This window comes from Vulpes vulpes, chromosome 13, assembly GCF_048418805.1.
Source record: "Vulpes vulpes isolate BD-2025 chromosome 13, VulVul3, whole genome shotgun sequence".
NCBI classification, from domain to species: domain Eukaryota; kingdom Metazoa; phylum Chordata; class Mammalia; order Carnivora; family Canidae; genus Vulpes; species Vulpes vulpes.
Window position 1 is genome coordinate 78854722 of NC_132792.1, and position 242456 is coordinate 79097177.

The following is a 242456-nucleotide window of genomic DNA, read 5'->3' on the forward strand; positions in this document are numbered from 1 at the left end:
CTCGATCCCAGGACTCTGGGATCACGCCCGGAGCTGAAGGCAGATGCTCAACCGCCAAGCTACCCAGGCGTCCCAATTTCCTTTATCAATTTAAAAAACTCTACAGAAATGTATAATCCACTCTGAAACTTTAGGACATCTTGATTTCTAGCTACCTAGTACCTAGTGTGGCAGCAATGTAGTGTTTTTAATTAGTTTATATTTGTACAAGGGAGTCCTTTTTTTGTGACCTTATTTAGTATGTGATTTAGGGGAAAAGTCAAGAAAGATCATCCTCAGTGGCCATAGGATGGCTCCCAATAACATCAGGTAACTTTGTCTCACAAAACCCTACACGTGTAATTTTCAGAATGATAATGTATTCTATCTATAACTTGTCGGTGGAAAGCTTAAACACAGCCTAAGAACCAGTTATCTCTGAGTAACTCAAGATTAACTTATTTCTAGTCTGAATAACAATGTGGTCACAAAAACACAGTTCAACGAACCAAACTTCTCTCCTCAGTAGAACATTTAGGAAGAATGTACCACGGAACAGGCACCAAAGAAACTTCTCTGCATGGTTTTGGAAGTGGAAGCAATGTGTCCAAAAGCAATGTCTAAAAACCTGAGTTCTAGTCAGAGCATGGCATAGTTACATAAAGTTAATTTCTAAAGTCAGAAGATTCAACTTTTAATTCCAGCTTCATCTCTTGCTTTGGGCCTTCAGGCAAGAGATGAAGACTTCTTGCTTTCTTCATCTATAAAAAGGAAAGAATGAACTTAAGAGAGTGGCTGATGATTGCATATAAAAGGGTGTCCTGGGATCCCTGGGTGGCGCAGCGGTTTGGCGCCTGCCTTTGGCCCAGGGCGCGATCCTGGAGACCCAGGATCTAGTCCCACATCGGGCTCCTGGTGCATGGAGCCTGCTTCTCCCTCTGCCTGTGTCTCTGCCTCTCTCTCTCTCTCAACTATCATAAATAAATAAATTAAAAAAAAAAAAAAAAAGGGTGTCCTACACAGTGAACTCACTGAAAAACCTTCACTAGTAAAGTCACCTGGTTGGGCAGTTGGCTTGGATCATTTGGTGAAGCTCTCTCCCTAACCACTGCCTCCTTCAAAATACAAGGTATTTTGCAAATCTGCTAAGAACAGCACAAATAAGAATGAGGACTCACAAAAAGAGAGAGTTTGATGAATATTTGCCTCTAAGGATGCCTGGGTGGCTTCAGTTGGTTAAACACCCACCCGACTCTTAGTTTTAGCTCAGGTCATGATTTTGGGGCCATGGGATCAAGCCTCACGTCAGGCTCTGCACTTAGCACGGAGTCTGCTTGAGATTCTCTGCCTCTCCCTCCACCCCTCCTCTCACTTGCTTACACTCTAAAAATAAATGAATAAACAAAATCTTAAAATTTCAGCATATGGTGGTTTTATAAGAATGCCTGCTAGGATTGAAGTATATTTGAAATAAAATGGAACTTATTATAGGGAATTTCCTTTGTGAGTTCTAAAATACTTATTACCATTATGAATTTCCATGAATATGGTATTTATTAAAGCTTTTTTCTTAAGGAAAAATAATACCAGATAGCCAAGTATTACTTATTTAATCATTTATTTAGGAAAAAGTTTACAAATTAGGATAAAGTAGAAGTTAACCTAATCAATTCCAATTGCCCATTTTTAAAAATCTTATGGGAGCCATGAGAATAAGCCTCTGGTGGTCCTTCATTACTTCACACTGAATAATAGGCTCTGGCTAAGTTTAACCTCATATTACAAAAACTGCAAGCATATGGATGATCGCCTTTACAAAGTCCAGCACAAAAACCATGACCCAGACTGCCATCTCCAAAAGAGACTTAATATCTTGCTATATATATATGTATGTGTGTGAATACACACACACACACACACACACACACACACACACGGAAATACAGATTAAAAGCATTAAAACAATGGCATTTAAAAAATGTTAAGTGAAAACACAATTCACTAGGAAAACTGAAACTAGGTTAGAAAATTTTTATGGAACCAAATAACGACTTTAAGAATCTATTTCCACTGACAGCAACTGTGGCAGCTGATTGGCCCCTATGTTGCACACATATGCATCGAAGTGCAATGCCCAAGAGCAGATAAGCAACACACAACACTGCTCACAAGAGCTTCAGAGCAAGCGGACAGTTTTGCCAGTTACTGTTAAGAAGTCATCATCGGCCAAGGCACGCAGGGCTTCTTCAAACATATCTTTGGTAATTGCCTTTGGGGAAGAGATGGAAGTAATTATTTTACACGTCAAGTACTCCCTTATCTGTTAGATACACGATGATTTCAATGTCAAGAACCACCAGTCTGTTTCTTAGGTTCTAATTCAGAAGGGGCAACCATTCCCTGTAGAGGGCCTGATGGTGAATACACAGGCTTGACATCGATCCATACCGTGTGCAGAAATATTTGACTCTGTCCCTGCCGTGCTAATGCAGCCACAGAAAATATGCAAGTGAAGGAGTGTTATGAAAGCAGGCAAATGGCTGCACTGGGACCCTGGAGCTCTTTTCACTGAGCACCCAACTGTATTTACAAAAGGGAACCTGATAATTTCATCATTACGTTTTGATGCATGGCTGTTAACACCATTTATAATAGCAAAAAACTGCAAACATCCTAAATGTCCAACAATTGGTTAAGTAAATGATAGAACAGGCATGCAGAGGATTTTACCCAATCATTATAGTAATGTTATTGTGCCTGTTTACCATCACAGATGATGTAAAAAGCGTATTTTTAGTTAAAAGCCAAAGAAAAAGCAAGTTATAAAATAGTGTGACTCTGACTATGTTCATTTTTCAAAGAAAAGACCACATGTGTACACATACACATATAAAAACCATTAAAGGAATACAACAAAATGTCATTATTTCTTGATGATGGGATCATGGGTAACTTTACTTTTTAAAAATCCATATCTTCATTTAATACTTAAAGAAAAAGATTAAATAAAAAAAAAAAAAAACCTTAAAAGAAATATTAAGGTAAAAAAGAAAAACTATTAAGCAAAAAATACTTAAAACACTTACTATGTCAGATTGTCCCCGGATATCCTCAAAGAGTTGCTGATATTTTAGAGCTGGTGTTTTGCCCTTAGATAAAATAAGTTTTTTCAATGCTTCAGCTAACTCTTCTTTCCGTTTACGAGACGTAGCACTCATTCCTGATTTAAAAGAAATGAGAAAAAAAAAGGGTTAATGAAAATATTTCTGCTGAAGGAAGTGAAATATTGCAAATTTAATAGTGTCACAAAAAGGTTAGGGGACAGTGGCTGCGTGCCAAAATATATTCAAAATTTGAGTTCTGAATTCTCTGCTGTTTCCAATTTTCTATAAGCCAGTAACTGCTCGTTTCCACTGAAACACAGTTCACATAATCTGTATAGCAGGCAGTCAGCTCATTGAGAAATGAATTACTTTTTATTTATTTATTTAAATAATTTTTAAAAGATTTATTTATTTATTTATGTCATTGAGAAATGAATTACTTTTATTTACTTATTTAAAAAAATTTTTTTAAAGATTTATTTATTTATGATAGACAGAGAGAGAGAGAGAGAGAGAGAGAGAGAGAGGCAGAGACACAAGAGGAGGGAGAAGCAGGCTCCATGCCGGGAGACCGACGTGGGACTCGATCCCGGGACTCCAGGATCGCGCCCTGGGCCAAAGGCAGGCGCTAAACTGCTGAGCCACCCAGGGATCCCCTACTTCTTTTTTTAATTTTTTGAATTTTACTTATTTATTCATGAGAGACACAGAGAGAGGCAGAGACACACATAGAGGGAGAAGCAGGCTCCTCGCAGGGAGCCCAACACAGGACTCGATCCCAGGACCCCGGGATCACAACCTGACCCAAAGGTAGATGCTCAACTGCTAAGACCCCCAGGTGCCCCAAGAAATGAATTTCTTCTTTAAAGTGGACTAACACAGGTGCCTGAACAGCAGAAGAGGAGAAAGTCCTTGTGAAATCAGATACAACGTGGCTTGTGCCCATGCAAGTGTACTAGTGCATATTTTTCTCAACTTTTAACAGATTCTGAAAGAGGTCCTGATCTCAAAAAGGTGAAGTACCTCTGCCACTTCAAATAATTATTAGCTTAAATGTGAAATATAAATTACTTATATATTTCGTGTGTCTATATATGTGTGTATATTAATACATATATTTATATGTATATACATATTAAAAAATTCTCATGTGCTCTTATCAATGCAAACAGACCTGTAGTCAGAATAGATATGTCCACAATGCCAGTCCGAGGGTCAGTGGCAGACTGCTTCAGAGCTTCCCGATGGAGGCGTTTTGCTTCTTCAACATCAACTGCTTCAACTTTGCTTGAGAATCGTACTTTAGCATGGGCTTCTGCTAATCGAATTAATGATTCCAGCTGTCGAGGGTATGCAGAAACCATTCCTCGGCTGCTACCTATCTTCCTCATGTCTACATAAGCCTAGTGTAAAAAGGAAAAAAAAACCCAAAACTTGTAACGATACCTTAGTTTTGTGATTGAACTTTGAATAGTTAAGATTCTGTTAAATAAACAACCAGCTGCCAGGTGCAGCACTGAGGGGAATTAAGAGTCAGATTTAGACTTGGGCCTTAAAATTCATCAAGATGGTTGAATCTGATGTGGCTATGAAGAATGAAGAATGGGAGTAGATAATGAGGTGTGTGAGGCCTGGCACTCAGGAGACGCAGTTTGTTGGGGTAAAGGGCAGGCCACAATCATAGCAGAGGACTAATTAGGATGTCTGAAAAAGGTGCTCAGGCACCAAATCTGATTTACGCCCCTGCTGAGGGTCCATTTAATGAGTGAGGCATGCAAAGATTACTGGAATAGTGTTACAGACCTGAGTTGTATCAAACTTCCATATATGCGACATAATTTTTTTTTTTTTTGAGCCACTCTCAAGTGTATGATACAAATGGACAATTACACATCACATACAACTTTCTACTGAGTATTTTCAGGGGCTTAGTTAGGAAGTAAAACCCATCAAAGCACCAGAAACCTTAATGTAATGTTTGAATAACTGAATGTCATCATGCACTGCTGTCCATGTGGAAGGATACTGAAAAATGATTATAAAGTACTCACAATTCAATTTACTTTTTAGAAACAAGCAAATGAAATTAAGATTACTTCTCCAGATTTACAAAGTTAGTAAGTAGCATACTTACATTTCAACTCGGGTATTCCCATTTTAAATTCACTGTGCTTATAAATATTTAATTATAAAAAGTTTGTACAGGGATCCCTGGGTGGCTCAGTGGTTTAGTGCCTGCCTTTGGCCCAGGGCGTGATCCTGGAGACCCGGGACTGAGTCCTCCATCAGGCTCTCTCCCTCTGCCTGTGTGTGTGCCTCTCTCTCTCTCTCTCTCTCTCTCTCTCTTTCTCTCTGTCTCTCATGAATAAATAAATAAAATCTTAAAAAAAAAAAAAAAGTTTGTATGACATATATAAAAAGAAACCTTTCCCCCTTTTACCTTTGGAAAAATCATTTGCAGTACAGGAAGAAAAAGCAGTTATAGGAAATAGTATGTTATTAACAAAATTACCCTTTTAAGGGAGATGGTCAGCTAGTTACATTAATGCTATCTGCTATAGGCTCAATAAAGACATTTTTCAGGGTTTAAACGTGGATATGTGTTACCTCAATGAGAGCCTGGCTGGCTTCCTGGCTCAGCCGAGGCATGACCATGCTGTGGGCATAAGCAATGTAGTCCTTTAGCACTGCCATGTCCATGAACTCTTCCTCCATTTGTTCTTCGCTCCGGTAGTACAAAGCGACAAGGTGGTGGGCCAGACGCCTATCATAGGCTTCATCCTGAGGGTCCAGCATGAGGAATATCAAATCAAACCTGAGAAAATATTGTAAAAACATGGTTTTCTTACTCGGGACACCAACATACTCACATATGTGACTTAAAAATTTCTCCTGGGGTGCCTGGGTGGCTCAGTTGGTTAAGCTTCCAACTCTTGGTTTTGGCTCAAGTCATGATCTCACAGGTCACAAAGCTGAGCCCTGCATCAGGCTCTGGGCTCAGTGGGGAGTTAGCTGGAGATTTTCTCTCTCCCTCTCTCTCCTCTCTGCTGCCCTTCTCCCATTCCCTCTCTCAAATAAATAAATGTATCTTAAAAAAAAAGTTCCTCCTAAGCCACCCAGGCATGTACAGTGAATGTGTGTGTAGTCAGGGCAGCCGAGGAAGAATTAAATGTCTGCTGTCCAGTTGTCTGGTGAGTCTTCAGATCAGTCTCTTTCTCCCTCTTCTGGCCCTTAGGTCTGCCTAGGAAATAGTTGGTCACAAAATAGGTGAGTCAAAGAAGTAAGATTCCTCCAAGGGAAATGTTACTGTAATTTTGAGGATTGGAAGATTTTGGAAAAAAACAAACACAACTTTGGAAAAAAGCTGAATAATTAAAATCTAAAATTCATTTATGAATTAGGGGTAGTAGTGGGGTTGAAAAAAACCTGGAATACACAAATGCACTTTAACAAATTTAATTTTTCAGAACCTTATCTGTCACGTAAAGCTGTTCTCTGTACTTTAATGATATTCTATTCTATAGTGATTTTAAGACTGAGAAGAGCAGTGAGTGATGGCCTTCTGAAAAGAATGTCAAGGTGAAATGTCCAAAGCTTCAAAGAATGAATAAATGTTAAAATGGTGCCCACAGCTGAAACACAGTCCTTGCCATGAAAACCTGACCATATTAGAAGAATTTGCATTATAGTGAATAGTGAAGAGTGAAGAGCTTACGATGCTAGCAATTGTTGAATTTTATTATTTTTTCTCTCACCCTGAAAATTCCTCAAATGAGCGAAGTTTTATGTTCTCATACCTTGATAATAACGTGTGAGGCAGCTGGATATTTTCAATGGTGGTTTTTTTAGGATTCCATTGAGACTCAACAGGATTTGCTGCTGCCAGAATAGAAGTGCGAGCATTGAGCTGGCAAATAATCCCGGCCTATCAGAGAAATAGTGCAGTTAGAAGCTTCATCCTGATGCTAGCAGGAACAGTGTGAGCAATCTTCGCCCGGCATGCCCTCTGCTATATATCCCCTCTACCAAGAGGCACACACATCACCTGGTAAAGGTAATTAATATCAAGAGATTTATCTGGGACAATGCCATCCTCAGATTCATGCCAAAAACTGAGTTTTAGACAAATGTATGCTGTAACACATTTTTCTCAGAAACTAAACACTCTATGTAGACAATTAGGACAAACTCAAGTTCTGTGAATATCATATGATAATGGGTTAGTACAGCAAAAAAGATGAAAGAGTATCCTGCAGGAAATACTCAAAGACACTTAGCTGAAACCTAGTAGGAAAAGTATTCATGAGTTTCCCAAAGTTAGAACCAAGGTGAATACAGATGCTAAATTTCTTAAGTATGCCCATGTTTACAGATGAAGAATGGGCCTCACCTTTGCAATGGAAAGAGTCTGCTGTTCCATGACTTCATGTAGTACCGATCTTGTACTTTCATTCATCTTGTCGAACTCATCAATACAGCAGATACCATTGTCACTCAGGACAAGGGCACCAGTCTGCAAGACAAGCTGCCTCGTCTCAGGGTCTTTCATCACATACGCAGTGAGGCCGACTGCACTGGAGCCTTTCCCGGATGTGTACTGGCCCCTGGGGACCAGATTGTACACATACTGCAGCAGCTGAGACTTGCTGGTCCCAGGGTCACCGCACAACAGGATATTGATCTCGGCACGAAATTTACCTCTTCCTGTGTGACTGAAATCCTTTCTTGTTCCACCAAAGAGCTGAAGCAAGATTCCCTAAACAAACATGTTTTAAACATTCACTTACTACAGAGTAACTGAGATCTAGTTTAAATGTTAGAGGTATTTTCTTATCCCGTGAACAAAAAATTATAATTAAGGGAAGGTATAAAGAACACGACAGTGCTTTAAGTTATCGCTAACCAACTTACATAGAAGCACACACCACTGTGCCTGAATGGTGGCCATGTAAATCCCTATTCTGACCCCATCTGGCTTTTGTTATGTTTAGAAATATGTAAGTTCAATGTAGATATGAAGAAATGGACAATGACCAATAACCAATAACCAAGTGAGATGGTGAGCATTTTGCTCTGTGGAATACGCAACAGTTCTTATTCTTTGGCAGCAGGGAGAGGGGGCAGTAGGGGAGGATGTTTATACCTTTTGATTTCAAAAAACTATAAATCCTGATCAAAGTTTAAAGTCACTGTTACCTTCTTTATATCTTCGTGTTCATAAATACTTGGAGCCAAGGCTGAAGCAAGTCTCTCATAAATGTCTGGCTTTCTGGAAAGTTCCTTAAGCAATTCCACACGCTTCTCTGAAAAAAGTTTCTGCTCTGCTTCTTCATCGAGGCCATGCAGACGTTTTGCATCAGTTTTCCGATAGTGAATGACATCAATGTGAGTTTTGTAGACAGACTTCACGTTACTCACTCTTGAGCTAACTCGAATAGGAACAGCTCGATAGATGCCTGAGGGCACAACCAAGAGACATGCTTTTTACCTTCCGCTAAATGGCGCATAAACGAGCAGACAGCAAACAGCACTTAAGAAACCAGAGGTCTGGCAGTGGAGGTGGGCTTTGGCAACACTGCCTTCGTGGCCCTCCTTGGACTCAGGCTTTTACTGCAAAGCTCCCTGCTGAAGTGGGGCAAGGCAAGTTGGGAAGAACACAGGTTTTTGAAAAAAGACCTAAAAATGTGTCTGTATGTGACCATCCGTTAGCTCTGTGTGTGACCCTGGGCACCGATCTGAGTATAACCATATGGCATACAATCATTCTGAGACTTAAATGACATTACTTTACTTTTAGCACAATACTGGCTTATGCTGTGTTCAATACTATTTTGAAATGGTATTTTCATTTCTCTTAAGCTGAATGTAAAGAATCTGCTTAGTAATTATTCGACTAGAACAAAGTACTAAAATCCTGTACCAAAAATTTGGAAATCGTTTTTTAAAAAAATATTTTATTTATTTATTTATGATAGACAGAGAGACAGAGAGAGGCAGAGACATAGGCAGAGGGAGAAGAAGGCTCCATGCAGGGAGCCTGATGCAGGACTCAATCCCAGGACTCCAGGATCACACCCTGGGACAAAGGCAGGAGCTAAACTGCTGAGCCACCCAGGGATCCCTGAAATCCTAAAATTTTTTAAAAAATTACTCAAATAAATGAATAAAATCTTTAAAAAAATTACTCAAAAATTATTTCACAGACAAGACAGCCCACTGAGTCAAAGGTAAAGATATGTCAAGGAAAAACTACCACATGTTAATAATATTGTTTCTAGGTGAATGGCTATGCCCCAGCAGGCTTCCCAAAGAATATAATTTAAGAACATTAGAAGAAATAAATGAACAATCAACCCTTCAACCATACTAACTCATTCTCTATAGTAAGTAAATGTTAACCCTTGGGTATCCATTGGGAAATAACTAGCAAATTATTTAAAATTCCAGAACTGGTGAGTGCTGCTTTCTGGAGCTGCTGGTATAGCTCCAATCTTACCGATACAGATAGCAAAGAGCAAGCAGCTGCAAGAACAACACATTGAAAGGTTCCATTTGCTGGGTAAAAAAGTGATTAAAGCATTATAGGCAGGAACCTCAGGCCAATGAATTTAAGACCAAGCCGAAGAGTTGATAAAAAAAAAAAAGGCGAGACAGACTTATCCTATCAATACAATCTACATTCTTTTTTTTTTTTTTCTCTAGGATCCCACCCTGGGCCAAAGGCAGGCGCCAAACCGCTGCGCCACCCAGGGATCCCACAATCTACATTCTTACCTGTAATGTTCACTCTGTCTCCAGGCTGAACCTTGTCAACAAGATCATTGTGAGCAAAAAGGATGACAGTGTGAGGTGTCTGCCCTGCAGGCATATCTTCGGGAGACTCTTGAAGTTTGATCTGAAAGAGCAGAGGAAAGAGAAAACTCAGGAAATGACAAGCATAATTTAGACAAAACTGCTAGCTTTGTACCACTTAGAACTATTTTTGATGTTTACCACATTTATTTTTATTTTTTTAAAAAAGATTTCAGCTATTTATTTTAGAGAGAGAAAGCACATGTGCGTTTATGTGTGCACCTGGGTGGGGTAGGGACAGAGGGCAAGGGAGAGAAGCTGACTCCCAGTTGAATGGGGAGCCAGCTGCAGGGTCCCATCATATGAGCTCGAGATCACAACCTGAGCCAAAATCAAGAGTCCCACACTCAACCAAACTGGGCCACTCAGCTGCCCTACCACATTTATTTTTGAAACCTCATTCTTGGGTGGCTCAGTCAGTTAAGTGCCTGCCTTTGGCTCAGGTCATGATCCTGGGGTCCTAGGACGGAGCCCCAGGTTGGGCTCCCTGCTCAGTGGGGAGTCTGCTTCTCCCTCTTCTTGCGCTCATCCTCTCTCTCTTAAATAAAATCTTAAAACAACACTACCATTCCCTGTTTTAATCTCCCCAGTTGCTAAAAAACCTTTACTGTGACATGAACAGACTTTGTAAGAATATCCTTTATTTACAAATTCTCCTAGCTGGGGGGAGCAGTCAGTGATTTATGTGACTGGTTTTCACCACTTTAAGGTTGTAGTGGATATTTCTTTGTATAAATGTTTGTCTGAATTTCTAATTATGTTTTTAGCAATTACTTCTAGTAGATTTCCTAGGTGAAGTACACACTTTTCAGGTGTGTACACTGCACAGTTAAGCACTTTTGTGCATCTCTTCTATTCACTGTGTGCACCCCATAAACACTTGGCCTGTTATCTTATCTAACAGACATTGCACCTGGCATGTGTTGCATCTACATGTTGGGGACCCACAGTGAGTGAAGTCACCCTCAGAGTGAAGACAGACAACGCACAAACACACAAGTGAGCATATAACATTTTACAGTGACAAATATAAGGGATAGAAAAAAAAACAGTAAGGAGCACAGGCAGTGAAGGTGGAGCAGAGGCTTTTCATAAAGCAAGGTTAGGGAATGCCTTTCTCAGATCAAGCAACCTCTAGGCAGAGGTCTAACGATGTTAGGGAGGAGCCATGTGCTCTGAATGGTGAGAACAGCAAGTACAAACGTCTTGAGGCAAACTTGTGCTTGGCTGTGGAGGCCTGTGTAGGGAAAATGGTTGAGACACTGTCAGTGAGGTCTATGGGTACAATAGTGTGCTGTGGTGATGTTGGGCCATGTAGTTTATATAGACTACTCTAAAATACTAAGTTTTATATCTGGTCAATCTGGCAGCCTTCGAAGCATTCGTTTTTTTTTTTTTTTTTTTTTTTAATTTTTAAGATTTTATTTATTTATTCATGAGAGACACAGAGAGAGAGAGAGAGAGACAGAGGGAGAGACACAGGCAGAGGGAGAAGCAGGGTCCATGCAGGGAGCCCGATGTGAGACTCCATCCCCGGTCTCCAGGATCATGCCCCAGGCCAAAGGTGGCGCTAAACCACTGAGCCACCCGGGCTGCCCTCTTCGAAGCATTCTAAGAAAGAATATTACACTATAAGCTCCTTGGGAACAGTGTTCCTCCATATTTCTATCTCCAGCTCTCAGCACTATGCTGGCATGAGTTGTGGTAGATTTGATCCAATAATTGGTACTAATATTGGATGGAAACTTATATCTATATTTAATTTTCAACTCTTTGGTTAGAAAAAAGGTTGAACCCTTTTACACATTTGCTTGTATTTTTCTTATTAACGCCCCATATGGGAGATTAACTTTTAGTATTTTGAACGTATTCTCTCTACCTAAATTATAAAAAGTTTAAACACTGTAACAATAAAAAAAAAAACCTTAAACCTAGTTTGTCCCTGTGCCTACATTTACACCATTATAATCACATTAAATAAACTATTTTGTCTTTCCCACTTATTTCTACGTTGTTTTAATGACTTTATCTTAACATTTTCATTTTTAAAAGGGCACCTGGGTGGCTCAATTGGTTAAGCATCTGACTCTTGGTTTTGGTTTAGGTCATGATCTTGCAGTTCTGAGACTGAGCCCCATGTAGGGCTCTGAACTCAGTGTGGAGTCTGCTTCATTTTCTCTTCCTCTCCCTCCCGTTCTGCCCCTTCCCATGTGCATGCTTGCTCACTCTAAAATAAACACTAAAAAAATTTCATCATTAAAGAGGGAGAAAAGCCAAACTTCCTTCACAATAAAATGTGTGAGAAAAACTTCAGAAAAATTGTCAACTCATTCTGTACCAGCTGCAAAATGACAAAATTTAACCAAGTAATTTTTACCAATCTTTTTATTTATTTTATCTTTTTAAAGATTTTATTTATCCATGAGAAACACACACAGAAAGAGAGAGAGAGAGAGAGAGAGAGAGAGAGAGAGAGAGAGAGAGAAAGAGACAGGCAGAGGGAGAAGCAGGCTCCATGCAGGGAGCCTGACATGGGACTCAATCCCGGGTCTCCAGGATCACACCCTGGGCCGAAGGCGGCGCTAAACCACTGAGCCACCTGGGCTGCCCTACCAATCTTTTTAAAAAAAAATATTTTAAAGTAACCTCTATACCCACTGTGGGGCTCAAACTTAAAACTCTGAGATCAAGAGTTGCATGCTCTAACAACTCAGCCAGCCAGGTGCCCCAATTTTTACCAACTTATGTATGTATTTCTGTCTGACATATTACATATTTTTACAATCTTAAGTATTTCCTATGTAAATATCTCACACTAAATTTCTTAAAAAAAAAAATTCTTTTTAAAGATTTTTTTTGGGGGGGGAGGCGGTGTGGGGAAAGTGGTAGAGGGAGAAAAAGTCTTAAGCAAACCTCACACTGAGTGAGGATGCGAGGCTTGATCTTGGGACCTAAGATTGCAACCTGAGCTGAAACCAAGAGTCAGACGTTTAGCAAACTGCCAGACCCAGATATCCTTCACATTAAATTTTAGTAAGTCAATAAATGGAGCATAATAGTAAAAGAATGTAGTTTTCTTATTACAAAATATGTCAGGCCATGAGAACGTACTGTTTATTATAATAATGACCTGGTGCTCACTGGCAATAAAAAAGGAACACTCCCATCCCGAAACTGAAGACTTAAACTCCAAGTGTCCAGCCTACAACCCTCTAACAAAACCGACAGTGTCAAAGGAATGATGTAGCTGAATGGCATTCAGGAAGCCAAGTTTTAGGACCTTACTAATGGACACATTAAATTTGGCTTTTTGAGGATCCAGAGAGAGGCAGAAACATACCAACACGCCAAAGGGGAGGTCTCCCAGGGCACCCATGAAGGCACATACCATCTGCTTGTCAGAGAACACAGAGCGGTTGTGGATCAGTGCCATGCTGTGGGTGGTGTGGCAGTGCTCACAAACAGAAGGCTCAGCAATGCGACCACGGTCAATCTCCACCCGGGCTGTGTGGGCACACACTTGGCACTGGAAGAAGGCCTCTTGCATCTCTGGAATCAGCTGGGATGTCCTGATTACCATGCCACTGATGGCAATGAGCTGGTCAATGTCTGCAAGAGGTTGAGGAGACAGGTCAGCTTATCCATCAGCCACTGGCCACAGTACAGCCAGAGGTGGTCTCTTTCCTGAGCTACATTCCTGCCAGGGCAGGTCTGGGTCTGCCAACGAGCCCAAGAGAATCTTACCGGGAAACAGAGGTACCTGAGATGGCTGGAGTACACGTAGGTGCTGTGGCCAGGGCATGAATGTTTCATTGGGTAAACTCAGGTCTGCCCTGGGATGCCCTTCCTGTGTCGTCTTCCTTCTTCTCAACTCTGATGCACCTCTGGCCTTTTGCCGCAGGGTCCTCTGTCCAACAGAGGACCTACCAAGGAAGTGGCATCCAGCACTTCTCTGCTCATCTACTTCCTTTTCAAGTTTCTCTTTCACCATGAACTCCTCCCACCTGGGTCTAGCACTCACCTTCCCTCCCTGGGCTGAGAAAACTTCTGCACTGCTCTCTTGTTCTAGGTTTTCTTTTATTTACTTTCCAAACCATATTTATTATTACTATTTCCAGAAACTTAATCTTTTGAGAGAGGAAAAGGAAGAGAATCGTCAAGCAGTCTTCCTGCCAAGTGTGGACCTGAGCTGCCATCAAGAGTCAGATGCCCAACCCACTGAGCCACCCCGGTCCCCAAACTAGATTTCTTTCTTAAGCTCCAAAACAGGGATATTTTGTATTTGTTTTCTACAGTGATTTTGAAAACGTGCCTTAGTAACTATAAAATTATCATATTTGGGCAAGTCCACCTTAAGATAGAGAACTGTCAACAGTTATGACATCTTTTATGTAGTTTCAGTTCAGTTGAAAAGATACAGTGGGTACAAAGGCATATTGGGTAAATGAATCTGCCGTATATTTAGTCAATTTATAATTCATTACCACCACTCTCACACCAATTCTTTTAAAATTCCTTGATGAAATAAGATTTTGGATATTTTTTTTTTTTTTTTTTTTTTTTTTTTTTTTTTTTTTATTTATGATAGGAACACAGTGAGAGAGAGAGAGGCAGAGACACAGGCAGAGGGAGAAGCAGGCTCCATGCACCGGGAGCCTGATGTGGGATTCGATCCCGGATCTCCAGGATCGCGCCCTGGGCCAAAGGCAGGCGCCAAACCGCTGCGCCACCCAGGGATCCCAGATTTTGGATATTTTTATGTATTTTCCTGATATTAAAAAGCATTACCGTCTGGATTCAGGTTTCTCATATTCTTCGTCTTTAAAGCATTGAAGGGTCTTACTTGAATCTGATGTTCTAAGATTGAGTCAGGGTAACGGTCAAAGAAGATCTCATTGACAGCCATGTCAAAGGTTGGGATAACTTCCTATAAAAATGAATGTAAAGAAGTCAAGCTGTGTTTATATTCCCATCTTAAAATTAAAAACAAGAAATAAAGACATTTCACATTAGCAAAATATAAAAACACATGTGGCATCTAAAGTATTACCTCTATATAATCACAAACATACTGTTTATTTTTATTTACTTTTTCTTTTTTCTTTTTTTTTTATTTACTTTTCCTTAAAAGATTTTATTTATTTATTCATGAGAGACACAGAGAGGCAGAGACAGAGGCAGAGGGAGAAGCAGGCTCCACGCAGTGAGTCCGACAGGGGACTTGATCCAGGGTCTCCAGGATCACGCCCTGGGCCGAAGGCGGCGCTAATCCGCTGAGCCACCCGGGCTGCCCAAACATACTGTTTAAAAACTTTGGGTACACTGAGAATGTGCTAATCTCTCCTCTGCATACTCTCATTTGATTTAAGTGTGATCATGTGTAAGAAACCTTCACGGGGATCCCTGGGTGGCTCAGCGGTTCAGCACCTGCCTTCGGCCCAGGGAGTGATCCTAGAGTTCTGGGATCGAGTCCCACCCACGTCGGGCTCCCTGCGTGGAGCCTGTTTCTCCCTCTGCTTGTGTCTCTGCCTCTCTCTCTCTCTCTCTCTCTGATGAATGAATAAATAAAATCTTAAAAAAAAAAAAAAAAAAAGAAACCTTCACAATGTACTATCATTTCTTAGGCTTTTAATTAGTAACAAAAAGATTTTTTTTTTTTTAAATTGGAGTTATTCTATTTTTTATTTATTTATTTATTTATTTATGATCGTCACAGAGAGAGAGAGAGGCAGAGACACAGGCAGAGGGAGAAGCAGGCTCCATGCACTGGGAGCCTGACGTGGGATTCGATCCCGGGTCTCCAGGATCGCGCCCTGGGCCAAAGGCAGGCGCCAAACCGCTGCGCCACCCAGGGATCCCAACAAAAAGATTTTGAATTCACACTTTAATGCTATGAAACTTGAACAAGGTCACACAGCTATTACACAGCAAGATCAAGAAATAAAAACAAGTCTGCTTGCCTCCAAAAGCAACAGAATAAACATAGTTGATATGTCAATAACAAAGATTATGAGGTGCCTGGGTGGCTCAGTTGGTTAGGCACCCGACTCTTGATTTTTGAGGCATAATCTCAGGGTTGTGATATTGAGCCCCGTGTCAGGCTCTGCACTGGGCCTGGAGTCTGCTTAAGATTCTCTTTCTCCCTCTGCCCCTCTCACCTCAAATTAAGACTATCTTTCCTTCTCCCTCTGCAAACCCTCCCCCTACCTCTTACATGTGTGTGTGCTCTCTCTCTAAATGAATCTTAAAACAAGTTTTCTTTCATGTAAGATAGTTTACTTCAACCCAAGCAGCTACCAATTTTAAGATTCACAAACTGCCAATTAAACTATGACCTGTCACTGATAATAACACACATCTCAATTTTGGATATGTGAAAGTGTGAGAAAGTATTCATCTTAAAGGAAAATAAATATGATTTTCTTAAGGTTTTGTGCTCTGGAGGAACATCCTCTCGGGTACTCAGGAAATTCTGCTATTCAGAAACTCTCTAGGTGTTCTGAATGTTTACTATAATTCATCAAGGTCAAAACAAAAATCTTACCTGTGGGTAGCAGATGAGCTGTCTGTAGAGATTTTTGTCAAATGATTGTATATGTTCACAGTTTACATTTAAAAATGGTTCCCCAATTACATTAATCTAAAAGAGAACACAAGTAAGTTATACTCTGCTAAATGTCTTAAGATGCATTAATTTGATTTTATAAGACTATCTGATTACCTCTCCAAGTCGTTGCATGTACAGAGGCTCAGTAATATCTATGCCAATAGTTTCTTCTTCTTTGGCCAGAGGGTCAATAAAATGCTGAAGGAATCTCTTGATGTGGTAAGAAAAAGAGTAAGTTTGATGCATTTAGGAATAAGCAACTATTTAAAATTATGAGTATGTCACTTTTTGGAGACAGACATAAATAGTATTTTTTCTTTTTAAAAACTAGAAAAACAAACAAAAAACCACACACACACAAATAAACAAAACAAAAAAACTAGAAAGACCTCAACAATTTGGAGCCACTTAAAAATGTACCTGAGTATTACAGCAACTTAGATATTGTTTATAGGCCCTTCCTCCCAGCGTTTTGAGACCCTAAAGTATTAAGGGACAGCTCACCTGAAAATTTTCTTTGCAAGTTGCCACATTTACATCTGTTCCCCAAATCACAAGTTTTTGGCCTAGAGACTGCTCACTTGCCACTATATCTTCTGTTGCTGGCTATACAGAAAAATACAATAAAACCAGTTAATGGGAGTCACCCCTTTATTGTTCTCCAAATGCCACTGTCAGGAGACTGTCTTGTGTACTCACTACTTCGGTCTGCAAATCCACCTGCAGGCCTTTCCGAGCAGAGCCCAGGTCAGGCCTCTGCCTCACAGGTGTGCCTCTGACACCACTCCTCGGGGTTCCGTCCACCCGAGAGCTGGGAGTGCCATACGTCAGTGGTGAACTAACGTCAAAATCAAGGGGAATTGCTATAAAGACAGAATTTGAAAAGACAAACTACTGTTATGTGTTGACTTACGTCTTCTCAGCACAACGGCAAACAATGCCCCTTGTAACCTGTGGTCGTTAAGATTCTGAGAACTAGTAAAGTTTCTAGTGAAAAAGCTCCAGGGCTCCTTTTCCTATTCAGAAAGCCCCGACGTGCACCCATCTCTGTACTCGGTGACCTACGTCAACGACGGGTCAACAAGGCCCTGGAGCATCATTCCCATAGTAACCGCAGGAGAACCTAGAACCTAGATCGCCAAACAACACACTCGAGGGCTGCGTCTGGGCGGGGCTGGAGAACACGGCATCGTGCGCGGCCGGGCTGTGCAGGTCGGCTCCGGGCGAGGCCGGCAGAGGCTGTAGCTCTCCCGTGGAGGTCGAGTCGTCGCCCCTCCGTCTGCGATGTGGGGATGACCGGGCCTCGTCACTTCGAGCTTGAGACATGCAAGACAGAACACACGGTCAGCCGCGGGCTGGGTCTCCCGCGCCGCCGGGTCCCTCGGGCACACGCAGCAGCACGGAGACCGCCGGCACCGACGTGCACAGACCCTAGAAACCACCTGGAAGGGGCAACGCGGGCGCAGGCTGCAGTCGCAGCGTTGGCGGAGCCCACGCACCGCGGACCCGGCCTGAGAGCGGGCGCACGCGTTACCGTCCCCCGATGGCGGGAAAAGGCCGAGGGGGCGGCGGCCATGGCGGGCCCCGCTTCCGCGGAGGGACTTACGCGTCTGCGCAGGGGTGGTCCGCCCGCGCCGGCTGCCGCGGCGGCTCGGGGTGGACGCCGGGGACGACATGGCGCTCGGGTACCTGCGAGAACAGGGCGGGTTCCGGCCGCGGCTCTCGGCTCCCGCTTCACCGCACTGAGGGCCGCGGCGCTCCCGGAACGCACCCGCAGGCAGAGAAAGTTTCGCGCCAGCGGCACCGCCGTCCCCGCCCCCGGCGGGCGTCCACCAATCACAGCGGCGCTCTCCGCGGCCCCGCCCCCGGAGGTACCACTGCGCACCGACGAGGGGGGAGACCGCAGGCCGCCCTCAGCGTCCCGCGGACGACGGACGCAATCCGCGCCCGCTGCCTCCCCTCCGCCCAGGTGGTCTGGCCCCTGCCGGACCCGGTTTTCGCGGGAAACCTGGGGAGTCCGGCCAGACCGTGCCCGGAAGGTTATCCCTTAAGCACCTGCATTTCTAAAGACACTACACGTGGGTTTTTCACTTCCTATCGAGGGGCAACTCTGGAGATCTTGACTCAAGCCCGTGGCTTGTCTATTCACGCGCCGTCCTCCCCGGCTCCCTCCGGAGGTCACGCAGCTGGATTCCCGTTTCTAGGCCCCGCGCGTACGCCCAGCGCGTTATATGCGACACGCTCAGCGACCTGCCGACCCCTGCACTCAGGCCTGCGTAAGGCTCTTCCCACAAACAAGACCCTCCCTGCAGGGTTCCCGGAAACTGCGCGCCCCCGGGGCCCCGCCCCCGCTCCGGGCATCCCGCCGCCGCGAGCCCCGCCCCCTCGCGTCCCACCCTCGAGCCCGCGCACGCCGGGACCCGCGCTTAGTGTGCGCACGCGCAGGGCCGAGTCCGGGCGCCATGGCCGACGGCGGGTCCGGCGTGCGGGGCTCCCTGCTGCAGCTGCGGGAGTCCTTGTCTGCTGGGGACCGCTGCAGCGCGGCGACGGCCAGCTACCAGCTGATCCGAGGCCTGGGGCAGGACTGCGTGCTGAGCTCCGACCCCGCGGCGCTGGGTGCGTACGGACCGGGCCGCGCCGAGGACAGTGCCCAGCGCGCGTGCGCGTGCGCGGGGGGGGGTCTCGGGTCTCGGGAGTCGCCGGTCGTGCAGGAGCCTCAGAGCCTGTTCTCTGCCGAGTCCGCTCGCGGAGCTTTGGGAAGTTGTCGCTGATTCTGGGCTGCTGGGACGTCTGAGCGTGCGCGAGAAGTGGGTTGCCGTGCTGCGTTTTTCCTAGCAGAGTAAAGAGGCTTTAAAGTGCACTTGGTGAAAATGCCCTAAATTTGGCAATTATTGCTCTGCTGCCAAAAAAGCAGAGAGAACCAAGGGAAGGTATTTTCTTTTACCTTAAAAGCGCCTAAACCCACTCGTGCGTTTTTCCGACTCTTAAGTTTGTTGTTCCTACTTCTGAGCAGGTTTGCAGAAATGTAACTGAATAGTCCTGCAGTTCTTTTAACATTTTAGCAGGCTCTAGATGAGAACCTTCTGCTCCTTTGTAGTAAAATGCCTCTTTTCGGCACTTCTAAAATACATCATTGCAGGAAAACTTCTTTTTTTTTTTCTTTTTTTTTTTTTTTTGCATGAAAACTTCTGATGCTATTTGGTACCTATATATTGACAAGTATATGTTATTAATGGGGAAATAAAATTAAAAAACATGTAAGTTCTTTCTAGTCTCAAAGTGGTTTTTTTTTTTTTTTTTTTTTTTTTTTGGAGAGAAGGAGGGGAAGGAGCTGAGTTAGAGAAAGACTGTCTCCAGTAGTCTCCCCTCTCAGTGTGGAACCCCATGCCAGGCTGTCTCAAGACCCTGAGATCATGACTTGAGGTGAAATGGAGTTTCCCTTGGGGCCCCTAGTCTCAGAGTTTCTAAGTTACAATTCCCCTTTTCTGTTCCTCTAGTAAACTTGTTTATAAAGAAGTTGCAAGTTTGCTCTCAATAGTTTCATGTTTTTCCAGGTGAAGGGTTATAGAGGAGGGTATTAGTTTTCTGTTGCTGCAGTAACAAATACCACAAGCTTAGTGCTTTAAGAAAACGTACATTTAACCTTACAGTTCTGTAGTTAAAACCCCAGCAGGGGTCTCACCTAACTAAAACCAAGGCATCAGGCAGGGTCACTTTACTTTCTAAAGGATCTCGTGTAGAATCCGTTTCCTTTTTCATTCAGGTTGGCAGAATTCTGTTCTTTGAGATTTCAGGACCAAAGCCCGGTTTTCCTTTCTGGTGTTCCCTGCTTGTAGAAGCCACCTACATTTCTCAAATCGTGGCCTTCATCTTCAAAGCCAGCAACCATGGCTCTAGTAACCCCTGTGCTTGGAATTTTTTCTCTCCTCTCTTTCCATGTTTCTTCTTCTCTCCTCCGCTGGTAAGGGCCCATGTGAATATATTGGACCCATGGATAATCCAGGATAATTTCCTTTTTTTTTTTTTTTAAATTTTACTTATTTAATCATGACAGACAGAGAGGCAGAGGGAGAAGTAGGCTCCATGCAGGGAGCCTGATGTGGGACTCAACCCTAGGTCTCCAGGATCACGCCCTGGGCTGAAGGCGGCGCTAAACCGCTGACTCCCTGGGGCTGCTGCCCTAATTTCCCTTTTTTTTAAGGTCAGGTGACTAGCAACCTTAATTCCATTTGCAGCCTTAATTTTCTTTTTCTGTGTAAAGTTAGTGTATTCACACATGTTATATCATGATTAGAGCTCAGGTGTCTTTGGGGCCATTATTCTGCTTGTGTCATCCCAGTGGAATATCATCTACAATTTCCTGTTTTCCTTGTTTAAATACAGCAGCCTTAAGTTAGTTTTTAATTTTTTAAATTGTTTATAAGGCTTATGTTATGTAATTATAATTTAATTGCTTATAAGGCTGAATTGAGAAACATGCAGCTCATTTAGGGTGGGTTTATGGGATGCTTCTTGGCGCTCTCTTACCTTATTTATTTTTGTTCAGCATTACAGACTTCCTTAGTTTTTTCCAAAGATTTCGGTTTGCTTGTATTTGTTCGGAAGTCACTTAGCATTGATGAAGTAAGTTGAAGATTTCATTTTCCTTTTCTTATATATTCCTGTATGCGGAAATAACTCTTCTGCTTACCCATATGTAATGTTTATTTCTTTCATTATAGTTTCGTGATTGTAGAGAAGAAGTCTTAAAATTTTTATATATTTTCTTAGAAAAAATTGGCGAGAAGATCACACCTTATTCTCTTGATATTAAGGTAAGGAGAAAAAAAAACGTATCTCATTATATACCAACATCGATTTTAACTTTTGCTGTAAGTTAAACTTGGATTTATATTTTATTCTTGCCTGTCTCATCGAGGATCTTATTTGTGCTTGATTATGGGCTAGAAATGAAGTGGTCTATTCTTTTTAGGTTTACTAAGGTAAGGCCCTTGTCAAGAACTACTTTGATAACTGTTAACTTTTTACATGTAGGAAAATACAATTTTCTTTTTTTTAAGATTTTTTATTTATTCATTCATGAGAGACACACAGAGACACAGGCAGAGGGACAAGCAGGTTCCATGTGGGGGAGCCTGACGTGGGACTCGATCCCCGGTCTCCAGGATCACGCCCTGGGCTGAAGGTGGCGCTAAACCACTGAGCCACCTGGGGTGCCTGGATAATGCTTTTATAAAAAGTCATAGTAAATTAAATTGTGGAGAGATTTCAAAACACTTTAAAAACAGTTTTAAAGAATTCTCCTGCTGGGTACAATTTACATTTCATGCCCTTCATATGTGCTCTTTGGCAGCAGTTTGGAAAGTTTGCCTTTCCTGTGCTTCCCGTTCTCTTCCCACCTGCCTTTCCCAGGTGTTGTCATAATTTACTGTGGAACTGGTAATCATAAATTCAGTTGTTCTTTCTCAGACTTGTTTATACTTTGAGCAGGTGCCACAAAGTAAGTTGTTTTTATTGGTTGTAAATTGCTTCTCATTCTTGGATGCTAAGATTTGATAAAGTATGTATTCAATCTGGGGTAATAGGCATAAATAGTTAATTAGCACATATTTTATATATGTGTTATATATATATTGTATTTTTATAGTTGAGTAAGCTAGAGAAAAAAGTGGTATTCAGAAAATTGTGGGAGAAAATATATTTACAGTACTGTATTGAAAAAAATCTAAGTGGACCTGCGCAGTTCAAGCCTGTGCTCGAGTCAACTGTATCTTAAAAAATTGCTTCAACACTGGGAATAACTAACATTTGTAGAGTGCTTTAGAGTCTGCAAAGTTCTTTCATGTACAGTTTGTCTTACTTAATTTTACTGAAAGTCTGTGAAGTAGGTATCTTTAATCTTTTTAGCTTACAAATGAGACTAAAAAGTAAAGAAACTTCACCCAAAACTTGGAACCAGGTGGCCTCTCTCCGGAGTTCCTCATTGTTTTGTTAGTATGAGCTGTTTTACTGTGGAGTGCCAACCATTTCTCTTGGAATTGCTTTAGTTACCTTGTTAAGTTTTTCATGCTTAGTTTCTTGATATATGGCAACAGGTGCTATGGGAGGTATGCAAGGAAGCATAACTTTTTTTTTTAATCCTGCTTAGGTGTCCATTTACTTTGTGTTTTTGTGATTATTGTTGATATCATTACCATAGCATACTATATACATGCCTTCAGTAATTTTTTGTCTGTATATTTATATACTCTAATATACTCTTTTTTTTTTTTAAAGATTTTATTTATCGGGCAACCCTGGTGGCTCAGCGGTTTAGCGCCGCCTTCAGTCCAGGGCGTAATCCTGGAGACCTGGGATCGAGTCTCGTGTCGGGCTCCCTGCATGCAGCCTACTTCTCCCTCTGCCTGTATCTGTCTGTCTCTCTCTCTCTCTCTCTCTGTGTCTCTCATGAATAAATAAATTTTTTAATTTATTTACTCATGAGAGAGAGAGAGGGGCAGAGACACAGGCAGAGGGAGAAGCAGGCTCCATGCAGGGAGTCTGATGTGGGACTCGATCCCGGGACTACAGGATTATGCGCTGGGCCAAAGGCAGGCGCCAAACTGCTGAGCCACTCAGGCATCCCTCTGATATTATATTTTTAACAGCTGAATACTAAATTGCAGTACATCATAGATTGGTGTTGCTCCTTTCAGAGATGTACTTTTAGCTGTTGTGAAGTTTCAGTTTGAAGAACTAAGATCTTATTGATGATTTCGGTATGTCTCCTTTTAAAACCTAGACTACTTGTACCAGTGTTTACACAAAGGATAAAGCTGCTAAATGTAAAATCCCAGCCCTAGATCTTCTTATTAAGGTAATTTTGTTGTTTCTAAGTACATGTGTTTCATATTAAACCTGTAACTTAAAAAGCAGAAAAATAGAGTTTTAAGTTAGGTTTTGAGGGTGAGATGTTAGAGGCTAGGCTTTGGTCACATAGATGTATGGACAAAATTTTCCAGTCATCACTTCCTAATACTGGGGCCTTTTGCTCTTACTGCCTTCTGGGTAGTAGAGGAAGGATTTGGGGTTGTAAGGGGAATTAAGAGGAAAAATAAGGAATTTACTGCCCCTCTGTTATTCTCTCACCATAACTCTTGAAAACCTAAGGCTGCTAAGAGTTGCCAGAATTCACATCATTGTAGGTCAGAGTTCTTTCTTAAACCTTAGCATGAAAATGGGTCTGTAAATTGTACTTAAGTGCTTCTTGGGCGACTCACTCTCCCGTTTCTCAGATGTATGTCTTTTATTGTATCTCCATTTTAGAGGGTCTTACTTAGGGTCTTAGGGTCTTGTTAGTCCTTGTCTTAAGTGCCTCCAAGAGAATGGTTCTTGTCATGTTGTTGGTTTCTTGGGAAGGTAAACTTAAGTGTACAGCCTCTTCCCCTTTGTAACGTGTTCTACCACCCACCTCAACCTCTGGCTTCTAAATAATCAGGCTAGATAGGAGTGCTGAGAAGCCAAAGACATTCCCTAGAGACATGTGGTTCTGGAGCTTTGTTGTGTAGAAACTACAAAAAGTGCAAAAAAAAAAAAAGCCTTGTTGTTATTCTCCTGTTTAGACAATGCTAGTTTTTATTATTTTAGTTACTTCGGACTTTAAGAAGTTCTAGACTCATGGATGAATTTAGTATTGGAGAATTATTTAATAAATTCTATGGAGAACTTGCATTGAAAACAAAAATACAGGATACAGGTGAGATGTTTCAAACGTTAATTTTAAATATTTTAATAAATTGATGTTAAAAATTTAGTGTAAAACTTACGTTTTCTCTACCAAAGCATTTATATGTTCTACAGAGGAATTCTTTTTGCTGAGAAAAAAAAAAATCCAAATAAAAACGTGTAAAATTCTGCTTATAAAAGTTTAGTCTTTATGAAATGATTTCTTTGAGTAGGGTCCACACTCACTGTGAACTCATGACCCTGAGAGTAAGAGGCGCATGCTCTATGGATTGAGCCAGGCAAACACTCCATGAAATGATTTCTTTAAATAGAAAACACAGAAAAGAAGAAAACTCACAACATATGTCAAATGTAACTTAGTTTACAACAGTAGATTGGCATAAAATTTATCAGGAAAGAAAGATTCTGGTCCTTAAAACTAATATTTTCTGTATCTTCGAAATTAAACATTCTTTGACTTTGTTATACACTTTTATTTATTTAAATATAATTTTTGACTTCTTTAAAATTTATTTTTCAGTATTAGAAAAAATATATGAGCTTCTAGGAGTATTAGCTGAAGTTCATCCTAGTGAGATGATAAATAATTCAGAAAAACTGTTCCGGGCTTTTCTGGGTGAACTTAAGATCCAGGTATGGCAAACTTTATGCTATTCTGCTTCCAAAGATTTCACTGTGTTTTTCTCTTTTAATGGTATCTTCTTTAAAACATTTTTTAGATGACATCAGCAATAAGAGAACCCAAACTGCCTGTTCTGGCAGGGTGTCTGAAGGGATTGTCTTCACTCATGTGTAACTTTACCAAATCCATGGAAGAAGGTATTGTTTGACTTTACTTGATTTTCTTCTTATTTCGAAAGCTATAATTCTAAAATGAATTGCTAGTTTATTTCTTTGAACTTTCAAACCAATTGTGGATTCACCATAGTTGTGAAAATTAATATAGAGAGGTTCCATTTGTCCTTAACCCACTTCCTACTAGTGATGACCTTTTCTATAACTAGTCCGGTAGCACAACCAGGATATTGACATCGATAAATCTACCAACCTTATCCACATTTTACACATTTTACACAGTTTTATGTGCATACGTTTGTGTATGTGTATTTCATTCTCTGCAGTCTTTGATGTACAATTTGTGTATGTACCAGTGCAGTCAAGATACTAAACAGTCTGCCACCATAAGGAGCCTTCCTGCTATTCTTTCATAGCCAGTCACACTTAAGTGAATGACCCAGGTGCCCCTGAAATCATTTAAGTGCTATGCTTTTCCACACATATTCTAGAATAACTTTGTGCCTACAAAACACCTTACTTGGATTTTGATAGTCATTGCACCAAACTTGCATATTTATCTGGAGAGAACTGATATCTTTGCTATGCTGAATTTTCCAATCCATAACACAATTTCTCCATTTATTTAGGTCTTTGATTTCTTCATTATTAGGATACAGATTCTTGCCTATGAATTTTTTTATTTTTTAAATATTCATTCATCCATTCATTCTTTCATTCATTAATGAGAGACAGAGAGAGAGAGAGAGAGAGAGAGAGAGAGGCAGAGACACAGGCAGAGGGAGAAGCAGGCTCCATGCAGGGAGCCTGAAGTGGGACTTGATCCCTGGTCTCTAGGATCAGGCCCTGGTCTGAAGGTGGCACTAAACCGCTGAGCCACCCGGGCTGCCTCTTGCCTATGAATTTTAAAGTTTGTTTAGTATGCTTTTCTTTATTGTTATCAATAATGTTTCCTTGTAATATCTCAGTTTTAGAGTATAAACTAAGTTAGTGTTATGTGCATTATGAAATTCATTTCTTTTTAAAAGGCAGTGTAAATTTTTAACCCTACGAGATTCTTTAGGCAATAAAAAATTCCCTATCTTACGATTTCTGTTCAAGTAATTGCCAAATTTTTCTACCTCCTGTGTATTTGCTTTTATTAGATTGAAACTTAGGAAATTCCAGTGTCCAATATTTTTATATTCCAGTATCCAATGATTTTTGACCTACAAAAACAGTGATTTGATGTTTCAACCTAATATTTTTACTCATCCTTTTATTGCTTACCAAAGATGTAGTTGCTCTATATTATTTCTCTTTATTTTCTTTCTCATCTGTCCCATATTGTATTGCCAGCTTCCCATTTCATCAGGTTGCTCACAGATCACCTATTTGAAACCTTTATGGTTCCCCTGAGATGAGTCACTTCCTCTGGCTTTTGTATTCTTCTGTTACAGTACTTCCTATGATGTGTTTTTAATTTATTGGGTCATAACCAGTAAACCAGTGTTTATTTCTGTCACTTGAGCCTGCTGGCAGGTAATGTTGCTGATTTGTCTTTGTATTTGCTTGGCATATTAATTGATATTTAGTGAACATCTACAGTTTACAAAAAATAACAGCACTTATTTTATTGTTCATTTACCATGTGCTAAATACTATTCTAGAATAGTGCAAGGAAAATGCCAGTAATAATTCTCTACGACAGGTAATATCTCTATTTTCTAGATCAGGACACTAGAACTAAGACAAGTTACTTGCCCAAAGTCACACAACTGACATGGTAGCAGAGTAATGGCTCTCAGTGATGTCCTCATTCTAATCCATTGAAGCCTCTAGAAAGGAACACAGCCATGCTGACACCCTGATTTTACCTCCGTGAGACCCATTTCAGATTTCTCATCTGCAGAACTGTATAGTAACAAATTTGTGTTTTTTTAAGCCACTCACTTTGTGATGGTTTGTTATAGCAGCAATAGAAAATTATGTAACCAATAAGTGGCAAGACTAGGATTTAAGCATTGGTCTGAGGCAGTAAATTTTTTTTTTTCATCTTAAAGGTTATTTATTACTTATTTAAGGGAAAAAAGGAAGTACTCATGCCCATACACGTGAGCGGGGGAGAGAAGAAGCAGGCTCCTCGTTGAGCAGGAAGCCCCTGTGGGGTTCGATCCTAGGACCCTGGGATCATGACCTGAGCTGAAGGCAGACGCTTAATAGACTTGGCTACCCAGGCACCTCCTCTGAGGCTCTAATTTATAGTTTTCCTGTCATGCCATGATAATGTGACATCAAGCACTAAATACTAATACTGATATTTTCATTCATACAGTATGTGTTTCTTGGGTGTCTTCTATGTAAAAAGTTATGAATTAGGTGTTAGACTCAGTAGTTAGAATCACCAGGTTTCTACCATCGTGAACTCAGTCTAGTAGAGGAAACAGACAATAGATGAACAAGCTATTGTAGATTTTAGGGTTTAGTTATGCAAACAGGTTGGGTACAGTGAATAGGAATATCAGAGTATGAAGAAGGTAGAGGATGTATATAGCCCGCTGGTTCTTTGCGCAGTATGTGGGGTCAGTGTGTGAGGGGCTTCTGAGCTTGCATTTCATTCCCAATGGCAGAAGAAACCATGTTTTTTTCTCCAGTGAATAGATATGGGCTAGTTGATGTTTTACAAGGGTCTACTTGACTGCTATTGGGTATGAGATTTGTTTTAGTGTAGGATTGAGAGACTTGGCTCTTAAGTGTGGCTGCAAGCAACTGAAGTTGGTGCAGTGGTGTTTAAACTGGGTTGGACAGGTTTTAGGTAATAATGTGGCTTTCTGTTTTGGACATGTTGAACCATAGATGCCATGGGATGTCTCAGCTTAGATGTTAAGGGTACAGTTGTATACTTAAGACAGGATCTTGCAGGAGGAATTAGACTTTAAGATATAAATTTGGCAGTTTTCAGCATAGAGGTATTATGTTAGGCTGTGAATGTGAGCAAGATTAGCTGGGGAGTGGGTACAGAGAAACTGGGGCAAGGATGTAAAGGTGCTTTGCTCTGTGTGGAGTCTGAATACAAAGCCACCAGAGCTGCAGAGTGGGTCCACCTCAACAAGGGTAAAGTTCAGTTGAGTGTCAGAGGACAAGCTAGGCAGAGCAGGTTAAGGAGTAGTAAGGTGAAGACAAGGTGGAATGGAAGGGAGGAAGTGGAGGCTATCAGCAGAAAACCTTTTAGAGGAATCTTAATGGAGGAGACCAAAGAAACATGGGATAACTGATGGGAGCTATAGGAGAAAGGGTTTTTAGAAGTAGGTACCAGAATTTGTATACTCAGGTTCCTAGCCGCACTATCCATAATAGCTAAAAGGGAGAAACAACCCAAGTGTCCATCAACAGATGAATGGATAAACAAATGTAGTATATACACAGAATATTATTCAGTCTCAGAGAAGGAAGGAAATACACTCCTCTGCTATAACACGTGGGCTTGAGGACATTCTGCTAAGTGAGGTAAGTCAGTCACAAAGGTATAAATACTGTATGAGGTAGCAGGAACAGGGAAATTTATTGGTTCAGAAAGTAGAATCGGGTTACCAGGGGGTGGGGGTAGGGGAGTTAGTGTTTAATGTGTACAGCCTTGGGGATCCCTGGGTGGCGCAGCAGTTTGGCGCCTGCCTTTGGCCCAGGGCGCGATCCTGGAGACCCGGGATCGAGTCCCACGTCGGGCTCCCGGTGCATGGAGCCTGCTTCTCCCTCTGCCTGTGTCTCTGCCTCTCTCTCTCTCTCTCTCTGTGACTATCATAAATAAATAAAAAAATTAAAAAAATATGTGTACAGCCTTTCTGTAGGGGATGATGAAATTTTTTTGGGTATAGGTAATGGTGGCGAGTACACAATAATGTGAATATTTAACACCACTGAATTGTATGTATACTTACACGTGGTTAACATGGTAAATGCTTCATTATGTATATTTACCACAACAACAAAATAAATACAAGAGCATGTTTGTCGAGGGAGTGGTCCACTAGAAGGCAGAGGTGGAAAAAAAAAAAAGGCAGAGGTGGACACAGGAGAGTGGACAGTGGGAGGCGGAGTCTAAGGAAGGTCATAGAGGTGATGTCCATTCCCACAACTGGGAGCTCAAGCCCTGGCGTTCCTGCACCTCCCTGTGTTCACCTGAGTCCACACATTCTAGACCAGCTATGCACTGATGAGTACCTCGTGCCTTTGAGTCTGTTCACCTGTGTTTACATGGTCACTTTCTTTTTTTCTTTTTTTTTTTTTTTACATGGTCACTTTCTATTAGTATCAGAATGACCTTTTTATGAATTAGTTCCTATTCTTTTAGGTCTAGCTCAACTGTTGTCTGTAAATCTTGTCTTGAATACTCAGAGCTGGAAGAAATCTCTCCTTATATTTAAAATCCCAAAGGAGCTTTTAAAATATCTCTTTTATGGAATGATCCTACAGATGTGCTGATGTGTCAGTCCTCTGAAGCCCTCTCTGACCCCTTCTCTTTCTGTCTTCTGTCACAGTTGGGCTCTGTTTTTAAATGTATCAGTCCTTTCAATCAAAGTAAACTATCTTTGAGCTTTTGCTGTTTGCAAGTCTCTGTTCCAAGGTTAGATAACTTAGCGATAAGTAAAGCTTGATTTCTGGACAGCTGTAGTGAATACTGGTGGGAGACAGTTAAATAGTAGCGATGTCTGTCAGGTCAGCATAAGAGCCTTGGGTTATACTTGTGTAGCTGCTTTCTCTTTAGGTAAGTTTATTAAGGTCAAAGATCACATTTTATTCATATTTGTAAATACCATAGTAATTTGGCATGTGTCGTATGCTAAATACAAGCCTGGCAGTACAGGGATGATGATCATGTGCTTGACCTTTTTTTTTTTAATTTATTTTTTATTTTTTATTTTTATTTTTTTGACCTTTTTTTTTTTTAAAAAAAAGATTTTATTTGACAAAGAGAGAAACAGAGAGAGAGAAAAGCAGGGGGGAAGGGTAGAGGGAGAAGCAGACTCCCTGGTGAGCAAGGGGCCTGATGCGGGGCTTAATCCCAGAACTCTGGGATCATGACCTGAGCCAAAGGCTGATGCTTAACCATCTGAGCCACCCAGGCACCCCATGTGCTTGACCTTATATAATCTTCCATACGACTATCAAAGAAGCTATACAATGTTCCTTTTTATAGATAAGAAAACTGAAGCTCTGAGAGATTACCTAACAGAGCTTGTAAGTGATGAGGTGGATTTGAAACCCATGTCCTTGTAACTCAACATTTTCTTCTTTCTTTAATGTAATAATAATGTCAGCAGTCATAGCTTGCAGCTCTCCAGCTGAAGTGAATGATAGAAGACATGCTTCCTGTATTCAAGGAAATAAAACTGTTGGTTGTAAAGCATTTGTGAGGTTTGTCAGATGGTACTGTTGGGATTTTTAATGGAGACTTCTTTTTGTTTTTTCCCCAGATCCCCAGACTTCGAGGGAAATTTTTGATTTTGCATTAAAGGCAATTCGTCCTCAGGTAGGATTAATATTACTCTTAATTCTTTCATAGCTGAGACTTGAAAGTTTCAAACCTTGATGGTAATTTTTGAAATTTCTTTAATAGATTGACCTGAAGAGATATGCTGTACCCTTAGGTAAGATTGTATATATAACAAGGTGGAATATTTCAGATTTTTAAATTAATGTCATGATTAAACTTTTGCTTAAACTGTAAGTGAAGTATGTCTTGGGTGTTTCACATACAGTTACTTACGGAGAGGCTTTTGGAGGCTTTGTTTTTGGCACACAACTCCGGTTAGGTGGTCACTTAAATGACATGGCTAAAACAGGGCTACTTTAGAGCATCTTTAGGGGATCCTGATTGTTTGATACTGACTTTATCTAAATAAATCCTGATCCTACTTCTGAACTTAGTTTTGGAGATCACTGGCCTATTGATTCAAGCGTAGGTTCGCAGTGTTAGAACTCTGATCAGGATCCCTAAAGTTATAATGATAGTGGATCTTCATGAACAGTTTTAGTTTTGACATGTACTTGAAGCTTTCTTAGTTTTTGATTCTGCTTTTTGTTATTCTATTTTAACTGATGGTTTTTGCAATTGCAGCTGGCTTGTGCTTATTTACCCTGCATGCATCTCAGTTTAGCACCTGCCTTCTGGACAACTATGTTTCTTTATTTGAAGTGCTGTCAAAATGGTGTAGCCATACAAATGTAGAAATGAAAAAAGCTGCACATTCAGCTCTGGAATCTTTTCTGAAACAGGTATTCAACTTTTATTTAAAAATACTTTTTCCATACAAAAAATTAAATTCAGTTTTGTGCATGCATGTTTGAAAGATGAATACAGGTTGATCTATTAGCTTTTATAGTATTGAAATAGAAAAGCTTGGTTATTAATCGGCTCTGTTTTGTGTTGCCCTAATGAGTCACTGAGTCTGTTACTCCTGAACTCGCTGGCCACTGGGCCTGCATAACTCTGTAGTGTGCTGAGTTATAGACGAGTTCTAACTATGCTTTCATCTTCATCAAGGAGCCTAAATTCAAATCTGGTTTTTGTTCACGTCTTTTTGCATTGGCCTGGTCTCTTTCAGTGCTTTCCTCTAGGAAAAATGCATCACATGTAATAAAGTGTCTTTTCTGAACTTGATGCAGACTAAATGAATTGAAGTGGTAGCTGTTTATCAATAAAAGATATTGTGTAGAATTATAACAATATATTGAAAATATTTAATTAAACAATTCTAGCCTTTTTACACTTTAATAGATTCCTTTGTTTTGCTATTAAATATTTCTAAAATGTAAATATTATGCAATTGCAGATTTCTTTTATGTTGGCAAAAGATGCAGAAATGCATAAGAGTAAGCTACAGTACTTCATGGAGCAATTCTATGGAATCATCAGGAACATGGATTCAAACAGCAAGGATTTATCCATTGCAATTCGAGGATATGGACTTTTTGCAGGAGTATGTCTCATTAATTTATTCTTTTTAGAATAAACACTCATTGTGAGTGTTTAAAAGAATATAATTATTGCATTTTTGAATAGCATCTCATGCTTGTGACAATACTTTGTTACTTGCTTTGTTGTTTCAGTGCCAACTATGTACTAGGATTCTGTAGACATATTCTCTCAAATTTTCATTATAGATTTTTAGGAGTACTATTTCACTTTTAACAAATGAGGAAACTGAGACTTAGAGAAATTAGGTAACTTGTAAAAGAACACACAGTAATTTACAGAGCCAAGATGTAAATTCAAGTCTAAAGACTGGAAAACAGTACGCTTTTTCCACTAAACTGTGCTGCCCACTATTTATGAAGTAAAATTATAATTTATGTCACTTGGTGTTTTAGAAAGAGAGGTTCTTATGACAGAAGTATATAGTTAAGAATATTGTTGGAGTGCTTGGGTGGCTCAGTTGGTTGAGCGTCCAACTCTTGATTTCCGCTTGGGTTATGATCTCAGGGTTGTGAGATGGAGCTCCACATTAGACTCTGTGCTTGGGCATGGAACCTACTCAAGAGTCTCTGTCTCTGGGGTGCCTGGGTGGCTCAGTGTTGAGTGTCTGCCTTTGGCTTAGGTCCTGATCCCAGAGTCCTGGGATTGAGTCCCACATCAGGTTCCCCACAGGGAGCCTGCTTCTCCCTCTGCCTGTGTCTCTGCCTTTCTCTCTAGGTCTCTCATGAACAAAAAAAAAAAAAAAAAAAAAATTCTCTCCCCCCCGCCTTCTTTGTCTCTCTCTTTAAAAAAAAAAAAGTATTAAAAAAAGATTGATAATAACTATAGTTATTTCCTTCTTGGTGGATCTCTATGACTTCTACTTTACAGAGAAAAATGACTTCCTATCTCTCTATGGATTTACCCATTGGTGTCTACTTCCTTTTTCAGGGAAGGAGAGACCCTCTTCCCAGCTTTCTGCTCTCATAACTCATTCCATTTCTGATCATTTCCTCGTTTGCTTCCAGATGATTCTCCCTCCTCTTGCTTTATTTAATCTTCATTTGTCTCTGTTGGCTCCTTTGAATATACGTAGGGCAGAAGAACCAGTATGTGAGAAAGCTCAGAGGTAAATAAGAGCTTGGAATTTTCAACTTTATGCACTATGGTGTAACCAACTTCAATTTGTTCACTATAGAATATGTTTACAGTGTGGCTGGAGCATGATATATCAAGAAAAAGGGAAAGGACGCTAAAAAGATTAACTAGTCAGATTCTCAGGGAAGCTAGTTTAGATCTGAGGTCCAAAGAAGCCTTTGAAAAATCTGAAGCTGGATGGTAGCATTATCAGATTTGTGAGTTACAAAGATGGCTCTGGGTATAGTGTGCAGAGTGGTGTAGTAGTGTATTCCAGCTTTAAGTTTACTTCCTGGTTTCCCTTGTCTAGGTGACTAGCCTCTCGGGGTACAGTCTACATCTTATTTGTCTTTGATGGCTACCAGTGTCTAGAATAGTTGGCTATCAATAGATTCCTTGTATATAAATACATATTTACAATATATTTACAGATTATTTTTAAAAGCATTTTATGAGATTTAAAAGCATATATTGTATTTTATAACTTTGATCTCCATTGAAAAGCTTAATATTCAGCTTATAATCACATGGCTTAATGTGACACCTTAAATATCATTGTTTTGATATTGATAAGATTGATAAAGACTTTTGTTTACCTTTCTGAAAGCCTTGCAAGGTTATAAATGCAAAAGATGTTGACTTCATGTACATAGAGCTCATTCAGCGCTGCAAGCAGCTGTTCCTCACCCAGATAGACACTGTTGATGACCACGTTTACCACATGCCAAGTTTCCTCCAGTCTATTGCAAGTGTCTTGCTTTACCTTGATAGAGTAAGTGAAATAGTTAATTAAACAAAGACAATTTTAACTATTTAATTTCAGATAACTATTTAACTATTTAATTCTTCAGATAACTTGACGGAGTCATATGAATTGTATGCATTTAGTACAGGCACCATTGTGATCAAGGTGACATTTTTAAGTACTTTGTGTTAATAGACTTATTGTCATGAAACTTTTTGTTATCCAAAACAGGAGAAATTTATTACTTATTTTATCTTTCTAAAAGATTAAGATTGCTGCTTTGGATAGAATTGCACCTAAGTATCATTCAGACAGTTTTAAGTTTTACTCTGATTTTTTAGGCCGTCACAATAAATGTTAAGTTTACTAGTGGATTAGATATAAGCCAGGTCTTTCATTTAGCTAATATATATCCACTTGGATTGTAATTACTTTGGATATTTGTATTATTCCTATATTTATCTTTTCCCTCCTCTAACTTTTAGTTTGCTCTCCATTTTTGGTAGGTTCCTGAGGTGTATACACCGGTTCTGGAACATCTCATGGTGGCACAGATAGACAGTTTCCCACAGTATAGTCCAAAAATGCAGTCAGTGTGTTGTAAAGCCCTAGTAAAAGTTTTCCTAGCCCTAGGTGGAAAAGGACCAGTTCTCTGGAATTGCATCAGTACTGTGGGTAAGTGTGGAACTCACCCTTGTTTTTATGATGATGCATGATCATGTTGTTAACATGTTGTTTGATAGAGATATCTTTCATGTCTTTTGATGCCTCTTGGAGAACTAATGTTTTGGTGGATCAAAACCATGTTTTTGCATCCTTTTTTTGAATTTTTTTTTTTTCATCCTTTTGCTTCTGAATCTTAGTAGTCCAAAATTTTAAAGTAAAGATATTAACTAACTTAAAGGAAAAAATTTAGAGGTACAGTTACATTCAGTGAAATAATGGTTTACTTATTTTTGTTTTCATTTTCTTTTCTCAGTGCATCAGGGTTTAATCAGAATATGTTCTAAGCCAGTGATCCTTCAAAAGGTAAATTCTGAATCTAATGTTTTAATATTTAGTCTTTTGTCACTGAAAGTTAGCAGTGATACTGGGGTTTGTGGTCTGTAAATATACAAAAATGGCCTTTTTAGTTATTAGCCATGCCTTACATTCTGAAAAGTCTGGGATATAGTGCCTCTCTATTTTTTCAGGTGAATAAACTTCTCTTGAGTTATGGAACACCCTTAAATGTAACTTTACTATTATTTACATATTTTTGTATGAACGGAATATTTTCTTTCTTGAAACTCTGAGACAAAATGCTTAGTTGTATCATGGGAGGCATATCTTCGTTACTTGAAGTAACAGGAAATAGGGTGAAGTAGGAGATGGACCTGAGTAGGAAAGTGAGATCAATGACTCACAACACATTCCTCATTTTAAATATTTGTTCTTGCACCTCTCTTAGTCCCAGTTAGAAAAATCATGGTTTCTTTTTAAGCTTGCTTTCTTATCCTTTCATGCTATACTGTCTTAAATTACAGTCTCCTAATGATGTTTTAGCTTAGAAAACTCTGAAAGTTAGAATGTTCTAGCAGCCATGCTTATTTTGTGAATCCAGCAGTGTATATTGGTATGTTGTCTTCCTGTCCAGGGTGTTGAGTCTGAACCTGAAGAGTATCGTGCATCAGGGGAAGTTAGAACTGGCAAATGGAAAGTGCCCACGTATAAAGACTATTTGGATCTTTTTAGAAGTCTCCTGAGTTGTGACCAGATGATGGTAAAAATGACTTATTTTAAAGCTATGAAAGTACCCTCGTTCCTCTAATTAGTCTCTATAATTTTACTCTTAGGACTTTGTTTCAGAACTACGTTTTATTAACTTTTTTTTTAAAGTACTTTGAGTAATAAAAAATTAAAATGATATAAGTTAGGAATAAAGTCATAGAAGTCACATAAACGTAATAATTGCTGTAGCTGAGTCCTCGTTTTATCTGTGAGTAGTATGTTTCATGCTAATTTATTCTTCCTAACAGATCCAGCCTCTAGGTAACAGAAGTATAACAATATTGTCACTATGGGAGAACTATTCTTTTATTTGTTAAAGATGAAGATTAAAAAACATAGATCAATCTTACTGATTCAATAGGTGTGAAGAAGATTGGTGCATGGTTATTTACATTATTTATGATTAGAATAATGCCTCCTGTTTGATATTTCTGGTAGATGTTCATTAATGTCTGTTTTATACTTGCTTCTGGCCACCATTTTGTCATAGACCTTGACAAAGCATTATAGCCTAGGAAAGTCTTTGTCTATAGATGATTTCTATCCTGTGAAAAATCTTAGGAGTTTTTAGTTGTTTTCATATTGAGGCAAAATAGTATAGCACTTTTAGTAATTTTACCTATAATATTTCTTTCTTATGTGTGGCGTTAATTATTCCTATGTTTTGAGGTTAAGTTAACATAGAATATTTGACTGAGTAAAGGCAGAGTAATTGGCCTATATTTTTGGAATAGTGGAATAGTTTCACTTAAAAAGAAGTGATAAATTATACTTTTAAATTCATTCTGAGTGTAGGTATACATTTATTCACATGTATGTATGCTTACGTGTGTGTATATGTATATGCATGCATATTTATGTTTGTATATATAAAGGTACATGCATTTGTATTTCCACAAATATAAGTACATAATGTATACGTGTGTATAGTATACATATGTGTTTTTCTGCACACACATTAAGTGAGATAAATGCTTTGACAAGAATTGGCTTAAATCTTCGCATTTGCTACTGTGTTCTTAGTATGTGTTACATACCCGGGTAGGTCATATCTGTCTGAAATGATATTGTCCTGATAATTTAGGAAAGTGTCTACATTTTGCAGCTTCAAAACTTTTAGGTTAATCTGTTATAGTTTACACAGAAGTTTCTGTAATACCTAAATATGTATATGCATAGTTATACTGATACTTTTTTGCATAAATTTTGAAGTTCATTACTTTTCTTTATTTAAAGGATTCTCTTTTAGCAGATGAAGCATTTCTCTTTGTGAATTCCTCACTTCAAAATTTGAATCGTTTGCTATATGATGAATTTGTCAAATCAGTTTTGAAGATTATTGAGAAATTGGATCTTACGCTAGAGAAACGGAATGTTGGGGAACATGAGGTTAGAAGTTTTTGTCAGTAATAATTTTGTATCATTTTTTATGCCAGCTCTCTTTGTATGTAAGCATCCCAGGGGAAAATAGCACATTTGTAGAGATTGCAGGAAATTGATTTCTATGGCATCCGTGTGTGTCATGGATACTTTGCTGTTTGACTAGCCCAGTGTGTTGAAAATGTTATATGTAGATTTGCTCAAAAAGTAATTTATATGTTTAATGTCTTAAAATCACTTATTTTAAAAAAATTGTTTACTGGGCTTGTTACTTATTTTTTAGCAATTGTAAAGTGTCATCTTAATTTGTGTAGAGGGGACTTCTTGCAATAGGGTAGGGAAAGCTGGGATTCCTCTTGTTCGTAGCTAAGGAAACTCCAAAGTCTGGGTGCAAAGTGCTAAATGTACTCTCAAACTAGTAGAATATAGGCAATAGGCAGAAAAGAAAGAACATCTTCACTTGTTTCTGTACCCAACTTCCTGGCCTGGATGGAATGTAAGTCGTGGTTTAAGGCTGCCAGATAGAAACTGCTTTGCTCTTATCTGAGGATAAGTTTTAGTAAAACACTGTGGTAATGACACTAGTGTTGAAGGGCTTGAGTTCCAGTGGAAAAATGTAATTTGCTTTTCAGCCCAGTGATTTCTTTTCCCTTAGGTTAGATTATGTCTGTTAGTACATATGTACTTCCACTGCAGTATCATGAAGTTAGACGAGACATTCGGGTGGGTATGCAGAAGATAAATAAAGGACATAATAGAAGGCTGTCGCATTGACTGTGTTGCATTTGTTTTGTTCTATTTTTTTATGCTGGCTTGATGGGAACACCAGTGTATTTTATTGCTTTTTATGTTTTGTGTATGTATAAAATAATCTTTTGGATTATTTTCAACTTGCTGAAAGGGGCTTCCTGGAACTGTGTTAGTCAACAAACCTGCTTCTTAGGACACTTGTCTTTGTCACTTTGTCTTCAGTGACTTCCTTTGCACTTTCTTTCTCCTCTTATTTTCTGCTTTCTCCTGTTTCCTAACCTTTTTTACTTCACCTCCAGCAGGTCAGTTGTCACCTCAATGAGCATTTCCCAAGTAAGCCTACCCTTACCCTCCTTTACAGCTTCCAGTCTGTTTGTTTGTTTCTTTTTTTGAGATTTACTTATTTGAGAGAGAAAGCACGAGTGCACACGCGAGTTGGGGGAGGGGCAGAGGGAAAGAATCTCTAAGCAGACATCCCCCCAGTGAAAGCAGAGCTCAACACAGGGCTTGGTCTCAGGACCCTGAAATTATGACCTGAGCTGAAATCAAGAGTCAGCTGCTTAGCTGACTGAGCCACACCCAGGTGCTCCCCAGTCTGTATTTCTAACTGCTGTTTAACATTTGCACCTGAGTTTGATAACACAAGCACAGTACATTCATAGTAAGTTACTGTTACTTAACACTGTTGATTACTCTTCTGTTCCTCAGCTTGAAACCTCTAGGTTATGACTGACACTTCTGTGTTCTGAAATTCTACCTCTGTCAAGGTGTCATTGCTGGTTCCTTCAAGGAGTCACAGCCCCCGTTCGTATTTTTGTATTTGTACCATTCTTTTCTCATTTCACTTTGTCATTTTCTTTAATGTTTCCTGCAAGCTCTATCAGCTTTATTAAATTATATTAGTTGTAATTATAATTAAGGATTCATCTGTACTTTTCTTACTTTGATGCAATGTTCATTTGAGTACATCTGCTTTTAAGGATGAAAATGAAGCTACTGGTGTTTGGGTGATCCCAACCTCAGATCCAGCTGCTAACTTACATCCTGCTAAACCCAAAGATTTTTCAGCTTTCATTAACCTGGTGGAATTTTGCAGGTATTTTTAAAAGTTCTAATTATTTAAGGGTGGAAATCACCAGTTATTGGCTATAGTATAGGAAAACCACCTATATAGATTTATGAAATGAAATAATAAAGGGCTTAAACTCTAAAATTACTTATATGAACTGTTAAGCTATATCTAAATGTACCAGCTTAGAATTACCATTGTTTTTCTATTTAAAAGATGTGCAGGGGGATCCCTGGGTGGCGCAGCGGTTTGGCGCCTGCCTTTGGCCCAGGGCGCGATCCTGGAGACCCGGGATCGAATCCCATATCAGGCTCCCGGTGCATGGAGCCTGCTTCTCCCTCCGCCTGTGTCTCTGCCTCTCTCTCTCTCTGTGACTATCATAAATAAATAAAAATTAAAAAAAAAAAAAAAAAAGATGTGCAGGGAGGGGAAAAAAGGAAAATGAAAATGTTTATGTAATGGAATCATATATCTTTTTGTTATGTCACTTATAACTTTGAAGCTAAATAAAAATATATGATAAAAAATTCTACATTAAGCTTTTAATTTGTTTTTACAGAGACATTCTTCCTGAGAAACATATAGAATTTTTTGAGCCATGGGTATATTCATTTGCATATGAATTAATTTTGCAGTCTACACGGCTCCCTCTCATTAGTGGTTTCTACAAATTGCTTTCTGTTGCTGTGAGAAATGCCAAGAAAATAAAATATTTTGAGGTAAGTGTTTTTTTGTGGGAACATTGAATATTTTTGTGTTTTTTTAAGTTGCATGAGTGTGTAAGGGCATTGTAAAATATTATAATATATTGCAGTTTTAAAATCTCATTTTACTTTCAATACTTATTAAAACTGATAGTGTCAGTGGCAATTGAGTAACACTGTTAAAAAAGTTAATAGCATTTTCTATTCTGATTTATAAGCACCTGGCTAATAAGGCTAGATTAACAGAGGTTCTTAAAGTGTGGTTCTAGGATCAGCAGCATCAGCATTCCTTTGGAAATCTATGCCTTTTCCAGATTTATCTAATCAGAAACTCTGGGGGCAAGGCCAGCAGTCTGTGCTAACAGACCACCCAGGTGATCTGGTGGCTAGCAACATTTGAGAATAACTGAGTTAGTGTACCTAACACTGTAGTCAGTTATGAGTGGTCCAACTGGTTGGTTACAAGGAGAGCAGTTCTCTTGGTTCATAGGTTAGAAGTCAGGGAAGGAGAGTGGATTTAGCTAGGCCTCTGGCTTTTGACCAGCCATTCACTTTCCACCTTATGCTTTGTTTCTCACTGGCCTCAGCCTGAAGTGTTATCAGAGCTAATTTTTTTTTCCTCTCTGTACAAGACCTTGGCAAAGTGAAAAATGGATTCACCCCTTAGAAAGAAGACTGGGAACTGCTAGATTAGGACACAGAAATACATGATAATCGTTTACTTTATTAATTTACTGCTTTTTTCAACAGGGAGTTGGTGTGGAGAGTCAGACGCAGGCTCCCAAGGACCCAGAAAAGTATTCTTGCTTTGCTTTGTTTGCAAAATTTGGTAAAGAGGTAACTTTTTAAAGTGATTTATACAGTGTTATCATGGGCTATTTAAAAAGTAAAGTTTGTTGTAAAAAAATCTATGTAATCATAAGTTATGTAATTACTTAAAAATTTGTTCGCTTAATGCAGATTGGGATTAAGGGATTAGGAAGTACTAAAAGGAATCATTGTGTTTCAAAAGTCCCTTGAGTTTTCATGGTAAGTTTGAATGATGTCCACTCAAAACTAATAGATTCTTTAGCTCTCCATGTAAAGAGAATTAAGTACTTCAACAAATGAACTTTTCCTAGAGATCAGTGCTTAATTTGTAAATTAAACCATATCATATAAAAGCCACATGATTACTTTTTATATTTGAGAATAGGGTAAATATTTTTTGTTGAATTTCAAAGTATAGGCTCTATTCAGGTGCACAGCACTGTGTTTCTCTTCTTATTAAGGTATCAGTTAAAATGAAGCAATATAAAGATGAACTTCTGGCCTCCTGTTTGACCTTTATTCTGTCCCTGCCACATGACATCATTGAACTTGATATTAGAGCCTACATTCCTGCATTGCAGGTAGATGCATTGTCTTAAATCCATTTTCTTCATGTAATGTTATGTTTTCTAGAAAACATGGAAATATCAGGGTCTTGCCACTGCAGTCACAGCTGGTGCTTACCCATCAGACACTCCCGGTTCAGGTCCTTCTGCCACATAGTACCTTTGGGACTTAGGATACTTGGTTTGGCCTCTCAGAGCTTCCCTTACAGGTGGATGTGAGGATTGAACCTGTGTATGAAAGTCTGCAGTATAACACCAACTATATAGATTGGTGGTGCTTGTTTTCCCACTAATGACATGGGATGCACCTGCTTACCTCCATCACTGTCTATCAGTAGAAGGCTTTATTCATTAGAAACCAAAACTAATTGGTGTTTTTTTCTTTAAATGTTAAGTTCTCTGCATTTCAGCTTACCTTGTTTGTATTAATATATAGATGGCTTTTAAACTGGGCTTGAGCTATACCCCATTGGCAGAAGTAGGCCTGAATGCCTTAGAAGAATGGTCAGTTTGCATCTGCAAACATATAATTCAGCCCCATTATAAAGATATTTTACCCAGCCTTGACGGATATCTGAAAACTTCAGCCTTATCAGGTAAGGTTTAGAAGATTTGTGATGTGTATCTTAAATAAAATGGCAGTGTAATAACTTTAATAGGACTATTTGTATTTTTGTAACTTCTAAAATTTGAACCCAACATATTCAAAATATGTTTGATTGAGGTTTTTGTTATTTCTCCAACTTAGTGTAATTGGGATATGAGAAATAAAATTGGGACATATAATTGAGGTATTAAACCTGTTATCATTTTACTCACTTACATCCTGCCAAGATTTATAAAATCTTCAAGGGTAAGAGCTCTGTCTTTAATGTCTTGAACTGCTTATAAATCCTAATACAGTGCTTTGCGATAAATACATTGTTAAATGGGAATTAAAACTATAAAAATTCAATAGTAATTTTATAGTTTGTTTTTATTGGTGTTCCAAATATAATTGATGAAGCACTACTGTTAGCCAGTTAAGAATAATTATCATAGTAGAAATAGATTTGAGAAAAGATTCAAAGGAAAAAAAAATCACTGGGCCAGGCAAAAGTATGACCAGTCGAGAAAAGTAGTAATTAGTGTTGAGGAGGCAGATTACTTGAACCAGAATGAACATGGACATTGTTATCAGATGGAGCAAAAAGAAGGATTCAGATTGGAGAAAGACACTGAAATATTGCTAAGAATTGAAACTTCAGTTACTATCATGAAAAATTTAGTAAATTAAGTGGAAAATTAAGTGTTAATTAAACTTTATCTGTGTAAATCATCTTATTCAACTTAAGTTTTGTTTGGAAACATTAAGTGGAAGTTGTGTGACACATTTTATTCCCTGAGTCTGGTTGGTAAGACACCCTTGATGCATATACAGAGTTCAAGAAGAGTTACAGTTTTGAGAGATTTTTCTGTAATTGCTAGCAGTAACAAGCATTATTTAGAGACCAAAAAAAAATTATTTTATATATATAATATATATATATTATATATATATATGCTAGTTAATGTTTATAGCTTACTTAGGCTTTTAAAATTCACTTTATATATTGGGATCCCTGGGTGGCGCAGCGGTTTAGCGCCTGCCTTTGGCCCAGGGCACAATCCTGGAGACCCGGGATCGAATCCCACGTCGGGCTCCCAGTGCAAGGAGCCTGCTTCTCCCTCTGCCTACGTCTCTGCCTCTCTCTCTCTCTCACTGTGTGCCTATCATAAATAAATAAAATAAAATAAAAATTTAAAAAAAATTAAAATTCACTTTATATAAAGATTGCTGCTTTTTGAATAAATCACTAAAAATACATGGACTTAGTTTAAAAGAATGAATATATCTAGTAGCAAATGGTATACTTTTTGTTTTCTGGAATTTAGTTCTATTAGCTCACTGAAAAGATTTATGTTTCTTTTGGGGTACCTGGATGGCTTGGTTGGTGAAGTGTCTGACTTCTGCTTAGGTCATGATCCCAGGATTCTGAGATCTAGTCCTGCATCAGGTTCCCTGCTCAGCGGAGAGTCTACTTCTCTCCCTCTGCCACTCCCCCTGCTTGTGCTCTCTCTGTCTCTCTCTCTCAAATAAATAAAAATCTTTTTTTTTTTTAATAAAAATCTTTTTAAAAAGGAAGGAAAAGATTTTTTCATCTAAATTTTAATAAGGGAAGATACTTTGATTCTTTTAAGCAAAGGATTTATCTATTCATAAATACATGTACTCTAGATAATTAGAAAATAGGAAAAAACAGTAGGTAAAATTAAATAACAAAAGAAAATCCATAATCTTAAAGACAACGACTATTTTTTAGTAACATTTTATTTAAAATGTTATCAAACTTTGAGGACAGTTGCATGAGGAGTGACAGACACTCCTATATACTCTTTACCCAGATTCCACAAGTAAGGCTTTGTCCCCTTTGCTTTATTGTTATATGTGCTCTTCTTGTATTGTGAGATAATGTGTGTGTGTGTATGTGTGTGTTTATATATAACATTTTTTTCTGAACCCTTTGTGAGTAAGCTGCAGGCACTATGGACAACCTAAATGTTGCAATGTGTATTTTTCTTTCTTTCTTTCTTTTTTTTAATATATTTTTTTATTTAAAAGAGAGTGAGTGAGCATGAGTGTGGAGCCTGACATGGGGCTTGACCCCACGACTCTTGAGATCATGACCTGAGCCAAAACCAAGAGTTGGATGCTTAACCAACTGAGCCACCAAGGTGCCCTTCAGTATGTTTCTTAAGAGTGAGAATATTATTTTACACAATCATGGTATCATTATCAAAATAAGAAAAAATAACAAAGATACATTCTTTTCTAATCTGTAATTCATATATAGATTTCTCAGTTGTCCCATTAATTTCTTTTATACTTTTATTTTTCCTGGTCCAGAATTCAGTCTAGAACCATGTGTTGCACTTAATAGTTAAAATGCCTTAGCATTCTTGAATGTGAGTAGCTCTTTAGCCTTGCTTAGTTTTCATGATGTTGACATTTTTGAAGATTATAGGACAGTTGTTTTCAATGTGAGTCTGTCTGATGTTTTCTCATAATGGGATTCAGTTGTGCTGTTTGGGGAGAAACACCCATAACTGATGTGTGGGTGGCCTCCTCACAACATCATGATGGTATTTGGTGCCATTACCAATCATGTTCATTTTGACTATTTGGTTAGTGAATTTCTGCTCCTTCTTTTTCTAAAGTGACTATTTTCCCTTTGTGAGAATCAGTCATTTGAAATCCTCTTCCTCTCCTCTTCCTAAAATATTCAGTCCTAAGATCTTTAGGTTGTACAGAGGAAGTTAGGTGTTAAGGTAGCAGTGGTGTTCCCTAGTAACATGAGGAGGACAGCCCTGAGGGGAGCCTGGCATGGGTGTCAGACCTGAAGCAGGGTTGGGAGGGCCCCCACATGTTGGGCAGCCTTATAGGGCATGAGGGTGCGGAAGGTGATATACGGGGGATTGATCAAATAAATAAAGGTTAATGGAAGCTAGGTTTCTTTTTGTTAGATAAGGCAATTACAAATACAGGAAGAGAAAACTGATTTAGTGACTGATTTTAGTGTGCTGGAGGGGCAGGGCTATGTAGGGACTTTCTCTGGGAATGGAAGTGTTGATGGATGCTAGGTCTGACACTCTATCTTCCTGGCACCAGCCCTGTGCAATCTGCCCACCTTGGCAGGCATCCTTCCAAAATGGTACCCACTCCACTGTACTAGCAAGTGACCTTGGCTGGGGCTAGTGCTCCCCACCCCCAGGTGGCTGCAACCCTGCCACTCCCCTGTGGGCAGCCTCAGCCAGGATTGCCTATCCACCATAAGCTCCTGCCTGTGGGGGCAGCCTGACCACCAGTACATCCAGAATAGTCATAACCGGGCTTCACAGTCAGCAGATAAGATGATCCAGAGGAATGGATCAGTGATCTAAAAGACAGGATTGTGGAAATGACTCAAATGAAATAGGAAAATGACAGGAGAAGAAAAATGAATTTTTATTCTTTTTTTTTAAGATTTTATTTATTTGAGACACAGAGGTAGTCACAGAGATAGAGAGCACGAGCAGGGAGGAGAGGGGGAACCAGGTTCCACATCAGAGAGCCTGATGCGGGGCTCAGTCCTAGGACCCTGGGATTATGACGTGAGCTGAAGGCAGACTCTTAAACAACTCAGCCACCTAGGCACCCCAAAAAATGAAGTTTTAAAAATAACGATAGTTTAAGGGCTCTTTGGGACAACATCAAGCATACTAACATAGGCACTATGGGAGTCCAGAAGAAGTAGACAAAGGGGCAGAAATTTTACTTGAATAAATAATGGTTGAAAACTTCCCTAACCTGGGGAAGGAAACAGATCCAGGTTCAGGAAGCACAAAGAATTCTAAACAAGATGAACTCAGAGAGGTCCATAGCAAGCCATATAATTAAACTGGCAAAAAATAAAGATCAAATCTTAAAAGCTGCAAGAGAAAAGCAAATAATTATATAGAAGGAAAACTTCATAAGTCTATGAGCTGATTTTTCAGCAGGAACTTTGGAGGCCAGGAGAGAGTGGCATGATATATTTAAAGTGATGAATGATAAACAAACCCTGCAATCAAGAATACTCTTCCCAGTGAAGTTATCATTCAGAATTAAAGGAAAGTTTCCCAGACAAACAAAAACTAAAGGAGTTTATTACCATTAAACATGCCTTTCCAGAAATGTTAAAGGGACTTCTTTAAATTGAAGAGCAAAGGCATTAATTAGTAACAATTTGTAAAAATACAAATCTCACTAGTAAAGGTAAATACCTTTTGAAGGTAGGGATTAATCACTTTTTAAGCTAATATGAAGGTTAGAAAACAAAAATAGTAAATCAGTGATATTTACAATAATTAAAGGATATGCAAAATAAAGAGATGGAAAATATTAAATTAAAAAACATGGGTGGGTGGGCCAGCCCTGGTGGCTCAGTGGTTTAGCGCCGCCTTCAGCCCAGGATGTGATCCTGGAGATCTGGGATTGAGTCCCGCGTTGGGCTGCCTGCATGGAGCCACCTTCTCCTTCTGCCTGTGTCAATGCCTCTATCTCTCTCTCTGTCTTTTGTGAATGGATGGGTAAAATCGTTAAAAAAAAAAACAAAAAACAAAAACGGGGGAGTAATTTTAGATACTTTTAGAGTATGTTCAATCTTAAGTGTGACTCAATTTTTTTTTTAAAGATTTTGTTTATTTGAGAGAGAGCATGAGCCAGGGGGAGGATGCAGAGGGAGAGGGAGAAGCAGACTCCCTGTTGATGTGGGAGCCCAACATGGGACTCAATCCTAGGACCCTGAGATCATGACCTGAGCCCAAGGCAAGATGCTTGACTGACTGAGCCACCCAGGTACCCCTAGTGACCATCAATTTAAAATAAATGGCTATATGTATATAGGGTGTTCTATATGAACCTCATGTCAACCACAATTCAAAAACCTATAATACACAAAAAATAAAGAAAAAAGAGCCCAAATATAACACTGAAAAGTCATCAGTTCACAAGGGAAGAGAACTATAATGCAACCAGAGAATAATGAACGAAATACCTATCAGTAATTACTTTGCATGTAAATGGACTAATGCTCCAGTCAGAAGATAGAGGGTGAATAGATGTAAAAAACTAAACAAGACCCATCAGTATGCTGCCTATAATGACTCACTTTATTTTTTATTTTTTTAAAGATTTTATTTATTTATTCATAGGAGAGACACAGAGAGAGAGAGGCAGAGATACAGGCAGAGGGAGAAGCAGGCTCCATGCAGGGAGCCGGATGTGGGACTTTATCCTTGGGACTCCAGGATCACACTCTGGGCTGAAGGCAGGCGCTGAACTGCTGAGCCACCCAGGGATCCCTAATGACTCACTTTAAAGATTTTTTTTTTAAATTTATTCATAGAGACAGAGGCAGAGGGAGAAGCAGGCACCATGCAGAGAGCCTGATGTGAGACTCTGTCAGGGTCTCCAGGATCATGCCCTAGGCTGCAGGCGGCGCTAAACCGCTGCGCCAACCGGGGCTGCCCACCTAATAACTCACTTTAGACCAAAAGACAAAAAGACACATACAGACTGAAAGTGAAAAGATGGAAAGATACTTCATGCAACTGGAAATGAAGAAAAAAGAAAAGCCAGGGTAGCAGTACTTATATTGGACAAAATAGACCATTTTTTCATTTGAAATTTTATTTTTTTTAAAAAATTTTATTTATTATTTTGTGTTGACTTTTTTTTTTTCTAAAATGTGAGACAAAATAGCCTTAAAACAAAGACTGTAACAAGAGACAGGCTCATTACATAACCTTAAAGGAACCAATCTAACAAGGGCCGTTAACAATTGAAAATAACTGTGCACCCAACATAGGAACACCTAAAAATGTGTAAAGCAAAGATTTACAGATAAAGGGAGAAATTGGCAGTAAAACAGTAATAGTAGTGGACCCTACTTACCCTAATGGATAAATCATTCAGACAAAAAAACAAATAAGGAAACTGGCCTTAAATGACACATTGGATCAGATGGACTTAGTAGATATATACGGAACATTCTATCCCAAACCAACAGAATATGTATTCTTTTCAATTGCTTGTGGAACATTCTCTAGGACATTCTGTAGGACAAATCATGTGTTAGGCCAAAAACAAGTCTCAGTAAATATAAGAAGACTGGAGTTATATCAGCCCTCTTTTCTGACCATAGTAGTATGAAACTAGAAATCAACCAGGAGGGAAAAGAACTGGAACAAACAAACAAGTGGATGCTGAACAACATGCTGATTAAACAACTAATGAGTCAAGGTAGAAAGCAAAGAGAAAATTAAAAAAATACTTTGAGTCAAATGAAAATGGAAGCATAACATTCCAAAGTCTCTGGGACACAGTAAAAGCAATTTTAAGACAAAGATAGCAGTATAGGGCATCCTCAGGAAATAAAAATCTCAATCTAACCTTACACCTAAAGGAACTAGAAAATGACAAAACACAAAGTTAGTAGAAGGAAGGAAATAAAGATCAGAACAGAAATAGAGACAAAAAAACAATAGAAAAGATCAATGAAGCTAAGAGCTGGTTCTTTGGACTCATTAAAAGGAATGGATAAACCTTTAGCTAGACTCACCAAGAGAAAGGAGAGAGACCAAATAAAATCAGAAATGAAAGAGAAGCCCCAACTGATACCATGCAAATACAAGGGGTTATTGAGACTGCTACAAATAATTACATGCTAATAATTGGATAACCTAGTAGAAATAGATACTTTTTAGTAACATGCAGTCATCCAAGACTGAATTAGGAAGAACTGGAAAACCAGAACAGACCTATTACTGGTAATGACATTGAATCAGTAATCAAAAAACCCTTAACAAACAAAAGTCCAGGACCAGATGGCTTCATAGGTGAATTCTTCCACACATTTAAAGAAAAGTTAATATCTATCCTCAAACTATTTAAAAAAGTAAAGAAATGCTTTCAGATTAATTCTCCAAGGCCAGCATTTCTTTAATACCACAATCAGACACTACAAAAGAAGAAAATTACAGGTCAACATCCCTAATGAGCATAGATGCAAAAATTTTCATTAAAATATTAGCAAACTAAATTCAACAATACACTAAAAGATTCATATACAGTGATCAAGTAGGATTTATTCCAGGGATGCAAGGATAATTCAACGTTTACAAATCAGTGTGATATACCACATTGATAAAATGAAGGATAAAAATATGTTCCTCTTAATAGATGCAGAAGAAGCATCTGACATAATTCAGCATCCATTTATGACAAAAAAAATCTCAATAAAGTGGGTATAGAGGGAACAAACATACATGATAAATCTATGTATGACAGGCTCATAGCTAACATATTCTGGGAGAAAGCTGAAAGCTTTTCCTCTAAGAGCAACAAGACAGAGATGTCAGCTCTCACCACTTTTATTCAGCATGGTACTGAAGTCTTAGACATAGTAATCAGATAAAAAAATAAAAGGTATCTAGACTGGTAAGGAAGAAATAAAACATGTATAATTGTAACTATTTGCAGATAATAGAAAACCCTAAAGATGCCACTAAAAAAAAAAAAAAAACATCCATAAATTCAGTAAAGTTACAGGATACGAAATTAATATGCAGAAATCTGTTGCATTTCTGTACACCAATAAAGAATGTAAGGAATTAAGAAAATTCCATTTACAATTGCATCAAAAAGAATAAAATATCTGAATAAATTTAACCAAAGAGGTAAAAAACCTGTATTCTGAAAACTAAGATGTTGAAAGAAATTGAAGATGGCAAATGGAAAGATATACCCTGCTCATGTATTGGAAGAATTAATATTGTTAAAATGGCTATACTATTTAAGTCTGTACAAATTCAATGCAGTCTCTATCAAAATACGAATAGCATTTTTCACAGAATAGAATCCCAAAATTTGTTTGAACCACAAAAGACCCCAAATAGCCAAAGCCATCTTGGGCAAGAGAGACAAAGCTGGAGATATCACACTCCCAGATTTCAAATTGTACTACAAAGCGTTGGTAATCGAACAGTATTATATGGCACAAACACACACACATAGATCAGTGAAATAGAATGGAGAGCCCAGAAATAAACCCACAAATATGTGGTCATTTAACCTACACTAAGGTAAGAATACACAATGGAGAAAGGATGGTCTCTTAAATGGTATTGGGAAAACCAGAGAGCTATATGTAAGAGAATGAAACTGGACCATATACAAAAATAATCTCAAAATGAATTAGAGACCTAAGTGTAAGATCTGAATTCATGAAATGCCTAAAAGTAAACGTAAGCAGTAAATTCTTGGACATTAAGCAATATTTTCTTCTGTCACCTCAGGCAAGGACAAAAAAGCAAACATAAGCACAACCTTAAATTGTTTTGCCTGAAGGACTTCATGAAATCAAGACTTTTTCAAAGTAATACTAAGTAATACATCTTAGATGTTATGCATGTTAGCATGATCTTCAAGTCAGTAGGTCTTAAATAGTTTTCACTTTTAATATGGTAATTATTGCTGGTTCTAATCCACATAAGCAAAGATCTGTGCAGGTTCTACTAAGTCCCAACTGTAAAAAGCTGTCCACACTGAGAAGCCTGAGTTTATGAGAAAACTACTTTTCTTCCTTGAAAAGCAAGAGCACACCCAGAATTGAATTTCTGCAGTATTGCTGCTATGGTAGCTTCAACAGCTCATTGCATACAACTCATTACAAACATTTTTTTTTACTAAGAAAACTTGGATGGATAATTGAGAATTGTCTTCCACACTCACAAACTTTCTCAGACTCACAGAGCTTGTGAGCATATGTCACCATTGTCTGCAGCCGCATGTATCCTTATCCAACACATTCGTTAGTTAGCATGATCCCAAGGTTGTGCCTTGTTACATTCTATAAAAACAAAAAGCAGATGAACTTAAAAATTATGCTTAACGATCTGTTTCAGATTTTATTTTACTGAGAAATTATCTGGGTGTGCAATGATTTTCTATTAATTTGCTCAATCCAAGGTTTCAGGTTACCTATAGAGCTTAGAAATTAACAGGTTTTGTGCTACAAAGTATGATACTGGAGAAATAAAAAGTTTGTCCAAATCATGATTTAGTTTATTTTAAAGATTTTATTTATTTATGCATGAGAGACAGAGAGGCAGAGACACAGGCAGAGGGAGAAGCAGGCTCCATGCAGGGAGCCTGAAGCGAGACTCAATCCTGGGTCTCCAGGATCACACCCTGGGCTGAAGGCAGTGCTAAACTGCTGAGCCACCGGGGTTGCCCAATGATTTAGTTTAGTTGAATGCAAATTTATGACATTTTTCATAAAGTAAAAGGTAGGACTGTTTGTGATGATGAAAAAGTTCTGGAGGTGGGTGGTGGTGATGGTTAGGCAACATTGTGGCTGTTATTAATACCACTTAATTGGTTAAAAGAATACATTTTATGTTATGTATCTTATACTGCAATAAAAAGTATTTGAGTAATATGTTAGCATACTGACTTGGTAAGCCTGGATAAGGATATCCAAGTAGAATAATATGTATACTTGTATTATACTTAACACCGATAGAAAAAAATTTTAAGTTTAAACCAAAATTATTAAACTTGTCTCATTTACCAAAAATGTGCCTTATTATGTAATATGGATTCCTCAGATGTTTTAGTTTTTCTAAGATTTCTTTTTAAAGTATGGAACATTTAAAGCATTATGGTTAATGCTGAAAGCATTTTCACAGAAGTAGCAGAACATTCATTTTACCTGTATAAAACAACAGAGCTCTTTGAAGAGCTAGTCTAATCTATAATCTATTAATCTAATCTATTAATACCCTCCAAATGTAGGAGAACATTATACGCAGATGGAGGAGTAAAGGTCTTTGTCAGTTCAGGTACATAGATACAGTAACTGGTAAAGAGCATATTGCTTCAGTTCTGCGATCTGAGTCATAGCTCAAGAGATACAAAAGCAAGACAAAACACTAACCAATCCAGATATTGGAAAAGAGAGCTGTTTTTTCCAGTATCTGAAATTCTGAACTAATTTGAGTTCAAAGAAAAACCCCCCAAAAAACAAAACAAAAACAAGCAAAGAAAACCCCGATCCTCTTTTCATCTCTGGCCCATCAGAGAGTAGGTCTCTAACATCTGTACATAAGAGGTCACCAGATGACAAGCATATTCTTAGTTATTCCTCCCACCCATGGAGACTAGTTTATTGGGCAAACCAAAAGAACAAAATTGTAGGGAGGAGAACTAGGCAAATGGCAGAGGTAAAGTTTTGTTTGGGATTCATTCCTGGAGCCAAGAAAAGATGTGCTGGGATTAAACCATCCATGAGGTATCTTCCAGCAAAGCAGCTGACCTAGCTCTGTCAGCCCACTGGGCATCTCCAGAGCTAGTGAAAAATAACTTTATAGCTTCGAAATTGTGACTCCAGACTCGTATAAAGTGTACATGTGTCAAAGATTTTATTTAACCAATAGTAATAAAAGAACTAGTAAAATGTTACAGTTGGCTTCTATAACCTGAATCTAATCATGAGAAAACATTAGACAAATCCAAATAGAGGGACAGTATACAAAATTCCTGGCATATAAGTTTTTAAGTGTTCCAATTATGAAATTCAAGGGAAGACGAGAGAACTGTTTCAGTTTAAAGGATACTAAAAAAAAAACAGGACAACTAAATAGGACATGTGCTTCTGAACTAAAGACATTAGGATGATTGCTGGAATCTGAATGGGGCTGAGATTAATTGTGGGCCATGTGTCAAGATGAGTGTCTGGATTTGGATAGTTGGTGTGGCTGTCACATAGGACAATGTCCTTGCAGGAAACACACTAAAGTATTCAGGGGTAGTGGGGCATCATGTTGGTAACTTACTCTTAAGTGGTTCAGGAAAGAAAAGTTTTGTACCATATTTTAAAGTTTTCTCTGAGTTTATGATCATTTAAAAAAATTATAAGGAGATACTTTACAGCTGTAAGTATTCTTGCTCTTCATTGAGTTTTCACCATAATAGTTTTAGTGTCCTTTGATTATTCTTCCTGAATCGATTAATGCTATGATGGTTGCAAAATAGTGATTCTCCAACTCCATCATTCCTTTATACTACTTGGCATTCTACTGTTAAGAAGTAACTTTTTTTTCAGATTTATTTTTGTTAGTAGGGACTTATGGATTCTAACTTTTCCAATGGCTCTAATCTTTTATTATTATTAATTTTGAAGCTCAGATTGTTCCAGATTTAGCTTTCATGTAAAGAACGGGGGCTGGCTGCTTTTCTTCAAGCAGCTCCTTACTTCTGGAACTACATGGTGATTCAGGCTCCTCTTAGAAATACAGGTCTGCCCAATCTCTGAAGTTAGTCACTTCTCCAAGGAACCATGTTTCTTTTAGTAGACAATGATATTTAAAACCAGGGCAACCACTATAACTTCTTTTTTTGTAGAAACTTAATATTCTAACCATAATTAAAATTAGGATTTTAGGGATCCCTGGGTGGCGCAGCGGTTTGGCGCCTGCCTTTGGCCCAGGGCGCGATCCTGGAGACCCGGGATCGAATCCCACGTCGGGCTCCCAGTGCATGGAGCCTGCTTCTCCCTCTGCCTGTGTCTCTGCCTCTCTCTCTCTCACTGTGTGCCTATCATAAATAAATTAAAAAAAAAAATTAGGATTTTAATGCCTCTTTTTAGCAATATTGTGTGTTCTTCCAAGTATGTATCAAAAATATGAGTGAATGCTATTTAAAATTGATTTTTGTTTACTGTTGATAGATGAGACCAAGAATAATTGGGAAGTGTCAGCACTTTCTCAGGCTGCCCAGAAAGGATTTAACCAAGTTGTGTTAAAGCATCTGAAAAAGACAAAGAACATTTCATCAGTAAGAAAACCCTTGTATTTTCTTTACCTTAAACAATGCAGAGATAAGATTCTAATGCTTATGAAAAGTAGGTATCTTAGTTTAAAATGTTATTCTTATATGTTATAACACAGAAATAATTTCAATATATTTTTTGCTATAAAAATGTAAGAAATATTAACTATTTGGTCTATTGTCTTGATCTTATTTTCTTGTTTGCTTCTCAGATGTATTTAGTGGATAGTAAAAAGTATGTTTCATATTTAAGCAATCAGAATTTTGATACGGATATGTAAGATTGATTCTTTTACATATTAAATTTAAAATAAATCATTTTGTCAAGTTTCATTCATGCCAGTTTTTGTGTTTTTTTGGTGACGATTTCTTGAGGTTTTTGAGATGTGGCATATTATTGGAAAAAATAAAGAGAAAACAGTATAGAGAAAATAGGTATTTTTCAGGTATTAAGTAAAAACTAAAATTTGAAAACCTTTTAATTTCTAGAACTGATAATGCAAGTTTAGGGTAAATTCTTTCCACCTCATTATCTTTGACAGCTTTTGATTGAAAGACTGCATAGAACTGGAAATGGCTCTCAAATATATTTAAATTATGTTATTACATATAAATAAAGCAAGATAAAATTACTTGAGTATATCTCGAGTTTTGCAAATAAAATTTCTTTACAGATACACAATCCCTTATTCTCTAAAAGGGTGGTTCTTGAAGTAAAGAACCCTGTGGATTCCAGAGTATGAGGCCAAAACTATTTTTAATTTTTACTCATTCACATTTGCACTATGGTGTAATGATCAGTACCACTGTTGGTTCCTTAGCACTTCATTAAATCTTGATCCTTGAACTTGTCTTTTTAATGTTCTGTGTGATGAAACAGGAAGTATATATAAAGCAGTCTGCTGCATAGTGCAGTGTGACAGTTGTCTTCAGGAAAAACACTTTTGTGATGCTTTGAGCTGTGAACTCATGTAGCCACTCTTTTCATGAATACTATTTTTACTTTAAAGAACAACTGACAAGACAAACTGTGGCTATTTAGGATTAGGCAGAGATTTTATCTAAAATAGAGTGAGCCTGTCACTTCAAAGAAAACATTTGAGAGTATTTGTTGCCAATGGCAAAATTCAAGTTTTATAAACACAAATTAAATTTTAGAAAACTTGAAACCATCATCATGAGCTTGACAGCTTCTTAATACTTAAAAATTTTTCTGAAGAGATTGGTGATATTAATGAATATGATTTTTTTGCATATATAATGAAATGTGGGAACATTTGGAAGATCTGCATAACCCAGTAAACCAATATTTTCAGATGACCAGTACATTATGTTACCAAATCATGTATGGATAGAAAAATCCACTCAAAGTGCAAGATAGGCCAGTGATTTTAATATAGCAGATTATGTAAAATTCATTGGTAAGGTTTCAGATTCCACATTGTGACTAATATATAAGAAATTAGTATTTGTTCAGTTTTAGAGTAGTATCAAAGAATAACCATGGTTATCTAAAGACTATTAAAATGCTGCTCTCTCTTCCAAGTATGGCCCAAACAGCGTATCAGCCTAGTTGTTTTTTAATGATCCAGACAGTAAAGAGATTTATACAAATGTGAAAGTGTCAGTTTCCTGAGGTTTTTAATTCTTTTTGGAAAACATACTTTTCCTTAAACTATGTTATTTGTTAACATGTAATGGGTTTTGTATTTTAAAATACAATAATACCCAATCATGCCAAGGTTTTAACCTCTAGTAAGATAAATATTAATAAACATGGCCCACTTTAAACAAAAGTTCTTTGGGGAACCTCAGTATTCTTTAAGGGTGAAGGGTCCTGCCAATACTTTGGAACTTGGATATCTGATTACAAAATTATAGGAGATGTGACTTTTTTTCATGAATTTGCAATAATATTAACAGCAGTATTGTGTAGGATATAATGAACTATTGAGAGACATTAATAACGGAGAGGGTTATAAAACAGTTTATTTTTTCCTCTCATAATTCTCTTAATTTTTAACTCTTTTATCATCACATATATATCATTGTTCAAATTTCCAGAATGAAGCACTGTCTTTAGAAGAAATAAGGATTAGAGTAGTACAAATGCTTGGCTTTCTAGGAGGACAAATAAACAAAAATCTCCTAACAGGTAAAGATTCCTTTAAAATAAATTTACCTCTGTAGATGTATTTGTACTTTAATTTGAGTGTATAAAGATCGTAATATATTCTGGTATTTGCTCTTGTATGTGATTTATATATTTTCAAGTAAGATTACTAAGAATAGTATTTTGCCTAATGAAATGCTTTGACTATACCCATGCAATCTGGATAATTTACTACTAGTTGGGAAAATGTTCTAGCCTGATTTGTTAAGCACATTTTCCGTTGGTTTTTTTTTTTTTGAATAATAAATTTATTTTTTATTGGTGTTCAATTTGCCAACATACAGAATAACACCCAGTGCTCATTCCGTCAAGTGCCCACCTCAGTGCCCGCCACCCAGTCACCCCCACCCCCCGCCCACCTCCCCTTCCACCACCCCCCGCCAACCTCCTCTTCCACCACCCCTAGTTCGTTTCCCTGAGTTAGGAGTCTTCCATGTTCTGTCTCCCTTTCTGATATTTCCCACTTATTTTTCCTCCTTTCCCCATTATTCCCTTTCACTATTATTTATATTCCCCAAATGAATGAGACCATATAATGTTTGTCCTTCTCCGATTGACTTATTTCACTCAGCATAATACCCTCCAGTTCCTTCCATGTCGAAGCAAATGGTGGGTATTTGTCATTTCTAATGGCTGAGGGATATTCCATTGTATACATAGACCACATCTTCTTTATCCATCATCCTTCGATGGACACCGAGGCTCCTTCCACAGTTTGGCTATTGTGGACATTGTTGCTAGAAACATCAGGGTGCAGGTGTACATTTTCTGTTTTGGAACAGAATCTAACTTGACACTTTTAAAAAAAATATTAAACATTGTGTCAGGAATTCAAAGTTAATCTTTTTGAAAATCTGATACTCTTAATATTTAGATATTTTTCAAGTGTTTGTGATCAGAATCAACATTTTAAATGAGTAGAAATTCATCTGTATTTTTAGTTTTGAAATTTCATATTAAGTACACTAGTGACTTTTGGTAATTTAGGAAGTTAGAAACTATATTAGGAAAATAAGTGTTAAAAAAAAAGGAAAATAAGTGTTGCAAAGGGGAGATTTTTAATAAAATACTGTTCATTTATCATTTTCCCACATAACACCTAAAATAATTCTTACTGAAAATAGAAATTAAATATTCTAGACTGTTTAAATTGTTTAAAAATAATTTCACTTTGAGTTGAAGTTGGAAATAGTTTGTCAGTGATTTGTAATGTTGTAATTATATGTCTAAAGTAAAACAAAACAGAAAAGGAAAGATGAATAACATGCTTAATTTAAAACTATAAAAAGCATTCTGCTTTCATAAATGAATCATAGAGCAATTGGTATTAGAAAGATTTTGAATGAAAACATGCTCTTCTTGATTTATTTCAACAGCCACATCCTCAGATGAAATGATGAAGAAATGTGTGGCATGGGACAGAGAAAAAAGACTCAGTTTTGCTGTACCATTTATAGAAATGAAGCCTGTCATTTATCTGGATGTGTTCTTGCCTCGGGTCACAGAATTAGCTCTTTCAGCTAGTGACAGACAAACTAAAGTACTATTATTTTTCATTACATGTCACTTAGAATCTATGCCTTTTTTTAAAAATATTTTATTTATTTATTCATGATAGAGAGAGAGAGAGGCAGAGACACAGGCAGAGGGAGAAGCAGGCTCCATTCAGGGAGCCCGACATGGGACTCGATCCCGGGACACCAGGATCACGCCCTGGGCCGAAGGCAGATGCTTAAACCGCTGAGCCACCTGGGCTGCCCCGAATCTATGCTTTTTAAAACCTGAGTTTGGTGGGAAATAGAAAGCATATTTCAGCCATTCCAATATCATTAATTTTGTACTTTCCATAATATGATAGTTAGATAATGATTCAGTTATTAGAAGTAGTTGTCACTGATAAAAAGTAGATAAGTTATCTTAATAGATAATAACTTGGTAAAACATTAATATACCAAAAAACTGTTCATAATAGAAAATACAGTAGAAAGGACATTTAAAAGTGATTTCCAGCCTGTGCACCATTATCTCTTTAACCTGGGAGATCAGAAACAGGTAATCTCAGGTTTTTATGAAACTGATTTGGAAATTTCCAAAGTGCTGTAAAAATACATATACTAAAAGTGAAGGTTGAAGATGTGTTAACAAATGAAGCAAAGGTCTGTCATAATGGCATCAATGAAATATCTAGTACCACTTTGTTTAAATCTTTTAAGATTCAGTTCTTACCTCTTGGATACAGATCAAAGTACACAGAGGGTTAATTTTACACAAGTACTACCTCCAGTTACTTTATATTTGGGGTGCTGGTTATCTGCTGCAAAAATTTTTCTTTTTAAAGGGCTAAATTGAGGAAAATTTCAAAATATTCTTCCCTTGTAAACCTGGAAGCTTAAACTGTGTTGAACTCCTGGTTTAATTTAGGTTGCAGCTTGTGAACTTTTACACAGTGTGGTTATGTTTATGTTGGGAAAAGCCACTCAGATGCCTGAATGTGGTCAGGGATTCCCACCCATGTACCAGCTCTACAAGCGAACTTTTCCTGTGCTACTTCGACTTGCATGTGATGTAGATCAAGTAAGTGAATAATTTTGAATCTGACACAGTTGTAAAACTTAAAAAAAAATTGGGCCTAGGTCAGTGATCATCAAAGTTTGCTGCAGTTTGGAATACTCTGAGGATCTTAAAATAAATACTGCTGTTGGCTCCTGCACATTCTGACTGATTTAATTTCTCAGGGGTTTGATCTGAGGATTGGGACCTTTATTTTATTTTTATTTTTTAAAGGTTTTATTTATTTATTCATGACAGACACAGAGAAAGAGAGAGAGAGAGGCAGAGGGAGAAGCAGGCCCCATGCAGGGAGCCTGACATGGGACTCGATCCCAGGTCTCCAGGATCACATCCAGGGCCGAAGGCGGCGCTAAACCGCTGAGCCATCGGGGCTGCCCTGATTGGGACTTTTAAATGCTCTCCTGACAGTTTTTAATGTGCCACAATTTGGGAATGAATCACTGATCTAGTTAAGTTACTGATAGTATAGGTATCTAAAACTCAATTGGCAGTCTCCCCTCATGTAGGGACTTAGAGTCTCAAGGAGTGAAGAAGAGATAAGTAACCATGTACAAGATTGGAAATTGTTGATAAATGACCTCTTCCTGATGAATTTGTGGCAAATTCTCCATTGCTGCAATGAAGCAGAAAATAAGTAGAATTCTCGGTTCATTTGATGAAGCTAGTATATCTCTGACACTAGGGTGCACACATAAGAAAGGAAACTAAAAGAAAAAGTCATTTGTAAATATAGATGGAAAATTCTTCACTACGTATAAAGGAGTATAATCCAGCAATGTATTAAGATGTGCTGTGATTCAGTAGGATCTTTGTTTAAAACTGGAAATTTACCATGGAATCAGATTTCAGAAACAGTGATTGTCTCCATAGAAGCCTAAATGGTATTTTTCCTGCTAAACTAGGAATAGTTTGATCTTATCTTTAATACAATCAATAATGTCTTCTTGAATGCTAGAGCCAAATCATCCCCAGGCATGAAACACTAATGCTGCCTTCCTGTGCTTGGGCCAGGACAGAAGCCCAAAGTTGGAAGTGAGTTGGCCTGTTAAGGGGCACCTCCAGCACCTACCAGAGCAGTGCCTGCAGTGTGGGTGGTTGCTCAGTATTACTTCATGTGCATTTACTTAGTTACGTGCAGTGGTTAGTATTTGGGCCTCTCACCAGACTGTGAATTCCCTGAGGACATGTCAGACAGTAGAAAGGAAGAATTTTTATTTTGAATATAATTTTTTTTATTAAACCTGGAAAGCCCAAGAATATCAGCTGATAAACTTGAAGAATTAAAGGAGGAAGCTGATGGATTACAAAACAAAACACACACACACACACACACATATATATATATATCAGTATTCTCATATATGTATATGTATATATACAACCCTGAGATCATGACCTGAGCCTAAATCAAGAGCCAGATGCTCCACTAACTGAGCCGGTCAGGCACCCCAGTATTCTCCTATGTCTTAAATATTAGTACTGGCGACTTGGAAGATATGTCTACAGCATGTCACTCATAGCAGTATGAAATATATATACAAAATGTCTATAAATAAATTTCAATACACCAGGCAGATGTATATTTTATGAATACAAAATGAGTGTGCTCTGTACTTGAGATAGAAGAGTCATTATTGAAAAAAATGCCAGTTCTTCCTAAATCAGTCCATAAGTTTGGTATCATTACAACAGAAAGCCCAGAGTTAATTTCATTTTAACCCAAAACGTAATCTGAAAGAATAATTGCTTGAATCTAACAGAGAAAAAAATTTTTTTTTAATTTTTAAATTTTATTTATTTATTTACGAGAGACACAGAGAGATTGAGGCAGAGACACAGGCAGAGGGAGAAACAGGCTCCATACAGGGAGCCCAATGTGGGACTCGATCCTGGGTCTCCAGGATCACACCCTGGGCTGAAGGCAGCACCAAACCGCTGAGCCATCTGGGCTGCCCAAGAAAAAATTTGAAGGTATAGAACACTAACCTTTGCCTTAGCAAAAGGTTGCCTTTTGCCTTAGCAAATGTTAAAATGTAAATTATAGTAGGATTGAACTTGGCATGGATAGATCAGTGGGAGGAGAATCTCTTAGCTGCCAAGTGGACCTATGTGCATACGTAAAGATTGTATATATGGTAGAAGAGGCTTTTTAAGTTAGAAATGGATCCTTTAGGGGATCCCTGGGTGGCTCAGTGGTTTAGCACCTACCTTTGGCCCCAGGGCGTGATCCTGGAGTCCCAGGATCGAGTCCCACATCGGGCTCCCTGTATGGAGCCTGTTTCTCCCTCTGCCTGTGTCTCTGCCTCTCTCTCTCTGTATCTCATGAATGAATAAATAAAATCTTAAAAAAAAAAAGAAATGGATCATTTAATAAATCATATTAGGCCAGTTGACTAACATGAAAAATTAATTTCCAATTAAGAGAAGGAAAAACAAATTATAAATATATTACAGAAAAATGTAATGTTATATAGCATGTCTGTGTATCTTTGGATTGGGATGGTCTTTTTCATTGGTAAAATATGTTATTTTATGTAGAAATACATGAAGCTAAAAGTGAATCTCCATCTCATCACCCCTTCCCCATTCTTATTCCTCTGAAAAAGCCGCTTTCTCCTCTGCTGAAATTTTGGTGCATATATGCCCAGATCTTTGTAAAAACGTGTTTTTACAAACATGTGTATACATTTAATTTATAAAAAGGATTATTGCATAAAAAACTCTTTTATGTACAAAATGTAATTTCTGCTACTTGGATGAATTTTGTTATCATTACGTTATAAGCATCCTTCCATGTCTTTCCCTAAAGTTTGTATAGAAAGGGAGATTTTCCTACAAAATATGGAATATAGGTATATAGAAGAAAAATGTTAATGTCCTGATAGTTTTGACTCTATAAATGTTTAAAAATGCTGAATGGCACAAAACCCACAATTTTTATATATATATATAATGTAGGGAAATTTTTTTACAAATTCTTCTGAAGATAAAAGAGTTTTAAATGGGCAAATAGATAAAGAACAAAAATAGGCAGCTTATAAATGAAGAGATACATATGGCCACTGAAAGATATTTTAAAATATTTCATCTTTTTAGTAAACAAGGAAATTCAAATTTACATCTGTTGTCAAATATTTTAAAAATTGCAAGTGCTTAATGTCGAACATGTGGGTAAAGGTCTTTGGGAGATGTGGCTTTTGGGAATGTGGGTGGGCACAGGCTCTTTGTGGGCAGGGCAAAAGGCTGGGTGACCTGCAGCCCTAGTTCAGCACTTTCTTACTAGAGTTGTGCTCAGAACAGTGCATGTAACTTTTCAGTGATTTCTTCCTAACAGAAATACCTGCATTTCTAACAATAGGATTTGGGCAACTGGATCACGGTATCTATATATGAGATACCAGGCAGCAAGTAAAATATTGATATAGATTATGTATTTATGTGAAATATTCCAAATTGGAAGGAAAATTGGTTGCAAAAGTGTATATTTTTACACATGCCTATATGGATTTTAAATAAAATATTTTGAAAGTTACAATGAGTTCCAATGGTCACTGGGGTTACCTTTGTAATATAGGATTATAGATGGATAGTTTTCTACATTCTCTAAAATTTCTATAAGGTGTGTATATATATATATATATTTATGTGTGTATGCATGTATATTATATGCATATAATTTACATACTATGGGTTAGAGAGTATAATTCTTTAGAAAAATGATGCTTTAAGACAGGTTAAACTTCCACACTGAAAGGTAAGAAATTTTACTTTGATCAATCCCAAGGTTACAAAGGTATTCTTTTGTGGTGAATTATCCAAGTGCAAGAGGACTGTGTCTTTTAGTCGAAGTCCTCAGACATTTTACATGTTTTTTGATACGGTATACATACCAGAATGCTTCATTCTTGAACTCACGGTCAGTGGGGAGATAAAATACCCCTGGATTTCTTTGTATTGCCATTGGAGCCTTAGCATTGTGAGACACAGAAATGTTTAAGATACAAAGATAGGGAATGTTTGCCTTCACTTCTGCTACATACGTTTTGGTTTTAATATATAAGGAGGATTAGATCTGTAACCGTATGTCTAGGTAATTGCTGTTATCCAAAAGGATAAAAAGATTTATTTTAATCTCCCCCAAATTGTCACACCAGACTAGCCCACTAGGTTAAGCTCCCAAGATTCCAGGAAGAGGAGTACTGTATCCTGGGTATGTCCTTTCAGAGAAGAGTCCAGGCCTGGCAGACACCTGGGATTGTAAAAGCCAGAGACCCACAGGGCTCTGCTCCTAGAGAAATTTTATTTACATTCTAGAGAGTTGGAATGAGAACCCAGGATCTTTTCCATTCCATCTCCAAATAGTAAAGATATCCCTCCTTCTTTTTGGCAGGATGAGAGAGGTGATTCTTTGTCCTGTATCTCTTCTGTGATTGGGCTTTTAAAGTTTATATGTGTAGGGTGTTGATCTGGTTTTTATTTGGTCACACCACAGGGTGCAAATCAGGGTGTAGGGAACCACGTGGTCATTATTTGCCGTTTTTTTTTTTTTTTTTTTTTTTGATAGAGAAGGAGAGACAGAACGGGGTTGGAAGGGGAAGAGGGAGGGAGAGAATCTTAAGGAGGTTCCATGCCCAGCATGGAGCTTGACTTGGGGACACTGAGATCTCATGACACTGAGATCATGACCTGAGGTGAAATCAGGAGTCGGATAGATACTTAACTGACTGAGCCACCCAGGCACCCTGGTCACTATTTGCTTTTTAGTTGAATAATGATAATGTCTCTGATCCAGAATACTTTGTATGCATGTATTTAGGATCAAATTAATGAAAATAATTTTTTTTTAAAAGCCAACATTATCTGCCTTCATATTGGAAGAACAATAAGTTTTAGAATGCATATTTTTCTCTGCTGGATTCTTAGGAAAAAGAGAAGAGCTAGGAAGAACATGTTTATCATTCAATTTTAACTAAAGAAGGAAACTAATAAAACCATTGTGGTATTATCACTTAACTTTTCCTGTCATTTAAACAGCACTCTTTCCAATATAAAATTACTTTAATGCTAAGAAAAGAATTGTAATTGTATTGTTCTTCAGGTGACAAGGCAACTATATGAGCCCCTAGTAATGCAGCTGATTCACTGGTTCACTAACAATAAGAAATTTGAAAGTCATGATACTGTCGCCTTACTGGAAACGATACTGGTGAGTAATGGTTGATTCTTTTCTTGTAATTTACATCAACTAGTTATATTTGATCTATGTTTAGAACGTTAAGAAAAATTACCTATCAAGCTATCAAAATGTAGCATCTACCTGGATACTATTGTTGTTGTTTTTTTTCCTTTTGTTTTAGAGAATTGGTGAAATGGCATTTTTTTTTTTTTAAGATTTTATTTATTTATTCATGAGAGACCGAGAGAGAGAGAGGCAGAGACACAGGCAGAGGGAGAAGCAGGCTCCATGCAGGGAACCCGACATGGGACTTGATCCCGGGTCTCCAGGATCAGGCCCTGGGCTGAAGGTGGCGGTAAACCGCTGAGCCACCCAGGCTGCCCGAAATGGCATTTTAATAGATAGGATGCCATTGTCATTTCCTGAAGTGTTACTTTTAAATATCTGCAGACAGTGTGCACATTCTTTTAAAATTTTATTTATTTGAGAGAGAGAAAGAAAACATGGGTGTGGGGAGGGGCAAAAGGAGAGAATCCTCAAACAGACTCCCTGCTGAGTGCAAAGCCCACTCTGGGGCTTGAATCCTAAGACCCATGAGATCATGACCTTTGCTGAAACCAAGAGTGGGATGCTTAACCGACTGAGCCAAGGTGCCCTTGCACATTTTGTTGTTGTTTTGTCCTCTTTTTTTGGGAGAATGGTTATAAATTAAATATATATTTAATTTATATATAAATTAGACTTCATATACATGAAGGCTATGTGTGTGTAGAGTAGAAGGAATGAATAATAGTGTGCTTATTTTTTAATCAGAGTTGCAATACACTTTAAAAAAAATCCATAGACTAAATCTTAAGACTAAAAGGGATTCTTTGAGCTTATCCAGTTTTTTCCTGTATTCAGATTCAGTAATTAAAGAGCCCTACCTAGAAAGGGGCACCTGGGTGGCTCAGTGGTTGAATGTCTGCCTTCGACTCAGGTCATGATTCTGGGATTCTAGAATTGAGTCCAGCATTGGGCTCCCTAGGGGGGAGCCTTCTTTTCCATCTGCCTGGTCTCTGCCTGTCTCTCTCTGTCTTTCATTAATAAATAAATAAAATCTTAAAAAAACAAAAAACAAACCCTAGTAGCTATTTCTGTAGAACTGTCCTGAGGCCATAGAGTAGATTCATTAAGATTTGATCACTGGTTCATTGAGGGCAGAAGCAGGGAGGTTAGATTTTATTATAATTGTGTGAGTTTTTGCAAATGAGTTTATATTTGGTTCCTTTAAATGTCATCTTACTCGATTTTACCTATTATTTCATCCTATAATTTGGTTTTGTCATATATTGACTTTTAGAATCAGAAGCCCCAGTTAAATGCATAGCAAGTTTGTCCAAACAGACGTCTTTTAAGTCCATATTCTTGCAAACTGATTCCAATTTGAATGTGTGTGTCACTTTCTGTTAAATTTGAGAGGAGCTAGAGAAATAGAGAATTTGACACTGGGCATCTGGACAGAGGAAATAAAGGGCAGTAGGTGGTTGGTGTGTTTGTGGGGATTGCAGTTTGTTTGTGGGGATTGCGGTGTGTTGTGTTTCATTTGCATGGGAGCATATTGCAAGGTGGGCTGGGAAGACACGCAGAGCATCAGAACATTGCATCTAGGGCAACCACATGCTCCAGTTTGCTCCAGATGGCCTTGATTACACTGGTTGTGTGTGTAATTGTAATAGTGTTCTTTTCACTCTCAGAGTTACCCTAATTGGATGCCTTGTTGTGGGCATGGGAGTCACTGAACATTTCAAATTAGGGTGGTGACAGAGATATTTGTGGTTTAATTCCCTGCAGTGTCTACCAGTGAGTCCTGCCTATAATAAATATGTTTAATTAAATTTGACTTGTGGCTTATTTGCATTCAGATGGATTTATTCTAATGTTCCTATTCTGAAGTTTCTGTCTTAGCTGTTTCTCTTCTAGTCTTGATTGTTGAAGGGGGCTTAGTAAGGATTTCAGAAAGAAATCAGTTAAGATCATGACAATGTAAAGTGAGATAGTTGAGGAAAGGAAAGGTAAAGGAGGAAATGGGAAGTTGGTACAGTGCTTGGGTGAAAGCATGTCTACAGGTTTCCCAGTAAGAATTGTTAATTCCCTAATGTTAGCACATGCATTATTTTCCCACTCCTCTGAGAAACAATAAATATCACCTCTTCACATTTCCGCAGTTAATTGCTTCTTGAATTATAATTAGCACTGTAATCAAAGATTTTGCATATAGCAAATAACTGGGGACGTTAGGTAGAAGAACTTGCTTATTTCAGTGTTCAGTATAGTTTTCTTTTTTTTTTTTTAATTTTTTTTTTTTAATTTTTTATTTATTTATGATAGTCACAGAGAGAGAGAGAGGCAGAGACACAGGCGGAGGGAGAAGCAGGCTCCATGCACCGGGAGCCTGATGTGGGATTCGATCCCGGGTCTCCAGGATCGCGCCCTGGGCCAAAGGCAGGCGCCAAACCGCTGCGCCACCCAGGGATCCCTAGTTTTCTTTTTTTAAGATTTTATTTATTTATTCATGAGAGACACAGAGAGAGAGGCAGAGACATAGGCAGAGGGAGAAGTAGGCTCCCTAAGGGACGTGGGACTCTATCCCTAAACTCCAGGATCACAACCGCTGAGCCATCCAGGCGTCCCCAGTATAGTTTTTCAAGCTAAACCTTTCCTATACAGATATAAGAGGGGATTATGTCTAGAGGGAGACAAAAACATTCAAACTTCCTTGTTTGTGTGCTTTTTAAAGATATTTAAAGACTGTGCCTTATATGGAGGTTGTTCTTTCTTTTTTTTTTTTATGGAGGTTGTTCTTATGGAAAGTTACATTTTTAGAACCACATCTCTATATTATTTTTTTTTTTTTTTTTTTAAATTTTTTTTTTTAATTTTTTTTATTATTATTTATTTATGATAGTCATACAGAGAGAGAGAGAGAGAGAGAGGCAGAGACACAGGCAGAGGGAGAAGCAGGCTCCATACACCGGGAGCCCGACGTGGGATTCGATCCCGGGTCTCCAGGATCGCGCCCTGGGCCAAAGGCAGGCGCCAAACCGCTGCGCCACCCAGGGATCCCTCTATATTATTTTTATTTATGTAGCATTACAGTTCTCTTGGAACCTAGAAGGATCTTATTTCCTTTAACCTCAGTAAAGCATCTCAGATATTGTTATGAGGTAAAATCAACAACAAAAACTTTAAGGATGTAGCCATTGGGTTTCTTTAGGAAAAGGAGAGACCATTTTGTTGCTGCATAATTAAAATATTCTTTTTTTATTCTTTTTTTAATGGATTTTCCAGTTTCTTAGTTTGTTTAAAAGAAAATGTCAAAAGGCCATTATTAGCGTAGATTCTGATTAATCAGATTGGTTTTACTAGTCTTTTTTTCTTGAATAGTGTTCTAAATTAATTTTCACAACATGCTATAGTTATACTCAGAGCAGACCAGGGTATTCAGTTGTCATCTTATGTTTGGTTTTAGGATGGAATTGTAGATCCTGTTGACAGTACTTTAAGAGATTTTTGTGGTCGGTGTATTCGCGAATTCCTCAAATGGTCCATTAAGCAGACAACACCGCAGCAGCAAGAAAAAAGTCCAGTGAACACTAAATCACTTTTCAAGCGACTGTACAGCTTTGCACTTCATCCCAATGCTTTCAAGAGGCTAGGTGCATCACTTGCCTTTAATAATATCTACAGAGAATTCAGGTAAGTAAGCCATCTGACAGGGAAGAGTATAAAGAAGTTCTTTAAATTTTTAGTAGTGATTTTGAAAAGTAACTGCTATTTATGTATCCATGTATTCATATAGCTGGCATTTAGTAGATTATTATATGTCAGATGCTGTGTTCTTTTCTGGGGATTAAAAAATGAATTAAAATGCAGTTGGCATTCAGGAAGCTCAGAAATTACTGAGAAATGCATAGAAACATAATACCACAGCAGTCTTGTAAATGCAGTGGAAGACCTAATTCAGGATTTTTTGGAGCATAGAAGAGGAGAATCTAACCTTGCTTGAGTAAGTTAAAGAAGTCTTCCTGTAGCATTTTTTTAGAGAAAACTTAAAGGATAAATAAATCAGCCACAGTATTTCAGATCAAAGGGATGCAGTAGAGATAAAAAATAGAGTGTTATACAAGGAGATAAAGACATTTTATTTTCCTTGACTATGGAGTTGGAAGTTTAGAAGGGAGCATAGTGAGCCTGCGTAGGTGCCTGTGTCTGTAGAGTTAAGAAACAGGTTACTTCTAGTGACAACAAGCCCTTGGAGTATTAGGAGAAGGAGCTGCATGTTTAAATTTCCTCCTGAAATCCACCTGCCTATAGCTATATGGAGAGTAGATCTGAGTGAGATAAGAACAAGGCTAGGACACCAGTGAAGGGGCTATTTCACAAGTCTAAAGAAAATCATCAGTCCCTGACCTAAGTTTGTAGTCATGTTTGTCCATTCATTTTTTGTTACCTATTAAGAATATTATGTGCCAGACACTGTGCCAGATGCTGGTGATGTAAAGATATAGCCATTCATGAGGATTGCCTCTATAAAACGAGATAAAAATCACATAGATAATTGTAAAACTTGTTGCTGAAATCAGTTCTTTTAAGTAGTGGTAGATGATTACCAAGTAATCAGATAATGAGGAACCTGACTTTGATTGGTCCGAATAGTTTCTCTCAGGAAATGGGAGTTATGATAGAAGTGAGGGGAGCAATTGTAAAAATAAGATAAATGACTGAGAGACAGACAGACAGACAGAGATGGATAGATGGAGGGATAGGAAATAGTATATGTGCAGATGCACATTTATATGAAAATTGACTAGAGTTTGAAGCCACTGTGTAATTTTTTTTAGCTTTTTAAACTGTGAAACATATGTACAAAAGAGTGTTTAAAACATGTGTATGAATCTGTCACTATTTTTAGATGACATATTATTATATATAGAAAACCCTGAAGACTTCACCAAAAAACTATTAGAACTAATAAATTCAGTTTCAGGACACAAAAACAATATACACGAATCTATTGCATTTCTGTACTTTAATAACCACTTATCAGGACATGAAATTAAGAAAACATTTCTATTTATAATTACATCAAAAAGAATAAAATAGGAATAAATTTAACCAAGAAGGTGAAAGACCTATACAATGAAAACCATAAGACATTGGTAAAAACAACTGAAGAAGCCACAGATCAGTTAGAAAGATATACCATGCTCATGGATTGGAAGTATTTATATTGTTAAAATGGCAATATTCTCCCCAATATTCAACATATTCGGTGGAATCCTTATAAAATTCTAATATGACATTTTTCACAGAAACCAAACAATCCTACAGTTTGTGTGGAACTACAAAATACATTGAGGAGCCAAAGTAATCTTGAGAATGAAGAGCAAGTTGGAGGCATCATGCTCCCCAATTTCGAACTATACTACAAAAGCTATAATAATTAAAATAGTATGATATTGGCATAAAACAGGTCAATGGAACTGAATAGAGAGCTTAGAAATAAACCCACACAAACATGGTCGATTAATTTTTGACCGAAGAGCCAATGGGAAAAGGACAGTCTCTTTAGTAGATTGATGTGGGGAAAACTGGACAGCCACATACAAAAGAATGAAACGAGACATATCTTACACCATACACAAAAATTAACTCAAATTGGATTAAGGACTTGAATGTAAGACCTGAAACCATAAAATTCCTGGAAGAATAGGTGGTAACCTGTTGGACATCAGTTTTGGCAATGATGTTTTGGTTCTGATTCCAAAAGCCAAGAAAAAACGTGAAAGTAGACATGTGGGACTATATCAACAAAAAGTTCCTGCACGGCACAGGAATCCAATAAAATGAAAAGGTGACAAAAGGTGATCAGTATCACAAGTCATCAGGGAAATGCAAATCAAACCACAATGAGATACCACCTCATGCCTGTTAGAATGGCTAATATGAAAAAGGCAAGAAATAACAAATTTTGGCAAGGATGTAGAAAAAGGGAACCCTTGTGCACTGCTGGTAGGAATGTAAATTGGCATAGCCACTATGGAAAACAATATGGAGATTCCTTAATAAAAAAATAGAAGTACCATATGATCCAACAATTCCAAATTTTGGATATTGTCCAAAGGAAATGAAACACTAATTCAAAAAGATATATGAACCCTGATGATTATTGCAGCATTATTTAAAATAGCTAAGATAAGGCAGCCCGGGTGGCTCAGCGGTTTGGCATCACCTTCAGCCCAGGCCCTGATACTGGAGACCCAGGATCGAGTCCCACGTTGGGCTCCCTGCCTGGAGCCTGCTTCTCCCTCTGCCTGTGTCTCTGCCTCTCTCTCTCTCTCTCTCTCTCTCTTTCTCTTTCTTTCTCTCTGTGTGTCTCATGAGTGAATGAATGAATAAATAAATACATACATAAATAAATAAATCCTTAAAAAAATAAAATAGCCAAGATATGGAAAATGTCCATTAGTGGATGAATGAAGAAATATGGTATATATATATATACAACAGAGTGATTCAGCCATAAAAAAGAATGAAATCTTGCCATCTGAAAACATGGATGGATTTGAAGTCATTATGTTAAGTGAAATAAGTTAGAAAGACAAATACCTTATGGTTCTATTTATTTGTGAAATCTTTTTTTTTTTTTTTTAATTTATGATAGTCACAGAGAGAGAGAGAGAGGCAGAGACACAGGCAGAGGGAGAAGCAGGCTCCATGCACCGGGAGCCCGATGTGGGATTCGATCCCGGGTCTCCAGGATCGCGCCCTGGGCCAAAGGCAGGCACCAAACCGCTGCGCCACCCAGGGATCCCCTTATTTGTGAAATCTTAAAAAAAAAAAAAAGAATAAAGAAAGCTCATAGATACAGAGAATAGATTGGTGGTTGTCACAGGCTGGGAAGAAGGGTAGGCAAAATAAGTGACAGAGGTCAAAGGTACAAACTTCCAGTTTTAAAATAAGTAAGTCATAGAGATAGACAGACATACCTCATTTTGTTACTCTTCACAGATACCGCATTTTATACAAACTGACTTTGAGTAGGTCTATTAGCACTACTTTTCCAACACTTACTTTGTATCTCTAAGTCATGTGTTGGTAATTCTTTTTTTTTTTTTTTTTTTTTTTTAATGTGTTGGTAATTCTTAAATTATTTCAAACTTTCTAATTATTCCTGTATTTGGCACGGTGGTCTTTGATGTAACTATTGTAATTGTTTTGGGGTGCCATGAACTGCTCCCATATAAGACAGTGAACATAATTGATAAATGGCGTGTGTGTTCTGACTGCGCAACCAACTGGCTGTTCCCCCTTCTCTCCCTCTCCTTGGGGTCCCCTATTCCCTGAGACACAGCAACGTTGAAATTAGGTCAGTTAATAATCCGACAATAGTCTTTAATAAAGTGAAAAGAAGATTGCATGTCTCTCAGTTTACATCAAAAGCTAGAAATAATTAAGCTTGGTGCAAGAAGGCCTATGAAAAGCCAAGACGGGCCAAAAACTAGGCCTCTTACACAGACAAATACTGAATGCCAAGGAGAAGTTCTTGAAGGAAATTAAAGTGGACCCTCCAGCAAACATATGGATGAAAAGGAAGTGAAACAGACTTACTGCTGATATGAAGAAAGTTGTAGTGGTCTGGATAGAAGATCAAACTAGCCATAATACTTCCTTAAGCCAATGCCTAATCCAGAGCAAGGCCCTAACTCTCTTCAGTTCCATGAAGTGAGAGAGGAAAGGAAGCTGCAGAAGAAAAAATCTGAAGCTTTCAGAAGATCTGTGAAGTTTAAGGAAAGAAGCTGTCTTCATAACATTAAAGTACAAGATGAAGCAGTGCTGATGCAGAGGTTGCAAGTTATCTGGAAGATCTAGCTAGGATAGTTTATGAAGGTGCCTGCACTAAACAGATTTTCAGTGTGAATTAAACAGCCTTCTGCTGGAAGAAGATGCCATCTAGAGCATCACAAATAGAGCGGAGAAGTCAGGGCCTGCTTCAGAGCTTCAAAGGACAGGCTGGTTCTCCTGTTAGGGGCCAATGTAGCTGGTGATTAAGTTAGAGCCAGTGCTGATTTACCATTCTGAAAATCCTAGGGCCCTTCAGAATTATGGTAAATTTCCTCTGCCTGTACTCTCCAAATGGAACAACAAAGCCTGGATGATAGCATATTTGTTTACAGCGTGGTTTACTGAAGATTTTAATCCCCCTATTAAGAACTATTGCTCAGAAACAAAGAGTCCTTTCAAAATAGTACTGCTCAGTGACAGTGCACCTGGTCATCCAAGAGCTCTGATGGACAGGTACCGTGAGTTTATTTGTTTTTATGCCTGCTAACACAATTATCCATTCTGCAGTAAATGAATCAAAGAGTAATTTTGACTTTCAAGTCTTATTGTTTAAGAGATTTCATAATGCTATAAATTGAAAACCTGGTAAGGATTCACCATTCTAGATGCCATTAAGAACATTCATGATTCATGGGAAGAAATCAAAATATCAACATTCACAGGAGTTTGGGAGAAGTTGATTCCAACCTTAAGGATGACTTTGAGGGACTTAAGACTTCAGTGAGGGAGTAACTGCAGATGTGGTGGAAAGAGCAAGAGAACTAGAAGTGAAGCTTTCAAGTGTGACCAAATTGCTGTCGTTTCATGACAAAACTTTAATGGATAAGGAGTTGTTTCTTATGGATGAAGGTGGTTTCTTGAGATGGAATCTTACTCCTGGGGAAGATGCTGTGAAGATTGTTGAAGTTTTAGAATACTGTATAAACTTTTTTTTTTTTTTTTTTTTTTTTTTTTAATTTATGACAGTCACACACAGACAGAGAGAGAGAGAGAGAGAGAGGCAGAGACACAGGCAGAGGGAGAAGCAGGCTCCATGCACCGGGAGCCCGATGTGGGATTCGATTCCGGGTCTCCAGGATCGCGCCCTGGGCCAAAGGCAGGCGCCAAACCGCTGCGCCACCCAGGGATCCCTGAATACTGTATAAACTTAGTTGATAAAATAGTGGCAGAGTTTGACAAGATTGATTTCAGTTTTGAAAGAGGTTCTGCTGTGAGTGAAATGCTACCAAATAGCATCACCTGCTACAGAGAAATTAGATCTGAAAGGAAGAGTTGATCTATGTGGCAAACTTCTCTGTTATCTTATTTGAAGAAATTGTCACAGCCACCCAACCTTGAGCAGCCAACGACCCTAATCAGTCAACACCAGCCATCAACATTGAGGCAAGACCCTCTACCAGCAAAATGATTATAACTCGCTGAAAGCTCAGAAGATGGTTAGCATTTCTTAGCAATATAAAGTATTTTTAATTACGGTATGTTTTCAGACATAATACTGGTGTGCTTTTAATATACAGTACAATGTAAATATAACTATTATATGCCCTGGGAACCAAAAAATTCACTTCACTCCCTTTGTTGAGATAATTGCTTTATTTTGGTTACCTGGAGCCAAACTTGTAATATTTCTCAAGGGTGCCTATAATGTAGAATATGGTGACCATAGTTAATACTGTATTACATATTTAAAGGTTGCTAGGAGAGTAGATGTTAAATCTTCACATCATGAGGAAAAGAATTTTTTAAATATATGGGGATAGATGTTAATTAGACTTATTGGTGATCATATTGTAATGTATACAAATACAGAGTCATTTTGTTGTACTCCTGGAATTAACACAACGTTATATGTCAGCTATACCTCAGTTAAAAAAAAGAACTCTGTATGTTGAATAATAATAAGTTTTTGCATACTCCCCACCTAGGTTAAGAAATAGAGTATTTTCAGTATTTCAGACCTTCCTCTTTGAGCTAATCATTCATTCTTCCTTTATATTATTTATTCCCTTGTTTGTCTTTTTTGTTTCTTTTTTTGTTTGTTTCATTTTGTATGTATGTACCCCAAATGATACATTTTGCAATTTGGAAGATCAGTGTTTTCACTGTTAGGTGAAGTGTCCTGGGATATTCTGTTCAGTGGAGACTGGCTCCAGCTTCCATGAGAGATTACAGGAGCCCTTTCCAAGGAATTAGAATGACAAGGTTCACGTTAGTTTTATAGCAGAGCTCTCCAGAATGGTGTGAAGTAGATCACAAGTGATATCTGGGAGAAATATCATCTGAGCGTGTGGACTGCCCTTTAATTTCTGCTTCTCAGCTCCATGTGGCTCACCATGTGTCAGGAACATGTCAAGGCAATACTCTCTCCTGGGATAAATGAGCACTTTCAGCTGATCCAAGTTGAACATGGACAGGAAAAGAACTTTTAAGTACCTGATCATGGTCACCCAGGTTAAGAAAGGAATTTGGGCCATCTTCTGTACAGGTTGAAAAATCCATATTGTGGTGTTTTGGTGGAGACAGCTGTTACCAAGTCTCTTTCTTGGGTCCCTGCTCACCTGTTGTATTGGATCTCCTTGCCTCTCCTCTTGGATTGTCCCCTGCACTTCTTCCCTGTTTGATTTTTTTGTTTCCTTTTCCTCTCTTGCCTTCCTTTTTGGATACTCTTGATTTGTTGGATCACATTCAAAATAGCTTTTTGAGAAAAGGTGCACAATAGAGAAATTCTTTGAAATCTTACATGTTGAATAATATAAATACAAGTCCTATTGTTTCCTTTCTGCATGCTGATGAGCTGTTTGCACACCTTTCTTGGGAAACACATTTGTAGGGCATCATTTTGTCATGTCATTTCTTTACTTAGCTGCTTTAGCTGGTGTTGATACCTAAGCTAAAAACTGTTATACTCAACCTGGCCTTTCAAGATCCCCCAGCTTTTGGAGTCTCATCACAAACTCTTCCAGGCACTTGAGTGGCTCAGTTGGTTAAGCGTTCTGCCTTCAGCTCAGGTCATGATCTCAGGACCCCTGCTTGTGCTTGCTTACTCACTTGCTCTCTCCCTGTGTCAGATAAATAAATAAAATCTTTAAACAGAACAAACACACACACAAACTGCTGTTCCAAATGAATCTTTTCTTTTAGCCTTGCCAGTTTGCTTGCTGTCTCCTGTTTTTCATCTTGCCTCCATGTCTGTGCCCATACCACACATTTATCAGTTAATGTCCTTTATTTTCAGTGTCAGATCTGGGTGTGTGCCACCAGGGGAGATGGGGAGCTTGTGATTCTGACAGGCCCTGCCCCTCCTAGGATTCAAACTTAAAAAAAAAAAAAAAAAAAAAAACTAGGACTATATTCCTGCCAAACCAAACACCAGTTTGTGATTTTTGTTCTAAGTACTCTGGTCCTGCAGCACCTTGCTCTAGTTCTGTTTGTTCCAGGAACACTCCCTCAGTGGGTGGTGCAGTGACCCAGCACTTCATCAGATGAGTAGAACTTCCAACTTGTATTCTTCTCTGAACTCCTCTGAGACTCAGTTCCTAGCCCTGTCATCTTATATTTCATCATTTACTGTCCTGTGTTATTAAGGAGCAAATTTTCCAGGGAGAGATCTGCCCTCTGCCCTTCACCCACCCATGAGTTTATATAAGAATTGGTCCACAGACATTGTTGGTCAAATTATTTACATGTGCCTGATGTGCTTGTAAAAGCTTAGCATTTACTACTGGTATTGACTTGTTTTTGGATAGGGTAAGAGATTTTGAAATTCTTTTATTTTGAAAGAATGTGGATTTGGTATGAAACTTTCTCTTCTATTTTAATGAGGTGTGTGGAAGTGTGGTCAAAACAATGGTTCTGAAGTTATTTGCTGTGAGCAGTTCTATAGACTGAAGGGTACTTGTTTGCAGAGAAAAAGCGAATATTGCCTCTTTTGGTTTATATAGTTTTTGCTCTGCTCTTGAGGAAGTTTTCTTCTTTGAGAATTATTTTAGGTTGCTTTATGTTTCAAAACATTTGAGCCATTTTTTAAAAAACACTTAATTCATGTATGTACTCTTTAATTCAGTAATGTACTCTTTGATAACGTTACTCTTTTCCCTTGTCACTTCTGCTTTTTTGTTTTCCTAGGTGAAGTTCAATATTCTTTGTTTTACAGGGAAGAAGAGTCTCTGGTAGAGCAGTTTGTGTTTGAAGCATTGGTTACGTACCTGGAAAGTCTGGCCTTAGCACACACAGATGAGAAACCCTTAGGTAGGTCTTATCTGAGTGTTTTGTTTGCACACCAGTTCTGTTTGCCTGACAAATCTTCAAGAGCTTTACCACTCAGGGGTTAAGCCTCAGGTAATTCTCTCATAAGGTGATATTTTCTTTTCTCCTGTCTCCCATTTAGGGTGATAAGTATGAAAGGGAGATATGCCCCTCTGATGCCTCCAAAACAGTTAAGAATCTTCAATGCCCACCTTCTGTAAGGCCCACCACATCTCCCTGGTGGCCAGTGAGCTTGACCCCTAGATGGCCAGAGATTTGCCCAGGGCAGGCGGGACAATTTTATTGTGCAGCTCCAATGAAGCCAGCCAGTACTGTGATGACATGAAATGTGAGAATGTTTGATTGCACCACGTAAAAAAAGCTGGGTGTAATAATCACTGAGATGTGGCCAGTGTCTCACTGATGACAGTTTGAAATGTGGAAGATAGATCTCATTACAAGATTGTGATAAAGCTGTTTCAACTATAATTAAGAAATAATAAAATGATAAGTCAGAAATAGACTTAAAGTAGTTAAGACAGTAATAAATGGTAGACTTTACAATTAAATTCTGTATTATATAAAATTCTCTATTCTGTAAACTTATTTTACAAATAAATTCTGTGTTATGAACATCACAGAATTTCTGGGCTGGAAGTCTTAGATATCTTACCCAGAGAACTTAAGTGACTGAGCTAGGTCACATAGATGTGTATAGCAGAACTTTTTTTCACTTACCTAGATTTTATTTTGTTTGTTTTTTTAAAAAGGTTGTGTTCTACTATCCTTCATGGTGATAGCCCACTGTGGGTAAAAATTCTTAAAATTTAGCTCTTGCCATCAAAGAGCTTAAAATTGCTTAGTTTATCTTGACATAAAGGTGAATTTTCTCAATAAGTGAAATTTAACACTTAAAAATCACTGCCATATTTTCAAAGCATAGAAAGAAAATGTTTTCTTGGTTATAGAACTCAAATTAAATTGTGTAAGGCTCCTTTCCTAAATAACCTGAGGCATCTGTGGATGGCTTAACTAATTTACTTTGATTCAGAACCTACAGTGGCTTATTATTAATCTATCATATGTTTGAACCTACATAAGAAGAAGGGGAGGTCAAGGAATTTATACTCCTTAAATAATAACCTTAAATGGAGGTAAATAGGATCTGGCCTGGTAGGTGAATTTTGTAATACCTTCCATCTCAAATCCAGTATGTGAGGCTGTGCTTTGGCTGACTGGGGGCTGGTGAGGCAGTTTCTCATTAGGTGCAGTATTGCTATGAGTGTGTGCATGTGCACTATACTATTCTGAGATTTTAAATGTGGGTTTTGTTTTTGTTTTGGGACAGTGTAAATCATTTATTTAAATTATGTATTCTGAAGGATGAAACGATGTTGACTCTGTTGTAAAATTATCTTTTTAGTTAAAACCTGTAATAAACCTATAATACTAATTTATTCACAATAATCAGCTATATATCTCCTTTGGAAATACATTTTTGTGCTTGAGAACAGGTACAATTCGACAATGTTGTGATGCCATTGATCACCTAAGCCGTATCATTGAAAAGAAGCATGTATCTTTAAACAAAGTAAAAAAACGACGTAGGCCACGGTAGGTGATACTGCTTCTTTTTTCATTTTTCCAACATAAAACTAATTCCTTAAGTAAAAGAGAATTTGGAAGGAATGTGTGGAAATGTAAAGAATTTTCTAAACAAGAAATGTGTGGAAATAGATAATTTCTAGGACACTTAAAAGCTTTGTGTTTGAAAGTGCTTGGTTTACTGTATTAATTTGTAACAGACATTTATTTTACCTGCAGTAATTTTGAATGCAAATTTGATGTGGAATTTTTTGACTAGAAAATGCACGAACTCTTGTGGAGTAAATTTAAAATATAAAAACTGAAATATTGAAATAGCATTTTGACAGTCATAGAATTATAGAATGAAGCCAAGGCTGGCTTTTTAACCAGTGGTATCCAGCCTTCGCTCTTAATCCCATTCTAGCAAGGTCTCATTCTCCAAAAGGATGGTATGTGCCACGCATCAGCCCCTCCAGATCTGTGCAGGGCGTCTGGGGAGTCTGCTGGCTGCTGCCACTCTGTAGAAACATTGGCACATGTAAATTGGATATTAATATTTTTTCTGTTGTTATAAAATTGATACTTTCAGATCCTATTCTTAACTTTTGACCTCTAGATCACTGGTTCTCAAATTAAAGCATGCATCAGAATTACCTGGAGGTCTTGTTGTAACATAGGTTGGAACACAGCTGAGTCCTATCCCCAGAATCTTTAAGGAGGTCTAGAGTGGGGCTAAGGATTTGCATTTTCTGCCAAGTTTTTAGATAATATTGTTGCAGCTGGATCAGCGACCATAATTTGAGAAGCACTCCTTTAGATTTCAGATCTCCCTTTGTTTTAAGGTACATTGAAAAGGAAACCTGAAAATATTGGTGCTGTTGTTTTAAGAAATGCATTTTAATTTTCCCTCAATTAGAAAAAAATGAAGATAAGCAACATTTAGGACCTATTTAACCTGTGACATTTTAATGGTATACTAATGATAATACATTAAAAATAAATTGAAGTTTCTACATGTATTATTGTGGCAAAATTGAGCTTATGGTTTCTAGACTCTTGGGTCAGCCAAATGTAAATGTTGGGATGTGTATTAAATATAGTGTATTATCTCCATTTAGAGGATTTCCACCTTCGGCATCATTGTGTTTACTGGATATGGTCCAGTGGCTGTTAGCCCACTGTGGGAGGCCCCAAACAGAATGTCGACACAAATCCATAGAACTCTTTTATAAATTTGTTCCTTTATTGCCAGGTATTGTGATCTTTATGTCCTGTACATTATGAGTTTTGCTTCTATCAGTAGTAAAATAAATGTGTACTTATTTAAAATGTAACCTTTCCATTATTTAGATGAATGTTACAAATAATATGTTCCTCATAAAAAGATATGTTCTATATTCATTACAGATCATTTGTTTGACAAAGGGTGAAAGATGGGCTATGCATTTCTCAAAGATTTTGAGAAGCAAGGAAAGGAAAAAAAGTGCTCTTTTGATGTCCAGTGATATAGAGGAAGTAAATTTAGAGTTCCCCAGTATCTTTTATTCCACTCTATTTTTACTTTTTTATCTCATTTAAAGGAAATAAAAAGGGTTGGATAACCAATGTGGTTGTTAACATGATATTCAGTTAATAGTTGGTGAAATAAGAAATTGCTAGACTGCTAAATCCGAATGATCCGGGCAGCCCGGGTGGCTCAGTGGTTTAGCGCCACCTTTAGCCCAGGGCCTGATCCTAGAGACGCGGGATCAAGTCCCATGTCAGGCTCCCTCCGTTGAGGCCTGCTTCTCCCTCTGTCCATGTCTCTGCCTCTCTCTCTGTGGATCTTTCATGAATAAATAAATGCAATCTTCAAAAAAAAATCTGAATGATCCCAGATTATTATGATATTAAAGGGAAGCAGTGAGCCTATGCTTTTTGATAATGAGTGCACTAAGCCATTGAACTATACTTAGAGACTCAAAATAATTACTAAGTTTCTTAATAGAGGAATAAATGTGCCTCAGGACAGACCCAGGCCCTGGCTTCCCTCTGTGGAGTGTACTGTGCAAGAACCCTGCTGTGCTGTGGTGTCTGGATAAGAAAGGTCATGGTACACTACAGATCATTTGGGGCTTTTTCCTCATTGAAGTAGAGGTGCAATTACTTGGTATAATTCTAAAACTTAGAAGATCCTCTATTTGTTATACTGTGGAATGTATTGTGATATGCTATAGATTTAATATAGCATATATTGCAGTTGTATTAGTACTACATATACTATTTGGTATATAAATATATGGTACATATTTGCCTACTATAATTTTAGGTATAAAATGGTAATGTGTATTGGGATTTTTAATGTAGAGAATTGTTTAAAAAAATCACTAGTATTTTAAATTTGTTTATTGCTTTTAGTTAACAAAGTTAGTTTTGTATGTTGTCATTCTCACAGAACTCCTATAAAGTCCATGAAGATTGGATGGGGTGGGGATCCCTGGGTGGCTCAACGGTTTAGCACCTGCCTTCGGCCCAGGGCGTGATCCTAGAGTCCCGGGATCAAGTTCCACATCAGGCTCTCTGCATGGAGCCTGCTTCTCCCTCTGCCTGTGTCTCTGCCTCTCTCTCTCTCTCTCTGTCTTTCATGAATGAATAAATAAAATCTTAAAGAAAAAAGATTGGATAGGTGGAAAGATGGGGCATGTTTTCCTTATTTTTAAAGGGAACTTGGCCCAGATATTACGTGGGTGGAACTATTAGTTGGCAGACCTTACCTCCCTTCCAATTGGATCTCTGATTCTCCTGCAGCCCACACAATTCCTAGTGATGTCAGCTTGACTGATCCCAGACATTTCTATTGTTTTTCTCAGTTGCTTACAATAGGGACCTCACATATTTTCAATGAAATAAGTAGAGTTCTGCTCAGAATTGTTTCTGTTACACAAAGGATGCTAAATAGGTGAACCTTGTCCTGCTGCCAACATATACTTTGTATGAAAGGAATGAACATTCCATCACTTATGTTCCTCTGTGCCCTCCAATGTTGCATCCACCTTTCTCTCTGCTATGTTTTTCCCCAGTGTTTTTTTTTTAATTTTAATTCCAGTTAACATATAGTGTCATAGTAGTTTCAGATATACAATATAGTAATTCATCAACTCCATTATGATCTGGTGCTGATCATATCAAGTGCATACCTAATCCCCACCACCAACTTAACTGATCCTCCCAACCCCATTCCTGTCTGGTAACTGTCAGTTTGTTCTCTATAGTTGAGTCTTTTTCTTGGTTTGTGTGTTTTCCACCCTGTGTTCATTTGTTTAGTTTCTTAAATTCCACCTATGAATGAAATCATAGGGTATTTGTCTTTTTCTTGCTTAGCGTAATGCTCCCTATGTCCATCCATGTCATTACAAATGGCAAGATTTCCATTTTTTTATGGCTGAATAATATTTATACCACATCATTAGTCGATGGACACTTGGGCTGCTTCTGTATCTTGATTTGTAAACAGTGCTGCCCCCAGGGTTTTTTTGTTTGTTTGTTTGTTTGTTTGTTTTTTTAAGAGGGGGTGGGAAGGGAGCAAGAGAATTTCAAGCAGGCTCTACAGCCAGCCCAGAGCCTGATGTGGGGCTCAATTGACCCCACAACCTTGAGATCATGTCCTGTGCCAAAATGAAGTCGGACACTTAAACAACTAAGCCACCCAAGCCCCCCACCACCAAGTGGTTTTTTAAAAAATTTTTTTAAAAATATTTTATTATTTATTTATTCATGAGAGACACACAGATAGAGAGATAGGGAGAGAGAGAGAGGAGCAGAGACACAGGCAGAGGGAGAAGCAGGCTGCATGCAGGGAGCCTGATGTGGGACTCAATCCCAGGTCTCCAGGATCACATCCTGGGCTGAAGGTGGCGCTGAACCACTGAGCCACCCGGGCTGCCCCCTCAAGTGGTTTTAAAGGGACAATGTTAAGTGTCTCTTTAGATCAGAAGTCCTATGTCTTGAAAGAGTATACTGTCATCTGGGCAACTCCCAGATCAGTGGAATGTAATGACAAGTGAAGGCATGTCCCTATGACATGTATCTGGGGCTTTGACTGTTGAGACTCATGTTGAACAGAAAGCCAGGGTGACAGCAGCCATAGTTTGGAGGAGAGTGAGAAGGAGGCAGGGATCTGGGAAGGTTCTCAGCAATACAGATGTGCTTTCCAAGGCTTAGCTCTTCATCCATATGTTCCCTTATCCTCTTTATCTACACCTGTCTTTCTCTGTCCTTCTATGACCCATAGCTAGCATTTGATACAGAACTTAAATACTGTTTTTACTCATTTTCTTTGTCAGTATTTAAAATAATGGAATGTTTAATAATTCTCGCTAAAACAAATCTGAAGGGGCACCTGGGTGGCTCAGTTGGTGAAGCATCTGCTTTTGGCTGAGGTCAGGATCTCAGGGTCCTGGGATTGAGCCCTGAGTCAGGCTTCCTGCTCAGCCGGGAGTCTGCTTCTCTCTGTCTCTGCCCCTCCACCTTCTTGTGCTTGCTTTTTCTCTCTGTCAGATAAATAAAATCTTTAAAAAAAATAAACCTGAAAACATGATATGGAATCTTTTACATACATAGCTCTGATAGGTATTTTTTAACACAATAAAGAAACAGTTTCTTCTTACTACATCAGAAATACATTATTGTTTTGCATTCTTTTCTAAGTTCATTAGAATCAGGATGATTTGACCTTTTGAGAGTCATTGATTTCAGAGCCTACAAAATACAATTAAATGTTTTTTTCTTTAGTTTTGAAAACGGTTAATAACTAAAGGAAAAAATATCTTTCAAAAAGATAATTCAAGGCTTTTATTTAATAAAAACTGCACTATGTGATAGATAATATTCTAAGCACTTTTTCAAATACTAACTACTTCAATTCATTTAATCTTTGTAGGAACCTTATAGGTGGATACTGTTAGGATTCTCATTTACAGATGAGGAAACTGGGACACAAGAGAGGCCAGGTCTGCACAGCCAGGAAGTAGGATAGGAACTTGAGAATCACAGTGCTTTTCTTTGTGTTTATTCTTTAAATTACTCCTGGGACAAAAAGGGTAATAATTTTCAAGAGAAGAGGCAAGGGAAAGGATATGATGCTTATAGCTGCTTAAATAGTATCCAACCATTTTTATAATGTTTAAAGTAACTGAAGAGAATAGCTTTGGTGAAAATACCTTCTTGGCAGTAATTACAGTGAAACAAATTATGATTGCTATAGTTAAAAAAAAAATTATCCCTTATCATAGGTTGTACTACTCTGGTAGGTACTTTATATGGGACTTTTATATGGAAACTGTATTTGAAATATTGTGGTATTGCCAGTCTTGTTCGAGTCTAATTATGTTCGTTAACATATCAGAGTTTAATTCTTGTTTTTTATTATTGGGGGATGCTATTTTTAGGCACCATGATTAGATTAATTTTAGTTATGTGAAATTATGTGTTTTCATCTTGTTTCTTTTTTAAGGCAACAAATCTCCTTCTTTATGGCTGAAAGATTTTCTTAAGAACAAAGATACTTCCTTTCTCATAAACACATTTGAGGGGGGCGGAGGAGGTTGTGATCGGCCGTCAGGCATCCTTGCTCAGCCCACCCTCTTCCATCTGCAAGGGCCGTTCAGCTTGAGAGCTGCCCTGCAATGGATGGACATGCTTTTGGCGGCTCTGGAGTGCTACAACACATTCATTGAAGAGAAAACCCTCAAGGCACCTGACGTCCTGGGTAGGTAATATCTGTGCCCCAAGTTACTGTGGTCCAGTTCTACCTGAAGTTATTCAGGGAAAAACAGCAGTAGGGTCTTTGACTAGACAGGCAACACTGTCTAGAATCACAGAAACATTGGCAACAGTGGGGAGCATTAATTTAGTCCTTGCATTCTTCTTGAAGCTCACAGTGAGGGTGGGGGTCTGGTGTACATGACAGCACGGAGGCTACAGAAACCTGCCCAGAGTCTGTACTTTTGTGCCTTGTTCACAGGTTCTTAATGATCTTTTTATCAAATAACCTTTTGAGGTTTTCATTTGCATGTAGCACCTTAAAGAGTTTTTCATGGGTGCCTGGCTGGCTCAGTTGACAGAGCATGCAACTCTCATTTCTTTTAAGAGAAAGAGCATGGGAGTGGGATAGAGAGGGACAGAGTGAGAAGGGAGAGAAAGAATTAGGCACTATGTTCAGCATGGAGCCAGCTGTGGGGCTCAATTTTATGACCCTGAGATCATGACCTAAGCTGAAATCAGGAGTCAGAAGCTTGACCGACTGAGTCACCCAGGCACCCGGAGCATGCAACTCTTGGTCTCAGGCTTGTAAGTTTGAGCCTCACATTGGGCAGAGAGATTACTTAAAAAATAAAATCATTAAAAAAATGTTTTTGAGGGCAGGTGGGTGACAAAATCAGTGAAGCTGCTGACTCCTGGTTTTGGCTCAGGTCTGACCTCAGGGTCATGAAATCAAGACCCACATCAGGCTCTGTGCTCAGCAGTGAGTCTGCTTCACATTCTCTGCCTGTCCTGCTCATGTTCTCTCTCTCTCTCTCTCTCTCTTTCTCTCCCCTTTTCCTCTCAAATAAATAAATAAATCCTTTAAAAAGTATTTATAAAATAAAAGTTCTTCCTTTCATGAGGCTCTTTGATCTTATTGCATGTTTCTGAGTAGCATGTCTTTATTTTTCTTACGTTGTCCTGTTCCTTAGTATTTTTATTGTAGTATAATGATCATAGTTTTTTTTTTTTTTTTTTTTTTTTTCTTTTACAGAGGGTAGAATGTAGAATGGAGTGTTTTGTGTGCTCCTTAGCCTGTGCTGGGAAGAAGGAGATGCAGATTCCATCCTTCTAGTGACCTAAATGGGAGATGGGTCCTGGGAGGTGTGTGTCTCTGAGAATATAGTATCTGCAGAGGACCACAGCTGAGAGCTACATTGCTCTGAGCTTTGAGGTTCGCTGAGCAGGCTCTTTTGGTCTTTGGGGGTTTCCCCTAAATCCTCTCTTACGGGCTGAACATCCAACTTACCACTTAAAACACATTCTGTTATTTACCTGATTCTCACTTTAGACACAGCATCCATTCTGGTGGTGGCTGACTAAAGGAACTACCAGTCTCTAATTCTGTCAGAGGTGAAATCTGTATTTCGGGAACTGGGGAGAGAGAACCAGGCTATCTTGTCTTCCTTCTAGTTTAAAGAAGTTGGAGGCAGACATAGTGGGGAGTATGTAATGTGTGCAGTGCACATGCACACACTGGGGTTCGGGAAAACAGATTTTTTTTTTGTATATATTTTTTATTGGAGTTCAATTTGCCAACATCTAGTATAACACCCAGTGCTCTTCCCGTCAAGTGCCCCCCTCAGTGCCCGTAACCCAGTCACCCCACCCCCACCACCCTTCTCCCCTTCCACTACCCCTTGTTTGTTTCCCAGAGTTAGGAGTCTCTCATGTTCTGTCACCCTCTCTGATATTTCCACTCATTTTCTCTCCTTTCCCCTTTAAGGGAAAATAGATTTTATACTATTTTGAGATCTGACTCTCTAGCATGGGATGCATCATGATTATAGTATGGGATTCTCAGAAGGATAGGTCACGTAAGTTCTGATATTTTAAAAACAATAGTAGCTGTTTACTAGCAAATAGTTCCTTAAATTCATTGTTTTAAAAGATCTCATGTCATTTTGAAAATTTCAACAAGAAAAAAGGCATAGGAAATAGGTAAAACCTTCTCCCCTACTTGCATTAGCTAGTGACAGATACAAAAACAGTGTAGTGTTCACTTTTCTAAACTTTTTCTATGCATATAATATGTATTTTAATTTTAATTTTTTAACAATGGGATTATTGCATGCTTTACTGTAATTTTCTTTTTAAAAAGAAACTCTTAAAAAGAAACTTAACATATTGGATGTCTTTTTATGTCAGTTTATATACCTTGAGCTAATTTAAATGAGCATATATTACTAAATTATCCAAATGTGTCACAGTTAAGCAGTCTTTGAAATGTTGATTTACCTTGTGAACAGTGGGGGACTTTAAAAACCATATGCCTTCTTTCAAACTTGACAAAGAATTCCTCGTTGCTTTCAGTGATTGAGCAAGTTGTAATTTCTGATGTGTGGACATTTGAACGTGAAATTGTTAGCATTACTTAAAAAAATATATTCATTGGAGCCTAAATACTGTAGAGGTTTTTTGTTCAACATTATCAGGCTTAAAATGATTTCTTTACTTGGAAGTTTTGCAAAGTTCCTGAATTATTACCATTCCATACCCTTTTTTTATCCCAAGTATTCTCCGTTTTTATGCTTGTGTTTTTACTCATAATTCTACATTTTTGCATCAAAATGGTCTGAATGTTATAGGTTTCTTCTGTGTTGCACTATCATTGCATTTATGTTTAGGGCATTTAAAGCTTATTACTATTAAAGCAATAAAAATATAATAAGCATTTTGATAAATAATTATTATATATAACAAGTAAAATTATATGATTAGCATTCTATTGTTTTGTATAGATTTTAATAAAAAACTTGTTCACATAAACAAGTGCCATATTTGAATAATGCTAAAATGTTCATTTTTTTTCCTTCATTTAACATATCTATAATTGGAATGATTCATGCAACCTGTGGTCTGTTGGATTTCGAGGATATTTGGTGTTTGAAAATGAAATTCTTAATATATTTTCTCTAATTTCTTTGAATACATGGTGACCTGTCATCAAAATTATTTTTAATGATCTGTCAAGTTGGCAATTTGATGAACTCAAATTTTATGAAAACAAAGAATAGGAAAACCCTCAGACTTATAAAAGCATTTCTTAGTTATTAGCTTTACTCTTTCTGTACACCACTTTTTAAAATTGTCCCTTTGTTTAGGAAGTCTTTACACCCTGGTATAAAACTACAGTTAAGACGGAGGAGAGGAGAAAGTTTGGGTTAATCATGAGAGGAGTAGAGATGGGACAGGAGGACCAGCTCCTTCGTATTTATAGACAGACATGTGATCACGTTTTATGAAAAAATCCATTTAGGAGTTGATGCGATTGTTTCCATGAAAGGACTACTCCCAGAATTTCTCTGTTGCCCCCTTTGAAGGACATTTCAGTTGTTTTTGTTTCTTCATCATTAAAAATTACTAAAAATGAACATCTATAAAGCACATCTTTAGAATTCTGCCATTGTTTCATTATTATAAAATTTCAGTGCTAGATCGAAGCATATGAGCATTTTTAACATTTGATAGAAATTGACATGCATATTTTTTAAAGCTTTTTCAGTTTGAATTTTGACTAAAAGTATATCATGCCTGTACTTAAAGAAGGAATTTTGCATTAATCATAGTGGAGTTAGAAGGAAGTTAGAATGTTAATAATTGAGTATCATTTTTTTAGGTACTGAAACACAGTCTTCACTTTGGAAAGCGGTGGCTTTCTTTTTAGAAAACATTGCTATGCATGATATCACAGCAGCAGAAAAGTGCTTTGGCACTGGGGCAGCAGGTCACAGACCCAGCCCACAAGAGGGAGAAAGATATAATTACAGCAAATGCACAATTGTGGTCCGGATTATGGAGTTTACCACAACGCTGCTCAACACCTCCCCAGAAGGCTGGAAGGTAAGTCACTCCTACTGCTCTGTTAGTTTGAGAACAGTACTTGGCAGTGGAAAAATATTTTCCAGTACCTATTAAAAGTGGTTTTGGCTTTCTTAGAACTTTCCATCGCTGTAGGAGTTATGTGTTCTTGAAAGTATACTTCAGATTCTTATTGTGTGAATAAAATACAAAATAATTTTTCTAAATGTCTTATTGAACATTGCATTTTATGGTATGATTGATGAAACATTTGCCTTAGGAAACATGCATTAACATATTTGTAAATGTATCTGTGAGGTTTATTATATAAACAAAGTCCAGTCCATCTATCCATTTAATACATATTAAGTGTCTACTATATGTCTGACTCTATCTCCAGATACAGTATGTCCCTAAACGAGGGGTGTAAGGCTCTGATCCACAGGCCACATCCCACTTGCCTGCTTTTGTAAAGAATGTTTCACTGGAACTCACCCAAGCCCATTTGTCCATGTATTGTCCATGGCTGCTTTCACATTGTGATGGCAGTTATTTCAGTAGTTGCAGCACAGACTATGGGACCCACACGCCCTAAGGTATTTGTTACCTGACCCTTTACAGAGAAAGTTGCCAACCCTTGCCCTAGCCAGGCAAAAATCTCCAGCTTCATGGACCTTACACTAGTGAAATCTAAGTGTGGACTAATGGATATGTTTTTATTGAAATCATCTTTTACAGCTCCTTGAGGAGGATTTATGTAATAACGAAAACTTTATGACACTCTTGGTGAAAACCCTATGTCAGCCCTCGAGCATAGGCTTCAACATTGGTGATGTCCTAGTTATGAATCATCTTCCTGATGTTTGTGTAAACCTGATGAAAGCTCTAAGGAAGTCCCCATACAAAGACGCCCTGGAGATGTGCCTCAAGGAAAAAATAACAGTACAGAGGTGGGCATTCTGATCATGCTCGGGATCAGTGTTGTGTTGGAATTGAAGGTTGCATCATACTCTGGCAGCTATGTGTGTGGATGCTATAGCCCCATTTCCTGAAGTAGGGGATCTCATCAGTGGGGTGTTTGATGCAGAAGATCTCATTAGTTTGAAAATCATCTATTTAACACATGCCTTCCCTGCACCTACAGTACGCAAGCCTCTGCAGTGACTTAGCCTCGTGTTGATTTCCACGGCTGGATCCACGGGCCCTATGGTCAGAGTTAACCCATGTTTCCTTTCTCCTGGATCACGGAATGGATGTGAATGTCAAGGAGTCAGGAAACACATTTATAACAGAACCCACAGTTTTTCAGTGTATCCTGCTCATTTGATGAGATGAGCACTCATCTCGTTTCTTTTTGTTTTTCTTCCCTGGCAGCGTTGAGGAGCTCTGTGCCGTTGACCTGTATGGTCCTGATGCTTATGTGGATAGGGCCACACTGGCTTCTGTTGTGTCAGCTTGTAAACAGCTTCACAGAGCTGGTGTTTTGCATGTTGTATTACCGTCTCAGGTAACCAGCCAGTCTGTTTTTACATTTCTCTTGGCTTTATTAAGCTAATTAGTCTATTATTTATATATATATATATAGGTTTTAAATATCCTATATGTATAGAATGTGCTGAAATGGGAATTCGAGAATTACTTGCACCAGACATGTGTTAACTTAGAATATGAATATAAAAAAAAATAAAGGACATTTATATTTCCAGCAGCCTTCTGAAGAACTTTAGGGATGAGCTAACCGGCTATATAAATGAAAAAATATAGCATAGAAAGCGAAGTTGAGTGAAGATTTTCCTGACAATTAGGTAGTCAGTGTTAATGAACATGGATTTGTTTTTTATTCATGAAAGGTGTGAAATTGTGTGTTTTTATAAAATATCTTATTGCTGAATGTTTCAGCATTGACTTTATTTTAGTCTGCAGATCAGCGTCATTCTGTTGGCATAAAACTTCTTTTCCTGGTTTATAAAAGCATTGCACCCGGAGATGAACGAGAGTACTTTCCTTCGCTAGACCCCAGTTGTAAGCGATTAGCCAATGGACTTCTGGAGTTGGCCTTTGCATTTGGAGGACTGGTAGGAACAGCAGCTATATGCTATGCTATCCTAATGATATAAATATATAGCTCATTTGCAGTGTGTTTCTAAAAGCAAGAATTTAGCTGGAATTTAGTAAGTTCTTAGCAAGTACTTTAATAGATTTACATGATCTAACTTCCTTTCTAAAAGAATTTTTTTTAATAAAAGATATATAGGACAATATTCTTCTTTTTTTTTTTTTTGTAAGATTTTTATTTATTTATTCACAAGAGACACACAGAGAGAGGCAGAGACACAGGCAGAGGGAAAAGCAGGCTCCTCACAGGGAGCCCGATGTGGGACTCGATCTTGGGACTCCAGGATCACTCCCTGAGCTGAAGGCAGGCATCCAACCCCTGAGCCACCCAGGCATCCCAACAGTATTCTTCTTAAATTGTGGTTTTGTCTATCCCATTTTGTTTCTTAAAAGACTTTATAAGGCAGAGAACATTTTGTGAATATAAAGCTGATACAGTGGCTTTCTCTTCCCCTGTCCTTGGTGACCTTCAGATGGCTGATATGGGAGGACCCTTGAAGGATAATTCCACAGGCTCCCCAGAAAGATGTCTTCATCGATTTTTGAACCATGCAGGGGTGGCCTCAAACAGTCTCTGTAGTAGCTGAGATCTGCTAGCCAGTCTTTTGTGTTCATTGCTTTCACCCATCTTCCCTTTTCCTGTAGCAGAAAGCAGAATCTTCTTTGCCCCTTTATTCACTTAATGTAAACAAATCACATATTTAAATTAATAAAAAATACCCTTACTCGCCTCTCCCTTCAAAGCAACAAGAAGATTTTCTGGATATTTGGGAGAGTCAGGGAAGATTTCTTTCATGAAATGAAACCTAGAAAATGCATGCTTATTGAAATGTATACAATTCAAACTTGAACCCAGGCTTTCAAATACCAGTTCTCTTTAGAGTTCTCTTTAGTTCTCTACTGTGTGATTTTCTAATTCCAAAGTTAGCAGCTTCCCAGGAGTCCTTCTCTAACAGGTAAAATTGTACCTTTCCTTGCTTCTTCACAGTGTGAGCACCTTGTGGATCTTCTCCTGGACACAGCAGTGTTGTCTATGCCAGCCTCAGGAGAGTCCCAGAGAAACATGGTCAGCTTCTCTCATGGAGAGTATTTTTATAGCTTGTTTTCGGAGATAATCAACACTGAATTGTTGAGAAATCTAGATATGACTGTATTGAAGCTCATGAAATCATCTGTGGATAATCCCAAAATGGTAATGAAATTTTTATTTTTATTTATTTTACTTGAAGCAAGAATTACTATCAGAGTCCACTCATTGGGCTAGAGACGCTGCTTTTGTTAGTGAAAAACTTGCCCCTCATGTAGTACATTACCTACACTGTGAGTTCATTGTGAAATATTTACTTAAATGAAGTGTATTTTCTTATATAATGCATATAGAAAGATTGCCATATTCTTGAAAAATATCTAAACAAAATAAGATCTCTTCTTGGAAGGTTTAAAGCTCTTGCCAATGTTTGAAGACAAAATCAAAGGAAGTAAAACCCATCTTTAATGAACATTTAGTAATGTTAAGTGGACATTGAAACATTGATTATTTTTTCTAATCTCTCACTCCCCCAGAATCTCTAGGCGTAATATTACAAGGCATGGCTATGCAGGATATACTGACTTTTGTGAAGAAGTGGTGCTGGAGCTTAAAAGCCCATCATGAGACCCGAGCCCCCTTTCTTTTTGCACCAGCCATCAGCTAGTCTTACACACTCGGTGTGCTTTCTGTAGTCATGGTCCTTTCACAGATTGGTATAGAGTCGTTATTTCCTGCATGCTCCTGCTGTAGCCCACTTTGCCCCCTCACATTGAACCTTGGAGCTCAGTATTTAATAGATAGTTGACTTGGGTTTGCTACACTTGTAAAAGTTTGAAATTTAACCCAGTCCATAGACAGGAACTGGAACTATTAGGAATGACCATTTAAGGGAGAATGCATAATTTCCTACTGACTTAAGCTTTTACTCCAAAAAGTGCTTGTTGTCTTGTGGGGGGGAGTATTTTGTAGCAGGTTGTACTAGATATTTGGATTTAAAGTTAGAAATGAACTTTTAGTAGACCCGTGACACCCAGGAAATAGAACATTTTGATCTCTGAAGCTATTTAAACTTCTGGTGAAGGTAATGAAGAAAAGCCATACATATTTACCTCTACTTAATCCTCAGTTCCCTGTAAAATGACAGAAATGGGGCTTTTTTGTTTCATTTTGTTTTTTAGAGCACAATGCTAAAAGGACACGTTAAAAGATGAGAGACGAGTGACATTTTGGAAGCTAGAAAGCAAAAGGAGAAGTTGTAACAGACTTTAGAGTCCAAGAAAACTGCAGTGTACCATAGTGGTGGGGAGATGGGCAGTTGCTTCATGCTGCAGAACCCAGACCTTCTGGTGTCTGCTGATGGAGTACTGGGAGCAGAATGCAAAGGAGAGGCTGAAAAGAGGGGGACTGTTTAAATGTTAGCTGTCCCCTGCCTGGTCACCTGGCCTTACCTTGTCCTCAAGGGACTGATCTTTTTGCGCTTGAGGATACTGGGGGCAGCCAGATCTCTGCAAGGGATAAGTATCTCTGTACCGGGGCACTCTAGGCAGACTTGAGGGAGTCTAGGCAGACTTTTTTGGTATTTTCTTTTTCTTTCCCCCTCCCCTCCCCTCTCCTCCCCTCTCCCTTCTCTCTCTTTCTTTCTTTCTCAGATCTTTAGTCAAGATTAGAGGCATGTTCTGTATTTAACACCAGTATTAAGTAAAGTTTGAAATACTTTATACCATGCAAAACCATTTTATTATTCCACAAGTGAGAACTCTGTTTTGTACTTTACTCTTTCAAATTTAATGTCAGTTCTTGCGCTCTGCTGACTTTAGTCTCCCACTAGTATTTTTGAACAACCAAAATGTTTCTGGTGTGTTGCTGTATTTTTGTATTTTGCCCATTATTCTATTGGGATAGAACTTCTTAATAATTTTTAACAGATTTTTGTATATTAGGAATAGTAGACATCTGTCATGTATGCAAAAAGTACTTTTTCCTACTGGCCATTTGTCTTTCAGTCTCACTTGGAGTGTTTATTTTATACAGAAGCATTTATTAAATTTATTAATTTTCTTTTCTGTCTTTCCCGTCTTTCATGTCATATTTAGAAAGGCCTTCTCCAACCCAATTATTATCTTTAAAATCTTCCCATCTTTTTTCTGTTACTTCTATAGGTTTTCTTTCTTTCTCTCTCTCTCTCTCTCTCTGTTTCTTTTTTTCTCCTTTCCTTTCCTTTCTTTTCTTTTTTCTTTTCTTTTTTTTCTTTTCTTTTCTTTTCTTTTCTTTTCTTTTCTTTTCTTTTCTCTCTTTTCCCCTCCCCTCCCCTCCCCTCCCCTCCTCTCTTCTCTTCTCTTCTCTTCTCTTCTCTTCTCTTCTCTTCTCTTCTCCCCTCTCTTCTCCCCTCTCTTCTTCTTCTTCTTCTTCTTCTTCTTCTTCTTCTTCTTCTTCTTCTTTCTCTACTTCTTTCTCTTCTTCTTCTCTTCTTCTTCTCTTTTTTCTTTCGAGACACAGAGAGAGGCAGAGACACAGCCAGAGGGAGAAGCAGGCTCCATGCAGGGAGCCCTGATGCGGGACTCGATCCACTGGACCACACCCTGAGCTGAAGGCAGATGCTCAACCTCTGAGCCACCCAGGTGTCCCCCATAGGTTCTTTTTTTTTTTTTTTTTTTTTTAACAAATATAAATAATGCAAAGAGCACTGGAGAAATGGCATTTTTTTTCCCCAAATGGTTACTTACTGGACGTTTATTCACTAATACATATTCTCCTCACTGATTCAAGATTCTCACTTTCTTTTATACTAAATCCCTGTACATATTTGGATCTGAAGTTGGACATTTTAATTTCTTAACCATCTGTTTCTCAGCCAGTAGCATGATGTTTTAATTCCAGCAGTTTTAACGTACAACTAATCATCTGGTAAGGCAATATTCCTTCTTAGTATTTTTGTTTTTCAGACTTTTCCAGTGATACTTGGATATTCTTGAAAGTGAAATTTAGAATTGTTTTGTCAGGTTCCTCATTACCCTTCCCACAAAATGTAGGGATTTTGAATGATAATACACTTTGTAGAGTAAATTTAACCAAATTAACCTCTTTTTAAAAAATAAGCCTGTTTTTCTAAGGTTCGTCTCTCCATTATTTCAAACCTTTATTCATATTCTCAAATTTCTTTGTCATACTATTATGTAGAATGTTATCATTTTATTCATCTAGTTACTACATGTTTCTTAACATTTCTAGATACTGGATACTATTTAGTTTTAAATGTAAATGGAATATTTTCCCTTTATATTTTTTTTCCCCAAAGATTTTTAAATTTATTTGAGAGAGAGAGAGAGAGAGAAAATGAGTAGGAGAGAGGTAAGGGGAGATAGAGAGAGGTAACTCTCCGCTGAGCACAGTACCTGACATGGGTCTCAATATCATGACCCTGAGATTATGATCTGAGCTGAAATCGAGTCAGATGCTTAACTGACTGAGCCAACCAGGTGCTCCCCCACTTTATATTTTCTTTATAAGGATGTGGTATATGAGAAAACTATTGATTTTGTTTATTTTATAATCATTCACATGAATGAATATCCTTTTTCTTTTTTCTAAATTTATGAAGATGTAATTGGCATATAGCATTTTATAAGTTTTAGGTGTACAACATGCTGATTTGATTTAATCAAAGTTGATAATCCTGCAGAATGATTACTGGGATGTTTAGTTAATGCTCATCATCTTAAATAGATAAAATATTTTCCTTGCAATGAGAAATTTTACATACTTCACTTTTTTTTTAAAAAAAAGGATTTTATTTATTCATGAGAGACACACACAGAGAGAGAGAGAGAGAGAGAGGCAGAGACACAGGCAGAGAGAAAAGTAGGCTCCATGCAGGGAGCCCGATGTGGTACTCTAGGATCTCACCCTCAGCCTAAGGCAGACACTCAACCACTGAGCCACCCAGGCGTCCCAGCACTTTTCAGATATATGAAACAGATTTTAAATTTAGTCACCATATTGTACATTACATGTCCAGAATTATTTTATAATTGGAAGTTGTACCTTTGACTACTTTGATTCATTTTGTCGAACTCCCTATGGCTGGCCTTTAGCAAGCACCAGTCTGCTCTCTGTATCTGTGAATTTGGCTTTAGATGCCACATATAAGTGTTTTCATACAGTTTATCTTTCTCTGTAGGACCTATTTCACTTAGCATAATGTTGTCAGAGTCCAATCTATGTTGTGACAATTGGCAAAATTTTCTTCTGAATAATATTTCATTGTATATGTATATACCATATCTTCTTTATTCATTCATCTGTTGATGGACACAAATTGTTTCCATGTCTTTCTATTGCATATAATGTTGCAATGAACATAGGGGTGCAGATACATTTTTTAGATAATTATTTCCTTTTCTTCAGATATATACCAGAAGTAGAATTGCTGGACCATGTGGTACTTCTGTTTTTAATTTTTGGAGAACTGCCACACTTATTCCACAGGGCTGTACCAATTTGCACTCACACCAACAATGCACAAGAGTTCCCTTTTCTCCACATCCTCACCAACACTACTACTACTTCTTCTTTTTCTTTTTTAAAGATTTTATTTATTTATTCATGAGAGACAGAGAGAGAGAGAGGCAGAGACACAGGCAGAGGGAGAAGCAGGCTCCATGCAGGGAGCCCGATGCAGGACTCGATCCTGGGACTCCAGGATCATGCCCTATGCCGAAGGCAAGTGCTAAACCACTGAGCCACCCAGGGATCCCCCAACACTTGTTTTTGATGCTAGTTTCTTACAGGTATGAGATGGTATCTCATTGTGGTTTTGATTTGCATTTTCCTGATGATTTCACTAATTGAGCACCTTTTCACATACCTTTTGACTGTCTGAAAAATGTCTTACTCAGTTCCTCTGCCCCTTTTTAAATTAGATTGTTTGATTTTTTGCTGTTGAGTCTTTCATATATTTTGGATATTAACCCCTTATCAGACACATGGTTTATAGTTTCTACCATTTTGTAGGTTGCCTTTTCATTTTGTTGATGATTTCTTTTGATGTGCAGAAGATTTTTAATTTGATGTAGTTCTATTTGTTTATTTTTGCTGTTATTTCCTGTGCTTTTGGTGTCAGATCCAAAAAAATAATTGTTAAGACCAATGTTAAGGAGCCTATTCCTTAATGAATTTTATGGCTTCATGTCTTAAGTTCAAGTCTTTAACACATTTTGAGTTGTTTTTTGTGTATGGCATAAAATAGGTGTCAAGTTTCATTCTTTTACAGGTAGTTATCCCATTTTCCCATTACCATTTATTGAAGAGACTATCCTTTCTCCATTGTATATTTTTGGCTCATTTGTCCTTCATCATTGTATATTCTTGGCTCCTTGCATGTGTTTTTTTTTTTTAATATTTTATTTATTTATTCATGAGAGAGAGAGAAGCAGAGACACAGGAAGAGGGAGAAGCAGGCTCCATGCAGGGAGCCTGATGTGGGACTCGATCCTGGGTCTACAGGATCACGCCCTAGGCTGAAGGTGGCGCTAAACCGCTGAGCCACCAGGCTGCCCTCCTTGCTTGTGTTTATTCCTGGGCTTTCTATCCATTGATCTATTTGTTTTTATGTGAATATTATACTATTTTGATTAGTTTGACATGATATAATATGAAATCAGGAAGCATAATGTTTCCAATGTTGTTCTTTCTAAAGATTGCTTTGGTTATTCAGGGTCTTTTGTGATTCCATACAAATTTTAGGATTGTTTTTTCTATTTCTGTGAAAAATGCCATTGGAATTTTGGTAGGGATTGTACTGAATCTGTAGATTACTTTGGATAATACCAACATTTTACCAATATTAATTATTCTATTCCATGAGCATGGAATATCCTTTCATTTATTTGCATCTTCAATTTTTTCCATCAGAGTCTTTCAGTTTTCATCATACCTCCTTTCATTTTAACCTCCTTGGACAAATTTATTCCTAGGTGTTTTATTCTTTTTGATATAATTTTGGTACAATTTGATTATTTTCTTAATTTTGCTTTCTGATAGTTGGTTATTAGTATATAGAAACACACCTAGTTTTACATCTTGATTTCGTATCCTGCAACTTTACTGAATTTGTTGATTAGTTTTCAATTTTTTTTTTTGGTGGAGTCTTTAGGGTTTCCTGTATATAAAATCATACCATCTGCAAACAGTGTTACTTCTTCCTTTCTGTTTTTGTTGCCTTGTATTTTTCTTGTCTGATTGCTATGGCTAGGACTTTTAATACCATGGTGAATAAAAGTACTAAGAGTAGACATCCTTGTTTCTGATTGTAGGGAACACAGCTTTCAGTTTTTCACTATCAAGAATGATGTCAGCTGTGCATTTATCATATATGGCTTTAATTATGTTGAAGTATGTTCCCTCTGTACCTGAATTGTTGAGTTTTTATCATGAATCATTGTTGAATTTTAACAATTGTTTTTTCTGCATCTATTAAGATGATCATATGATTTTTATCCATTATTTTGTTAATGTGGTGTGTCACAATAATTGACGTGCAGATGTTGAACCCTCCTGGCATCCCTGAAATAAAACTCACTTGATCATGGTATGTGATCCTTTTAATGTATTGTTGAATTTGATTTGCTGATATTTTGTTGAGTTTTGCATCTGTGTTCATCAGGGATAGTTTACTGTAATTTTCTTTTCCTGTAGTTTCCTTGTTGGGTTTTGGTATCATGGTAATTGTTGGCTTCATAGAATGAGTATGGAAGTATTTACTTGTCTTTTAGGTGTTTAGCATAATTTGAGGATTGGTCTTAGTTCTTCCTTACATGTTTGGTAGAATACACCAGTGAAGCCGTCTGGTCGTGGACTTTAGTTTTTTGAGAGGTTTTTGAGTACTGATTCAGCCTCCTTACTATTAACTGGTCTGTTCAGATTATCTCCTCAAGATTCAATCCTGGTAAGTTGTTTATCTTTAGGTATTTATCCATTTCTTCTAGGTTATCTAATTTGTTGGTGAATAATTGTTCATAATGGTCTTTTATGATTCTTTGTATATTTTTGGTGTAGGATTACCTTCTTGAAATAAGGAAGTTAGGGCAGCCCCAGTGGCCCAGCAGTTTAGAGCTGCCTTCGGCCCGGGTTGTGATCCTGGAGACCTGGGATTGAGTCCTTTGTTGGGCTCCCTGCATGGAGCCTGCTTTTCCCTCTGCCCCTCTCTCTCTCTCTCATAAATAAATAAGTAAAATCTTAAAAAAAAAAAGAAAGGAAGTTAAATGAAAGCCTCTCTGAATTCTGAAACTTTGAGGCTTTTAGTTCTCTTCCCTCAGTGTGGCTCCCAGAATATGGTCAATTAGATATATACCCTCAGGCAGGATATCAGAATATTTTGACAAGTCTAAGGGAAAATAATGATTAAGTGTTATCACTACCCAACCAACCTACACTGATCCTCATTACCAGTGAGCCTTGCCTGTTGCACAGCCCTTTTAGTCAGTTCCTCAATGTGTGCCAACAGCCAGGGAGCACCAGGCATTGAGGAAATGGATTCTAAAAGAGAGAGGCAGATTAAAAAACCATTTGACACAGTGACTATTCAGTGAGATGGAAATATAAAGAGAAAAGAACCACAGAGAGATGAGAGATGTCAGTGTATTGACGAAATGAAAATTGCTACTGAAAAGAATACTGTTAGAAAGTTGAGTTTTGGGTTTTTGGGAAAGTTTGAGTTTTTGGGAATTAAGCATGGGCATAAGAAATTAAAATGAAATGAGTTTGAAAGATAAACTTAGGAATTCTCACAGAAAATAAAGTAAAACAAACAGAAACTAGTAGAGAAAAACATGAGGAGACGTGGGATCCACTGATAAGATTCAGCACCAGGACCTCTGCTCCAGAGAGAAGACAGGCTCTCAAGAGAATGTCCCAGTAACAAAGGCCTCAAGCTTATGGATGGGAAAGAGTCATTGAAAATCCAGCACAGTGTATGAAAGCAGCTCTACATGGAGCAAATTTCTTGAAAATTCAGAGCCCCAGGGGCTTCACCATGAGAAAAGATTCTTTTTTTTTTTTTTTTTTTAAAGATTTTATTTATCCATTCATAGAGACAGAGAGAGAGGCAGAGGGAGAAGCAGGCTCCATGCAGGGAGCCTGATGTGGGACTCGATCCCAGGTCTCCAGGATCACACCCCAGGCTGCAGGTGGCACCAAACCGCTGCACCACTGGGGCTGCCCTGAGAAAAGATTCTAAAGTTTCTGCAAGAGACAAGTGGATTCCATTTAAAAGGATCAAGAAATCAGATGCTGTTTGTCTTTGCAACTGCACAGTGGACTCTGGAAGATTGTAGGACAAATTTCTTTCACAACTTAGCAAAGAAGATTCCAACCTGGAGTTCTGAATCTGGCCAGACTATCAGTCATGTGTGAGAGTGGAATGCAGATGTTTCAGATATGCCAGATCTCAAAGGAATCTTACTCCTCTGCACTCAAATCATTTAGCCAAGAAAGAGGAAGATGTTGGATCTGGGAAGTTGGCTCAAACACAGAGAAGGGGACCAGTCTCCTGGAAGTGACACCCAGAGGGCAGTGATCACAGACATTCCAGAGTAGGAGCTATGTTGCCACTGACATGGAGCTGATAGACTTCCTGATATGTGTAGATGTCTTGAGGAGATTTCATTGATTCAGGAGAGTTTGATGATGAATAATGATAGGCACATTGAAAGCAGTAAAGAAAGTAAGCAAGTTAATACTTAAGAGAGATCAAAATGTTGTGTAAAAATGATTGTGTCATTATGATTAGAATATTGAATGTTAATCTAACCAAAGTTAGGATGTCAACTATTGGAAAAGTGGCAGGACAGGAAATAGGTGTGTGCAAGCATATGTATATGCTTCTGTGTATGTGCATGTGTAACAGAGGAGTGTTAATTCTTCCTCTTACTGAGAATGCCCCCAACTAAGGAAACAAGAAATAGGATAAATACGATTTCATAAAAGAGACCACTTTATGCTTTTGTGGGCAAATTTAGATGTTAAGTTGCTCTTCTTAAATTTGAGGAGTTGTGAGGGACACCTGAGTAGCTCATTTGGTTAAGCATCTGCCTTGGATTCAGGTCATGATCCTGAGGTACTAGGATTGAGCTCGGCATTGGGCTCCTTGCTCAGCTGGGAGTCTACTTGTTCCTGTCCCTTTGCACTCCCCACCCCCGCTTGTGTGCATGTGCGTGTGTGCTCTCTCTCTCTCTCTCTCTCACATGCACTCTTCCTGTGTCAAATAAAATCTTTAAAAATATTTGTGGAGTTGTGAAGTAGCTATTACAGAAATAGCATTTTTATTTTCCAAGAATAGCTTTAAACTGAAAGTAGATTTTGTCATATATCTGTCAGTCTTGATACTGAGGATTTTTCAAGTACCATACACTTGTTTCAGGTGAGTGCCATTTTGAATGGAATGTTAGATCAGAGCTTCAGGGATCGAGCCAGCCAGAAACAGCAAGGACTGAAACTTGCAAGTACAATTCTGCACAACTGGAAGAAGTGGGACTCATGGTGGGCCAAGGATTCTACTCCTGAAAGTAAAACGGCGGTGCTGACCTTATTGGCAAAAATTTTGCAGGTATCTTGAGAACCTTAAAAATGAAGTTGTTTTGGACTCTGTAAGTTTTATCTTTAAAAATATAATGGAGATTTCTTAAGAACTCATTGGTTTGATCAGTAAAAAATATTTTTACTAAGTTGCTGATTACCTTACATTTTATACTTTTTCCATTATTATCACTTACACTCATTATCCTTTCCTATACTTTACTTTTTTAGTGTTTTTAAGTCCTACCAGATCAATTTAAAATATTTCAGAACAAGAATTGTTAAAATATTGTTGAAGCCCGAACAAATTTGTAGATTATTTCTGGAATTACAATCTTGGAAAATGTGTTAAAGGACATTAGAAGCATAATATAGAGATGTATCATGTTTTTACTTCTCCTCCTTTAGATCGATTCATCTGTATCTTTTAATACAAATCATAGTGCATTCCCTGAAGTCTTTACAACATATACTAGTCTACTTGCTGATTCAAACTTGGGTTTACATTTAATGGTAAGTGGTGAAAAATATTTTTTTTCAGATTACGTTCTCAATTATTTTACCACTTTATATTTTTACATACTTACGATGCTTTCTCTTTTTTATTATGGAAAATTTCAAACATATTCAAAAGCAGAGAATAACCCCTATGTGCCTGTCACTCAGCTTCAATAGCCACCTGTCTATGGGTGTGTCTGTTTCAACTATGCAGCCATTCCCACTCTTGAAGGAGACGTTTGGCATCGTGTTATCTAATCTGCTCATACTTTTCTGTGTCTCTCTAAAAGATAAATATAATCACAATGAATTTCCCATACTTAGAAGAATTAGTATTTCTCTTTGCATATGTGTAGTTCAAATTGGCATTTTTGAGAATTGCTATATTCGTGAATGACAGAATTTAAAGTATTAATCATTTTTCTATTAATAAATATATCTGGGTAATTTTTAGGTCAAGAACTTAATACTATAATTTTAAAATCTTACAATAATTAGATTTTATGCTATAATAAAACGTAGCCTTAATGAAAGACATCTTTTTAGTAGATCATAAGAATATTTCTTTGAAAATTTCTGTTCTGTGGTTAATCAAGTTTCTCATTCCTCAGTATGAGGGAGCTTGGGAACTTTCTTGCCACACAAGGGAGATAGGAAATATCACCTAGTTTCTTTTACACTTGTTATAAAGTTCTGTATTAATTCTGCAAGGAATATTTATAAATTATCCCATAGGTTGTTCAGTATGCTCTTCCACACCTAACTTATCCAGTGTATCTCTACTAGAGTCTGTATTTGTAGAAGGAAAAATCACACAGCATCATCATACAGTGTCCTATTTAATTACACATTAATAGCCCTGAGTTGGCCCACTGGCCTCTACAGTAGAAGCCGAGATACAGCATTGTGTTTGGGTTGGCTTTCAGTGTAATCTGGAAAGTCTTCTGAAGTCATTCATTCAATCTACACAGTGCATTATTTGCAAAGCCTTTAGAAAACTGTATTTTATTTTTCCTGTGGGACTTATAAGCCCCAACTGGTGCAGTTTCATATGTCTGCATTGCTCCCACAGGGTCAGGCTGTAATTCTTCTTCCATTCTTCACCAATCTTACTGGAGACAGTCTTGAGGACCTTGAGCATGTTCTTGAAAAGCTTATTGTTTCTAATTTCCCCATGAAGTCTGAAGAATTTCCCCTGGGAACTCTGCGGTACAGTAATTATGTAGACTGCATGAAAAAGGTTAGTTTTTAGTAATACCAAGTGAAATTAAAACATTGTTTTTCTGTTACATTTCTTCATGAAAAGAAGTGAAATATTCAGAGTCAGAGAATTTTTGCAACTTTTAAGAATTCAGTTCAATTCATTTTGAAAGCTGGGTAGCTGTGGAGGCATGCATATCTAAATCCTTTGGAATTTATTCCTATTTTAAATTGAAATCTTTTATTCAGAAAAATACTGGGAAATATTCTATGCATAATGTATACATTTTGAAAATTAATGCCAAAAAGAGTTAAGAAATAGAATATTACCAATATGGTTCAGTTTCTAAAATTTAAATAGTGGTTATTTGAGAAACATGTAGTGATTATCACCAATGTTATTTAATATACAAAGGTCTCTAAACTATCAGTGGCTTACACCAGGTGGTAGACGGTTTCTCCTGTATAATATTAGATTGTTGTTATTTTCAGCAACATATACAGGTTTCCCCTGCTATCCAAAAGTAGAACTTTTTGTAAATAGGCTTTTTGTAAGCCAAAATGGCATAAAGCAAAGAAGCAGTTACCATTAATTTGTATGGAAATTTTTTCAGCATTCCCAGACCCAAAAGCACCTTTCTTAGGCACTTTTGATACCAAGGGACACATCTTGCTAACAGGTACACAGAATAAATTGAGATAAAGCACAGATGTTTACAGACACAAAGCTATGGTAGCTTGATGCTGAGATGCTGAGTGTAGATCCTGGGGAAAGAGCTTGGTGGTACCACTCTCAGTGGTCAGGATACATGCTGCTTTTAACTTGCCAGTCTCCTGTCTTGAATGGTAGGTTTCTGCAATCAGCAGGTCGTTGATGGGGTGACACCATCATATAGGTACCTTCTGAGTATCCTGTTCCCAAGCAGTCTGTTACCTAACTGGTTATAGCATCCACAAAGATTGTACATAGATCTTTGGTACTTTCTCTTAATGTAAATGTGCTAATGTAAATATAAGTATAGTCACTGAACATTTGAAGAAAGCTTCCAACCTAAGAAGATGTAAACTAACAGGAAGAAGGAAATCAGGGAACTGAATCAACGAAGGGAGATGGGAGATGAGAACATCAAAGAAACTGTAAGAGTAACTTCAGAGATGAGAGAAGGTATGATATCCATGAATAGAACAAATAAATGCTCTTGGAAATTAAATATGTAAAAGCAAAAATTTCAAAAACTTCACAAAACAGACAATAAAATTGAGGATATTTCCTAGAAAGTAGAACAAAACATAGAGAGGGAAAATGGGAGAGTAGAGAACGTTAGATGTTTTAATTTTGTTTTGTTAGTACTAGTAAGAGCAAAGCAAAAATAAAAACTCAGGAAAATTATTATTTTTTTCTCCAGTTTCTAGATGCTTTGGAATTATCTCAAAGTCCTGTATTGTTGCAGTTGATGACAGAAATTCTCTGTCGAGAACAGCAGCATGTTATGGAAGAATTATTTCAATCTACTTTCAAAAAGATTGCCAGAAAGTAAGTCATTCTGTTCTAGTCGGGGACACCGGGAACCATACATATTTTATTTCTGTAGGAAATTATCCTCTCTGTTCCAAAAAAAGTTGAGTGGCAGTTGCAGTCCACTGTTACAACTGAATTTTATTTTTTTTTTCTTGGTGGAGAAAAAAAGACTTACTGTGAAAGTTTCAAACATGCTCAGATCTACAGAATAAGACTAACTGAGCATCTAGATCAGAATAAACTAAGAAAAATCCAAATGCATGATGCAACTAAAGTAGTACTTTGAGAGGAATTTGTATCTTTTGATACCTATATTAGAAAATAAGAAATCTCCTGAATCGATATTATAAACCTCCACCTTAAAATCAAGAAAAATAAAACTGAACTGAAAACAAACAGAAGGAAGGAAATAATAAAGATTAGATTGAAAAGTAATGAAATTGAAATTAGAAAAATGGTGGGAAAAAGTCAGTGAAACCAAAATTGGTTCTTTGAAAAGGTAGATGAAATTGACACTGTTAACTTGAAAAACTAGGAATAAAAGAGAAATTACAGTTCATGAAAATTAGGAATTAAGGAGGAAACATTACCACTGACCTCTCAGAAGTTAAAAAGATTATGGGAAAATATTATGAATGATATCATGCCAACAAATTCAGCAACTTAAAGGGGACAAATTCCTAAAAAGTCACAAATTACCAAACTGACTCAAGATGAAATAGAAAATCTGAGTATATTTAATAAATTTATATTATGTATATTTAATATGTATATTTAATATATAATTATATATAATATATAATAAAATATATTTAATTTCATAACCTCTTCAGAAAATAGAGGAGAAAAAGAGTACTTCCAAATTCATCCTGTGAGGCTATTATCACACTGTTAACAAAGTCAGACAGAAACATTGCAAGAAACATATAAACCAATATCCTTCATAAATACAGACACAAAAGTATTCAAAAACATATTTAAAAACTCTGGGGGTTATACAATATGTTGGCAAATCGAACTTCAATAAAAACAAATGAAAAAATCCAGCAATATGATATATGTATAATAGATAAATATTATAAACTATAATATAAATATTACCTTTTATAAATATAATAAATATGTACAATATAGATATATAATATATATAACTTATATAATATATATTTTATATATACATATATATATAAACACAACCAATTGGGATTTGCCCTAGGAATGCCCTAGGAATTAAAACTAGTTTAATATCTAAGAATCAATAGTAAATACTATATTAAAAGAATAAAGGACAAAACCACATTATCATTTCAGGAGATATAGATAAATTTTTGACAACATCCATTCATGATAAAAAGGACAAAAGGTCACATATGAAAAACCAATAGCCAACAAAATATTTAATAGTAAAAGACTGAATGTCAGGGCAGCCCAGGTGGCTCAGGGGTTTAGCGCCGCCTTCATCCCAGGGCCTGATCCTGGAGACCCAGGATTGAGTCCCGCATCGGGCTCCCTGCATGAAGCCTGCTTCTTCCTCTGCCTGTGGCTCTGCCTCTCTCTGTGTCTTTCATGAATAAATAAATAAAATCTTAAAAAAAAAAAAAAAAAGACAATGTTTTTCTCCTAAGTTTGGGAACAAGGCAAGGGCGTACGCCCTTTTCATTCAACAAGATACTGAGGTTCTAGCCAGTGCAGTCAGGTAAGAGAAAGAAATAAAAGGTAACTAAATTGGAAAAAGGAGTAAAACTCTTTTTAGAGAGAGAGAGAGAGAGAGAACACATGCACTCATAGGGGATGAGGTAGAGGGAGAGGAAGAAAAGCCCAAGTAGACTGTGAGCTGAGTACAGCGCTCGACTGTCTGCTCAATCCCATGACCCTGAGACCATCACCTACTGAAATCAAGAGTTGGAAGCTCAGCTGACTGAGCCATCCAGGTGCCTTAAAGCTGTCTTTTTTTTATATATATATATATTATTTATTTATGAGAGACACAGAAACACATGCAAAGGGAGAAGCAGGCTCCCCACGGGGAGCCCGATGGGGGACTCGATCCCAGGACCCCAGGATCATGCCGAAGGCAGGCGCTAAACCGCTGAGCCACCTAGGAGCCCCATAAAGCTGTCTTTATTCATGAATAGCACGAGGTAGAAAATCCTAAAGATCTACAAAAAAGTTATTAGAACTAATAAACAATTATAAAAAATTTTAGGATATAGGATCAATGTTAAATCCATTGCTTTCTGTAAATGAGCAGAAAACATTCAAAACTATAATTAGGAATATAATTGCATTCATAATAGCATCAGAAAGGAAAAAAACAGGAATAAATTTAACAAAAGAAGTATAAGACTTGTACAATAAAAATTACAGCTCATTGCTGAAGAAAATTAAAAACTTAAGTATTTACACATTAAACGTTAATTTAAAAATTAAAGATTTAAATAAGTGGAGAAACATTCCATGTTCATGAATTTGAAGATTGGGTATTGTTGACATGCCAGGTAAAGTTGATATGTAAATTTAATGCAGTCTGTCAGAATGCAAGCAAGACTTTGTGTTTGTGCATTTTAAAATTTTCATTTTAATTAAACCTTACTGAAAATATACTCTCTAAGGATACAAAAAGTTTGTATACTAAAATCACCTGGTATTTTTCAGTATATGGTTATTATGCCAATTAGGTATGCTTATTTCAGTTAATTATGAAATTTTAAAAATTGTTTATATTTTATCTTTCGATGTAATTTTCTTTTGAAAATGTAAAATATTTATATAATTTGAAAGTCATAACTGTAAGTTCACTCGGGTGGCCCAGTTGGTTGTGTGTCTGCCTTCGCTTCAGGTCATGATACCAGGGTCCTGGGATCGAGCCCCACGTTGGGCTCCCTGCTCATGGGGAGTCTGCATCTCCCTCTCCCTCTGCTGCTCCTCCCCCTGCTTGTATGTTCACATGCACATGCGCGCTCTCTCTCCCTCTTGCTCTTTCTCTGTCAAATAAATAAAATCTTTAAAAAAAAAAAAAGTCATAACTGAGGTTTATTTAAGAGTCTTTCTTCTGTCTGTGTCCCCTCTCTTATTCCTTTTCACCTGCGTTTTTTTCTACCTCCTATCTATTACAGATCACTCCATGTCCGTACAAAAATCTTCCTCAATCCTTTTGAATTTGAATAACTATATAATATAAATAACTTACTGATTGTGAAGAAGTAGCATAGTATTTTGAAGCAGCCCTATTGATAGACTTTTGGGCTCAATTTTTTACTACAAAAAAATAACAGTGAATAGTTGTGTGTATATGTCATTTTGTATTTTGCCAATATATCTTTAGAGTGGATTCCGAAACATAATTCAAAGGTAAATGCATTTGTAATTTGTGTGTGTGTGTGTGTATGTTGAATTTTATTTATATGTATATGTTTTTATTGGAGTTTGATTTGCCAACTATAGCATAACACCCAGTGCTCATCCAATCAAGTGCCCTCTGCAGTGCCCATCACCTAGTCACCCCATCCCTCCGCCCACCTCCCCTTCCACCACCCCTTGTTAGTTTCCCAGATTTAGAAGTCTCTCATGTTTTGTCACCCTGATTTTTCCCACTCATTTCCTCTCCTTTCCCTTATAATCCCTTTCACTATTTTTTATATTCCCCAAATGAATGAGACCATATAATGTTTGTCCTTCTCCAATTGACTTACTTCCTTCAGTATAATACCTTCGAGTTCCATCCACATCGAAGCAAATGGTGGGTATTTGTCGTTTCTAATGGCTGAGGAATATTCCATCGTATACATAGACCACATCTTTATCCAGCATCGTTTGATGGACACCGTGGCTCCTTCCACAGTTTGGCTATTGTGGACATTGCTGCTGTGAACATTGGGGTGCACTTCTCTCAGCTTTTCACTGCCTCTGTATCTTTGGGGTAAATCTGCAGCAGTGCAATTGCTGGATCGTAGGGCAGGTCTATTTTTAACTCTTTGAGAAACCTCCACACAGTTTTCCAGAGTAGCTGCACCGATTCACATTCCCACCAACCATGTAAGAGGGCTACCCTTTCTCCGCATCCTCTCCAACATTTGTGGTTTCCTGCCTTGTTAATTTTCCCCATTCTCACTGGTGTGAGGTGGGATCTCATTGTGTTTTGATTTGTATTTCCCTGATGGCAAGTGATGCGGAGCATTTTCTCATGTGCGTGTTGGCCATGTCCATGTCTTCCTCTGTGAGATTTCTGTTCATGTCTTTTGCCCATTTCAGGATTGGATTGTTTGTTTCTTTGCTGTTGAGTTTAGTTCTTTATAGATCTTGGAAACTAGCCCTTTATCTGATACGTCATTTGCAAATATCTTCTCCCATTCTGTAGGTTGTCTTTTAGTTTTGTTCACTGTTTCTTTGCTGTGCTGAATCTTTTTATCTTAAGTCCTAATAGTTCATTTTTGCTTTTGTTTCCTTGCCTTCATAGATGTATTTTGCAAGAAGTTACTGTGGCCGAGTTCAAAAAGGGTGTTGCCTGTGTTCTCCTCTAGGATTTTGATGGAATCTTGTCTCACATTTAGATCTTTCATCCATTTTGAGTTTGTGTTGTGGTATAAGAGATGTTCTAATTTCATTTTTTTGTATGTATGTCCAGTTTTCCCAACACCATTTATTGAAGAGACTGTCCTTTTTCCAGTGGATAATCTTTCCTGCTTTGTCGAATATTAGTTGACCATAGAGTTGAGGGCCGATTTCTCGGATCTCTATTCTGTTCTATTGATCTATGTGTCTGTTTTTGTGCCACTACCACACTGTCTTGATGACCACAGCTTTGTAGTACAACCTGAAATCTGGCATTGTGATGCCCCCAGCTCTGGTTTTCTTTTTCAATATTCCCCTGGCTATTCGGGGGTCTTTTCTGATTTCACACAAATCTTGATATTATTTTTTCCAACTCTTTGAGGAAAGTCCATGGTATTTTGATAGGGCTTGCACTGAATGTGTAGATTGCCCTGGGTAGCACAGACATTTTCACAATATTCTTCCGATACATGAGCATGGAATATTTTTCTATTCCTTTGTGTTTTCCTCAATTTCTTTCAGAAGTGTTCTGTTGTTTTTAGGGTATAGATCCTTTACCTCTTTGGTTAGGTTTATTCCTAGCTATCTTAGCTTTTGAGTACAATTGTAAACGGGAATGATTCCTTAATTTCTCTTTTTTCACTCTCGTTAGAGAAATGTCACTGATTTCTGGGCATTGACTTTGTGTCCTGCCACACTGCTGAATTGCTGTATGAGTTCTAGCAATCTTGGGGTGGAGTCTTTTGGGTTTTCTATGTACAGTATCATGTCATCTGCAAAGAGTTTGACTTCTTCTTGCCAATTTGAATGCCTTTGATATCTTTTTGTTGCCTGATTGCTGAGACTAGGACTTCTAATACTATGTCGAATAGCAGTGGTGAGAATGGACATCCCTGTCATATTCCTGATCTTAGGGGAAAGGCTCCCACTGTTTCCCCATTGAGAATGATAGTTACTGTGGGCTTTTCGTAGATGGCTTTTAAGATGTCGAGGAATGTTCCCTCTATCCCTACACTCTGAAGAGTTTTGATCAGGAATGGATGCTGCATTTTGTCAAATACTTTCTCTGCATCTATTGAGAGGATCATATGGTTCTTGTTTTTTCTCTTGTTGATGTGATCTATCACACTGATTCTTTTATGAATGTTGAACCAACTTTACATTCCAGGGATAAATCCCACCTGGTCATGGTGAATAATCTTCTTAATGTACTTTTGGATCCTATTGGCTAGTATCTTGGTGAGAAATTTTGCATCTGTGTTCTTTGGGGATATTGGTCTGTAATTCTCCTTTTTGGTGGGGTCTTTGTCTGGTTTTGGAATTAGGTGATGCTGGCCTCATAAAACGAGTTTGGAAGTACTCCATCCCTTTTTCTCCTTCGGAACAGCATTAGTAGAATAGGTATTGTTTCTTCTTTAAATGTTTGATAGAATTCCCCTGGGAAGCCATCTGGCCCTGGAGTTTTGTGTCTTGGGATGTTTTTGATGACTGCTTCAATTTCCTCCCTGGTTATTGGCCTGTTCAGGTTTTCTATTTCTTCCTGTACCAGTTTTGGTAGTTTGTGGTTTTCTATAAATGCATCCATTTCTTTTAGATAGCCTAATTTATTGGCATATAGCTGCTCATACGTTTTCTTTCTTTCTTCCTTTCTTTCTTTCTTTAGTTTTTTTTTTTTTTTTTTCATAATACGTTCTCAAAATCCTTTGTATTTCCTTGGTATTGGGTGTGATCTCTTCTCTTTCCTTCATGATTTTGTTAATTTGAGTCTTTTATTTTTAATAAGGCTAGCTAATGGTTAATCTATCTTATTAATTCTTTCAAAGAACCATCTCCTTCTTTTGTTTATCTGTTCTACAATTCTTCTGGTCTCTATTTCATTGAGTTCTGCTCGAATCTTTATTAACTCTCTTCTTCTGCTTTGTGTAGGTTTTATTTGTTGTTCTTTCTCCAGTTCCTTTAGGTGGAAGGTTAGCTTGTGCATTTGAGTTTTTTCCAATCATTTGAGGGATGCTTGTATTGCGATGTATTTCCCTCTCAGGACTGCTTTTGCTGTATCCCAAAGATTTTGAACGGTTGTATCTTCATTCTCATTACTTTCCATGAATCTTTTTAATTCTTCTCTAATTTCCTGGTTGACCCTTTTATCTTTCAGCAGGATGCTCTTTAACCTCCACGTGTTTGAATTTCTTCCAAATTTCTTCTTGTGATTGAGTTCTAGTTTCAAAGCATTATGGTCTGAAAATATGCAGGGGACAATCCTAATCTTTGGTTCGGTTGAGACTGATTTGTGACCTAGTATGTGGTCTGTTCTAGAGAAAGTTCCATGTGCACCTGAGAAGAATGTGTATTCAGTTGAGTTTGTATGGAAAAGTTTTGTATATATTTGTGAAATCCAGTTGTCCAGTGTATCATTTAAAGCTCTTGTTTCTTTGTTGAGGTTGTGCTTAGAATATCTGTCATTTGCAGAAAGCACCTTGTTGAAGTCGCCTACTATTAGTGTATTAATTATCTATGTCTTTACCTTGGTTACTAATTAATTGATATACTTGGCAGCTCCCACATTAGGGAGATAAATATTCATGATTGTTAGGTCTTCTTGTTGGATAGATCCTTTAAGTATGATATAGTGTCCCTCTTCATCTCCTAATACAGTCTTTGGGATAAACTTTAATTTATCCAATATGAAGATTGCTACCCAGCTTTCTTTTGAGGACCATTTGAATGGTAAATGGTTCTCCACCTTTCATTTCCAGACCGGAGGTGTCTTTAGGTCTAAAATGAGTCTCTTGTAGACAGCAAATAGATGGGTCTTGCTTTTTAATCCAGTTTGAAATCCTACGTCTTTGATGGGATCATTTAACCCATTCATGTTCAGAGTAACTATTGGAAAATAGGCATTTAGTGTCATCATAATACCTATTCACTCCCTGTTATTTTTATATATATATATATATATATATTATTTATTTATTTATTTATTCATGAGACACACACACACAAACACACACAGAGGCAGAGACACACGCAGAGGGAGAAGTAGGCTCCATGCAGGCAACCTGATGTGGGACTCGATCCTGGGACTCCAGAATCACACCCTGGGCCAGAGGCAGGTGCTAAACCGCTGAGCCACCCAGGGATCCCTAGTCCCTGTTTTTGTGGCTTATTTCTTTGGCTTCCTCTTTCTTTTACAGCGTCCCCCTTAATATTTGTGTAGATCTGGTTTGGTGGTCACATGTTCTTCCTGTTTCTGCCTATATGGAAGCTCTTTATCTCTCCTTCCATTCTAAATGTGAGACTTGCTGGATAAAGTATTCTTGGCTGTATGTTCTTCTCATTTGGGACCCTGAATATATTTGCCAGCCCTTTCTGCCCTGGCAGGTCTCTGTGGAGAGGTCAGCTGTTAATCTCACATTTCTCTGTACAAGTTAGGAATCTCTTGTTTCTTGTTGCCCTAAGTTTTTTCTCTTTATCTTTGGAAGTTGCAAGTTTCACTGTTAAACATCAAGGTGTTTAATGGTTTTTTATTGATTTTGGGGGGGAACCTCTATCTCCTGGATCTGAATGCCTGTTTCCCTCCCCAAATTAGGGAAGTTCTCAGCTATGTTTTGTTCAAATACATTTTCTGGCCCTCTGCCCCGTTCACACTTTCTGGAACCCCAATTATACATAGATTTTTTTTTTCCTTCTGAGACTGTCATTTATTTCCCTTAATGTTTCCTCATGGTCTTTTAGTTGTTTTTCTTTTTTCCTCACCTTCCTTCGTTGCCATCAACTTGTCTTCTATGTCACTCACTCTTTCTTCCATCTCATTAACGCTCATCGTTAGGACCTCCAGTTTGGATTTCATCTCATTTAATTGATTTTTAATTTTGGCCAGATTAGATCTAAATTCTGCAGTTGAAGTCCCTTGAATCCTTTATGCTTTTTTCCAGAGCCACCAGTAGCTTTATAATTGTGCTTCTGAATTGGCTTTCTGACATTGTTTTTTTTTCTCTCTCTCTCTTTTTTTTTAGTAATAAATTTATTTTTTATTGGTGCTCAATTTGCCAGCATACAGAATAACAGCCAGTGCTCATCCCGTCAAATGCCCACCTCAGTGCCGCCACCAAGTCACCCCAACCCCCGCCCACCTCCCCTTCCACCACCCCTAGTTCGTTTCCCAGAGTTAGGAGTCTTCCATGTTCTGTCTCCCTTTCTGATATTTCCCACTTATTTTTCCTCCTTTCCCCATTATTCCCTTTCACTATTATTTATATTCCCCAAATGAATGAGACCATATAATGTTTGTCCTTCTCCGATTGACTTATTTCACTCAGCATAATACCCTCCAGTTCCATCCAGGTCGAAGCAAATGGTGGGTATTTGTCATTTCTAATGGCTGAAGAATATTCCATCGTATATATAAACCATATCTTCTTTATCCATTCATCTTTCGATGGACACCGAGGCTCCTTCCACAGTTTGGCTATTGTGGACATTGCTGCTATAAACATCGGGGTGCAGGTGTCCCGGCATTTCACTGCATCTGAATCTTTGGGGTAAATCCCCAACAGTGCAATTGCTGGGTCATAGGGCAAGTCTATTTTTAACTCTTTGAGGAACCTCCACACAGTTTTCCAGAGTGGCTGCACCAGTTCACATTCCCACCAACAGTGTAAGAGGGTTCCCTTTTCTCCGCATCCTCTCCAACATTTGTTGTTTCCTGCCTTGTTAATTTTCCCCATATTCACTGGTGTGAGGTGGGATCTCATTGTGGTTTTGATTTGTATTTCCCTGATGGAAAGTGATGCGGAGCATTTTCTCATGTGCTTGTTGGCCATGTCTATGTCTTCCTCTGTGAGATTTCTCTTCATGTCTTTTGCCCATTTCATGATTAGATTGTTTGTTTCTTTGGTGTTGAGTTTAATAAGTTCTTTATAGATCTTGGAAACTAGCCCTTTATCTGATATGTCATTTGCAAATATCTTCTCCCATTCTGTAGGTTGTTTTTAGTTTTGTTGACTGTATCCTTTGCTGTGCAAAAGCTTCTTATCTTAATGAAGTCCCAGTAGTTCATTTTTGCTTTTGTTTCTTTTGCCTTTGTGGATGTATCTTGCAAGAAGTTACTGTGTCCAAGTTCAAAAAGGGTGTTGCCTGTGTTCCCCTCTAGTATTTTGATGGAATCTTGTCTCACATTTAGATCTTTCATCCATTTTGAGTTTATCTTTGTGTATGGTGAAAGAGAGTGGTCCAGTTTCATTCTTCTGCATGTGGATGTCCAATTTTCCCAGCACCATTTATTGAAGAGACTGTCTTTCTTCCAATGGATAGTCTTTCCTCCTTTATCGAATATTAGTTGACCATAAAGTTGAGGGTCCACTTCTGGATTCTCTATTCTGTTCCATTGATCTATGTGTCTGTTTTTGTGCCAGTACCACACTGTCTTGACCACAGCTTTGTAGTACAACCTGAAATCTGGCATTGTGATGCCCCCAGCTATGGTTTCCTTTTTTAAAATTCCCCTGGGTATTCGGGTCTTTTCTGATTCCACACGAATCTTAATTTATTCTAACTCTTTGAAGAAAGTCCATGGTATTTCGATAGGGATTGCATTAAACGTGTAAATTGCCCTGGGTAGCATTGACATTTTCACAATATTAATTCTTCCAATCCATGAGCATGGAATATTTTTCTATTCCTTTGTGTTTTCCTCAATTTCTTTCAGAAGTGTTCTGTAGTTTTTAGGGTATAGATCCTTTACCTCTTTGGTTACGTTTATTCCTAGGTATCTTATGCTTTGGAGTGCTATTGTAAATGGGATTGACCCCTTAATTTCTCTTTCTGCAGTCTCATTGTTAGTGTATAGAAATGCCACTGACTTCTGGACATTGATTTTGTATCCTGCCACAGTGCCAATTGCTGTATGAGTTCTTGGGGTGGAGGCTTTTGGGTTTTCTATGTAGAGAATCATGTGATCCGCGAAGAGGGAGAGTTTGACTTCTTCTTTGCTAATTTGAATGCCTTTTATGTCTTTTTGTTGCCTGATTGCTGAGGCTAGGACTTCTCGTACTGTGTTGAATAGCAGTGGCGAGAGTGGACATCCCTGTCTTCTGACATTGAATTGTAATCCAAATTCTAACTCTGGTAGATAGTGCTGTTTCTGATTCTTTTTCGGTGAATTCTTCCTTCTTGTCATTTTGCTCAGTGCAGAGTGGCTGTGAGTGGCCTTGGTCATGAATATCAGCCACGACCTAAGTAAATTTCACCTAGAGGATTCTTGTTAGAAGGAGAAACCTTTCTCTCTGTAGCGTTCTGGCTCTTCTGTATTTAAATCCCAGGTTCAATTTGTAGGTGTTCAGTATGTTTTGAAAGTTATCCAGGTAAGTTGGTGCGACCAGGTGAGTTGAGGATCCCTACTTTTCCACCATCTTGCTCTCCCCCTTGCGTTTGTAATTTTGCAAGCTTTCATTACATTCCTTTTGGGGGGGTTGATATTATTTGATCCCTCGGCAGTAAATGAGTGTCTATCTTGTCACAGTTTTACCAGTAGAGTATGGTGTCAAACACTTGGATTTTTTCCCATTTTTTATAGTGGGAAAGAATTTTGAAGTGTTGTTTTAATTTGTATTTCTTTTATTATAAGTGAAGTAGAACATATAGTTAAAGCTCATTTAAATTATTTTCAGTAAACTACTGTCTCATTTTTTATAATTAGATTTTGTTCTTTTTCTTTTCTTCTCCTCCTTAGTTTTTTCTGTAAGTGTTTTAGGGCTGTGTTTCTACTGTGCTGTCAGAGAGCTCCTCAAAATAATTTAAAACAAAGGCGGTGCCCAAGTAAATATTACAGAAGCCCATATACCATCTAGTAATGTCCTGAGTCTTAAAATTTTCTGACTGAATTATCTTCTAAATTGAACATTTTGGCCCTGGTTCATCCTTCTAAGAATCAGAATTTTAGATCTGGAAAAGGATTTTAATGATCATTTAGTCCTAAGCTCGTATTTTTGTAGGTGAAGAAACAAACTCTGTATTCTTGGTTTATAGACTTACAGAGAAAATCTTACAGATGATCATACAATATCTTATATTCCAGATGAGAATATAAAGGGCCAGGTGAATATATCTCTGTAGGAAATAGGAATGGCTGTTTGTTTTTAGGAAGAGACTAGATTTTTTATAACTCATGAGTTTCAAATTCTGAATCTGTGATCATCTTTAGGCCCGAGACTCTCCCAAAGCCTGCCAGCTGTTTTCTAAAAATGGTCAGATTTAAAAGTAATGAAAACAATTCTCCTTAATGCCTAAATTGCACATGAAGATTTCTGGGGATGAGTACAATAATATGGTTCACGTACAAATGCTACTTGTATTTCATGGTTTTTATATGATCTTTAATGTTACTTTTAAAATTTGTAGTCATTGGTGTATATTTTGCTTGTTATGTGGGTAGGCACTCATAAAATATTTGTTCAAAGCAGGCATGTTCATATAATTCTCTTTTTTTTTTCCTTAGGAGTTCTTGTGTCACACAATTAGCCCTTTTGGAAAGGGTATACAGAATGTTCAAGAGGGATGACCTACTTTCAAATGTCACTCGCCAAGCATTTGTAGATCGCTCTCTTCTCACTCTGTTGTGGCATTGTGGCCTGAATGCTTTGAGAGAATTCTTTGGCAAAATTGTGGTGGAAACCATTGATGTGTTGAAGTCTAGATTTACAAAGGTATTTGTACATCTGTTATTAAATTTAATGGTAATGAGAATTGACCAATCTCCTTGATCAGTGTCCTTAAAAACTTCAATGTGTGGTTGGAACTAGAGGGTATTATGCGAAGTGAAATAAGTTGATCAGAGAAAGACAATTATATGATCTTACTCATATGTGGAATTTAAGAAACAAAACAGAGGATCATAGGGCAAGAGAGGAAAAAATAAAACAAGATGAAATCAGAGAGACAAACCATAAAAGACTCTGAATTATAGGAAGCAACTGAGGGTCGCTGGAGGGGAGGAAGTGGGGTGATGGGGTAACTGGGTGATGTAATGAGCACTGGATATTACATAAGACTGATGAATCACTTTCCTCTACCTCTGAAACCAAGAATACATTATATGTTAATTAATTGAATTTAAAATTAAAAAAAAACTACAATGGATCATTGTTGCTCAAGGAGTATTACCTCAACAGTTTGATAACAATCTGTAGTTACATGGAGTCTCCATTAGTTTCCTGAAGGTGTTTTAACAAATTACCACCAACGTGGCTTAGAACATCAGAGATTTATTCTCTCTTCGTTCTGTAAGCCAGAAATCAGCAATCAGTTTCCTTGGACTTTTGTCAAGGTGTTGCAAGGCTATAGAGGCCCCAGGTTAGGTAAAGCCTTTCTTTGCCTCTTCCAGCTTTTGTGGCAGCCTGTATTCCTTGGCTTGTGGCTAAATCACTCCTCTCTTTGCTTCTGTGGTCACATTGCCTCCTCTTCTTTTGTCTAATCCCTCTTTGCCTCTCTCTTATAAATATATGATTGCATTAGGACCCACTTTGATCATCTGCTAACTCCAGATCCTTTACTTGATTTTATAATCCTTTTTTATCATCTAAGGTAACGTTCGGGATTCTAGTGATTGGACCGTGGGTATTTGTAAGGGGATGTTATTCAGCTGAATATAGTCTCCCTGCATCAAATGTTCTCACTCGCAAAATACATTTTTCACATCCTAACATCTCCCAGAGTCTAAACACATCACCTCATCAACCTTTAAGTCAAAATTCAATCTGAGTATCATCATCTCAGAGTCCTAGCTTTCATCATTCAAACTGTAATGAATCACGTATGGGTAAGATTCTGGGTATGATCCATCTTTGGGCAAATTTCTTTCCATTTGTAGACCTGTGAAACTAGAAAACAAATAATTTGTTTCCAAAAGACAGTGGTTCAACAGGCATAGGATGACAATTATAGTCATTCCTATTTTAAAAAAGAGAAAATGAGGTAAGGAAGAAATCAGTGTTTCATAGGTCCAGGCAGGCAAATTCTCCCTGGATAATATAATGCTTTGTGGCTTGGTGTTCTGCCCTCTAGACCAAGACTCCATTCTTAGAGTCATTCTTTTTTCTTGAAGGATGGCATATATTTGCAGCTGAGTAGTTTTTATCAATCTGTTTCTTGCCTGTGGAATTCAGGGAGTACAGCAGCTTTGTCTGTCCCCCCCACCCCCCCCATTTAATTTTGTCTCTATCTGCTTCAGTCTAAGCTGGTGGTGTTTGCTCGGGTATGACATTCTCAACAACTCCATAGCTCTCCTGTGTGTGTCTTTGGGGTTTACTCCATTAGATGAGAGTCCTTCACAGGTCTTTGATGGATAATTACATCTCTGTTCTTGGTTCTGTTGAAACGGATGAGGGCATCCAGGAGTCCCATGCTAATTTCTTCAGTACTGGCTCAAGAATGTCCAGCCACACCCTTGTTCTTCTCTCCAGAGCCACTTTTCTAACAGTGAATTTCCTAATGTTAGCATCTTTGACAATCTGGGTAAGCTGAGAATTTCTCAAATCAAGTTTTTGGTTCTTATTGCTTAGTATTTTTTTTTTTAAGATTTTATTTATTTATTATTATTTTTTTAAATTTATTTATTCTTTTTATTTATTTATGATAGTCACACACAGAGAGAGAGAGAGAGGCAGAGACACAGGCAGAGGGAGAAGCAGGCTCCATGCACCGGGAGCCCAACGTGGGACTCGATCCTGGGTCTCCAGGATCGCGCCCTGGGCCAAAGGCAGGCGCCAAACTGCTGCGCCACCCAGGGATCCCCTTATTTATTTATTTTTGAGAAACAGAGACACAGACAGAGGGAGAAGCAGGCTCCACACAAGGAGCCTGACGTGGGACTCCATCCCAGGTCTCCAGGATCAGGCCCTGTGCTGAAGGTGGCGCTAAACCGCTGAGCCACCTGGGCTGCCTCCCTGCTTAGTAGTTTTTAATTCAATTTGTCTCTTGCACCTCACATGTATTATAAGCAGCAAAGAAGAAAGCAGCCAGCACCTTCAACAAATTTGGTTGGAAATTTTTTCAGCTAAATATTCAAGTGCATGGCTTACAAGTTCTGCTGTGTATATAACTGTAGAACACTTTCTCAGCCAAGTTTTCTTGCCACTGTATAACAAGGATCCTCTTTCCTCCAGTTTCCAAAAGTATGTTCCTTATTTCCTTTTGAGACCTCACTAGCAACTACTTTAATGTCCATATTTCTACCACAAGTGTGTTTATGATGATTGAGAAGTTCTGTAAGACAATTTTAGCTTTTTCTGTCAAGCTTTTTACTTCCTTCTGAGCTCTCACCAGCGATGCCTTCAGTGTTGATATTTCTGCCAGCAGTCTCTATAGGCACTTGGCTTTTTCTGTCATGCATGGCAAATTTCTCTCAGCCTTTACCCATCATCCATTTGTTAGAGCAGGTCCAACTCTTGATACCAAAATATGTATTAGTTTTCCAAATTTTCAGTAACAAATTACCATCAGCTTGGTGGCTCAAAACAACAGAATTTTATTCTCTCCCATTTTTGGAGGCCAGAAGTCTAATTAGTTTCACTGAGCTGAATTTGTGATGTTGTCATGGCCACAGTTGCCCCAGCATCCCTGAGTATCCGCTCCTTGCCTCTTCCAGCTTCTGGTAGCTGCTGGCATTCCTCAATATGTGGCTGCATCATTCTGGCCCCTAATTCCGTCATCACATTGCCTTTTCCTGTATGTCTCATTTCTCTCTCTTTCCTCTTGTAAGGTCACATATGGTTTCATCTATGGCTGAATGAAAACCCAGAATTGTCTCCCTATCTTAAGATCCTTAACTTAATCACATTCACAGAGTCCTTTTTTGCCTTATGAGAGTGTATTCACAGGTTCCAGGGATTAGGATGTGGATATCTTTAGAAAATTCTGTAAGTACTTGAAAATTTTGTTTTTTATTACTTTGAAGTTTCACCTGCTATTGGTCATGTCTTTGATAAGATTTTGTGCAAAAGCCCTATATTCACATTCTAAGGTCACTATTTGGACGTTGTGTATTACTTCCTGCTACACTCAGTATAACACATCAGTGTTTAGATCTATGTTTCTGACCTTGGGTGGTCTCCTATTGAAGTGATTCAACAGCTATGTTAAAATTATTTTATATGTAAAAAGCATTAATATTAAATATATGTATTTGAGTATTTGATATATTCAATAAATAATTGTTCATGTTTGATTAGACCAAAGATAATCATTTGTTACCTTTCCTTAGCTAAATGAATCTACCTTTGATACTCAAATCACCAAGAAGATGGGGTTTTATAAGATGCTAGATGTGATGTATTCTCGTCTTTCAAAAGATGATGTTCACTCAAAGGAATCTAAAATTAATCAAGTTTTCCACGGCTCATGTGTTACAGAAGGAAATGAACTTACAAAGACACTTATTAAGTAAGGTTTTAGTCAACTTCTGGTTTGTTTGATTGGTTAATATTTTTGATGCATGTATCATTATGCTTGTATATAATGTGAATAAATGTTTAAATATGAGTTTTTATAATTTTCTTGTTTTTTTCTTATGTACAAACTACTTAGACTTCAATTTAGCAGGTTATTGGGTAGCATGTTTTATCCTACACTCATCTTTTATAAGGAATAAAACTTTGTTTTTTTTCTTACCATTCCCCCACTCCTTAATAGCTTGATATATTTTTAGTGGTGTGATTTACAATATAAAGGGATTTATATATTTTCCTGACCGCCATTTGAAATTAAAGGAATAGGTTGTGTGCTGATAAAACTGTTTTCAACAGTAGTTGGTCACCTGGGCAGTTTGGAGACCCCATCCTGCAGAATGAAGTCCGAGCTCCTTAGCATGGCAGGCGAGCTCTTTTAAGAATGCACCCCCTCTATACCATTTGCTCACTGCCAGCCACTGCTGCTTCCCACCACATCTTCTGAACACATCCTGTGGCTTATCCCTCACTATAAGTAACACTCTTCTCTCTTGTTCATAATCCTTACATACATTTCCCCTTTGACTTAGAATTCAAAATACGGTTCAGATTTTTTCTTTAAACCGTTGCTGGCTCCTGTGCCTGGCTTACTGTTGATCCTCCTTGCTTCCATCTCTTAATTTACTGGGCTGGTTGCTGTTGCTGTGTGTACCACAGTGTGATGAAATCCCTGGACCCCACCTCTACCTTGAGATGTGCGTGGGTTCCGTGACTTAAGTTGTCTTTTTTTTTTTTTTTTAAGTTGCCTTTTATTTCCAGTACCTAGTATTATGCCAGACACAAACGTGACACTCAGAGAAGGCTAAACTGAATTCAGATTCTGTTGTCTGGCATTGTTGGGCTTATGCTTCAATTTCCCTGTTATATGAATTAATTTTTAACCTGCATCTATTCTACAGATTGTGCTATGATGCATTTACAGAGAACATGGCGGGTGAGAATCAGTTGCTGGAGAGGAGAAGACTTTACCATTGTGCTGCATACAACTGTGCCATTTCTGTTATCTGCTGTGTCTTCACTGAATTAAAATTTTACCAAGGTTTTCTGTTTAGTGAAAAACCTGAAAAGGTAGACTTTTCATAAAACTTCCAGTTGCCATCAGTGCAGGATTTCAATTTAATTATCTAAATTAAAATTATATCATAATTTGCACATCCTCAGAATATTGAGGATGTAGTTCTTGTAGTTCTGCATATATAAAGCTAAAGTGCTTCACCATGAGTTATTAAGTATAGTAGCATCAGCAATAAGGATCTCCACTATTCAGATATTTTTTCTATGACTCTTTGGATTTACAGAACTTGCTTATTTTGGAAAATCTGATTGACCTGAAACGCTGCTATACTTTTCCTATAGAAGTTGAGGTGAGTGAAATTTTTTATTGGTGTTCCTGAGTTTGAAAAATTTATCAGATGCTTATAGAAAAAACATGTTATGTTAAACATGTAAAATTCCCAGTATTCAATTTGAACTATAATATCTGGTACAATTGCAGGCAACTATAGAAAAATGATCATAACTTGATTTTTCCCTGTCTTAACTAGTGAAAGATAGAAAATGACCATAAAAGATGCTATTAGACATATCCCAGAAGTTGTTTGCTGAGTAAATTCCTCTGGTCAGTGAAATAAAGATCTGTCCAGATATAGCATTATAATGCTGTGGCCCTGCTTGGGTAATTTGGCAGGATAATGGGAGTTCTCTGAGCAGAAGTCATGGTAATAGTTGGGAAACTTGCTGTGGCAAATGTGACAAGCTTAATTTTAGCCAAGCTAAGTTTGACATGCCAGCCTCAGCAATTGGTGGGAGGTTGTAGGTGCAGTCTTTCACAGCCCACTGGAGATGGGAATTGGGTAGAGTGCCAGGGCTTGTACACCATGGTATAGGTCAGGAGCTGTCACTCATATTAGCATGCGTGGCTGCTGACCTTATCAGGTCTCAGGGGTTCATGAGTTCACGTAAGTGGTTGCTACCTGCCTTGTTCCCTTTTGGGACAAGACTAGGAACTTTTTTCAAGGTGTATGTTCAAAGAACTAAAAATAAAAAAAATATAATATCATTCAGACAGTTGCTGTATGTTACTTCTAAACTTTACAATAGCATTGTAAGGTGCTGTGTTATACCATAACTATATAGTTCAGGAAACTGAGGCTTATAGGTCAGGTAAGGACTATTGATAATCTGGGCATGTGGCTGCCAGAGCTTTACCCACATTAGGTGCCAGAGCCCAGAGGGGAAACATGTGCCTCAGTGGTTCTGTGGGAAAAGCATTTCTTAAGGGCACTCACCTGTCTTTGTGGATATATTTAGTGATTTTATATTTGATAAAAGTCTTGTTCAAAATTTAGTTTTTTTGGTCGAATTGCTATTAAAATAGAAAATGTGTGATCATGATTCTAGAAAGTTTTAAATTGTATATTTGTTTTGCTTAATAGGTTCCTATGGAAAGAAAGAAAAAGTACATTGAAATTAGGAAAGAAGCCAGGGAAGCAGCAAATGGGGATTCAGGTGGGATATTTTCAAAATGATAAGATTCTAATTTGTTATGTAACCAATGGTATTTGTTATGTGAATAAAAAAATTTTTAAATATCCAAAAAACATTGAAATGGAGTTCGAAAAGCTTTAAGTGGCAAATAGAATTCTATTTTGAAAGAAATGCAGTTAGGTAAACTTTAGCTTCGTAGAAGGACCTCAGAATGGGCAAAGAGGGCTAAGAAGATATGGTATGCTTTTTCTAAAAGTGCAAGATTGGTTGATAGCTATTTTTTGCTTATGGATTATGTCGTTTGCTTAAATGCATTCAGAAATCAGTGTTGAAATAAAAGACCCATGCTGCCACTCATCCATTTCAGACCTCCCATCAATTCCCACCTCCCTGAGAACAGAGCTGCCTAAGGCCCCTTGCCCTGCCTTGCTCCTCCCTGCAACTCTGCCCCAATGGCACTGTCCCCTGGCTGTGCTTGTAGGCACAGGGCTCATTTGGCTCCTGGGCATTTTTACGTGATGTCTCCTCCGCCTAGAATAATCTTGGTCCCAGATGTCAACTTTTGTTTAATGCCAGCCTTTGAAGGAAGTTCTCCCTGGCTTCCCTATTCAAAATTAACCCTCTCTTGCTCCCCATGCTCCTTGTTTTAGTTTTTTGGTTAATTTTTCTTCATAGCTTTTTGGTTTTTTTTGAGGATAAAATTGGGACCAGTCTCATGTGTAGATTACTTGTTTTTCAGTAGTATCTTTCCCCATGTTTCTGTTAGACTTTTTTATTTTTTATTTATCGTAAGGTTTTTATTTATTTATTTGACGCAACAAGAGAACATAAGCAGGGGGAGCAGCAGAGGAGAGGGAGAAGCAAGCAGACTCCCCACTGAGCAGGGAGCCCAGTGCAGAGTTCCATCCCAGGACTGTGGGATCATGACCTGAGCCGAAGGGAGACGCTGAACTGACTGAGCCACCCAGGTGCCCCTAGACTTTATATGCAAAATATACCCCATCAAAAATTTAATGCAAGAAAATTTTGTTAATATATCCAAAAATAATATATAGTTTACCTTAATGTCTCTATCCATGACAGTAGAAAATAACTGCTCAATAATGACAAAAACAAAAGGAGATCTTTCCCCATTTCTTTTGCTTTGTTAATCTAGATAGTCTGTTGAGAATCACAGGATTGATGAAAACCTTAGTTAACTTTTAATTTTATTAAAAAACTTTTAATTTTAATATCATTTGAGCTTAGAGAAATACATTTTTTCACCAATTTGAATAAATGTATTTTCTTTATATTTCAGATGGCCCTCATTATCTGTCTTCCTTGTCACACTTGGCAGACAGCAGCTTGAGTGAGGAAATGAGTCAATTTGATTTCTCAACTGGCGTTCAGAGCTATTCATACGGTTCCCAAGACCCTAAATCTACCCATGGTCATTTTCGGAGACGGGTGATCGCATTTCATATATTAAAAAATATTATTGGCATTTGTAAAGGAAGAGAGGTGCTTCATTGTTAGGGGAAGCCAGTTCTCTGTGGGTAGTCCTCAGAGGATAGTGTGTGGAGAATTTTCTAGGATCTCTTAGCCTTCCTTTGTATAGGCTCGGCAATTGGAGTTCACCAGTATAGGAAAGAAGGCTCTCTTCAAGGGCTGATTCACATTAGTCAGTCTCCATGAAATTAGTGTTTGAAATCAGAACTGCATATAAAGGTTTCCAGTGAGAGAGAGAACAACCATAGAGACTCAGATGCCATGCTGATATGACTATTGCATTATCCTCTGCAGAAGATGAAGAAGTTGTTCAAATATTAGATGTTATCAAACTGAGATGACTGAATGCATCTGGTTCACAAATGATAGCTTAACCTCATGAACAGAGATAGGAAACTGTAGACACATACCTATGCACTTACATAGGGACACAGATGTGTACACATATGGAAAACCATGAGCTCCATGGAACATCTGATTCCCATCTAGGGTTCATTCAAGTTTTTCCCTTTGGTTTCTTTGAAATGCACTGACTCACTTCTTCTTTCCCTTAACCCCTCTGAAGCTCTCCTGGTGTAGGTCCTGAAGAATAGGTGGGCACCCCACTCTCTCTGTCTCTACTTCTGGGTACTGTTAGGCAGTCCTTGCCCCACTTTGGCCTGCCCAGTGGCTTTTTGCCTGAGAAGGGCTTGAGCAGTGCAGTGTTTTTGAAGTTGAGTTGGACTGTAAAAGTACAACATAAAGATGTTGCCCGTAGGATTGGCTTCTTCCTTTGTATTGAATACTTCAAGAGGAGCCCGTTCATTAATTCTTTCATCCAGATTATGTCATACACCTGTACTGGGCAATAAAAAAGTACAGTTTCGTTCTGTTATGGCTACATTGTCTAGTGAGACTCCTCCTTTGTGAATAGGCCATTTCCATTGAGGCATCTTGGGTTCAGTCCTAATGCCTTCAATTTGATTGCGTGACTTGACTCTCTGGTTTCAGATCTCTCCAGTCTTTGTGAGCAGTATCTTGACATGCAGTAATTTTGACTGAAAAACATATTGAGTAGAACTGAATGCAGTCAGATACTGTAATTAATTCCTTTGACACCTTATCAGGTATCTGGAAAATGGGACATCACCATTACTCTGATTTTTTTTTTATGGCTCATTGTTTTTTTTCTTATTTCTTGTAACCCTGATTGTGTATGATATAACCCTGATTGTGTATGAAATTTACTGTTTCAGTGCTCATTTAGCACTGCTCTTAATACAACATAACACCACTTTCTATCATTTCTAAACCTCCAATTTATGGAAATTTCCATTATCTTTGGGAAGAAAGAGACCATGGGCACAGGTTACAAGAGGAGTACTTTTACAAATACTGTGCAGCCTGGGAAGTGATGTTCTGAGATAGCTCCTGCTGCCAGAGAAGAATGAATTACTGAACTATCTAGGGCCATTTATTTTTTTTAATAATAAATTTATTTTTTATTGGTGTTCAATTTGCCAACATACAGAATAACACCCAGTGCTCATCCCGTCAAGTGTCTAGGGCCATTTTTATTCCTCTTTCTATTCAGTCTCTGCAAGCACTGAATTTCCCCATGCTTAATTTTAATTTTAACTGTACAAAAACTTCTTAGCATCTCTCAAATCTTTCTTTCCTGGAAGTGATCTGTGCTTGGAAATATCCAGATAAATGGTTTCACTTTTTGTGTGTGTGTAAAATTTACTGTACATGTATGTAAAACCTCAATTTAGCATTACACTTATAAAATGATTACCTCTGCTGTGATTTCTAAGAATTTTAGGGCCAACAGTGGTTTAAAAGTTTTGTTCTTTTATTGATTAAAATTTCAAGACAAGGACTTTACAGAACTTTTTCAGAGAAAAACTCTTTTTCAGTTTACTGAGAAAAAAAAATAGGTAAAAATTTATCTTAGAGTTTAACTTCAGTAGCTCCACTTTCTCCATAATGTGGCCAATAAGAATTATGGAGACTATTGTTCTTAAGGAGTTGAGAGTTCTGGGGCCTCCCAAGACAAACATTTGTAAAGATCTTGCTGTCTGTACAAAGCAGCATGTGTGGCATTGATGCTGTGATCTGAATGTGACGCTGAAGGGAGTCACCATGCGTATAAGAGATCAGAGAGGAAATCTGTATCTAGAATGTAAGGAAGACATGAAGTCTGGGTTATTTTTAGTTGTTTAATAAGAAAACCTAACAAGTGTATTCAATATTATTACTAATATATCATTGTTAACTAAGTATGTCTTTTATGATACTGTCTCAAAAGTCAGAATATCAGATACACTGAAATTTTAGCAGAAAATTTCATCATCAGATTCTTCCCTTTTCCTAGGAGCATAAAGACCCCATGGTCCAAGATGCTGTCCTAGAGTTAGAGATGGATGAGCTCAATCAACACGAATGTATGGCAACCATGACAGCCCTGATTAAGCACATGCAGAGAAATCAGATACTATCTAAAGATGAGGTTTGTATCTGCTAATCTTGTCTCATTTAGTTCTGTTTATTAGTATCATAGTAAGAATAAACACTTAATATCAAATACCAAATTCTGTATCTAATAAACATGATTTTTTTGTTGTTCATGTCTTACTTTGTCATCTCATAATATCAAAATGTGAAGTTATTTCATTCCACTTTTTAATGTAATCTTGAATGTATCATTTCAGGGTTCAGTACCAAGAAATCTTCCTCCTTGGATGAAATTTCTTCATGACAAACTAGGAAATCCATCGGTATCATTAAATATCCGTCTCTTCTTAGCTAAGCTTGTTATTAATACAGAAGAAGTAAGTAATTTGTTTCCTTAAAAATTCTTTGCAGTTGGTAAGATGGCAGAGAAATAGGGGGACCCTAAGTTTGTCTTATCCCTCTGATGCAACTAGATAGTTAGCAAATCATTCTGAAGTCAGTGAGAGGTCTGAGAAAACAAATGCCACAAATTTACCAGAAGAAGAGCGACCACTGACCACCGTTTGGAAGGTAGGAGGTGCAGAGACTTGAATCCATTTGTGGCATAGCAGAGGATACAGCTGGGGGAGGGAGCCTGCTTAAGGAGGCTACTGCAGAATATAATTAGTGGAGTGCAAAATCAGGACTTTTAGAAGTCTGCTAAGTGGGGGATGTTCATAACTTAAAGTAGCTTGGGTGCTGAAGCAGGGCAGAATCGCAGGTGTGACAGCATAATCTTAGGATCCCTGGGGTCGCAAGAAGAACATCTGGTGCCTGAGTGTGGTGGAGCTCCCAAGCATAGGAGCAGAGAAGCCGGCTGAGAACACTGAGTCTAGGTTCTAGCTTTGTGCTCTGTGTTGCCGTAAACTGCGCAGTGATCGTGCTACCACTTTCCTGGGAGGGGTCTAGCAAAAGGTAGAAATGGGCTGACACCCTTACACTCCCGTAGGAAGAATAGCATGGGTCCACCCCACAGGAGTCCCTAAAATTTGGTTTGAAACTCAGTCGTATTCCTGAGATGAAAGGGCATAGTCACCGGCTAAGTGAACACAGTTCTCATGGAAACTGGGGAGACAAGAGTGATGGCTCTTCTGTGAGGGCTCCCTGAAGAGTGGGGAGCACCACCATGTTCATTCTGCCCATCAGAGCTGAAAGCCTTCAGGGAGCAAAACAGCGCCACTTAGTGGAGTCCGGAGCTGCTAACACCAAGCTCTGCCTTTGCTCACTGGAGATGCATTTCCATGAGAGCAGGTGCGCCTGAGAATCAGTGCAACCGGCCCCTCACCAGAAGGCTTGCAAATAACTCACTCTCACCAAGTTTGCTGATGATAGAGGGCTACAAGACTTCAGCTCTAGGGGAAAACACTATATACCATTCTATTTTTATTCCTTTTAGTATTTCTTTTATTTCTTTTAGTATTTTTTTTGTTATTTTTATTTTTTCATTTAATTTCTTATTCCTATAAATTTTTTTTTTTTTTTTATGATAGTCACAGAGAGACAGAGAGAGAGGCAGAGACATAGGCAGAGGGAGAAACAGGCTCCATGCACCGGGAGCCTGACGTGGGATTCGATCCCGGGTCTCCAGGATCGCGCCCTGGGCCAAAGGCAAGCGCCAAACCACTGCGCCACCCAGGGATCCCTCCTATAAAATTTTTATCTACATATATACTTTACATGTATATCTTATTTTTCATTTCCTTTCACTGTATTTTATTTTATAAATGCATATATATATTTTTTTCTTTCTTATTTTGGGATCTAATTTCTTTTAACAAGAAGATCAAAACACAATCAGGATCTAGTTTTGTTTTGTTTTTTTCTGTTGTCATTGTTACTGGTTTTTTTTTTCTTTCTTTATTCTTTTCTTTCTGAACAAAATAACAAGATGAATAAATTTACCCAAAAAGAAAGAAGATAATATTTACTGCCATGGATTTCATCAATATGGATATAACTAAGATGTATGAACTAGAATTTAAAACAACGAATAAAAAAATAATATTAAAAAAATAAAACAACGAATATAAAGATACTAAGTGGGCCTGAAAAAACATTAGAAAACCCTAGAGAGAGAAAAAAAGAAAAAAACCTAGAGAATCTCTTACTGTAGAGATAAAAGAACTAAAGTTTAGTCAGGCCAAAATTTTAAAAAGCTATAACCAAGATGCAGTCCAAAATGGAGTCTAAAAAATGAGGATGAATGAAGCCAAAGAGTGAACCAGTGAGTGATACAGAAGATAAAATGATGGAAAATAAGAAAGCTGAAAAGAAGAGGGAAAGAAACCTACCAGATCAAGAAGGTAACTGAGGGAATTCAGTGATTCCATAAAGCAAAGTAATATCCATATTATAGGAGTCCCAGAAGATGAGAAGAAAGGGGGGGAAAGTTTGGAGAAGGTTTATTTGAAGGAAGTATAGCTAAGAACTTCCCTAATCTGGGGAAGGAAACAGGCATTCAAGTCCACAAAGCACAGAGAACCCCCCTCAAAATCAACAAAAACAGATCAACACCTCAACATATTATGGTGACCCTTGCAAATTAGAAAGATAAAAAGAAAATCAAGGTGCCTGGGTGGCTCAGTTGGTTAAGCATCTGCCTTTGGCTCAGGCCCATGATCCCAGGGTCCTGGGATTGAGCCCTACATCAGGCTCCCTGCTCAGTCAGCAGTCTGCTTCTCCCTTTCTCTCTGCCTTGGCTGGTGCTCTTGCTCACTCGCTCTCCTCTCAAATAAAATCTAAAAAAAAAAAAAAAGAAAAAATCTTGAAAGTAACGTGGGATAAAAAGTCCTTAACATACAAGGGTAGACACATAAGGCTGGGAGCAGACCTGTCCACAGATCAGGGAAGCCAAAAAGAACTGGCATGGTATATTCAACACGCTAAGTGGGAAAAAATATGCAGAAAAGAAATCCAGCAAGGCTGTCATTCAGAATAGGAGAGGTAAACGGTTTCCAGGACAAACAAGAACTAAAGGAATTTGTGAACACTAAACGAGCTGTGAAAGAAATATTAACGGGGATCCTTTGAGGGAAGAGAGAACCCAAAAGTAACAAAGACCAGAAAGGTCTTTGGAACAGTGACCTACAGGTAACACAATGGCACTAGATTCATATCTTTCCAGAATTACTCTGAATGTAAATGGACTAAATGTTACAATCAAAATGCATAGGGTATCAGAATGGATTAAAAAAAAAAGACCCATCAATATACTGTCCACCACAGACTCATTTTAGACCCAAAGACACCTCTAGATTGAAAGTGAGGGGGTAGGGAACCATTTACCTTTCCAGGGGACATCAGAAGAAAGCTAGAATAGCCATTCTTATATCTGACATGTAGTTTTAGAACAAAGACTACTAAGAGATGAAGGACACTGTCTCATAATTAAAAGGTCTGTATAGCAAGAAGATCTGACAATTATAAATATTTATGTTCCTAACTTGGGAGCAGCCAAATAAATAAACCAATTAATAACAAAATTATAGAAACTCATTGATAATACTACAATAATAGTAGGGGAATTTAATACCCCACTCACAGCAATGGACAGATAGTCTAAGCAGCTAATCAACAAGGAAACAAAGGCTTTGAATGACAGACACACTGGACCAGATGGAGTTTACAGATACATTCAGGTCATTTCATCCTAAAGCAGCAGAATATACATTTTTCTCCAGTGCACGTGGAACATTCTCCAGAATAGATCGCAAACTGGGTCACAAATCAGGTCTCAACCACTACAAAAAAATTGAGATAATACCATGCATATTTTCAGACCAGAGTACTATAAAACTTGAAGTCAACCACAAGAAAAATGTTGGAAGGACCACAAAAACATGCAGATTAAAGAGCATTCTACCTTTTTAAACAATAGTTAATTAATTAATTAATATATTTATTTATTCATGAGAAACATAGAGAGGCAGAGACACAGGCAGAGGGAGCCTGATGTGGGACTCAATCCCAGGATCCAGGATCATGTCCTGAGCTAAAGGTAGATGCTTAACCACTGAGCCACCCAGTCATCCCAAGAGCATCTTACTAAAGAATGAATGGGTCAACCAGGAAATAAAAAAGAATTTAAAAAAATTCATGGAAACAAATGAAAATAAAATCATGACAGTTTAGAATTTTTGAGATACAGCAAACATGATCCTAAGATAGAAGTATGTAGCAATAGAGGCCTTCCTCAAGAAACAAGTCTCAAAAGCACAACCTAACCTTATACTTAAAAGAGCTGGAAGAAGAACAGCAAATAAAGCCTAAATCTAACAGGAAAAGAGAAATAATAAAAATTAGAGCAGAAATCAAAACAAATGAAAAGCAATCAGAACAGATCAGTGAACTGAGGAGCTGGTTCCTTGATATAATTAATAATTTTGATAAACTCCTAACCAGACTTATCAAAAAAAAAAAAAGGAAGAAAAAGATCCAGATCAATAAAATCATGAACAAAAGAGGAGAGATCACAACCAACACTGAAGAAATGCAAACAATTAGAGAATATTATGAATAATTATATGCCAGCAAGGCAATCTGGAAGAAATAGAATCATTCCTAGAAACATAAAACTGTGCCAACTGAAACAAGAAGGAATAGAAAACCTGAACAGACCCATAATCAGCAAAGAAATTGAATTAGTAATCCGGAATCTCCCAACAGCAGGAGTCTAGGGACAGATGGTCTCCCAGTGAAATTCTACCAAATATCTGAAACTGTTCCCATAAACGGAAATGGAAGGAAAACTTCCATACTCATTCTATGAGGCCGGCATCAAACAAGGCAAAAACCCCCACTGAAAAGGAGAATTACAGACCAGTATCTCTGCTGAATGTTGATGCCAAAATTCTCACCAAGATACTAATAAGATCCTAAGGTACATCAACAGGATATTCACCATGACCAAGTAGTCTTTATTCCTGGGCTGCAGGGGTAGTTGACATTCCTCAGTTCAATGAAGGTGATACACCACATTAATAAAAGAAAGGACAAGAACCATATGTCCTCTTGATAGATGTAGAAAAACCATTTGACAAAATACAGCATCCATTTTCTGCATCCTCACCAGCATTCGTTGTTTCCCATCTTGTTAATTTTAGCCATTCTGACAGGTGTGAAGTGGTATGTCATTGTGGTTATGATTTTGTATCCCTGATGATGAGTGATGTCGAGCTTCTTTTCATGTGTCTGTTACCCATCTGGATGTCTCTCTTTGGAAAACTGTATATTCATGTTTTCTGCACATTTTTTAACTGGACTATTTATTGGTTATGAGTTTTGTAAGTTCTTTATATATTTTGGATACTAGCCCTTTATTAGATAAACCATTTGCAAATATCTTTTCCCATTCTGTAGGTTGCCTTTTAGTTGATTGTTTATTTTGCTGTGCAAAAGCTTCTTATATTGACAAATTCCTAATAGTTCATTTTCTTTTATTTCCCTGCTTCAGGAGACATATCTACTGAGAAGTTGATATGTCATAGATGTTACTGCCTGTGCACTTCTGTAGGATTTTGATGGCTTTCTGTCTCACATTTAGGTCTTGCATTGATTTCAAATTTATTTTTGTGTATGGTGTTTTGTGTATGGTGAATTGGTCTAGTTTCATTCTTCTGCATGTTACTGTCTAGTTTTCCCCACACCACTTGTTGAACATTCTCTTTCCCACTGAATATTCTTTCCTGCTTTGTCAAAGATTAGTTGGCTATAGGATTGAGGGTCCATTTCTGGTTTCTCTGTTCTGTTTCATTGATCTATGTGTCTGTTTTTATGCCAGTACCATGCTGTTTTGATGGTCACAGCTTTACAATATAGATTGTTAAAGTCAGGAATTATGATGCCTCTAGCTTTGGTTTTCTTTTTTCAGCATGCTTTTGGTTATTCAGTGTCTTTTGTGATTCCATATAAATTTTAGAATTGTTTGTTGTAGTTCTGTGAAAAATGCTTGTGGTATTTTGAAAGAGATTGCATTGAATGTGTAGATTGCTTTGGGTAGTAAAGACATTTTAATAATATTTGTTCTTCTAATCTGTGATAATGGAGTGTCTTTCCATTTCTCTGTGTTCTTTTCAATTTCTGTCATAAGTGTTCTGTAGTTCTCAGAGTACGGATCTTTTACCTCTTTGGTTAGATTTATTCCTAGATATCTTATGGTTTTTGGTGTAATTGTAAATGGATTAATTTCTTGATTTCTCTTTCTGCTGCTTCATTATCGGTGTAGAGAAATGCAGATTTCTGTATGTTGATTTTGTATTCTGTGAATTTGCTGAATTTGTGTATTAGTTCTGGCAGTGTTTTGGTGGACTTTTTCAGGTTTTCTACATAGAGTATGACATCATCTGCAATAGTGAAAGTTTGACTTCTTCCTTGCCAATTTGGATGCCTTTTATTTCTTTTTGTTGTCCGATTGCTGTGGCTAGGACTTCCAGGATGGTGTTAAGTGACAGTGGTGGAAGTGGACATCTCCGTCGTGTTCCTGATCATAGATGAAAAGCTCTCATTTTTTCCCCATTGATGATAATATTAGCTGTGGGTTTTTTGTAAATGTCCTTTATGATATTGATACATGTTTTCTCTAGTCCTACTTTGTTGAGGGTTTTTATCATTAATGGATGTTGTGTTTTTCAAATGCTTTTTCTGCATTTGTTGAAAGGCTCATATGATTGTATTCTTTCTTTTATTATTATCATATCACGTTGATTGACTTGCTCATATTGAAACACCTTGCAGCCCAGAAGCAAATCCCACATGATCGTGGTGAATTATTTTTTTTTTTAACCTACTGTTCAATTTGGTAGTATCTTTTTGAGAACTTTTATACCCATGTTCATCAGGGATATTGGCCGTTAGTGTTCTTTATTAATGGAGTCTTGGGTTTTGGTTAAAATTTCAACTCTTAAATTTATTGATTTTGCAGATCTTCCTTGACTTATGATGAGGTTACATCCCAATAAACCATCCCAATAAACCAATCATAAGTTGAAAATACATAGGGGATCCCTGGGTGGCTCAGGTTTAGTGCCTGCCTTTGGCCCAGGGCGCGGTCCTAGAGTCCCAGGATGGAGTCCCACATTGGGCTCCCGACATGGAGCCTGCTTCTTCCCCTGCCTGTGTCTCTTCCCCTCTCTCTCTCTATGTCTATCATGAATGAATGAATGAATAAATAAATAAATAAAAATACATGTAGTACACTTAGTTTGCCAAACATCATAGCTTAACCTCACCTACCTTAAACATGCTCAGAGCACATATGTCAGCCCATAGTTGGGCAAAATCTAACAGAAAGCCTATTTTATAATAAGGTGCTGAATATTCCATGTAATTGATTGAATGCTGTACTGAAAGTGAAAACCAGAATAGATGTACAGGTGCAGAATGGTTTTAAGTATATCATTTGTTTACCCTTGTGATAGCATAGTTACTGGGGAGCTGTGAGTGCTGCTTGCCTCTGTGCAGCATCCCAGGAGTATCATCCTACACATCGTTTGCAAGCTCAGGAAAAGATACAAATCCAAAGTACAATTTCTACTGAAAGCAATTGCTTTTCTTAGCATCATGAAGTCCAAAAATCTTAAGATTTAACTTAGTCCTGGTAAGTCAGGGACTGTCTATAATTTAATAATCAAGAAGTTTATATTTGTTATTTATAAATCAACAGACATACATGGAGAGTGCAGACTTTTTTTTTACTTATGGTGTGCATAAACAAGGAGATTTGAGAGCATATGGATTTAAGTTGTGAGAGAAACTCTGAGGAAGCATATTTAATGAAAATGAAGTGGCAGGGATCCCTGGGTGGCGCAGCGGTTTGGCACCTGCCTTTGGCTCAGGGCGCGATCCTGGAGACCCGGGATCGAATCCCATGTCGGGCTCCCGGTGCATGGAGCCTGCTTCTCCCTCTGCCTGTGTCTCTGCCTCTCTCTCTCTCTGTGCGACTATCATAAATAAATAAAAATTAAAAAAAAAATTAAAAAAAAAATGAAGTGGCAAAGGTTAAGAAGTTAGGTAGCTTGAATTTTACTTTAGTTCTTTTGAATCAAAATGGCATTCTCTTGACATTTTTAAAATAAACTAAGTGGACCTTAGCATATGGATACATTTTATTTAGATTTTATAGATCTTGGGCAGATGAAATCTATAACACTGATTTCTGTAATATAAGAAAAATGAGAAAAAATTAGCCACATGCACCTACCTAATTTTTATGTTCTTATTTGTCATATACACTATGCATTTGCTATAATAACAGAATTCTCTAGAGCTGCATATTATTCAGATGGGACAAGATTGATATAGAGAATATTTCCTTTTGATTGCTAAGATCATAGTTATTTTCAATGAAGAAAAGATCAATAATCCATTTCCCTCAAATTGTGGTTTTAGGAACCCATGAGGCTAGAGTTCAACAGAGAATCTGATTAAGCAGAGTAATTGCTGGAATTTACATCTGCTTTAGATTTAGGTCAAATGCTAATATTAAATTTTAGCTGATGCAGGATATGTTCTTGAATTAACATTTTGGTGATTTGAAACAATTTTTTTGATATTTGACTTTTAAATTTTCTTGTAGGTCTTTCGCCCTTATGCGAAGTACTGGCTAAGCCCCTTACTGCAGCTGGTGGTTTCTGAAAATAATGGAGGAGAAGGAATTCACTATATGGTGGTTGAGATAGTGGTTACTGTTCTTTCATGGACAGGATTAGCTACTCCTGTGGTAAGAATGGATACATCTTTTATGCCGTACTATATTAGTCTCTTGCTGATATCATACCAGAATTTATGACAAATAATCCAAGCTCCTTTTAATGAAAAGAGTTAACATTTTTAGCATTGTCATATTGCTGTACTAAGTGGCCTCATAATGCTTTAGTCTATTTGTTTTCTTTTGTGTCTGCTTTTGATAATTCCTCTGACTTTGTGTTTATTTTTAAGCTATCAGGTGTTTGTTTTGTTTCTTGCTTTTACTTGCTAGGAGCTTGGAAACTAGGTAACTGATATATTAAAAATAAGCTTGAAATAAATGTCAGTATAGGCCCTGAATATGAGGTCCTGAAAAGTTCTGCTGTAACTAAAGTCCCTGGATTTTTTTGGCATTTGTTTTGCCAGCTTACCTACTTAGTATTGTCTCTGGCTCATTAATGGTTGAGATTGCCAATAAAAAGGTGACTACCAGGTGAATGATATTATGTCATACTCAGGCAGTCTTGTGGCTTCCTCCAGTTTAGATTCATATGTGCTAGAGCTTTGCCCATCACTTAAAAACTTTAGCACAAAAGTTTTCATGTAATATCCTGTGAATACTCCTCAGTAAACATAATATACAGACATAAGATTTTTACATATGTGTACCTATATCTGGATATGCCGGTCTGATTTCAGAGTAAATCAAATTTAGATTTCTTAGCTTAAGTGTGATAAAATAATTTGTACTATGCTAATAACACGAAAGAATTGAGAGAGTATATAGTTTAACTCAGGAACCATTGGGAAAGATTGAGTTAAATGTCAGGTGCTTGGCTGAGCTTGAGAAAGCTGAACTGTTAGGTGTCAGAATAGCTGCATAAAATAATAGTGAGTCAAAGTGAAAATCAAGTGAAACCTTTAATCATTTATTGTGGTAGTAGAAACAAGAGGCTAAGGCCAGAGGAAGCATTGACTCCCCATTTGTTTCCCCCATGGAACATTGCAACATGGTCTGTTCTGGTCAAGGGTCAGGTGGATTAACTAGAAATTCAAACATATGACACAGCATAACCACTTGGGATGGGGGTCATGGATGGCTAAGGGTCTGACTGCAGCTACCTTGGATATTGCAGAGCCCCGGTTGTGTCCCAGGCTGGTGCATGAGGGCAGTGCACCCATGAGGCCTGCCAGGTAAAGCCTTTGTCACTACCTGTGCTTGGAACTGAAAAATCAGGCATAGGCTTTTCATCAAAAGCCAGAAGCCTCAGGAGACTGACAGATTTCTTTTATAAATGGATTTTTGGATTAAAAAATGCTTTTCCTAGCATTCCATGCACGTGAATTAGAAGAAGAAACATTGTTAAAATGTCTATACTACCCAACGCAATCTCCACATTTAATGCAATCCCTATCAAAACACCACCAGCATTTTTCACAGAGCTAGAACTAAACAATCCTAAAATTTCTATGGAACCGCAAAAGACCCTGAATAGCCAAAGTAGTTATGAAAAAGAAAAATGAACTGGAGCCATCACAGTTCTGATTTCAAGCTGTATTACAAAGCTGTGATCATCAAGACAGTGTGGTTCTGGCACAAAAGAACCCAGACACATGAATCAGTGGAACAGAATAGAGAACCCAGAAATGGATGTTCATTCCTATAGTCAACTAATCTAATAAACAGAATATCAATATCAATCTAATAAAAAGAAAAGGATATCAAATGGAAAAAAGTCTCTTCAACAAATGGTGTTGGGAAAACTAACAGCCACATGTAGAACAGTGAAACTAGACCACTTTTAACACCATGCACAAAAATAAATTCAAAATGGATGAAAGACTTTATTTATTTATTTATTTTTTTGGATGAAAGACTTTAATGTGAGATAGGAAACCATCAAAATCCTAGAGGAGAACAAAGCCACCTCTTTGACCTCAGCCATAGCAACTTCTTATTAGATATATCACCACAGGCAAGGGAAGGAAAGCAAAAATGAACTTTTGGGACTTCATCAAGATAAAAGGGATCCCTGGGTGGCGCAGCAGTTTGGCGCCTGCCTTTGGCCCAGGGCGCGATCCTGGAGACCCGGGATCGAATCCCACGTCGGGCTCCCGGTGCATGGAGCCTGCTTCTCCCTCTGCCTGTGTCTCTGCCTCTGTCTCTCTCTCTGTGTGTGACTATCATAAATAAATAAATAAAAAAAATTAAAAAAAAAAAAAGATAAAAAGCTCTGCACAGTGAAGGAAAAAATCAACAAAACTAAAAGGCAGTCTTCAGAATGGGAGAAGATATTTGAAATGACATACCTGATGAAAGGCTAATGTCTAAAATCTACAAAGAACTTCTAAAACTCAACACCCAAAAACAAACAACCCAGTTCCAGATGGCTAAAACATACATAAAAAGATGCTCAACATCACTAATCATCAGGGAGATACAAATCAAAACCACAATGAGATAACATTGCACACCAGTCAGAATGCCTAAAATGAGCAAGGCAGGAAACAACAGATGTTGATGAGAATGTGGAAAAAAACAAATGCTCTTAACAAGGTGTTGGTGGGAATCCAAACTGTGCAGCCACCCTGGAGAACAGCAGAGAAGTTCCAGAAAAATGTTGAAAGTAGAACTGCCCTACAATCCAGCAATTACACTACTGGGTATTTACTCAAAGGATACAAAAATACAGATTTGAAGGGATACATCCACCTCAATGTTTATAGCAGCATTATCAACAATAGCCAAACTGTGGAGACAGTCCAAATATCCATCAACTGAAGAATGGTTAAAGAAGTATCTATACAATAGACTATTACTCAGCTATCAGAAAGAATGAAAACTTGCCATTTGCAATGATGGGGATAGAGCTAGAGTGTATTATGCTAAGTGAAATAAGTCAGAAATAGACAAATACCATATAATCTCATGCATGTGTAGAATTTAAGAAACGAAACAGATGAACATATGTGAATGGGGAGAAAAAAAAAGTAGAGGGAAACATGAACCATGAGAGACTTTATAGAGAAGAAACTGAAGGTTGCTGGAGGGTGGTTGATTAGGGATGGGCTAGATGGTGATGATTAAGGAGGGCACTTTCATGATGAACATTGGGTGTTGTATAAGTGATGAATCACTGAATTCTACTCCACACACCAATATTGCATTGTATGTTCACTACCTAAATTTAAATTGAAAAAAATGCTTTTCCAGAATGGAATGCTGCATATTAATATAAATTTCTGTACTTTTTTAGGGTGTCCCTAAAGACGAAGTGTTGGCAAATCGATTGCTTCATTTCCTAATGGAACATGTTTTTCATCAAAAAAGAGCTGTGTTTAGGCATAACCTTGAAATTATAAAAACCCTTGTTGAATGCTGGAAGGATTGTTTATCTGTTCCTTATAGGTATAAATTCACTGGATTTTGCAATATCATTTAGACGTTTTAAAAATGTAGCATGAGGGATCCCTGGGTGGCGCAGCGGTTTGGCGCCTGCCTTTGGCCCAGGGCGCGATCCTGGAGACCAGGGATCGAATCCCACGTCAGGCTCCCGGTGCATGGAGCCTGCTTCTCCCTCTGCCTGTGTCTCTGCCTCTCTCTCTCTCTCTCTCTCTCTCTCTCTGTGTGTGTGACTATCATAAATAAATAAAAATTTAAAAAAATTATTAAAAAAAATAAAAATAATAAAAATAAAAATGTAGCATGATGTAAATGGTGATTACAGTGAAATTTAATTACTCGAAATAATAAAAGAAGGAATATAATTTGAAATCACATCATTTATAAGGGTATAATATTGCTGCTAATAAAACTATAACCTCCAAAATTTGACAGTAGAAGCACCTCTGGGCAAGTCATTGCCTCTAGGTGGCTCCTGTTCCATCTTTCAACTCATCTGTGGCTTTTCTCACACACTGGGCATGTGGGGTGCTCTCTGCTCTTCACTGTTCCAGTTCAGGGGTAGACTGTACGATTTTTCTTCCCTTTTAGCACAGCCTGAGGTGAGCTAAAACTTTCTGAAGGTTTCAGTATCAACTAAAGGTGAATGGGGGAAATAATTATATCATGAGAAATGTAGATGTGTCTGTGTTGCACAGCTAGAGTAATGTGAATGCATACAAAGAGGGTATTTGCAAGAAGGGTGTTAAACATGGGGAAAGATAAAGTATTTCTTATCCTGAATATTAGTCATAGAAAATTTTATATCTTCTTGCTGCCTATTTTATTATGTGATAACCTATATTTATTCTTTATTCTTATGTTTCAGATTGATATTTGAAAAGTTTTCCAGTAAAGATCCTAATTCTAAAGACAATTCAGTAGGAATTCAATTATTAGGCATTGTAATGGCCAATAACTTGCCTCCCTATGACCCAAAATGTGGCATAGAGAGCATAAAGTGAGTATTTTTTTTGATATATTTTTTATTGGAGTTTGATTTGCCAACATATAGCATAACACCCAGTGCTCATCCCATCCAGTGCCCCCCTCAGTGCCCATCACCCAGTCACCCCATACCCCCACCCACCTCCCTTGCTACTACCCCTTGTTTGTTTCCCAGTGTTAGGTGTCTCTCGTGTTCTGTCACCCTCACTGATATTTCCTCATTTTCTCTCCTTTCCCCTTTATTCCCTGTCACAATTTTTTATATTCCCCAAATAAATGAGACCATGTAATGTTTGTCCTTCTCCGATTGACTCCCTTCACTCAGCCCATACCCTCCAGTTCCATCCACGTTGAAGAAAATGGTGGGTATTTGTCATTTCTAATGGCTGAGTAATATTCCATTGTATACATAAACCACATCTTCTTTATCCATCATCTTTTGATGGACACCAAGGCTCCTTCCACAGTTTGGCTATTGTGGCCGTTGCTGCTATAAACCTTGGGGTGCAAGTGTCCTGCCATTTCACTGCATCTGAATCTTTGGGGTAAATCCCCAACAGTGCAATTGCTGGGTCATAGGGCAGGTCTACTTTTAACTCTTTGAGGAACCTCCACACAGTTTTCCAGAGTGGCTGCACCATTTCACATTCCCACCAACAGTGTAAGAGTGTTCCCCTTTCTCCACATCCTCTCAACATTTGTGGTTTCCTGCCTTGTTAATTTTCCCCATTCTCACTGGTGTGAGGTGGTATCTCATTGTGGTTTTGATTTGTATTTCCCTGATGGCAAATGATGGGGAACATTTTCTCATTAGCTTTTTGGCCATGTCTGTGTCTTCCTCTGTGAAATTTCTGTTCATGTCTTTTGCCCATTTCAGGATTGGATTGTTTGTTTCTTTGCTGTTTAATAAGTTCTTTATAGATCTTGGATATTAGCCGTTTATCTGATATGTCATTTGCAAATATCTTCTCCCATCCTGTAGGTTGTCTTTTAGTGTTGTTGACTGTTCCTTTTGCTGTGCAGAGGCTTTTTATCTTGATTAAGTCCCAATAATTCATTTTTGCTTTGGTTTCCCTTGCCTTCATAGATGTATCTTGCAAGAAGTTGCTGTGGCCAAGTTCAAAAAGGGTGTTGCCTGTGTTCAAAAGAAATAAGAGGGGATCCCTGGGTGGCGCAGTGGTTTGGCGCCTGCCTTTGGCCCAGGGCGCGATCCTGGAGACCCGGGATCGAATCCCATATCAGGCTCCCGGTGCATGGAGCCTGCTTCTCCCTCCGCCTGTGTCTCTGCCTCTCTCTCTCTCTCTGTGACTATCATAAATAAATAAAAAATTTAAAAAAAATTAAAAAAAAAAAAGAAAAAAAGAAATAAGAGGCATTCAAATTGGCAAGGAAGAGGTCAAACTGTCCCTCTTTGCAGATGACATGAAACTGTACATAGAAAACCCAAAAGACTCCACCCCAAGATTGCTAGAACTCATACAGCAATTCGGCAGTGTGGCAGGATACAAAATCAATGCCCAGAAATCAGTGGCATTTCTATACACTTAACAATGAGACTGAAGAAAGAGAAATTAAGGAGTCAGTCCCATTTACAATTGCACCCAAAAGCATAAGATACCTAGAATAAACCTAACCAAAGAGGTAAAGGATCTATACCCTAAAAACTATAGAACACTTCTGAAAGAAATTGAGGAAGACACAAAGAGATGGAAAAATATTCCATGCTCGTGGATTGGCAGAATTGATATTGTGAAAATGTCACTGTTACCCAGGGCAATTTATACATTTAATGCAATCCCTATCAGAATACCATGGACTTTCTTCAGAGAGTTGGAACAAATGGTCTTAAGATTTGTGTGGAATCAGAAAAGACCCCAAATAGCCAGGGGAATATGGAAAAAGAAAACCAGAGCCGGGGGTATCACAATACCGGATTTCAAGTTGCACTACAAAGCTGTGATCATCAGGACAGTGTGGTACAGGCACAAAAACAGACACATAGATCAATGGAACAGAATACAGAATGCAGAAATGGGACCTCAACTCTATGGTCAACTAATATTCAACAAAGTAGGAAAGACTATCCACTGGAATAAGGACAGTCTCTTCAATAAATGCTGGGAAAATTGGACAGCCACGTGCAGAAGAATGAAAGTAGACCATGCTCTTACACCGTACACAAAGATAAACTCAAAATGGATGAAAGATCTAAATATGAGACAAGAATCCATCAAAATCCTAGAGGAGAACACAGGCAACACCTTTTTTGAACTTGGTCATAATATGTTTTAAATTCATTTGTATTTCCTTGTTATTGGTTGTGATCTCTCCATTTTTATTTATGGTTTTATTAATTAGAGTCTTTTCTCTTTTGTTTTAATAAGGCTGGCTAATGGTTAATTTATCTTACTAATTTTTTCAAAGAACCAGCTCCTGGTTCTGTTGATCTGTTCCACAGTTCTTCTGGTCTCTATTTCACGGAGTTCTGCTCAAATCTTTATTAACTCTCTTCTTCTGCTTCGTGTAGGTTTTATTTGCTGTTGTTTCTCCAGTTCCTTTAGGTGCATGGTTAGCTTGTTTTTTGAGTTTTTTCCAATTTTTTGAGGGATGCTCGTATTGCGATATATTTCCCTCTCAGGCCTGCTTTTGCTGTATCCCAAAGATTTTAAACGGTTGTATCTGCATTCTCATTAGTTTCCAGGAATCTTTTTAATTCTTCTCTAATTTCCTGGTTGAACCTTTCATCTTATAGTAGGGTGCTCTTTAACCTCCACGTGTTTGAATTTCTTCCAAATTTCTTCTTGTGACTGAGTTCAAGTTTCAAAGCATTATGGTCTGAAAATATGCAGGGGACAATCCCAGTCTTTTGGTATCGGTTAAGACCTGATTTGTGACCCAGTATGTGGTCTATTCTGGAGAAAGTTCCATGTGCACTTGAGAAGAATGTGTATTCAGTGTCATTTGGATGTAAAGTTCTGTAAATATCTGTGAAATCCATCTGGTCCAGTGTATCATTTAAATCTCTTGCTTCTTTGGAGATGTTGTGCTTAAAAGATCCGTCATTTGCAGAAAGTTCCGTGTTGAAGTCTCCTAGTATTAGTGTATTATTATCTAAGTATGTCTTCATTTTGGTTATTTTAGAGACACAGGCAGAGGGAGAAGCAGGCTCCATGCACTGGGAGCCTGACGTGGGATTCGATCCTGGGTCTCCAGGATCGCACCCTGGGCCAAAGGCAGGCACTAAACTGTGCCACCCAGGGATCCCCTCATTTTGGTTATTAATTGATTGATATACTTGGCAGTTCCCCTATTAGGGGCATAAATATTCATGATTGTTAGGTCCTTTTGTTGGATAGATCCTTTAAGTATGATATAGTGTCCCTCTTCATTTCTTACTACAGTCTTTGGGATAAACTTTAATTTATATGATATGAGGATGGCTACCCCTGCTTTCTTTTGAGGTCCACTTGAATGGTAAATGGTTCTCTACCCTTTCATTTTCAGGCTGGAGGAGTCCTTAGGTCTAAAATGAGTTTCTTGTAGACAGCAAATAGATGGGTCTTGCTTTTTTGTTCAGTCTGAAACCCGGTGCATTTGATGATATCCTGTAGCCCATTCACGTTCAGAGTTACTATTGAAAGATATGAATTTAGTGTCATCATAATATCTATTTAGTCCCTGTTTTTGTGGATTATTTCTTTGGATTTCCTCTTTCTTTTACAGAGTCCCCCTTAATATTTCTTGCAGAGCTGGTTTGGAGGTCACATATTCCTTCAGTTTCTGCCTGTCTTGGAAGCTCTTTATCTCTCCTTCTATTCTGAATGAGAGCCTTGCTGGATAAAGTATTCTTGGCTGCATGTTCTTCTCATTTAGGACCCTGAATATATCCTGTCAGCCCTTTCTGGCCTGCGAGGTCTCTGAGGAGAGGTCTGCTATTAATTTCATATTTCTTCCCATATATGTTAGGGATCTCTTGTGTCTTGCTGCTTTAGGATTTTCTCTTTATCTTTGTAATTTGCAAGTTTCACTATTAAATGTCAAGGTGTTGAATGGTTTTTATTGATTTTAGGGGGGGAATCTCTCTATCTCCTGGATCTGAATGCCTGTTTCCCTCCCCAAATTAGGGAAGTTCTCAGCAATGATTTGTTCAAATATGCTTTCTGGTCCTCCGTCCTTCTCGGTGCCCCTCCCAAGTAAATGTAGAGTTTTCCCTCTGAGTCTGTCATTTATTTCCCTTAACCTTTCCTCATGGTCTTTTAATTGTTTTTCTCTTTTTTTCTCAGCTTCCTTCCTTGCCATCAACTTGTCTTCTATGTCACTCACTCTTTCTTCTACCTCATTAGCCCTTGTCATTAGGACCTCCAGTTTGGATTGCATCTCATTTAATTGATTTTTTAATTTCGGCCTAATTAGATCTAAATTCTGCAGTCATTAAGTCTCTTGATTCCTTTATGCTTTTTTTCCAGAGCCACCAGTAGCTTTATAATTGTGCTTCTGAATTGGCTTTCTGACATGGCATTGTAATCCAAATTCTATAACTCTGTGGCAGAGAGTACTGTTTCTGATTCTTTCTTTTGTGGTGAGTTCTTTCTAGTCATTATGCTCAGTGCAGAGTGGCTAAAGACGAGTTGTACTTGTTAAAAGCACAAACTCTTCTCTCTGTAGCATTCCAGCTGTTCTCTCTTTAAATCTCAGGTCAAATTAGAAGGTTTTCAGGATGTTTTGAAAGTTATCTAGGTAAGTTGGTGGGGACAGGTGACTTGGGCACCCTGCTCTTCCACCATCTTGCCACGCTGTCGCATAAAATGAGTACTGAGGAGTTCGGCTTTGCTTCTTTTCTAGATTAAGATATCGATGAATTGGACTGACACAGTGAAATATGGTCTAATTTTGATGAATTTAAGGAACTAGACCCATGTAAAAAATATTTTTACTAAAATTTAGGTAGTTTGGCTTACAGGTCATTTGATAGAAGAAATATGTTAATGGAGTGAATGCAGAAAGTTAAGGTTTTCAAAATAAGTATTATTTGTTTCAAGTGTGTTTTAGCAAATAGGAGGTGTTAGGTATTTTCTTTAGTATTTTCTAATGTCACATTTTCAGCATTTGCCCTAAAGCAACACAAGCTCTGTGGCATCATTTGTTACTGGATCATGACTTGAAAGCCCTGTCACTGTACTTTTTGCTGTAGCTACAGCCTCTGATCCCTCCATTAGGACCCTATGTGCGTGGGGATGGATGCGGCCCAATGCCTGGAGGGAGGGATGCTAGTGAGATACATGATGTGATGAGCACTGAGTGTTATATACTTCAGATGAATTGTTGAAAATTGCATCTGAAACTAATGATGTACTATATGGTAACAGATTGAATTTAAATTAAAAAAAAAAAGATAATCTGTACCATCATAGAATGGAACTTCATTGTCCTACTATTTTAGGATTTTTTTAAAAGTCAGTGTTTGCATCACTGTTACTGTAGATTTCAACATCCACCTTCTGAGCTTTTCCCATTATTTTTAAAGTGTCTCACTTTGGTTGGCCTTCCTGCGTTAGCCTCCTGGCACTAGTTACACCAGTCACCTGATACTGTATACAGACTTGTGAGTCCATAAAGACTCAGTGGGAAATAGTTTACTTTTAGATGAGTTACATTTTTTGAGCTTTGATTCACTCAGTGACAACTGAACAGAGCTTCTCTGGAGGTGGAGCCTAACGTGCTGTGGCCGATGGAGTCCGGGGGCCCTGCACTGGTGTTCACTCTCCTCATTTCTGTGTCCTGCTTTCATAGGACACATTCTGTGTCCTGTTTCATTCTGTGTCCTGCTTTTTTGTCATAGCAGATGGCTTTCAAGGGTTGTTGGTAAATCATGATATTGGATAGTAGCTTTCTTTTCACTATGGTTTCGGTATACCATCCAGCACTATGTTTTACTTTGACTATAGTAGGTCCTGTGTGACTGAACTGGGAACTTTAATGTACATTCCCGGTCATGATGTAACAGCCTTAAGTATATCTTCACATGTATTTTCACATAAATAACTTGGATTATGCAGGGATCCCTGGGTGGCGCAGTGGTTTGGCGCTTGCCTTTGGCCCAGGGCACGATCCTGGAGACCCGGGATCGAGTCCCACGTCGGGCTCCCGGTGCATGGAGCCTGCTTCTCCCTCTGCCTGTGTCTCTGCCTGCCTCTCTCTCTCTCTCTCTCTGTGACTATAATAAATAAAAATTAAAAAAAAAAAATAAATAACTTGGATTATGTTTTATGTTTTGTATTTTCTCAATTTGTGCTATTAATGTGGCACAAAGAGTAAAGTTGTTATATTTTTATGTCAACAGTATGTATTATTTGATACATATTTATTTTCTATATTTGTTACAGATACTTTGAAGCTTTGGTCAGTAACATGTCCTTTGTAAAATATAAAGAGGTATATGCAGCAGCAGCAGAAGTTCTAGGACTTACTCTTCGATATATTACCAAGAGAGAAAATGTGAGTGTGTTATACAATTTTAATAAATACTTCTTTTTCAGATTTGATTTATCATAACACTTGTTACTTATATTCTCTATAATGTAATAAAGCAAAGTGGGCATTCTGCATTTATTAATACTTTAGTCTTTCCGGTTGTATACAGTGCTCAATTTTTTTTAAAGAGGACATATGATTTTTTTGAACACTTGTAAACTTAGTGAACATTTAAAGATTGGTAAATTTTTATTGTGAAAGTCAGAATATGAATATATAACTGGTTTTCATTCCTCTGAAAGTAATGCCAGGATTTCCTTTTGGAGAAAATTATTTTGTTGGCTACCTGCCATGGTTAGTTAGAGCTAAGGTAACTAGGAAAATGCCCTACGTCCAATCTGGGACAGAATATAGCTGTGAGACAGGACAGGGTACCTCAGAGACCATTTGTCAGTCTTGCGTGCCCTACCCACTTTACAGAATAACCTCACTGTATCTTCAAGTGCAATGTACATTCAGAGTACTGCAGTACTCAACAGCATGTGTAATTATTACAAATATGTAAATTTCTTGGACCAGTGTATGGAAATGACATGTTCTAAGTTACTTGAAAATAGCATAGTGGAATGATGCTTACATTGCTGTCCTTCCATGATTAGTAAGTGAGGTGCTATGTTTTTTGGAGCCCTCAAAACCACTGTCACTCATTGTGATAAGCTGCTCTTGGCAGGTCTTTTTGCAATCTGTCCAAAATGACATAGTTGATCATTCCTCCTGATTTCCCTTTGTCATTGCTTCTAGGAAACTCTTTTGGCTCTCTTCCTACTTCCCGGGCAGTTTCTTCTTTCTTCTGTAGCTCTATGTTTCTTGGCCACCTCCCTAGCTCTGGTCCTCCTGCTCCCCTGTCACTGGTCCTCCTGCTCCCCTGTCAACTATCCAGCCTGTGGCTTTGAAAACTGCCTGTATGTTCATGATTCCCAACTTTATACCTCCAGTCCACATCCTCTTCTGAAAGTAAAGATGCAGAGTAGAGATTGGGCTGTTTTCACTATGTGACTAGGTGAGGAGTTTAGGGAAGTCAGAAGATCCTGAAGGCACCCAGCATACCCCAGCACAATGTAGTGGACCCCTGCCCATTTTGCTAGTTGGGCATTTATTTATGTTTAAAAAAAAAAGTTAAGGGAAAGAGACCTGTTTGAGGAGATCAGTCTTCACTTATAATTTATTTTAGGGATTACCAGCTATTTTTGTAAAATAAGATTTTAATATTTAGAATAACCTTGTTGTTATTACAGGATTCTGATGTCCCTAGATGTTAGGTTTCAGATTACATAATATGCTAAATTTTCAGTACAGATGGAGCAAATTATAGCAGATCCCAGGTTTAATCTCTCTTCACTTAAATTTCAAGTTAGTAAGAATGATAAATACTTTTGTTTTACATAGTTCTTTTCTGAATATAAAATGGTATTGAGTTAGAGTAGAAATTAGAAAAAGAGTGAAATATAAGGAAGTGAGAGTCACTCATATTCTAATCACTAAATTGCTTTTAGTGCCTGAGATGTAGTCACCAGTCATCAGCATGTATGTGCATGCATTTGTCTTCTGTTGTTCACCCATATTGTATTCTTTTATAATTTTGGTTATATATGTCAGGTACTTACTGGCTGGCTCTGGGCTCTGAGCATGCAGCCAGGAACAGGGCAGGCCAAGCCCCTGCCTCAGGAACCTAGCTAGCATTTGGTGAGGGAATACAGACAATACACGAGCGAATCTATCATGGTAGATAGTAACACGTGTTGAAGAGAAAACTATAGGGAGATATACAGTGATGGGGTTGGTTGTTTAGATAAAGTTGCTTAAAAATTCTGGTCTGTATGAATATTTGACCAGAGATATTAACCCTGGCATCATAAAATATGTTTACCGAGCATTTAGTTACTGATTTTAGTTCAGCTTCTCAAATAACTTGTTAGCAGTATTTCAGGTGTCAGAGGAAGCACTAATCTTTACTAACCTGCCGTCGGACAGCAGCTGGATGCCACCAGTGGTAGCAGCACAGAGCAGGCATGGTGATGGCTTGGTTCACCCAACTCACAGCCCCAGAGCTTCTTGTGCCCAGGGGTTAATGCCAAACCTGTGCACACGCCTGACACTGTACCCTGTGAACACCTTTACTTTGTAGGTGATAGCATGGAACACCTTCCTTGAGTTCACTTAACTATTTAAGACAAACCTGTTTTCAGTAAACAGTGTAAGTTTGCACCTTTGTGAATTTGAGAAAAAAAAACTTAATTTTTCAGATATTGGAGAATGTGGTGTATGAACTGGTCATAAAGCAGTTGAAACAACATCAGAATACGATGGAGGACAAATTTATTGTGTGCTTGAACAAAGTTGTGAAGAACTTTCCTCCTCTTGCCGATAGGTAAGATGTCAGTTATGGTGGACATCGTGTTGCAAGGGACTGTCTGTAACTGTCCTCTCACTCATTGGCCATGTCCCCTGGTTAGATTTATGAACGCCGTATTCTTCCTGCTGCCAAAATTTCACGGAGTGATGAAGACCCTCTGTCTGGAGGTGGTGTTGTGTCGTGCAGAGGAAATAACAAATATCTACTTAGAGTTAAAGAGCAAAGATTTCATTCAAGTCATGAGACACAGGTGAGTGTGAAGCTAGCTCTAAAATTTTGATTTGTTCAGCTGTCTCCTTCAACTCAAAGAATTTGTAGGTTTTCATAAAATATATTTGTTAAATTTTAATCAGAATTAAAGGTGGTAGAGCGTGCCCTCCTGCCTCCTATAATGTGACACTTTGGGAAAGCCACACCTCAGGCGTTGTCTGTGGCTCTTTTCAGATTTAAAATGCATGGTTTTGAGTTCTGTAGTCATTTTGCCAGCTAGGAGGCTTCCATTATTTGTTAAAATTATTCATTTATTTTCACATTATACTACTCAAATATTAAAGGTGATGTTGATCACTTACAGTCATTCAGTATTTCCCTGTAGAAATACTGATTACAGTATTTCTCTGTACTCTTTTTCAGACTTGTCTGTATACATATTTTTTACATAGGGATAAATTATTAATGCCAATAACAAAGAATATATGTCATTGTGTTGTGTTATCCTTCAGTAGAAATTTACTGAGTATCTACCGTGAGTAAAGCATTAAGCTGGGGGCTTTGAGGAGGAAAAAATACATAAAACCAGGAAATAGGTGTGCACTTTATTTGAGGCCCAGGCTACTCTTAACTCGGTTTTGACCTGCCCAGGTGGCTTGACTAGCACTTGAAATCATTTTTTCAAAATGTGGAATCCTTTATTTTTAATTTACTTATTTAATTTATTAATTTTATTTATTTAATTTATTTTTAATTTATTTTGTTGACATTTGGGATTTTTAAAAAATGAACTTTTATTTTGTAATAACTTTATATTTACAGAAAAGTTGAAAGATAATGCGCAAAGTTCTCAAGTACCCTTCACCCAGTTTTTCCGTGTCATATAATTATGGTACATTTGTCAAAACTAAGAAATTCACATTGGTATGTTACTGTTAACGAAACAACACTTTATATAGATTTTACCAGTTTTCTCACTAGTGTCCTTTTTCTATTCCAGGATCTAATGCAGGATACCACAGTGAATTAATTTGTTTATTTTTAACATCCTAGCTCATGATAATTTTTTTAAATGTAATTTTTATGTTTCTGTTGTAACAGATTTTGCAATAGCACAAAGAAGAAAAAGTTACTTGTCATATCTGAAAGTATAATAAAAATTGTTAAATTTGTGTGTTCTTAAAAATCTCTCGTTATAGAGATGATGAAAGACAGAAAGTGTGTTTGGACATAATTTATAAGATGATGGCAAAATTGAAACCAGTAGAACTCCGAGACCTTTTGAATTCTGTTGTAGAATTCATTTCTCATCCTTCTCCAGTGTGTAGGGAACAAATGTATAATATTCTAATGTGGGTTCATGACAATTACCGGTAAGCTCTGCATTAACTTAAAATTTTTTTTTTTTTTTTTTTTTTAGTGGGAGGTGGTGGTGGAGGGGCAGGAAGAGGGAGAACAAGAATCTTAAGCAGACCCCACACCCAGCACAGAGCCTGACATGGGGCTTGATCTCATGACCCTGAGATCATGACCTGAGCTAAAACCAAGAGTTGGATGCTTAACTGACTGAGCTATCCAGGCGCCCCACTACATTAATATTTTATATTACTATTTTTAAGGGAATATTTGGGTGCTTATAGCAATCTGGAACAGATTATTATAAATACTAAAACACTTTTAAACCTATGATTAATGATTAAAACAAGTTTATTTTAGTACATTGACATGTATCCTTATTTTAACTCCTTTTATGTACCTATGGGAAATATTCAGAGTATGCAGTTATTGGTTGAGTTAATAGTGTAATCTGTTTTTTTAGTTATCCCTTTAAGATCTGACAAAATTAAGGAAATGAACTATGTGGGATGTCTTTATCCTATAGGACGTCCATCATACCACTTCCTAGGAGAGGTCTGATCCTCTCCAGGGACCTCTTAGCACTCCCAGGGAGCCCTGTGCAGCCCTGCTTCCATTACCCATCCACTCTGCCTCATGCATGTGAGCCCTATCACTTTGCCGGGGGGCGGGGGGGTGGTGATGACAGTCACTTTGATGGGCTCACAGAGGCATCAGAGGAGGGTGTCAGGGTACATACATATGAGGGTAGGTTCTGCTGTGATTTGGGAAGTTAAAATGCTATGGGGAAAGCCAGATTATTTTCCTTTAATTATAGGTGGTGTTTTGGGGTTGAACAAAACTGATAGAAGACAATATTAATGTTTTGTCATTTTGTTATTTTTTTCTCAGAGATCCAGAAAGTCAAGCAGATGATGACTCTCGGGAAATATTTAAGTTGGCAAAAGATGTGTTGATTCAAGGATTGATTGATGAGAACGCTGGGCTTCAGTATGTGCTCCTCCTGGAATAATTGGGCCAGGACAAATAAATTTAGTGGTATTTCTTTCTAGATTTGCACAAAGTATTTTTCAGCAGTTTTAGAATTATATTTATAGTATTAGCATTTTCTCTGCTTTCTCCATTCATAGTGTTTAATAAAGTATTTGAAATCACATTAAGACTTAAAAGTCCTGACAAGTTAATTTTGATAGAAAACTCTTAAAAAGTGGTAAGGATAAAATTTTCTCTGCTCATGCAGTGAGCATGAGTGTTTCAAAATAAAAAAATCTGTGGGACGATTATTATGTTTCTGATTTAACTCAGATAGTTGAGATCACACTATACATATTGAGTGAAATGTTTGAAATTTTAGAAATATGAGGAAACTATAATATTGATTATATCTAGGAATGTAAATGATTATTTTCTTCTAAAATGCCTACCCTGGTGGTTTTGTGAGCATTTTTTCAAGTGCTAAGACAGGGCAGAAACTTTTTGTATGATTCTCTATATCAGTTTTCCATTCTGCAATTTTAAACTCCTTTCAATTTCATAAGCATTCATAAATTATAGAGCCTACCCTGTTTTTTGTTTGTTTTAGCGGGTGAGAGGGGCAGAGGGAAAGGAAGAGAGAATATTAAGGAAGCTCCACACACTATGTGCTTTGATCTCACAATTCTGAGATCAGACCTGAAATCAAAACTTCAGGTTCTTAATTAACTGAGCCACCCAGGCACCCTGAGCATAATCTAGTTTTTAACTAGTTTAAATTTTGAATATTTTATGGCACTAATTCTTGGAGTGAGTTGTTTTAGCAAGGCAGTGAAGGAGTATATATAATTTCTTAAGGTGTTTTCTCAGTTTCTAAATACTTATATAATCATCATTGAAAATAATAGATCATTCTCACATAATAGAAATGAGAACAAAATCATCCAGTTTTTCACCTCTTGTTAAATATGTTAAAGTTTTGGAGTATTCCCTTCTTTCAGTGCGTGTTATTGTTCATAACTCAGATTAAGCTCTTTATACAATTTTGAATGTAGTTTTCCTGTATGTTAAGCTTTATAGAGACAACAAACTGCCTTCACATGACACTGTGTGTAGGACATTCTTTCTCATTTACTAATATCTGAGAAATATGCTTATTTCCTCTCTGCTTTTCAGATTAATTATTCGAAATTTCTGGAGCCATGAAACAAGATTACCTTCAAATACTTTGGACCGATTGTTGGCACTAAATTCCTTATATTCTCCGAAGATAGAAGTGCACTTTTTAAGTTTAGCAACAGATTTTCTACTTGAAATGACTAGCCTGAGTCCAGATTATGCAAACCCTGTGTTTGAGCATCCTCTGTCAGAATGTGAATTTCAGGTGAAGTACTTATCTCTAATAATAAATATTATAAGCTTTTCCTGTCTTTTAGTCAACAAACATTTTCTTTTTTTTTCTATAGAGTTCTTTATTCATGAAAGACACAGAAAGAGAGGCAGAGACATTGACAGAGGGAGAAGCAGGCTCCCTACAGGGAGCCCGATGTGGGACTTGATCCCAGGACCACCCCCTGAGCTGAAGGCAGACACTCAACCACTGAGCCACCCAGGCGTCCCAGTCGACAAACATTTTCTAATAGAGTTAAACTGGTTGTCTTTCTTTTATTGTGATATAATTAATATATATTAATTTCAAGTGTACAACATAATGATTTGATATTTGTGTGTATTGTGAAATAATCACCACAGTAAGTCTAGTTTCACCATGTACGTACAAATTTTTTTTCCTTTTGATGAGAACTTTTAACATCTACTCTCTTAGCAACTTTAAAATATACAATACAGTATTCCTAACTATAGTTCCCATGCTGCACATTCTGTCTCCATGACTTATTTATTTTTTAACTAGAAGTTTGTACCTTTTAATCCCCTTTCCCTGTATCCCCTTCCCTCATCCTCAGCCTCTGGCAATCATCAGTCTGATCTCTATATCTATCAGTTTAGGTTTTTTTGTTTGTTTTGTTGTTACTTTTTAGATTCCACATGTAAGAGATCATGTGGTATTCTCTGACATATTTCACTTAACATAATGCCCTCAAGGTCTATCCATGTTGTTGCAGACGGCAAGATTTCCTTCTTTTTATGATTCAGTAATATTCCATTAAATCACATCACATCTTCTTTATTCATTCATCCATTGATAAGATATTAAGGTTGCTTCCATGTCTTGGTTATTATGAATAATCCTTCAGTGAACATCAAGGTGCATATATCTTTCCAAGTTTTGCTTTATTTGGATAAATACCCAGAAGTCGAATAGCTGGATCCTATGGTATTTCTATTTTTAGTATTTTTGAGAGGACCTCTGTACTGTTTGTTTTCCTTAGTGTTTGCACCAATTTATATTCCACATTCCACACATCAGTGCATGAGGGTTTCTTCTTCTCCATATCCTTGCCAATACTTGTCATTTCTTATTTTCTTGATCATAGCCACCTGACAGATGTGAAGTGATGGCTTACTGTGATTTTGTGTTTCCCTGATGATTAGTGATATACTGGGCTTCTTATTTTACTTGAAATACTCACACATTCCTTTCCAAAACACTCACATTTGCTTCAGCCTCATCTGCTCACACTTGTTTGCCTTTTAGCCTCCACTTAGATTTTCCTTTCTCCATAATGCCATCCTTCCTCATCAGTCCCCTCATTCATTTAGTAGATGCCAAGTGTGAACTTTGTCCTGACAGCCTTAACAACCTGTGATGGCTTACATATTTACGGACATGCTCACTTTATCTCTGCCAAGCTGGGCAGTAGCACCTGACTGTTTGGCCTGCATTTGTCCTCCTAGTGATTTTTCTAGTGTCAGGCACATAATGGGACTTTGGAAGGAGCTGAGCCCTTTAGCTTATTACAGCTGTGGTGCCATTTTTGAGTATGGCATGAAGCCATTTAATTCAGAATGTGAAGGAGGAAAAATATGGTTTTTCTCCCCTACTACTAATCAGTATTTCTAGTTGGCAAATTGTTAAAGTCTTTAAGTTTGGAAAGGTTCTTCTTCAGTTGCTTCTCACAGATACATGAAATTATAGTACATATTTGCTGATAATACCAATGAATTCTAAATGAAAATATTATGGGGGCATATTTGGGTGGCTCAGTGGTTGAGCATCTGCCTTTGGCAGGGTCCTGGGATTGAGCTCCATGGGGCTCAGGCAGTGGGGCGGAGTGGGGGGGGGGTGTCCCTGCTCAGAGGGAGTCTGCTTATCTCTCTCCTCTGCCCCTTCCCCTTCTTGTGCCTGCTTCTCTCTCTGCCCTCCTGGTCTATCATGAATAAATAAATAAAATCCTTAAAATATAAATAAAATAAAATAAATGTATTTCAGTGTTGCTAAAGAAGGACCATTATTTCATTTGGAGCTCTCTTACATTCAGGAATATACCATTGATTCTGACTGGCGTTTCCGAAGTACTGTTCTCACTCCGATGTTTATTGAGACTCAGGCTTCCCAAAGTACTCTTCAGACTCGGACGCAGGAGCGATCCCTCCCAGCTCAAGGAGTGATGGCTAGGCAGATACGGGCCACCCAACAGCAGTATGACTTCACACCTACACAAACTGCAGGTAACTGTTCACCTGAACACCTGCCTGTTCTGCACCAGGCAATATGATCTGTGGAAGTGGCCTCTACTGCAAGAACATTGACTATAAGAAAAGTAAAACAATAAGAGAAAAGAGTAAGAACCAACAGAAAAGCTATATCAGTCAAAGGAGAAAAGCACTGAGATTCCAAGAGTCATCAAATTCTTAGAGATAAAAAGTGGAAGGGGAGGGCTGGGGAAGAGTGATGGGCTACTGGTGTTTGAAGGTTATGGAGTTTCTGTTTGAGAAGATGGAAATGATCTAGAGATGAATTGTGGCGATGGTTGTACAACTGTGTGAAAATATTTGACACCATAGTACTGTACACTTTAAATGGTTAAAATAGTTAATTTGTTGTTCTCTAAATTTTACAACAAAAAAAAAGTAGAAAAGGATTATTTTTGACTGGAAAAAAACAAAAGTTACAGTACATGTATGTTTTATTTTGATTTTGTCCAGAAAAATCCATTTAGTGCATCAAATTTAAAACCCCTTATCTCAAAAGCAAAGAACTAAAGACCAGACCAAAGTCATTTACTAGGTTTATAGTTTATTAAACTTTTCTTTCTTGTTCACCTGTTTCCTTTGATCAGAGATGTATAAGTTGTACAGTAAAATGCCTAAATCATTTCATGTAAATGTTTCAGTGTTGTTCCTTTATATAAATTTAAATTTTTTCATGTTCTCTTGGTTCTAGAAGTAGGATTGATTTGAATGATGAATATTTTATGACACTATATTAGGCATCATGAATTTTAGTACCTTTTGGTAGATACAAAGTATCAGTCCTGTAATGATCACAGTGGCTTGAGGGAGCAGGTAGGGTGTTTCCTGCTTCACAAATGAGGACACTGAGGCTCAGACACTTGAGCTGCCTCAGGTTGCCCACTAGAAACCTGATAGAACTTCCGCCTAGTGTCTTTCTGCTGTGACATGGCTGTCTCCCTGGAGGAGCTGTCCCCAGTGACTGTGGCAGGTGAGCACATGGAGGCCCCAGGTGCCACCAGGATGATGCCATCATTTTGTCTCACACATGTGTCAGGCAGTTGGCACTGCTCCAGCTGCAGTGGCGGGGTGGTGTGGGCTTGGCAGTGTTGTGCAGTCCTGAGCATGCTGTGACATGCTCTGGTCATGTCTGTTTGCAGATGGTAGAAGTTCCTTTAATTGGCTCACTGGGAGCAGTATTGACCCACTGGTGGATTATACAGTCTCATCATCGGATTCTTCATCTTCCTCCTTACTATTTGCCCAGAAGAGGAATGAGAAGTCACAGAGAGCACCCTTGAAGGCAGTCGGACCTGATTTTGGAGAAAAAAAGCTGGGCCTTCCAGGGGACAAAGTAGATAACAAAGCAAAAGGTAAAAGTAAGCTTGCTGAAGTGTACTTAACATAAGTTAATGCAGAGGCTTAGATAAAGAAAGTACATTTCCGACTGCATTCACATTTCCTTATAAATAAGACCATTAAAATTTAATTCAGGGGTTCCTGATAACTAGTCAATAGAGTATGCAACTCTTAATCTTGGGGTCGTGAGTTCAAGCCCCATGTTGGGGGTAGAGTTTACTTAAAAAAATAGTAATAAAATTTAATTCAATAAATCTTGTTTGGGTACTTACCATGTTGAAAGCCTAGTTTTAGGCATTCCAGAAAAGCTGTTGAATAAATTAGAATCAGTCCATTCATTTAGTGACTTTCTGAACATCAGAGTAAGTAAGCAAATAGGTGACCTTGAGATGAGACAGAATTAGTAAATCTCAGTAAAGCTCAAGGAAGGACCTGGGGAGAAGAGGCTGTTGTTGGGAGTAGCCTTGGGGGCTCGGGGTATGGGAAGGGGGAGGGTGAACAAGGACTGGGGCAGGACGTATGGAGCATGTTTGGGAAGATTGTTTAGAGACTGGCAGTCTTGTAGCAGTCTAGCCAAATAGGGTGCTGTGGGACAGGCCCACTGGGAGCATGGAGCAGACAGCTGTGGATATGGGCCTGCAGATTTAGGAGGCTACCGAGGCTTTCCGTAGTGAACCAAGCAGACAGATAGGGTTCTCTGGATGACCTCTCGGGGGATCCGCACAGAGCAGCATGTGCAGTGCCTGAGGAGGCCCTGGAAACCAAGGGTTCTGATGGGGAAGAAGAGGGGGGACAAGTCACAGGGGTTGCAGGGAAGTGCTGGCAGACCTTGAAGACCCAGCACTGGCTGAAATGGTGCCACTCAGCTCTTGATGAGAATGGCAGCTCTGGGAGTGAGTGAAAACCCAGAGAATGGAAACAGAGAAAAGGTCCTAACACAGAACCTTGGGGAAATGCCAACCATATGAGTTTGGATATAAAGAAGTAAAATTAAGAGCAAGGATAACCATTTGCTTCAACGTGGGTGGAACTGGAGGATATTATGCTGAGTGAAATAAGTCAGTCGGAGAAGGACAAACATTATATGGTGTCATTCGTTTGGGGAATATAAAAAATAGTGAAAGGGAATAAAGGGGAAAGGAGAAAAAATAAGTGGGAAATATCAGAAAGGGAGACAGAACATGAAAGACTCCTAACTCTGGGAAACAAACTAGGGGTGGTGGAAGGGGAGGTGGGCGGGGGTTGGGGGTGACTGGGTGATGGGCACTGAGGTGGGCACTTGACGGGATGAGCACTGGGTGTTATTCTGTATGTTGGCAAATTGAACACCAATAAAAAACATTTATAATAAAAAATAAGAGCTAGGATAAATTTATTTTATTTTTATTATTTTTTTGTTAAGTTTTTAATTTTACATTTCAGTATAGTTAACATACAGTGTTATATTAGTTTCAAATGTAAAATCATATAGTGATTCAACAATTCAATGCATCATTACTTGGTGGTCATCATGGTAAGTGTACTCTTAATCCCCTTCACCTATTTCTCTCATCCTCCCACCTACCTCCTCCCTGATATGCTTTATTTTATTTTTTAAGATTTCATTTTTAAGTAATCTCTACATCCATTGTGGGGCTCAAACTAACAATCCCAAGATCAAGAGTCACACACTCCATTGACTGAGCCATCCAGGCACCCTGATACACTTTATTTTAAACGAGTAAATGTAAATTCCTTTAAATTAATTGTAGGAATTAAACACACACATGAAATACTTTCCTCACTTCCTCACTTCACAATTCTGTGAATTTAAAGTAGCTGAGGTAAATCTAGCTTCCTTTTGCTCAGCACTCTGGGTTTGAAGGGGGCTAATGAGGCCCTCCTGCTTTGTCTGTTCTGCCCCCGGCTTTGTTGCTTCCCACCAGTCTTTTTTCTTTTATATCTTCTTCCTCTGCTGTTTCTCCACCAAACTGTCATCCAGAGTGCATGGTTCTATGTCCTTCTGTAACTTTGACAATGAAAGCCCCAGGGTTAAAATGTAGTCCCAGAATGACTGTTACCTTCTCATAGCTCGTTAATTGTCTTGCTCACCTCAAACCCATGGCACGTGCATCTTCCCACAGAATTGTTGAACAGGTGTTTGGGGCAGCCTGCAATACAGTTAATGCATGGAGATTGCCCGTGACCCCCTCTACTCAATGGGGAGGAGGCTCAGAAGACAGAAAGAAGTGGCTGAGGTTAGCAGCATAGTCCACAACTCAAACTGTTGAGCCATTTTTCCCTGTTTTCATTGACTTGTATAGAAATTAAGGAGGATAAGAGGTGAAACCTAATTTTTAAACCATTTTCTTTAAAAGTTTTATATGTGAATTTGAAAAAACTTGTAGAACTGAGTAGGTAAAATGAATACAATTAGCTATCCATTTTAATTTGATTAATGTATTTGAATCACCCCTTGTGCCTTTGTAGATGTAAAATATTTCCCATACTGTCTGTCTTTTTTGGGGTTTATGCATTTTCTTGCCTAAACAGGAATATTTAAAAATTCATAAAATGTGGTGAATTAATCCTTACTATGATACTATTATCATCAACATTTAAAAACATGAAATTGTAACCTAATTAAAATGTCACTTTTCAGCCATTATTTTAATTCTTTACTACAGTTTCCTTCAGTTATTTGTATCAGAGTAATACATGCAGTTTAAAGAGTCAAATACTTTGCCAAAGCTTTTTAGAATAGCAGCCCTCCATACCCATTTCCCGAATTCCAGACACAACCACTTAGACCCTTCTGAATCTCTAAACAGTATTTATATTGCTACTCTACCTTTTTTTTTCCCTGTAGTATTAGTCATTCTCTTTAAGCTTACATTATGGACATTGAGGATTTGGCTCCTTCTTGTCCCTCACTCCCACCCACCACAGACGCTCACAGTGAATTCTTCTTGTGTCTTTATTCTCTTGATATAATTAAGTCTTCATCTTGGTTTCATCAGTAGTTTCCTCTTATTTGATTACATACAATTATGCGTGTTCAAGTCATAGTGCTTCTATGACTATTTTTCCTTTCCTATTGTATAGTAATTTTTCTTGCGCATTGATAATTATTTTGGTTTAGATTTCTATATATTCATCACTTGATTCCCTCTGAGTTGTACCATTGTCGTTTTCTGTGTCCCAACATATAAATGTTTAATCTTAAAATAAATCTCTTCTGGGATCCCCGGGTGGCGCAGCGGTTTGGCGCCTGCCTTTGGCCCAGGGCGCGATCCTGGAGACCCGGGATCAAATCCCACATCAGGCTCCCGGCATGGAGCCTGCTTCTCCCTCTGCCTGTGTCTCTGCCTCTCTCTCTCTCTCTCTCTCTCTCTCTGCGTGACTATCGTAAAAAATAAAATAAAATAAAATAAAATAAAATAAAATAAAATAAAATAAAATAAATCTCTTCTATGGCTTTTGAGCCACCCTGTCTTGAGGTGTCTCTACTCAACCATGGTCTAGAGACCTGAGGGCCTTTTCACTTCTCTTGGATTGGATTCTTCTTCTTTGGATGGCTCTTCTTTCTGGTGGAGCACTTCCTTGAGTAGCTTCCTGAGAAAAGGGGTCAGAAAGAGTAAGTTGTTTTTGATGCCTTGATGCCATACATTGCTTTTGATGACACTCACACCTGCTAGGTAATTTAGCTGTAGAATTCTGAGAACTCACTAGGGTTCTCTATTACCCAGGGTTGGGGTGGGAAACCTGATGGCGTTCTTTTTTTGATTCTTTATAAGAGTTGGATTTTTTCTCTGCAGAAGATCTTAGGATCCTTTCTTTTAAATCAATTTTAGGAAATTTCACCAAAGTGTCATCTGGAGTGTGCAGGTCTGTTGTAGTGCATTTTTCTGGGCGGTAGGAGGGCCCTTTTAGACTGCTAACTTATTTTCCAGTTCTAGAATATTTTTTTGGGTGATTTTGTTGATGATTTCCTCATCTCATTTTCTTTTTGGAATCCTGTTGCTTGGATATCGGACCTTATCAGATTTTGTAATTTTCTTGTCATTTTTTTCCTTTTTGCTTTGTATTCTGGGAAATCACTTCAACCGATTTTCTAACCCTGGCTTTTAAGTTATATCATATTTTTGGTTTCCATGAGCTTTTTATGTTCTCTGAATACCCTTCCATCCTTGATCCACTGTTGCAATTTCTACTCTTCTATGATAATGTTTGAATTTTTTTTTTTTTTTGATGGTCTGCTTTCATCGGTTGCTCTTTCCCTTTTGTTTATTTTTGTTTCTGTTTTTTATATTTGAAGCTTTTCTCAAAATGTCTGGTGGCTTGTCTTTTGGCTTATACTCCCAGATGGGGCACTAAAAAGACATTTGGAATAGCTGCACATTGGAATGCAGAGGTCCAACTAGACCAGGACATTGAAACTCCTGATGTGTTGCTCTCTTTGCCTGTGCTTTTGTGCTGGTGGATTACCCAGAGGCAAAATATCCAGTCTCTTGCCAGCAGGCTATAGGCCAGGGTGCCAGCACTCCAGAGGCCAAGCTGGAGCAGGCAGCTGCAGTTTCCAGAAGCCCATGTGGTTGCTGGGTAGAGTTGCTGTGTCTGCAGCCATGCTGGCCCTGTGCACCCGCAGGGCCACAGGGCCCTGCAAGCTCCACACCTGCAGCACAAGGAAATGTGCTTTCTAACCACACCTCCTGCTGCAGCCTCATCTTCCTCTTTGCCCCTAGAGGTGCTGGGTGCTGCCAGGTTTTGAGCCTTCCAGGTCTTCTCCACTGTTATTGCTTTGTCCCTGTTCTGTGCATGGTAGCACTGGGATTGGGCTGAGTTCTCTCCAAAACTGGTTAGTTGTCTCCTGTGCGATTCTCTGTAGACTTATGTCATTAAAACAAAGCAAAACAACTAGATGAAAATAAAAAAATGGAGATAAGCGAATAATTCTATTTTGAGAGGATTCTAGAAAGAAGGCAAAGTCAACTGCAAATGTCAAATTGGCCATCTGTAACAAACCTTTATATTCTTTAGGTATAGACAATCGGACAGAAATATTAAGATTACGCAGACGATTTATAAAGGACCAAGAAAAGCTCAGTTTGATTTATGCCAGAAAAGGTATTGCTGAACAAAAACGAGAGAAGGTTTGTATCTGTTTTGAGAATTTGATTGGTCAGAAATATTTATTTTATATCAAAAGATATAGACTAAGGAATAAGTTTGTCAGATATTTCTTCCCTAACAAAATTATGGAAGTAGCATTATATGCATTAAAGTTACTTATGAACCAAGGATTTTCCCCCTGACTAATGTAGATATAAAGGACAGTCGTGACTCACTAATGAGGTCATGGGGATCTTGGAATGGGGCCTGTGTGGGTAGTCCCTTGAATCTGCAGTATGTTGAGTTCACAGGCACTGCCAGGACCTCATCCCTGCCCCTTATCTCAGACTCTCACTGAAGCTTGACTTTGTTGTTTGTGTACAGACTGGCTTTCTCCATGTGGTGAGACACGGCCTCAAGTTGTTCCTGAATGATCTTACAACATTAGCCGCTGGGAGGGATTGGCCAGAACCTTGACCTAACTTGGGTCTGAGGCCACTGTGGGACCACATAACAACCAGCCACTCTCCTGAGGGTGCCTGGGTGAAGAGGGAATGGTGAGCCCAGAGAAAGGGGTGAGCAGGCCAGGCAGATAGATGGTCCAGGGTTATCTGCTGAAAGCAGTGACCTAGTGTGGCATGAATTAAACATTTCTCAAAATGTGGGATTAATGAAAGAATTTGTTTATCCATAGCTTCAGTATTACTTACAAATCAGTAATTACTACAGAATTTTCAAGAAAGATGAGATTATGAGTTAAAACACCTGAGTTTGTTCTAATTCAGTTTAAATCCTCAATTAACTTCCAAATCTGAATATGAAGTAGTTGAATGGTTCCACTGTATCTTCTGTGGAAAGAAAATGTACTTTTCATCTTTCTCTTGTCTCTGTAAGTATAGCTGTTCTCTTAAAGAGGAGGGTCCCAAATCAGTGCCCACAGTCATCCCACACCCCTTCTTACTGGCCCCACCACACGTGGAGGGCGTTCTGCTTTGTGCACTCGAAGAGGTAGCCATGAGCTCCTAATTAAGCCTGAAATCTAACTAGGTCTGCCTGAAGGATATAACAAGCAGAATATGAACAGAAGGAAGAGATAAAATCAGGATTGTTGGATAGAAATCACAGGGAGATATTTTGGTCTGATATAAAGAGAGTCCTTTTAATAATTAGTAAATGTGGGATGGTCTACTGTATGTATGAGGCCAAGCATTTGCTCTGACACAGGTGTTCTCACCTGAAGTGGCTGACCTCACAGTAAGAATGGCATGGAGGTAATCAGGCACTGGAAGGCCATGTACTTTATTTGTTGGGAGCACGGTGCTCCATGTCAGGCACTACTCTCAGTGCTAATGGTATAGAAGTAAATATAACATAAGCACTCATGGAGCTACAACGCAGTGTGTACAACAGACAAAAAAAGAGAATGAGTTAAGATTATAATGTGATTGTTGGAAATTAACCAAGTGATGAGCATGTGTGGGGAAGACTGTTAAAGAGGAAGTGAGAAAGCAAGCCTCTTTGAAGATGATTTCTGAGACAGGAACCAAATGATGAGAGAGAAACTGAAAAGACATTCTAGGCAGAGGTGAAGAGATACAACACACCTATGTGGTGGGGAGTCAGGAGTGAGGCCAGCCTGGCCTGAACAGGTGAGCAGGGTCGGGAGGAACCAGGTGTTGGGAGCTGTGATGATATCACCCGACTGGATAGCCAAGGTTTTTCTAAGAGGAATTAAGGGGGGAAAGAACCCTCTGAGATATGGCTTTAAATGTTTTAATTCAGGTTCTCTGAATTTACCAATATTCACATTGTGTTGTGGTGAACATTTAAATAATGTTTTTACTGCTCATTTGCTAGTAATTTTTATTTTGGATTTATTGTCTGTCATAGACTGGTAAAGCATAGTGACCAAACCAATTTGTATAGAAACTGTCATCAAGGGCATCCCTGGGTGGCTCAGGGGTTTCGTGCCTGCCTTTGGCCCAGGGCATGATCCTGGAGTCCCGGGATCGAATCCTGCGTCGGGCTCCCGGCATGGAGCCTGCTTCTCCCTCTGCCTGTGTCTCTGCCTCTCTCTCTCTCTCTCTCTCTATGTCTATCATAAATTTAAAAAAAAAAAATCTTTTTTTTTAAATTTTTTTTAATTTATTTCTGATAGTCACACAGAGAGAGAGAGAGAGAGAGAGAGAGGCAGAGACACAGGCAGAGACACAGGCAGAGACACAGGCAGAGGGAGAAGCAGGCTCCGTGCACTGGGAGCCCGACGTGGGATTCGATCCCGGGTCTCCAGGATCGCGCCCCGGGCCAAAGGCAGCCGCTAAACCGCTGCGCCACCCAGGGATCCCCCCCCAAAAAAAAAATCTTTAAAAAAAATTGTCATCAAGTTCACCTTTATGTTAAGGATAGGTACTGATTGATCGTGCATAGTTCATGCACTACAGATTTTTTCAATAAAAATTCTAATCTTCCTTCTTTGGTTCTAATGATTATAGGAGATCAAGAGTGAGTTAAAAATGAAGCACGATGCCCAAGTCATTTTGTACAGAAGTTACCGCCAAGGAGACCTTCCTGACATTCAGATTAAATACAGTAGCCTGATCACCCCCTTGCAAGCTGTGGCCCAGGTTGGTCCTTGAATGCTTCATTTTTCTATTGACAGATAAAAACTGTTTTGCAGTTCCAGGGGGCTACTATGTACAAGGAAAAGTGGTTGATGCTACACTATATCATAAACGAAGTGTTGATTTGTCTTTAACAGTGGACTTGGTTAAAAGACATTGGTCCCAGTCTTGGCCCTGTTCTTAACTTTCCCAGGTGTGACTCATGTAGAGTCATCTAGAAGGTAGTCCTGCAGTTGGGTCCTTGTCAAGACACTTAATGCTCTGAGTCACAGTGTCTTCTATAAAACCAGGCAGTGAAATCTATTTTTCCTACCAATAATGTTGGTCAGTGAAATAATGTGTAATTTTAAACTTAAAATTGCTAAGCCACTTAAATCATTTCTTATCCAAGATCCTTTTGGTGGATGGGGGTGGATCAGGAGAATATCAGTTTATGGCTGGAATTCCTTAATTCCACCCACAAGAAGGAATTCTTCCTTCTTTGTTAATTTTCTTAATAGCAGAGGATTGGAAATATTTTTCTAAGTTGTTAGGGTTGAGAGTGAATGAAGTTTCCTAGCTGAATTCTCTGACAAAAACAAGATATTTACTCCCTAAAAGCCTAATTAAGATTTCTTTGACTTTTATTGAAATAACTTTAAAAATTGGAGAGTATAAAAAAAAATTGGAGAGTATTACATATATATAAATATATATATATACACACACATGTATATATAGCATTATGCTAGGTGCTGAAATATAATGCCATATTTTATTCTACATAAATTTTCAGAACTAATGTTGCTTATAATAAGTTATATCTCCATATTCTTTTACCTTTTTATAAAGCGTTTTATTTAAATAAATATAGATTGATAGGAATTTGCAAAAGTAGTACATAGTCCCATATACCCTTTACCTAGCTTCCCCCACTGGTGGTATCTTACATAACCATAGTACATTATTTTTATCTAGAAATTGACATTGGAACAAAAGTGTTAAGTGGACTGCAGTCTTATTTTTTCCCTGCATTTGTGTGTGTGTGTGTGTGTGTGTGTGTGTGTGTGTGTGTGTGAGAGAGAGAGAGAGAGAGAGAGAGATTCTGTGCAATTGTAGCATACATATTGATTCATGTAACTACTATCACAGAAGAGCCCTTGGTTGTTGTGGACTGCTTTCACATTCCTCTCATTAGCTTCTCCCAGTAATTTTGTGACATAAATGTTAGGTACATTTACAGATGAAGAACTGAAGGTTAGCAGAGAATGGCAAATATAGTCAAAACTGTATATCAAAATGAAAGAAAAAATAAAGCTACAAATTTAATATAAAAAAAACCCACAACTGTGTATCTTGATGGGTGTGGAACTAAGACAACACCCCTCTGTTTTGACATCTGTCCCAGTGTTCTTGTTCATCCCCACTATTTCCCAGTTTCTCTAATGCCTTGCATGTATGTATTTACTCACCGCCTCAGAAATGATGCTGCCACCTGCTCACCTGTGCCCAGATCAGTTCATCTCATTGGTGCTTGGAAAATATTAAGATGGTGAATATTGTTTTGAAAAAACATGACTACATTTTTTCTCTTCTTTGAAGAGGAATGTGTTTCCTTATGTTTCTCAAGTTCTAATACTTTATTCAATAAATATTATATATGGAGCAACTCCTTCTGGATGCCAGGGACTGTTCTAAGCACTAAAGGGCAACTGTGGCCTCCTCTGCTATCCTGGGCTCCCCTTCTTCACTATGAGCCTTGCACATGAGAGCGGAAGAGGAGCGTATAAAGGAGCCGTTACAGCACGTGTCCAGCGGCAGCATTCTCTTACTCTGAAAACTTCTTTATGTTAGTCACCACTGCATTATCATTACAGAAGGAGCTTTTGAAGCTCCCTGGGAAATGAAGGAATTTGTGCATAAGACCCAAGAATTGGGGTTGTAGACATGGGAACCTGTGTGCCACAAGTTAAATGAAAAAAGAGTTAGCAGACACCGTATAAGAGAGTGTGCATGTCAGTAGAAGATCCATCGGTGGCAGTGACTGTCTTCATGCAGTTTATGAGTGATACTTTCTTTTTTCCTAATCTATATTTTCTGAAAATTTTTATAGCAACCATATAACTCTATATGAGACAAATACATTACTTAAATAACAAAGAGTAAATCAAATTGTACTTTTTATCCAGACACAAGTTTTTATCAAGCAAAATAATTCTTAAGTTTTTTAAATTCATGTGTTCGTACCTTCTTTTAAAAAAATATAGACACTGCATGCTAGGGACTGTTCTTAGTACTGGTGTCACAGGCACAGATGAAGGATAATGTTCCTGTGGTCATGGAGCATGAGGATAGAAGCCAGAGGAGATCAGGTGGCATTCTGTTAGAGCTAAATATACCAAACATGAAAACTACTGATGGTTTTAACAGTTTAAATGGTCCTAATGATGGGACTATGAAATTTAAATTGGCATTTTATTTAAGCTTATCAGTTAGTTTTTTAAGCTTTATGCTGATACTAATGTGAAGATAGTACCTAAAAATTTCATTTACTCTGTCTTAAAGGTCTTATCGATTACTGCAGTGGTCACTTTCTATGCATTATCTTGGCTGAGCCTCACCACAACCCTATTATCCCCACTTTAGAGATGAGGAATCTCAAGGTCCAGACTTACCCATGAGTTAAGCTATTGGCTACATATGTGATTAAGCCAGCTTACATATTTCTGCGTCCAAAATCCATGGTATCACAGGAATATTTGGTTAAATTTCAAGTAGTAGCCATGTCAATTCCTGTTAAAATTTTCTAAACAAAATTGAGATGTAAATTACTTATGTTGGCAGCACTTTGTGTTTTCAAATAAAGCTGTGATAGTATTAGTGAATTATAGCATTTTTACCTCAGATCCTAATTTGTCTTTGAATATTTTACAGAGAGACCCAATAATTGCAAAACAGCTGTTTGGCAGCTTGTTTTCTGGAATTATAAAGGAGATGGATAAATACAAGACCATGTCTGAAAAAAACAACATTACTCAAAAGTTGCTCCAGGATTTCAATCATTTTCTTAACTCCACTTTCTCTTTCTTTCCACCTTTTGTCTCCTGTATTCAGGTAAGAATCTATACGCACACTTCATAAATATGCACTATCTACTTTGCCATCATATGTGTATGTCATAAAAACTTCATTTGTTTCACAAGCTGAAGCACAAGGTATTTAACAGAGTAGATGTGCTCTGTGTGGTTACCTCTTCCCAGATGGGTTGATGTTATTTATTTATTTATTTATTTATTTATTTATTTATTTATTTATTTATTTATTTATATCACATGGGGGTGTCTGACTCTTGGTTTCGGTTCAGGTCATGATCTCAGGGTCATAGGAACGAGTCCCACTACAGGCTCCATGCTCATGGGGGGTCTGCTTAAGAATTCTCTTAGCCCATGCTCCTCCCCACCCCCCCGACTCAAACCCACTCTCTCACTCTTTAAATAAATGGATGAATCTTCAAGGGGAAAAAAAACACACCTCCAAAACCCCAAACCTATATATGACTGAATAATTAGAAACCAGCCTTGGTATAAAAGTGTTCAGATTTTTAATAAGCCATAAGCTAGCCCCTTCAGCGTTTTGGCTAAACTCTGAATGTTAGTTGTTTTCCTTACATACTGCTTCACCAGCTTATTTCCTGCCTCCTGGTTGCCTTTAACAGATCACATGTTATCAATGTTGATTGAGCATATTCCTGACTTTGTTCTAAGTGATAGGGACAATGAGCGATGCAAGAGGAACAAATCTCTGCCCTTCCGGAATTACAGTGGGTGACCATTCTGACCGGTGTACGGTCGGATCTCATTGCGTTTTTGATTTGTATTTCCCTGATGCCGAGTGATGTTGAGCATCTTTTCATGTGTCTGTTGGCCATGTTTAAGTCTTCCTTGGAGAAATGTTTGTTCATGTTTTCTGCCCATTTCTTGACTGGATTTTTTGTTTTTTGGATATGGAGTTCGATAAGTTCTTTATAGATTTTGGGTACTAACCCTATATCTGATGATATATTCACAAATGTCTTATCTCATTCTGTAGGTTGCTTGTTATTTTTGTCAACTGTATCCTCTGCTGTGCAGAAGCTTTTTATCTTGATGAAGCTTTTTATCTTTATCTAGTTCATTTTTGCTTTTGCAAAATGCTTTTAATCTTTTTATCTTGATGAAGCTTTTTTTTTATCTAGTTCATTTTTGCTTTTGCTTCCCTTACCTTTGGAGATGTGTCTAGTGTCTAGTGAGATGTTGCTACAGCCAAGGTCAAAGAGGTTGCTAACTGTGTTCTCCTCTAGGATTTTGATGGATTCCTGTCCCACATTTAGGTCTTTCAGTCGTTTTGAGTTTATTATTGTGTCTGGTGTAAGAAAGTGGGAGTTAAGGGTCCATTTTTGAGTTCTCTCTTGTGTTCCATTGATCTGTGTATCTGTTTCTGTGCTAGTACCAGGCTGTCTCGAGGATCACAGCATTGTAGTACAACTCGAAGTCAGTCATTGTGATGCTTTCGCCTTTGCTTTTCTTTTTCAACATTCCTTTGGCTGTTTGGGGTCATTGCTGGTTCCATACAAATTTTCAGATTCTAAATATTGAGGTACTTTGATAGGAGTTGCATTGAATATGGAGATTGCTTTGGGAAGTATAGACATTTTAACAATATTTATTCTTCCAATCCATGAACATGGAATGTTTTCCATTTCTTTGTGTCTTCCTCAAATTGTTTCTTAAGTGTTCTATAGTTTTCAGAGTACAGATCCTTTACCTTGTTGGTTAGGTTTATTCCTAGGTATCTTATGGTTTTTGATGCAATTGTAAATGCGATTGATTCCTTAATTTATCTTTCTTCAGTTTCATTGTTAGTGTATAGAAATGCCACTGATTTCTATTATTTGATTACATTATTTTTATATCCTATGACTTTGCTGAATTCCTGAATGAGATCTAGCAATTTTGGGGTGGAGTCTTTTGGGTTTTCTACAGAGGGTATCATGTCATCTACGAAGAGTGAGAGTGTGACTTTTCTTTGCCGGTTTAGATGCCTTTTATTTCTTTTTGTTGTCTGATTGCTGAGGCTAGGACTTCCAGTAAAGTAGAAAAACTGTGGTGAAAGTGGACATTGCTATCATGTTCCTAACCTTAGGGGAAAAGCTCTCCGTTTTTCCCTATTGAAGATGTTAATTTGCTGTGGGTTTTTTGTATAGGACTTTTTTTTTTTTAAAGATTATTTATTTATTTATTCATGATAGACACAGAGATTGAGAGAGAGGCAGAGACACAGGAGGAGGGAGAAACGGGCTCCATGCCGGGAGCCCAATGCGGGACTCGATCCCAGGACTCCAGGATCGCGCCCCAGGCCAAAGGCAGGCGCCAAACTGCTGAGCCACCCAGGGATCCCTTGTATATAACTTTTATGATATGGAGGTATATACCCTCTATTCCTACATGGCAGAGAGTTTTAATCAAGAAAGGATGCTGTGTTTTGTCAAATGCTTTTTCTGCATCTATTGAAAGGATTATATGGTTATTGTCCTTTCCTTTATTAATGTGTCATATCCCCTTCATTGATTTGTGGATGTTGAACCACCCTTGCAGCCCAGGAATAAATCCCACTTGGTCCTGGTGAATAACCCTTTTAATGTACTGTAGAATCCTCTTGGCTAGTATTTCAGTGAGAATTTTTGCATTCATGCTCATCAGGGATATTGGTTTGTAATTCTTTTTAGTGGGATCTTTGTCTGGTTTCGGAATCAAGGTAGTACTGACCTCATAGAGTTTGGAAGTGTTCCTTCCATTTCTGTTTTTTTGAACAGCTCAGAAGAATAAGTATTATTTCTTCTTTAAATGTTTGGTAGAATCCTGCTGGGAGGCCATCTGGCCCTGGACTCTTGCTGTTGGGAGATTTTTGATTACCAGTTCTATTTCTTGGCTTGCTGTGGATCCAGTTAGGTTTTCTATTCCTTCCTGTTTCAGTTTTGGTGACTTATATGTTTCTGTATAGAAGAAATGCATTCTTTTCTTCCAGATTGCCTAATTTGTTGGCATATCATTCCTCATAATATGCTCTTATAATTAATTGTATTTCTTCAGTGTTGGTCGTGATCTTTTGTTCATGATTTTATTGATTTGGGTCCTTTCTCTCTTCTTTTTGACAAGGCTGGCTAGGGGTTTTTTGATCTTCTTAATTCTTTCAAGGAACCAGGTCCTAGTATCTTTGTTCTGTGTGTGTGTGTGTGTGTGTGTGTGTGTGTGTGTGTGTTTTATTTCTGTATTACTGATTTCTGCTCAAATTTTATTATTTTTCTTCTCCTTTAGGTGTAAGGTTAGGTTGTGTGTATCTTGAGGAAGGCTTGTATTGTTACATACTGAAACTCTTAGGACCGCCTTTGCTGCATCTCAAAGGTTCTAAACTGTTGTGTTTTCATTTTCATTTGTTTCCATGTATTTTTAAAATTCTTCAATTTCCTGGTTGACCCATTCATTCTTTAGTAGGATGCTTGTTAATCTCCATGTATTTGTGTCCTTTCCAAATTTTTCTCCTGTGATTGCATTCAAGTTTTACAGCATTGTGGTCTCAAAATATACATGGTATAATCTCAGTCTTTTTGTACTGGTTGAGACCTGATTTTTGACCCACTTTGTGTGATGTATTCTGGAGAACATTCCATGTGGACATGAGAAGAATGTGTATTCAGTTGCTTTAGGATGGAATGATCTGAATGTATCTATGAAGTCCATCTGGTCCAGTGTGTCTTTTCAAAGCCTGTTTCCTGTTGATCTTCTGCTTAGATGATCTATCTGTCCATTGCTGTGAGTGGGTCATTAAAGTCCCTTACTGTTATTCTGTTATTAACAATTAGATTCTTTAATTTTGTTATTGATTGGATTCTATAATTGGCTGCTCCCAAGTTAGGGCATAAACAGTTGTTAGATCTTCTTGTTAGAGATAGACCCTTTTATTATGAGATAGTGTCCTTGTTTATCTCTTATTACAATCTTTGATTTAAAATCTAGTTTATCTGATAGAAGGATGGCTACTACTCCAGCTTTCTTTTGATGTCCATTAGCATGATAAATGGTTCTCCTTCACTTTGCATCTCACTTTCAGTCTGGTGGTGTCTTTGGGGTTAAAATGAGTCTCAGCATATCAATGAGTCTTGTTTTTTTTAAATCCAATCTGATACCCTGTGTTTATTTTTTAAATTTATTTTCTATTTATTAAAAACATTTTAAAAGATTTTATTCATTTATTCATGAGAGATACAGAGAGAGGGAGGCAGAGACATAGGCAGAAGGAGAAGCAGCCTCCCTGTAGGGAGCCCGATGTGAGACTCCATCCCAGAACCCCGGGATCACACCCTGGGATCATACCCTGAACGGAAGGCAGATGCTCAACCATTCAGCCACCCATCTGTTTAATTGGAGCCTTTAGCCCATTTTCATTGAGAGTAATTCTTAAAAGAAATGAATTTAGTGCCATTGTATCACCTGTAAAAAGTCACTGTTCCTATAGATTATCTCTGTGTTTTTCTGATTTTTGTTACTTTGGGCTCTCTTAGCTCAAAGAATCCCCTGGGCTAACCCCAAAGGGCTAGTTTAGTGTTCACAAATTCCTTTAGTTTCTGTTTGTTCTGGAAACTCTTTATCTCTATTTCTGTTCTGAATGACAGCCTTTCTAGACAGAGTATCCTGGGCTTTACTTTTTCCAATTTAGCACCTTGAATATATCATGCTGGTCCTTTCTGGCCTGGCAGATCTCTGTGGAGAGGTCTGCTGCTGGCCTTATGTGTCTACCCTTGTAGGTTAAGGACCTTTTGTCCCAAGCTGCCCTCAGGATTTTCTCTATCTCTGTGAAATTTATAAGCTTTATTATTATATGTCAAAGTGTTGACCTATTTTTTATTGATTTTGAGGTGGGTTCTCTGTCCCTCCTGGAGTTGCGTCCCTGTTTCCTTCCCCAGATTAGGGAAGGTCTGATCTATAATTTGTTCAAATAAACCTTCTGCCCTCCTCTCTTCTGGGAACTCTTCTGGGACCTCTGTTATTTGAATATTATTTTGCTTTATGGTATTGCTGATTTTTCAGTCTCCCCTAGTGATACAGTAGTTGTTTTTCTCTTTTTCTCAGCTTCCTTATTCCCCATTATTTTGTCTCCTATATCACAGATTCTTTCCTGCCTTGTTTACCCTAGCTGTTAGAACCTCCATATTTGACTGCACCTTAGTCATAGCATTTTTAATTTCGGCCTAATTAGATTTTAGTTCTTTTATTACTATAGTAAGGAATTCTCTTGTGTCTTCTATGCTTTTTAATGGCCAGCTAGCATCTTTATAGTCATTGTTTTGATTTCTGGTTCTGACATCTTACTTATATCCATGTTATTAAATTTGTGGCAGAGTACCTCCTACTCTTTCTTTTGTAATGAATTTCTCCTTATAGTCATTGTGTTCAGAAAAATAAGGAGAAAGGGAATAAAAAACACAAAAGAGCAAAAAGAGCAATAACAACAAAAGCCTCAGGAAGTTGTTTCTGGTGTATATGCTGTGTACACTCTGCTGTTGTATTTTGGCTGCTCTTTCCCCCTGGTCCTTCCTCTACAGAGTTCCTTCGTGCTTGTAGTGGAGAGTGTTTGAACTTTTAAGTAGGTGTGCTTTGATATGTTTGTGAGTTAAGCCTATAAAGGAAAAAAGAAAAAAAAGAAGAAAAAATAAAAATAAAACAAAAACAAAGCCTGATTTAAGACAAGAGAAAAGGAAACAGAACAAAAGTGGATACAAACAGGCAAACAATAAACTGTAAGCCTGATTTTAGAAAAATAAGGAACAAGGAAGGAAAGAAGAGTAGGGAAAGAAGAAAAGAAAGAAGCCTGTACAAAAAATAAGAGAAGGAAACATGAACCAACAACTGAAAAAAAGTTATAAGCCCGATACAAAAAAAAGAAGCAAAAGAAAAGAGAAAAAAATATAAAGAATAAAAAATAAGAAATAGAAATGTACAAAATGAAAAAAGTTTTAAAAAATTAACAGAAGGAAAAAAAAAAAAAGAAGCAAGCCTGGTCCTATTTCCACTAGAGGGTGATATTTTGGAGTTTTCTTTAATCACTGGACTTGGTAGATGTGAGGGACTTTGTTGGTCTTCTGTGGGAGAGGCCTGCTGTGCCTCTTCATGGGCCAGCTGCCCTTTTAAAGATGTTCCTGCCAGGCTCTGGGGAGGAAGGGTGTAGTGCAGGGGCCTCTAGCCTCCACTGGAGGTGCTGTGTCTCTCTGCAGTCCTACTGTGCTGGTGGGAGGGAGGAGGGAGAAAATGGCATCACCTGCCGCCTCTTCCTTGTGGAGCAGAACTCCCTGCCACCATTGTTCAGGAGGCCCTCTTAGAAGAGCAGTCTCCTGTGACCTGCACTTTCGTCATTTCCCTGCCCTGACCTGTCTGTGCCCAGGTCTTTGGTATACCCAGAGCCACAGATCTCCTGTATTTTATCTCTGGCTGGTGGCTGGGATTCAAAACTCCCAAGATTTAAAGGGCCTGATAAGGTGCAGGCCAATCTGTCCAGGGGAGGAGATGATCTGGATGTACCCACCACCATCACATGCCTAACATTGTCTCATCCTTTCCCTGAAAGGACATTGCACAGTGCGAGCACAGAGGCTAGAGTTTATTGTAATACTCAGCGAAAAGCTGGACCCAGGTTATCAGCCTTCTGCGCTTGACTCAGTCCTCTGCTCCCTTCTGTCCCAGGGAAGCCGTGGCAGAGGCTTGGATTTATTGCAGCAGACAGCAAAAACTGCCACTAGGTTATCTGCAATCTTCTCCAGTCTCTGCTTTCTGTTAGTTCTGCCACAGAAAAGCAGCCACTCAACGTGCACACAGAGGTTTAAGCCTACTATGGCTCAGAGTAACAAGTTGTCTTCTGCTCTCTGGGGGCACCTCTGACCTTGCTGATGAGCACTGCTCAGTGGCTCTGGCTGGCCTTTGGTCCTTTGAGAGGCAAAATCTGCTCTTCAAATGCCATCTGGAAAGGGAGTGTTTTCTGCCTGTGGGACCCAGGGGATCTCCTCACTGCAGCTTATTGTGTCGTCCCTGCCTGCTGGGCAGGAAACTGCTTTCCTCCCTCTTCCTGACTTGACCCCAAGAATTGGGTTCCATCCCGTTTAGGCCTTGTGGCTTTTCTCTCCCCCAGATCAGGGCTCCAAACCTCACATCTGCCGTGTTCTCTTGCTCCAACTGTGCAGATTGTTTCCTTTATCCTCAGATTGTCTGTCTTCCTAGTTATTCAAAATAATTGAATGTTGATCTAGCTGTGTTCGAAGGACCAGGCAAGTTCAGAGTCCCTCTCCTACTACACCATCTTAACCACTCCCCCCAAAGCCCATTTTAGTTATTCTGTAACTAGTAACCTCATTGGAGGTTTACATTAGTTAGCAAACTAATTGGTTAATAATTCGCTGAGATGAAATAGCAGCTTTTCCTGTTTTGTTCTTATGTAGCATGAAACTATTAATATAGTTTTTTATGTATTCTATTTTTACTAATTTATAATTTACAAGTAGAATTCCTTCATTGTTTTTTTCTTGGCTACACTAAAGATAAGATTTGAGAAATTATATTGAACTAGCCAGTATTTCAAAATAAGTTTCTCTTTACATTGTGTTCTGAAGTGATTTTTTAAAATCTGAATTCCTAGTTTTGTCCCTATATTTATTTTAAAAAGCTAGCTTTTTCCATTGTTAAGAGAATCGTTAATTGTCATTAAGTAAATAAATGACTTCTATGCACTCCAGAGCTTGCTATTGAAAAAGCAGCACAAATGCAAATCAGTGCATTAAATTTGCAATATTTCCTATTATGATTCCTGTTTGTGGTTCATATCTGAAAGTGTGATTTTTTTTCCCTTTCTCCATGGCATTTTAGTATATTTGGCATGGCATTCACATGAGTTCTTGTTCTAGCAAGTACTATCTCTTTGAGATGCCGCTGCCCAACCATGACATCCCAGAATGAGTTTCTTGTCTGCCGCATATCCTGTTATTTGTCAGACTGTTCTAACTATATCTCTCAAACTGGAAGAAAAATCTGTTTAACCATTTTTCCATGACATAGTCAATTACTATTAATTTGGTGTCCAACACTTAAGCAACAACATTGCTTGTTGATCTTTTTAAAATTTTTGTTTTCTTTACAAAACATTTATTGAGGATATTATATGTGTAAACCTCTATTTAAGAACTACAGAGGGGCACTGGCTGGTTCAATTGATTGAGCATCTCCCTTCGCCTTGGGTCATGATCCCAGAGTCCTGGAATCAAGCCCCACATCGGACTCCCTGCTCAGCAGGGGAGTCTGCTTCTCCCTCAACCCCTCCCTCTGCCACCTCATTCTCTCTCTTTCTCTTGCTTGTTCCCTCTCAAATAAAATCTTTTAAGAAAAAGAGAACTATGGAATATTTGAAATGAAGAAATGTCCCTTGCCTTTACCTAATACAGTGAAATAAGGGTCCAAAGCAAGAATATTATTAATAATTCCAATAGATTGTCAACATTTTAAAAATTAGATTTCATTACTTTATTCTGTTTTGGAATTTTAAAAAGTGAAATCAGTCAGCTGAAGTTTTTTTGTTTAGCAAATCATTCTTTTATGATACTATCAACAACTTTATGCAGAATAATCAATCTTCTTAAAAATAGACTTATAGAACTCATTTAAATTATGAGAATACATTTATATATAAAGGAATGATATACCAGTAATAGTTGTTTATTTATTTTAAACTTCCACAAAAGACTTCTATTGACAAATGAGAATAAATCTTAAGCTACATGCAGTCTGGTACAACATTGTTTACTGCAATGTCTGGATGTAGAAGGTATTCAATAAGTATAGAATGAGTTGATTCTTGGAAAATTAAAAGTATATTTATTTTAGAGATTTTATTTATTTATTTGGGAGAAAGAAGGAGTGAGTATGGGCATATGTGCTCTCAAGCAGTAGCAGAGAGAGGAGCAGAGGAGGAGGGAGAGGATAAAAGAGAATCTCTCAAGCAGATTCCACGCTGAGCATGGATCCCAACGTGGGGCTCAGTCTCGTAACACTGAGATCATGACCTAAGCCAAAATCAAGGTTTAGATGGTCAACTGACTGAGCTACCCAAGAGCCCCCAAAATATATTTATTTTAAAATAGTCTTTGTAACTCAGGATTTCCCTTTCTAAATTTAGAATGATGTTATCTCAAAATCGGATACATCAACTAAGACCAAGACTTTGCTGTGTTATTAATTTTTAAAAAAGATTTATTTATTTATTCATGATAGACATAGAGGGAGAGAGAGAGGCAGAGACACAGGAAGAGGGAGAAGCAGGCTCCATGCCGGGAGCCCGGCGCAGGACTCAATCCCGGGACTCCAGGATCGTGCCCTGGGCCAAAGGCAGGCGCTAAACCGCTGAACCACCCAGGGATCCCCTGCTGTGTTATTAATTAAAACAGAATTTTATTTGGATTTTCTTTCCAGTGCCACTAGTTCCTTCTAAGAGTGACATTTTTGTTTGCTAGCTTGCTTTGGAGAATTTATATTCTTTCAAGTCCCATAATGTAGAATTTAAGTTGGCTTGGTCAGACTTATCAAGTGGTCCATGCGTGACACAACCATGAGGAAAGTGTTGTGTTTTTGGCTCAGGGGGTCTGTCTGCACGGTCTTTTCCAGATATCTGCATATATGTGCATGCACAGACACACAAGAACTATATGCACACATTCAGGTGTGTTTTAATGAAATGTTGCCATACTATTTATATTCTTTATATTGATTTGTAGTTTATTTTTATTGGTGTATATAGGACTCTCAAATTCAGAGTTGCAAAGTAAAGGTCATATAAAAATTCCTAAAATCCTCTAATTCAGTATTATTGTGAATAAGCCCCTTAGTGGAAGGAGATGGAAAAAAAGATGCCAAATATTGTAATGGAGATTAGTGTACCTACTTTTGGTGATTAGGCATGAAATCTTTGTGTTTCAGCTGTTTTTACAACCTATTCAGGCTAAATATTCCTGGAAACTGCAATTGTTGTTTGGATATATAAATTATACATATAAAATTTTTCATGTTTTGCTAGTGGTTTTCTTGCTTTAAATTAATCTCTGAATTGGAAGTGTAAAAATAAAAGGTCATTTCTTTCAGTAAGCTGAATGTTGAGGAAATTTTGTTAATAGAGGTACACAGAGAAATTTTTGGTTATATCACTACTTATGTTAAAATGTTCTTTTATGTTTAGTAAAATGGCTTATTTACTTGTGAAGATACAGTCAAAGTACCACAGGCAAAATAGCTGCATGTGTTTATGGTTTTGCAGGAAATCAGTTGCCAACACACAGACTTGCTGAGCCTGGACCCTGGTTCTATCCGTGCCAGCTGCCTTGCCAGTCTGCAGCAGCCTGTGGGCGTCCTTCTCCTCGAGGAGGCCCTACTTCACCTGGGGCCTCAGGAGCCACCTGCCAAGCAGTTTCGGGGGAGGATGCGTGTCTCTCCTGATGTTGTCAGATGGATGGAACTTGCTAAGTAAGTTTGGTAATCCAGACTGTTGGGAGAACAATGAATTTGACTGAAGTAATACAGAAAAAACTTTTCATTCTGGTGGAAAATGAGCAAATAAAATTGATAATAACACTTTTATGAAGTTTAAAAAAAAATCTCTCTGGTGAAGTACCATTTGATAAGTCAAGAGTAGATGTCACAACAAGGAGTATGTCACTCCAGAAAAGAGAACATCAATGATACTTGTTCTTTCAGTATACAATCTTTTTGGATTCAGGGTCCTATTTACCAAGTTGAGTTTCCTGTCAAGTGTGGCCATAACTTACAGTTTTATATGTTTTTATTGCTTAACTAAATTGAATAGAGGGTAATCCATTATTTTAGCAGGACTCATACTTTTAGAAACAATTTAATCCAGTTACTTTATTAATTTGGGAAGAACAAGTTCTATTTTGTTGCTAAGCCATTTTGCATTATGTCTGCTTTTTTCCTTACTTGTGCTTTTATCATAAAGCCAATGCCTAATGAGCATTGAAAAGGATATTAGGTTAAAATTAAATTTGAACTTCTATTTTATAGTGCTGATTTTTGGATCTTCAGGTTCTAGGAAAAAGAGTAGAGAGAAGGGTGGGGAATCCTTGTACTAATCACTGTTTTATGGTCATTCATATCTTTCTTTCTATATTGAGCACTATGTGTGAGCAAGACATTGTGTCAGGTATTGAGAAGAATTAGGCATGTCTTGCACACTCACAAAACTAGCCATCTAGTAGGAAATGTATATACTTACATGCATAACTAACCATACATGGAATGGGAAGCGGTAAGTTCTCTGAGAAGCCAGGTAAATACCAGGGCAGTTCAAACGGTGCATCTTGGTTTATACTGATTCTAATTAGTAATGATTTTTAGCTTGTTGTTTCAGATGTATAAGTGAATAGTCAGTAACACTTCTTATATTTAACATTTCCAGGGAATGAGAAACTCATCTAATGTGTATTTGCTGGGTAAATGAAGTACACAACTTTTAAGGGCCTAAACTTTAAACATTTTTTTCTGACTTTATTTAATACTTCCTAATACTTTTGGAGCACCTGGGTAGCTCAGCCAGTTGAATGTCTGACTCTTGGTTTCGACTCCGGTCATGATCTCTCAGAATCATGAAATCAAGCCTTGCATCAGGCTCTGCACTCATTGGGGAGTCTTCTTGGGATTCCCTCCCTCTCCCTGTGCCCCTCTCCCAGCTCACTCTCTTTCTTACTAAAATAAATCTGTAAAAGAAATACTTCCTCAAACAGTATTAAGAACATAATTTTGCTTGTCCATGATATGTCACAGTCATTATTTTGACCATGTTATAGTGTGTATCATCCTAGAAACACGGGGCTAGTGCAAAGTGGGTATGAGACTGATGTAAGTTCCAATAACTCAGAGAACTCTCTTCTCTGAGTTATTGGAAAATAATTGTAGTTCTCATCTTCTCTTGGACTGTGAACTGTTATCCTACCTCCCATCTCCCCACGTCTGCCCCTGTTTGTTACCCATAGCCCTTTACAAACAGGGCAAGAGAGGGCCATGTCTACTAGATTTTAATCTAAATTTGGAATCCTTAGGCTCTGAGAGAGCCCTTAGGACTTTTTTGATGTAATAAATACATGAGATTTCATACCTGGTTAAGGACCAAAGTGCAGGAAAGCCAAGAAGGAAGCAGTCCTTGCTGGATAGCTGTGTGATTGTGGCTTCAGGAAGAGATGACATTTGTGTGAAGACTTAAAAGATGGGGAAAAAATTCCAAGGGAAGGGAACAAACTTCTTAACACTTACTTGAGACTATCTTAGTGGGGAAGGTTGATTGATGGGATGAAGTAGATTTTTGTTAATGGGAAGAGAGGAATGAGTGCTCCAGCAAATAGTAAGGCTGCAAGAAAATTACTTGTTGGTAGAATTGAGATGGCCCATAGAATGTGGATTAAAACATGGCCTTATTAGGACCAGGATTAATTTTTACACACTCTGGATTCTTGACTGCATTCCAAATTTTAGGTATAGACAGGATTTCAAATAGGTCATCCATGGATATGTGCAATGTTACTGTAATAGATTTACACAGGATGGTCTTATTGTATGAGACAGTTTATCCACTGTAAACTTAATATTTTTAGATTTCACTTTAAATGCACTTTAGAATAATCTCTGTCTCCTGTAGGACTAAAGTAGTAAAACCTAATGGTAACTTCACAATGTCTAAGATTTTATATTTTTATAGAACAAAAATAAGGTATATCCTTCTTGGCTAACATAATGAGGCCTCTTGATTTAATTATCATTTCATTAGAATTAACACTTGAAAAATATTGGCATATTCATTGATTGAGACTTTCTTTTGGTTTGTTTTTTAGACTGTATAGATCTATTGGAGAATATGACATCCTCCGTGGTATTTTTAGCAGTGAGATAGGAACAAAGCAAATCACTCAAAGTGCAATTTTAGCAGAAGCAAGAAGTGATTATTCTGAAGCTGCTAAGCAGTATAATGAGGTAAAATTGATGTCTAGCAAATATGTCAGTTGCTTAAACACTTTTGTTTTCTGAAAAACTGTTAACTTTAGAATTTAGAGCTTCATTAATAGTTCAACTTTATTCCTTAGTTTTTATACAGAGATTAATAGGGAATAGTTTAATAACCAAATGTGAAATAATTATTGCTTTATCTTTCACTCTTTTTAAGAAAACATCACTGAATAAAAGAGATAGCATTTCATATAAAATACTATAAAACTGTAAGATGTTATTTCATTATGTGCTGTTATTATATAATTTCTATTTGGGTAGATTGTTTTCCTTCAGTAAGTAAAAAGTTTATGAAGAGGTAAGTAAGAGTTGGTTTTTAGAAGATGACTATAAATTCAATTTTTACATTTGTGTTTTGAGTTGCCAGTGGCTATCCAGGTATAGATGTCTAGCAAGTAGTTGAAATTCAGAGTTTATGATCTGTTAGTTTCTTGAATGAGTAATCCAGGTTGTAAAGTCTTCTGCAATTTTCAGTAAATGTCCTATTTTCTGACTTTTAATCTCAGAACTCTTTAAGTGGTAAATAGCCCATAGCATTGATTTAAATCAAATTTTGGGTCAATCAGAGTCTTTAGTTTATTAATTGGCTTAATTTGTAAGTTTCTTAGAGAAATAGTTTCCTCTTGGTTTTTCTGTTCGTTTGCTTCCATAAGATTTCTTTTGGTTTATTTTCTTTTATTCATTGTTACTCTATTTTCGGTTTTCTTTCCCATTGTCATAAATTCGAAAATGATTGTCCTTAGCATGAATGTTGACACTATGTATAATACAAATGTTGTCCTTTATATTCTTTCCAACTTTGTAAAATAAATTTATGAACTTTTCTTCTTGAGGCTCTCAATAAAGAAGAGTGGGTAGATGGTGAGCCTACGGAAGCTGAGAAGGATTTTTGGGAACTTGCATCCCTCGACTGTTATAACCAGCTTGCTGAGTGGAAGTCGTTAGCATACTGTTCTATAGTCAGTGTTGATAATGAAAACCCTCCAGATCTAAATAAAATGTGGAGCGAACCATTTTATCAGGTGAGTAGAATTGTTGTTTTTTAAGGATTTATTTATTCCTTTTAGAGCAGAAGGGGCAGAGGGAGAGAGAATGTCAAGCAGGCTCTGCACCCAATGCAGAGCCTGACTCAGGGCTAGATCATGTTGCCCTGAGACCAAGAGTGGAGCTGAAACCAGGAGCCGGATGCTTAACCAGCAGCACCACCAGATGAACTAGAATTATTTTTCAGGTCACTGAGATAAATGTTTTAGATGGTTAGCTATTTTCTAATTAGTGAAGTTGTTTAAAACTTTAAAAAAAAATAGTAGTTTTGAAATATAGGATATTTATAAAACCTGACACCCCCCCCCCCCCCCCCCACGAACTCCATAATATTGTTAAATCTCTTACCACTTTTGGCTAACACTTTCCAAATAAATGGGAGGCATTGAAAAATAAATATTAACACCCATCCTATGACTACATGGAAGAATATTTCATGGTGTCTTTACCCTGGGTAGCCCTGACCCCTGGAGTGGGACAGTTCCCCTCCCATAGGATAGCCCCAACTCTTAGAGGGAAGCAGCTTACCTGGTCCCCACAATGCAGCTGTCCTCACTTGTATGTAATTTCCAATGATCTTTTAGCTTTAAAAGTGGTTTCCGTTTTCTATAGGACATGTTCCTGTGTATTTTGTGGTTACATAATGAATAATTTTAAGTGAACATGTTTTAAAAATTATAGTTTTAGGTTTGAAACATCAGACATCATCACTTTAGCTCTAAATCTTAACGTAAAAAATTATACCAAAGGATATTATAAAATAATTAGGCATACTCATACTAGCTTTCTAAAGTTACAAGTAGAGTCTTCTCTTTCTTAGGAGACCTATCTACCTTACATGATCCGCAGCAAGCTGAAGTTATTGCTACAAGGGGAGGCTGACCAGTCCCTGCTGACATTTATTGATGAAGCTGTGAACAAGGAGCTTCAGAAGGCTCTTATAGAGCTGCATTATAGTCAAGAGTTGAGTCTTCTTTATATCTTACAAGATGACATTGACAGAGCCAAATATTATATTGAAAATTGCATTCAGATTTTTATGCAGGTAATAAATGAATTTAAAAAAAAATCAAGTGAAAACTTTCCTTTTTATCACCCATTTTCTTCTTTTCTATTCTTCCAGTTCTTCTAAAATCTCTTCACTGTCTTACTGCATTCCCCCCCCCGCTGCTTTTTTTTTTTTTTTTTGCTTTTCCTTAGGTTTTTTTTATCTTTCTCACACTGTTAAAGAACACTTGTGTAGACTTTTCATCTGGATTGGCTGAGTGGAAGTTGGATTGTTTTGTGGAGAAAATGAACTAATCTTTCCTGTTCATTTACTACCATTGTGCCTTCTTTCCTTTTATGAGAATCTTCTGATATTTGTTTTTAAAGTCAGTGTCTTTATAGAACCTGTTAACATTTATCATTGGCTTATATTGACCATAGAAGCATAACCATTCATTGCCTTTGATTTTTATTTATTTATTTTTTAAGTAGACTCGTGCCCAATTTGGATCTATTGTGAACTCACAACTGTGAGTTCAAGACATGAGCTGACGTCAAGAGTTGGTCATTCAACCAACCCAGATGCCCCAAATTTTGAATTTGTTCTGTACATTCAAGGGGAAGTTTATCAAAGAAGGAATTGGCTTCTGTAGTTGGCAGTTCTATATTATAAGATATTGTTAGTTTTAAAAATTGGTGGTGAATAAAGGCAACAATGCCTAATTATATATTGATATGTGACTAAAATTTGACTAAAAACCAAAATTATTTTTAAAACCTTAGACCATTTGGTAATTGCTTCTGTGTGCTAACTGGTAACTACTCTAAGATACATTGTGTAATTGATATAGGATAGTTGCTGTATTTCACATTTTAGGGAGCTATATTGAAATTTAAAGTAGTAAATTGATTTCTAAACTGTTAAATATTTTTTTTTCTAGAATTACTCAAGTATTGATGTCCTCTTACACAGAAGTAGACTCACCAAATTGCAGTCTGTACAAACTATGATAGAAATTCAGGAGTTCATCAGTTTTATAAGCAGACAAGGTAATTTTTTTCACCTACCACTTTTTTCTTTTATAATTTTGGAAAAGTTTTGATGTGATTTTTTTACTTAGTGAAAGGACAGGTTTCTTATGTATGGGTTAGAAAATACCTTGAGTTCATTCTACAAATACATATTTTGAGATCATTGAAATAAAGTCTAGGCACTGGAGATGCAAAGTCAAATAAAATGTATTGCCTTGCTTGAAAAAGCTTTCAAAAGAGTGAGGTAATCCCCACATGATGTGATCCTTACTGAGGCAGAGGGATAGCCCATGTCAAATACGGGTAACAGAATGTGCCCTGGACTGAAGGGTGCAGGAGGCTCCTGAAGGAAGGGCCTGAGTTGGGTGTAGAAGAGTCAGGGGGACTTGCAGAGAATTTGCCTTATGGAAGGGCTGCACTGTCTTGTTTGGGCTGAAAGTTCAGTGACTGGGTGCCACATGCCCTGGCCTGGGGGGAAGTGAAGCTGCTGGCAGCAGTGTGCAGACCCTGAAGGTCTTTCCGCTGCCAACAGGAGATTTTATTCTGTCACCTACGAGACACCACCCAGAGTCAAAGGGAAAGAATACATCTTTGCATCAGTTATATGTCTTAGTTATAAAGTAGAATTCAACTTGTATGCTAAATAATTAAAAATAAAAACGAAAGACTCTCAGAGTACTAATAAAAATTGATATTTATACATATCTACAACTATTCATACTCTGCTTTAAATTTGGAGAATTCTTTTTCAAGTACGTATTGTTAATGCAGATCATTAAGTGTTTTCTACTTTCCAGGACTTATGTTAATCTCCTTTTTCTCTTTTATATAATTTTTATGACAGCCTCATGAAATTTAGATTTTTTTCCTTCTCATTTTACAGAAACATAGGTTATTAAATAACTTACCTAAACTAATAGGTGAAAGATCCTAATCTTGAACCCAGGACTGTCCTATTTAAGCCTGTGTTCTTAACCACTGCTTTCCCACCAACAGAAAGAGAAGACTAAAGTTTTAAGCGTTAGTAATGTAAAATTTAAATTTCCTGAGGGTTATCACGAATCTCTTGAGGCCAGATTGCTTTGGCTGTTGTTATTATCATGTAACCCTGTGCACATACCAAGGTCTGGGGCAGTATTTTCAACACAGTGAGCGTCTCCAGCTTAAATGGTGAATATTCACACAAATGACATAAACCAAGGTAAGTAGCCCTATGCTTATTCAGATCAGATTTTGCCAACAAGAAAATTGGCTGCAGCCCTATGAAAACTTTTCAGGTTTCAGAACTTTCTAGATCTTGGAATTGTGGATGAAGGACTGTGAACCTGTGCTAAGTGTAAAAATTACATATGTTTATTTCCCCAGTTTTACTCTGTGTCCTTAAAAAAATTGAGTTTTGGGGATGCCTGCGTGGCTCAGCAGTTGGGTGTCTGCCTTCGGCTCAGGTCATGATCCCGGGATCAAGTCCCACATAGGACTCCTGTGACAAGCCTGCTTCTCCCTCTGCCTATGTCTCTGCCTCTCTTTCTCTTTCTCTCTCTCTCTCTCTCTCTCTGTCTCATGAATAAATAAATAAATCTTTTTTAAAAATTGAGTTTTGATGTCAAAATATATTAGATTTACTGTGATAAGTTTTTCTTCCTGTTGTGAAAGACGAAACAATTTTAATTTGGACAAGAAATTTGAATTAAGTTTCTGTTTACTAACAGCAGCCCAACTTTGTAAATTGGTCTTGTCATTGAGCTGTGGATATAGTCATCTTCTAATATTTTTAGGTAATTTATCATCTCAAGCTCCCATTAAGAGACTTCTAAAATCCTGGACAAACAGATACCCGGATGCTAGAATGGACCCAGTGCACATCTGGGATGACATCATCACCAATCGGTAAGATGTGATCTTTTCAATCTGAATCTGGATTTTTTTCTGAAATTGCCAGAAAGGCTTTTCTCCAAAACTGTGGTTTAGGAGAATGTGGGGTTTGAGCGTAGATAGTTCTTATCTTGCTGATTTCCCCCGTAAGTTGTTCTCAGAAGACTCTGCGTGTCAACAGTTCCTTTGCCCCAGCTTGTCCCCTGTGAGAGGATTTCTTTTTTCTTTTCTTTTCTTTCTTTGTTTGTTTGTTTGTTTTTTTTTTAAAGATTTTATTTACTCATTCACGAGAGAGACAAGTGGAGAAGCAGGCTCCATGCAGGGAGCCCGACGTGGGACTCGATCCTGGGACTCCAGGATCATACCCTGGGCCGAAGGCAGGCGCTAAACCACTGAGCCACCCAGGGATGCCCTGTGAGGGGATTTTTGCCCACTGACATTGACTTCATCGTGTGCCGAGAGGTTGATTATGAATATCCTTCTGGCAGTGAAAGAAGGCAGGGGGGCAGTCCCTAAGTAGGACTCAAGGACTGGGACCCTATGTATAGTGTTCTTGCCATTATATCCTATTTCCTCTGCTGTTACAGTGGTTTTTTGTTTTTGTTTTTTTACTTTTTTATGCTTTTTAATTTTTGTACTTTTTTTTTTACTATTTGAGACAAGTTCTCATCTATAGAAAAGTTGCAAGAAAAGTATCTTTTACTCAGATCCACTGGTAAGCATTTTTAACATGTTGCCACATTAGCTTTTTAATTTTTTCTCCCTATACATACATAATTATGTTCTGAACCATTTGAAGTTAAGTTGCATATGTATGTCTTTTTAGCTCTTCATCATTTCCTAAGAGAAAGGGTGTTCTCTTATATAACCTCAGTTCAATAATAACTTTGCTATTTTCATTTTCATTTTATTTTTTTAAAGATTTTATTTATTTATTCACGATAGACATAGAGATAGAGAGAGGCAGAGACACAGGCAGAGGGAGAAGCAGGCTCCATGCCAAGAGCCTGACGCGGGACTCGATCCCGGGACTCCAGGACTGTGCCCTGGGTGGAAGGGAGGCGTCAAACCGCTGAGCCACCCAGGGATCCCCTATTTTCATTTTTAATCTACAGACCCAATTTCACATTTGTTAGTAGTCCTATTAATGTTCCTTAAAGCATTTTCTCCATGTCTTAGACAGAATCCAGTCCAGAATCTCATACAGCATTTAGTCAATATGTCTTTCTGGCCTCTTAATCTGAAACACTTCCTCAGCTATCTTTCATGAAATTGACATTTTAGAAGAATGTTCATCAATTTGGATTTGATGAACTGTGTATTCTCACAGATTCAGTGAAATACTAGTGAAAATACTACTTAAGTGAAGTATTCTCAGGGTATCACATCTAGAAGCACAGAGTGTTCACATGTTTTTTACTGGAGATAGTAATTTTGATTGTATAGTTAAAAAACTGTCTCTCATATGAAAAGATGGTCAGCATCACTCATCGTTAGGAAAATACAAATTAAAACTATAATGAGGTATCGCCTTACACTTGTCAGAATGGCTAAAATCAACAATACAAGAAATAACAGGTATTGGTGAGGATACAGAGAAAGGGGAAACCACTTGCACTGTTGGTAGAAATGCAAACTGGTGCAGCCTCTGTGGAAAACTGTTAGGAGGTTCCTCAAAAAGTTAGAAGTACCATGCAATCCAGCAATTGCACTAGTAGGTATTTACTCAAAGAATACAAAAATACTAACTCAGAGGGATACCTGCATCCCAGTGTTTATAGCAGCATTATTTATGATAGCCAAAGTATGGAAACAGCCCAGGTGTACATCCACTGACAGACAAATGAATAAAGAAGATGTAGTATATACAAATACAGTGGAATATTAGCCATAAAAAGGAGCAAAGTCTTGCCATTTGCAATAACTTGAATGGAGCTAGAGAGTATTATATTAAGCAAAATAAGTCATTCAGAGAAAGACAAATACAATATTTATTTCACTCAAATGTGCAATTTAAGAAACAAAACAAACAAGCAAAGGGAAGTAGAGAAGCAAGCCAAGAAACAAACTCTTAACTATAGAGAACAAACTAATGGTTACCAGAGGGATGCTGGGCTGGGGGATGGGTGGAATAGGTGATGAGGATTAAGGAGTACACTTGTCGTGATGAGCACCATAATTTATATGGATGTGTTGAATCTCTGTATTATACATCTGAAATTAATGTAAAATTGTGTGTTAACTAACTGGAATTAAAATAAAAACCTTAAATATATATACACACACATACATACATACATACATACATACATACACAAGAACATTAAAAAGCAGAACTCAGAGAAAATATTGTCTGGTCTTTTCAGTGAATAACACTTGGGAATTTTTGTTGTTTCAATGCCTAATTTTTTTCCTTTGCAACTAATTAACAGGGTGAGAGATGCTTTGAATATGCATATATCCTGCTTCTCATAAGACTTAGCCATCTATATTTTGTATTTGTGAATGACTTTTGGCTGAAACCAATCTTTACATTGATCATTGCAAGGTGATGATTTTCTAACTCCACCACTTGCTCCATGTTTATCAGTCTACATCTTAGTGTAAAGAAGAGGCTTATCTTTTCCACCTATTTATTTATTCATTTACTTAAATTTTATTTACTTAGATTTAGTTATTCATATTCTATATGAATCATTGATTCCAATTTTATTTAATGGAATATAATCCATTACTGTTCTTATTTCATGTTGAGATTGTCTCAGATTGGGCCAGCAGGATCCCCTTCAAGCTAATATTACAGGCACATCTTGCAAAATTATTCTGTTTTTTCTAGAAATGCACAGTTTTAGTTCTTACATTTGGGTCTGTGATCCAAGGATAATATTTGTAGATGGTATGAGGTGGGTAGATGCTATGATGTTTATATAGTTTTTTCATATTGCTGTCTAGTTGTCTAGTCCCATTGTTGTCTTTTCATAATTGAATTGCCTCAGCACCTTTTTTGAAAATCAATGACTATATGTATATGGATCTGTTTTTGAATGCTCTGTTCTATTCCTTGTTTGTATATGGGTTTTTTTTTTCCCCATATATCAACTGTCTTCATTACTGTTGCTTTATATTGTTTTGAATCATGTAGGGTAAGTACTCTAACTTTGTTTTTCTTTATGAAAATTGCTTTAGGTTATTTATATCTATATACACATTTAAGAAACTACTTGTCAATTTCTTCCAAAAACAATCAGAATTTGGTATTTTGTTGACTGTAGGTCAAGTTTGGGAATTGCCATCTTAACAATATAGAGTTATACAATTCATGAATATTTTATGTCTATTTAGGTTTATTTAGGTTTCTTCCAAAAAATTTTTTTGTTTCATTTTGATTATGCTCTTAATTCCCTTTATCTGTTTCACCCATGCACCACCCACCTCCCCTCTGGCAGCCACCAGTATGTTTGCTGTATTTAAGAATCTGTTTTTTGTTTTTTTCTTTGTTTCTTAAATTCCACATACAAATAAAATCATATAGTATTTGTTTTTCTGTGACGGATTTCATTTAGCATTATACTCCTTAGGTACATCCATTTTATTGCAAATGGCAAGATTTTATTCTTTTTTATGACTGAGTAATATTCCATTGTATACATACCACATCTTCTGAATCCATTCATCTATCAGTGGACTCTTAGGCTGCTTCCATGTGGTGGCTCTTGTAAGCATCGCTGTAATAAACATGGGTGCCGATATCTTTCCAAATTAGTGCTGTCTTTCATGAATAAATAAATAAAGTCTTTAAAAAACACAAACAAAAAAAAAAAGGAAAGCAACTTTTGGGAGGGAGGGGCCCTTGTATGTTGGGTAGGGAGCTAGGAATACAGGCAGGTATATGACTCGCGAGGCTTGTATTTTGGGAATAACAACAACAAACAAAGGAGAGATATATGGGACATGTCAGTCTGTCTGGCCACAGTGTTTCTAAGAAAATGGGAATTAGTCACTGGATGAACAAAAACTTGGTTGATATTGCTCACGAATGGATTTTTATGTTAAGGTCCTTGTCAGTGTTATTGACATCAAAATAATGAAAATGAAATCACTAGAACAGTTAGATCTGTAAATTATAATACAAATAAAAATAATTTTATAGCAGTACAGCCTTATATTTTCATATTCCCAGTGATCATAACCTGTTTGCTGCTTTACATTTTTCACCTTTGGGGTAGGACCTTAGATTGAAGATATGAAAAGAGAAATGGATTCTGCCCCAACATAGGGTATGTCAGCCATTCATTAAAAGAGAATATTGTTCATTTAAATGCTTTATTTTGGGGAGGTATGAGCAATAAATGATATTTGGAAAATATCTTTTAAAGAGTTGGTTAATTAAAAATGGATATTAAGTCTGATACCTAAAAAAATAAATAAATCTGATACCTAGAGTATACATTTATAGTCTAAAAAATGAGCAAAGAATTTTTTTAAATAATTTATTTTTAGAGAGAGAGTATGTGAGCAAGCAGGTGGGAGAGGGAGTGGAGAGAGAGAATCTCCAGCAGGTTCCCTGCTCAATGTGGAGCCTGGCACAGGGCTTAGTCTCACAACCCTGAGATCACGACCTTAGCTAAAATCAAGAGCTAGATACATAACTGATTGAGCCACCCAGGTACCCCCCCAAAATGAGCAAAAATTTAATGACTGTACAATTTCTGTATGTAATGCCATCCAGGAGCTTCCTATATGTCCAAGATTTCTTTCATGAATCTTTGGCATTAACTCATTTTTCTTTGTTTTGTGCAGATGTTTCTTTCTCAGCAAAATAGAGGAGAAACTTACTCTTCCTCTAGGTGATCATAGTTTGTCCATGGATGAAGAGAGAGATTCTAGTGATAAGATGGAAGTGCAGGAACAGGGAGAAGAGGTCTGTTCTCTGATTAAGAACTGTATGTTCTCCATGAAAATGAAGATGGTAGAAAGTGCAAGAAAGCAGGTAGGTAAAAAAAAAAAAAAAAGAAAGCAGGTAGGTTTGTGGTCTTCTGTTGTAGCACAGAATTTTCTTAAATTAGCTGTTTTTTAGACTTATCTTTTCCTTAAAATCTGAAGCTTGAATGTAATTGAGTAGTATTTTTTTCTCTTTAGTAAACTTGAAGAAACACTTAAAATCATCCAGAATACTCTAAAGTTTATTATACATTAATTAATCATTAGGAAATGATTATTTTCTGTTATTAAAAAAAGAAAATAAATCCGGTATCAGATATGATCTTGTTTAAAAAAAATCAATGATTTCCAGTTAGTTGAAAATCATATTTAGGTTTATTTTGTGGAAATCTGTCATATGATAATAATATCCTTTCTTAATATAAGTATGCTTTGCTTATATGTTACATATAAATATATTAAATCTGACTTTTCATGTAATTAAATCACATTTGAATATAGTAGGGGAGCTTGCTCATTTAATGACCTGATATTAATAGATTGCTATTATAAACCAAAGAATGTATTCCAGTAGAAATAACTAACATTTCTGTTCATAAGTGCTCATTTATAGGTTCTTCTTTGAGATGGGTTTTGTATCAGTTAGGAATTTTTATATTTCAAATAACAGAAAATTCATCCCAGAGCAGCCTAAATGAATAAAAGAAATTTATTAGTTCCCATGAATAAAGAAGTTTAGAAGATCTGGCTTTATTTTTTTTTTTTTAAGATTTTTAATTTTTTTATTCATGAGAGACACAGAGAGAGAGGCAGAGACACAGGCAGAGGGAGAAGCAGGCTCCATGCACCAGGAGCCCGACGTGGTATTCGATCCCAGGTCTCCAGGATTGCGCCCTGGGCCAAAGGCAGGCACCAAACCGCTGCGCCACCCAGGGATCCCGAAGATCTGGCTTTAAAATACTCTGAACTATTATCATCAAGGGCTTGCTTTCTGTTCTTCAGTTCTCTCTTCTGCCAGATGGTTTTGTCCTCAGATTCTTACATATTGGTAAGATAATCTCTGGCAGCTCATCCTTTGTATTTGGAAATGGCTGTAGATGTTTCATATCTTTCTTCCTCTACACTACATCATCTTAGTATTAAAGACAGTTTTTCTCTATTTCTTGCAGAAAAAAAGAATCCTTTTCATTTGCTCTGATTGCAGCTGGGGCCATCTTCAAGGCACACACTAGGGAGGGTCTGTGTGCCTTCTTAGGAAGTTAGGGTACTTGGGCCAGATAAAGAGACAATGCATGCTACCTACTGCTATTCAAACTTCTCCAAAGTGAGGGGGAGGGTCCTGATGAGAGAGGGAAAGGAAATGAGCTGCAAGTATATTATTTAGAAATATGTAAGAATCACTAGGATCACTAAAAACCTTTCATATGGCACATTGGCTTTTCTTAGGAATTTTTCATTAATAAGTAAGGGCTAAATAGAGTTAGCTTGATAGGAGTAGTACTACTAGAGGTGAACAGAAAAAAATAGTTCCAGTCTGAAGATTACATAAACTCTTCAGTGCATTCCAGTTTACCAGCCTGTACTTTTCAAAAGAGCAGAATTGAAATTTGAGTTTTGCCTCTTCATTACCAAGCACATTACATGGTGGAGATACTGTGTTGAATAAAATACAGACTGTAGACAAACAATTATAGTATGATAATACTAAAGGATGGTCACATGGGAAGGACACCTGACTTAGCCTTGTGGGAACAGAGAAAGCTTCCTGGAGTAGTTGGGAACTGAAAGGTGAAATAGGGTGGTGAGAATAACATAAAAGACCCAGGAATGACCCTGAGCATTTAGTTTCCTGAGTGGAGCTACCATTGAACCCCAGCTTCTATATAAGTAGTCCAGATAATAAGGGCAGCCAGTCTGGAGGTTAAGTGGACAGGTTCAAGAAGAAGGAGGTGTGGGTGAGACCCTATGATTGGTTCTGTTTGGGAGGGAAAAGTAGGATCCTTGGGGTTCTGCCCGTGTAGCTGGGTGGATGGGAATGCAGGAAAAGGAGCAGTTTGTGGGGCAGATGGTGCAATCAGTTTAGGACATAGTGAATATGGGAAGCTGTTAAGCAAGTTGTGTTTTTGCTAGATAATTTGTACATAAGAAATCTAAAGTTCTGGAGAAAAATATCTGTGCTTGCGATAGAGGTCCAATCGGCATGTGGACTATCACTGAAGCCACAGGAGTAGATGAGGTGACTGAGACCAGTTGCTAAAATTGGCCTACAGCTTTAGGAGGAGCAAAGGGAGAGATGCCTACAAAGGAGCTGAAATCAAATGGTGACATTACAGGATGACCAAGAAGCTGAGCCCAGAGAATTTAGATTACAATTGGATGTCAGAAAGCCAATTCAGAAGCACAATTATAAAGCAACTGGTGGCTCTGGAAAAAAGCATAAAGGATTCAAGAGACTTCATGAAGGCAGAAATTAGATCTAATCAGGCTGAAATTAAAAATCAATTAAATGAGGGCAGCCTGGGTGGCTCAGCGGTTTAGCGCCGCCTTCTGCCCAGTGCGTGATCCTGGGGACCTGGGGTCAAGTCCCACGTCCGGCTCCCTGCATGGAGCCTGCTTCTCCCTCTGCCTGTGTCTCTGCCTCTCTCTCTCTCTCTCTCTCTGTGTCTCATGAATAAATAAATAAACAAATCTTTTTTAAAAAAATCAATTAAATGAGAAGCAATCCAAACTGGAGGTCCTAATGACTAGGGTAAAAGAGGTAGAAGAATGAGTGAGTGACATAGAAGACAAGTTGATGGCAAGGAAGGAAGCTGAGGGAAAAAGAGAAAAACAATTAAAAGACCATTAGGAAAGGTTAAGGAAAATAAATGACAGCCTCAGAAGGAAAAATCTACATTTAATTGGGGTTCCAGAAGGTGCCGAAAGGGACAGAGGACCAGAAAGCGTATTTGAACAAATCATAGCTGAAAACTTTCCTAATTTGGGGAGAGAAACAGGCATTCAGATCCAGGAGATAGAGAGACCCCCCCCCAAAAAAAAATCAATAAAAACTGTTCAACACCTTGACATTTAATAGTGAAACTTGAAAATTCCAAAGATAAAGAGAAAATCCTAAAGCAAGAGACAAGAGATCCCTAACTTATATGGGGAGAAGTACTAGGTTAACAGCAGACCTCTGCATAGAGACCTGGCAGGCCAGAAAGGGCTGGCAGGATATATTCAGGGTCCTAAATGAGAAGAATGTGCAGCCAAGAATACTCTATCCAACAAGGCTCTATCCAACAAGGCATTCAGAATAGAAGGAGAGATAAAGAGCTTCCAAAATAGGCAGAAACTGAAAGAGTATGTGACCACCATACCAGCTCTGCAAGAAATATTATGGGGGACTCTGTAAAAGAAAGAGGAAATCCGAAGAATCCACAAAAACGGACTAAATAGGTATTATGATGACAGGACATTCATCTTTCAATAGTAACTCTAAATGAATGGGCTTAAAGATCCCATCAAAAGGTGCAGGGTTTCAGACTGGATAAAAAAGCAAGACCCATCTATTTGCTGTCTACAAGAGACTCATTTTAGACCTAAGGACACCTACAGCCTGAAAATAAAAGGTTGGAGAATCATTTTACCATTCAAATGGTCCTCAAAAGAAAGCAGGGGTAGCAATCCTCATATCACAAAGACTGTAGTAAGAGATGAAGAGGGACGCTGTATCATACTTAAAGGATCTATCCAACAAGAGGACCTAACAATCATGAATATTTATGCCCCTAATTGGGGAACTGCCAAGTATATCAATCAATTAATAACCAAAGTTAAGACATATTTACATAGTAATACACTAATACTGGGAGACTTCAACACGGCGCTTTCTGCAAATGACAGATATTCTAAGCACAACATCTCCAAAGAAACAAGAGCTTTAAATGATACACTGGACCAGATGTATGTCACAAATATTTATAGTACTTTCCATCGAAACACAGCTGAATACACATTCTTCTCAAGTACACATGGAACTTTCTCCAGAATACACCACATACTGGGTCACAAATCAGGTCTTAACCGATACCAAAAGATTGGGATTGTCCCCTGCATATATTCAGACCATAATGCTTTGAAACTAGAACTAAATCGCAAGAAGAAATTTGGAAGAAATTCAAACACATGGTGGTTAAAGCAGGGGGCTGCTGCTGAAAGATGAAAGGATCAACCAGGAAATTAGAGAAGAATTAAAAAGATTCATGGAAAGTAATGAGAATGAAGATACAACCGTTCAAAATCTTTGGGATACAGCAAAAGCAGTCCTGAGAGGGAAATACATCACAATACAAGCATCCCTCACATAATTAGAAAAAACTCAAATGCCCAGCTAACCTTGCACCTAAAGGAACTGGAGAAACAACAGCAAATAAAACCTACACCCAGCAGAAGAAGAGAGTTAATAAAGATTCAAGCAGAACTCCATGAAATAGTGACCAGAAGAAATGTGAAACAGATCAACAAAACCAGGAGTTGGTTCTTTGAAAGAATTAATAAGATAAACCATTAACCAGGCTTATTAAAAACAAAAGAGAAAAGACTCAATAAAATCACGATTGAAAAAGGAGAGGTCACCACCAATACCAAGGAAATACAAACGATTTTAAAAACTTATTATGAGCAGCTATACGCCAATAAATTAGGCAATTTAGAAGAAATGGACGCATTTCTGGAAAACCACAAACTCCCAAAACTGGAATAGGAAGAAATAGAAAACCTGAAAAGGCCGATAACCAGGGAGGAAATTGAAGCAGTCATCAAAAAACATCCCAAGTAACAAAAGTCCAGGGCCAAATGGCTTCCCAAGGGAATTCTATCAAACATTTAAAGAAGAAACACTACCTATTCTACTAAAGCTGTTCTGAAAGATAGAAAGAGATGGAGTACTTCCAAACTCGTCTATGAGGCCAGCATCACCTAAATTCCAAAACCAAAGACCCCACCAAAAAGGATAATTATAACCCAATATCCCTGATGAACACAGATGATAAATTCTCAACAAGATACTAGCCAATAGGATCCAACAGTACATTATGAAGATTATTCACCATGACCACATGGGATTTATCCTCAGAAAGCAAGGCTGGTTCAACACTCGTAATGCAATCAGTGTGATAGATCATATCAGCAAGAGGAAAAACAAAAACCATGTGATCGTCCCAATAGATGCAGAGAAAGCATTTGACAAAATACAGCATCCATTCCTGATCAAAACTCTTCAGAGTGTAAGAATAGAGGGAACATTCCTCAGCATCTTTAAAGCCGTCTACAAAAAGCCCACAGCAAATATCATTCTCAGTGGGGAAACACTGGGAGCCTTTCCTCTTAGATGAAGAACACGATAGGGATGTTCACTCTCACCACTGCTATTCGACATAGTACTGGAAGTCCTCGCCTCAGTGATCAGGCAACAAAAAGAAATCAAAGGCATTCAAACTGGCAAAGAAGAATTCAAACTCTCCCTCTTTGCAGATGACATGATACTGTACATAAAAACTCCCCCCTAAGATTGCTAGAACTCATACAGCAATTCGGCACTGTGGCAGGATACAAAATCAATGCCCAGAAATCAGTGGCATTTCTATATACTAACAATGAGACTGAAGAAAGAGAAATTAAGGAGTCAATCCCCAAAAACATAAGATACCTAGGAAGAAACCTAACCAAAAAAGTAAAGGATCTATACCCTAAACACTACAGAACACTTCTGAAAGAAACTGAGGAAGACACAAAGAGATGGAATGATATTCCATGCTCGTGGATTGGAAAAATTAACATTGTGAAAATGTCAATGCTACCCAGGGCAATTTACACATTTAATGCAATCCCTATCAGAATACCATGGACTTTCTTTAGAGAGTTGGAATAAATCATCTAAAGATTTGTGTGGAATGAGAAAAGACCCGAATATCCAGGGGAATATTGAAAAAGAAAACCATATCTGGGGGCATCACAATGCCAGGTTTCAGGTTGTACTACAAAGCTGTGATCATCAAGACAGTGTGGTACTTGGACAAAATCAGACACATAGATCAATGGAACAGAATTCAGAACCCAGAAATGGGCCCTCAACTCTATCAACTAATATTCAACAAAGCAGGAAAGACTATCCACTAGACAAAGGACAGTCTCTTCAACAAATGGTGCTGGAAAAATGGACAGCCACATGCAGAAGAATGAAACTAGACCACTCTCTTACACCAGACACAAAGATAAACTCAAAATGGATGACAGATCTAAATATGAGACAAGAATCCATCAAAATCCTAGAGGAGAACACAGGCAACACCCTTTCTGAACTTGGCCACAGCAAATTCTTGCAAGATACATCTATGAAGGAAAGGGAAACAAAAGCAAAAATGAATTATTGGGACTAAGATAAAATCTTCAGCACATCAAAAGAAACAGTCAACAAAACTAAAAGACAACCTACAGAATGGGAGAAGACATTTGCAATGACATATCAGCTAAAGGGTAGTATCCAAGATCTATAAAGAACATATTAAACTCAACAGCAAAGAAACGAACAATCCGATCCTGAAATGGACAAAAGACATGAACAGAAATTTCACCAAAGAAGACATAAACTTGGCCAACAAGCACATGAGAACATGGTCCACATCACTTGCCTTCAGGGAAATACAAATCAAAACCACAATGAGATACCATCTCACACCCATGAGAATGGTGAAAATTAACAAGATTGGAAACAACAATGTAGGAGAGGATGCGGAGAAAGGGGAACCCTCCTGCACTGTTGGTGGGAATGTGAACTGGAGCAGCCACTCTGGAAAACTGTGTGGAGGTTCCTCAAAGTGTTAAAAATAGTACTGCCCTATGACCCAGCAATTGCACTTCTGGGGATTTACCTCAAAGACACAGATGCAGTATAACGCTGGAACACCTGCACCCCGATGTTTCTAGCAGCAATGTCCACAATAGCCAAACTGTGGAAGGAGCCTCGGTGTCCATCGAAAGATGAATGGATAAAGAAGATATGGTCTATGTATACCGTGGAATATTCCTCAGCCATTAGAAATGACAAATACCCACCATTTGCTTCAACATGGATAGAACTGGAGGGTATTATGCTGAGTGAAGTGAGTCAATCGGAGAAGAAGAAACATTATAAGGTCTCGTTCATTTGTGGAATATAAAAAATAGTGAAAGGAAATAAAGGGGAAAGGAAAGAAAATGAGTGGGAAATATCAGCGAGGGTGACAAAACACGAAAGATTCCTAACTCTGGGAAACAAAACGGGTAGTGGCAAGGGAGGTGGGTGGGGGGTTGGGATGACTGTGTGACGGCCTTGACGGGGGCATTTGACGGGATGAGCACTGGGTGATAATGCTATATGTTGGCAAATTGAACTCCAATACAAAAAAAAAAAAATGTAAAAGACTTCCACATAACAACCAACAAAATAAAAAATAAAGTATACATCAAAATTTTAAAACTCCTTTGCCTCAAATAACACACTCAAAACAGTGATGAGACAGCTCATACAATATGAGAAAATACTGGAAATCATATATCTGATAAGGGTCTACTATATAGAACACATAAAGAACTCTTTATACCTGAACAACAGAAACACAAACTACCTTAAAAAATGGGCAAAGGATTCTATTTTTTTTAGACTGTTTATTTGACAGAGAGAGAACATAAGCAGGGGGATCAGCAGGCAGAGGGAAAGGGAAGAGCAGGCTCCCTGCTGAGCTTGAGCCTGATGTGGGGGCTGGACCCCAGAACCCTGGGATTTTGGCCTGAGCTGAAGGCAGATGCTTAAGTAACTGAGCCACCTAGGAGCCCCTGGGCAAAGGATTCTAAATAGACATTTCTGCAGAGCAGATATACAGATGGTCAACAAGCACATGAGAAGATACTCAACACTATTAGTTATTAGGAAAATGCAAATCGAAACCACACAAGATACCACTTCACACCTACTGTAATCAGAGATCTTGACAAGTATTGGTGAAGATGTGGAGAAATTGGAACCCTCCTACATTGAGGATAGGAATGTAAAATGGTACAGATGCTGTGGAGAACAGTCTGACAGTTCCTCAGAAAGTTACACATAGAGTTACCATGTGACCTAGGTATACAGGAGAAATGAAAGTGTATGTCCACATAGAAAGTTGTATGTAGATGTTTATAGTTAGAATTATTCAGAATAGCCAAATGGTAGAAACAACCCAAAATCTATTAATAGATGATTGAGTAAATAAAATATATTCTGTCCATGCAATAGAATATTATTCAGCCATGTGAAGGAATAAGGTATGAATGCACACTATAACTTAGGTGAACCTGGAAAAGACTACACTAAGTGAGAGAAGACAGATAAAAATCACCACGTTTTCTTATTTCATTGATAGGAAATGTCCAGAATAGGCAAATCCATATAGACAGACATGAGTGGTTTGCCCAAGGCTAGCTAGCGCAAATGGGGATCAAATGCTTATGGACAGCATGTTCTTTTTGAGTTGATCAGATAGTCTGCAACTAGATAGTAGTGATGGTTGCCCAACTGTATACTTGAAATGTGAATTGTATCCCCATGATAAAAAGACGTACATAATTTAAGCTGAGGAGATGGATTTGCTGCTCTCAGGTAAGTTGTGTCATGCAAAAATGGAAACAAGCCAATTAAAAATTTCTGTCAAAAAATTTTATTTCTAAGTCATCATCCATATGTCCTCATACCACTTTTTTTCCTTCTATAGCACAATTTCTCACTTGCCATGAAACTACTAAAGGAGCTTCGTAGAGAGTCAAAAACAAGAGATGACTGGCAGGTGAAGTGGGTACACACCTACTGCCGGCTCAGCCATAGCCGGATCCAGGGCCAGAGCTGCCTACAGCAGATTCTCTCAGCGCTGAAAACAGTCTCCTTGCTGGGTACTAGACTGTACTTATCTATGGAATTAAGTTCAGCAGCACTATTTTGTATTATGTCTGTGTCTTTTAAAACTCTGCTTTTGCTGCTTTATCTGACATTTAGGATTTAAATCTTATAATTTTATTAAATGTTTGGAGCCAAGGTGCTTTGTGTCTTATAATGCTATAGAATATGGTACCTTGAGATTTTATTTCTTAATTGATCAAATACAATTGAAATTAAAGTTTTTTCTTTAATACTTATGCAAATTGTAGGTCTAATAGTTTAATTATTTTTGAGAACCTTGTTTACCTACAAGAATTGCCTTTTAAAAAATTGAATGTGGAACACCTTTTTCCTCAGTTTTTCTCTTTTTATAATAACATAGCCTTCAAAACTGAGGGGAGAAAAAATTTGTGTGAGTTTTGGATGCAGTCCCCTGCTTCGCTACCTGTGTCAGGGGGTGCATAGCAGCACTATTACTGACCATGCTTATAACCATATTCCCATGATTGACCCTTGGGTCAATCTGATATCAGAGTATCAGTTTCAGTAAAAATGCAAATAGAACAAACAGGCCTTCATATTTATCAGGATTAGAAAATCATCCTCACGATTGCTTAATAATATTTTAGGGTTTTTCGGTGGGTGGAATGGGGGAGAGGAGAAGGAGTTTGCTGATACTAAGATAACATTAATACTCATAATAATAATTCTACAGTTTTAGTAGTCATAATATGGCTGTAGTTTTTAATAGTCTTGTGAAATAGGGCCAGTAGTTTTGAACATGTATGTGAGGGTAATCTGGCAGAGAATTTTCATAGGTGGATGAGCAGTGCAAAGTGGTTGATGGCACTTGCTGAGTGACAGCCCTTTCTCTTTTGTGCCACCTCACAAAAGACTGCAGCGCGAGCTGTAGTTTTGACCAAGGCTGGTAAGCTCTCTTCCCTTAGCCACACTAGGGAAGATAGAGAATTAGACCTGTACATGCAGCATCATCTGTTGCTTTATTAGCTTTAGGTCACACTATCAACTTAAAAATCTCTAGTTATTAACGTATATGCACAAATGCATTAAAAAGAGGCATTTTCTTTCCTTCATAACAGAATTAGGTGCTCTGACAAAATGGAGAATGATGGTGCTTGAATAAAAGTTTATTCAGTGTTTTAATTGCCTTAGCCTCTGTAGACTTTGATACAGTCACTGCTAACAAAGAACATTTTTCATTAATATGAGTTTATGAAATTCCCTAACCAATGTTTGAAGCCAGTTTCTTATACTTTCAAGATTTATTTTAATTTCTTAATAGAAATATGTACACTCTGAGTATCTTTTTAAATTTATGGCGTTCATTTATTTCTGAGAAAATCGTGTTTGTGTGTGCATTTTTAATCCAGCAGGAGAGAGCACATCAAGTTACTTCAGCAAAAATGTTCTGGCTTTCCATGACCAGAACATTCTCTTGGGTACAACTTACAGCATCATAGCTAATGCTCTCCGCAGGGAGCCAGCCTGCCTTGCCGAAATCGAGGAAAGCAGGGCTAGAAGAATCTTGGACCTTTCTGGATCCAGTTTAGAGAATGCAGAAAAGGTAATGAATACTGGAAGAGTGAACTTTTGATGTTTGTGTGTTGTACGTCCATAATGTGCAGCTTTCAGGCTGCACGAAAGCAATAACAAGGAATGATGATTGCTTTGTGCTTTGAAAATGTATTTGACATTTATGCACAGCCAAGTTTCTTTGTGGGAAATGGACATACTCCATGTGTTTCCTGTTTATTTGAATGATACAATTTGTTTTAGTATTTGAAGTGAGAAATTTTGTTGGATTGATGTGGACAGTTCTTCTAAGAATTTTGTTAATGGATTTCACCACCAGTTGCCATTCAGACATCCCATTAACTTGTGGAGCAAACCAGCCTTTTCCACTTTTTTAGGTAGTGTCTGCTTTGCCTCGCTTTTCTCAGATGATTTTATATTTTCCATAGTTAGCAGCCTCTTCTCATCTCACTGTGCACCTCACTTTAGTTGTTAGCCTTGCTTTCTTCCCCCTCAGTGTTACTACCAGTGGCTATGCAGGGCAGTGAGGATAAAGTGCCAACTTCCATTTCTTCTTCAGTTCCTGACAGGCTGCATGACCCCCACTGATCTTTTATGCCAGGTCTGCATGACTAATGGACCATCTGGTTTTTCAAAGTCCTGAGGATCATAACTGAATCATTCACTATTTCACAATCAGGGCAGACAAACAGTTTTTTCCATTTAACCAGCATTCTTTGTTATCTCATGGCTCACAAATCACAAGTATTCTTTTTGTATCATTACAAGTAGAAAGTAGAGTTTTTCCAGAAACATTAAGCTGTATTTAGAGGTTCACAACTGAGAGCTCTGTGAATTCTAGGTGATCGCAGTTCTGTACCAGAGAGCATTCCATCACCTTTCTGAGGCTGTACGGACAGCGGAGGAGGAAGCCCAGCCTTCTCTCAGAGGCCAGGGTCCTGTAGCCAGCCTGACAGATGCTTACATGACACTGGCGGATTTTTGTGACCAGCAGCTCCGCAAGGAGGAAGAGAGTGCATCAGGTGAATCACAAATGGAAAAAAAACACTTAGTTTGTCACATTGTGCTAGCCAAAGTTTTAAGACTTCTTTAGGTACTTTAGGTTTCCTGTTTGCTGATTTTTCTTTTATTCGTTTATTCAGTCATTTAAAGATTTTTTTGAGAGAGTGTGTGTGCATGCATGAGCAGCGGGAGAGGCAGAGGGAGAGAGGGAATGTCAAGCAGATTCTGTACTGAGTGTGGAGCCAAACTCGGGCTTGATCCCATGACCCTGGGATCATAACCTGACCCGGAATCAAAAGTCAGACAGTCATCTGACTGAACCACCCAGGCACCCCTGCTTGTTTGTTTTTAAATGACAGTTATTCTGAGAAAAATCTTGTCCTTTTAAGAGGCCATGGCATGTTGCTGAGTGAAGTAAGTCAATCAGAGAAAGAAACTTATGTGCTTTCACACTTACGTGGAATATAAGAAACAGCATAGAGTATCAGAGGGGAAGGGAGGGAAAACTGAATGGTAAGTCATCAGAGAGGGAGAAAAACCATGAAAGACTCTTAACTATAAGAAACAAACTGAAGGTTCTTGGAGGGGAAGAAGGTGAGGAACGGGGTAATTGGGTGACGGGCAGTAAGAAGAGTGTATGAGGGCAGCCTGGGTGGCTCAGCGGTTTAGTGCCACCTTCAGCCCAAGGTGTGATCCTGGAGACCCGGGATCGAGTCCCATGTCAGGCTCCCTGCACGGAGCCTGCTTCTACCTCTGCCTGTGTCTCCACCTCTTTCTCTCTCTGTGTCTCTCATGAATAAATAAAATAAAAAATCTTAAAAAAAAAAAAAAGCATATGAGGGAATCCCTGGATGGCTCAGCGGTTTGGCACCTGCCTTCAGCCCAGGGCGTAATCATGGAGTCCTGCGATGGAATCCCACATCGGGCTCCCTGCATGGAGCCTCCTTCTCCCTCTGCCTGTGTCTCTGCCTCTCTCTCTGTGTCTCTCATGAATAAATAAATAAAATCTTTAAAAAAAAAAAACATATAATGAGCACTGGGTGTTATATGCACTGATGAATTCCTGAACTCTGCATTGGAAACTAATGATGTACTATATATTGGCTAATTGAATTAAATAATTTTTAAAAAGAGGCAATGACATCCTTAAGTAACATGACCAGCATATAAATAGCCTCAAGCTATATCTTTCCATATGCTTAGTTTATAGTTTCTACATTTTACTTGTAGCTCTTTGGTAATATTGGCTATGTGGCCTGTGTTTTACTCCTGAAATAAATTCAATAACCAGCAGCTGCTCTATGTTCCCACGCAGCTCAGGAAGGAAACTGTGCTGCATGTGGAATGCATGATGTAATGAAGAGTCACTCTCAAGATGGAAACTTCTACATACGGCTGCAAACTGGGTCTCGTGTCTGTTGATCTAAAGTACTTGTTAAAAAAGAGAACAGTGACAATACAAAATATAAGCCCAAAAAAGAAGTATCATTTGTTACATTTATAGTTTATGTGTGTACAAGTGGATGTACTGACCATTGTTTTCTTCTCTCCTATCCTTGGTAGTTACTGAGTCTGTAGAACTGCAGACATATCCAGGCCTTGTGGTGGACAAAATGTTGAAAGCTTTAAAATTGCATTCCAGTGAAGCCAGGCTGAAGTTTCCCAGACTACTGCAGATTATAGAGCTGTATCCAGAAGAGACCCTAAGCCTAATGACAAAAGAGGTTAGTGCCTATATTCTAGTGAAGAGAACTTGATGGAACGTAAAACATGTTTCTGTTTATATCTAAACACATTAGTATGTGCAATGCACATGTTACAGTTTTTCCTAACCAGCATTGCATTTTACTGTATCCCAAAAACATACATAATTCGAAGCTGTATAAAAAGACTGTTTGGGATCCCTGGGTGGCGCAGCGGTTTGGCGCCTGCCTTTGGCCCAGGGCGCGATCCTGGAGACCCAGGATCGAATCCCACATCTGGCTCCCAGTGCATGGAGCCTGCTTCTCCCTCTGCCTATGTCTTTGCCTCTCTCTCTCTCTCACTGTGTGCCTATCATAAATTAAAAAAAAAAAAAAAAAGACTGTTTACATTTACCCATTTTCCTCGGTGAGTGTTGATAAGAAAACTGTGTCTGAACAAGGATAACAGGGAGACGAGGAGGTATGTTTAGGACAAAGGTGGGAATTTTCTACAGCGCATTTGTGGCTCATAACAACTAAGGTGTAGTCTGGAACATCTGTTGGTGCCTTATGCTCAGTTTATTATTTATCTCAGGGAAAGGGAGTACATTTCAGCTGGCATCCCATCCCCAGTGACCATAGTGCCTCCTGGCAGCACCATGTTCATCAGGGTCCTGAGGCCTTCGGGTGTGTGGGCGCTCCCCAACAGTATTCTGCTTACCACTTGTATGTCCTGTGCAGGCCTCTTCTCCACAGGGCTGCGTCAGCCTACTATCTTCCTGTCATTTGAGCCATCTGAAAGACTTCTTAATGACTTTTATAGATGTTTAACTGCAAAATTAAGTTGATAATATAATTGTTTAAAAGGGTAACATAGCGCTCAGCTTTATGTAGTGAATTTTTAAATAGTACTGGTTTCTGAGCTGTGGAGACTCAGTGCCTGGCAGGGCTTTACCACACCCTCTGACCCTTTTGTGGGTTTAGAAGGATGGGATTATTTTTAATAGGTCCTGAAAAGTAATTTCAGAAATGTAGCGTATACATGTGTGTGTGTTTTTCTTAAAGATTAGTGAAGAAATCATTAAATTATGATTTAATTTCCCCAAAATAATATTTTATTTATGTATGATGAAGATAGCATTTTGAATTTGTGAGAAATAAATAGAATGTCCAGTCAATGGTATGGCACCAGGGAGTCACTTGAGATGGGGAGCTAAGCTTTATTGAGCACTTCATTTGAGCCTTGTGAACCAATGCCTTTTACCCCCACACACTTTGCCCTTTCCTCACTTTATAGATAAAGGTAGGAAGCTTGCCATGTTCATTCCTTATACCAAAATTCCAAGTGCATCAGATTTTATCTTAAAATTAACACATTTTAAAAGCATGAGAGGAAAAAGGAATACATGAGCAAATTTTGAAAATGGCCTTGGAATAAAGAGACAAACACCAGAAGCTATAAAGGAAAAGAACACTTCCTGCAGGGGGAAAAATTCAAAAAGCAAAAATATATACAAAGTTAAAACTGCCAGAAAAATATTTGCAACACATACTAGAGATAAAGAGCTGATGTCTCCTTCTACGAAATAAATAGATCAGTAGAAAATGGTCAGAGGAAATGCATGCATGGTTTAATATGTAAGGAAGATAAATGTAGGCCATTTACCCTCACAAACATGAAAATTAAAATTAGATATTTTTCACCTCTCAGATTGACAATAAATTTTTAAAAACTGTCTCCTGTGTTGGATTTTGTAGTCAGACTAATAAATTTTTTTAAGTTGAAGCATGGTTGACATAACAGTATCATAGGTTTTAAGCATACAGTATAATGATTCAAAAGTTCTGTGCATTACTCAGTGCTCATCACAACAAATGTGGCTCCTGTCTGTCATTGTATGAACAGTACTATTGTTGAGCAATATTCCCTATGCTGTACTTTACATTTACTTATTTTATTACAGGAACTTTGTACTTCTTAATCCCCTTCCAGCTGTTTTGCTTATCCTGCCACATCCCTCCTCTCTAGCAACCACTAGTTTGATCTCTATTTAGGAGTCCATTTCTGTTTTTTGTTTGTTCATTTGTTTTTTAGATTGCACATGTAAGTAAAATCATACGACATTTGACATTCTTTGTCTGACTCATTTCACTTCGCATACTACCTACTAGGTCCATCCACATAATCACACATGGCAAGATTTCATTCTTCCACAAACCACATCCTCATTATCCATTCGTCTATCAATGGACACTTGGGTTGCTCTTATATCTTAGCTATTGTGAATAATGCTGTGATAAAATGGAAGTGCAGGTATCTTTTCGAGTTGTGTTTTTGTTTTCTTTGAGTAAATACCTGCAAGTAGAAGTACTGGATTATATGGTATTTCTATTTTTAACTTTTTGAGGAACCTCCATACTGTTTTCCACACTGGCTGCACCAATATACATTCCCATCAACACTACCCAAGTGTTGCCTTTTCTCCTCATCAGTACTTGTTGTTTCTTGTTTTTTTGATACTAGCCATTGTGACAGGTGTGAGATGATATTTCATTATGGTTTTGATTTGCATTTCCCTGTTGATGAGTGATGTTGAGCACCTTTTCATGTGTCTGTCAGCCATCTATATGTCTTCTTTGAAAAAATGTCTATTCAGATCTTCAGCCTAATTTTAATCAGATTATTTTTTTGTTTTGAGTTATATGAGTCTCCACTTTGCTTTTAAAAATGAAAATTTGAAAAATCTTTTTGGAGGGAAATCTAGCAATATTTCTTTATAATTGTTAATGTTCACATTAACTTCTAGAAATTTATCCTCTGGGCACATACAGCACAAGTAAGATAAATATGTAGAGATGTCCATTGTAGCATTATCTGTAATAGCAAAACTTGGAAGATACCCTAAAAAGGCATTATACAGCAGTAATTAAATGGAATACTATACAGCTATTAAAAGGAATGAGGTAAATATATCTATCCATCTAAGAAAAACCAGCAACAGTGTATCTAGTCTGATTCCCTTCTTGTAAAGAAAGGATATTTGTGTACATGCATACAAAACATCTAAAAGAATGGAATGGTGCTTCAGTGAAATAAGAACTAAGAGGGCTAAGAGCGAAAAGACGTTTTATTTTAGACTTTATGCTTCTGATTGTAGATGTATTTTTTATATTGGACACAATACTTTCATAATAAAACAGTGTTAAAAGTTTTATTCATTATTAAGTTACAGCTCTCTGTGTTTTAGATTTCTTCCATTCCTTGCTGGCAGTTCATTGGCTGGATCAGCCACATGTTGGCCTTATTGGACCAAGAGGAAGCTGTTGCTGTCCAGTGCACTGTGGAAGAGATTGCTAATAACTATCCACAGGCAATTGTCTACCCATTTATAATAAGTAGTGAAAGTTATTCCTTCAAAGATACTTCTACTGGTCATAAAAACAAGGAGTTTGTGGCAAGGTGGGTTGATCAAATACTATATGTTATAAAGTGTATAGTAAAAGCAAACACATGGGGCTCAGTTGTAGCATGTGACTCTTGATCTTGGGGTCCTGAGTTCAAGCCCCCTATTGGGCACAGACCTTACTTTAAAAAGAATTTTAAAAAGTAAACATATGGAAGCTTGAGTTTGTCTTCAAATTAATTATAGCTGTCATTGAAAAGTAGAAAATCTTCGACATCTATTTGTTGGATGTATCTGTCGCAGGTGTGTTATTTGTTACTGAATTTCTTTATTTTTTTTTTCTTTTTGAAGTAAACTCTATGACCAGTGTGGGGCTCAAATTTACAAATCAAGAGTTGTATGCTCTACTGACTGAGCCAGCCATGTGCCCCTGAATTTCTTTCCTTCCTTAAAATACATTTCTTCTTAGAATGTTATTTATGAAACAGTCTGTCCTTCTAATAGTAGTGGTTGATAATTAGTAATCTGTTGATTGAGGCAGACTAGATGAGATGCTTTTTGAAGGCAGTTTCTGAACTTACTCTTTAATTCAAAATATCCAAGAAGCTTCTCTTAGTAAGGGTTCAATAGACTGCCTGAAGTGTTGTCCTTTTCATTTTTCCACTTGATTTATAAGTGGAGATTGTTGACATAACTAGCAATGGTCTATTACTTTTGTAAGAATATTTGGTAAATGCATGGTGTTTTAGGCATTCTCAGTTAAGAGCTTTTTATGTCATGACTAGACTCTTAGTTGGTAACATATAGTTTTATATGTGACTATAAATAATTGTATTTAAATAAACTGTAGGCCTTGATCTTTGGAAGATATTTGATTACCTAACCTTGGTAATTGTTTTATAGGATTAAAACTAAGTTGGATCTAGGCGGAGTGATTCAAGATTTTATTAGTGCCCTAGAACAGCTCTCTAATCCTGAAATGCTCTTTAAGGTAATGTAATAGCTTCTAACTCATAAAACGTAGAATTTGGATTGAACTTACTTGCAGTCAACTTGGTTTTTCTCTCTTTCTCTCTCTCTCTCTTTTTTTTTTTTTTTTTTTTTGCACAGGATTGGACTGATGATATCAAAGCCGAACTGGCAAAAAACCCTGTTAATAAAAAAAACATTGAAAAGATGTATGAAAGAATGTATGCGGCCTTGGGAGATCTAAGAGCTCCAGGGCTTGGGGCTTTCAGAAGGAGGTTTATTCAGGTAGGGATAGGTGGCAGCCTGCCTATATAATAATGGAATCATTGTAACAATCAGTAGTTATATTTGCTGGTTTGTTAATAATCCTGGTTTTAAAATGTCTGTTGAATTTGTAAACTTTTCTTCATGCTCAGGTTTTTATATTTGAAGGTTATATGTAGTTTAATATATTTAATTTTTTAAAATTTAAAATTAGTGAACATGGGACTATCTGTTGCCTAATGTGACCAGCAGTATATCCTAAAAGTGAAGATAAAACCATAGCTTTCTGTACATCATGTTATGACATAATATTAGGCTCTACATCATTTCAAATCTGTCTCTTAGTACTGAATATACAAGAGCCTCAGTACAGGAAGTATACATAATGTAAGAGTACTTAAAATCAATGTATTAGCATTAATAAAATGTATAAAATTGGAGAATATTAGATTTGGAAAAGTATTTGTGTTTGTTTTAAGACCAGTGGTCTACATGCATTTTTTGTAAAGGTCCAGATTTTTGGTGTTTAGGCCATACCAGTCTCATGTTATGAATACTCAAATCTGCCTTCCTAGTGCAAAAGCAGCCCTAGACAGTATGTAAATGAATAGGCATGGTTGGGAGGATTCCAATAAAATTTTATTTATTTATTTTTTTAAAGATTTTATTTATTTATTCATGAGAGAGAGAGAGAGAGGCAGAGACACAGAGGGAGAAGCAGGCTCCATGCAGGGAGCCTAATGTGGGACTCGATCCCAGGACTCCAGGATCACGCCCTGGGCCAAAGGCAGGCGCTAAACCACTGAGCCACCCAGGGATCCCTAAAATTTTATTTATAAAAACAGGCAGTGAACCTTGACTTGCAGGTTGTAATTTGCCATACTGTATTCTGTTTTTTTTTTTTTTTTTTTTAAGATTTTATTTATTCATGAGTGACCCAGAGAGAGAGGCAGAGACATAGGCAGAGGGAGAAGCAGGCTTTCCATGGGGAGCCCAATGCGGGACTCAATCCCAGGACTCCAGGATCACGACCTGAGCCAAAGGCAGACGCTCAACCACTGAGCCACCTAGACATCCCTGCCATACCTTATTCTAAACAAAGGAGTTGGATCTGAAAAACAGGAGACTTGCCCTGTATCAAATGGAGAGAATGGCAGAATGGCAACTGACACCAGGTGCCCTAGCATAGTGGAACCAGTTCATCACCTGTGAGAAGGCTTCATTTCAGCAATACTGTTCTGCTGCCTTCCCCCATCTGCCCTGCTCTCAGGATGCTCTGACCCCCACCCCAGAGAGAGGGCAGGGTATTTCATCCTAGTTTGCTGCCTGTCTCTCTCCTTAACCGGTGTGAGAATATCCACAGCAGCCCTTCATCACTTCATGCAGAATAATATGCAGTCCCCAGTTAAGACTGCATGTTATCCCTTTGAATTTGTGGCCACTTCATTTCCCTGCATGCTGGGTACCATAGGGCTGCAGCCTGGAAATCTGTTAGGGTAGACCACTGTTCTTCCCAGGTGCTGCTCAGCACAGCTGCATCCAACCCTGAGGGAGAGTATGCTAGTGGCAGAAACATACTTCCATCATTCCTACCAGCCATGTTTAGAGGTTAATTCTAATACCCTGAAAAATCAGTCTACAACTTACTGCTTTATACCAAATCAACACATAATTTGTGTTAATTAATTAAAATAATAATCTACCAAAACAGAATTGTCTCAGATTTCACTTCAGAGGGCATTATGCCATTCACATATATTGTTGGTGCTGAGTATGTTTGGGAAATACCTAATATTTTCATGCATTCTAGAATTGGAGATTATTTCTATACTTTCAATCCACTTATAGATTAAAAAATAATGGGGTACCTGGGTGGCTCAGTGGTTGAGCATCTGGCTTTGGCTCAGGTCGTGATCCTGGGTTCCTGGGATCGAGTCCTGCATCAGGCGCCCTGCAGGGAGCCTGCTTCTCCCTCTATCTGTGCCTCTACCTCTCACGAATAAATAAATAAAATCTTAAAAAAAAAAAAAAGATTAAGGAATAAATTCATTTTATGTATGTCAATTTTCTTGTAATGGATTATCTTAAAATAGGGCATATATTTCATTTATACCAGGTTTATGTTTTGGGGTGAGTTTTAAATGTGGTAAAAATTTCTAATTAAAGATACTGAGTAAATCTTAGTGACTTGTTACTAAGTCACTGTTAGTGATTCTCTTGAGTTTTTTTTATTTTGATATCAGGATTATAATTTAAATGAATATTTGAGTAGAGATTAATACAAAGAAATATTTGTAATGTTCCATGTTAAAGGATTTGAAGGGGTACATGCACCCCAATGTTTATAGCAGCATTATCAACAATAGCTAGAATATGGAGAGAGCCGAAGTGTCCATTGACTGATGAATGGATAAAGAAGATGTGGTATACACATACACGCACACACACACAATGGGGTATTACTCAATCATCAAAAATGAAATCTTGCCATTTTCAGTGTCATGGATGGAGCTAGTGTGTATTATGCTGAGTGAAATAAGTCAGAGAAAGACAAATACCATTTGATCTCGTGTAATTTAAAAAGAAAAGTGAACACATGGTAAGGGGGAAAAGAAAAAGAGAGAGAAACAAGCCATAAGAGACTCTTAACAAATAGAGAACAAACAGAGTTTATGGAGGGAGGTCGGTGGGAAAGGGGCTAGATGGGTGACGGGTATTAAAGAGGGCACTTGTTGTGATGAGCACTGGGTGTTGTATGTAAGTGATGAGTCATTGAATTCTATCCAGAAACTAATATTGCACTGTATGTTTATTAAAATTTAAATTAAAAAATAATTTAAAAATATAAATTAAGGTTTATACTAGTTTGCGATCCAAAATAATGACTTGAAAGACGTTTATCAGAAGCTCTTCAGCTCTGATGAAGAATCACAGGCTTTTCATTTTATTAAATTACTCCCTTTATTTAGTACCTTGTTCCCAATTACTCCTGCTGTCATAATGATACAGATCAGTAACTAGACAATGTACTCCAAGAGGTTAAAGGTTTTTAAGCTTCATAATTTTAAGATTACAATTTAATGATTATAATTATTACTAACTGTATCCTTTCTGTCGTTTCCTAGGAACACAAACAAAAAGCAGCCTTCATATGTTTAGAGTATTGAAACATTCAAGGAAAACAAAAGTATAAATCTAGAACCTTTCCTGAAGTTCAAACTAAACATTAATGTTTAATGTAAATTATTATTAATTTCAGGTTTTTGGAAAAGAATTTGATAAACACTTTGGGAAGGGAGGTTCTAAGCTACCTGGAATGAAACTCCGTGACTTCGGCAGTATTACCGACTCACTATTTTACAAAATGTGCAAAGACTCAAAGCCACCTGGGAATCTGAAAGAATGCTCACCCTGGATGAGTGACTTCAAAGTAGAATTCTTGAGAAATGAGTTGGAGATTCCTGGTGAGTTTATTCTTGGGGTGACAAAACTGGACTTTAAGGAGAATAGTGGGTGTAGCAAGGACTTTTGAGTTCTAAAAACAGGAATATTGGGTTCTTGGCAGTTACTGTTTTTTAAGAACTTAAAATTTCACTATACTTTTTGTCATTATGACAATCTGTAATTACTGTGAATTAGTATACTTTACTAAATGTCTACTTATAGTTTTCTTATTTTCCTGCTTATACAAGTATTCAGACTTCCATTTAATAATGTAACTGGTAATTTCTCTGAACATACCATGCTTTGCTCCTACTACATTCTTTAGAAATGTAATATAGGTACAAATGCAAATCCCTTCCTTGGATGTGCATATTGGTCCCATTTAAAATGACAAAGATAAAACAAATAAAATAAATAAAATAAAATAAAATAAAATAAATAAAATAAATAAAATAAATAAAATAATAAGATAAAATAATAAAAAAATAAAATAAAATAATAAAAAATATTAAAAAATAAAATGACAAAGATAAATGATCTACCTTCAGGACAGAGAATTGTGACTATGAGGATAGAGGCACAGCAAGCTGGTCTGATGTGAACACAGCAAGATTTTTCAAAGAGAGTCTTTATACATTCCACATTCTTCACCCTAGAATTTGCCAAAGAAATATTTTATTATGGTTATTCATATTCTCATATAGTGGATATAAGAAAAAATTGGAAAAACACTTTGTGATTATTAACTGCTCTGCATCGCATGAAAGAAAGCTGAATATGTAGGCCTCCTCTTATGCAGCTTGATTCTCCTTGATATAATAGAGTTTTCTAGCTTATTGCATTATTTTTTCTGTTTGGAATTTTTCTACTCTATAATAGGAAGCTATTTTCCATTAGATTGAGAAATAATAGCATTATTTTTTAAAAAAACTCAAATTTTGGGGGGGCACTTGAGTAGCTCAGTCGGTTAAGCATCCAACTTTTACTTTCAGCTCAGGTCATGATCTCAAGATTGTGAGATTGAGTCCTGTATCAAGCGCCGCACTTAGGGAATTTGCTTGAGAGTCTCTCTCTCTGCCCCCCCTCCCCCTTTCATGTGCTTTTTCTCCATCTCTCTCTTTAGAATAAATAAATATTTTTTTGAAAGATTTTATTTATTTATTCATCGGAGATACATACACACAGAGACATAGGCAGAGGGAGAAGCAGGCACCTTGGGGGAGCCTGATGTGGGACTTGATCCCAAGAATCCAGGATCATGCCCTGAGCCAAAGGCAGATGCTCAATCACTGAGCCACCCAGGCGCCCCAATCAATAAATCTTTTTTAAAGAAGTCAAATGTCTTTAAAATAAAAACTTACAATAAAAAATTTTATCACATAGCTTTTTATTATTATAATCATCATCATTATTATTATTATTATTATTATTATTATTATTATTATTATATAAACAGGTATATGTTAAAATACAGGGTTCTATAACAAGCTATATCTAAGTAAGGCTTCTGTGGTTTGTCTTAGGTCAGTATGATGGCAAAGGAAAGCCACTACCAGAATACCATGCACGAATCGCTGGGTTTGATGAGCGGGTAGGTGCCAATGTCTGTGACTATTGCCAGTATATGACAAGTTTTGGTGAGTAACTATTGGATGAAGGAAGAGGAATTAGTCATAAATAGCTTCAGGGCCTATTTGTCTTCATTGTACTCTATTCTGTCCTGAAAGTATTTACATAGCAAATCTCTCATCAGTCAAAAATGATTCCTGTAAAGATTATTATCGGTGTTTAGTTTTTCAGGTATGAGAATGACATATTTGTCTTTACTAGAGAAAGGAGCTTTCCATCTTGATCTTAAATGCATAGAGTTTTCTGATCCTATTAGTTACTGAAGCTCTTAATACAATGCTTCAGTGCTTTAATGTAACAAATTCAAAGAGTAAACTCTGTGTACATGCTTCAGTGTTTTAATGTAACAAACTCAAAGAGTAAACTGTGTGTGTGTGTCTATTTTAAAACATAGGTAGAGTTAACTTTAGGAAGTTAACATGTTATAAGTTGCTTATTTATAAGGAATTATTTATATCTATATTTTATAAGCAATTATTTGTAACAAGGAATGTGAAGTTTCTAGAGGCACAGCAGTAGGACATAAACAAGTAACAAATATTTCCCTGGCACTAGGTTCTGTATTAGTTTTCTGTCACTTCACTGTCTCTTTGAGGAATCTGTACCAACCAGCCTTACTTTTTCTCTTTTGATAATGATACGATCAGTTTTTCTATCAGTTTCTTAGACTGCACCTAAAATATTTTCTTAATTTTTAAAGATAAAAGTAATGGCTTCTATCAGAAAGCCGAAGCGCATCATCATCCGAGGCCATGATGAGAAGGAGTACCCTTTCCTTGTCAAGGGAGGTGAAGATCTGCGGCAGGACCAGAGGATCGAACAACTCTTTGAGGTCATGAATGTCCTCCTTTCTCAGGACACCGCCTGTAGCCAGAGAAACATGCAGCTGAAGACTTACCATGTTATACCCATGACCTCCAGGTGGGACCAGTGCACATAGTCATTCTAGAATAGGTTTTTTTGAGTGTAAATTTTAGGACTGGACCAAATCCTTGTTTAAGGTTACAGAGATGGGATTTAGTATTTTAGCTTTCATAAAGACAGGGCTATAAACAGAACTAACAAGCACTTGTAAACCTTTGATTTTCAAACTTAATATGGAGAAAGTAAATGAAGAACTGACTTGAGGAAATCTGCTTTGATTCTACGGAACTTTTTTCTGGTGAGGAAAAAGAGGTTTAGGTTTGTGTTCATAAACTATTTATTCTCCTTTTCAGATTAGGACTAATTGAATGGATTGAAAATACTCTTACCTTGAAGGACTTCCTTTTGAGTAACATGTCACGAGAGGAGAAAGCAGCTTATACAAGGTGATGTGGAGCTTACATACTCCTCCTTCAACTCTGCCCAGACATATTGCAAGCCTGTTGCTCCCCAGGCATAATCTCCCTGAGTAATGTTGTTTTAGAATAAGTTCCTCTACCTCATGTTTCCGGTGACATTTCTGGGCCCCTTTTAATTTGGAGCTCTGAGCCACACCCAGGTCAGTTTTCTCCACCTCTGGCTAGATGAATAAGCTAAATGGAATAGAGGGTTCCAAACAGTAGCTGCATGGATTCTACCACAATGAAAAAAAATGGTATTAGCTTTGCAACAACAGTAATGAATATCTTAAGGAAATAAAAAGATTAGCAGCTAACATTTAATTAAACATTTTCTGCATGCTAGGTAGTATTCTCAGTTATTAATGTGTGTGAAGTCATTTCTTTCTTACAAAAACCTGCAAATTATTATTAACAGCTCTGTACAGATGAGGAAGTTTTGGCCCAGAGAGTTTATATAACTTGTCACAGGCTGCCCAGCACGTAAGTGGGCTACCTAGGATTATTAGTAATTAATTCTAGGTCATGATATTGGTGCTTTTTATTTTTCTTTACCCTTTTATTATATTTTCCAAGTTTTCAACAACGAACATAGATTTTTAATCAGAAAGCCTTTTGGTTTTTTTTTCTGTAAAGAAAAGTAAGGACAACATTGAAAGACATTTTGAAGAAGGAATTGAGAAGTTTGGATGAAGGAAGAGGAAATGACCGTAATTAGCTTTAAGGCCTGTTTCTTTTTATTGTACTCTGTTCTGTCCTGAAAGCATTTAAATAGGAGCAAAATTCTCATCAGTCAAAAATGATTTCTGTAAAATTAAGAATATTCTTACCAAAGTCTTGCTCCTGCTAAATAAGGCTGTGTGTACGAACTTTTAATTTCAATCATTTGAGTCCTTTGCCTGCAGTTGTTCTGTGTTCCTTGGAGGACAGGGAAACTGATGGACAGTACTTCCTGGAGTTAAGAAGTCCAGATCTTACTCATGCTAACTTATTCTGACTTTTAGTGGGAATCTTGCAAAACTGACTTGCCCTTTCCTTTGTTCCTTTGCCTCCGTGTCTAAGATGGAATAGTAATGTAAAATACATAGGGTAAACATAGGTGTTGGTGGAGTTCAAAGTGCTTTTCAAATACAGAAGTGTATAAATTACTTCTCACTACCTTTTTATAACAAGGCACTTCCAGCCCCCCATTAATAAAATCATTGCTTTTTTTTTAAGATTTTTTTTTAAAGATTTAATATTTATTCATGAGAGACACAGAAAGAGAGGCAGAGACATAGGCAGGGAGAGAAGCAGGCTCCATGCAGGGACCCCAATGCAGGACTCGATCCTGGGACTCCAGGATCACGCCCTGGGCTGAAGGCAGGCGCTCAACCACTGAGCCACCCAGTCATCCCAAATCATTCCTATTTTTTTCTTAATTTGCATGTTGCAGTTTTCTAACCTAAAGATTTTCATTCCAATTGAAACTTGGAGAGAATTTAGATTGAAATGGAGGGTTGTATTGTGAAATTAACTTAGTAGCAACTCAGAAAAGATTCACTTTAAGTAATTGAACTACTAACAGATGAAATAGTTCTATCTTTAGATTTCTTTTTAGGAAAATTTGTTAAATCTTTTGACAAACCCCAAAGTGGCCAAACATACAAAACACATTTCCAACAGCTCACTATGCCTTTTGCCTATGAACCATTACTAAAAATAGCTTTCTAAGTTCAATTCAAAGCCATTGTCATTTAAGATAATTCCTTACTGTATTTTTTTAATTTTTTTTATTGGAATTCAATTTGCCAACATTTAGCATAACACCCAGTGCTCATCCCACCAAGTGTCCCCCTCAGTGCCCATCACCCAGTCACCCCAACTACCCGCCCATCTCCCCTTCCACTATCCCTTGTTCATTTCCCAGAGCCTTGTTGTATTTCATACGGATTTTGTATGTATCTACATACTGGAAATGGTGAAGAAAGAGTGTGACAATCCAAAAACAGACTTAATCCATCTTCAACGCATAACTTGTCACCTTTTAGTTTGTAGTAGTAATATGGCTTATCATTTCTTGCCTACTTTGAGGAAGATGCATGTTGTACTGTCATCTTGTTAAGGTTCTTTTCCACTACCAGATTTTTAGAACCATATGCCTGAATCATAAAAACTTATGTTTAATTTATCTTGTTCTCTGTATGGAGTGGGAAATTTATTGTATCTGATCATTTTGTGCCTGAATTTTGGCATAGGAAAGGGCTTTGATTTCTTTAGGAGTAACGAACAGTGAATTATGATATATTGAGATTCTAGATCCAAAGTAACATGGGTTCACTGTTAATATTAAATATGATTAAAAGTCATATTTATTTCCCTGGCTCTTCACTATTTTTCAATGAATTCTTGGTGATCTTTGCCACTGAAATCATTATAATGCTAAATATCTTCCTAGTGCTGATTCTCTTTTTCCTACTTATTAGTGATCCCAAAGCACCACCATGTGAATATAGAGATTGGCTGGCAAAGATGTCTGGAAAATATGATGTTGGCGCTTACATGTCAATGTTTAAGTAAGTTTTGTTTTGATTTTCCTTTTTACTAGCTAGTTAATTCTTCTCAAAGTTGCATGTTACTTTTGTTTCTTAGAAAGTTTGCCTCAGATCATCAAAACCTAGTTATTTGATATTTGAGCCTCAGTATAAATTTTAAATTTCAAGTCACAGAAATTTGTTCTAATTAGTCATTTCCTATTAAATCATAGGGCAGCTAGTCGTACTGAAACAGTCACATCTTTTAGAAGGAGAGAAAGTAAAGTGCCAGCTGATCTCTTAAAGTAAGTATCCTCCTGATTTTATAAGCCAGCTGGTGGCATAACAGAGACTACAGAGATCATGTCTCCCTCCCCCAGGCGGGCCTTTCTGAAGATGAGCACAGGCCCTGCAGCCTTCCTGGCACTTCGCTCCCACTTTGCCAGTTCTCATGCTCTTATGTGCATTAGCCACTGGATTCTGGGTATTGGAGACAGACATCTGAACAATTTCATGGTAAGCATGGAGACAGGCGGATTGATCGGAATCGACTTTGGACATGCATTTGGATCAGCTACTCAGGTATATGCACCTTGTTCTCATTGTTCTTGGCTGATTTAGAACCATAGTCATAGGACCTTCTGGAAATGGATAGGTTTTAAAGAAGAAATGACACATCAATTAGCTTGGTTTGTCATAGTCCTTGAATTTGACATTCTTACAGAATAAGGGAGAATCTCAACTTTGTTTTGGCGTTGTTCAAACGGGTTGCAGAAGGTGTGGTGATGAATTATATAATCAAAGCCAAGAATAGAATGTATTTCTATAAAGAGGGAAAACTATAAGGAAATTTTATGAAGCCCTATAATCAAAATGTCTTCTACAAGATGTGATATAAATCTCTGACATTAAACACTGAAGTTTTTTTTTTTTTTTTCTAAGATTTTATTTATTCATGAGTGACACAGAGACATAGGCAGAGGGAGAAGCAGGCTCCCCATGGGGAGCCCAATGCGTGACTCAGTCCCAGGACCCCGGGGATCACGAGCTGAGCCAAAGGCAAATGCTCAACCACTGAGCCACCCATGTGCCCCTAAATTCTGAAGTTTTCAATTATATTTGTAAATCTCTGCAGGCTGTGTGATCCTACACACATAGGTTTGTGCATTACAAAGATGATTGTGTTGATTACTCATGGGCACAGTGGATTCACATCTATGTAACTAATTTCAAGAAAAGAAGAGTTCATATTTTCACTGTGAATAACTGTGGGAGGATGTTTTGTGCCTTTTCTTTTGAGATTTCTAGTTCGTATGTTATCCTTCTCATAGCTGTTTTTTTCTCTAGTTTCTGCCTGTCCCTGAGTTGATGCCTTTTCGTCTGACTCGCCAATTTATCAATCTGATGTTACCAATGAAAGAAGCAGGTGTTGTGTATAGTATCATGGTGCATGCACTGCGAGCCTTCCGCTCACACTCTGACCTGCTTACTAACACCATGGACGTGTTTGTAAAGGAACCTTCCTTCGACTGGAAAGTAGGCTTGTTTATATGCACTTTCCATTTTTCTTACAGTATACCAGGGACTGATCTGGGACCTCTTATGTGATAGAAATACATCAGATTGTGTTTATTAATATATTAATGTTGTTTTGTAAAGTATTTCTTAAAATTAACATTTGGGGTCAGTTGGCCTGAAAACCAGATAAAAGACATAATCTTCATTTGGAAAAAACTGTTCTTTCATTTGAGTATATTTCTAATGAGGAGTTAATATATATAGACCCATGGGTGATGGTGGATCTGGTTTCTGAGACAACGTTTTGTTTTGTTTTTTTTTTTTAAGATATACAAATTGTTTTTTTCTTTTTTTTTTTTTTTTTAATTTTATTTATTTATTATGAGAGACACAGAGAGAGAGAGAGGCAGAGACACAGAGGGAGAACCAGGCTCCAAGCAGGGAGCCTGTGTGGGACTCGATCCTGGGACTCCAGGATCATGCCCTGGGCCAGAAGGCATACGCTTAACCACTGAGCCACCCAGGCGTCCCTGAGACAACTTTTAGTTTAAAATCTGTTCCATGTGAGGTTCCTTGATTTGTTGCATAGTGCTTTCTTAAGTACTGAGTTTCTTCATAATACAGCCCAAAAGAATGAAGCTTAGTGAGGGCATCCTTATAGGGTATGGTACCACTGTCATTGTCACTGTTATGTATAATACTACTAGAATGTGTATAAAAAGCTATAAAGTTCTCCCCAGTTATAGATGTTTATTTTAAAATAATTGTTCAATCTGTTTGGATGTAATCATATAAACTTAAAATAAGCAGAGAACATCATGTTCTTTTCTTTTAGAATTTTGAACAGAAAATGTTAAAAAAAGGAGGATCATGGATTCAAGAAATTAACATAACTGAAAAAAATTGGTATCCCCGGCAAAAAATACATTACGCTAAGAGAAAGTTAGCAGGTGCCAATCCAGCAGTTATTACTTGGTAAGATGGTTATTTGTGAAGAAAAAAACAAAACGCTAACATACTACTATTTACTGAAGAATTACTAATGTATAATGTGCTGAGTAGTTTTCATTTAGCCTGTGATATTAGCATTATTATCTTCATTTTACAGATGTAAAAAGCATGGCTTGGGGCAGCCCGGGTGGCTCAGCGGTTTAGCGCTGCCTTCGGCCCAGGGCCTGATCCTGGAGACCTGGGGTCGAGTCCCATGTCAGGCTTCCTGCATGGAGGCTACTTCTTTTTTTCTTTCCTTTTCTTTTTTTTTTTTTTTAATTGGAGTTCAATTTGCCAACATATAGCATAACACCCAGTGCTCATCCCATCAAGTGCCCCCCTCAGAGCCCGTTACCCAGTCACCCCCACCCCCTGCCCACCTCCCTTTCCACCACTCCTTGTTTGTTTCCCAGAGTTAGGAGTCTCTCATGTTCTGCCTCCCTTTCTGATATTTCCCACTAATTTTTTATCCTTTCCCCTTTATTCCTTTTCACTATTTTTTATATTCCCCAAATGAATGAGACCATATAATGTTTGTCCTTCTCCGATTGACTTACTTCACTCAGCATAATACCCTCCAGTTCCATCCACGTTGAAGCAAATGGTGGGTATTTGTCGTTTCTAATGGCTGAGGAATATTCCATTGTATACATAGACCACATCTTCTTTATCCATCATCTTTCGATGGACACCGAGGCTCCTTCCACAGTTGGGCTGTTGAGGACATTGCTGCTATAAACATCGGGGTGCAGGTGTCCCAGCGTTTCACTGCATCTGTATCTTTGGGGTAAATCCCCAGCAGAGCAATTTCTGGGTTGTAGGGCAGGTCTATTTTTAACTCTTTGAGGAACCTCCACACAGTTTTCCAGAGTGGCTGCACCAGTTCACATCCCCACCAGTAGTGCAAGAGGATTCCCCTTTCATGGAGCCTACTTCTGTCTCTGCCTATGTCTCTGCCTCTCTCTCTCTCTCTCTCTGTCTGTCATGAATACATAAATAAAATCTTTAAAAAAAAAAAAAAAAACATGGCTTAAGAAAATTGATTTTTCCAAGGCTGGGCAGGGTCCGTATCCCTGAAGGGTGTGTACTTGGCCTCTGCCCTCTTAGCATAGTCTTCAGGCTTCAGGTCATTACCTGGAATAACCTGTATCAATGTGAGGAACAATAGGAACTTTTTTTTTTTTTTTAAGATTTTGAGAGCAAGAGTGAGAGCAAGCATGAGCCAGGAGGGCAGCAGAGGGAGAGAGAGAAACAGACTCCCCGCTGAGCAGGAAGCCTGATGTGGGGCCCAGTCCCAGGACCCTGAGATCATAACATGAACCAAAGGCCAACATTTAACTGACTGAGCCAACCAGGTACCCCCAGCAGCAGCATTTTTAGGCAATTGCACTAATATTTTTGTATATAAGAGGAGACTTAGATTCTAAATTTGCTTTTGTCCTTTTTAGGACAAACTGTGATCTTGGTAGGCACAGCACACAGGTGTAGAGAATGTAGTATGTGCTTGTTAGACAAGAATCCAAATTGGGTTAACCTTCAAGTGAGCTTCAAAAATTTTTCTTGTTGAGGTCTAAAGCAAACAAATTTATAGAAATGTTTCACAAGAGGGAAACAAGTTGGACTTTAAAATTAAGTAATAGTATTCTAATCTGTGATCAGTTGGTCAAGGTACGAATAGTTTTTCCAAAATATGGCTCTGGCAAAAGAACAAAGGTGGATCCCTGTCTCACACCATACACAAAAATTAATGCAGAATGGATCAAAGATTTAAATGTAAGAAGTAAAACTATGAGATACTTAAAGAAGCACAGGGGTAGATCTTCATGACCTGAATTTGGCAAGAACATCTGCCATTTTTAGGTATAACACCAAAAAGCATAAGCAAGAAAAAAAGAATAGATAAATTCATCAAAATTTAAAAATTTTGTGCTTTACAGGATACCATCATGAAAGTAAAAAGACAACCTCACAAGAATGGGAAAAAATATTTAAAAGTCATAGCTGATAAGGGACTTGTATTTAGAATACATTTAAAAAAAAAATAAACTAACAAACTAACACTATAACTCAATAAAAAGACAACCCAATTTAAAAATGACCAAAGGATTTGAGCAGACATTTCTTTAGGAGGATATACATATGGGAAGATGCTTAAAATTATTATTACAAATGAAGTACCACTTCATACCCACTAGAATGGCTATAATAATAAAATGGCATACAGAGGTGCCTGGGTGGCACAATTGGTTGAGCGTCTGACTCTTGGTGTCAACTCAGCTCATGATCTCAGGGTTGTGAGATCAAGCCCCATGTTGGGCTCCACACTCGATACAGAGTCTCCCCCTCCCTTCCCCCTCTCTTTCTCTCTGAAATAAATCAATGTTTAAAAAAATGAAATATAGTAGAATGTGGAGAAATTAGAGCCCTTGTATGTTGCTATTAAGAATGTAAAATAGGGATCCCTGGGTGGCGCAGCGGTTTGGCGCCTGCCTTTGGCCCAGGGCACGATCCTGGGTCTCCAGGATCGAATCCCACGTCGGGCTCCCTGCGTGGAGCCTGCTTCTCCCTCTGCCTGTGTCTCTGCCTCTCTCCCTCTCTCTCTGTGACTATCATAAAATAAAAAAAAAAAAAAAAAGAATGTAAAATAGTGTAGCTGCCATGAAAAACAGTGGCAGTTTCTCAAAAAGTTAAATAGAATTACCATTTGGCCCTGTAATTCCACCCCTAAATACAAACCAAAGAGAAATGAAAGTGTACATTTACACAAAAACTTGTAGACAATTTTTTTTAATACTTTTAAATTCTGTTAGAATTTTTTATTAGGTGAGCTTTGTTTATTTTTTAAAAAGAATCTCCACACCCACCAGGGGGACTGTTAACTACAACCCTGAGATCAGGAGTCACATGTCCTATCAATTGAGCCAACTAGGCACCTGTAGGTAGACAAGTTTTAATAGCAACATTATTCATGTTCTATGTTCCAACAAATCCAGTCTCTTGATTTTAAGGTTATAAGCCACAGAAAATATTCTATAAGTGATAAGAGGGAATGTTTGGATAAGATAGCCAGGGAAGCAAGCAACAAAGGGAAAATAATGAATGGTTCATGTTTTTGTATTTGTTTAATCTTTTTTCCAGCGATGAGCTGTTCCTGGGCCATGAGAAGGCACTTGCCTTTGAAGATTATGTGGCTGTAGCACGAGGAAGCAAAGATCACAACATCCGTGCCCAACAACCAGAGAATGGACTGTCAGAAGAGGCTCAAGTAAAGTGCTTGATTGACCAGGCAACAGACCCCAACATCCTTGGCAGAACTTGGATAGGGTGGGAGCCCTGGATGTGAAGAACTATGGGAGTCAGCAGATAAACAAGCATGAAAGTGGTTAAAGCATCTCCTAAACTTTCATCTATAGCCATCAATTTTCCTGAAGCACTGAAGGGAAGAAATCTATTTAGTGGTAAAGTCGTCTTATAGCAGGAGTTTAATCAAGACCATGATGAATAAGTGAATATTGATATGAATGATTAGGTTACGATTATGATAGACTTAAAATAGGAAAATATATATCTAGGTTCATACAAGTATTAAATCAAGAATATAGCATATTGCAAAGTGCTACAACTTAGCTAAACCAGCTCTCTTAATAAATGGTGTAAGTATGAACATTCCATGCAGTGTTCTCATTAGTAATTATGTTCATTGGAAATAAGACCCAGAAGACTTCATCACTAAGATTTTATGAGAGTAAAGCCAAAAGCGTGATAAGGTGTTACATTAGTAGTATAGGAATCATAATGAATGATATGGCTTATAATACTTAGAAATGATTGCTTTTGATATTTTAGGGTATTTTTAGGTCATTTTCTTTCATTTTATTCTCTTCTAATTTAGACATTTCATGATAGATTTGTTCTCCAAAAGAGAAAGTATTTAGCAGAGAGAAAAAACCTTGGCCTTAGCACTCACTTTTGCTGTTCATATCCACAACAGGAAGGTAGATAACAGTGCTTGGCATCTCAGCCTCAGGATTTCTAACTTCAGGAATTGCAAGTATGATGATAGGGATAGCATACAGCATTTCAATTCTAGGGGAAAAAAACAAAAACGAAACAAACCCCTATTGGAAATGAATTCCTTATTTGGAGACAAAACATACATTTAGGGGTGCCTGGGTGGCTCAGTGGTTGAGCGTCTGCCTTTGGCTCAGGGCGTGATCCCGGAGTCCCAGGATCGAGCCCTGCATGGGGCTCCCTGCATGGGGCTCCCTGCATGGAGCCTGCTTCCCCTCTGCCTGTGTCTCTGCCTCTCTCTCTCTCTCTCTCATGAATAAATAAATAAAATTTTAAAAATACACGTTCTAAAACAGCAAGATCAAATTATGAGACACAAAAATAGCTTCCTTTCCTTCACAGAATCTCTGCCTCTCCTCTAAGCCTGCACATACCTGAACTGTTTTCATGTTGGCTCTGAGCTTTCTGTTACTGTTTGTCTTTAAACATTTATATTTGGAGACTTTTGTGTGCTTTTGAAAAATAATAAATTTAGGAACATGAAACATTAAAATTTCTCCCAAAGTAATACAGCTCTTATGTAGTTTCAAAAACAAAATAGTCACTTTATAATATATTTCATTACACTAATTGTCATTTTGAGAAATACAGGTTGAATACATTATGACATTAAAAATAAACCATTGTATTCTCAACAAATGGTATCATAATCAACAAAGAAATTTCATCTCAAAAGAAAAAAAAGTGATCATGTATGTGTAAATCCAGTAAGCACATGATCTAGTAAATATTATTTGCTAAGCACAAAAACAACCAAAACAAACTACCTTGGTGTTGATTATATTTTCTATCACAACTAACTAACCATCTTTGCTTATGTCTTGATAATGTGGGATGTATTCATTGACTAGATCCCATGTTAAAGGAAATCCTGTTTTTTTAATGACTACTTTTCATGTCAGTAAAAGTTCATTGTTACAAGATGACTGTATATGAGTCCAGTTTCAAAGCTGTCTAAGCTGTCTACTTGAAATTGTATCCAAACCCATGAGAAGGCAGTAAAAAGTCACTATACAACATTCAGAGACATTTGCACAATGGCTCAGGATGGTAAATGACTATTACACATGCGGAACTACATGTCTAACCCATATCTTGTCTCTATACTTCAACCCTATGATTCTTGGCTGCATAAAGATACTTGTTTGGATGCAAGAAATAGAAGACACCCATACTGATTATAAGGAAATATGAATAATAAGAATATTTTTCTCTATGTAGGATCACATCATCTGATAATAGAGATAGTTTAACTTCTTTTCTAATTTGAGTGCTTATGTTTCTTTTTTCCTGCCTAATTGCTCTGGCTACAACATTCAGTACAATGTTGAGTAACATGATAAAAGTGGATATATTTGTCTTGTTCCTGATCTTTAGGAGGACATTTTAATCTTTCACTGTTGAGTATCCTATTAGCTCTGAGACATTTGCATAAATGTCCTTTCATCTAGTTGATCAAGTTTCTTTCTGTTCTTAGTTTGCTGAGGTTTTTTATCATCATACAGTGTTGAGTTTTGTCAAATGCTTTATTTGCATTAATTGAGACAACCTGTGGTTTTTCTTTTTTGTTTATGAATGTGAATTATAATGAGTGGTATTAAGATGTTAAACTATCCCAGAATTACTGGTATAAATCCTGGTTGCCCATAGTGAGTAATCCTTTTACTATGCTGTTGGATTCTGTTTGCTAGTATTTTGTTGAAGATTTTTGCATCAGAGTTCGCAAGGGATATTGGTCTCAAGTTTTCTTGTGAAACTTTTGTCTAGAGTTAGTATCAAAGTAATGATGGTCTTTTCAAATGAGTTAGGAAGTTTTCACTTCTCATATATTTTAGAAGTTTGAGAAGGATTGGTATTCTTTTTTCTTAAGGATTTTAAAAAATTTCTTAGAGAAAGTGTGCAGGTGGGGAGAGTGGCAGAAGGAGAAGGAGAGAATGCCAAACAGACTCCTCGCTGGTGGTGGAGCCCAACCTGGGGCTCGATCTCAGGACCCTGAGATCGTAACCTGAACAGAAATCAAGAATTGAATGCTTAACTGACTGAGGCCACCCAAGTGCCCCAGGATTGGTGTTAATTCTTAAGTGTTTTTATAAAATTCACCAAGGAAGTCATCTAAAGGCTAGCCTGCTCTTTGTTGGGATATTTTTTATACTTACATTTTTGTCTTGGTTTTCTTTTTTAAAAAATTGAAGTATACAGTCTTTGGGAAAAACTTTAATTTTTCTGATATGAGGATTGCTACCCCAGCTTTCTTTTGAGGACCATTTGAATAGTAAGTGGTTCTTCACCCTTTCATATTCAGGCTGGAGGTGTCCTTATATCTAAAATGAGTCTCTTGTAGACCACAAATAGGTGGGTCTTTTTTTTATCCAGTCCAAAACCCTGCATCTTTTGATGGGATCATTTAGCCCATTCACGTTCAGAGTTACTATTGAAAGATATTAATTTAGTGTCATCGTAATACCTATTCAGTCCCTGTTTTTGTGGCTTATTTCGTTGGGCTTCCTCTTTCTTTTACAGGTCACCCTTAATATTTCTTGCAGAGCTGGTTTAGTGGCCACATATTCATGCAGTTTCTGCGTATCTTGGAAGCTCTTTACCTCTCCTATTCTGAATGAGAGCCTTCCTGGATATAGTATTCTTGGCTGCATGTTCATCTCATTTAGAACCCTGAATATCCTTTCTGGCCTGCCAGGTCTCTGTGGAGAGGTCAGCTAGCAGTTTATCTGATATTTCTCCCCATATAAGTTAAGAATCTCTTGTCTCTTGCTTCTTTAAGGATTTTCTCTTTATCTTTGGAATTTGCAAGTTTCACTAGTAAATGTTGAGGTGTTGAATGGTTTTTATTGATTTTGGTGGGGGGGGGGGGCCTCTCTATCTCCTGGATCTGAATGCCTGTTTCCCTCCCCAAATTAGGGAAGTTCTCAGCTATGATTTGTTCAAATATGTTTCTGTCCCTCTTGGCGTTTTCTGGAACCCCAATTATATGTAGATTTTTCCTTCCAAGGCTGTCATTTATTTCTGTTACCCTTTCCTAATAGTCTCCTAATTGTTTTTCTTTTTTCCTCAGCTTCCTTCCTTGCCATCAACTTGTCTTCTGTGTCACTCTTTCTTTCACCTCATTAACCCTCATCGTTAGGACCTCCAGTTTGGATTGCATCTTATTTAATTGATTTTTAATTTCAGCCAGATTAGATCTAAATTCTGCAGTCATGAAGTCTCCAGAATCTCTAGAATCCTTTATGCTTTTTTTCCAGAGGCACCAGTTGCTTTATAATTGTTTCTGAATTGGCTTTCTGTCATGGAATTGTAATCCATATTCTGTGGCAGAGAGTACTGTTTCTGCTTCTTTCTTTAGTGGTGAGTTCTTCCTTCTAGTCATTTTGCTCAGTGCAAAGTGGCTGTGAGTGGGCAGAGTCAGTATCAACCACGACCTAAGTAAATTTCACTCTAGATGATTCTGGAGGCCAGAGACCAGAAAATGAAAACAAAGATCAGAACAAAATAAAAGGACCACTAAAGTGAAAAATTTTATAACAAGGTAGTAAACAATAAAATGCCAAAAATCCCAGAGAGGAAGGTTAAAAAAAAAAAAAAAAAACCTAGGAAAAAGAGAAGAAATAAAAAAGGGGGGGACTGGGAGATGCTGGTGGTGAAGAAGTTGTAGTGGAAGGAGAATGCAGTCTACCTGAGGGGTCCTAGAATGTGGTCCTCTTGGTTCTGAGTGTATTAAATTCTGTATGTTAGAAGATGCTCAATCCCAAATTTGTATAAAGCAACAATACTTGTAGAAAGCCCCTACACTGACCACCGAAAAATAAACAAGATAAAAGAGAATGAGAATGAAGAGAGAATATAATCTCAGAGAATGAACCAGCATGGTGTTCCACTTGGTTTCGGGTGCATGCTGGTCATGTATTAGAAGGTACCACCATTGCAGAACAAACTGAGGCAGAAAACACAAAAACCCATATCTTGTATATCTCCCAAAATTAAATTGAGTATGTTGGAATCCAGACGTGGAAAATATATCTACGACCTGTAATTGTAGAAATATGAAAGTCAAAAGGAAGAAACTTAAAAATAGGTAGTAAAATATTGTAGTTAAGGTGGGAAAGAGAAAAAAATTGGAAATTTTCAGTCTGCTATATAAAAACGAGTTGTACTGGAAAAAGGACAGAGGGCAGCCCTGATGGCTTAGCAGTTTAGCCCAGGGCGTGATCCTGGAGACCGGGATCGAGTCCCACATCAGGCTCCCTGCATGGAGCCTGCTTCTCCCTCTGCCTCTCTCTCTCTCTCTCTCTCTCTCTCTCTCTCTCTCTCTCTGTCTCTGTCTCTCTCATGAATAAATATAATCTTTTAAAAAGGTGGGGGGAAGGAGGGATACCCTCTAGTTATATATACTGTAAATCCCTCAACTTCCCATGGAGCTTTCCAGCGCTGATTGGTCAAGAACTTGCTCTTCCCCTGTCCTTCCAACTGGTCTTGGGGAGGGGCTGCTGTGCTGATTCTCAGGTGTGTGCACCTAGAGAGATGCTGCACCACCCCCCACCGGGTGCCAGGATCAGTGGGAGCTGTTTACCCCTTGAGGCCTCTGTCCCCTGGGGCCCTGCCTTTCCCGGGCACTAGGTGACATGAGGAACACCACCACTGGTGGTGGCCAGGTCTCCAGCTCTGGAGTTAGCTCCTTGCAGTAACTACCGCAGCTTCAATCAGCACTGGCCAATGCTCCCGGGGCGGGGTGCAGGATGATGGGCTTTGTCTGCTCGGTGACCTGGGATCCAGGGCCCTGTGCTAATAGAATAGCCCTACCAGGGAGCGCAGCTCCTGAAGGCAGCAGAGCACAGAAGCCTCAGTCGAGCCTCCTGGCCTGACCAACTGGCTTCTGCCAGATGCCCCGCCAACCCTTTACTGAGATCAGTCCACAATGTGGGAGCTGCCATGTATGTAAATTAATTAATAACCAAAGTAAAGACATACTTAGATAATAATACACTAATAGTAGGAGACTTCAACATGACAGTTTCTGCAAATGACCAATATTCTAACATCACCAAAGAAACAGCCTTAAATGATACACTGGACCAGATGGATTTCACAGATGTATACAGAACTTTCCATCTGAACGCAATGGAATTCTCAAGTGCACATGGAACTTTCTCCAGAATAGACCGTATACTGGGTCCAAATCAGGTATCAACTGATAGCAAAAGATTGGGATTGTCCCCTGCATGTTTTCAGACCACAATGCTTTGTAACTAGAACTCAATCACAAGAAGAAATTTGGAAGAAACTCAAACGTATGGACGTTAAAGAACATCCTACTAAAAGATGAATGGGTCAACCAGGAAATTGGAAAATCAAAAAAATTCATGTAAACTAATGAAAATGAAGATACAACAGTTCAAAATCTTTGGGATACAGCAAAAGCAGTCCTAAGAGGAAACTACATTGCAATACAAGCCTCCTGCAAAAAATTGGAAAAAACTCAAATGCACAAGCCAACCTCCCACCTAAAAGAACTGAAGAAAGAACAGCAAATAAAACCTACACCAAGCAGAAAAAGAGAGTTAATAAAGATTCGAGCAGAACTCCATGAAATAGAGACCAAGAAGAACTGTAGAACAGATCAACAAAATCAGGAGCTGGTTCTTTGAAAGAATTAACAAGATAGATAAACCATTAGCCAGCCTTATTAAAAAGACTCAAATTAATAAAATCATAATGAAAGAGGAGAGATCACAACCAATACCAAGGAAATACAAGCGATTTTGAAAATGTATTACAAGCAGCTATACGCCAAAAAATTAGGCAATCTAGGAGAAATGGATGCATTTCTGGAAAACCACAAATTACCAAAACTGGAACGGGGAGAAATAAAACCTGAACAGAACAATAACCAATGAGGAAATTGAAGCAGTCATCAGAAACCTCCCAAAACACAAAAGTTCAGGGCCAGATGACTTCCCTTCCCAGGGGAATTCTATCAAACATTTAAAGAAGAAATAATACCTATTCTACTAACACTTCCGAAGGAAGGGATGGAATACTCCCAAACTCGTATTATGAGGTCAGTGTCACCTTAATTCCAAAACCAAAGACCCCAGCAAAAAGGGGAATTATAGGCCAATATCCCTGATGAACACAGATGCAAAAATTCTCACCAAGATACTAGCCAATAGGATCCAACAGTACATTAAGAAGATTATTCACCATGACCAGGTGGGATTTATCCCTGGGATGCAAAGCTGGCTCAACATTCATGAAACAATCAACGTGATAGATCATATCAACAAGAGAAAAAACAACCATATGATCCTCTCAATAGATGCAGAGAACGTATTTGACAAAATACAGCATCCAATCCTGATCAAAACTCTTCAGAGTCTAAGGATAGAGGGAACATTCCTCAGCATCGTAAAAGCCATGTCCGAAAAGCCCACAGCACATATCATCATCAACGGGGAAACACTGAGAGCCTTTCCCCTAAGATCAGGAACACGACAGGGATGTCCACTCTCACCACTGCTATTCAACATAGTACTGGAAGTCCTCGCCTCAGCAATCAGACAACAAAAAGACATTAAAGGCATTCAAATTGGCAGAGAAGAGGTCAAACTCTCCCTCTTTGCAGATGACATGATACTGTACATAGAAAACCCAAAACACTCCACCCCAAGATTGCTAGAACTCATACAGCAATTTGGCAATGTGGCAGGATACAAAATCAATGCCCAGAAATCAGTGGCATTTCTATACACTAACAATGAGACTGAAGAAAGAGAAATTAAGGAGTCAACCCCACTTATAATTGCACCCAAAAGCATAAGATACCTAGGAATAAACCTAACCATGGAAGTAAAGAATCTATACCCTAAACACTACAGAACACTTCTGAAAGAGGGATCCCTGGGTGGCGCAGCGGTTTGGCTCCTGCCTTTGGCCCAGGGCGCGATCCTGGAGACCCGGGATCGAATCCCACATCGGCTCCCGGTGCATAGAGCCTGCTTCTCCCTCTGCCTGTGTCTCTGCCTCTCTCTCTCTCTCTCTCTCTCTCTCTCTCTCTGTGACTATCATAAATAAAAATTAAAAAAAAATTTAAAAAAAGAACACTTCTGAAAGAAATTGAGGAAGACACAAAGAGAGGGAAAAATATTCCATGCTCATGGATTGGCAGAATTAATACTGTGAAAATGTCAATGCTACCCAGGGCAATTTACACATTTAATGCAATCCCTATCAAAATACCATGGACTTTCTTCAGATAGTTGAAACACATAATCTCAAGATTTGTGTGCATTGAGAAAAGACCTGAATATCCAGGGGAATATTGAAAAGGAAAACCAGAGCCGGGGGCATCACAATGCCGGATTTCAGGTTGTATGTACTACAAAACTGTGATCATCAAGACAGTGTGGTACTTGGACAAAAACAGACACATAGATCAATGGAACAGAATAGAGAATCCAGAAATGGACCCTCAACTTTACAGTCAATTAATATTCGACAAAGCAGGAAAAGAGTATCCACTGGGGAAAAGAATCTCTTCAGTAAATGGTGCTGGGAAAATTGGACAGCCATGTGCAGAAGAATGAAACTAGACCACTCTCTTACACTATACACAAAGATAAACTCAAAATGGATGAAGGATCTAAATGGGAGACAAGAATCCATCAAAATCCTAGAGGAGAACACAGGCAATACCCTTTTTGAACGTAGCCACAGCAACTTCTTGCAAAATACTTCTATGAAAGCAAAAGAAACAAAAGCAAAAATTAATTATTTGGACTTCATCAAAATAAAAAGCTTCTGCACAGCCAAAGAAACAGTGAACAAAACTAAAAGACAACCTACAGAATGGGAGAAGATATTCGCAAATGACCTATCAGATAAAAGGCTAGGCTCCAAGATCTATAGAGAACTTACTAAACTCAACAGCAAAGAAGAAATCCAATCGTGAAATGGGCAAAAGACATGAACAGAAATTTCCCAGAGGAAGACACAGACATGACCAGCAAGCACATGAGAAAATGCCTCACATCACTGGCCTTCAGGGAAATACAACGCAAAACCACAATGAGATACCACCTCACACCAATGAAAATGGGGTAAATTAACAAGACAGGAAACAACAAATGTTGGGAGAGGATGTGGAGAAAGGGGAACCCTCCTGCACTGTTGGTGGGAATGTGAACTGGTGCAGCCACTCTGGAAAACTGTGTGGAGGTTCCTCAAAGAGTTAAAAACAGACCTGCCCTACGACCCAGCAATTGCACTGCTGGGGATTTACCCCAAAGAAACAGATGCAGTGAAAAGCCGGGACACCTGCCCCCCGATGTTTATAGCAGCAATGGCCACAATAGCCAAACTGGAAGGAACCTCGGTGTCCATTGAAAGATGAATGGATAAAGAAGATGTGGTCTATGTGTACAATGGAATATTCCTCAGCCATTAGAAACGACAAATACCCACCATTTGCTTCGACGTGGATGGAACTGGAGGGTATTATGCTGAGTGAAGTAAGTCAATCGGAGAAGGACAAACATCATATGGTCTCATTCATTTGGGGAATATAAAAATTAGTGAAAGGGAATAAAGGGGAAAGGAGAGAAAATGAGTCAAAATATCAGTGAGGGTGACAAAACATGAGAGACCCTAACTGAGAAAGGAACAAGGGGTAGTGGAAAGGGAGGTGGGCGGGGATTTAGGGTGACTGGGTGACCGACACTGAGGGGGGCCCTTGGCAGGATGAGCACTGGATGTAATGCTATATGTTGGCAAATTGAACTCCAATAAAAAAATTTTTTTTTAAAGAAAGCTGGCTTGAAGGCATACATACTTCTGAGAGTTGAGGCAATGGCTTGTCCCTTGCGCATCCACACTACCTGGAGACTTAGCTTAGCACACTTCTGAAATATGCCAAGTGACTTGCTGTAGAACTGGAAGGTTTGTGTCTCCGAGTTCAATACAGCGCTTTCCATAAAACCTCCTCACGTAGAATGGAGTTGTTCTAACTCTAATAGGAGAGAGGCTAGTAGAAAGCTGGCTTCAAGCCACACTTCTGAGAGTTGAGCACTGTGCTATCCCTCACGGGTCCACACTCTTTGTGCACTTAGCTCCTTTCTCCTTGATATTCGATGGTAGACAGTTGTGTGAAAGGCAAGTGGCAAATTGCCTGCCAAGAAGTCTTGTGGCTTGAGTTCAACACAGTACTATCCTTGAAACCTCACCGAGATTTCACCGAGATTCTAACTGCAAAATGAGAGATGCTTGTTGAAAGCTGGCTTCAAGGCATACATACTTATGAGAGTTGAGCCAATGGCTTGTCCTTGCTCATCCACACTACCTGTATACTTAGCCTCTAACACCCTTGAGTATGATGCCTGACAGAAATTGTGTCAGAGGCAAGTGACTTCCTGTAGAACTGGATGGGTTGTGACTCCGAGTTCATTACAGCACTTTCCATAAAAGCCCCTCACATAGAATGGAGCTTGCTTCGAACTCCCCCAAGAGAGAGACTAGTTGAAAGTTGGCTTCAAGACACACTTCTGAGAGTGGAGCACCCATGCTGTTCCTTGTGGCTGCACACTGCAATTGGAGTTAGCTTCTAACTCCCTTATGTTAGATGCTTCTCAGAAGCTGTGTGAGAAAAGAGTGCACAGCTGCAGGACCAGATGGCATGTGTCTCTGAGTTCTTTACAGCTTTTTCCATGGAATGTCCTACGTGAAAATGGCATTAACCTCTAAATCTCAAATAAGTCTACTTGTAAACTCACATCAAGGCATCGTTACTTCTCAGAGTTGAGCATGGTGTTGTCCCTCGCAGTTCCAAACTGCCTGTGGTTTTAGATTTAACAACAACCTCATTTTAGATAATGACAGAAGCTCCATGAGAGGCAAGTGTCAAGCTGCCGGCCCGGAAGGCTTGGGTCTCTGAGTACATTACAGGGCATTTCATGCAACCTGCTCCCCTAGAATGGTGGCAAGTTCTTACTAGTATAGTAGCAAAGGCAGTTAAAGCTGGTTTCCAGACATAGCAGTTTAAATTGAACAAAGGACCTGTCCCCTGATTTTCCACAATGCCTGTACACATCGATTCGAACTCCCTTATATTAGATGCATGACAGACTGTGAGGCAATTGGCAAGCTGCAGAAGAGGAAGGAGGCCATTGCTGAGTTCAAGAAAGCACTTGCCATTAACCTGCTCACTTAGAATGGAGCTTACTTCAAACTCTCATAGGAGAGAGACTAGTTGAAAGCTGGCTTCAAGCTATACTTACTTCTGAGAGTTGAGCAACCGCGATATCGCTCATGACTCCACACTGCCTGTGGGTATAGCTCCTTACTCTATACCCACATGTTAGATGCCTGACAGAACTTGTGTGAGACACTACTGGCAAGTTGGAGGCCCAGAAATCTTGAGCCTCCGGGTTCAGAACAGCACTTTCCTTGAGACCTCCTCACGTAGGATGAGCTGGGTTGTAACTTCTATAAGACAAGGGGCAATTGATACCTGGCTTCAAGGCAAAGTTATTTCTGAGAGTTGAGGTCCTTGCCTGTCCCTCAAGGATACACGCTGCCTCTAAGTTTAGTTCTAGAACACTGATGTAGATGCTTGAGAGTTGTGTGAGAGGCAACGGGCAAAATGCTACCCTTCTAACATATGTAAGATGCCTGACAGAATTTCTGTGAGAGGCAAATGACTAACAGTAGAACTGGAATGTTTGCGTCACAGAGTTCAACACAGCGCTTTCCATAAAACCTCCTCACTTAAAATGGAGCTTGCTTCAAACTCTCATAGAAGAGAGGCTAGTAGGAAGCTGGCTTCAAGCCACACTTACTTCTGAGACTGAGCACCTGAGCTATCCATCGTGGTTCAACACCCCCTGTGCACTTAGCTCCTAAATCCTTGATGTTCAATGCATGACACAACCTGTGTGAGAGGTGAGTTGTAAATTGCCGGCCAGAGGTCTTGTGTCTCGAACTCAAAACAGTAGTTTCCTAGAGTTGAGAGTTGAGAGCTGAGGTCACCGAGAGTTGAGCTAAGTTCTAACTGCAGTAGGAGAGAGGCAGTTGAAAGCTTATTACAAGGCAGAAATACCTCAGAGAGTTGAGCCAATGACGAGACCCTCTGGCATGCACACTCCCTGGAGACTTAGCTTTTAACAACCTTCTGTGTGATGCCTGACAGAAATTCTGTGAGAGGCAAGTGACATCCTGTAGAATTGGAAAGTTTGCATCTTCGAGTTCAACACAGCGCTTTCCATAAAACCTCCGTCACGTAGAACGGAGTTTGCTACAAACTCTCCTAAGAGAGAGGCTAGTTGAAAGCTGGCCCACCATTTGCTTCAACGTGGATGGAACTGGAGGTATTATGCTGAGTGCAGTAAGTCAATTGGAGAAGGACAAACATTATATGGTCTCATTCATTTGGGGAATATAAATAATAGTGAAAGGGAATAGAAGGGAAGGGAGAAGAAATGTGTGGGAAATATCAGAAAGGGAGACAGAACATAAAGACTCCTAACTCTGGGAAATGAACTAGGGGTGGTGGAAGGGGAGGAGGGCGGGGGTGGGGGTGAATGGGTGACGGGCACCGAGGGGGGCACTTGACGGGATGAGCGCTGGGTGTTATTCTGTATGTTGGCAAATTGAACACCAATAAAAAATAAATTTATTATTAAAAAAAAAAAAAAAGAAAAGAAAGCTGGCCTCAAGCCACACTTACTCCTGAGAGCTGAGCACCCATGCTACCTCTCGCGGCTCCAAAAGCATGGGGAGTTAGCCTCTAACTCCCTATGTTAGATGCTTGTCAGACGGGGTGTGAGAAAAAGTAGACAGCTGCAGGACAGACGGCAAGTGTCTCCGACTTCAATACAGCTTTTTCCAAGGAACGTCCTAACGTAGAACAGCGTTAACGTCTCAACATCAAACAAACGAGTCTACTTGTAATCTCGCTTCAAGGCATAGTTACTTCTCAGAGGTGAGCACAGGTGTTCTTCCTCGCACTTCCTAACCACCTGTGGTTTTAGATTCAAACGTCCTCATTTTAGATACTTGTCAGAAGCTGCATGAGAGGCAAATATCAGGCTACAGGCCTGGAAGGCTTGTGTCTCTGAGTACACTACAAGGCATTTCATGAAACCTGGTCACCTAAACGGTGGAAGTTTTTTCTAGCATATTATCTAAGCTAGTGGAAAGCTGGCTTCAAGACATACTATTCCTCTGATTTGAGCAAAGGAACTGTCCCCTGCGTTTCCACGATGCCTGTACACATAGCTTCTAACTCCCCTATGTGAGAAGAATAACAGATATTGTGAGTCAAGTGGCGAGGCGTGGAACCAGAAGGAGAGCCTCGCAAAGTTCAGTAAAGCATTTTCCATTGAACCTGCTCACTTAGCATGGAGTTTGCTTTGAACTCTCGTAAGAGAGAGGCTAGTGGAAAGCTGGCCTCAAGCCGCCCTTACTCCTGAGGTTGAGCACCTGACCTCGCGGCTCACGCTCCCTGTGCACTTAGCTTCTACCGACTTGACTTGTCTACCTGACACCAATCGTGTGAGAGGCGAGTGGTAAATTGCCTTCCCAGAAGTTCTGGGCCTCGAACTCAATACAGTATATTCCTGAAACCTCCTCAGCCAGAGTTGTTAGGTTCTAATTGCAATAGGAGAGGGGCGAGTTGAAAGCTGGCATCAAGGCATACATACTTCTGACGGTTAAACCAATGGCTTGTCCCCTGGCATGCACACTCCCTGGAGACTTAGCTTTTAACACCCTTCTGTGTGATGCCTGACATAATTGTGTGAGAGGCGAGTGGCTTTAGTTAAGCTGGAAAGATTATGTCTCCAAGATCAGTACACCACTATGCAGAGAACCTCGCTTGGGATGGAGTAGGCTCTTAAATCTTCTCATACAGAGGCTAGTCGAGAGCTAGCTTCAGGCCACACGTACTTCTTGCAGTTGAGTACAATACCCGCAGCTCCCGGCTGCACTCTATCCCTGCACCTCACTCCTAACCCTTGATATTTCATGCCGCCACGTATTGTGCGAGAGGCTAGCGGCAAGCTGCCTACCCAGAAGTCTTGTGTCTCGAGTTGGACACAGTACTTCCCTTGAAACGTCCTCGCAAAGAGTTGAGCTAGGATTGACCTGCAACAGAAGAGACAAGTGAAAGCTGCTTGAAGGCCTAAATACTTCTGAGGGCTGAGCCCTTGGCATCTCCCTCTCCCACTCACAGTGCATGTACACGTGGCCTCTAACAGCCTTCGGTGTAATACCTGACAGAAGTGGCGTAGGAGGCAAGTCTCTACGCAGACCTTGGATGCTTGCGTCTCCAGGCTGAACACAGCGCTTCCAGAAACTTCCTGACCTCGAATGGAGTTTGCTTCATTCTCTCCTATGAGAGGCTGGTTGAAAGCTGACTTCAACACACCTACTTCTGAGAGTGGAGCGCCTGTCCCATCCCTTGCACCTCCACACTTCCTGTGCACTTAGCTCCTAAATCCTTGATGTTCGATGCGACACATACTGCATGAGAGGCGAGAGGCAAATTGCATACCCAGAAGTCTTGTGTCTCGAGTTCGATACAGTAATTTCCTTGAAACATCCTCACAGAGTTGAGGAGGCTTTTCCTGCAATCGGAGAGGCGAGTTGAAAGCTGGCTCGAAGGCATAGGTACTTCTGCCAGGCGAGCCTGCGGCCTCTCCCTCTCCCGCTCACGGTGCGTGTACACGTAGCCTCTAACAGCCTCCTGTGTAACGACTGGCAGAAACGGTGTGAGAAGCAAGTCCCCTCCTGCACACTTGGGATGCTTCTGTCTCCAGCTGAACACAGCGCGCTCACAAAGCTTCCTTACCGCGAACGGACTTGGCTTGATCTCTCCTAAGAGAGAGACCAGCGGAAAGCGGCTTCCGGCCACACTTGCTTCTGAGACGTGAGCAGCCAAGTCATCCCTCACGGCTCCGCCCTGCACCTGGAATCAACCTTTAACTCCCTTCTGATAGAGGCTTGGCAGAAGCTGTGTGAGAAATGAGTGCAGAGCGGCAGGACCGGACGCCACGTGTCTCCGAGGTCAGTAGAGCTTTTTCCATGGAAGGTCCCACCAGAGGACGGAGCACGCCTCTGAATGTCAAATAAAAGAGTCTTCTTGTAATCTCGCTTCAAGTCATGGTTCCTTCTTAGAGGTGAGCACAGGTATTGTCCCTCGCGGGTCTTCAAGGCCCACGGTTTTAGAGTCAAACAACCTCATTTTACACACTTGGCAGTAGCTGTTGAGAGACAAGCGTCAGGCTACAGGCCTGGAAGCTGGAAGGCCTGCTTCTCTGAGTACCCTACAGAGCATTTCATGCCACCTGCTCACTTAGCTCAATGGAAGCTCAGAACACAGCTTCCATTGACGGTGGAAGGTTCTTCCTAGGGCAAGAGTGAAACACGTTGCAAGCCGGCTTCACGGCATACGCCCTTCTGAGAGTTGAGCCACGGCAGGACGGTCGTGCATCCACAGTGCTTGGGTGCCAGAGCTTCTAACACCCTAATGTGAGAAGCCTGACAAGAATGGCGTAGAGTCTTGATACTGCCTGCAGAACTCGAAGGTTTATGTCTTCGACCTCAGTGCGGCCCTTTCCTAAAGGCCTCTTCACTCAGAAAGGAGTTTCCTTCGAACTCTCCTCCGAGAGAGGCGAGTTGAAACCAGGCTTCAGGGACACTTACCTCTGAGAGTGGAGCCCCCGTGCTGTGCCTCGCAGCTCCACACTGCACGTGGAGGAACCTGCAACTGCCTTACGTGAGGTGCTTGTCAGAGGCTGCGTGAGACGGGAGTGCGTGGTGGCAGGACCAGACGATATGTGACTCCGAGTTCTATAGGGCTCTCTCCGCGGACGTCCTGTCTTATTGGATCCGTCACCCCTCAGTAACAAATAGGCGAGGCTTTTTGCGAGCTCGCTTCAAGGCATAGTTCCTTCTCAGAGTTGAACACAGGTGCTGTCCCTCGCAGGTCCTCACTGCCTGTGGTTTTAGAGTCCAACCACCTCATTTTCCGTGCTTGTCAGAAGGGGCATGAGAGGCAAGTATCAAGCTACAGCCCCAGAAGGCTCGTGTCTCTGAGTACACTATGGGCATGTCATGCCGCCTGCTCACCGAAGACGTGGAAGGTTCTTCCTAGCACAACAGTGAAACGAGTTGCAAGCGTGCTTCAAGGCATACACCCTTCTGAGAGTTGAGCCCACGGCATGACAGTCACGCATCCACACTACTTGGAGACATAGCTTCTGTCAGATGCCGGAAATGGGCAAAAGACATGAACAGAAATCTCACAGATGAAGACATAGACATGGCCAACACGTACCTGAGAAAATGCTCCGCATCACTTGCCATCGGGAAATACAAATCAAAACCACAATGAGATACCACCTCACACCAGTGAGAATGGGGAAAATTAACAAGGCAGGAAACCACAAATGTTGGAGAGGATGCGGAGAAAGGGGAACCCTCCTGCACTGTTGGTGGGAATGTGAACTGGTGCAGCCACTCTGGAAAACTGTGTGGAGGCTCCTCAAAGAGTTAAAAATAGACCTGCCCTACGACCCAGCAATTGCACTGCTGGGGATTTGTCCCAAAGATTCAGATGCAATGAAACACCGGGACACCTGCACCCCAATGTTTCTAGCAGCAATGTCCACAATAGCCAAACTGTGGAAGGAGCCTTGGTGTCCATCGAAAGATGATGGATAAAGAAGATGTGATTTATGTATACAATGGAATATTCCTCAGCCATTAGAAACGACAAATACCCACCATTTGCTTCAACGTGGATGGAACTGGAGGGTATTATGCTGAGTGAAGTAAGTCAATTGGAGAAGGACAAACAGTGTATGGTCTCATTCATTTGGGGAATATAAATAATAGTGAAAGGGAACAGAAGGGAAGGGAGAATAAATGAGTGGGAAATATCAGAAAGGGAGACAGAACGTAAAGACTCCTAAGTCTGGGAAATGAACTAGGGGTGGTGGAAGGGGAGGAGGGCAGGGGGTGGGGGTGAATGGGTGATGGGCACTGAGGGGTCACTTGATGGGATTAGCACTGGGTGATTTTTTTGTTTGTTTTTTAAAGATTTTATTTATTTATTCATAGAGATGCAAGGAGAGAAAGAGAGGCAAAGACACAGGCAGAGGGAGAAGCAGGCTCCACGCAGAGAGCCCGATGCGGGACTCGATCCCAGGTCCCCAGGATCACGCCCTGGGCCGCAGGCGGCGCTAAACCGCTGTGCCACCGGGGCTGCCCAGCACTGGGTGTTAATCTGTATTTTGGCAAAATGAACGCCAAAAAATAAATTTATTGTTAAAAAAAAATTCCATGTGCAGGCAGTGTGGAACTGGGAGGGACCACATGTGAGCTCAACTCACAGAAGGATGTTCCCCAGGGAGACAGCTCTCAACTACGTTCTCAGGTATGGAAGTTAGTATGTAGCTCCAATCTATGGGAGGGAGGAATTCCTCAGAAGTCGCTGGACTGAGCTAAGAGACACTTGCCTCTCACAAAACCTGTGTCCCGCATCGAATGAAATCCTGTGGAAGCGAACCGTACAGGCAGTCAGGATGGGGGAGCCACTGGCCAAAAGCTCAACTCTCAAGTGTGTATATCTTGGAGGCTGATGTCCGCTAGAAACTCATTTACAGGAGTTAGAACCTAGCACCACTCTACTTGAACAAAGCCATTGGCAATCGCTGCATTGAACGCAGATACACGTGAGTACAGGCCTGACACTTCCACATGCTTTTCACACAGCCTCTTCCAGCATGTTACATAAGGATGTGAGGAGCTACGTCTACAGACAGTCAGGATGCGGGAGGGTCCTGCCCTGGGCTCAGCTCTCACAAGGAGGCACGCCTAGAAGCCAGCTTTCAACTAGCTGCGTTCTTATGGCCGTGAGAACCTAGCAGCGTTCTACGTCAGGAGGTTCCATGAAGACCTCTCTACTGCACCTGGAGACACCTTCCAAGCCTGCGTTTTTCCACTTGCATCCCACGAGCCTCTGACAAACATCTCTGGTGAGGATATTGGAGAGTCAATCTGCAGGCCATGTGGAATGTGAGGGACTGAGGGTGAGCTCAACTCTCAGAAGCAAGTTCCCTTTGGACACTGCGTACAACGAGCTTCTCATGTATGGAACTTAACATGTAGCATCAAACTAAGACAAATTCCTCAGAAATCATCACCTGGGTCTCACCTGGGCTTGGTGAATCTTGTCGCCACCTGGGCCTCACCTGGACCTCATGACCATGGTCCCCACATGGCCTCACCTGGATCTGGTGGCTCTGGTTCCCATATGGGGCTATCCTGGACCTGGTTCCTGTGGTCTCCTTCCTGGCCTCACCTGGAAATCGTGACTCTGATCCATATTTGGGCCTCACCTGGACCTGGTGACTCTGGTCCCCATCTGGGCCTCAACCTGACATGGTGACTCTGGTCCCCACCTGGATATCACCTGGACTGGGGTAGGGTTAGGGTTAGGGTTAGGGTTAGGGTTAGGGTTGGCATATTATGCTTAGCATAATACTCTTTCTAGACTTTAATACTTCTTTAAATGTTTCATAGAATTCACTCATGAAGCCATCTGGTCCTGGACTTCTGTGTTTTGGGAATTTTTTTTCTATTACTGACTCAACAGCTTTGCTGAGAATTGGTCTATTCAAATTATCTATTTCTCTATGTATCAGTTTTGGTAGGTTATATTTTCTAGGAATTTATCCACACACAAAAGTAAAATCAAAAACTAGAAATTTCATTCTTTGGCTTGTGTCTATCCAGTTTTTCCAACACCATTTGTAGATTTTTTTTCCCCACTGGATATTCTTTCCAGCTTTATCAAAGATTAAACGACTACATAGTTGTGGGTTCATTTCTGGGAGGTCTGTTCTGTTCTCTTGGTCTATGTGTCTGTTCTCGTGCCAGGACCGTACTGTCTTCATCACAACAGTTTTGTGACATAACTTGAAATCTAGAGATGTGAAGCTTCCTACTTTGCTTTTCTTTTGCAAGGCTGCTTCGCCTATCTGGGGTCTTTTGAGGTTCCACGCAAAGTTGAAGATTATTTATTTTAGCTTTGTGAGAAATGCTGGGGGCATTTTGATAGGGTTTATAGGAATGTCTGGGCTGCTTTCAGTTGTAAAGACACTTAATATCCTTGATCCATGAGTGTGGAGTGTCTCTTTCCATTTCTTTGTGTCATCGATTTCTTTTCATCATCGTTTTCAGAGTAAGGTTTTATAGCTGTTTCCTTAGTTTTTTTTTCTTAAGCATAGTATTATTTTTTGTTTAATTTTAAATTTATTTTTATTAATGTCTTAGTTTCTCTTTTTCTTACCTTCTTACTGAGGTACAGGAATGCAACAGAATTCTGTGCATTATGTATCCTGTGACTTTACTGAATTCATTTACTAGTTCTAACATTTTTTTGTTTGTTCATCTTTGTAATTTTCTATATATAGTGTCATGTTGTCCATTTCTTGTAGGTTGTCCTATTGGCATATAGTTTTTGATATGCCATCAAGCCCTCTTGTCTCCACAGTTTCTGTCAGAACCCTGCGTTCACCTTGCCTGTGTCCGAGTTTTTTTTTTTTTTTTTCTTTTTATCTCGGACAAGTGACTGAGTTTCAAACCTCCCAAGTTTTAGGGGCTGCCCTGGGGGAGACCCGTGCTCCTCCCGCCCGGGAGGGTCTCCTCCCACTTCTGGCCTTTGCTGGCCCGGCCCAGGGACGCGGCCCCGTGACTGCACAGGGGTTTGCAGTTTGTGGCCACACAGGGCAGACAGCTGGCCCTAGTCCCGTGGCTCTCGGCCGGGGTCCCTGCTCCTGGGCCTGGGAACCGTCCTTGGGACCCCGGGGACCCTGAGCCCACCCTGTCGCTCCAGGGGCCGCCCCCCACTTCGCCTCCCGAGCACCGTCGAGGCCGGCGTGTCCCCCCCTCTAGCAGACTTCTGGAAGTTCTGACTTTGTGCTCTGCTGCTTCTAATACTGTGCGTAGACCCATCAACTGGCTCCCTGCCCCTGTGGGATCCGGGGCTGTGTCTCCCCCAGACCGACTGACTGATTTTCTTTTTAAGATTTTATTTTTCTGTCATCTCTACACCCACATGGGGCTTGAACTCTCCGCCCCAAGAACAAGAGTCGCGTGTTCTTACGAACCACCCCGAGCGGCCAGGCTCCCTTTGATTGATTGACAGGTAGTAACTGAAGCCGACGTGCTGCCTGTGTCGTGTCAGGGCAGAAACTGAGCCCCGGCGTCGAGGTGCGGTGGAGTCATTGGGACCTTGGTCGATGGTAAAGAAAGCGGAGCCTCCCCGGGAGCCCAGGGAGCGGGGCCCACACACGTGACAAGTTGGCCGTTTCCTTGACCAGGAGTCATTGGGCTGGCTGCCGATTTATTTGAGTTGCTATTCGACGGCGAAGGTCGTTCTAGGATGGGGACACAGCGAGAACGTTCCGGGTTCTTGCGGGTTCGGAGGTAGCTAAAGCTCCCCCGTCGTGGACTCGATGTCCCAGTTGGGTGCAGAGATAGGCGAGCCAGCAAAGAGATGAGAAACATGGCCCTGGGGTGCCTGGCCGGCCTGGTGGGGGGACCTTGATGTCAGGACTGTGAGTTGGAACTCCGTGTTGGGTGTAGAGAGGACATAAAAGTAAAACCTTTAACAAATAATAAATGGGTGAACTAAGACAGCGTGACGTGGAAGGGGAGTGCTCGCTTCAGGACAAACCTCAGAGCGGACCATGTCTAGCCTGCGACCTGTTCTTGATGGCCCCGCTCGCACTCCCGGGCCCAGATGACGGGGTCCCCCACGAGGGACGGTCCCGCCCGAGTGGGAGTGGGCCTCCTTCCCCGTAAGGCCCGTGCCTCCCCTCGTTCTGCAGGACAGAAGAGCCGGGAAGGCACGAGCTCGGGGGGATCAGCATAAACCTCGGCGATGGTCCTTCCCGATCCCGGGAGCCAGAGCTCGGCCTCCTTTTGGGACCCGACGTCCTAAAGAAGCCCGTGTGGTCAGTGGCTCGGATGCAGGGCGGAGGCCGACGGAGAATCAGGAAGAGCAAAATGGGGCGGTGGGGGGACCAGAAGCTGAAGGAGAGGGGGACAGCTGTCAGCATCGGGAGCCTTCGCGGGGACCCGGCGTCCTTTCCCAGGAGGGACCCCCCTCTGTAGGGTGCTTCCCGCCGCCCCGCGCTCCCCGTGGGCACCCGCAGGCGCATCCCCGGGCCTCCAGCGCCTCTGCAGCCGTGGTCTGGAGCGTCCTCCGTGTGTCCTACCGGGGACCCCAGCGTCACGTCTGTAACCGTCCGGCTGCTGTCTGACAACAATCGGGGGATTCCAACGTTTGTTGGGTTTGGGGTGTGTGCCTGTCTGTCGCCGTGCCGCGATCTGATCCTCGGGCCGCGTCGGCCCGATGCCGAAACGGTTGAAGAAGCACCATCATTTCCGGTGCTGGCGCTGGGCGGCTAGCTGGGTTCTCCCGGCCGACCCGGGCCCCCTCGTGCCGTCCCGTGCCGTCCCGTCCCGCCGGGGGGTCAGCTGAGCTGGAAGGTCCGGCTCGGCCACATTCCCGTGGGTGGCAGCGGGTCCCCGCCGAGCGCCGGCCGCTTCTCTTCTCCCCGATGCCTCTCCAGCGGGGAGCCAGACCTCGGGGCCGCCCTGTGGGGAGCTCCTGAGGGGCCGGCTGCCCGTGGGGGGAGCCCTGGGGCTGCCTGTGTGTGTGTGTGTGTGGGAGTTGGGGTGGGGACGGGTCCGGGTCCCTCGGTCCCCTGCGCTGCCTGCCCCCAGGCCGAGCCCCGCGCTCACCCAGCCCCTACTCTCCAGGGCGTGCAGGGTGCCCTCCACACTATGGTGCGAGGGATCCAGCAGCACCAGGTGTGCACGCTGAGCCCGCCCGGTGAGGGTGGCCCAGGTGTGAGAGCTGCAAGGGCCTGCTGTCCTGACGTCCGCTCC

The 242456-nt window shown here is 38.5% G+C and overlaps 2 protein-coding genes across 6 annotated transcripts; one reads left to right on the plus strand and one right to left on the minus strand.

Annotated features, from left to right (window-relative positions):
- Nucleotides 1-1580: 1580 nt before the first annotated feature.
- MCM4 (minichromosome maintenance complex component 4) lies at nucleotides 1581-19383 on the minus strand. Of its 3 annotated transcripts, none has more exons than XM_072734774.1 (17): nucleotides 19171-19383; nucleotides 18149-18231; nucleotides 17694-17858; nucleotides 17242-17405; nucleotides 17047-17148; nucleotides 16657-16752; nucleotides 16480-16575; nucleotides 14724-14862; nucleotides 13324-13544; nucleotides 9858-9978; nucleotides 8280-8539; nucleotides 7474-7839; nucleotides 6881-7008; nucleotides 5691-5898; nucleotides 4258-4486; nucleotides 3066-3199; nucleotides 1581-2248 (listed from the first exon to the last, which is right to left on the minus strand). In XM_072734774.1, the coding sequence occupies exons 2-17, from the start codon at nucleotides 18216-18218 to the stop codon at nucleotides 2156-2158; spliced, it is 2592 nt and encodes an 863-aa protein (XP_072590875.1). In that variant the 5' UTR covers nucleotides 18219-18231; nucleotides 19171-19383; the 3' UTR covers nucleotides 1581-2155. The 3 variants fall into 3 exon arrangements, with proteins under 3 accessions (XP_072590875.1, XP_025866832.1, XP_025866839.1); XM_026011047.2 differs by lacking the exon at nucleotides 19171-19383 and adding an exon at nucleotides 18598-18901; XM_026011054.2 differs by lacking the exon at nucleotides 19171-19383 and having other exon boundaries at nucleotides 18149-18404.
- PRKDC (protein kinase, DNA-activated, catalytic subunit) lies at nucleotides 18957-221087 on the plus strand. Of its 3 annotated transcripts, none has more exons than XM_026011042.2 (86): nucleotides 18957-19158; nucleotides 21089-21165; nucleotides 21264-21356; nucleotides 23324-23398; nucleotides 24169-24277; nucleotides 24788-24900; nucleotides 24987-25086; nucleotides 30513-30568; nucleotides 30656-30686; nucleotides 31157-31314; nucleotides 31872-32018; nucleotides 33738-33902; nucleotides 34382-34550; nucleotides 34855-34904; nucleotides 35512-35637; nucleotides 36882-37034; nucleotides 38756-38871; nucleotides 39404-39563; nucleotides 40299-40385; nucleotides 40820-40939; nucleotides 41361-41520; nucleotides 53254-53360; nucleotides 55419-55509; nucleotides 56904-57067; nucleotides 57949-58101; nucleotides 63197-63304; nucleotides 66786-67012; nucleotides 75315-75409; nucleotides 76921-77020; nucleotides 78112-78245; nucleotides 82485-82739; nucleotides 86394-86617; nucleotides 87314-87525; nucleotides 87950-88082; nucleotides 88492-88650; nucleotides 89679-89882; nucleotides 99136-99321; nucleotides 99699-99803; nucleotides 100861-101028; nucleotides 102395-102522; nucleotides 114551-114758; nucleotides 118313-118491; nucleotides 119456-119624; nucleotides 119855-119920; nucleotides 120992-121064; nucleotides 122344-122492; nucleotides 124891-125025; nucleotides 125228-125347; nucleotides 133582-133725; nucleotides 136949-137100; nucleotides 137963-138094; nucleotides 144465-144576; nucleotides 146856-146980; nucleotides 147066-147215; nucleotides 148375-148548; nucleotides 149423-149521; nucleotides 150680-150887; nucleotides 152944-153133; nucleotides 154297-154509; nucleotides 159515-159627; nucleotides 162079-162210; nucleotides 165121-165300; nucleotides 175567-175772; nucleotides 178148-178286; nucleotides 179153-179341; nucleotides 180184-180408; nucleotides 181292-181400; nucleotides 183158-183269; nucleotides 188055-188244; nucleotides 196967-197141; nucleotides 198519-198712; nucleotides 199523-199703; nucleotides 201247-201407; nucleotides 204614-204825; nucleotides 205673-205760; nucleotides 205880-206023; nucleotides 209262-209466; nucleotides 210970-211037; nucleotides 211776-211996; nucleotides 212293-212385; nucleotides 214863-214952; nucleotides 215144-215215; nucleotides 215291-215492; nucleotides 216258-216446; nucleotides 217264-217403; nucleotides 220557-221087. In XM_026011042.2, exons 1-86 carry the CDS (start codon nucleotides 19005-19007, stop codon nucleotides 220759-220761), a joined length of 12405 nt encoding a protein of 4134 aa, XP_025866827.2. In that variant the 5' UTR covers nucleotides 18957-19004; the 3' UTR covers nucleotides 220762-221087. The 3 variants fall into 3 exon arrangements, with proteins under 3 accessions (XP_025866827.2, XP_072590873.1, XP_072590874.1); XM_072734772.1 differs by having other exon boundaries at nucleotides 198522-198712; XM_072734773.1 differs by lacking the exon at nucleotides 99699-99803.
- The last annotated feature ends 21369 nt before the right edge of the window (nucleotides 221088-242456 follow it).

Bases quoted from the DNA above. Each gene is read 5' to 3' on its own strand.
- PRKDC (XM_026011042.2), top strand. From the start codon at position 19,005: ATGGCCGACGGCGGGTCCGGCGTGCGGGGCTCCCTGCTGCAGCTGCGG. The intron at 35,638-36,881 runs GTAAAAATGACT...CTTTATTTAAAG, and splicing joins TGAGTTGTGACCAGATGATG to GATTCTCTTTTAGCAGATGA. The intron at 86,618-87,313 runs GTAAGTCACTCC...CATCTTTTACAG, and splicing joins CCTCCCCAGAAGGCTGGAAG to CTCCTTGAGGAGGATTTATG.
- MCM4 (XM_072734774.1), bottom strand. From the start codon at position 18,218: ATGTCGTCCCCGGCGTCCACCCCGAGCCGCCGCGGCAGCCGGCGCGGG. The intron at 17,149-17,241 runs GTGAGTACACAA...TTTTCTGTATAG, and splicing joins TGGATTTGCAGACCGAAGTA to CCAGCAACAGAAGATATAGT. The intron at 7,840-8,279 runs GTAACAGTGACT...ATGTTTGTTTAG, and splicing joins AACACGAAGATATAAAGAAG to GGAATCTTGCTTCAGCTCTT.